The sequence below is a fragment of the Pleurodeles waltl genome, chromosome 7, assembly GCF_031143425.1.
Source record: "Pleurodeles waltl isolate 20211129_DDA chromosome 7, aPleWal1.hap1.20221129, whole genome shotgun sequence".
NCBI classification, from domain to species: Eukaryota; Metazoa; Chordata; class Amphibia; order Caudata; family Salamandridae; genus Pleurodeles; species Pleurodeles waltl.
The window spans coordinates 279,870,812-280,159,169 of NC_090446.1; the positions used below are offsets into that span (position 1 = coordinate 279,870,812).

The 288,358-nt window shown below is 43.9% G+C and overlaps 1 protein-coding gene across 1 annotated transcript; it reads left to right on the forward strand.

Moving 5' to 3' along the window:
- The first annotated feature begins 2,138 nt into the window (after positions 1-2,138).
- PEDS1 (plasmanylethanolamine desaturase 1) lies at positions 2,139-181,254 on the forward strand. Its single transcript, XM_069243650.1, has 6 exons — positions 2,139-2,358; positions 26,740-26,859; positions 102,626-102,717; positions 112,401-112,545; positions 168,436-168,648; positions 176,318-181,254. The coding sequence occupies exons 1-6, from the start codon at positions 2,193-2,195 to the stop codon at positions 176,437-176,439; spliced, it is 858 nt and encodes a 285-aa protein (XP_069099751.1). The 5' UTR covers positions 2,139-2,192; the 3' UTR covers positions 176,440-181,254.
- Positions 181,255-288,358: the final 107,104 nt, after the last annotated feature.

Below are 288,358 nucleotides of genomic sequence, written 5' to 3' on the forward strand. Positions count from 1 at the left end.
AAGAAATGTCTGCATTAAGACAGACAGAAAGAAAAACAGTGGAAGCTTTGGGCCCAGCACTCTTATGGGTAGCTCCTCCAAAAAGGGGAGTGGGAAATTGAAATTGCTATGGGAACATTCTATCATGGACGTAGAGCCTCCTCAAGTGTAAAGGCTGGGACAAGGTACACAATACGAGACGATGAATGGCGAGAGCAGTGGCGGCCGGCAGCTTTGGGAGGGGGGCGGGCGGGGCACAGACACACAGACACACACACAGGCTCATTCTTTCACACACAGACACGCACGCATGCACGCTCATTCATTAACAACACTCATTCCATTCAAACATACATGCACGCACCAAACATTCATTTTACAAGATCACACACATTCATTCTTTCACACATGCACGCACGCACTCACATCCATTAACAACACTCATAACACTCAGACATGCATGCGCGCACCAAACATTCAAAGCAAAACATAACACACATACATACATATACACACACACACACACTTACCTTCAGCCTCCAGGTCCCAGGAGGGTTGGGACCTGAGGTCAGCCAATGAGGGAAGGCAGCAGTCCCAGCCTTGTCACAGAGTGGGATGGGGTCAGTGAGACTGCTGACCCCAACCCACTCTGTGACGAAGTGTCACTGATTGACACTCGCCCTGGGCACTTCAGGGCTTAAACCTGAAGCGCCCAGGGAGAGTGTCAATGGGTGACGCTTTCCTCGTCACCCAGGGGAGGGCCTCGAGGCACCTTTGCTGGGCCGAGGAGGTCACGCCCATAGGGGTCGTGATCTCCTCAGCCCAGCAAATTTCAGCTCAGGCAGCCAGGAGTCTGCGCAAATCGCACATGTCTGCTCGTGGCTGCCTGACCTGAACATGAAGAGTGTCTGTCAGGCTCACCTTTGTTCAGCCTGACAGACACTCTTCGTGGGGTGGGGGGGCGTGGCCCCTCCGCCCTAAAGGACGGGCCGCCACTGGGCGAGAGCCTCTATGAGCGATCATGAGGATGTGATGACTGCTAAGGAGTGAGAGAAAAAGTTGGACGTTCTGGTAAGTCAGTTGTGTCATATAAAATGTTGGGCCGCCCCATTACAAAATATAAGGGACCCCTAATTCTTCTGTATCCGCACAGATATTCACTGGTCTTAGGATGAAAGGGCCCCATGAGAGTTTGGGGGCCCCAGGAAGAAGCTAAAGGAGGAAAATAGTTTAATAATATACATTTTCTATTTTAAAGTAAAACTGAAATAACTACTCTTTCTGGGTACACTTACCACAAGAAATATATTTACTGTTCATACCATCCAAACTGTAATTTTACAAACGTGCAATGATACTCAAAATGTTACATACCACTCCTCTACTCAGGGTTGCCACCTGGCCTTTTTTCGTTTTTACCAGTCTGGCCAGTATTGTAATGTCCTGGCTACTACAAACATTAGGAAAATCACTTTAAGCTGTGTATTTCCCTTGTCAATACATACTTTAAACGGTAAATATAAGAAAAAAATACTACAAATGTGTTCTGAGGCTGCCTTAATGATTTATGACTAATAATGAAAGTAAGCAAGGGCAGAAAGGCCGTGTAAAATGAATATAGTTGATTTATTTAAAGCCATATTTAAGTATCGTGTCCTCTCCTCTGCAGTCTTAAAACATGTTTTCTTCCGAAAAGAATGGAAACCCTACCCACCATGTCGCTCTTTTCATACCATAAAACCTAGCCAAACTGAGTTTATAATCTCAACAGTAAATCATAAAAAATGGCAAATGAAAGGCCCGCTTAAAACTTAAATTTACGACAACGAGCTATGATAAATCAGTCTGTGACGACACATCAGGACAAAATTAGGCCGCAAAAGAGCAACAAAAAAAAAAGACCTGGGGAAAGACAGCTTCTTCGTGTTCTTCTCCATGTTTGTACTAGTACGAGAAATTTACATAGCCACCCCCCTTTTTTTATTAGGGAGCGTGCGCAGAAACACTTTAACTCCCTATCTGTTAAGGGGTGCTGGGACCCTTATCTTGTACTCTCATTGGTCCTTACGTCACCGGTGAGAGACTGCCTGTGAATGGCTGCTGTTTTGTAGTGTCGCTATTGGCTGTAAGAGTGCTCGCGCGGGGAGGCGGGTCATGAGTTCATCCGGAAGCGGCCAGAGCTCGGATTGGTTGGAGGGGGCCGCGCCGTGAAGATGGCGTGCGTGAGGGAAGGGGGCGGCCGGGTGGAGCAGCAGGACTTTGGGATGGCAGGGGTCGAGGATTGCCCTCTCGGTGTCCAACACCGGGACAGTGACAGCGGCCCGAGATGGGGCCCCCAGCATGCGGGAGCCAAGGAGCTGGCAGAGCTCTACTCACCAGGTATGGGACCCAGGGCGGGTCAGGGAGACCGTTTGGAAGCTGCAGCATTGAAGAGTGTGATAGGAGAAGGGGCCAGTGACAGGCATACAGCCGTAGTAAGACGGGTGGGAAGTAATGCACCAGAGCTTTCCTCCTCAGAAAGTGGCATGAGAAGGGGTGGGGCAGGAAGAGCGCAGCCCGGAAAAGAGCTTAATGATGTGTGAAGAAAGGGTTCATGTTAGAGGTACAGAGGGGGTGTGTTTAAAACTACTTAGCCAAGAAGCAGATGTGCATAGGCAGCGCAGGCTAAAGAAGGAACTGTATTCCGTGTGTTTGGTTGGATTGTGCATTGGCCTCCCCGAGGAGGGTCCGGGGGAGGGGGGGGGGGGGCGATCAAGCACCAGTGTCCCCCTTTCTAATTGGTCCCGATGGAAAGGGAACACTCCTTGATCTGGAATTCGAAATGCATGGGTGACAGTGGGGCACGCCCAGCTCCGGGGAGTGAGTCGCAGGAAATTGTCTGCAGCGATATGTTGGGATGATGATGTGGTGGTGGTGGGTGTAAAACATTACGTGCTTCTGCTTCACTAAGGGAAGTATACGTCATTTTGTGAGTTGTGGGATGGAGTAGGAGCTTCACCATTTGTCATGCATATAAAGATAGAGGACATGTCCTATTCGGGTGCAGAGCAAGATGGTATAACGAAATGTAGATGCACACGTCATTTGTGGAAGGCTCTTGGAGTTCGGCTCACCCATGTACGGACACAGACTCATGAGTGGAGGGGTGGAAGGACGTTGGGGGTGGGGATGGATGTATGCGTACGGTATTTCTGTACACAAACATAGCCAGAAGGGTGTACGTGGTGAAAGGCAAGTTTAAAAGTCTGAGAGTAATAGGAGATGAAGCTGGCTTGTGGGCGGTTATTATATAAGAAAGAGGCGAGCCCTCATTTATTTTCTAAATTAGAGCGTCATTGTTGCAGTCGTGATGGATACATGGATGTTGTTTCAGAGCCCGGCTGCATAGATGGAAAAGGCCGTTGTCTGTGTGTTTTTTTTCTGTTTTCACGCTTTATCTGCAATTTGATCGTGTCCCCCAGTCTGATCGTACCCTCGTTGCGGGTCTGCTTAGACCCTTCAATAGTAAATCTGAGCCTGGCACTCGGGCATACCCATGTTATTGCAGGGTACATGAATGTTGTGGATGTGGCAAATATTTTCTGAAGATGAAAAAACACTAATCGCGAGAGTTCTGCCACCCTTGTACCGCCTAGAGAATGAACCATAGCCTTGAGGATAGGAAGAGTCTTAGTCAGCAATTAGGCTTGAAATGGATGTGAGTACCTTTCTAGTCCCCTGGTATTCAGGGCATGTTGAATATCTTGATGTCGAGAGCGTTCTTAACCAGGCGTTTACGGAAGTGGCTGGAATCCTTCGGGAACCAGTCAGTCACTTTTGTCAGACACTGTGACAGTACAGAGGTGCCCGGGAGATTGGTGGGGTTCTGTCTAATTTGCAGGTAAGGCATGAGAAGAACGACTTCAAAATGGGACCCACTTCTTTGAAGTGGAGAAGTGTCTTTAAGTAAAAGAGCGACCCTCACAAGGTGTTGCAGGAGAGGACACCCAGAATGAGCACCGCATATCGTGTAAGTGGGACTCTCTGGATCCTTTGCTTCTTAGTAGTGTTGAGCTCCTAATCACGGTCAGGTGGTTCTTGCGTGCCTCAGTGAGGCAGCAGTAGATGAAGAATTTTAACGCCCCCTGAATTGACTGGTTGTTACCTAATAGTCGAGCTTGCATATAAAGGCACAAGAAAGGGAATCACCAGAGTTCTTCATTGTATGTGGTTTGTATTTAGTGATTTAATGAGGGAGTGTACCTGAGGCCTTGCCGCTTACAATGTGGAAAGCGTATTCACTCCCATGCTGCACCCAGATATTGCAGGACAGGCACCAAAAGAAGATACTGTTTGGGTCATTCTAATCTTTGATCTAAAGGGTACCGGCAGACAAGGAAAAATCACCCAAATTTGTATTTTAATTGTCATTCTCACTCTGATTGTGGTGTTCGTCTAGTGCTCATAGGAGAACTAGCCAGTGACCAATATGTAGCATCTGTTTACCCATTTAATGAGATGTGATATCAGGTGCTTGTATTGCTGTCACTGGCAACCACATTTCATGGCCGGCTTTCTTCGTTACCAGTTGTGATCTAATGAGTCAATTTTATCTTCAAATAAAGCTAGATTACAATTTCCAGTATGAATTAATTTGTTCAGTGAATTCTTTTAATTTTTGTTGCAGACTGTCTCCTAGTTATTTGGTCAACCACCCTCCCTGGAGGAAATTTATGATTTCCAAATCTGTGATATTAAGGTTGTAATCGGGACCGCCCAAATTATGACAAGCCTTCTCCTCAATTTTGCAATTGCTACACCATCTACCATCTGTTTAATAACTTGGGGATTTCAACAGCAAACTGTTTCTAGCTAAGACGCATCAAAGGGTACTGAAAAGGCTGCACACGCGCTGCTGCCATTTGATAGTCCTTTTCTAAAGTTTACGTGATCATCTTTTAGTTTTGGACCGCTGTATTCTGGTGCAAGCTGGTACTGATGAGATTACGTGACAAAATAATAAACTGCTACAAAAAAGCTTCATCATGCCAAAGCAATCGCCTTTTATGTCGCACAATTTAGCCACCACTGGCACATAATTTGAACCTCCAGTTTTTCAGGATGCCTGTGGCACTGAGCGTAATTGTGCTTTTTTTTTCCTTTGCACAGCTAGAGCGACAGACGATTTATAACGTACTGGTGTTTTCATTTGAGCTAAAAAAAAAATGTGCAGGGCTGGATCAACTGAAATGCAGGGGTCATGCTCGGGGTCTGGAAAGTTTAGCGGCGAGACCGTTTTTATTTATTCCATAATGTTTACAACTTCTGACTTGCAAGTTACTGAAGTACATTAAGCCATTTATTTAGACCTCCGAGCAGGGAATCAATACCAGAAGAAACCACCTTTTCTCTGCACGAGCCAGAATACACCGGTTTTGGATTGTTCACTTAAAGAAATAACGAACGTTGGATAAAACTTGGGCGGTTGAGCTCGGGCTTTAGAGATATTCATCTTTTGCATAGTTGTACTTGAAGGGGGTTTAATAATGCTACGGAATACTATTGAGAAACTAGTCACCAGAACGTATTTTATTAGAAAAGCGTCTGCATACTAATTATCCTGAAAGCAAAAAAGCACACCTTTTAAAGAAGAAAAATAACTGGCAGGTTGGAGATTGTTGTGTAAATGGTTCATAAAAACAAAAACCCGTGACAATATTTAATTAACGATAGTTCTTAGAGCCCTTTTAGTAACGTTCTCGTGTTGGCGCATCCTTTTTTTTGTTTTACAATACTTGAAACATTTTGGGGACCTGTCATTGTTCTTATTATCGAAGAACCCATTGTTTATGCACCTTCATTCGGGGACCACGCCATAAAATTGTTTTCGCACTACCGATTACAGTTCTCAATATTGTTACTAGTGCCTATAGGTACACTTATGTGTACTGTTTCGTTTAAGAATGCCTGTCTAGTTTTACAGTTAATGCACGCAGTATAGTGTTCTCCACCCTCTATGCTTTCATGCTCTGCTCGTTCTTGCAAGGACGTGCCTCCTCGGCGGGTGTACTTTTCTACCAACAAGGTAACTGTAAACCTTGGAGACGGTTGCTCATGACTTCAGCTTTGTGATGCAGACATACTCCTAAGTAATTAACGTGTCTTTGATCTGTCCCATAAGAGTTGGTGTGCACCCAGAATCAATGCTCACACTTTCTGCACAGCCATACACCACTGCTTGTTAATAGATGTAAGCATAGTTTGGACTGTAGCATTATTGAGGTGAAGGAGGCATCTCCTAATGGTCTTTGTTGCTCCTGAACCATAGTCCTTTGTTTTCAAAGCGCTTTGTCTGCATGTTGGAAAATGTGTATCATTGCCCACCCCCAAAAAAGAAGACAACGCATGTGGGAAAAATAAACGTCAACGTGCTGTCAACCTAACATTCCAAACATACTTATTTGAACCAATCATTATTTAGTTAGTAATGATGTTAATTAAGTCATCCAAGTTGCAGACCACTCAACTCAATAAAAAGAATACCAAGGTGCAAACATTTATTCCTACAACCAGCTCACTACAAATATCTCTATCAGAATCAAGCTAATTTTACTTTAACATTAAGCACTGAAAACAGTCCCACTACTTTTCCTTCCTCTGGGTCATCTCTTTGACAGTACCCATGGAGATTACTCCTTCCCTCTTTCTTCTGGACCAGTACTTTGAGGTCCCAGTAATTCAGCAGACTATCATGGCTCTGTATCTGAATGTGATCCTGCTGACCTCCAGCCACCCCCGCTCACCTCAAATGACATCTGCATGTAAACAGAGGTCGATGTGTGTGGGATCTATAGAGGCCAACATGCCCATGACTTTTACATTTTACAGTAACAGTTCCCTGTTTTTTTTAGTTAAATAAAACACCCATACCAGGGCTGTTAAGGCAGACCTTGAAGTGTGTCTGTCTAAAAATGAAGAGGGTGTTGTGTTTCCTGTACTGTGAAGCTGAGAAAGGGACAGAGTGCTAAAGAAACAACCATCTCACCTGAGTGCCTGATACCTGAAAGAAAAGTAAATGTGTGCAATTGGCTAATCACCAAATGCAAAGGCTGCTAGTGATCCCGTATAGACCTCATTGAAGGAGTCAATTTTAGCTTCATGGTGGGATTTATTAATTTTGAGGGGTAACATATGGGCGTTATGAGCTGAGTTCCACAATGCATCATTTTAGTGGTCACTTATTAAAAAAAAAAAAAAAAAAGTTTGCACCAGGTACAATCTGATTACATATTGCTAAAATATAAACTTTAAATGCAATTGTTTTATCTTAAACACTAAATCATTTTTATTGCCTATCTTATACTGTGTACTACACAGTTTTAATAATGACATGTATAAGGAGTTTGGGGCCATATGTATGAACACATTGTCCCATAGACACAGAATGGGTAAAACCCTTTGATACATCTGTCCCTTGGTGACGTAACTGAAGTAAGCTGCTTCATTATATCTGCAATCTCCAACTGCTAACTCATGAAGTCAGAGGACCTTGAACACACAGCATTATTATTTTCAGAGGTAGTTCAATAAATAATCTCTTGCACAAAGGACACCTTATCTCTAGCTGTGCCTTCCTTGTGTTTAAATTATAGAGCGTTTTTCTTGTGTATGACTGGCAAGAAGCTCTATAACAACCACCGCAGTTTTAATTGGTGTCCGAAATGTGTCATATGCCCCCATTACTAGTATAATTTCCAAAGAGATATTTTGAGCTACCTGATTGCCTAAACCAGGCGTCTTGTAGACATGTTGGAAAATTAAAACTGCTCCTTCCCTATTAAAGCGTACTGGTTTCTATGCTCTTTGTCTGTTATATAATCTTAATTAATGTCTGTGTCTTTTTAGCCATTTTGCAGTTGTGCAGCCTTTTGGACATCACTTCTGAGTTAACGTGTCACTGTTCAGAGGCGTTAGGCTAGAGCAAACATTACTCACACATAACACTTGGGAATGGGGCACGTTGGAATGTTGCAGGCCCCTTGTCTTAAGAATCATTCTAGACTATGGATCATTGCTCTATTCGACAAGAGGCAGCCTGCAGACAACAAGCTGCAGTAACAAATACCTACGGCTCAGGGTGCTGTTGCCTAAGCACTATGATCAAGTGGAAGATCAGCAGAAACTTTTCTAGGCTCTGTGTCCTGGTAAAATGGAAGAATATAACTGTGGTGGTCGGTGGAGGGCTTTATCTCTTTGCTTTGCCTGGTAATGTTAGGATATACATAGACTGCCTATCGATGGGAATACATGTGGTGTGGATCTTGTTGAAAATCTAATAAGTCAGATTATGAATTCTGCCTTAGGTATACTAAAATGGAAGGCTAATTCTCAAATTAGAATTGTGTTGACATTCCTCAGCCCTTAATGATTATACGAGTTACAAGCTACCTGTTGGCAAATGCGCATTAGTGCCTCATCATGGGTGTGAAGTGCTGGATGAGTAAAACTACAAAATCTAAAGAAAAGGGGGAAAAAAGCAAAAAATAGATGATCATCAATCCAAAATATATTCACAAATGTTGATTCTGTAAAATTCTTCAAAAGTGTTTCTTGTTTAACCAGATCTTGATTTTACTTAAATATGGCAACAATTACTTCAAATGAGCATTTTTTGTGAGGTGAACAAAAAAATGTCTTTTATGTGTACCTCTTTTATGATTTTTTTTGCTATACTGATGCTTTTCAAATTTGACATACTGGTAAGCACTTAAAGAAAACAATTATAAGAAAAGTAAGTTGGTTGCATCTAATAAGAGCTACTGGCGTTGGCAAGGTTTTGTATGCATGCTGTATAGCAGCACAGATGCTTTCCAGTGTGGCTAAAACTAATTAAAACAATTTTTTTTAAAAAGTACACCGAAACAGCCAGGGATAGTGCACTTTTTTAAAAATTACATTAGTGCTGGATGCATAATAGTCCCTTTATTATTTTTAGCCATGTTACATAGCCACGGTTCTATACAGCATGGCTACAGATCATTGCCAAAGTCAGCAACGCCCCTGCTGTACAATAGGAACACACAATGAGACCTATGAGCTTTGCCAATACATGTTAGATCGCAGCACAAAACCCCTGTGATTCTCAGCAAATCAGTTAACTTTCCCATGTGATAAAAAAAAAAATGTACAAAATTACGTTTGGCAAAAAAATCCTATTGCACAAAGTTAGCAGTTGCGCCCATGTCCATTTATTAGTGAAAATACATTTGGAGACAATTAAAATCTGTTGTCACAATAAAAACAGATAACATCTGTTGTCGCAAAAAATCAATTTCAAAGGAGAAAAGTATTATTTTTTGGTGTGTGTGGTATAGTGAAACATAGCTACCAATGGCAAGAGGTTCAACAAGGACAACAGAGATGAAGAAAAATAAATAATAGTACTCCATTAATTGTGCGATCAGCGGCAGGACAGCAGTCGCGCTGAATCAATTAGTTCTTGGTCCATTCTCCAGTGGAAAAAAGAGGAAGTGAAGCTTGCACACTCTGGCCAATTAGAAGGCAGCAAATAAGAGTGACTATGAAGTCAACGAATGTTGAGCAATGGGTGAGGTGCAAACCTCTTGTATACAATATTTCTGGGTCTCACAAGCGAGAGCGCTTTCAGTATAGGCACTGTCCCAGACAAGACCTAAAAATGGAACCTTCTACCAGTACAGATTTTTTGTTTCTTTTATTCATAGTGGTGTTTGCACACATTGATATTTAACAATTTTGACCTCAGGATAAAAAGTGTAACTTTAAAAAAAAGTATTAATCTTATGGGCATACCTAAATGATGTCCACTTGAGCACTCCTGCTGCTGTACCCGGCACTCACCCCATCTAGATCCAGCCCCCGAGACACAGCATGGGCAGCAAGCTGAGTAAGTAGACCACCACACTCCTCTTCCTTCCAACTAGGCCAAAGGGCCAGGTAGTGCTTTCCTCATCGTAGTACTCCTAGTTTGGAGTATTTTTGCATTGTTATCAATGTGGGTCGTGCAGGTTTGGCTTAGAGAAGGCAGGCCAGCCCTTTCTTGTCTGCATAGCTTACCTTATCCTCCTGTCAGCTGACTGAGGTGTCGAGATTATACACACACTCACACACACACTCACACTCACACTCTCTCTCTCGTTGGGATTAAAACAGATCACTTCACAAATGGGAAAAGGTGTGAAAAAGAGGCTTGGAGGACATAAATTGCTAATTGTAGTGGTGGGTGTGCTTAGGGAGACAGCAGGGAACTCACTCTCCACCTCTGGGTTCAACAAGTGGCAGTTTTTTTTTCTGCGCGACAGCGGGATGCTGATGAAGCAAGGCAGCTCGTGGGTGCAGCTGCCTGGGATAACAGACTGCTTTTCTGCTTTATTGTGGTGATATTGTGCAGTATGTGAGGAGATATTAGTTCTAGTTTTCATGAGTGCGACATAAAAAATGATGGTCTATTGCATAGCTTTCACTTTTCTGCTCCTACAGCCCTGTTACCTAGTATTTACTCTAAAGGTATTCTTTCCTTACCCTTTTGTATTGCCTTCTCTATTGTATTGAAGCATTTGCATGGCTCATCGTGCTCCTGACGTGACAATAAAGTGCTCTGGTTTACATCTGGTTCCTGGTGCCTTTTCGGAGTGCATTTCTGGTAGGGTGTTGGATGCGATTTGGGAATTATGGTCCGTGTCGGATGAGGTTCAAATACATACTTAAGTCCGAATAATCTTCCATTCCAGTGTGTATATAATCACTAAATGTTCCCCCTGTTTCAGCTTCCAGTTAAAGCAGTTCATTTAGGAAAATTGTCCTTTGTAGGCTGTGGAGCCTGAATGGAAAAAAAGGTATTTAAGAGTCCATAAAAAATAAAATAATAAAAGGAATTGGCAACGGCAGCAGATCTAACTTACAAGTGAAAGTTCTTCTTTAGTCACTGCTAAGGTGTAGACACTCAGTAAATGTCACACACGGACTCAGTGACTCATCATTGCACTTGTGCATCGATTTATCCACACAATCATTCTTTCAATCACCCCCTTGCCCATCCACAAAATACATAAAGTAAGTAGATAACAGATAAATTACGAGAAAAATGCAGCTAAAAGAAAAATGTTGGTGCCTAAAGAAAGTGGATGTACAGGGAGTGCAGAATTATTAGGCAAGTTGTATTTTTGAGGATTAATTTTATTATTGAACAACAACCATGTTCTCAATGAACCCAAAAAACTCATTAATATCAAAGCTGAATATTTTTGGAAGTAGTTTTTAGTTTGTTTTTAGTTTTAGCTATGTTAGGGGGATATCTGTGTGTGCAGGTGACTATTACTGTGCATAATTATTAGGCAACTCAACAAAAAAAAAATATATACCCATTTCAATTATTTATTATTACCAGTGAAACCAATATAACATCTCAACATTCACAAATATACATTTCTGACATTCAAAAACAAAACAAAAAAAAATCAGTGACCAATATAGCCACCTTTCTTTGCAAGGACACTCAAAAGCCTGCCATCCATGGATTCGGTCAGTGTTTTGATCTGTTCACCATCAACATTGCGTGCAGCAGCAACCACAGCCTCCCAGACACTGTTCAGAGAGGTGTACTGTTTTCCCTCCTTGTAAATCTCACATTTGATGATGGACCACAGGTTCTCAATGGGGTTCAGATCAGGTGAATAAGGAGGCCATGTTAGATTTCCTTCTTTTATACCCTTTCTTGCCAGCCACGCTGTGGAGTACTTGGACGCGTGTGATGGAGCATTGTCCTGCATGAAAATCATGTTTTTCTTGAAGGATGCAGACTTCTTCCTGTACCACTGCTTGAAGAAGGTGTCTTCCAGGAACTGGCAGTAGGACTGGGAGTTGAGCTTGACTCCATCCTCAACCCGAAAAGGCCCCACAAGCTCATCTTTGATGATACCAGCCCAAACCAGTACTCCACCTCAACCTTGCTGGCGTCTGGGTCGAACTGGAGCTCTCTGCCCTTTACCAATCCAGCCACGGGCCCATCCATCTGGCCCATCAAGACTCACTCTCATTTCATCAGTCCATAAAACCTTAGAAAAATCAGTCTTGAGATATTTCTTGGCCCAGTCTTGACGTTTCAGCTTGTGTGTCTTGTTCAGTGGTGGTCGTCTTTCAGCCTTTCTTACCTTGGCCATGTCTCTGAGTATTGCACACCTTGTGCTTTTGGGCACTCCAGTGATGTTGCAGCTCTGAAATATGGCCAAACTGGTGGCAAGTGGCATCGTGGCAGCTGCACGCTTGACTTTTCTCAGTTCATAGGCAGTTATTTTGCGCCTTGGTTTTTCCACACGCTTCTTGCGACCCTGTTGACTATTTTGAATGAAACGCTTGATTGTTCGATGATCACGCTTCAGAAGCTTTGCAATTTTAAGAGTGCTGCATCCCTCTGCAAGATATCTCACTATTTTTGACTTTTCTGAGCCTGTCAAGTCCTTCTTTTGACCCATTTTGCCAAAGGAAAGGAAGTTGCCTAATAATTATGCACACCTGATATAGGGTGTTGATGTCATTAGACCACACCCCTTCTCATTACAGAGATGCACATCACCTAATATGCTTAATTGGTAGTAGGCTTTCGAGCCTATACAGCTTGGAGTAAGACAACATGCATAAAGAGGATGATGTGGTCAAAATACTCATTTGCCTAATAATTCTGCACTCCCTGTATGTGTCCAATAGAAAAATGAATTCTGCAGCAGAAGAGCATCTTCTAATGGTGCCTTGCGCTGTATATACAGAATATAATGACAGCATGCTTGTAAAGATGTGATCACTTTCAAAATAAAAATGCCAGTCTTACAGATTTTATTTAAACTTTTTTCATGATAAACAGATCAGACCCCTGGAATCTTGCGTAACTTTTCCCATTTCAACAAATCAGCCTTTAAGATTCATTATTGGTTCATCATCAACTTAAGCCTACGGTATTGAGCACAAGCTTTCCCAGAAGGCAACTATTGGGCATAGTGTCATTAAATTGCACATCATTACATACTTAGAGTTCACAAAACAACTTGCAGCTCCTCCTAAGAGGTCATAATGAGGATTATTAAAGTGCAATTATTATTGCCAGCGGTTATCTGAAAGTGTAACCAACCTTGACCACTACCATAATCTGTGAGATCCAAGGTAACAAGTACTGGTCTAAAGGATTTAACACCGTGTGATAACAATATGTCCTTGCGTGTCGACTGCCTTTATCATGCTTTTCATAATAAATAGGTTTGAATTGATGCGTTTGTCATAACTTGATAATCAAAACTGTGACATCTGAAATAATTTCCCCCTGTGAACAAATCAGCCCTTTGGCCTAATCAGTAGTTTGTCATCATAGTCAACTCAAGCCTACTGTATTCAACAAAGCATTCCCACAAGCCAGCTGTCAGGCATACAATCATAAAGTTATAAATATGTTCATACTACATTTGGCAAAGAAGTGTGCAACTCCTGCTAAGAGGGACTAACAAGGAAATAATCAGAACTAAAACACTTACCTAATAATGCAAACTGACATACTATTTAATGAAACAGGCTTTTAAATGCGATGATATGAAAACTTGTATTTCACAGGAACCCAGGTAATATGGGAAGTGTTCCAAACCAACCTGTGAAATATGAGATTGATCAGCATGATGGCAGCCCCCAAACCACTGTGCAGAGCTTCATTAATTGTCGGGGATTTTAGGATTATGCCAAAAGGTTATATAAATGATGTAGCAACAATTTTAGATGATGCTGCAGTATTATTTTTGTTCTTTTCAGATATGTTTTGTGAAATATGCAACTAATACAAGTTATATGGAAAATGCTGTATAGTTGTACTTATGCTGTAAGTTCTACAGCCACCAAATCACATACATTCATTGGCCTTCACCATTGAGCATCGTTTTTATCAACAATTTATTCATGAATGTTAAACACGTCTTTCAAGGTAAATCGGCAAAACCAAACATGCAATATGAGAAATGACAGAATCCATAATTACGTAATATGGTCATATGGGGTTTTGGCGACATTCACAAAGAACCCAACCTTTGCCCTTTTGATTCAGTGCTCTCTCCATCCACCCCTATATATATACACAAAACCATATAAATTCAGCAGTTAAAGTTAGAGGTAGTTCTAGTAACTATAACTTGTGCCCTAACGTAAATATAGCTCTCTGCTGCTGGTGTTGAAAGTGCATGTTGCAGACTTCATGTCAGATGCTTTAATGAAATAGAGGAAGATACTTGAGAACTCGCTTAAAACATCCTAATTTTTCTTTCTATAGCACTAACCATAGTTTCTATGACAAAATGAACCCCCTCGTTTTGTTACTTTCTAAATTAAATGTTTTACGTTTTACCAGTTTGATTTAATCAAGATGGCTTCAGTTGTGTTACTCTCTCTTCTGTCATAAGACTGTTGGTGCTCTTGTTCTTTAGAGCACTCTGGGAGGCTGCAGTAGAACAAAAGGAAGGTAACTGGTAGGCTGCTCCTGTTGGAAGGACATGTTTTACCAAGACTTCAAGACTTCATTCTCATGTGGCTGAGAAAGTATAAATTTACAGACTAGATGCCTTCATTTTATATTCTGGAACACCTTCTGTAACGTCTATGGAAAATCAGGAGGAAACAGTTTTCTCTCAAAATGATTCATGAAAATCCCAGCAGAAGGCTTTTTGACAGGATAAAATCATCTTCAAGCCCACCACATTCCTAAAATTAATATGGTACCCTTAACAAATGATTTATATTTTAACTAAAATCAGTTGCCACCCTTTATATGGGCTCTCTTTTTGTGACCCTCAATACCTGCCAGTCACTAGAATGCATTTCAGTGGGATGCCATCATGTATATTGGTCCCAAGATGGCTGCCAGTACTTCCCAGTCTCTCTCTTGCACACGCTCGCTCTCCTGTCAGCGGCTTGCTCAACACGGCAGCCATTTGTAAAGAAATAATACAGCACTTGTAAGAAGTGCTCGTTGTAAATAACAAGTTAGCAAAGTGGGTAGCACAGAGAGCTGCCGACTTGGGAACTGGGGAACCGGGTTCGAGTCTGGGGTTGGCTGTATTTTTTTTTTTTTAAATGCATATCGCTAAAATAAACGTGTAACTAAAAGTTGCATGTAGTGCTGTCCTAAAGCCGAGAATTGGCTTGAGAAGAAAATACCTAGACACGGGGTGCCAAGACTGAATGGGCCCGTGTCACATAGCGAGGTGTGGGGAACCCCACACAGAGAAATACACACACGTAGGCTCCGGGAGCTAAGGCCACCAATAAACACAACAATCGTGCTGCGCTAATTTTGAAATGCCTAAGGTATTGGCAAAACAAAAAAAAACACTTTTCCTTTGGAAACTAGGTCCTATATAAAATATATCTATCTACTGGCAGTCACCAGTAGGTAGTTCTAGTTGGGACCTAGTTACCATAGGAAAAGCGTTTTTTGTTTTGCTGATGACTTTGGCACCATTTGACGAATCTTCACAAATTTTCAAAACTAGTTTGCCACTCCCTTCAGCTGCTGTCTTGAAAGTTTCAGGGTGATTCATGAAAATGCCTTTTCCCCCTTGCAATTTCCCATCAGGATTTTAAACACGACTAAAGCCCAAACAGATGAATGGACTTGCACCAAATTTGGCAGAAAGGTACATCTTGGTGTAGAAAGATGTCTTTTTTGTTATTTGGTGTAAATCCGTTCAGTAGTATTTAAGATATTTAAGGCAAAAAAGTTATATAGATATCTAGGAACGCTGATCCTCTGTGGACTAGACAACTCCAATGCTGATATCTGATAGGCTGCCAACACTTCAACCAGGAAGTCTTGGCTGCCATTTTGGGACTTTGACTCAGCAGAGTTCCAAAAAAGTGTTTGAAAAAAGGGAGGAGGAAGGAAGACCCAGGGGCATATCAAATTATTCATTATGAGGAGGGGACGTGCAGGTGGTCTCCCCTCCCCATGGCTCATATCGGCCCGGGGACTGCCGCCTTCCAGGGGACAGGCCTACCTGAAATCATGAGGAAGCGGCCGCACCCCCCTCCGTGGTCCATTTACGACCCTGGGGCCTCCACTTTCTTGGGTCGAGGCCATAATATAGAAGAATGCCGCCACGCAGTTACCCTCTTTCCCGGGCCTATTTCGGCCCCAGCGACCCCCACCTTCTCTGGGCCAGCCCCAATTATAAAATGGGGCAGGGGGACTGGCAGGCTCCAATCCCTGGCCATTTTTGACTCTGGGGACCATCACCTCTCTGGGTCCTTGTTAATGGAGAGGGGGGGGGTGCATGGTACCCTGCTTCGGGAAACAATAGTTTGGTGTCCTTTTGTGGTAGCTATAACAGCTCCCGCCAAGCGAGAGAAAAAGGCAAGTCTGCTCCCAGCAGGAAAAAGCAGGAAAACTGTTGGGAGTGGACTTTTCATCACAGACAAAAGAATTGCTCCTGCATGCAGGGAGAAGCATTTTTAACTGTTCCCTGCATGTGGGAGCAATGCTGGAGGCAGGGAGCCAGCAGGGACTGTGGAGGATGAATGTTTCTCCCCCCCCCTACCCCCACACACACCTCCAGTAGTCCCAAACACTACACCCTGGGTGGGGCTAGGGTGCCCAGGAACAAGTGGCCAGGTCCCTGGGGCTAAAATCAGTTTGGGGAATTGGCCATGTGACCCCCTCCCCCTTTTAATAATTTGCCGATCCCCTTGGTATAGAGTCGCGGGGCCAAAATCGCCTCAGGGGATGGTGGCCATGTGGCCCCCTATTTATAATATTTTACCTGGCCCTGGGGGCATGGAGTCCCTGGGGCCAAAATCAGCCCGGGATGGATTCTGCATAGCCCCTCCCCCCCCCCCTTTTATTTTTTTATTTTTATTTTTGTATTTTTATTAAATTGATTGTCCGGGACCAGGGTGAGGTGGTGTCCAGTGGCAAATATCAGCTATATGGCCCCCTGTCCTTTCACAATTTAGGTGGGATCTGGGGGATGGTGTCCTGGGGTCAAAATCAACTCGGGCGGGGAGAGGGGCATGCAGCTGCCCTCCTTTCACTAATGGGCCCTGTGGCAAAGCCCTGCATACACAGCCAATGGCCATGCATGGCGTGGGGTTGGGTGTCAATAGGCTGTGCGCAGTTGTGGTTGTATTAAAGTAAGGTATTTAAATATTACTTATTGTTTTTTTTTAAACATAGAAATTCACTGAAAAAGCCAAAGGTTACCGGGATGTTATAGTTATTAAACAAAAAAAAAAGCTTAAAACTTCACCGAACAAAACAAAGGTTACATAGACGTTTTAGTTGGGTTCAGATTTTACAGCCACAAAACCATAGAAATTCAACAGTTATAGTTTTACTTATCACACACATTGCTCTCGTCTGGTGGGAGCATCTAAAAAGAGCTGCTCCACCAGGCAGTGTAATGTCTCCTCCTGCAGCACCCAGGATCGGTGCATGCAAGGAGACGGCTAGGGTCACAGGGGCCCTAGGGCATTCTCCCCCCGAACTCAAACTTGCTGTTTGGTAGGTACCTGGTTGGGCGCCAGGGCTCCCACCAACTAAGAATATAGGTCTTGGGGATTGGGTCCCGAGGCCATTATAGGCCGAGAGAGGGGGGCCGCATCTGTGCTTTAATTTGTTTTTTTTATATGTATCTTTTTATTGAGCAGGGCCAGATATACACAGAAAAACCCTTCAATAAACATTTCATCACTATAACAATGTCCTCAATTTTTTTATTTTTTATTTTCTAGTCGATAGATCAATATCTTTCCATTAAATAATCATCAATAAAAGTCAGCTTGATTCAAATCAAATATTAACTATGAGAACAATATCCAAAACAAACATTAAAGTGCTGGATCACAATTAAAAAAACCTTGCATTGGAATCAATAGATACAAATTTGTTGAATAGATTGTCTTTGCTTACATCCAATGATGGTAAATGAATCTCGTTAATATGAATATTGATTTTAGCATTATTCTTAACTCCTTTTTTTTTTTTTTGTCAGCATCTCAGTGAAAATCAATTGCTGTTATTTTGAAGAACGTGATTCCTGTTCAAGAAAATGTACATGGAATAACAAACATATTAGGGGCCAACTTCCAGTTTTACAATTGGATAAAGATCAGGGAGGATTGGCTGTACCCCATTTTCAGATTTATTATAATGCATCACTTTTAGGTTCTCTCGTAAGAACTATGTATGAGATTGAATCTTTGGATTTTTTTTTAATCGGGTTATCAAACGGGGTGCAAAAACAGCAGTACATTACACTTAATGAAGAAAAATAATAAAAATCTTCCCTTCTTACATCCGTCTATACGTATTTGATCACTTTGTACAATACGGTTACAATTTAGCGTACTGGCATGCAACTTAAAACTGTGCAACTTGTAATTAAAGTCACGTTTGAATATTACATTTATATATACTCCCATCACAAATAATGGGGGCAACACTAGTTTGAAGGGTTGAGAGTGTACACATCTGCTTTGTATGTGTACAGTGGAGACAAGAACGGGGCGGAAGGCACGCAGCACTAAATCTTATTCCCTGGGGTCACACTTGGAGGGAGCACTATTAGCCACACAATGTTATGCAGCAATTGGGTATAATAATATCGTGCTGGAATAATAGGAATGATGTGAGGGATCGTGTGATGTGGATGTTGAGCAGGGAATCCTCTTTCGGGCATCTATTAATTCAGGGGGGGTATGTGTCATCTCTGGTTTCTATGTTTACTACAAAGTTATCCCAGATTTCAACGCCTTCTTGTATCTGTCCCAAGTGTTGAAGCTGTCGTAATGTGTAAGCCTCTGCTTGTGTGCGACTGTGCATGTCTCGGAGCCAGGCGGAGTAAGTGGGGGTGTGGGGGGGCCTTCCAGTGTATGGCAATCAGGCGCTTGTAAACCACAAATGCGAGGTCTATAAACCTGTGAAGGTGTTTATCTCCCTTAGCACGGTGACGTATACCCAGCAAACATGATTCCGGGTTGGGTGCGAGTGTATGGGCAACGATGTCTGCTGTGGTCTCCGTAATTCGTTGCCAGATCGTATTTACTGCGTGGCAACCCGAGACCATGTGGTAAAAATTAGCGGCTGGAGTGGCACATCTAGGGCACTCTGGATTAGAGTTCGGGTATATTTTATTAATGCGGGCCGGGGAGAAATAAGACAGATGAATGTAGTTGAATTGGGTGTAGTGTAGTCTAGTATTATGGGAAATGGTCTTAATCGTGGTGAGGACCGCCCCCCCCCCCCCCCCCAGGTTTTCTGGGGAATTGGTGCGGAGAGGACGGCATCCCAGCGGGATTTAACATGTGCTAAGTATGTGCAAGTGCCTGCTAGGAGTATTTTGTATAATTTAGTTATGGTGCCTTTTGTGTTGCCTTTAGTGAGGATTGTAGTGAGCAGAGGAGATTCGCATGATTCGGTGTAGCTGTGTTCCCAAAAGCTGTATAAAAGTTTTTTGATAGCACTGTATGTTAGGAAGGCCCCAGATTGCATGGTCCCAGCGGTCACTAATTCTTCGAAGGTACATACATTGGAGCCCGAATAGAGATCCCCCCATGTTTAATGATGCGCATATTGTGATATGATGAGAGTGCTTGAGGACCCGGTACTTGAGACAGCGGTAGTGAAGGGGAGTAAGGAGGGGAAGTGACCCCGCCCTGGACATATCTACGCCAGCAGAATCTGGCTGCATCCGACAGTGCCGACTTATTCGGCGGGTAGGGAGGTCCAGCCAGTAGTGAGGTTAGTATAGTTTGTGGTGCCGTGTATGCGCTTATTGCTGCTCTCTCTGGGAGTGGCCAACCAACGTAACTGAGCAGCAGCATAATATAATTCGAGATTTGGCATGCCCAATCCGCCCTCCTCTTGTGGGTATTGTGTTATAGTTAACGCTACTCTGCGTCTATCCTTAACCCACAGTAGGTCAGTCAATCGGGAGTGTAGCTTATGAAAGAACGAGCGTGCCAGAGGTATCGGGAGTGCAGTGAAGTAATATAAAAACCTCGGTAGGATTAGCATTTTGGCTATGGCTGTCCGGCCCATAGGGAATAGGGGGAGCGAGTTCCAGAATGTCAACGAACCACGGGTAGACGTAAGTAATCTGTCCAGATTGCCTTCTCTCAGATCTACTACGGAATGGTAAATTTGGATGCCTAAATACTTAAAGGTTGTGTGTGACCACGGTAATTGATATTGGAGTAGTGCCATGTGCAACCCATTTGATCTAGGGGTGAGAGGAAAGATACATGATTTGGACCAGTTGATGCGCAAGCCTGAGGCGAGTGCGAAATTGTCCAGTATTGGCATTACCCCCGCTATGGAAGTAGTATGGTTGCGCAGGTATATCAAGGCGTCATCTGCATATAGGGATATGATGTGGTATGTATTGAATTCTGGGATGCCCCATGTGTGGGCGTAACTACGGAGCTTAATTGCTAGTGGTTCCATAGCTATTGCGAATAATAAGGGGGAGAGTGGGCAGCCTTGCCTATTACCTCTGCCAACGGGGAATGCTTCGGAGATAACTTGTCCCGTTTTGACTCGGGCTGTGGGTTTGGAGTATGTTTTGATCCAACTAATGAAGCCATGTCGAAAACCAAGTGCACTGAGAGTGTGGAAAAGAAAGTCCCAACTAAGCGTATCAAACGCTTTTTCTATATCCAGGAATATAGCCACCACTTCTGCCTCTGTGAAGTTGTGCATTGTGCGGATTAATCGTCTAATATTTAAGAAGGTATTTCTACTTGGGATAAATCCAGACTGATCAGGGTGTATTAAGTTTGGTAGGTAGGGGAGTAACCTGTTTGCTAGGATCTTCCCTAGGAGTTTGCAGTCTGAATTTAGGAGGGAGAGCAGTCTATAAGATTTAACGTCCAAGGGGTCACGGCCCTGTTTTGGGAGCACAACTATCAGTGCTTCGCGAATGGAGTCTGGCAGCTGCCTCCTATTTCGTGCTTCATTGAACACCTCTAAGAGGGGTTGCAGGAGATGGGCGGCTTGTGAGTTGAAATATTCCACTGGCAGTCCGTCTGAGCCAGGGGTTTTGCTGTGTGCCATTTAAGAAAGAGCTAAGCGTAGCTCTTCCATGGTGATGGGGCCATCTAGTATATCTGCGTTATCCATAAAGTGTGAGTTTTGGGGGATCAGTGCCAATAGTTCAGTCAACTGTTGCTCAGTTGGAGGGGGGTAGGTTGATATAAGGAGCAATAATATGTGCAAAAGGCCGTATTAATTTCCACCTGAGTGTTAATGACCGTGTCTGAGTGCAGTCTAATCGCGCCTATACGGGAGGATTGCGATGGCTGGCGAACCAGCCATGCTAACAATTTGCCGCATCTGTCTCCCTCTGCATGTTGTTGCACCTTAAAATGTCTGTAATCATGTTAGCACAGCCTGTCTTCCTCTCTGTGACTAGCTCTGAGTAAATTCAGTGCTTCTAATGAGGATTCGTTTTTGGAGACCTTGATCTCCGCTCTACGTAGTTTGGTCTCCAATTCTTGTCGCTCTTTAGTGAGTGCTCTTCTAACCTCCACGGAAGCTGCCAGACAGTGGCCGCGTATCACAACTTCATGGGCGTCCCATTCAATAGCACGGGGTGAGGTTGTGTTCTTATTCAAAGAAAAATAATCAGATAAACATTTGGACAAATCTGCATGGAAGGCAGGGTCTGTGAGGGCATGAGGTTGCAGACGCCTTGTTGTAATGCAGGTGTGTGTACGGCCCCACACCATTGAGGCGTATAACGGGTTATGGTCTGAAATGGTGCGGGCAAGATACCCAGATGTATTTACTTTTTGGATTATGGCAGCTGATGCAAAAAGCATGTCTATTCTGGTGTGTAGTTTGTGCACTGAAGAATAAGAGTATTCGCGGTGTGTGGGGTGTCCAGTTCTCCAGATTTCTCTCAGACCATTATTGGAGACCCCGTCTATTAGGTCAAGTGAAGCTCGTTTGGCTGGTGCAGTGGCGAGTGGTGGAAATGAACGGTCTATGTGGGTATCTAGGACGCAATTAAAGTCTCCACCCCATATGCTATCAGCCGCTGGGTCGCTAAGGGTACTATTATTAAGTGTCCATAGAAATTCACGTTGGGAGTGTATAGTGCAACTAATGTTATGGGGGAGCCGTCCAGGTCACCCTCCAAAATCACATACCTCCCATTAGGGTCGCATTGCGTACGGGACGTAGCAAATGGGACCCCTGGGGCTATCCAGATCGCCACCACGCGGGCAAATGTCGATAAGGTAGTGCCATACAATTGTCCTTTCCGTTTTGCACGTGAGCTTTCCAGGCTGGACTTAGCTAAATGAGTCTCTTGTAGCATAGCAAAATGTATCTGGTGCCTCCTAAGGTATGCATAAATCCGTTGCTGCTTACGAAGAGATGCCATACCTTATATTCCATGTAAGTACATTATATTTTGGAATATATTGCTGAGTTTGGGAGGTCATGAGATGTTTGTGGGTTTAATTGGGCGCAATGGGTGCGTGGCCCTCGCCCTATTCGTGCTAGTAATGTGCCCAGCGCCCTCTAGGACTAGCCAGTCTATACCATTGGTGTTATCAAGCATGCTCTTATTGACAACACAGTTGTGACGCATATTACTATAAACGTAGACTAAGTTATATAACATGGGAGAAACCCATTTAGTAAAAATGAAAACAATAACTATAAATAACATTAACTGTGGTTGTGGCAAGGCTGGTGGTGTTCCAGCATTTGCCATCTTGGAGAAACGGTCCGTATGGAGCGGGGGTGCTTTAGGCTGATGGTTCCGAGTCATTGGGATACCCGGCCCGAGTTGCTCTTGGTGTTGGTTCTTCCGCCCGGGGTCTCTGGCGACTGAGCTGATGTGGTTTAAAATAGTGTGGGAACGTGGATTCACTCAGCCAGGACCCAGACAAATATTCGAAGTGGATCGTGTCCTTATAAAATAGGCACGGCACAGTGCGCTGAGATGTTTAGATCTTGGATATCTAACAGATGTCATCTGCCGTACGTGGCGTGAGAGTGGGACCTTGGGCAGAGTCCGCAGAGTCAGAGTTTGCATCTAGTTCTAGATCTGCATCAATTTGGGTGGGCAGGGAGGTTGGAGATGCATTGACAAAGCGGGATGTAGCCTGTAGTAGTAAAGAGTGCTCCGTTTGAGACCGTTCAGGTGAAGGTTTGATGTCTTGTTTTTTGCGGGGCTTGCGTCTCGCCTTCGGGGAAGACCACTTTTCCGTAGGGTTACTTAGATTTAACGGGTCAGCCAGGCCTTTGGCGTGCAACCAGGTCCATGCATCTTCTGGAGTTTTAACAAAAAGGGTGCAGGAGTCGTCTTGTACACGGAGTTTGGCCAGGAACAGCAATGCCATGTTGTCATGTTCACATAGACGTTCTTTAACCCTGAAAAAGGAGTTGCGTTTCTTCTGTACTTCCGCGGTAAAGCCTGAGTAGGCTGTGTTCTCTGCATTTTCAAACCGTATAGGACTGATTTACGGAACAATTGTAGGATGAGATCTCTGTTGCGATAATTACGGAGTCTTGCTATTAGAGGGCGGGGCTGAGCGCCGGGTGGAGGGGGCCTGCCTGGGAACCTGTGGGCGCACTCTACAGAGAAACCTCTGGATGTTGTTTTTTAATATTGTTTCCGTGAGCCATTGTTCAATAAATAGTTCTGTGCTGGGTCCTTCGGCCCGTTCAGGGAACCCCACAAAGCATATATTATTGCGGCGTGATCTACCTTCAGCGTCTTCGGCTCTATGTTTTAAGGCATCCACTTCGGCTGTCAGATGCGTCATCTGCGCTTGTAGGTCCTTTATCGATGATGAAAGGGGTATGGTATCTTTTTCTAGCTCTGTTTTTCAGCCAGAGCATGTTGGTCGGTGCACAGTAAGTTAACAACTTCGACAACTGTTCCTGTTTTGGCTTCCAAGGTAGATTTGGTATCTAGGATAGCTTGCAATATCTTTTCGAATTGTGCTGTGTGTGTCTGTAATGTTGATTTCATCTTCTGTAGTGCCTGGTGCGTAACGGAGTGCTTCTCGAGTGGAGGTGGAGCGCCTGTATCCATGTTCCCTGGGGTGCACGTGGGGTCTTTGGTTTGCCCATTTGATGTCTGAGGTATCTTGGGATCACGATTGGTGAGTTTCCGGTTAGGTACAAAATAGGATTAAAACTATTATTAGAGTCCGGCGATATTATTACGGTTGGGTTCCCTTTGCGCAGAACCAAATGCCGGACGTAGGATGAGTTTGTCGCGACTGTGCTGGCCACATGAATTGTTCTTGTCGGGGTAGTTTTCCAGTTCCCGCGAACCTAGGCGCGGGCATCAGTAATATTATGGTGAGCAGGCAGATCCCAGGACTTTGGTAGTTTATTGTCCAGCTGCTCCGATCCCTGGTAGTAGATTCAAACCACAAACAGTGCCCAGGACAGGCAGAGCCAAACGGGTATGGCTGAGGGAGGATCATTTTAACTTATTGGTGTGTAACGCCTGAGGTGCTGCAAAAAAATTCGGCCTTTTGGTTGGCCAGCGGTGAGTTAATGGAGATAGAGACACAGGCTGTCAGCTCACAGTCCAGACTAAAGTAGGTGCTTCTCTAATAAATTTATATTTGTGGAGCCTTGTATACTCGTGTGTTCTCATAAGGGTCATTGTTAGTTGTGAAAGCGCTGCGACTCGATTGATGTCGCCGATGGGGCGCGAAGACGAATGCAGAGCCGAATTTACATATCTGCCTGGAATTAGATGGTTGGCCCTCCTGTCGGTATCTTTACATCCGCTCCAGTTCACATGCGGTCGCAGCTACCCTTTGTTTGGGCCTTACGACCCGTCTGATGGGCGCAGCTCACTGTCGGGTTGGGTGCGGCATCACGATGCGACCAAGCTATTTTTACAATTATGGATCCCGCTCTTTGATAAGGGGAGCTGGGGCCTGGAAATCAGCGGGCTGGTTGGTTCGTGGCTCACAGGCCCAGCCCGCCTATTGAGGCGGATGAGATGGCACCTCCGGCCTGGCGCTGCCTTTCATTTACGGGGCGCCCGGGGATGGGATGCCAAGCTGGCGCTCACCTCTGTTAAGGGCTCTGAGCCCGGGACGCATGCCAATCCATCCGTTCTGCACCCGCTCGGGTTTCACGGGTCCTCCAGTGCCTCGCCGCATCAGAGGAGGGGCCGCCCTTCGGCCCAGAGCTGCACCGGATCAAGCCGCGTCTGCAGGTTGGTCGTTCCGTGGTTCCACGGACAGGTTTGGCACCCAGAACAGAGCAATAGTCGCCAGTGGGGGTCCCGGGAGTAGAGAGGGCGACGTCTTCCACGGGGAAAGTTGAAAGCGTCTTATACAGAATATTTGCCAAAGGCCGGGAGCAGAGCTGCAGTTTATGCGGCCGCTCCGGTCGCCATGCTGGCCACGCCCCGTGTCTTTGGATTTTTTTATTGATTCAAAAATTTTAAAATTGCTAAGCTTCCAAAAAAGACTAGATATAAAGTACCTTCATTGAAGGCTTGAATTAGTCAATTCTTCAGGTTTATAGAGTGTTCATCCTTGTCATTCATTTATGGTCCTTAATGATGTTAAATCTATGGGTCTGGCAATTTCCAAAGCTTATTTGGAAAGCCAACAGATTTTGCCTAATAGGTGATTTTTATTTTTGGCCAAAGGATGATAACCTGGGGGTAAATTACATTACAGTTTGGGGAAGAAATGCAATCACTTTTATCAGCTATCTGCTGGTATCCGGTATTGACAGCTACTATATAGAGTGATGATGTTATTGGTTAGGAACAAACTGGTTTGGAAATTGGTACAGGGTTTTGTGCCATTATTCGTCTTCAGCATTGATTTCTGAATTGTTACATTACATTTTGTAGGCGTACTAACTGTAGGGTTACACCTAGCAAATAGCATATTCTCCTATATGGGATACAAACTCCTGTGGGGCAGCTCATTTGAAAAGAATAGTGTTCCTTTCAGGATAGACTGCTTTAGACACAGGTAAAGCCTTCTTTAGGATCTTTACTGCAATTCCAGATCAGTGTTTCAGATGTCAACTGGATGATCTTGGGGGTTGGCTTGATATGTTATTTACATGCACAGTGCTTCATTATTTCTGAGTTGAGATGTTTCAACAGTTAAGTAAAACTACTGGAAGTTAATTAGACCTGAGGCAACATATGCATTGTGTAGGTTTTCATGTAATTTAAATGTATTAGGCAAATATGTCCAATATTATGTGTGTATTGTCATGGCTGTTGCCTGGTCTTTATTATTACAGCATTGGAAATCAAAAGATGTCCTTATTGTGGAAAATTGTCATTTGAATATTCATATGCAGGCCCTGGCCAATGCCATGCTGCGAACAGCATGGGGTTTGCTGTATGGTAATACAAGATTACATTATGTTCAGGAAAACAAATCCTAGAAAATTACTGAAATGTAATGTTATAGTTAGGTGAAAATTGGACTTGTGTTATGCCTCAAAAGCATCAAAATGTGTGCTCCCAGCAGACCTTAATCTTTGTTTTTGGTTTGAGTGCAAAACCGATGTGTGAAATAAGTCTATAGGAGTGCCATGTGCATGGTTACCTTATTACTTACTGCACGTTGAATGGTTGTCTTTTTTTTTTTTTTGGTTCAGTTGTATTGCTGTTTTGGAATCAAACAATAACCTGTGAGCTGCGCAAAGCTGATATTATGGACTGATTACAATTTATCTATTTCCTCCTTTGTGTTTTTCCATAGGGAAACGTTTACAAGAATGGATCTCCGTGGTTTCATGCTCCTTTTTACTTTCGTTCAACTTTTGCAATCTTCTTCTGCATTCAAGTCTGGAGCATACGGCAATGGTTATAGTTGGCATAAGTAAGGCCATTTTATGTACATTTTATGTCACAGTGAGTACAATATACATGTGTCTCTGTGGGGCGGTTCGTCTCTCGAAGCATCAGTTTGATATTGCTTGCAGGGAAACATAAATGCATCTTTGAGCCGTAAATTGAGAATTATCAGCAGTTTTTCAAAAGCTTTCTGAATGTCTGTTTCTGTGATGGCACTCCATTCTAGAGTCTTTTTCAGAAAAAGTTAACAAAGATAAGAGGCTCTTTTGAGGAGGCGCAAGCATTTGGTTGATTTTTTTGTACACTGGTGTATACACTGTATATTCATTTTTAATGGCAAGCTAATAGGCTTGAAAAAATGGCACAGTCTCTCTTTATGGAGTGTTTAATCGGGGTTTCCTTTATGAAGTAGGCTTTCCTCATGGTAATCATGACCAGAAGTCCTTGGGAAGCATGGTTGGCATTTTAATTGATTTCTCATTTGCAGACAATGAGTGCTTTGTTTACTACATTTATTGATTGTGGTAACAACAAAACACTTTATTCTGCTTTCTGATACTTAAAAGGCTTTTGACTCATTTCAGAATGTTAAGTTCCAAATCAGGGAGAAATTTCTTGGCATTAATAAATGTATTATGCATTCAAAGGCACTTGAAGGGTTAAAATACATATGTGCCTTTAGAATAAAAAGTGGGCAGATTCAGGCATAGTTGCACACAATACTCAGCTACTTACATGATGCTGATTTTTAGGGTCGAGACTGCGAGTGCATGCGTCTCGCTTGCGGAACTCTGTTTTGTACAGTAAAGGGCTTAGAGCTGTGTTACTAACCATTTGTTGGCTTGCGTGGCACTTAATTCATCACTGCAGGGCAAGCATACTTTCCGTTCCTCTGTGAGGAGCCAGGGACCAAGCACTGATTGATTCAACTTAATCAGTGCCCTCCGCTGCGCCCATCGTGACTGATGTACTATTTTGTTATCTTTAACTTCTAGGGCCCGGCTAATAGAAGGCTTGTAACCTGCAAAAACGTGCCAAGCAGGACTAACAGAATTGCAAAGTTTTATATATATTTTTTTAGCTTTCTTTTATTTTGCCAAGTCGTCTTTTCTCACTTCCCCCTCAAGTTTTCTTTTGTTTTTGCTCATGGGTGCTCTTGTCAAAAGATGACTATTATCTTGTTTGAAATATTGCAAAGCGACATTGTTTCTTTATTAGGTGTAATTTCTGAAATGATGCTTTAACACAATCCTACAGTACACCCCAATTCACCTCACTCCAATCCACCCTCTATAATCTTACTGCACACCAGCCCAACCGACTTCAATCCAAACCACTCCAACCCACCTCATACAGACTCATCCCAAACTAATATGCTCCACTCCAGTTCACTCCATTCTAATCCAAATAAATCTGATCGAATCCGAAACAATCTGCCCGGCTCGAATCCGAAACAATCTGCCCGGCTCGAATCCGAAACAATCTGCCCGGCTCGAATCCGAAACAATCTGCCCGGCTCGAATCCGAAACAATCTGCCCGGCTCGAATCCGAAACAATCTGCCCGGCTCGAATCCGAAACAATCTGCCCGGCTCGAATCCGAAACAATCTGCCCGGCTCGAATCCGAAACAATCTGCCCGGCTCGAATCCGAAACAATCTGCCCGGCTCGAATCCGAAACAATCTGCCCGGCTCGAATCCGAAACAATCTGCCCGGCTCGAATCCGAAACAATCTGCCCGGCTCGAATCCGAAACAATCTGCCCGGCTCGAATCCGAAACAATCTGCCCGGCTCGAATCCGCATCTAATCTGAAACGAAATGCCCCGCTCGAATCCGAATCTAATCTGAAACGAAATGCCCCGCTCGAATCCGAATCTAATCTGAAACGAAATGCCCCGCTCGAATCCGAATCTAATCTGAAACGAAATGCCCCGCTCGAATCCGAATCTAATCTGAAACGAAATGCCCCGCTCGAATCCGAATCTAATCTGAAACGAAATGCCCCGCTCTCATCCGAATCTAATCTGAAACGAAATGCCCCGCTCTCATCCGAATCTAATCAGAAACGAAATGCCCCGCTCTAATCAGAAACGAAATGCCCTGCTCTAATCAGAAACGAAATGCCCTGCTCTAATCAGAAACGAAATGCCCTGCTCTAATCAGAAACGAAATGCCCTGCTCTAATCAGAAACGAAATGCCCTGCTCTAATCAGAAACGAAATGCCCTGCTCTAATCTGCTATACTACAGTCCAAAGGAATCTGCTGAGCTCCAGTCTGCCCCAATCCAAAACAGTCTGCTTCACTTCAGTCTGCTGCATTCTAATCCAAAACATTCTGCCTCATTCCATTTTATCCCACTACAATTCAAAACAATTTGCCCCCCTCCAATATAAAAGAAATCTTCCCCACTCCAATCGGCCACACTTTAATCCAAAACAATCTGCCCGACTCCAGTCTGCCACAATCCAAAACAATCTGCCTCACTGCAGTCTGCTGCATTCCAATCCAAAACATTCAGCATCATTCCATTTATCCCAATGCAATCCAAAACAATCAGCCCCTCTCCAATACAAAACAATCTTCCCCACTCCAGTCCGCCTCACTCCAATCTTCCACACTTTAATCCAAAGCAATCTGCCCCACTCCAGTCCAAAGCAAACAGCCCCACTCCAGTTGTAAACAGTATGACCCACTCCAGTCTGCCCCAATACAAAACAATCTGCCTCACTGCAGATGGCTGCATTCCAATCTAAAACATTCTGCCCCACTCCATTTTACCCCACTGCAGTCCAAAACAATTTGTCCCACTCCAATCTTCCCCATTTCAAAACAATACTCCCCACTCCATCCCCATTCACCCCACTCCAATCCTCCCCACTCCCAGCCAGTCCAACCCACTGCAATCTAATTCACCCCCTTCCAACCCACCCCAATTTAATCCACCCTTAAACAATATTTCCCATTCCAATCAAAAAAATCTACCCCACACCATTCTGCCCCGTTCCAATCCAAAACAACTTACCCTACTCCAGTCCATTTTAGCCTGCACGAGCCCAATCAATCTGTCTGCCCAACTTTAATCCAAAATAACCTGCCCCACTCCAAACCCAAACAACCTACTCCAATCCAAAACAATCTGCCACATTCCAGTCCACCTCACCCTTGTCCAGTCCACCCCACTCTATTCCACCATAATCCACCCCACACCAATCCTGTCCACCCCAATCCAGTCCAACCCAATCCACCCCACTCCAATCAAGTCCACTGCTACCTAAGCCACCTCACTCAAATCCAGTTCACCCACACCACCCCAGTCCATCCCACTCAATATAATCCACTTTAATCCATCCCACTCCAATCTAGTCCACATTAATGCACCCTCCTCCGGTCCATTCCACCTCGTTCCTAACCACCTTAATCTACCCCACTTCAATCCAGTCCACCCTTCTCCAGTCAGTACAACCCACACCAATCCAAAGCACTCCACAGCAATCCAATCTACCCTACACCAGTTCAGTCCACCCACACCAGTCCAGTTCACCTCACCTCACTCAATTCAATCCACCCCAATCTGGTCCACCCCACTCCAGTCCACCCCATGTCAATCCAGTACACCTCACCTCAATGCAATGCATTCCAGTCCAATCCACCCCAATCCAACAATATCTTTGCCCCAGTAACTCCCTAGTAAGTGGTACCCCTGGAACCTAGGGCATGAGTACCAAAGAGGGTCCCCAAGTGCTGCAGCCTGTATTGTACAACCCTCAGGGACCCCTCACCTAGAACTTGCAGACTGCCATTGCAGGCTGCGTGTCTTGGTGCAGCTAAAAATGAAAACACAACATGGCACAGAGCGTTTGTGCCATGTCACCTAACACTGCTTACAGTATATACAAGTTGCCCTGCAGCAGGCCTTCCAGCCCCAAGGTGGCATGTTAGGGCATATCTGCACAAGCAGATATGCTCCTGCCATGTCTTTGCCAATTCGAAGACAAAGTGAGTGAACAGGGAAGCCATTTTAAGTACATGTGCTGGACACTGGTCATTACGAGTTCCCCAGCTACATTATGGGTTCACTGAAACTAGGGATGCTTTCTATCAAACACCTCGTATTAATAAGCCCTCACTATTACCAGTGACTGAATTATTAATACCTCCACTCAGAGGGCACCTTAAAGGTGCCCCTGAGACCCTACCAACTACCCTTGTGCAGATTGACTAGTTTGAGCCAGCCTGCCACCACCTGACAAGAGCAACCTCCTAGGGTGAGGGCCTTTGCTCTCAGGCAGTCTACCAACCCAACACCAGGATGACCTGAACATCTGCCTTCCAGGGCAGGGGGCTTCAAAGAAGCCCACCCTTCTTGGTATGTAGATCTGGCATTTCTCACAAGGGATATGCAAACCCTGTGCACCAGGGCCCTTTTGTCACCTGGACAGGTGGGAAATTTAGTATTCAGAGGTGTATGCTTACCCCTCAGGTCAGTCGCACCCTTAAAGATGCTCTGCCTAAAATGAACATAACTTTTAAGAATCTGCCATCTTGCTTTTAGCAAATTTAGGAACTCTGGAACAGGGTTATGTCCACTTCCCACAGGGGTAAGTAGCCCATTGGCTACTATCCTACATTCCCTGAAACTCCTCTAAGTGCAGTAATTAAGGGAGGCCCTGGCACCAGGTAATCTCATTCCTGCTGACCTACGAACGACCCTAAAGAGCCACAAAAGCAAGGAGTACCTGACCTGGACCCAGCCCTACCGGCCTGTTTGCTGCTCCTGCCGAACTGTGCTAGTCGACTCGTCATGCAGACGCTGTGACCCTCACCCTGAGCCCGGGGGTCTGCATGCCTTCTAAAAAGACCCAGGAATGCTCACAAAGCAGCAAAGCTGCTTTCCTGCATCTGCCGACACCCCAAAGAAAACCTGTGTAGACTCCGGACCACAAAAAACGCGATTGCCCCCCCGGCAGGAACAAAAATAAAATTGATGATCCACAAACAGTCCCTACCCTTAAAAGTCTGAACATAACTGGTATTGGGAGTGTATAGCAATTTCTGCAAGGTAAATATCTGATTATGAGCGTCCAAAAATGCGCCAAGTTGAAGGCCCATTTGGAGTGACTAAAATGAAGCCCCTTGGAGAGCAAACACTTGAGTTGAGATACTTCGGGGCTAGGAGCAGGGTCACATAAATGGCAATTGACATCCCTCGCAAGCACAATTAATTCCTCCCCTGTACCCCTCTCTTGCAAGGCATTCGGAGTCAAACTAAGATCTGATAAACTGTCATCCATGTCTAGCCCTCCCTTGGCATTACAGAAGTTAACTAAACCTATTGTTGGGAATCTGGCATGGATATCATCAAGCCCTGCAGCATCTGAGGCCCCCAAAGCAGATAACGAGTATATCCAAAGAATTCTACTGCAATAAAGTTGATCAATGCTCCCACCCTGCATCCCCCCTCCCCACGGGCCCTCCCTGCCTCGGAGGGCTCTGCAGGATGAAATAAGTAGTAAAACCCTCCCGGAAGAAGCTATTCTTAACCTCTTCAGTCTCCTGGAGGCAGATGATCTGGAAATTACTTATAAACTGCAGCCAACTGATGTTGGCAAATTTAGCAGAAAGTTCTGCAATGCTCCATGTAAAAAAAATGTCCACCCATTGGATGATACAGACAAAATTTTTGGGTTGATAGGTGCACCACGGACGGTAAGGGGCGGAGCATATAAATCCAGTCAATCACACAGCTCCAAATCACTAAAGGTGTAAATCTATTTGAGATACTCAGAGGTGATGGCTGCCTAGATGTGGTAATCATGCTATCAAGGGGGGGGTCCCCACTCTCAGGCCTGAGGCATGGGGAAGACCTAACCTTTCTGGTTGGTGGAAAAAGCCCAACGGTAGAGCAACTATGCCAGACCGATTACTAGTCCTCAGAGGTGATAAGGCTTACAGTACATCAGCAGCAATCCGAGGATTCTTAAAATTTACCACCTCACTTGACCCCTTCCATATTTTCCTGTATGGACCCACTCAGCCAAATCTTCGGGCCATTACAATGGATTCAGACAACCCCCCACATCTATAAGAATGCAAACTGAACCAATGCACCACCTTATTTTTAAGCTCATCAAAGTATTCTGGGGCTGGATTGGGCTAAGTAGGAACATTCCCTAGATCCGCATCATAAGGAGTAGCCTCCGGAGGTACGCCGAGCACCACACACGGGTTCATAAGTGGAATAGGAGCTGAAACATACGGGCTGGCTGCCTTACTTGATGCGGTTGGAAAAGAACAAGCTGCCCTGAGTCTCCCTGACCTACTCTGAGAATTAGGAGCAGTCAAAGAAGACATCTCTACCCCAGGGGCAGGGTGAGCAGAAATGGTTGCATTAGTCTGGACTATTTCAACGGTCTGCTCACAGTGTGATTTTTTTTTTTTTTTTTTTTCTTTCTTTTTTTTTCTTTTTCTTTTTTTTTTCCCCACCCAAGCTTATATGACTCCACATCTTTGCCAGTCGATCCTCGATATGAGTAAGCCTAGACAGAATTGGATCGAGTTTTGCATCTAGAATGTCCTTAGTTAATAACTCCCTGATGGGAAGTTGGCCTCCCGCTACACAAGTGGAAATGAGGTTGTTTGGGCAAAGACGTTAACCTGGGGGATACATTGAGTAGCGGGAAGGGGAGTCCTCGCCTTTTCTGCTTGGGTTTGAGGATAGCCACTGGGGACAAACAAGACATGTTCTGCATTTGCCACACATCTCCCTCTCCTGACCCTACCTCTGAATACCCAGGTCACATGAAACACTCAGGCCATAGGATGATCCCAAGGTCCTACTAAATTCAGGCTAAGAATTGGGGGGGCGGGGGTACAGGGAAGCTATCCATAGTCACTGAAAGCCTTATTTCTTCTAACTAGATACATTGAGATACCACCCTAAACCCCTCCAGACGTCCCAATACCGCAAAGATACACAACAGTCCGTAGTTTGTTGGAAACATATTGGCCGCAGTTTATTGAGGGATTATTTACAGCATGTCAGCCCTTCTTTTATGAGGGCCATAAATCAATCATACGTGTTGTTGTTAAGGGCAATAAAATCGTTATACCTTTGATACATTTGTGTCATAATTGCTTTCCTTAACAACTTTCTCATTAGATGATAATTATCTTATTACATGCTGCTTGCTCTTTGTTTTCAATCACTCTCCCGCGTTGTCCGTCATTTTTTAGCTAGGAGGGTACTCTTATTTTCGTTTAGGCTTGGCTCGCTACCTTGTTTTGGTCCTTGTGTCCCGCTCTCCAGTGGACCCAGGCTGCGAGTGCCGTGTTACCGAGTACCTCCCCTGACTGCCTTACCCTGCAGTGAGGCATCCCAAGGTAAGTAGCCTTGCCACCCTGCTGCGCTGGGTGTGGCCTTTGTAGTTCTTTTATCCTTTCTTTCCGCCACGCCGCACTTTGGGTTACCGCTCAAGGGTGGCTCCCCCTTTGTTTGAGTTAGCTGCAACCGGCGAGCCGTAATGCGGCCCACAGGTTGTCCCAAAACACTTCTGTCCCCTGCCTGGATAGGTGTACCCCGTCTGCTGCAAAGTATTCTGGTCTTTGAAGGTTGATTAGCCCGTGTCTGACACTCTCCCAGCCGTTTTGGATGCAAAAGTTTTTGGCTGCGACATTTAGGGCCAGATGTAGCAAAGGGTTTTTCCCATTCTGTGTCAATGGGAAAATGTGTTCGTACATATGGCCCTTAGTTTCTTCCGTGATCTGTCCAGTGCGCCAGTTGATATGGCCCCCCTCCATTGTTGCCTGGGGATGATTTCTGACCAGATAAATGAGGTCCCACCCATGCATCTGGCTGCTGATGTGAGATTTGACCTCATGGTTTCCATCAGGACTTTCCTACCCAGTTGCGCCAGTTCGTTCCACCCCAGGTGGATTACCAGTACGTCGGGGCGGGGGGCTGGGAGGCCATGAGCTCGTTGATTCTGTCCATGAAGTGCTCCCACCTCATGCCCGGGAAACCGAACCATTTTATGTTTGTCCGCCGTGGGCGTTGCCTGCCGGAGCTGGCCGAGGATTCCCACCAAGTTTTTGTTCTGTGAATGAAGGAGTGACCGACCACCCATGCCGTTCTATGTGTACCTGTGGGTGGAAGGGGAAATTGTGGGGTGATTGTTGGGGTATTTAGGGGTAGTTACCTCCTTGCTGCTCCCTAATGTATCTTTTGTAGGCATTGGAGCGCCATCTACCGATTGCCTTGATGCCTGGCTCTGACATGCCATGGCTGGCTGCTGTGGTGGCAGCCCCTATCCTGAAAGAGTGGGTGCCAAAATTATTGCCGTGAAGACCCACCCTGGCCAATGCCCTCCTGAGTATTGATTTGAATTGGAATAGGCTCAGGCACTCCCCATTCTCGTGTTTTAGGAGTGCTCCTTGCGTTTCGGGGGTGAGCTGTAGTAGCTCGTGGGTGTTGCAGACTGGGCATACTTCCTGATCGTCTATGCATTTCAGCTCTATCTTTGCCCCTTTTCCCAGCTGGTCTGTTTTGGACTTTCTTAGTATGATTAGCATCTGTCTTTGGCCTATGTGCACATCGTTTCTTTGAATTCCTGCATTCTTGTGGCCTGTTTTTGCCGGGGCCACTAGCTCACTTATCCTGAACGCCCCGAAGAATGCCAGTAAGAAAGCTGTCTTGAAGAGCGTATGCTCGAACTTGTTGCGGCATATGTCCCCTAGGGTTCCTAACAATCGCTTCAGTGTACTGAAATCTATAGGGTGCCTTTTGTCTACCGCTGGCCATTCCAGTCTGCGCCACCCTTTCATAGCCGTTTTTATGTAATGGGAGCTAGTGGGGTCCCTGCCAGTTGCCAGTTTACTGAAGTGTCCTACCGCTGTTATATGGGCTTGGGCCCATGATTTTGTTTTCTTTTGTAAAAATGCCCATTGTATGAAGCGCTCTACCGGTTTTTGTGATTCTTCGTGGTAAAGCCAGGACTTTAGGCCTGTCACTGCTAGCACTCTGGTTGCGTACGCCGTGTAGCGCCTGTCTGTTTTTGGTGCCAAGGCGTGGGCTATTAAAGCTGTTAAGTCCCCTCTACCAGCCCCCACAGGCTGTGTGGAAATGGGGTCATCTCCTTCTCTGCTTCCGGGGTCAAGCTCCTGAATTTCCCCATCTGGAAACGAGAGAGGGCATCTGCTTTAGAGTTTGCGGTGCCCTGCACATGTCTAGCTCTTAATTCCAAATTGCCTTCCAGCTGCCTGAACGCCATGTATCTCAATAGCCTTAAAATCGCCGCGCATTGTGAGGTCCCTCTGTTGATAGCGTGCACTACCGCCTGGTTGTCTGACCATAGTGTGAGCTTCATGTTTCTCAGCTGCTCCTGCCAGATTGCTAGGGACACCGCAATGGGGAATAGCTCCAGTAGTGTGATGTTCCTGTTCAGGCCCCGTGCTGTCCAGGCCTCTGGCCATTTCATGGCACACCACTTGTTTTTCAATATTGCCCCAAAACCTATGCTGCCTGCTGCATCTGTGTATAGTTCGAATTGCCTGGCGGACACCCAGCCTTCTCTCCATATGAGGGTCCCATTGAAGTCTGCTAAAAATGCCTGCCATGTCTGCAGGTCCCGTTTGGCCCCAGATGGCAGTCGTACATGGTGGTGCTTCTTGTCCAGCCCCTTGGTTAGCTGTGTGAGTCTCCTGGAAAATACTCTGCCTGCGGGGATCACTCTAGCAGCGAAATTCAGCTTGCCTATAAGTTCTTGAAGCTCACCCAGGATGGCCTTCTGCTTCCCCAGCAACCCCTTGATGTTAGTTTGTAGGTCTTTGACTTTGTCTGGCGGCATGCTGGATGTGCCTGCCTCTGAATCTAATTCAATTCCTAGGAATACATGTTTCGTGGTTGGGCCTGTGGTTTTATCTTCCGCCAGCGGCACGCCCAGTGAGGCGGCTAGGGATTGAAATGTGTCTAGTAGCTCCTGGCACTCCGACCCGCTAGGCTGGCCTATGAATAGGAAATCATCCAGGTAGTGCAGTTTGCCGCCCCTAGGGTGTTGCTTGTGTAGCGCCCATTCTATGAGGGTGCTGAATTTCTCAAAGTATGCACATGATATTGAGCAGCCCATTGGCAGGGCTTTGTCAAAGTAAGTTTTGCCCTCGAAATTGAACCCTAACAGGTGGTAACTCTCGGGGTGTACCGGGAGTAGCCTAAAGGCTGCTTCGATGTCTGCTTTTGCCATTAGCGCGCCCCGCCCTGTCGCGCGCAGTAAATCCACTGCATCGTCCACTGATGCGTATCCTACCGCGCAGTGAGCCGGGTCTATGCCATTGTTCACTGACTCGCCTTCTGGGTAAGACAGGTGGTGGATGAGTCTGAATTTGTCTGCCTCTTTTTTGGGGACCACTCCTAGGGGGGATATTATCAGTTTGCGCGGGGGGGGGGGAAAGCGGGCCCTCTACTCTCCCTAACTCTATCTCCTTTTTAATTTTTTCTTTCACAACTTCTGGGTACTCGCTTGCTGAGCGTAGGTTCTTTGGTTTCTTATTATGTGATATCAGCGTGGATGGTATCTTGAAGCCTCGCTCAAACCCTTCACATATTAATTTTGCGTCTTGTTGGTTATTGTACTCGTTGGCCAGCTGTCTTAACCTGACAGTGTTAATGGGGGATACTCTACCTCTCTCCCTAGCCAGCCTATGTGGTTGGCGTGTTCATTTCTTTTTGTCTTTTTCTCGCTTGAGACTGCCGCCACCCCCTCGCTTGCATTCCGAAGCGGGGTGGCCTCCCCCACATGCCGAGCATACGTGTCTGAATTTGCATGCTGCTCCCCATGTGCACTCGTCTTTTTCAAATTTGTAGCAAATTGCGGCCACCGTTCTCCCTGTCTGGGGCCCTTTCCATTGTGTGTATGGCTGGCTCTTTTGGTAGGGCTTGCCCTTTTCATGCCTGCTTTTCTGGAAGCTCCCGCGAAAGGGCTGCTCGCCTTTGTGGGCCCAGTTCTTAGCTTCCCTTGCTACCATCATTTTATGCATGTACCCGGCTACATCTTCCTCGTCCCATTCCATGTCTGGGTTAGCTTGCATTTTTTTACCTGAAGCCTTTGTCATAGTCTAGCCATGCTTCCCCTGAAAATTGCCTCTGTGCTTCGTGGCTTTTTGATTCGTAAAGCCACAGGTCCTTAGCGCAATGTGGAAATTTCTCCACTATTATACATGCCATGATCCTAAAGGCATCAAGCCAGTTGTCAAAGTTCCTTTCCTTTCTAACTTGGTTGCGCTCTCTCCTTTCCTCTTCCTTCTTGTCTACTGTGGTTAAGTCTAGACCTTCTACCTGAATCTCTAGTAGGGTGAAAATATCTATGAATTCTCTGCGCCATATCCTCTCCTTTTACTGCTAGCGGGATAAGACTTGCTAGCCCAGGGGCCCTTGCCACCATGTAGGGTCTCCCTAGGGTCCCTCTTTTGTAAGCCTCAGGAGCCTGCCAGTCTGCTGTTGGGTGGCGCCGTCTGCGCGCCGTTTTGTTTGGCCCTGTGCCCCAAGCTTGTGTAGGTCGGGCTGGGGATCCTGGGTGGGCCTGCTCCTCCCCCCCACTGTCTGGTGATCTGCTTCTCTCAGGTGATGTGTCTGCCCTGGCAGCCCATGGGTTTTTCCCTTTTGACCTTCTGGGGGGTGAGCCTTCCCTTAGTTCTGGGTCCCTAGGCATTTTTTCTACGTGCCCCCCCCCCCCCCCTCCCCCCCTGTAGTATACCAATAAGGACATACTCAGTACCACAGCACAAAGGTAAAATACCATGTTATTGCCACAATACAGCATATTGAACATGAAAAAGCACTGCTTATAGTATAACTGAATGCATACAATAATGACATGATGGAGGAAAAAATCAGTGTACTTTTTCTCTCAAAACATAGGTTTAACCCATTGTGTTGTGTTTCTTATTAAATGACTAACTCATACACTCAAACCAGCATGGCATAAAACACACATAAAGATGCACAGTGAGTACCATGCAATTTACTAAAATTGTTGAAGGAGAAGAGGGATAATGACCTATTCAAAGCTTCACCTTTTTGTGAGTCACTCCCCCTCCCTTTCCTCATATAATATTGGCAATACATAGTATACTGCACTATGTACTCTGCTACATATGTTGTACATATATACACTGGAGAAAATTACAGTTTATTCTGTTGTAGAAATCTGTTCATTAGTCTCCTAGCAACCTGAAACCTTCGTAAAAGCTTTTCACCAAGTTATTGATTTACTTATCCTTTAACAAGTCTTGTTTGCTATGGTCTTGTTTGCCTACCAGACTGCACACACCTAGAAAAGGGTAACCAGCTGCAGTATGATTGCGTGTGGATGTTGCATGTAGCCAAAAGTTTTCTCAGAGTATAGTTTTTGAACATTTACATTAAGCGGAATGACAGTGTGGCAAATCTGTCATCTTAAGTTTAAGGATTCTAGACCTACACCAGCTGGCAGTTACAAATGCCCTTGTTTTGTGGATTCCATTGTTCCCATTCGAGCAGATAAAACCAAATTTCTTTGCTCCCATACAATTTATTTTTTAAGTTGTTGCATCTTAGTGGCACGTAGGTTGTAGGGTTTGTGTTCTATGGTTTCTTCTAATGCTCATCATGTATAGACTGTGAGATCACAATTACAAAGCAAGTAGAAGTGACTTGTTGTAAAACCATGTGTTAAAGGTAATGGGCTTTAACAAGTTAATTATTACACTATGCTAAAGCATGAAAGCAGGTATTTTGTTTCATGGAATTTAGCCGATTACAGTAGTAGATGAGGGTTTTGGTATTGGTGAGCCCTTTGACAAACCATGGGTATAGAAGATTTGCACTGTGGACCATCTTATGAGAAAGTGTTTTGCTTTTCTAATTGTAATTTTCCATACTTTTGTAATTTTATAACTTGTATGCCTGATGTTTGTCTTTTGGGAAAGCTTAAGCTCAATGCAGGCGATTTAAGTTAGATGATGGTAACTGGTCAGTGGTTACTAGTTGAAGACTGGTTTGCTTAAAAAGTATATTTCAGATGCCATTGGTCTGATCTGTTTATTATAAAAAGTCGTGATAAATGCTGTATGATTTATACAGTGATTCAGGAGAGCAAGAATGAGTAACAAAGTTCATGCATGATGGATTATTGTATCTAAGCTCATCAAAGTCACAAAGGGCACTTTCACTAATAAGCCAGACCTTGTGACATTGCCAACTAATGTTGGTATGATCTAAAACCTAAACAATCTCGCCCTCTTTGCTAACCTCTTTTCTGATCAGTTTTGCCAGCAAATGCATTCCCCATTGATGAGGTCTGGCATGGTGGTGCAGCTGTCAATTACCTTATGTGATCCACACATAAAAGAGATTTCGGGAGCATTACTTAGGAGGTCTATCTCGTCTCATAGAATGGTTGTCGTGGGTGCAGATTTTGATCGGACTTGAAGTTTAGTGGTTCAGCAGAAATCTAGTGCTTGTATTGCAGTTTTTGCATTGTGGGAAAGCTAATTTTCAATACGGCAATACTGAGTTTTTTTATAGTGACAAGCCATTGATCTTTTTATAATAAAAAGTTAGGACAAAAACAATGGGCCTAACTAATCCAAAGTAAACATCATATATAAGAGCCAATGGGCCTTTTAGATCTTGGCCAAACAGTTGTTGGTAGTTGATGATCACTGAACAAAGAGAATGAGAACACTAAGTGGTCAGTTAGAAAGACCTAAATGTACTGCATGGTCACCTTAGTCTTTGAGCATCTTCGTTCTGAAAAGCCTTGGGAAGTATAGTGAATAGGATCAGAGGAAGATTAAGAGCTGTACCCCTTGTAAGCAATAAGTTTAGTTTATTACCCCTCTTTTTCTTCCGCATTTTCAGCGTTATTTCACATATTTAAAATATTGCCTCTGGACTGTGATCTCTCCCTTCTACAACGCTTTACTCTTCCAGGGAAGTTGAAGAGCGTACAGTGTGTGTGTGTGTGTGTGTGTGTGTGTGTGTGTGTATATAGCAGTTACCCGTTGAACTGATAAGGTCGAGTCACTGATAATGGTGTTTGAACAGCACTAAATGCTATTATGGTCTAATCTGGGTTAGTGCAAACAGTGGTCGTGTGAAATTCTGCCGCTATCTGCTTGAAAAGGGGTCATAAAGTAGCACTAGCAATAAGTAGCCATTAATCCGTGCTCACAGAATTTCTGCTGTTTCAAACTATTCTCCTCACCTTTTAAGTCCTCGTTGAAACGCTCTTGTTCTTAATTGTATTGCAATTATTATTGTTTTTAAAATATTGTTCAGGTCTTCCCTTTAATTACTGTGGTGCGCGACACATGGTCGGTATAGTAAGATATGATAACCATCTATTACTTTTGTTAAATAAAACCCTAGAAATTTGCTAAAAAGCTAAAGGTTGAAATAGCATAATAGACAGGCATGTGAGTTAAAACGAAACATTTTAAACTATTAAAAAAAAATAAAAAAAATCACCAGTTATAGTGAACAGAAAAAACTATAACTCGCATCCTAGCCATGCACTTCTTAATGGCCTTCCATACTTCACCTGTTATGACATATTGTATGACATCATGAAAAACATTTAGCTGGTGATAGTGCACTTTACAAATACATCATCAAAAACTTTTTCAATCGCTAGAATCATATAAGTACATCACAGACACACACAGAACATTTAAAACGGATAAAAATAGATAATACATTCATAAAATCCACGATAAACATTTGAGCTATTATATCAACACAGCATGTTCAAAATAATAAACCTGATACACAGTAGAATGCTCCTGATAAATATTAGAATCTAGACAATGGCAGCAGATACAACATAGCAGCAAAAAAAATAAGTAGCCCAAGAAGATTTAGCAGCACAATAATAATACTCTATAAGCCATTACAATGATCTTGCATGCTACTATAAAGTGCAAACTGTATAAATAGGTTAGGGTGACCAATTTGATGATACACCAAAAACATCTGATTGACAATATGCATTACAGTTGAAAAGCATGTACCAACCAGCAGTAAAGAGCAATACTATGGTAGTGGATAACCTTTTAATACCAGGTTAAGGTATTAATACCAGGTTAAGGTATCTAGTGCATCTGAAAAATGCCTTGTAAGGGCTCCCCCTCCGTATGTGCAACTGAGCTAATCAATCTGCAACAGTTCTAGAGTTTGGTGGCCACTCGTAAGCTGTCAGAGCTTTCCCAGCCTTGCGTAAACTTAGTGCATTTTAACCATAGGGCCATTAAGTATATGGCTATACCAAATACCACCACTCTGCTTGTAGAGGTTTGCAGTAATCTAAAAGCCTTCATGTACCTCCTGATGCTAAAATTTCTACAGAGTAGCAAAATCTACTTTTTTCCTGAGGTGGAGAAAAGATGGGCAAAAGATTAATACGTGCGTTATAAATTATGAATCCTCTCGGCAAGCCAGGCATAAGTCATCAGCAATATCCTTCTCTTGCCATTTACTACATAGGGTTTGATAGGTAGAGATCCATACCTAAATGATAAGTGCAACTTCCTTGCAAGTGGGGGGACAATTTTGTTAATAGTATGCTCATATTGCTCACAAAGGGTTTAAAATTGGTGAAAGCTAAAGATCCTTCCTTTGCAGTTCCACACATTTCCAACAGCAGCACACTCCCAATAATTCGCTTTTATGCTGGCTCTAGAAATCGTACACATTTGTTGAGGGGGAGAGTCTATATAAATCTGGGCCCAGCTTCCAGAGTAAGTCTTTGACAGTTCAAGCCAAGGGATTTTCTCAAAACCCCGGGAAGTCATAAGATAGCTGTACGTCCCACCCCGTCCGTAGGAGTCAGGAGCCTGGGTAGACCAAAATGGGGGACAGAATATAAGAAGTCTATACTCAATTTTCTGAGAGAGCCTTCTTTGGGCTAAGTCTTGATGGGGGGGAGGTCAATGGCATACTCCCATGGAACTTAAGCAGAGATCTTAAGATCTAGTGCTCCAGTAGAGTGAGACTGTGTTTTCGAGCAACCCTATAACTCTGCACCTTACAAAACCAGCCCCATGTTATAGATCTCGAGAGCCGAGGACACCCTTCTAGATGTAGTTTTCCTATGATCTTTGTGTGCTTGCCTTGTGCTGGATTTAGGACAGTTGCGCCTTTTCCAAATGTGGTGCCCAGCACAAATTAGATGTAAGTTTTATGTTTAGTTAGTCAGATTCAGCCACCTCATCTATTGGGGCTTCTCCGACCAGCAATGTGAATTGAGTTGCATTCTGTTTTGAAAAAACCCATACATTTAGTCTTTGAGCTATTGAGTGCCATTCCCTGTTTGTAACAAAATAACTGAAAGGTCTTCAACAGCTGTTGCAACCCCTTTGGTGTCTTGGAAATCAGCAGGGTGTCATCTGCAAAATGAAGGCAGGAACTCTTGTCTCCTCCCTAGTTTGGGCCGATCGTAGCCATCCCTGTTCACTAACTCAATTGCCACGTAAATATATAGGATGAAAAGGGCAGTGGCCAGAACACACCTCTGCCTGACCCATGACTTACAGAGATGTGATCTTTCGGAGCCCCTCTTTCCCCTCATCTGACTTGGGCAAAATTGTTAGCATGCAGCCTTACCAAGATATTCAAGAAGGGGGTCCAGTATTCCCATTTCTTCAAGCACCCTCTACATCTTGCCCCTGGACACCAGATCAAAGCAGATTGAAGATCCACAAAGGCAACATATAATTAATCCTTATTATTACCTCCTTCCAGTAGATCAGATCAAACGAAAAACCTGATCTATGGTGCTTACATTGGTTCTGAAGCCCGCCAGTCCAACAAGACACTGCTCTAACTCAGTCTTGTAGACTTAATTGAAATCAATTTACTAAAATGGGCCACCACTCCTGGGGCTGTACACAATAGTGCAATTTTGTGGCAATTTAGGCAAACCACAGCTGATCTCCAGAGGTCCATTTTTTTGGTGATCAGCGCTTCATGTAAGGACATCCACATCAAATTCTCCCAATCCCCTTTCTGTCGGGCCAGTAGCTGCTGATAGTCCTACATCTTACTATCTCTGGCTGACAGTGTGATTTGATTGCTACTAAGCCCTTTTTTTTTTTTACCTAACCTACATACTCCATTGTACCATGCATCAGGGTTAAGCACTTGTTTTCCGCTACTTATGGCTTGGCCTAGCTGCTCTCTTATCTGGGTAAAGAATTTCATTATGTGTAAATACATCGATTCTATACTCCGGGGATAGCTGAGATAGAGATTCGACCTCCAACTTTACTCTTCCTTTTACTACTTCTAGGACTGCAGGAATTTTTTCTACCCAGTCCCACCTGATACATTTCCTGTTATTTGTATGCATAAGGTTTCCTAAATCTCGCTTTCCCTGGCATACCTATAAAGGGACTGAGTTGTCCAAAAGTGACGAGCTAAGGGCATTATGGTCATTATCAGATCAATCCACTACTTCCATATCCGAAATCACTGGCCAAAGCTTTATAGCAGCTAAAGATTAGTCAGTTCTGCTACTACAACCTGGTCTATTAAATTTCATCCTGCCCTGTGATCAGAGGGGGTTCTGCCATTTGTGGCTCTGAGATCAAAATGTAATGTTAATGCCAGAACCTGGGAAGCTTTTGGGCTCCATCGCACAACAAGTAAGTTTGCAGGCTACCCAACTGCTTATCCCAATCCTGAGTTGAATCAAGGGAGGGGTATCAGCTAGCGGTTCAAAAGTGGAGTTATAATCTCCGGCCACCAACAGTAAACCATTCCCCAAGTGTTCGGAAAGGGCATGCTCTAATATATTCAGGACCCTTGACTCAACATTGCAAGCTCCCTCTCTATTATAGACATTGAAAGTTTCTAGTGATAGACCAGAAGGGAGCACCAGCCTGACTGATATAATGTCAGGAGAGTTGATAAGGATAATATACGTTTTACACTGAAGAGTGGTTTTGTCCCAAATTCCAAGCTTTTCTGAAGACCTACTATTGCCAGATTTGGGAGCATTCATGCAAAAGGATGTAAACCCACTCCTATAGAAAGGGGGTTGGCACCACATTTCTTGAAACTGGCAAACATTGAATGTATTGATAAACTGGCCCCATTCCACCTCGGGTAGGAACTTAGAAACCCCGGTTACATTCCAGGATGCAGGTTTTAAAAGTGTCAGTAAGCTAGGTTTGGTAGAGGCGGGAGTTAGTGACAACAATATGATTCTCCTCCATTCTAGCAGTGTGGAAGCTGTTCTCTTGTTCGGAGTCCCTTGCTGACAAACATTCACAATAGGGCTCTAAAGAGTTTTCCGCTACCTTGCATGCAAAGCTGGGTAATACTTGAGTTAAGGCTTCGTGGGTTTTCAAATCCCCCCCCCCCCCCCCAAGGAACCTTGTAACTCTTCCACAATGCAAAGAATCCTCATGATTCTTTTAAGTAGAAGCCTTGCTAGTTTCAATCCCAATATCCCTTACCTTCTCACCCACCCCACACCTGTTTAACCCAGGTGAACTGGCTAAGTCACGATATTTCATCAATATTGCAGTATTTGCTCAGGAAATAGTTTGGGAATCAATGGCCATAAGGCCCTACACCAGATCCTTTTGTAAAAAATAAAAAATAAATTAAAAAAAGAGACCCGCTCCTTTTTGTGCAAATTGTCGGGGGGAAGATTTAATGAATCCCTATTGTCCCTGGATCCCAGGATCAGCTTGGGGACATGCGAGGTAGACCATAGCCAGGATTTCCCCTACCTTTCTAGGGAGATAGAAACCATTATGAATCATTCCTCTCTTGTATAACATACTGGATCTCTCGATAGGGGGACCACATATACCCATTGGGCCCCTCCCCACCCTGGGCCTGTGCATTCAGCCTTCTCCAACCGACTCTCACAAGATGAGCTGTCTTGAAGACCCACCCTCTCTACATTGATGAATGGGTAGGGACAAGGAGCATGCAGTGCATGAGGGGGTTGAGTAGTTACCTAGAGGTGGCTGTTTTGGAGGGGCTATCCAATGCAAGGAAATAGTTACCCCCTGTATAATTGAGGACTCTGTACTGTCTCCTCCCACACCCCCAGGACGAGTCAGCGTCTGCCCTCTGTTGTTAATCTCAGAGATTCTCCACTGCCTTGCAGCGTTATTTAACCTGATCCCTCAACTCCCCAATGACCCCCATTCAGCTCTGCAACAATAGGAGAATCCCCACATTTTATAAATTTGGCTGTTTGGCTTGTGGCCTCTCTGACGTAACATCATCTGGAACGACAACAGAATAGCGATTGCAACACTCTGTTTCGCCCACAGCCTAAACGGGAGGGGAATTCTCAAAGCAGGAGATGGAAGGGAGCTGTAGCATTTCTCTCACGTGGAGAACAAGGACACAAGAGTGGGATTTCTCAAACATTCTAGGAATGTTCCTTGCAGGTTCAACTGAAGTGTATTTACTGCTTTTAACGCCTGGAAAGGGGTTAGAATTGATAATGTCTGTGCATTCAGGTAGGTATGAGATTGTGAATCCTATCAATAACACAGTTATTTCCTGCCGAAAGTGAGGATTTCTTGGCTTTTGAAGCATCATCCACTGCCTTTCTTTTACCTATTTTTGACTAATGTGTGTGACCAGGATGACAAAGGAAAAGAAGCCTAATTTGACACCCAAAAACACAATTACATTCTACTATAATCAGCCTAACCCACCAAGTCCTCTGTACCACCCAGAGTATACAATTGACTTTGACTTTTTCTTTAAGTGGTATTTAATGCTGCAAAGTAATACACCCATCATAACCCCTTTTCTGTGTCCTTCAGGTTACCCTGTGGTTCGCTTGTTATGTTGCTAGTCACCACTGTTCCAGCACAGCCTTTCCTCGTGAGGGCTCTTGTCAGCGTTTCTGCGGCTAGGCTTCCCTTGCTACCAATCTCAGCTGTGGAAAATTTTTTTTTTTAATTGACGTGAGGGCTCGATTTTGTCTAACCTTTAACTCCATTCTCTATATGTTATGAGCAAAATTGTATGCCTTTGGCATCTGTACTTGTTTTGTTTCTTAAAAATGTGCTGGTTTCTCTTAAATGTTTCAGAAACTTTGCAGAGGGCCTAATCGCCCCTCTTATTCTCAGAAATGTTCTTTCTGTGCTTGAACATCCTGTTCTTGTGGTTCAACGATGTTACAGGAAACGCTTGCTTGAACTTGTTTGGAATTTATGACGCATGTATAGTGTGGTAAAGTGGGTACTGCATATGGGGGAGGGCAGTAAAAGAAGTTAGTTGCACTTGGCCAGAGAGGAGAGTCATGGACACTCTTTGGGGGTGACCTGCTGCAGCGAAATAAAATGCTATCTTGAAGCTTCCTCCGAATTGTTGTATTCCATCTGGTGGACATTCAGCATCCAACAAGAAGAGGCTTGTAAATTTATTTCACATAGCAGGTGGCCCCTTGGACTCGCCCGGGATGCAAGTCCTGTGTCCGCCCGCTGCTAACCCTTTTTGGCCTTTGTCAGCTCCCTTGTGTCTTTAGGGCATCCCAAGGACACTACATAGCAGTTCTTGTTCTTTAGGCTATTGTGCGATCCGTCTTGCTGAGTTCTCTCTGCCTCATGCCTTACCCCAATCTTGCGACTGCGAGGACCGCTCCTATGGTGTTGGTGGGTGGATTAATGCTGGAAATTGCTTAATTTCTTGGGGTAGTGTCCTGCAAACATTTTTAATGCAGCAATGCTTGTTGCGCTGTGCGTGATTGGGCGGGTTAAAGCATGCTGGCCAATCAGCGCGCCATTGTTTTCACAGGCTTAGGCTTCCCGTGGCTAGCTGGTCATGCCCTTAGGAGGTGTTTGTCGCTGACCCCAAACTGGTCTGCTACGCTGATTGACCCGTGAACCAACCTCTACCAGATGGACTAGAGACCATCTCCCCCTCCTGGCGGTTCCTGGTTGTTCCTGGCTCCCACTCTTTTCTGGGACATAGGCAAAAGGGAAACATTACTGGGATACAAACGGATTCAGTGTATTAAATTGTAAATCACAAACATAAACATCACAGTTCTGGTCATCCAGTTCAATCCACAATATAATTTTTTTTTCTGTGTCCTTCTGGTTACTCTGTGGTTAACTTGTTACATTGCTAGTCGCCACGGCTACAGCACAGCCTTTCCTCCTGAGGCCCCTTAGTCAGCATTTCTGTGGCTAGGCTTCCCTTGCTACCAATCGCAGTGGGCGGCCCCTTTCCTGTGCCCGGGCTGCAAGTGCCATGCCCACCCACTGCTGACCCTTTTTAGGGTCGAGCCTGCTTTGCATGCGCTCGCGCATGCGTATAGCAGGGAGACTCTTTTGGATTTAGAAAAGGGCACGAGCACTGTCAACTTCACGTCAGTGCTTTTTATTGGTTCGTGGGCTTCCCTAATTAAATCGGCTTGCTTTCATTAGTCGAGGCACGCATATGGCATGCCTTTTCCGGTGGCAAGCCCTCCTCGAGCGCAGCGACCAAGTACAGAAAACATGCGAGGCTCGCTGTTTTCCATCGAGCTCGTGGACTTTTTTTTTTAAACTAATTTACGAGCCCGATCTCGCTTGGCAGAAGTCGAGCGCTTTACCTACTTGATTTCACTTTTTCGGGTTACGTGCATAAATGCACTTTTGCCCGATAGGTGAAAAGTCGGGTTAGGAGTTTACAACGCGATCGGCTCTAACACGAGCAAACGCGAGACCCGATGCATTGTAAATGCTTGTTGGCCTTTGTCTCCTCCCTCGTGTCTCTGCCGTGAGGCATCCCAAGCACACTACATAGTAACTCTTGTTCTTTAGGCCAATGTGCTATCCATCTGGCTGAGTTCTATCCACCACCTTGCATGAGATTACCCGACCACAGGCAGCTCCTTCTTTTCTTCCTGCCTTAAGGGAAACGTATTTGCTCTAATGCACCAACTATGTTTAACAAGAACATATCCATAACTACCCCTGTCACGTGGGCGCCCTCTGACTCATTAAGCCTTGGTGTCCTGAGGTTAATGAACCCGTGCCTCACAAGACCCCAGGAGATGGCCCTACATACCTTGGCCATGGATATGTTCAGCTTTCTTCTGGTTCTTTCCACCACCCTGTGATCGTTGGCCCCACCTCCAATCTGGTCTTGCTGTTATTTCAGACCCCAGAATGTCAGCCGGCGTAACATTCGTGACTACCGCTGTGAGACCCAAAACATGGCACCCAACAAGTCCTTCCCGCCGTAGCAAGTTAGATAGTTCCCCTCCAGGTGTATTACCACAACATCCAGCTTGCCTTCCCTCAGCAAGGCATTCTGCAAGGAGAGAAGGAGCTGGCCCCATCTCATCCCTGGCTGCCCGACCCACTAAACCTCTTTTCCCCGCAACCCTAGTCCACTGTAGTTCTTTAGCACTGCTCACCGATGTGCCCACCAGACGTAGGAGTGGCCCCCAAACCATATTCCACACCCATCACCAGGGTGGCAAGCTGTGATGGAGCACAGGGGAAGGGTAGGACTCACAGGCCTTCATCCGAATGTAACCTTTAAAAGCGCCCGATGCCCAGCTGCCCAATCTCTTTATCCGATTCTCACTGCGCCTACTCACTACTGCCATTGTGGACGCGCCTATGTGGAACCCCTTGCGTGAGTGGAACCCTACAGTGGTTCTCTTTGAGACCCCTGCCTAAACATGCTAATTGCCTGGCAAAAGCCTGCCTGCCGGGATCACCTTATTCATGAAAGCTGTTGGATTTCGCCTAGCATCACCTTCCTCTTTACGAGCATGGCCTTGATGTCCTGCTGTAGCCCTTCTACCTTGGGTGGGAGGAGCCTGCACTCTCCCGCCACGGTTTCCAGGTCTATGCCCAGGAAAGATAAACATGTGGATTGGCCACCACCAAAGGTACCTTTATTTCCTCAGCTGACATCTTAAAAGCCTGCAGGAGCTCCTTACACTCACTGGTACCTGGGTTGCCAACGAATAGGAAGTCATCTAGATAATGTGTGTACTCCCCACTAGGGCACCTCCTTAGCAGCTCCCATTCCAGGAAGGTACTAAATGCCTCAAGAAACACACAAGAGATGGCGTAGCCCATTGGCAGGCATTTGTCCTAACAGAAGTAGCAGTCTAGGTGATTCCCCAACAGATGATGGCTATCTCAGTGCACTGGTAGGAGGTGAAAGGCGGACTCGACAGCAGTCCTTGCTAACTGTGCACACTTTAGTATTGCTTTAATCTGATCCACCGTGGCATAGGACACCGAGAAGCTGCCTGGATCAAGTCCAGCATTCACTGAACCTCCCGGGGAGGGGTGGGTCTGGCGGGTAGTAAATTGGTCTGAATTTCACCTCTTTTTTAGAAATCCCTTCCCCCCAGGAGGTGGAAACTACAAAGTTTTAAGGGGGAGCGAAAACAGGCCTGCCGCCCTTTCCAAGGTCACTGTTAGGTTTTCCTTAACTGATTTCAGGTTCTTGCATGTCTGATGACCCTGGGGTCCCTTGTATGGGTTGGTAAATCCTAGTGTAAATCCGTCACCCAATAGCTGACCTTCCTTCTTTTTTGGGTATCCACTGAGTAAGTATTGCAACAGTACTATATGGATGGGGTGGGTAGAGACATAGGGTCTCCTGTGGGCCCAACCCCCCCAGATACCTTCTCGAATTATCTACTTCCTGTTGCTGCTATCTCATCGCCTGTTACTTGCTCTTTCCACACTTGACTGCTCGGTGAGCACCTCCACAGTTGCTGGAGTTATGTCTAAACTTGCAGGCTTGTCCCCATTTGCATTCATTTTTTGTGTAATTCCAGCAGACAGCCCTGCTTAGGGCCTGGCTGGGTCCTCACCCTGCCGTCATATGTGCATCCTTCCTACTTACTCCCCCCCTTACTTTCACCACCTGTGGAATTAGGCTAGCAAAGCTTGTTTCCCTGTCCGTTATGGGTAGGTCCCCCGGTGGTGGTCTGATGTATTTGCTTGCTGGCTTCAGTGAACCCATCCCCTGGGTTGCTCCTCCAACCCAGGCATTGTGGGGTTGGTTCCTTTAGAGAGTCCACCGCCTGCCCCTCGGTGCCATCTTCTTTATCTTTGTCCTGCTTGACCCCAGGGGCCACCCCCCCCCCCCCCCCCCCCTTTGTAATTCAAATTTGTCACCCCTGATTCTGCCCCCGTTTGCCTGCCCATACCAGAGGCCTGCTCGATTTCAATTCCTTCCCCCCTCCTCACTCCCATATGACCTGGCCCTGCCAGAGAACTATACCTGGCCAGCAGAAATGTGTATAGCCTGGGGAAATTAATGTCCCCGAGCCTGGACAAACCCACCACTGGTTACCTTTGGAAGGCATCAGAGGGTGAGCTTGCTGGGGCCAGAAACCCATGCCTCCTGCCCAAGGGCCTGTATGGCCCTAGTGACTGTGATTGATGTTACCCTGCCACCCAAAAGGGTGCTGCTGTGTGTTGTTCACCACCCCCCACTTGATTACGCTATACTCCCACCAGCCACCCTGCCCATCGTGCTGTGCTGGTTGATCACCCTCCTGTGTTGTCCAGTTCTATCAAGCTGGTTCTGTGGGCGTTGCTGTACTGGCACCAGGCACCCTGCTTTGCTCTGCTTCCAGGTTGTTGTCTCTGCACCCGTCCCTTGACTTCTCACATTCCGGGGTGGGATGGGAGGGGGGGGTTGGAGGGTCATCTCCCTGATATTTGTCACGGTGCGCCCTCAAGTTGGCGTGCTGGGCCCTTACTGTGCTTCTGCTTCCCCCCCCCCCCCCCCCCCCCCCTTTGGGAGCCCAGACTGCTGTGTGGTTGACAGGGGGTGCTGTTCTGCCTGCAGCTGCCCTGCACCCAGAGCCCAGGGCAGGGGGGGGCACGGTTATCCTTGCCCTGAACTGATTACTTCCTTGCACCTTCTCCTCTGTCTCCTAGTCAGGCTCCGCTCAGATTGGCTCGAATCCCTTTTGTTGCCCCGTCTCTGCGTTGTCTGGCCAGTAACTCTCTTGCCCTCCTTAATAGTTCCTCAAGATCATCCACCGCCTCTGGCTCCCAGTGGTGTCTCACTGTGGCTTATCCCTGTTTTCCACCAGCTGCCCTCACCAAGGCCTCGCAATCCTCCCTGTACAGGGCGGGGGCTTCCTCACTCTCCCTTTGTCCGATGGTTTGCCCCTGTGATCCGTCCCTCTGATTATGCCTGTTAATGACAACCGCACGGCCTGTCTTGTGCATTCACTGGAGTGTCTATTTTAATTACATAGTGTCCAGTTAGCAGTTGCTCTGTACGCCATGTCTTAGGCCTGTGACGATCGAGTGCTCTACTGTTGCAATATCCCACCTGGTGTGTGTTATCCAGACCAGAGCCGCTGCCCAATTAATTAGGCCAGCAGCAAGAATTGTAACCCTTGCAGTACTTGCCATAGAGGCTTTGCTACTATTGCATGTCCGAACAGTGCTTCCACACAATATAGCTTTCCCAAAACGTGCTGCTCCTTTAAGATGCCTCATGCGTGGAGAGTGTTACTCTTATCCTGCCTACACCCTCTGCTTCAGAGCAGACCCACGACGCGCTGCCTGATCCTCGTGCTCAGCTCCCACATGCCACTGCCTTCACTCAGCTTCCACACCCTCGATATGCCTCTTGCGGCTTCCCAGGAGCTGCTCACCTAAAGGAGGACTGTTGCAGGCTGATCCGGACCTCTGGTCATCCGTTGCTTGGCCGGGTCCACAATTATGCAAGCGGAAGCCTGAACCCCCAAACCGCAGTCCCAGCAAAAGTAAGTGACCCCTCTCTCGGATGAACTGGTAAGGTGCTGGCGGTTGCTTCGCTGCTGGATCTGGTAAGGTGGTGGCAGTCGCTTCAATGCTGGCTGTTGCTTGATTTCTTGGCGTGCTCTCCTCCACGTATTTTAAGCACCGCAGTGCCCTTTACCCCCAGGCATGATTGGCTGGTTTGAAGTACATCGGCCAATCGGCGCACCTTTGGTTTTCGCAGGCTTGGGCCTCCTGTGGCCTGCTGGTCATGCCCTCGAGAGGTGTTTGTCGCGGGCCCCAAACTGGTTCGCTGGGCTTATAGGCCTGCGAACCAAAATTTAAAAACTATGCCTTCTGGAAGCACACAGCTATGTCCATGACTGAAGGCAGCCCTGTTCTTCCTCCTCACACTGACGAAATCTGACCAAACCAAACTCACAACAGCATCTCTCAAAGACCCTGTGATCCCTCCTCAGATTAAAACTTGAAAATGATTAGATCGGAAAGGTGACAAACTTTCCAAAAATGGGACTGGTGGCAGTCAGGGCAAGTCAAATCTGAGAAAAAAAGAATAGTTGTAGGTCTTCTAATCTTCCCTTTTGTGCAAGCGATTGTCGCATGTAGTACAAGGATTAGGCAGAGTCCAAAAATACTATACATAGTCACAACATTACCTGATACTGGATCAAAAACAAGTTCCCAGTGTGACAGATGAACAGAATACATAGTGAAGATCCAAGGGGGTGGCCCTGCCTCTTCCTGGCACTGACGGCTGCAGGACGGGCCCGCCTTTGGCTTCGGTGCGTCCGACGCCGCAGGAGGTGAGAAGCACTTTTTGAAGCACCCAGGCTTCAAAACAGCAGCATAATCCTGTCCTCTATGCTCTTGGGGCAGCAAGGCAATCTGGGACACAGAATCTCACAGCAACAGTAACTCCCAAAGGTCCTGCGCCGTAGGAGGTGCTAGGTGCTTTTTAAAGTGCGCAGTGCATATGGGAAACCGGCGCCGGCACCTCCACTGTGCTCCTGGGGAAGGAGCGCAATCTGGGACAAAGAGTCCCACAGCGCCAGTAGTTCCCAAAGGTCCCTCACCGGGGTACATGGTGGGGCATTTAAAAGTGGACAGTGCAGGTGGGAAAACAGCAGCTTAAAGTTGTTCAGGACAAAACTGTTTTGAAGTAAGTAATTCAGGGATAATCCCAGTCCTAATTGAGGATATCATATGTTCCCAATGAGATGCATGAAAGTAGGTGTATATTTATTCAGTGCAAGTAAGTCTTCAGAATTAGCACACATACTTCCAGTGCCACGTGTTTTCCACCGTCTTGCTTGAAAGCCTGGGGTCAGGTTTTGTAATATAGGGCCAGTGTTCTTATTTCTACCTCATTTGTGGCTTTGACCTTCAGCCTGTGGGTTCAGTGGTTTGGTTATATGTTTTAAATTGATACGCATTCCTCTCTTCGTTGATGAGGACTTAAGATATGGTAGTGTATTGACAGTCACTTACTCCTGGTACAGTTTTACTTATTCTGCGGGAGAAGTAAGCGGTCTAGACCTATTGTTTGAGCGAGAGACAGCCCTCACTTCCTCCTCGAGGGACACTTCAGCTCTGATTTGCTGAGCGACCCTAACCCTACCGATACCCCATGCTATTTTTTGATCACCTGAATTCTCGTGGTTGACCCATATACGGTTTCAGTGGATGAGACGCTGGTTGAGCGGTGTTTTCTTCCCCTCCCTTCTGTTTTGTAATATATTGATGTAGATTTGATGCACAGTAGTACAGGGGCAGTGTTTTCATGAGCCGTACCTGGGGATTGATAATGCGTGCTACACTGGGTTTTTGTTGATCTTTGGTGAGCATTTTCCTGGGCAATGCATAGTGTGGTTCCGATGCAGTTTCTTCTGGCTGGGTAAGTTTGACTAAGAGTTCACATTTGTTCATGTTATTATGCAAGTCAATTCCGCCTTCTCTCCTGTACGCATGTCACTTGGATTTCTTTTAGCAGTGCACGGAGGCATCGTCAGTGGTATTCGGGTGTCTATTTTGGATTGAGTCAGTGTCTCACACTAGACTGGAATTGTCCTCTCCACGTCAGATCGAGGACTTACCGGGTGATATATTTTGTTGGTTCACCTTTCCCCTCTTTAATTACTTAATAATACTCTGTTTTTATTTCTCTCTCTCTCGCTTTTTCTTTTTTGTTGTGTTGGGATTGTTTACCCTAATGAGCAAGGATGGTATTTTTTGCTTTTTCCTTAAAGAAATATGGATGGAAGTATTTTCAAGAGTATGTCTCTGTGACCTTGTCTGGATTGGTGAGAAGTGATTTACCAGATGCTTTAGAAGGATTGGTATATTTCTAAAATGGCCTTGGTTTGACCTCTTTGGTTCTTTCTTCCCCTTTTCCTTTTGTTTCTGTCTTATGTATGCGTCTACCTATGTTTGTCCTGATGATGACCCCGTTGATTTATTATTAGCAGGGGGTTGAAACATCGACTTAATCTTCCGCCCATCTGGGACTGTAATTTTAGGGTACTGGACTCTTACATTTTATGACTTCTTTGGTTTCAAGCTTTCAATCCAGTAATCCATGTAGAATGAGCGTTAGGTGCATAGTATGATATTGTAAATTTTTGTATATAAACCTGTTTTGTGTAATTGTTCACTTTATATCACTTTTACACTGAGCCGTCACTTGGAACACCTATTTGTGTATTTTCTGAATATATCATTTTTTAATAAAACAATTTTTGCAATAGTGTGTGATATAATTTTTGCCCTGAAAGATTAATATTGATTTATGTGATTGATCAATGTTATATTCATGTCTTGTTTTGTATAATTTGTTTTCTTCCCGGTTAAACATTTTGGTTGAATGCTTCGATTACCCTTGTTCTAGGGATTAAAGGGTGCCCTGTTGCGGGTTTGATGATGCCTTTTTCAAGGCATCCGTATAATGCGCCAAAGGTAATACAACCAGAGGTCAAGTAGGGCACTTACATAGGCACAAACACTTACATCTCATCATAATACTCATGCAGTCCAAGATAAAACTGCTAGAAGAGCAGGCTCCCAAGCACTGGTATGCCATCAAAGTTATTAGTTTGGTCCAAAAAAAGAGCTGCTTGGAGAGCAGATTCCCAGATCCTTGAAGAGTCAGAAATTCACTGGAGTGGAGCGGGAAACTAGCAGCGTTGACACCTCCTCTGTGCTCCTGGGGCAACGAAGCAGTCTGGGACACAGAGTCCCACAGCAACAGTAGTTCCCAGAGGTCCCACTTTACAAATACACATTACATCACTGATGATATCTGAATTGACATCATAGGTGACATATCTTCATTGGGTGTTTTATAGTTTCTTCAGTTAACTATAACTGATGAAATCCAGTGTTTTCTTAGGTTTCGTTTTACTCTAAGGACATTTCAGGTACTTTAACCTTTGTTTTTTCAGTGAAGGAAATTGTGTGTTGGTGGATGCTCATCCTGGCTATATTCTTTTTATGGGCGAGCGCAAAGCGCTCCGTCCATTCTGTTATCTCTCTTTGGGCTTTAAACCACGCCCATGCCACGTCAGTCACTTACATTGGTTTGTGGGCTTGCCTTTTAAAATCCGCTTGCTTTCATTTGTGAAAGGCATGCATACGTCATGCCTTTTCCAGTGTTTAGCCCACCTACACAGCACCGGTAACGTACTAAAAACATACGAGGCTCGAGGTTTTCAGCCTGGGGTCCGGACTACTTTATTTGTTTATTTTCCACGCAGCGCGGTCGCGCCGCATTTTACATAGCGCGATCGCACTGCGTGTCTTTTTTTGCTTTACAACACTAATAGCTCTAACTTGAAAAATGCGAGACCTGTTGCATTGAAAATGCTTGTTTTTATGTGATCAGCTTAGATCTGCTTCTTTCACACTCCTACCATTCTGTGTAGCTATCACACACATCTTTGTGTGTTATTACATTTTCTTCTTTTGTTTTTCAACTTAGATAACCTATTTCACGATCCTCTGATTTCCAGTTGTGCATAAAGTACCACTAACTGGTTACAACACCTAATGTGCATCCATACCACTTTCCCTGCTTGAGGAATAACGATCTGTATTATTATTTGGAAGAGCTCTCTAATGAATCAGCTGTATATGTTGAGCTGACCACCTTGCTTACCGTAGCCAAAGTTCATTTTATTTTATTTTTATTTTATTAGGAAGTCGTTTTGAGAAAAGTGCTGGAAGTTGCGCAGAAACTTTCAGAACATTAAGCAAGCCCTCTGACAGTAAGGGAAACAAGGTTGTGTAGTCAATGTTTTGTCACCTAAATGACTCGCATGACTGGGGCTCTCTCACAGAGGACCAGTTATTCTCAGTGATAAGACAGTAAACCTATGCTCTGCTTTGAACCGATTCTGAACAAATAACTGCGAAAGGAGTACCTTGTAATAAGCAAACATAATATATTTTTCTACTTCTTCCTTTCCATTGTTTGACTTTGGATAATAGAACTGTGCCACCAACACACACTCACACACACACACACACTCTCACACACTCTTTTCCCTGGCAACCGCCCAGTAATTCAGCCACGGAGAGACTTTGTTACCACTTTGGTCTCCTAGCGTTTTGGAATTGAGTTTCTAGGACAATACAGAAGCTTAAACCACCTTGAAAGATGGCTGCACTTTTAATTTCACAGTGATTGTGTTTCTGCTAATAACCAATATTAACTACATCCATGCTTATATTACAATAGTTTGTCACCTCAGTTAAACTCGTGTCATTTTACCAGGCTACATTTCTTCAGACTAGAACGGATAACTGTTGTGTTACAACAGTTATAGCTACATCATTGTTAATAAGAAGGCCACAAATGTATAAGCTGGTTTTGAATCCTTATGGTGTGGGACTGTAGTTCTTTCAATTGGTTGTATCTACCCCTTTTCTATCATGTTTTGACAGTGACAACCAGGATGCACAATTTGTCCTTATTGCATAATATTTCTGCATTACATTGCATTACAGGCCTTGCTTTAATACCAGTCTTGGTTTTCCACGTCTAATGCACATAACCATGGCATTGTTTCTCCTCCACTCTCTGTTCTGCAGTACCCCCCCAACACCCTAATTCTGTACTCCCTTTAATACTGTTAACAACAAACTTGAGTCCTGCCACGCTTAATTGTTGATCAGCGAAGCCCCATGTCAACCATGTAATGAGATGCGCTATCCTAAAGATTAGCCCACTCTTTAGAGTTGCTTTGCACTTGGCTGCCACTCGCGTGTGACCGTTCCAAAGTTCCCATGTCACAGGACAACAGGTTTGTAACGTTAGACTTGCAGTGCAGGTTCCCATTCCCCTAAGAGTATGAGTTGCTCTTCCCTGGAGCCTTCTTAGCCATACTGCAACTGCAGACCGCACGCGTCTAGTATGGATCACAGTCACATTCTTACTTTGATTCAGTAACGGTAGCACTATTTAGTTCGATAGTAATAGTAGAAAGTGAAACTTCCCTGCTGACACTTCTTAGCTTGTTCAGCTTTTTGACTGGCTCTTAAAACATAGTAGTGTGTCTGTCTGAATCTCTAAAAAGCTATGAAAAACACCTAATTCCAAGTTTCAGGCTTCTGGAAGATTGGCCCAATTTTGTGTAACATCAGTATAATGGTATTGTGCGCAAAATCTCATTAGGTGTTGTTTTGGAACGGTTTTCATTGTTATGAAGCCACTTTGTACAATGTTGAGATTGCCATGTAAACTCATCCCAGGAATTCTTTCTTGATATGGGCCATGCAGGGTAAAGTGAACAAGGATCGCCCCTTTCTTGTGAGCTCTATAAATATATTTTAATAAAATGAAATAAAACATAAATTGGGTGCATTTTTACGGTGTCATGAAGAGTGATCCTAAGCTGGTTAGGCAAGGGGTATTATTTTGTAATTCCAGTTTTTCCTCTGGAGGATCCCCAGCTGTTGTTTGATGGCACAGTACATCAGGAGGATAGTCAGTCATGCTCCGTATAATTGCAACCAGCAGGGTAAGCAATCCGTTCTATGCTGAACCTAACCAGATGGGTCCTTTTTATTTCTCTTGCAAGCTGAATAAAAGCCTTATTTAAAATGTATAATTTGTCTGTGTCACATAATCACTTTGTTACATGCTCATCTGTATTTTGTGAGAGTTACAGATGGATGGTACAACAGACATACGGAGGCCAGCCGGTTGGGAACCCTGGTCATGGAACTGTAAGCATTTGCAGCTAAAAACAAGATAGAATATAATTTATTTGAGGCAAATGGAATTGTAAAATGTAACAACAAGGTAAGATGTAGACTCCATTCAGTAAAGAAGTTAAAGTATGAAACTAATAAAAACAAATTAGGCAATGGATATACTTATTTGACATACCTGTTAACTTACCAGCATTTGGCAGGGTCTATCCTTTTTGATTCTGTTCAACCTCCTGGCAAACAAAATTCCTCTGACTTTATTGGGGTGACCCACTTTTCAAACTTGTCTCGCCCTCTTCTAAGACGTTCATCCTTATTTCAGCTCAGTTGGATCACCCTGCTAAACGCTTGTCTTCACCCACATCTTTTAACACTTATGAATATGGTATATCATTTTAGTGACTACTAGACTAGATCTGTTCAAGGCAACAATAAAATCAAATATGGAAAGTTCAATATGAAATGTTTCTTCGAATGGTCTGCACTCTCCACCATTCTCATTACTGTCATCTACCTAGGAAAGTTTCCACCTACATTTGATTCCACCCATTCTTTGGGAAGCAAGTTACCAGAAGGGTTTTGACAAGGTGTGTTAGGGTTGCAGGTAGCAAAGATCTGGTCGGCTATTAACTCCCTCAGCTGGATAACTCACCTAGCCTCCGAGTGCTACTTGATATGGCCAGGATAACAGACAAGAAAAAAAACTACCTCCGCAGCAAGTGAGTGGTGGGCTTTTGCATGTAAACTCCTTCCTCAAGATACTGACACGGGAAGGGATGTGAATGGTAGCCAAATAGGTCAGGCCTCTGACTTTCATGTTACCTCTATGGCGGTTTCTCTGGACTTCTAGTGTACAGGGACAAATGAGTCTCACTTGAGCCATTTTAGTTCTGCTTAAGCCCCTCCCTAGGGATATTGGGTATTTTGTGAAAAACAAACTGCCACGAGGCAGATTAAAAATCTGCGTGACTCAAACAATCAGTGAAGTCCTATAAAGACTGCAGTTAACCTGGGGCTTTAAAGTGGTTGCATTAGGTATGTTGCTTTAGCACTTTTTGTTTTTTTCGGATTAACTTTTCATGGATCGTTTTATGTTTGGTATCATGAGAAGCAAAAGCACGTAAAGAAAATGCTGTTTATATTTTTGTGTATACATATTTTTTACATATTATAATTTTGGTAGTCTGTCACTGGTTTACTGTTGAAGTGGTCTCTTGGACACACTTTTGATCTTTATCGTTTGATGTGGCACAATCCCCACACAATCCAGGATTTAAATAAAGGTAACTTGATGCATTAATATTTATCCAAAACCGTTTTCACTATATTTCTTGAATCAATTAATATCATTTTTTTAATAAGTTTTGTCTAATTCATTTTTTTAAACTTATTACGTCCATTTTTAGTCCTCTACTCCTTCATCGGGACTATGTATTTCTGTTGTTTCAAACACCAGTTGAAATATAGAGCCAAGCTTAGCCAAAGCAAACAATAGCAATGTTGTAATATTCAAATATGTTCATAAAATATTGCACATCTGCAATTCTACGTAATCGGTGAGTAGTTCTAAAAAGGAAAGACCGACCTATCATTACAAACTATAACTGCCATTGAACTTCCTTGTGTTTATTGCCAGTCTCAGTTTCCTCTCATGGTGAATGGTTCGTTAATGCTGGTGGTTATGTGCTTTTGTATTCCTTTTGCCGGTGTTTTACCTCCCTGGTAGTTCGAAGCCTTTAAGTACACTTCTCTGTGTTCTCCAGTCAGACATGCTGGAAATGTTGTACTCGTGCTTCCTTTAATGATAGTTACAGGAGTTTCAGTTCCACAAATTCCTGGTTGTAGGGGCTTGGGAAGATATGTTTTGCCTTAAACTTGATATTTTTTTGCCTTTGAGGGTCTTGTTTTTTTCCCCTGAAAAGTAATACCCTGTAAACACATACTTGTACATTTTTCCTGTGTACATTTAACATCCAAGACCCGTCATCCCTATTTTCCTTATCTGGAGTCGCAGGATACCAATGTTGGAGAATGATTTTCTTTACTTCTGATAATCGTGTGGCCTGATGTTCGTATTCTCTACCATCTGGTACCCTGCCATCCAGCGCAGTGACTCAGACGTGTTTCTCAAAGAGGTTACAAATAAAGCCATCAGTCCCCACTATATTTCTGTAACTTTTCAAATCTTTTTATTAGGTTTTATAAACAAACAGTAAAAATCGCAATTCACCTCATCTGCCCCACCATGCTATTTACAAGGTTTTCAAGTATTTCTCTTAGCAGGGGCTCACTGTGGCTGATTCACTTTATTTCCCATTCAGCGGTCGAGGTAGCCATGTTTTGTGGGTACTTCACATAAAATCACTGCTTACATAGTCTCTGTCGCTCTGTCCATTAGCTTTCAAGTGAAAGTTTAAAAGGAGATGATCATCTCTTGTGAAAATTCAAACGCCAAAAACGAGAAGGATCATGGAAATTTCAGTCTTCTTTGCTCCTGATAACAGGCCGATATGGTATTGGTAGTGCCTAAACACAGGATGAACTCTAGGTGATATGAAGCCTCTCCTCAGTCTCCGCTCCACCACAGTTTACCAGCTTGATTATCCCTGTTGGCTTGTTACTGGCCCATTATATTAGTGGAAGGAATCCACAACTCTTCCTTTCTTTTTCCCTCAGCAGATTTCAGTGTATGACAGATGTGCCTCTGGTTCTAAGGGCAGCAGATTGAGCAGATGCCTACACTAATTAATCCCCTTGAGCGGAATCTTAACCATGCAGTAAATGACTTGGTTTTTGAGGTGTGGCATTTATCAGGTACACGTGTTTTTGTAAACTGTGACATCTTGAAGAGCATGTAATTTGCTTCCTGACTGGGGGAAAAGTCCCTTTTCATTGAGGCGTCCTTTCTGCAATGTCTTTCCCTTATACCATAGTTGTGAAGTTTCTTCAAAAGATCTGGTCCAGGCAAGGGTACTCGATCATCTTGATGGTCAGACCCTACCAGGTGTGGTTCTTGGTTGCAGCATTGCACCTCCATCGGTATTACTTAATCTCTTAAGTAGATATTTTTCTTGACCATGTGCAATTGAAAATGTCTTACTTGACATCAGTGGTACCTGTGCTCTCGTTTATTTATCAGATAAGTGGCCTGTGGTATAATGTTGTTGTCCTCTCCAGGGTGTACTTCAAAATTGCGAAGGATGTATGTATGATTTCCTGCAGCAACCTTAGTTACTCTTTTCAGTAGACAAGTCACTTTCCATGTGGCGAAACTTATTGTGAGATCTAGGCCTGCCTGCAGTCCGTAGGCCGCCACAGAAATGATCAACATGTTGCATCCCCTTGTTTCATCTTTTCAAAGTAATGCATGCACAGTTTGGCTCCGTAGTTTTAAGACCTGTATTTTCTTAGGTTTACGGCCGACTGGTGCTGGCATTCCATTGACTCTTCTTTTTCTTTTGCTGTTCCTTGCTGCAGTCAAATATACGGTCAAAAGTGCGATTAGCCATGTAACAGGGTCGATGCCTGAGGCAGTAACCAGACCGCCACATGGTGTGACAAACACAAAGCATTTCCCAACGATAATAAAGGATTTTTGAGGGGCAAGCCCATGAACGAGCGATAGTGATGGGCGTGATGTGGGTGTGGTTAAAAGCCCAAACATATAACAACACGTCGGTAAAGCAGCGCTTGCACGCTGCTATCCTCAACCTAAAAATCAGTTACCCAGAGCTAATGGGTAAATCATTTTAAAAGACGTTCTCGAAATTAATGGTTTATAACTAATCTGTTATATTAATGAGCCCAAGAAAAACATAAGGAACTGACAACCTATGCTAATATTTGTAGAGATAAATTGGTACGAGTGGTATCACTCATTCATTCTACCTCGGTTACAAAATATTGCTTTTGCAGTGGGCCCTTGATGGTGTAAGCAAAGGTGCTCACTAATAATGCTTTTGAAAGTCAATAAACCGGAATTCCAGTCATGATTAACAGGCTCCAGCTGTAGCTCTTTTTAATAGCCTTTTTATAATTCAGCACATTTGAACTTATCACAAAAAAAATCATTTTACTATAGTCTAAATAAGAATGCACATGGTCAATAATAAATCTCTTTTTTAAAGAAAATGTGTGAAAAATGGCATATAAATAAAATAAGGTAACTGTTTATTTAACGTCGGTCAGATATTGAAGAGGGTTTACATACTTTTCTTGATTGTGGTTCATTTTCTAATTTCTTGCCCATTTAAGTGGTGGTTCTGGCTGGCGTACATCCTTTGCGCATAGGCTAAAAGCAGCACCGTTTACTGTCTTATAACAATTAGCACAACATTTCCATGTCTTTAATTGCATAACTGGAAATATTTGTTTATGTACCAACAATAGAGACAGGTGCTCGGATTTGAAGTGAGGCAGACATTTGTGACCACTGGCCCAGATTTATCACTCTTTCACGCAGCAAGCCGCAGCACTTTGTGAAAGGGAAAAGGCAGGAATGCTTATACGGTGCATTCCTGTCCTTTCCTAGATCTGGCACGCTTTTGGCTGCCACGCACCACTGCATGCACCCTTGCATCATGTTGCAGGAAGGATTGTTTCTGTGCACGAAGGGAACACGTTTCTGCACAAAAAAATCCTGAGCGGCATTTTCCTCGTTCTGTGTGTGCTGCAGAATACAGCACACCTAAAACAAGGAAAAAACGAGGAGAAATAAATATATTTCTCCTTGTTGCGCCTCCCCAAGGGGTACGCATAACCTTGATAAATATGGGCCATTGTGTCTCTGGTTGATAGCTGAAGTATATTGTGAGAAGCCCAATTTAATTTTGCTCCACAAATATTTGCAAATAAATCAGTGGTGGGAAGGCTTTGAAGGAGAAATAAACATTTCTTTGCATTACATGCTTTGGGAAACCTTCACAGATTTCCTTGTCTTTGTATTGCAGTTTATGTATCTGGGTTGGCTTTAAATACTTGATGTTGATAGACTTGTGCAAGCAAAGGCACGTGGGTTTATAGATGAATCTTGCAATATTGAAGATGATGCAAGTTCTGTGTGAGGAAAGACCTCAACTTTGTAGTCGAGTCAAGCCACTTTCGTATTATGTGCCATGCTGGTCCTCCTCTTGTCACCCTGTAGTAGTAATAACTTGTTTGTTTTTAAAGTGCTCCAGACTGCAGTTCTACTTTCTAGAGTCTTGCGATCTCACCCATTAAATGCAGACAGTGGGGTAAATTTTTAAGACAAACTTAGTTGTAAATGTATGTTCACAGCCAAAAATATATATTTTTTTTTTTAGGTTTTGCCTGCAGTCAGCACTTAAGATGTCTGCAGGGAAAATCTCTTGTAGACTAAAAGCTTAAATTGGGCTTAGAGCCTTCTCATTACTTACAATTGATCGGCTTGCACATCTCTCTCGTTTCCTTGCATCTTATTGGTCAGTCCCCATGCTTCCTCCTGGGCTGAGAGTTTGTCCCTGCAATGGAGCATGGGCCAAGTGCAGTTTCCTGTCTGCGACCAGTGTCTTTTCACTTGCTGCCCGAGGTACTTTTTCACTTTTAGACATGCATTCTCTAAAAATGATTGTGTCTTAAGTTTGTCTGCCCTCCTCCCTCTCTGTGATTCCCTCCCACCTTCTGGTGCCTGTGGACTTGCCCAAACTTCCCTCCCCCACATCCCCTTGTGTTGCTTGCCCCCTTCTGTTGTCTTCTTTTTTTCGTGCCCCCAAACCTCCCTTTACTTGTCTTCCACCAGCTTCCTCCCCTCATTACCCCCTTTGTGTTGCTGTACGTTCCTACCTTCTGCCGCTCCCACGGCTGTCCCCCATCTCCATGCCCCTCAAGCCCTCCCGACACAGCAGTAATAAACAGTAACAAAGCTAAAAAGCTTTGTTAATGTTTTTAGAGATATTGTACAGCAGCATGGGCTGCTGTGAAACATGGCCTAAAGTAAACAAAGATAAGCACTATGGCGCGGTCAGTGCAGGGCCCGCCGTAGCATTTTGTTTTTATTTACTTGAAGCCATGTTGCCTATCAGCCTATGCTGCTTTTGCTTAGGCATCTTGCATAGGTGAAACCCATTGGATTTGCCAGTGCTTGTTTATGCTTGCTTTGAATTCTCAAAACGGGATTATAGCAGGCTTAAATGTGTTTAGTGCTGAGGATTGCTCCAAAAGCTGAATCATTTCTGTTCCAAGATGGGAAGGGGAATGGGTAAATCCCCTATTTGCTGAGGGTGTATGGAAATACATTTCTCTATGGGGAAAAATGTTCCATAAGTAGAAGAAAAATAAATCTGCATTTTCACCGGGGGCTCCATTCACCCCTGCTCGAAGTTCTACTCTTAGTAGAACTCTGCACAAAGGGAACAGATGTTCTTGGGATGTCATGAAGTTCCAAGTGGTACACCTGGGAACTTTTAAGCTTTCCATTCACACTACTGGAAATGTTCATGATCAGGAAGAAAATGTAGACTGACATTTAGAATCTGATGTAAATCTCTGCCCGTGATTTCTTGTGCTGAATAGGGCCCTGTGGTTGTATACGTAAGACTATTGAACAGGCAGCGATAAATGCGTGAGGAAAGGAATGCATTTATGTTGTTTATTTATATTAAACCCTGATTTTCCTCCGGTAGTAGAAGCGCAGTCTCGGGCTTTTCCTCGAATTCCAGTCTTTTTTAATAACTGGTTTGCTATAGCTTTTCATCATGCTTCGGTGCCATTTTATAAGCATAGTACATAATTAATATTAGTATTACGGAATTTCTCATATTAAATTAAAAGACTTTAGGAGGATGAAAGTCTGCATTTGTCCAAGTAGAATATGAACGCTTGAACTTCAAACTGATGCATTTCAGTGGTAAGTACTGAAGTCGTGGAGCTGGGTTGATGGTGAAGAGCAAGTATATGAGCAACATGAAGAGGCAGTATACACTGCTAGAACTGTACAGCACATTTGCACACCTTTTTAGGTTTTGCCTGCACAGTACTTGCGTTGTGCTTGCGAAATCTCTTGTAACCGAAACAATAAAACTGACCTAAATCCCGCCCTTTACTTACCAGAACTTAGCATTGGGTGGCTTCCATTTACTCTCCTTTGCTTGCTAATGATTAGTCCGCGCCTCCTGCTCCTTCCTGCTTCCTCCAGGTTGTCCCGTCATCGGCTGTGTCGGTGTACAGCTTCCTGTCTGCGGCCAGTGTCCTTCAACCGGCCGCAGGCTCCTCTAGGTGCTTTTTTTTTATTTATTTTTTTATTTATTTAAACATGCACTCTCAAAGAGAGCATGCCTGCTGTCGTGTCCCTTCCCTCTGACTGGCTACTACCTCATGTTGCAGCCCCCTTGTCCCCCTCCTCCCCGCGCCTATCATGTTGCTTTGATTGTGTTTTGTTTGTGTTTTTTGCGCTTTCGTGCTGTTTCAAAGCAGTCATCAAGTGTTCCTGAGACAGTCTACGTCTCACAATGCAATTGTATTTTCTAGTAAAACGCCAAGCTGCAGCTCATTGTACAGGAGGGGTCATTACCAGTGTAATTGGGATCTCCCCTTAAGTGCTTGGGTTCAAGCAGTGACGCCCCCTGGGTACTGCACAGAACATGCTTAAACAGTACTGCAGTACAGCAAGACATACCACACAAAATCTGTAAACTGCCTAACGGAATGATAACTTCTCATGGAAACTACTTTCACAAGAATATTTACAAGTTTAATGTCCCGGTTTTGGCTTAGATTGCGCCGATGTAATTGGGGAAGCCATGCTGTTAGGTGAGCAATTAGCATTTACCAGACTATCAAAAATAGTTGCTGAAACCAGCATTGGAACATTTCTGATCCCCTGACCGCATGGACCCAGCTTCATTTAGTTTCATTTTATTTAAAAAGGTCGGCTCGTCAATCATAACAGGCTCCGGCAGAACGACTGTATATTCCCATGAAATGTGTCAGCCATGAAAAAGGCACATTTTTCGCCTTCATGTGAAGTCTATTCATTTCTGAAACCCCATATACATTGCTTTTTTAACCACTGTAAAGTGCAGAGTTAAACGCTTGACACTTGCCTAACTCGCAGGGAATGTGCAACTGGCACCATTTATGATGATGAAAGAGCCATCTGCACTTTTGATTTATTATTATTATTTTTTTTTTTCCGACCACGTTCATTATGAGTACATTTCAAACTGATATTTCCTTTTGCTCAATCTGTGGTGACCAATATTCGTTTGTTTGACTCAAATAAAACCTAGAACAGAGGAATAGTTGATTATATTCCTCCCGTTCGTTAGAATGCACTAAATACCAGTTTATCCTAATTAACAATGTAGGAGGACACGTGGAGAATCTTTTGGCTTCATTTCTTTTTAATGTGTTCTATATATCGCTTCGTGTCCCTTCGTAGCGCTTCATGCACACGTCTTTCCTGTCTTAGTGCTGAAAGTTACAGGTGTTTTACTATTACCTAGCTAATGACTGGAACGTCGCAGCAGATGTCAGCAGCGAGCGTTCAGCTGACTCAGACACTGTCCGGACTTAAAATGCATCCTATCCACATGTAAGATAAGAAAAAAAAGACAGAAAGTCGTGTTAGACTTAATCAAGTAAGATGCATAATTTGATAACATGTCAAATCCAATCGAGGGGCAGCAATTCCATTATTCAGAAGCGGTTCCCCTTGTGTACCTGACGCAGGTGATGGTGGTTCTGAGATCTGAGCTGGAGGGGATGTGGGAGGGGGGGGGGGGTGTTGGGTGGGAATAAAATCCATGAATGCCAGCCTCTGCATGAAATTAAACTAGGAAAGAATGGGACACATCTACGCCCACTCAAAAGTAACATAAATACCACATATGTCTCCCGAAGGCTTCCAAATATTTGATTAATTTACAGTTTATGATTGACAAATATAATAAAGTATGTAATACGAGTGGGGTGTTGTCTTTTCGGCAGGGATCGATGAAATGTCCGAAGATGTGCATGGTTGCGAGATTAAACACGACTGTTATCAAACTGTGCTCCCCGCTCGTTTTGCCATATTGTGCAAGTGACAAGCGACAAGCAGTGCTTAATTTGAGCCGGTGTTTTGCTGGCGAGGGACACCGTCGCTTACAGGTGGGGGACCGCATCGATACCTACAAACAAACAGTTCACACTGGTTTCCCCTCTATGATCCACTGCTTGGAGTAACATACTTTATGTTCACAGTAAACAAAGCAGACTGAAACCTTCCTGCGATAGAGAATATAACAATTCTCAGGCCGTACTTATTCACAACCATATAAACACGACATAAAAACATCATATGTACCGTATTTCTTTTCATCCTTAAATTTCCATAATTATTTACAATATGCATCTCAAATAGTTTATGTTCTTTAGAAAGGGGTCATGGTTGTCCACCCACCAGGCACCTGTGGCATCGTCTGTAAACTGGGGGCCGTGTTCCCCCCAAAACCAATTACGCTTCACAAGGCGAGACTCACCTGCCCCCTCAAGATAGAGGGGGCGCGGGCCAGCATGAAAACTGTCCCCCAATCCAACCATGCCAGAGCCAACCCTAAGCAAGGGATCCCCCCTGGCACCCAATGGGAATGATACTGGGCAACCGGGCCATACCTTGGTCCCCTGGCGCAGTCTCATCCCCCCCCCCAAATTAAAAAATTCCAGGGCCATGTAAAGGAGTACTGTGGGGGGGAGCTATGGACATTCGTGGTAGTGGTCGTCCTGAGCCCCTTTCCTAAACCCACAGCACCGCCACACTGGTTTGAGCCAAAAAGCTCATGATACCGTCTTGAGTTCGCCTGCACTAGTATTCTTGATGCCAAGGTTATCCACCTGTTTTGTGCCAAAACATGACTCCTTCCCTCCTAAGGTTTTCCTAATCCTGCTATTCTTTGGGGATGGGTGAGCGGGAAAGAATTCCTCCAGTCCTCTGTCGATCGTCAGGGGTAGCCCAGGGTCAAGAAAACAACCTGACCCTAGAGGGACTTGAGTCCCCCTTTTAACTAACTCGGGCTGCCCCTGCTGATTACCTAGGAGCCCCCAACACACCCCCTTCAGCCAATCGGCTCACCCCTCGGGGTGAGCGCGATTTTCAAAATTTTCGCGGCAGCCATAGTTGGGCTGCCGGCCGAAACCAGTCTGATCCGGCCCGCACCTGTATTGGGGGCGCGCTATGCTGTGGTGCGCGCCCCCCCGCCCAGTTTTTGGGAACCAGCACTTACTTATTGGGATTAGACTTCTACTAATAACAAGAGACAGAAAGATTAATAAAAATTTAATATGGAGAAAGTAAAGACATAAAAGACGTCAAACCGGTGAAAAAGCAGGAACCTGCAGTATGAAAAGGCAAATGGGGTGTCTATTTGTGAACTAAAGATGAATGCGGTGGATGTTGTACTACACAGCTTTAAACTCCCGGGTGTGCATGCTACACCAGCCGCGTGTTTCAGGGCAGAAATTTAGGCTCTGCCACTACTTCATTTACAAATTAAGCACTGGTGACCAGTGAAATACCGCAGATAAACAGATGGTTTAAAACGTAATAATGACAACATCCATTTGCTTTGTTTTACATTTTACTATCTAGGTAAATTACAATGTCATCTGTGGATGAGATTTATGAAAACACTTTAAAGCAAATATTTAAAGTATACAACTTTCAAGGTGTCAGATATTGAAGAGTCCAAAGATTGGTAGAATGTTTTTAATTTATGTTCTTCAATACAGAAGTCTAATGACTTTATATGACCAGTTTTCAGTGGCACCTTTTAAGCCAATATAAACGTGTTCACTTTAACTATACAAGTGAAACTAAACCATAACCAATAATGTAAAAAAAAAAAGCGCTATGACACGGCCAGCGTTGGCTGCGTCATATCGCTTGTGTCCTTACTTTTGGCCATGTTGCACATCAGCCTGCACTGCTGTGCGACATGACTTAAAGTAAAAAGTGCTATGATGCGCAACGTGGGTTTAAAAAAAAAAAATAATAATAATAATAATTTAAAAATAAAAGAAGGCTAATAGATCTTGCCTAAGTGAAACCTTTTGGCTTTGCCAATGCTTGTTCTGTGCAGGTACTGGTCTGTTATTTCTACAGTAATATGCCTGCGTTGGCTTTAATTTATCCAACTAATACAAACAAGCTTGGGCAAAGCCAGTGGTTATGGATTTAATGTGCCAGGGTGTTGAAACAGAATGCATGCGTTTCTGTCCTTAGTGCATTAACACATTAAAACCAGACCTCTTTGCTTTGCCACTGCTTGTTAGTTTTGCGAATACTTCCCATTTGCCACTATGTTTGGCTGCAGTGTGGTGCACAACACTTGAAGCTTGTCTTCTTGCTGGGCTGTTTAATGACTGCTGGAGTGAGGTCGGTGGGGAAGGCTCTCAGCGCTCCTGTGACACGGTGCGGGGAAGGTCATTCTTTAGGGGTTTCAGTCTCTGCAGTTTGATTTGTGGCTGGGTTATGTTGGGCTATGTTTTATTATCTATTATTCAGCTATGTTTTTCTGATAGTATTTCTGATTTGGAATTAGCGCGAGGAGTACAACAACTGCATAAAGTATTTTAAAGTGCAAGTCTCCCTGTGTGTCTCTCAGTATCACCTCTTACCCAACCTTTACCAAAAGCTTTGGAAAATATATTTTTTGCTTAGGAACTGCGCAGGTTGTTGCTTGGTGAGGCTAAGCACAGCCGAGAACCAGATTAAACCCAGTGTGTTAAGTGTATGGCTGCCTCCCTTACTTTAAGCAGTCGGAGGTGATGCATGACTGCGTGTCGGGGCTATGCCACTGTGCTACAGCATCTCTTATTACTGCTGCACTGAGATGCTCAGCTCTGCCAGGGCACCTCGGCCTAGTGGTAAACACCCCGTAATGGGCTAGAACTAAGGTGCAAACGGCGCTCTTCTGTATATCAACGTCCTCGCGTCACCTGCTGGACACATTGCATACCTAGCGCCTATCTAGGTAACAATACTGGCCAGCATATTACTACTTGTGAATCTGTATGATGCCCTGCTTTCCTACACTTCCCAGAATAAAACTCCCTTTTACTCGCACATCTCATTCATCACAGAGGCCTCACTGTATTCGCCAGGTAAGGCTCGCATGTTCTCAAATACTCGTATGCCTGAGCCCCAGATATATTGAGGGAACTCATTGCTGCACACTGGAATGGCAGACATGGCCATGCAGCGGAGAAATGACTTCATGTTAACTTCGGTATAAATAACTACAGGAGTAGCTTCTCCCATTTAGGCGTACATAGTGAGAGCATCCACATGACTGCTATGGTTGTCCATGTTACACCTTCAGTTCTAATCTACCAGCCTCTCACGCTCCTTAAATTGAGAGTCTCACTGAGTGTTGTCCTCTCCGTAAGGCAAACTGTAATCCCATAAAGACTGGGCTGACCACCTAAACTGTACTCCCATAAAGACTGGGTTAACCGCCTGTGCCTTTGCTATCCTTATTTTAGAACTGCAAGCGCTTAGAAAACGGTGGCCTGGCAGCATGAAGCTTTATAAACGCTTGGGTTGACATGCATTCCTAAACTATCTCCATCTCTTAATCTACCACCTGCGCCACTTGTCCATTGCATGGTGTGTGTCTGTATGGAGCACGTTTTGACCTGACAAAATTACCAAACCACATTTTTACACTTTTATCGTTTTGCCTTTCTAATGCACAAACAGAAAAGATTGACAACTCTGAGCTGCAAAGGCTATAAGGCAAATAAGAAGAGGCTAACAGAAAACAACCATTTAGGCACTAAGAAACCAGAGCTGATAGAAAGCAGAGTTAAATAAAGGGTTCCAAGTTGTAAGATTAGTTCTTGACAATAAGATTTAAGTGTCAGTCATATCTTTAATAATGGGCAGATGAATTCATCTCTGAAAATAAATAAGTCACTGTTTCAAAGCCACAGCAAAAATTTAATTTTACAGTTAAAATAGTCTTGAAATCTGTAAACTCAACACATGTCTCAAGAAAGCACCAACTGAGCAGCAAACAACTTGATTAGGGCGCGACTAAACAATAAAGTGCATTTTTAAATTTAAAATAAACATGATTTAAGAATTGGGACCTAATAGTGACGAATAAAATGCCTATAAATTTTGCAGAAAAAAGTAAAGTGCAGCATGGACGGAGCGACACTATCATATTAGCCAAACGAAAAAGAGACCTAACCCCTTATGCTGCCTAACCAAAATCTCACAAGTAACTCTTTCCCCTTTCCAACTCACCATTGATCATGGAAAGATAGGAGGCTGGTTCAGGAGTAGTCTGGAAGATTAACTACTCTTGCACAGTGGGTTTGACCTTATAAACCCTTGTCCTGTGTCTGTCCCTTCACTCACAACCCCCACCACCACCAAAACAAAGCCGGTTTAATTCAGTTTTTGTCTTCCGGAGTTACTTTAATTGGTGTGGAAGTCAAATTGGGTTGCCCCAGTTTCTTGCATAATTACTTCACGTGCTTAAACCATTGGAATTTATACCCAAAGTCACAAGACAAATAGTCGTCAATGATGGCCATATCTATATTAGAACCATGTATGGAGCTAAAGTGCTTTACACATGGTCTGGTGGTATGTTGGTCCCCAGTCCATCTGATTCCCTGTATATTGTAATGTCGGCATATGTAGAACTTATTTCACTGCCCTTGCAAGCATGCCGTATTGAGTCATCCATGCAGGGATTCAACCCTACTGCAGATCCTGTACAAATGTCATCGGCCAGAGAGAGGTAATGATCTCTCGCCAGTGACATCTAACCTAAACATTAGCACTAACCTACCTATAACCCTGACCCAACCTTTTTTCTCAAACTAATCCAAACCTTGACAGTATTTTCCCTGAAATATCCCATTGACCTTTATGTAATATTTGTAGTCACTTACCTGAACTATTCTTTTGTTGACCTTTCATTGTGGGACTTTCTCTGGCAAGGTTTGAATTTGTTGCTCTGGACGAATCCATTAGTGACATCCTTAACTCAGCGGCAGCATGCAGTGTAAGACTTTAGTTTAAAGGCAGCATGTAAACAGAAACAGTAGAACATATGTCGAAGATGCTGCTTGCATGAAGCCCAGTGCTAGGGCCAATGTAGCTAGTCATAAGATGGTCTTGTGATTAGAAAGCTTAAAAAGGCTGACAAAGCCATAAGGAGGTCAGACCTGAGGCCTACATCAATGCTGGTATAGTGTGAGAAAGATACAGAGCACCGGCAAAAGTGCAATTAACTATGTAACAGGGTCGATGTCATGCAAGGCGCTCGACTTCTACCAAGCGAGATCGCGCTGCGAAAAAAGAAATAAAGTAGTCCACAAACCTGACGGAAAACAGCGAGCCTCATATGTTTTCAGTACTTGGTCGATGGGCTCGAGGAGGGCTAACCACCGGAAAAGGGATGACGTATGCATGCCTTCCACTTACGAAAGTAAGAAAATTTAAAAAGGCAAGCCCACGAACCAATGAAAGACACTGACATGACATGGACGTAGTTTGAAGCCCAAAGAGAGATAACAACATGGAACTGAGCGCTTAGCGCTCGCCGTAAAAAGCAGAAAAGAACTAATTACAGACCAAAATAAAAAAAATCCCCCAAAAGTGCACTGCTGGAGAACTTGAAACCTAACTTTATTGCTAGAACGTCTATAACGCATATTTTAAAATCGATATAATGCTCAAAACATCTTCAGTTGAGCAGTTATCTTATATTTGCAGTTTACCATTTTGTGAGCTACCTTCGAACTTTGAAACAGGAGATGACATCAGAGGTAGTCAGGGTGTAGTGCTCACATCGATTTCAGGTTTAAAGTTACATATACCATTATTCTTTAACTAAAGCAAAAAATAAGCATTTGCTGGGGCACTATGTCTCTCCTTTCAAATATGGGGCCAGAGCTATTTCGCAGTGCGTCTTTGCTTTATGGGCAAAACATTTCAATCTTGCCTGGGAATGCATTGTAGGGCTGCCACCTTGGAATACTTTTGCTCATGAACCATTAAAAAAACAAACAAATCCAATTTGTTTTTTTTTTAAGTCTGCATACATGTGCCTCTGCCGTCCTCAAATGTTTTTTGTGTACTATGAAAAAAGGAATTCAAGATGTTAGCATGTGCATGGACACATGGGCATCTTCATTTTTTTTTTTCTAAGCATAACAAAAATCATTACCAGCTAGCCGCTGGTATGTATGTGTGCGTGCGTGCATGCATGCTCACACAGGGTGGCAATCTTGTCTTATTTGTTTTTCAATACTTCATTATTTGCTGCAACAGAAATTAAAAATTAAAGTTCCCTGATTTCTGCAGTGGAAGAAACGAGTTATTCTGTCAAAACAGTGGTGCGCCAAGGTCAAGACAAAAACAAGAAAAATGTGTAAATCAAGAACATCGAACAGAGATAGACAAGAAAGCCATCCAATCCTGAGGAAGCCCCTGACAAGGAAGCCCACTGTAAATATTGTATTGTCAACAGTAGGTCTTTAACAATATCTAATTAAAACGGTCTGTAGAGAGACCTATAAAATGCAACAATTTTACTTTACTCTTCTGCTGAGTACAGGTCAAAGTTAAAGCAACAAAAGGTGATGGGTGAAATACTTGCCAAAGTATCCAGGGAATCAGTTGATCAGGCCGCATTCCAGCCAGAGGCTGAGACTTCAGCAAACATTCCATTCATCCCTTTGTGGTTTCCTCAGCCTTTGTTAAAAAGATGTGTACAGGCGGTTCAACAGCTTAAAAGGGGGAGGGGTTTGTTTGGTTGTCAAATCCAATAGCATAAAGCAATATTTTTTCTTTTAAACGGGCGTGTCTGTTAAGCTACAGCAAACGTCCTTCTAATTAAACGTTGCTTGTTGCATCGTGATTCAACGTTGTGTGCTGTGAAGTGAGGTTCACTGAATATGTTAGTGCTCATTCAGTGAAGGCATGTTTTCATCCGCTCTCTCCAATGTAAACATTTTCAGGTACAACTTTCAAGATCAGTTGGATGGAATGTAACACTTTAACCTGCTTGAAATATCTGATAAAACCTGGAGAATGGAGTGGGAGGGAGGGAGGGAGTGAACAAAATGAATCCTTACTAATCAGTCTCGTCTAAGTTTGGTTAGAACTGACAAAGAACTACCCAGCACGAATAGAGGCAAGAAGATAGAAGTATATTACAAGAGGGGCAGAAATAACGCTAAACACTTCTGCGAGCTCCGTTGGGTTTGTTTTGCGGTCACGACTATTCACCCAGAGTGTCAGAGCGCTGGAAGGGATCCGAAAAGAAAACCATTGCAATCACGGTTGAGGCCCGTTGCTGAAGAGGGTTGCTATTGTGTTTGTATCCCTTTGTGCAACAACCACGGTAATAGAGTTCTGTTAAAACAGAAGTAGTTCGGTTCTTCTGGAGGTTCTTGCTGGCTGTAGAGGCGCGTGATGCTTTTTATTAGAAGGGCTATTAATATTATTGTAGGAGGGGGTGGGGGGAGGCTGAACCGGTATGTTGATTGTGTATGTTACAAATCAAGGGCACCCCAAGGTGCCAAGAGGTAGCGAGTAAAGCCAAGGAAACCACGGCCTCTCCCTCTAATAAATCAGTACAATTTTATTATTCTCCATAGGCTGGGGTGCGAAGGTGTTGACTTTAACAGCGTACCTACAGGTATTATGGGGGGGGGGGGAGGAGGGGGGGCTCGTTTTCATCTTTTACTAGCTTCTGTTTCGCTTGTGATTTGCGGAGATCTTTTAAAAGAAATATCCACGTAGAGGGTGCGTATTGGCAAGGCGGAATCTGGCATAGCTGGTTCCTTTAAGTCCTTCTCCCTCTTTGCGACTCCGCACATCCAGCCATTGATTGTGCGGCTTTATTGCCTCCAATGGCCTCCCCACTCACGCAGTCCCTCTGCAGAGACCCAACGAACTGCCACCGGGCCTTCTTCGCAGGATCGCACAGATACATTGGCTAGGTTACCTCTTGTGGCTGGTTAACAACACTGACGCGTGTTTTCCCTTGGGCTGGGCAAGCATTCCTGGAATGCTTCAAGTCCAGTTGGACAGCCGAGTGAGCTGCAAAACACACGCTCCTCTCCTCTCCATGGCAGCCTTCGTATTGTATTTTTCTCCGCGTCACTTGTGTTCTTAGTGTTGTAGGCCGATTGTGAAGTAGTTGTATACATGTTGTGCGATACCTAGCACGAGCTGTGGAAAGAAACCGAAGCATTTCCAAGGAATTGAAACCCCGGCGGATCGCGTGAGAGACGTGACAGGCCGCATTGGTCCCTTCAGTGCACTGAGTCACGCGCTTGCCTTGGCGCATTATCTGCTTTACACCATGGCGTTCTCTGTCGCCACCCAATGTAAACACAGTCGTACACGCTGCCGTCGCAAGGACCTGTCGGTATGGTCTTAATGTCGCGGCAACATTTGGGACCATATGTACAAACACATTTTCCCATTGACACAAAATGGGTAAAACCCTTTGGTACATTTGGCCCCTGGTCTCCTGCTTGCACTTGTCTCTTCCCCAGCGCTGGGAGGCGATTCCAAACTAAGCCTTTTGGGCTTCTGTTGCTTATTCACCTACTGATGCAATGCACTGTGTTTTCTAGCAAGCACATAATTCATAGTAAGCTTTTTATTTCTTTATAACATTGCAGCTGTTGGCAGCCCTTCCTGCAATTATTTCATTGTATTATGTTAGTGCTTACTACCCTTAAGAAGGTGTTGAGGCGCTCTTTGACGAGATGCCCACCAGTCCGGAGGCGGCCTGGTTCCAGGAATCTTCATCTGGATGAGCCAAAGGTACTTTTTGGTAGGCCAACGGGAGCCATAGATTTACATCCTATCTTCTTCCAAACAGACCTGCAATGCAAGTAGAACGCTATTTAACAGTAAGAGCTGATGTCCATGCATCTTAGCTCCAACCCTTATCATTTCCAGCAGGCCAGGCTTCAACACAAGCATCTGCATTTCAAACAGTTTGTAATAGGTCTCTGTTATCACACCAATCCTTGACATTTCGCCCTAGAAAGACTGACTACTTACTCCTTGCAATTTGCCCGACACCTATTTCTTTGCACACCTTGAACTTTGCGAACGCTTATTTTCATGTCATTAGTTAGAGGAGTACTTTAATTGTTATAAGTTTAAAAATCAGCAATATGTTTGGGGAAAAAGAAGGCAGCAGTGCTGACAGCTGAAAGCAGTTTTTCAAGCCTGCCAAGTGTAAATCTGATAATTGCAGTCAGAGGCAACCTTTTGAGGCTTTATTACACAGATTGCCCCAGTTACGTAAAGGGCCACAATGCTTGTGCGGATTCTTCTGTAATAATGAGAGTGCTGCACGCATGTATAGCCAGAACTATTTTCAGAGGGCATTCCCTCATTTGCATGGGACGTGACCCCTTACAAATGAGGGGATTACTTTGCATTTTAGCTCCCCTATATTATGGAATGCCGGCACAAAGGCAAACAGGCACAAACATAGGAAACAAAAGCAGTCATCTAGACCAGTGGTTCCCAACCTTTTAACTTCTTTGGACCCCCACTTTATCATCAATGGAACTCAGGGACCCCCACTGAATCATCATTGGAATCCGGGGATCCCCACTGAGTCATTACTGGAGGCAGGAGACCTAATTTTTCAATATTTGTTAATATTGTAAGCAGTCACGGACCCCCTGAGAAGGCTTCGCGGACCCCCAGGGGTCCCCAGACCACAGGTTGGGAACCACTGATCTAGACTAACAGAATACTCCCGCCATGGGTGGGTTTTGTATTGGTCTGAATTCAGTGTCCCATAAAGTGCATTTGCTTCTCTCGGATCATGTCATGTTGATGTGTAAAGTGCACGCTCACCCAGGAGGGTATCCCGACGCTGAGTAGATGTGAGATTAGCCAAGCCTAGGGCCAAAGGTGGTTACTTGAAAAGCCATGGCATTAGTTTCTTGTCCAAATAAAGAAGTAAGGAAGCAGCTAGGATGTGTAACAGCACATCATTTCCCTCTTTAGGTGTGGGGTCGGAGAAGGCTCAACTCTCAGATCTGGTTTTCCGTATATATGGGTTTGTACAAATAGGAGTCCTGCCGAGCTGAGGTGTCGGGGTGGTTTAGGAAAGCAGCTTATATTGCTGAGGTTTGCTGAGCCAGACTGCCCTAAAAGTTTGGTTGAGGAGTTTGAAATGTGCTAATTTGTGTGGGTAGCCAGCATAGTTCCTTGAGGTGAGGTCAGATGTGCGAGTGTCATGGGAGGTTGAGAATGATTTGACTACCGAGTTCTGGTGCAGTCTGATGAAATGCTTTTTAGTGCTGGCATAGAGGGTTTTCTTGTAGTCTGGTTTGCTGGTGGCAGGAATATTGATGGTGATTTTCTGGGTGTTGACCCAGCATCTTAAATATATGGAAGCATAAGGTAATAATGGCGTTGACTTGGGCTGTGGTGTTGAGTTTTCAGTCGATGACAATCTGAAGGTTCTTGGCATGGGTTATTTAGTTGTGAGGGGTGTCACAATAATTAGCATTAAGACCACCATTTGTGTATCATGTCACATTGCATAACCTGTTGTGGCCTTTTATTAAACTGAATTATCATCAGTCCCATTGCAAGTAGATGTGGTTAGACAGAGTATAAATATAGCCAGGGACGCTAAATTTATATGGTACTGGCAGATAAATTATGTGGCAGAGTTAACTAAATTATGCAGCAAGAAAAGGCAAGTTATGTGGTGAAATGCTCCAAGATTTTGTGATAATATTACTAAGTTATATTATATTATGTTTTTTTTTTTTTTTTTTCACTTTTTAACACTCTGGGCCTAGGTTGCTCCTTAGCAGTACACGTTTAACACACATATATAGCAGTATGAAACTGAAAGATGACCAGTCACCCTTTGCAAAGGGTCTTCAACTGCGCTGCAGCATCGTTTAGTACAGTTTTATCTTTTTGAGCTTGGAACATTTTTTAAATCTGCGGATTCTGCAGCAGATAATACACTGTGTGGCAAATACAGCAAATACATAATTTATTGGAAAACCCCACTGACATAAAATTGCTTACCCCAAGTGGCCCTAACTATAACACGGGAATGTGCATTGGACTGTAAAATATCAGAATATGAAATGCCCACATTTGTAACTCTGCCATACAAGTGAGAATTAATTCCGCCCAACATAATATCTTCCTTGAGATAAGTTATTTACTTTACCACAGCATCTGGCAGAAAATAGACACACACACTTAGACCCAGACTCGCAAAGGCAAATGTACACTTCTGTGTAAGTTTACTATTTTCTTTTTTGGTATTCATAAACTACCAGCTTAATTTTACTAATAGTAATTTTATGACTGCAAGGACTCCACACATAAAAAGATAAGCTGTCCTATCTTTTTATGTGCAGAGTTCTCCACCCGACTACAGCATCTCCAAAGTCATAAAGTTACCGTTAGTAAAAATAAACTCCTAGTTTGTTTAAAAAAAAAAAAAAAAAAAAAATAGTAAACTTACACAAGTGTATGTTTACCTTTGTGAACCAGGCCCTTACTCTACTAGGCAATGTAATTCCACATTAATTCTCAGGTAGTGGGGGAACATTTATGATTCCTTCGCTCTCTGGCGGCTCATCCAAAGAGGCATGCACTACCGCTATATAAATAGTAAAATAAATGCCTGATCCTAAAGTATATTACTGTGCACATCATACACAGACTAAAAAACATAAGTCTCAGAACACCCACACAGACCATAATTGAGGTGGAGAAGGCTGTTTACAGGCCTGGGTCCTAGTGTCACACTAACTGCTGCACCACTAACAGGTAAACCTCTGTCCCCACGCTCCCAACTAGAACGAGGTACCCACTGAAAGGTCGACCTGGGACTGAGCCTGAAGCCTGGCTGTGGCTCAGCTCAAGGTCCTCTTGGTACTTCGAGCCCATAACAAGCCGAGCTTTAATGCACCTTCTGTTTGCCACCCTCAGTTTACCCAGGAAGTGCCGGTTTGTCCAGAGCTTCCAGTTTTGAAACAGAACCAGACAGATTTGAGTCCTGACATTGGCTCAAGATCCTGTGATTCTGGGCAGGTCTCTGTTGCCTAAAAGAAATGAATATGACCATGTGTAAATTAAGTAGTGTTCATGTAAAGCGCTCCAGTATCTCCAGGTTCAATATCACTACGCAAAAACTGCACAAAGAGGTAAAAACAAAGCAGTAACAAAAAGGAGAGACTAATAGAAAGCCATTAAGTGGCTAATCTGTACAAAGTAAAGCCATAACACCTGGATAAATTGAAGCTCCCCCACTTAAATTGTGTGATCTAAGGCAAATATTTTATTTAACCAAAACTAGTTTTTCTTATCTGCACATGAAAGCATGTTCTAATACGTGTTTCAGAAAAACAACTTTACATAAAACCTAATGTTTGATTTAATAGACTAATGTTGCTCTATAATAATCTGGGCTACATACAAGGTCCACGTGACCGCTATCTTGCCTCTTGATTCACTAATGGCACTGTCACCAGTGTACGTAAGGGGGTAGGAATTGAGACTATGTTCATGTTTAAAAATATCACTTTTAATAAATACTTCTCAGTGCAGCAATATAAGGTGACATATTAATATTAAACCTTGTGTTAGTAATGTGTTAAAGAAATACACTTGTTTGCATTTTGAAGAGACTTTATCATGTTTTATGTGGTTTGTTGCTTGATTTACATAGCAAACATTTTCAGAGTTTAGCTCTTGCACGGGTTCTCAGAGCCAAGCCAGACTCTTTGTCCAAGACCCAGCCAGACCCTTAGCTTGGCTCTAGCTCAGCTCTCCCTGTTAATGTATTGGCTTGCCCACCTCTACCCCCACAACGTTCTACCCAGTGACAGTACCCAACTGGACTTTTTTTTTTTTTTTTTACCAACATGACCACTATTTTAATGTCAGCAGGTATAACAAAAAGAGAAAAATCAACATGTATTTTTTCCCTCTTACCAGTACATACTTAACACAATAATCATAAAATAGTGGGTTTTAAAATGTGTTCTAGAGGTTCCCTAATGATCCCTGACTGACAATTAAAGACCATGAAAAAAATATCACAAGGTACCGATGACACGGAGGAAGCACTTAACAGGTGCTTTCTCTGTGTCTTGTTCTGCTGTTACTGGGTGGGCCAAAGGTCATTTTTCAGTGGGGGTGCCCACCTGACCCCTCTAGTAGAACCAGGCCTGCTCCCAAACCCAATCTTAGTTGTTAATCCAGTAGTTATCGATTATTGTTGGTATTGGAAGTATCTACTAACTGGGCAGGAATGTTTTTTTTTTTTTTTTTCTCTAAGGTTTGTCAAAAAGGTCCCCCAGTCTCAGTTTTAGAGAAGCATCCTGCTAGCCAATATATAAGAAAGCTGGTCACTTTGGCAGTCATACTGCATTACGAGTTCAGTCTTCTATGCCTGAAACAATCTAGATACTCCTCGCAGTTGCATGTTTCCTAACATCTGCAAACCACCGCAGGACATTCTAATCATTTAATTCACTAGCTCATAGGTTCTTAACCCGTGCTCATCGGACTCTGGTTCATTAATACCATATTAATAAAGTATATATACATGCAAAGCACAATTGAAAATGTTTAAAGTGCTCAGAAATGTGAAGGATTTTGAAGCTGAAGGCAAATATTTAAGTTGATGTTTCTTGCTTTATTTGTGGCAGCTGCGCAATTGACGCAAACAGCAGGAAGGAAGAGGGATGGCCTCAAACGAAGCTCTATTATTTGTAAAAAAATAAATAAAAAAAAGACAATGCATTAGGACCAACAAAATGACAGTGATATGCTGAAATTATATTCTCTTTTAGAAATTAAATCAAATTTTTAAAAAGCTTCAGCCTTCTTATTAAATGTATTATTTTGACTTTATTTTTTTGTTTGTAAGTTAAAGAAAATATTTCATTGTTTGTTTAATGTTTACTTGTTTCTATAGTTGTGTGCATTTCTGAGGTTCAGGTGCTGCTGCTGGGTTCTCTGGCATCCAATAGTGATTCTGTGAGGATCCACAGACCTCAAAATGTAGGAAATTCCTCCACTAATTCATGACTTCCAAAAATTGCTGAACTGTACCTGTTTACTTCTCTTTGCTGAAAACAAACTTTCTTTCTACATGGGTGGCGAACCTCTCTTGTACAAGGGTGTAAAAAATGGCAATTGCCTCTAAAATAGTTATAATATTAAATATCCTTAGTCTGAACTGTGTCTGAAACCGATAGTGAAAGACTGGTACCAGGGAAGACTCTTATTTTCTTCTGGGAGGTATCACTGGTACTGGCCCCCACTCAAGAGAAATGTTGGCCTTGTTCTTTTACTGACTTCTCCTTTGAGCTTCAAATAAAAACGTTTTCCTTATAAGTTTTTCAGATAAATAAGCTATGCTAGACCTCTACGTTGAACTTCAGATAAATACGTTTTTAGCAGTTTTTAGGTGCCCATGCTCAAAGGTTCTGCCATTACTCTTTAAATTCCTCAAGTTTGTATTACAAGATTACCTTTTTAGGGTCGAGTCTGCGTTGCATGCGCTCGTGCATGCGTTTCGCATTGAGACTCTTTTGTATTTATAAAAGGGCTCAGAGCCCTGTCAACTTCACATCAGTGTTTTTTATTGGTTGGTGGGCTTCCCTAGTAAAATCTGCTTGCTTTCATTAGTCGAAGGAACGCATATGGCATGCCTTTTCCAGTGGCTAGCCCTCTTCCAGCGCAGCGACCAAGTACAGAAAACATGCGAGGCTCGCTGTTTTCCATCGGGCTCGTGGACTTATTTTTCTCTAATTTACGAGCCCGATCTCGCTTGGCAGAAGTCGAGCGCTTTACGTACTTGATTTCACTTTTTCGGGTAATGTACATAAATGCACTTTTGCCCGATAGGTGAAAAGTCGGGTTAGGAGTTTACAAAGCGATCAGCTCTAACATGAGCAAACGCGAGACCCGATGCAATTCTAAAAGCTTGTTTAATGTAGTCATTTATTTTGGGCATTTCTTAAGCACTTAAACCACACTCTTTGGTATGGTAGACATCAGTGGGAGCAGGAGGAGAAAAGGTAAACAGTTGGATTCAGCCCAAACTTTTAGCCTCACTAGAGAGTTGGCGAAGGTGAGCAAAGCCTTGAATGTGATGCAGTCTGAAGACCTGTTGAGAGGACTGATCTGTTCTTAGAGATCTGACCGGTAAGACTATAGTGAATCAGTCATGTACGTCCCCCAGGACAGTAGGTCTATTTGTATGCAACAGTGAAGAGTTGCATTTTCAAGGAATTGTTTGGGGATGATAGACTACTACAAGGTAATACATAGTCTTTCAAAAATGCATTCTATCCAAACTTCAACAAACCCAGATTCAACCACAAAACAGAAGAGCTGGAACATCTATGCTGTGTTGTGCAGTTACATTTGTATAGCACTTGATAACTTTGTCTAGGAGCCAAAGTAATTCTGATGAATAAGTATTATGTGTCTATGCACATTATTGTCCGTGACAGCCCAGGTACATAATTATAGCACTAGTTCTAGTCTAAGATGGTGAAAGCATACCTGCAGCATAGAATTACAAATGTCACTATTGGCTCCTCATTGAGTGTAGTAGCCAAGTAAATGCAAGAATAAAATTCAGAGCTCTATGCACCACCGACAAAGTTCACAGAAATCCTACAGAAGCCTACAGAAATTCACAATGCGCTACTTTCGGACCAAAAAAACACTTGTGTTAATCTAATTCTCACAAAATCAGCCAGATGAAATTTAAGCTCAGACATCCTTGGAATGTGCTAGTGGTGCATTGAAAGTAGGAAACAACCTCCCATTACTACGGAAAAATCTGAAAGTAGAATAGAGCAGGCAAGATTTCAAATTGAGTCGCAGAATGCCCCCAAAGCTGCTGACATTCACCTACATCATACCCATACTTTATATGAATACCTTAATTTGTTCACAAGGACAGCATACAAAATGTACTCAAAAGATGCCAAAAATACCTACTGTGATTATTCAGCAAGGCACGGAATACTATCTCACAAGGTGTCTGCCGAAAACTAGACATCCCACCTTACTGTTTGATTCAGCTACACCCACTACCTTGTATTCCGTATGTGGAGATGTATGTCATTAAACATAGCATACGTCCCCACCCCCACCCCCAAGTTCTGATAATCTCACTAATGCATCTTTACCATGGCTTAGGGTGTGATAAGATAGTCTCAGACTGAAACCTGACAAACTATAGCCCATGAAATCCCCCTTAACCTCTAGGCCATTTTGGAAGGAAACTGCCATCTAAAGGTAGTACACGGAATGACTGGCTAGCATAACCTTTATTAAAAGAAATAACTTTCTTAAATAAAATAAATAGGACAGCATTCCCTTCACACACCAATCCAACCATGTCTTCCCTGCTTATCAGTATCATCTATATGTACCTGACACCCTTGGGTAACCCTCAGAACTGAGCACAAGCTGAGACATTTTCAGCAGTACTGGCAACCTGTCTTGAGCACTCCAGATTGGTGGCCGAAACTACCAAGATCTCTAGAAATTACTTGCTTGAGCTGACCAACGGGGAATAACTGCAAGTAGTCGAAATGCATTAGTTGTACACCGTTCAGTCCATAAAAAACACATCCAGAATACAAACGTTTTGATTCAGTCTTTAGTCGGAACATGGGCTGCAGGATACTTGCTTGAGTGGCAAAACACTCTTCCCTGAATGGCCTCCATCTCTTGTCTATCAAAAGTATACCTTTATCCAACAGCCAATCACAGTGATACTTTATCTTACGGAATTCTATTTTGCTACTGCTTTGGGCAGCCTCGGTAGATACCCTGCTTGCAACATCTACCGTCCTTTTAGACAACTTTAAAGCTCATATCTAACTTTGCTGAGTCATCAGATCTCAAAACGTCCGATCGGTTTCAAATATGGGAATCATTTCAGCAAATTTCCTTGTTCTAACCAAAGACAATTGGTGTAAAGTTGACTCCTCTGTTGACTACTGTCCTTTTTACTGCCTCTGGCACTGCAACTGTGAAAAAGCAATTATCTGACTTTTAGCACAAAGATCTTAAAATATTTTTGCTCTGAGCCCCAAAGCAAAATGTTCTGAAGTCTGAGCCCCAGCCCTCTAAAACTTTGACGACGATAGGGGGAGCTGGGTGTGCAGGGCTCAGAGCAGGACGCAAGGGTTAGGTGAACTTTTCAGGGGTTCTCTTTCTATGGCTCCCAATCCACAATAGACATGAGACTTTTTTAAAAGATCAGATTTATTAAACAAAAATAGAAATTGTCCCAAAAAAACTCTGCTACCCATAATTGATATGTTGTAAGCCCCTGTTGCACCTGGGCTGAAATGCGATTTGCAACTGCTCCTACTGCACAAAGGATGGTGTGACCATGAGCAGCGGGATGTGTCTGTCATCCCTTTAGCACGCCATGTCTGATCATCAGTCTTGCCTTGAGTGGTGGCATTTCCCAGCGGAAACTGTCTGTCCATTTTGTAAACGGATAAAAAGGCATCCCCACATCTCTTTGACAGAATCCACTAATATGGCGCCTTTGCTCCTTCTTCTGGGCCATTATTCTTATGCGCCAGGTGTCCGGAGTACTAGGCTGTGCATGTGAATAGAAAGCGGCTAGCCGCCACCCTGTCACACCCCGGAATCGCATATTTTTCCCAAAAAATACTCAAAGGTTAAGACTGACTTTGAGATACCTCTGCCCGAAAGTGAAAGGCAGAGGAAGGACTTGTGCTGTGAAGAGAGGCCTCTTGCCTGGAACCATGTCACAACAGGCTGCATTACTTTAGTGAGACATCATAGAGCTTACAATATTCTGAATGAGAAACAACTGAAAGTAGTTACCCCTGTTCACAACCAAATGGTCTGGCAATCATCAAAAATGCAGATTTTAGTTATCAATGAGCCAAACACTCATGTTGACACAACGTACTCGATGAAATGAACTAAAACATTTTTAATTGTTCCTAAATTGTTCGCTTATTCAGTACTATCTGATCGCGTTTCAGTCTTTTTCCTTTTAAAGAAAATAAATATTGCTCACAAACCTTGGATAATCCCAAATCACCCCCTAAAGGGTCTATTTCCTGACAGGCTCTTCTGCTAAATGCCCTGCTACTTACTCCACTCTTAAATGTTCAAAGTCCATCATTGACCTGCTGCTGTTTACAAAGCCCACAGTTCGACAGGCAGGAAAATCCAATGCAGTCTAATCGAACATACTTCTCTATATTCCAGTTGTAAAGCAAAGTCTTCGTCTAACACTGCCGGAGACATTTGCTTCTTTTTCTGTGTCCCGCCTTGTTCTGTTATGCCTGGTGCACTAACTCTGCAAGAGAAACGTATAATAGATGTTCCAGATTAGGTTGGAAAAGTGTGTGTAACTGTGTCTTATTAGTAACTTTAAGGTCTGTCACAGGTTGCTTGACAGTAGCTTGTAGGATTATTTTTGTTTACTTCTGGTGTCTTGAGCCACAATACATTTCCACTAAAACTCAGTGATTCCCTTCAAGCACATGACCCTCCCTGGGTGGTGAGGTGGAGCGGTGAGTTTAATGGTGGAACTACTGTGATTTTAGAAACTCTGAGAGAGAGAGAGCATGAGACTTTAGATGACATTCGTTAATTGAATGTCAAGGAAATTCTTTAGTTTTCAAAAGAAAATGACTTTTATACAGGCAAGTCAAACTTCTACATCTACATTTTTAATGCATATCACTGAAGAACACCAGATGTGCTTAGCGGGTACTGATAAAATTACAACCCCACAAATGTTTCTAGCTTCCCCACTTGGGGCTCTGTAATTTTATGTAGCATTAAGCTTTATCATCATTTATCCTCCTTGGCGATATTGTGGGAAACTCTGGTGCAGAGGGAAACTTTTTGAGTTCCCAGAGTCAATGGAGTAGAGGAGCCTGGCAAAAGCTTTCAAAACTACAATATTGTAGGTTATGTCTCACACTTTAGTCAGTGGACACAGATTGCAGGTAACGTTTTCAGAAATGTTGTTCGGAGTAATCCTCCGTGAACATGTCAGAGTCCTAGAACACCCTCAGTGCCCACCACACAAAGTATCAACACTGCTAGAGATATTTTGTAGGTGCTTCTGGGCTCCTCTGTTTGTCCAGCGGTCACTTGGGTCCTGTCATTGGTGGCTGATTGGCAGATGTAGCTCTTGATATAGAGTCCAGAGTCTGGTAGCCACTTTATTCTTGTTTGTGGACAGTGGTTGGCTGGTGTACCAGTGCACCCTGGTACACTTGGTTTTGGCAGTCGGGTTGTCTAAGGATATAGGGCATTTGACCCCCTGTCAGAACAAAGTACTTCTACTGGCGGGGTCACCATCAGTGTGCACCAGAGTCAAGTGGCAAGTTGGCTGCTATCCATGACCACTAGAGTTGCACTTTTATCTAGGCAACCACTAGAGCTAGTATGTTCATTCCAGTCGTTTTGTAACCTGGGCAATTGCAGCTTGGCAAAGGGACCGCAGTCCAGTAGTCTGGGCCAAGATTTCTCAGAACTCAGAGTGACAGCCTCAGACATATGTAGAGGCCTCCTCTAGGTATGGTCAGGGTTGAAAATGCAGGCTCACCCTTTTGGTCTGTTTAGATGGTGGAATAGCTCCTCAACTCGGACTACATTCTTGGGTCTTGGTGATCTGGTTGGAGGTGATTGGACGGCTCCTGGGCAGTCTCTTTCTGTTAATCTCCTCCGAGTAGGTCCTTCACATCAGTTGATCTTTGGCTTTCAGTGGAACATGTCAATTTATTTTTCCAGCTCCTTGTTCATGCAAATTCTTTCAGAGGTTCAAGAATTACTTTCAGGAAATGGTCTAGACCATACCTCTAATTTCAGAAAATAAGCACAAAACACATGGCTATTTGTCCCGGCTTTTAGTGTGCCTACGCTGGAATGGCAGACGATCATTGAAGGTGGTTCATCTTAAATACCTGCCATAAACAGAGCAACTGAGTGATCTTCACTTTTTTTTCCCGAAGCACTTCAGGTGAGTCTCCCAAAAAAAAGTTCTACACTTGTAGCACAGTAATTTTGACATAAATGTCTTTAAGTTAACATTGATTTTTCTGTAGTACTCATGAAATATTCCAGTACTTGTATGGTGTGTTGCGTTTGCAGTTTAAAACATTTTATAGAAAATGTTGTATTTTTTTCTGCACACTTTACCCAAAAGTGTCTTTCCAAGGTTGATGAAGGCAGTTAAATGCAGTTTCTCATGGCCTGTAAATTTTCACGACCCCTAATGACTTATACATGCAATTAATTCTTATATTTGCTATTCTTCCCGGTTCAGCTATAATCTGTCATATTGTAATTCACAATCTCCGTGGCGCTACCATACTGAAAAAAAAAATCTTACAATGTCGATCAGTACAAAGCAGAAATAGACCAAAGTTGCAGGTCCCCCAGGCCAGTGCTACAAACCAGGTTACAGAGCCCTTACATTTCATTTTTTTACACCTTCCACTAATTTTTAGGGCATAGGTTCTCCGTTGTGTTTAATGTATGTGTGTGTGTATGTATGTATATATATGTAATTTTGCCTCTCGTTAGTTCTTATATACATTTATATTTGCCAATTTATTAAGACTTTCATATTGGAAAAAGTAAGAATTCCGCTGTCCCTCAATGCTTTTGGTAAAATGTATAATGGTGCCCTGAAACACCAGTTTTTAATTTTTAGCAAATGCATGTTTGGTGCCCACACTGTCAGTATATGTTCATCAGGAGCCCACATGGTATACTGCCAGACATGGGTAGACTCTAATTTGAATTTTCATGTGTCATTATGTCATGAAAAGGCACCATAAGCCAGGAATTACTTTATGTGTAGGATCTTATTACATAACGAGTAAACATATTTATGCCATGGATGTTTACAGTATGTGATGAATCGGTAGCATTATTTCAGGCCAAGCATTTTACCAGGTGTTGGCACCATGAGGCCTTGAATCCATAGATATAGCAAGCATTAAAACTAATAATCCAGTAACAAATTTTTTTTATCCTATGTGTGCACCCACACCAGCACTTATTTTTCTGCCTCAAGCATTTACTGTGAGCCAAAGACTCATATGGGAAAGACGGAGGAAAAGAAAAACGAAAAAGCATCACAAAGGCAGAAAGCTTCTGTAAATGGATTGAAGAGGCCCGAGGTGGCGTCATGATTAAGCTGCCTCATTGTACCGTGTTCCCACATTTAATTGCAGCAGCCACGTGTTTAAGAGGAGGGCTTTGGGCGCACCTTTTTATTTACAAATTAAGCACTGGCATACACACAAATCTGCATGCACACACAATTTCTTAATCCTGTAGTCACATTTATATTGGTTTGCATAGATATAACATAGATATAACTTTTTAAAATATTTTTTGGGGGGTCGACTGAATTAACATGAAGGACTCCAGGAGATGCTGGGGGGACCACTGGTACTACGATATTGGGGCTGTTTTTCTGTGCACTTTTTTGACAACTCATCTATATGAGGAAATAGTAGTTTATCCTCCAGCATTTCACAGAGACTGCGAGTGTACAGTCCTGCAATGCCCACTCTGCATTGAACGAATGCCTGAAACGCCCGAATCTGAAGTCTTTTTGGTGTACATATGAGTAGGCTGTCTAGTTGGAGGAACAACTAAACTGTGTTTGTGAACTGCAGTTGCTTTGGGACAAAGCACCCTTATGTGGCAATGGCTTTCCCTGTACTCCGCAGCCCGTTAAAATAATGCTTGGCATTGTCCGAATCTCCATAGCAGGCTCGCTGCGCGGTCTCATTGTGCAAGTGCAACACTGCACTGCGTTGTAAAACCCCGTGACAAGGTGGAGTTGCGTCACTCTAAGCAGCTGAAAACCAAGAACATGGGCCGTTTTCATCAGTCATCCGCTGCGGGTGAGCACACCTCTATTTATAGAACAATGTTCCCCATCTGAGCGTAATGAGGCTGTAAAGTGGCACAGAGTGATTGCGTGATTTCCTGGTTGCGCGAGACTGCAGCTCGAGGATGCAAGGTCATGACATTGGAGACTGATATTTCACAGCTCCAGTAATGGGCAGTTTTGACGGCTATTCTCTAGAACTTAACAGATCAATCTTTGAACTCTTGTCCTTGGCAAACATCTGTTCACCATTGTCACTCATTCCCCATCCCCTCGTTAAATTAATGTTTTTCGATCTGGCTAAAGAACATTTACCAGTGAGGCCTTTCACTGTTCTCCCGCATGTCTTTTAATGCTTTGCCTGGATAATTTGGCCATCACGGCTGCTTCATTTCGGGGATGGATGGCTACGTTGTCTAATTTTGATTTCCATTAGACTTTGGCAATGGCGCTTCAAGTGGTTCTTTCTTTTGTTTGAAGAGAGACAGGTTATGCTCTTGGATTACTTTGCTGACGCAGCAACATTTTTATTTCCCAGGGATTTATGGTCTCATATGTTCACACCAGAAACTAAATGTAAGCAGTAAAATATTGCTATGGTGAACATAAGGACATTCAGTCACATGTACATGGAACTATGCTAGCGCTTGTAAACTTTTAGGACCACGACCAACTTTTTAGAATAACATTTTTCTGCCCACCTAACTTCAATGGACACGAGGCAGTTGATCTTTTAATCCAACTAAAGCATGGCTTGGAACCTGCTGTCATTTACAGGCAGCACATTTGCCTTTCAAATGGCCACTGAATTTGCACAGACATACCGTCTAACCGTTAAACGTTTATTGCACACAAAACATATTGTGTGGAAATCTAGTTTTAGTGAATATTTGTCATATGTGTATCATTAGGTAAAGTGTCTTGATTTGTTTTGATCCTGCTAAAATCTTTGTTTCCATCACACGTTAGAATTACAAAAAAATTGCTTCATCTGTGAGTTCCTAACTGCTGAATGTTACAGTTCACATTTCGGTAGTTACATGTTTGTTACACAAAAAGATGGCACCCTACAGCCTTTCCTATCACTCGCCCTCTAAGGTTCACAAAATTCACTTTTCTTTTTTTCTCTTACTCCAGAGTGAGTGGAGTTTGTAAACACCAATCCCCATGTTAAATAACATAAACTGCAATTTGACAAATTACATAGCCAGTCATTTAAACATCTGTCTTTTAAACGCAGCAAATGTGACAATATAAATGCAGAATGTAAAGGCTTTTTATTTATTGCTTGAACATTTGGGACACAGCAAAAATCAACAGGCAACCCACAGTTTGGGAAACACTGAACTTCATAATGTGAGCAACAACAGCTTGTTTGATCCCCCCTGTAGATGCAAAACAGATTAACAAGGATCAAAAGATGCTTACAATCAATCTAACACAAAATATACTTTATCAGAGGCTTGGTCTCGTCCTCCTGAATTGAAGGTACTCTTCTACCCCCCCAACCAAAAATAATGTACTACCTAATTCAGTAACATGTTAACCTTAAATTGTGCAATCCATGTTATTTGTTACAGCTGTTGGAGTAAAAGGTCCCATCAGCTGCCTGAACCCGATAAAGGCTCAATTTAATTAAGTTCAAAGTTGAAGCATGTTGATGCTGTAACATTAAAGGAGATGCCACCAATGTCTGGATGTACTGACTTAAATAGTTACATTATAGCACACTGCCTACAGTATCAAACTGCTTTGGTACTGTGGTTATGTATGTAGGTATGGATGTGTGTGTATGTATTTAATATATTCATTGAAAAAAACGAAGAATAATGTAGCGTCATAGTTAGGTGAAATGTTCACTAACAACATAATGTTTTAAACTCTAAAAACACAGAAATCCAACAGTTCTCTCAGGTAGCTATAACTCCTGCCCTAAGGTAACCCAACTCGTGCACCCGCTATGAATAGTTTTCTCATCAATAATATAACTGCAAATGTTGCAGTGAAATTATCAATAATGCCAATGAAGATGTCATGACTGATTTATTATGTGGGTAAGTAGCAGTGGGTGGCCAGGGCATGAGTTATAGTTACATTAGAGCATGAGTTATAGTTTTTTGAGGTGAGTATAACTATAAGTACTGATTTTCTGTGGTTTTGTGATGGTAAAATCTGAACCTAACTATAAAGTCCCTGAATCTTATTTTTTTTTTTTTTAGTTAATTTCTGAGGGTATTTTAATTCTATTTCCTAACCACAATGCCCGTATAACCTTTGTTTTTTTTCCAGCGAATATCTAGGGATTTGTCTTTAAATGTAAAGTGATATTTAATTACAATACGTTTATCCAACTGTTGCCATGCACAGACTATAGCTGTGCAAGATGTGGGTGTGGAGGGAGCATAGGAGGGTGTTTGGCAACATCTGTGTGTCTCCATTAATCAGTACACATATCAGTTTGCTTGTGGTAGTGTGATTTTTTTTTTTGATCTTCATTAGGCCATAAGTGTTGCCGCTCTGCAGTTTTGATAATCTCTATGGGTTGTTGTTTTTTTCTAAACTGTTCTTTAAACCCTCCTACGAGTGGATTGTATCTGTGCTCATAATCTGTCAACCAAGTCTTATTTGATGAATTTATATTGATCTTGTAGTGTCAATTGAACAATTCAAACATTTTTTCATACTCGAATAAGGTGCATTGAAAAAACGCTCCTTAATGTGAAGGAAGACGAAATTTGTGTGCTACGATTGTTTCTTTTATATTGAAGAGTGCATCAGTTTACGATTATTAAGGTGCTGTAAATATTACAAAAATCTTCTCTACAATTGGTAGTGCAATTGCACCACACACATTTTGCATATTTTACTGTTTGGATAATGAAAGTTATTCCTGAATTGAGCACTAATAGTGTTTATTTTGTTGGGAATGAAAACATCCATCGAGTAGGTACAATTTGTTTTGTGTACATTTTGTATTGCATTACCCTTTTATTAATCACCTGGACTACACAGACTATGCAGTTCTGTTATGGGGAGCCTAAAGCACTTTTTGCTCTTAGGTCCCAGTCACCTCCCTCAGGCATCCTTCCTTTTCGGTCGTGGTGCTGGAGGTGAAGTATATAGAGATTGGGCAGACCCAGCTCGTTGCTGCATTCTGATTGTCCAGCGGCTAGGAAAAGCAAACAGAAGTGCGGGAATCAACGCATTTCGCTTGATGTACTCATACTAATGGTAAAACTGCAGTACTCTTATGCGGGCCCTTTTTGCAATTTTGTGCAGCCCTTCCCCCCAACCTCTCTTTCCCACCCAAAAGTCCTCCATCCTTTTAGACCATGGTGCAGGAGTTGAGAAGCGAGTGGACAAAGTCCAACACTTAGTTGCATTCTGATTGGCTAGCTGATAGATAAGAACTAATAAATTCTGGAGTTGTGAAAAGGTGTTGCATGCAGAGTGCGTTGGCACTGTGCCCTCTGTCTGGAGGACTAGTGGACCCCGGTCAGGGTCCCCTGCTCTTTCCATATGCAGCATATGCAGTATCCTTCCAGAATTAACAAACACTCTGATTTAGTCCAACTCTTTTGAAAGGCACCTAGCCACTATCTCTGTAGTCTTAAAGCTCCTTGTTTGACTTATGAGGCTGATACGGCTACAGATGGGATACCGCTTACTGTGTTGCCCATAGATGCTTCCAGCAGTGCATTTCTGAGCCTGGCAATAGCATGACTTTAGACATCGCCACTTAAGCCCTTAATAATTGACACTTGGGTATGCTTGAAATTCATGTTGCATTGTTATAACCGTAACCACGCTTGTATCATCCATTAATTCCAGAATATGGAATTTGAGCTTTTTTCTACTCAAGTTCAAGGAGGAGTCTGGGATGATGGCTCCTGTATGCATGACAAATTTTATAACTTTCCAACTACGGTACAACACTTGTTAAATAGTCTTAGATGTGTATCTGAAAATTCTATAAAATATGTATCAACTCAAAACCTAGAGAGCACAGTTCAGTGATGCAATCACATTCAAATCATTCTGTTACTAATTTACATACCGTCCTCGATAGCCGCTCACCTGAATCTAGTAGAGTTGCTGCCTGAATTAAATGTAGCAGAGCTTGAACCACGATAAGGATGCAAATCTTGACAGGCAGTGCCTTCGATTTTGCACATGCCTGGTTTCTCGAAAAATAAAAACAATTGAGGAAATGAGAAAAAAAGCAACATTTTGAATCTTTTCTATCTACTAAGTCTATGGTAAATTTAGTTGGACTCTATTCAAACTTTAAAACTGAAAATTCAGATAATCTGTGTTTAATGAAAGCAACAATTTTTCCAATTAACTGGGACAAAGAAGGATTTCAACTTGATACAGAAGACAATAGGCTGCATCCTCTGGTAAACGTGCCCGCCACAATTTTATTAGAAACGGATATTTCTACATAAAAGTATTTGGCTCAAATTCACCCACCATCAAAACCGTCACTGCAAAAACGTCTTTGTTTACCTCTGGGGCCCTGCTATTGTATTCATCGAACATTAAAAAAATAAATACCCATTCTGTGCTCCATTCTATGAACAGCAAATTAATTACTGGATCCACTTTAACATCTAGCCAGTCAGTCCGAGTTTGCCATACCGGCTCTGCCAATTTGTGTTTATGGCAGTGACCTCAAGATGTCTACTCCTGCTTAGACTTCAATCACACCTTGAAATCGAGCACCCGACAGGGCAAAATTCATCTTTGTGATGATTAAGTGCTCAACCTGGTGAATTTAAAGAATCCTCAGCTGGCTGTTGCTGCTTCTTTTAACCTTCCATTTACTCTGCTAAGGGATTCTCAACTACTAAACGAAAACCAGAGGGCAGCTGGAAGTAGCTCTGCTTAGGGGTACTCAACAAAAGTATCCCTTTAGAACTATTTTCTTTGTAATTTTAAAACACTATATGACATCTAATGGCATCAATAGCATTCAGTTTTTACTTAAACTATTATCACCCTCACACCCAGTAGTCTCGACAGTAGTCAGTTTTCTATCTGCAATGCACATGGGTCAACTGCCAATACTTTGTATTTTGTGGCATTAAGTTAAGCAAGGCTAATCATACCAAATGGGCTCACATTGTTAATGCATCAAATACATCGATCCAAGATTAAAAACAAAATCCCTTAAATAAATCATGAACGATGTGAGGCACATAAAGTAGCAGAAGGGTCAACCTCTGTTTTTGACTGAATTACAATAAAACAAAATGGTCACCCACAGTGAAGAGAACAGTTGGTCTTGGCAAGCTACTTCCATTTTTTTCTTGGCCAATAACCTCTGCTCCGAATCATATTTCAACCTGTTGACGACAAAGTCTGACCATAAGTAGCAGCTTTAAGTTTGTATCCTGGAATGTGGTGTGCTGGGCCCGATTAACTTGTGATCCGGCTATTATTGACCTCTTGAATACAAAAATTATGTAATTACTTAGAGTGTTTGTGAGTAATCAAGTCTCTTGAATCTGTCACAAGATATTGTTTTGGAATCATGCTGGACCAGACCTTCCATGAACAGAATTAGATTTATACCAAAGCAGTGCTGAAGCACATCCGTGTAGCATACTTGCTCTTTAGTATTATTACTTCTCACATGGCAAACACCCTTAAAAGCTTAAAAGTTAAATGCATTTTCACCCATTTTAAATGTTAAGTCAGAGTGATTTTTGCAATACGCAGGCAACATTATCTTGCAGGACCTTATGCCAATTGGCCTTCAAAGCATCTGGACTGCGTTAGAGCGATAAATAGTGAAAACCAATTAACGATCAATGGTTCAAGATCAGTATTTATGGTCCTTGGGCGTGGAAGTAGATGTAGGGGTGCTTGGTGCATTGGAAACCTAATGATTAGTCGGAAGAAGGACTACTGCTACTTGGGAGCATGGCTGGAAGAACGAGACTTTCATCACTCACATATAAGCCTAAAACAAAAGCTACATTTATTAAATTATGCCTTCAGGCAAGTCTACCCGCCTCAGGTAGCCTTCTCCTGTTCTAACATTTGTCAAAACAGTTAATTTCTTCGCTTTTCATGTGTCCTCTGAGCTTTTACTGCGAAGCTGGGTACTTGTTTTCAGAAAGTGCATCTCCTGGCCATGTAATTTATATTTACCACAGTCTGCATCACATGTCTATCTCAGGTTAAACTTTTATTTACTGAGGAAGGATCCTAATGTTAAATGCTGCATTTTCTAGTTAATATGTTTGTTCTAAAACCGGGCATAACAGTTCTCTAAAGTCTTGTTTGTGTGTACTGCTAGTATCCCTGGGATATGCACCTCCTGCTTTGGCGATTACATTAGCCGACAACTTACTTCGTTAGGCGTGGAAATAGTTTGATCATCCATTTCGCCTTTGCAGCATTTTAAGACTTTTGGAAAGAAAGCAATGAAAGCTTTTGCTTACTTTATAGTTTGGGTTTGTGTAAGAATAAGAAGGCTGCTAAATACCTTGAAACCTCCTGTGCAAACAGCAACTTCTCCCTTTGCTTACACCACCCCTTTATTAAATCCACAAGAAGAACGTTTCTAAGATTGATTTTGCTACACGAGGTGAAGATGTTTGCGGCTATATATGCTGTTAGACATGGTGGTCAATAAATATTATACTATATTTTTATACTGCTGATGTATGGGCAATATTTATTAAACAATATTTAATTCAAACAAAATTTTGTATTTTCCTACTTTTGCCCCTCATTCTCCATTCTGCTATGTGCAAATAATAATGTCTTATATGTGTAAATAGTATGGTGGATAATAATTACTCAGTGGGTAAAAGAATTTTACCCCAAAAGGGTTACAGTTGTTACCTCAGAGTTATCCATCATGGTAGTCTTTCACCAGAGATGTTTGGTTGACCTCCTCCCTTTTGAAATACACTTACGTTGATGCTCAAAACCTTTTTTTCCTCTTTATGAAGGTTCTTATCTTATTTTTCTCTTTATAGAGGTTCTTATTTTAATGTATTTGTTCTGAATCAGGGTGGCAAGAGGTCTTCAGCCAGTGAGATAGCAGCCACAGAGACCCTCAGTTGAAAATGTATCCAAATAATTCACGTACAGCAGCTTAATACATAACTAATCTGGGCCAAACCTTGAGAGCTGCGTCAACTGTTAATCTATCCCTCTACCTCCCTCCATTGAGTTTTAATTGTCTAGTTTTAATGTGGTTCCTTTCATATTAAATTCGGGTATGTCTCTGACTTAATGTTAACAAGACTGTAAAGTGAATGCTATACCTAGGGATGAAGCTAGCCTTTATCTTAATGTTTCAATTGTAACATGCGCGTAAGAGGGCTGAATCCATATAACATAGCCAGAAATCGGCTCTTAAATAAGGAAACTAATCTGGAAAAACCAGACAGCGACTTGTTTTGTTGGGCTTGCACAGTGATATATTCTTGGTCTGAGGAAGAGAAACAGACTTCTAGATTTGCCGACTTTAAAAGAATTGGAAAATAAGTTGGGTGGTACGAGAAAAATGCAAAAACATTTGCTGCTGAGAAAACATAGTTCTCTGCTTTAAAGTACCACTCAGCTTGCTTTGTAACTTACTTGGGATGAGTAAGTAAAATGCTATCCCCAACTTTCATTGGTGAGCTGTGTGTTTTTTTGTGTTGTTGTAAGGATTGAATACTATTTCTGGGCTTCTTGAACTGTGTTGCAAGTACCTCCAACTTGAGTTTAGCACAGTGCACCACCCTGCTCTACTTAGTGAACTTAACAGCTTAGTGCTCCCGGAGTCATGAAGCTACATCCTTTTGCGTTACCATTGGACAGCCACTCATCTTATAAAGTTGGCTGGCTTGCGCATCATTCATAGTCTCAAGCTGCTTCTGAGCCTACATTATGAATAAACTCTCATAAGCCCACAACAAGACTAGGTAGCTTGCAGTCCTTACCGTTCAGTCATCAGCTCGTTGACATGCAGTTCTGGCATATGTGATCAGTCACAGAGATATTGTGGCTGCTCACCTCCTGCACTCAATCTCTGCTCCGGTTAATAAGTCACTGCATGTTAGATAAGGGGGTTGAAGAGAACAGTTCACCACCTACTGCAGTCTACAGCAGATTTATGCTTCACTTTATTGTTGATTACTTATGCACTACTTGAATGCCACTTAAAATTCATATGTAAATGTTTAATTCTTAAGGTACATCTGGCCTGGGACCATGTTTTTGTTCATACTGCAATGCTGAAATGGAGTGATCCGGCAATACTCATTCTCTCCCAAGTACATTATTTTAAAGCAGACTCAACCCAGAGTGTTAGGGCTGCCTATGCGTTCCTATATGACGCACAGAAGTGTAGAAATAATCCTGTGCCCTTTTTTAACAGCATCATACACAGTGGACCTACAGAATCACATAAAAGGCCTATCTTAGCAGATGTTCTTCAGAGATTTAGATAATTTGGATGCCTGCATGCCAGAGGTACCGGATTGCTTGACCTGACCAGAACCATTTTTTTTTTTTGCATTTTTATACCTGAGTGACCCCCAATTAAATATTTTCCTTCAACATTGTAAACAACCGGTAAAGGATATGTGATAACCTATCTGTAAGGCATTCACAATTTAGCCATGAAACTGGATAATATGGACATGAGGGCTTTTGCACACAGTGAGTCATATTGGAGTGGAGATAATTACTGCAGACTGCACGTGTAACAAATTGGATTAGTAGTTGAGGGGATAGGTACCCTCCTCAAATAATAATAAAATCCTAATCAGGGTGAAATACTGAATTCATTAAATAAACCTGAGCTCAACCCATGGTAGCTATGGCACAGAGCAGCCAGGCTTAACTTAGAGGCAATGTATAAAATATCTATGTATTACTACACCCTAGCCAATGAGAGTAATGTTTCCTGGGGCTAGCCCTACCCACATTGGGCATTTTTAAGATCGTTGAAGTCTTCGGCCACACTAAACTTTGGATCTTAGGGCTGCAGGTGTGTGTGGTGAGTGTACTATGGTAACCCTGGTGTCCTCCCATATCTAATACTAAAATCCAGTTTAAGACAGTTGCTGTAACCCCAACAATCTCTGAGAAAGAAGTCTGGTAGGACAAAACTGAGCGTTCAGCAACCAGACAAACAGTGAATACACACAAATCAATTTACCATTCTGTTTACCTCTTCTGAAGTGTGCCCCCAAAGTCATATGAAAAACACCAGTACACACGTCAAGCAGATCTTGACACTACAGCAAGTTCTGACACAGATGTCAGCAAAAGGCCCACTGTGATGGGGTCTGGTCTGACTAGGGGGCAGGGCAAAACAAGGGTGTAGGCCTGGGTAATAGCTCCTTGTAATAGGAAGGCCTTTTTGAATTTAAACAAGTATTTTGGCACAGCCTACTGGCCATCTTGTCAAGGACACAATACATCTCCATGCCCAGTGCCTTTTGTCCTTGTCCTGGGATCAAGTTCACACATCAGTCACACCCACTGGAATGCTAATTGCTTGCTTGCAGGAAGGAGAGAGCAAAATTCAGATTTTGCTTCTAGGGATTTAAGACAGGGCAGAGGTGAGTTTTTAAACATCTTCTTACCAAAATATTTGTTACAAATCAGACTTAACCAGTGAATTTGTCTTGTGATAAATATTTTAAAAAGTTACAAAATTAGCTGTTTCCTAGGAGGAGATAACATGTATGAAACTTAATATGTGTCCTGCTTTGAGGAGCTAGTCACTGTGAAGACCTTTATATGTCCTACCTTATAAATACCGTGCACCCTCCTTTAATGGGCAGCAAGGCTTACTTTGGAGTGACATATAAATATTTAAAAATAAGGATTAGGCCTGCCAAAAGTGGTGTTATATTGACAGGTCAGATTTGCAGTTAAAACCTGCACAGCCAGGCTGCTATTCGCAAGCTTGCAGTCATGCTTACATTGTCACGGTAGTTGGTGGCACAAAAGGGGACTGCTGTCCACTTGTAACATTTAACTTACATTCCCTGGTTGCCCTTGGTTTCATGTTCCAGGGACTTGTAGATAAGTTAAATATGCCAGTTAACTGTATACAAATTTCATCATTTTGGACGGAGGAGCACGAGCACATTATCACTGGTTAACTGGAGTAAGGTCCACAATGTTCTATAGCCAGAAAAAATAGGGTTCAGAAAATCTGGGGTGGCGCTGCAGAAAGGGCAAATTTCCAACTGCATTTAACTAGCATTATCTTTCTGATCTGTACTCGGCCTCTGCTCAGTTTGTCCTGTTGTTGCAACAGAGGTACCTTTTGAGCATCCGTTACTTTCATGTGTTGAATGTCGTTAGGCAGACTTGTAGCTGATGTGCACAGTAATAATCTTATTCCTGACCTCATTCTCACACCTGGTTGTCCTTTTCCCGTCTGACCAATGGCATACAAATGCAGTGAAATAATGGCTTCTGCATAAAACATGTTTATCTTTTATGTGCTTTACTGTTTTTATTGCTGTGATCTTTTTACTTTAACTTATTCATTTGTAACACATTATCTTGTGACAGGAAGCCACTTCATAGTTCAACGTCGTTCATTAGTTAAGGTTTAACGTTTTTAGGACTTTTAAAGTCATCAGATGATGACTGTGGGCAGGGTAGGGTGAACTCGGTTAGATATTACCTATATACCAAAGTGGACATTCTCATAAGGAATATTGTGTCAAAGGCAAAGTTTCATTTGGTATGTCTAGTAAAAACATCTTTTCACACAAACAGCGAATTCAGATGTGTCTTTCAAGTTTTAGTAGGTTAAAAAACATCCTGGAGGTATGATGTTCTAGTTCTATCAACTTGCTAAAAAAAAATCTACTGAGATCTTACAATATTGGACGTGCTCTATAATTGATGAATTCTGGAGGTGTGCACCTGATCGTAGTCCGAGATAATGATGGTTTAGACAAAGGCTCAAAATGTTTAAAAAACACCGAAGGTGTTCCAGGGAGGGCAGGTTTACTGAAAATTTGAGTTTAAGAGAGATCTGAAAGTTGGATTTGGAATTGTGCAGGCTAGCTGGGTCCAACAGTGTTGTTGTGCAAAATTACCAAGGGATTTCAAGCCCACAATTTGAGGAAAATCTCCTACAACCGATGGAAAAATCCTCTATAAACAATTCCACGCAACTGGCCTTGCTTTTCAAAATCATTTAGCTCTACTTTTTCTGCAGTATATTTTTCCGACTGCAGTGTTTCTATATATGGTGCCTTTTTTCAAGGTAATACGTGGCTAGGGAAGGCTCTCCGTAATGTTATGAAATACTGTTAGAAAAGGTAGTCTTATTTTGACTCTAGCCAATACTCGGGCATCAATGTTGCAAGTTTCATAAACGTCAACACCTCTCTCTTGCGTTTTCTCAGTGTCATTGAAAAATAGATCGCCCATTAATGATAATCATAAACAGGTATAGATTGATTTGAGCTAGTGAAATTGTTTTTGATGCTAGAATAGGTGGCATTGAAAGCGTTTAAGAGATTTACTGACTCAAACTATTTCTAATGCTTTTGATGGATTATCCTGTGGCTGCCTAGTTGTACATCTCTATCATTATGCATCGGGTTGTTTGATACCACAGCTCAAAATCTGTATTTTAAATAATTTACTTAATTTCTTTCTTTTGTACAGTCACAACTTAAATATTTTCCAAAAATCTAAATTTGTTTTGATCTTTAAAAGATTTTTTGAGATTTTATGTACCTCCGGATTTGGACGTGGATTAATTTCAAAGCAACGATCTAATATCACATTTCCACCATTTTCTGGCGGCTCTATTGTTCTGTGCAAAACTGTGTCTTGCCTAGGAGTGTAATATACAGTGCCTTATGATGTGCACCCTCTTTGTTGGAAAAGTGGTAGCACTTTTGTCAGTTCTGCCTCTTTATCACTATAATCCCTTATGTACTGCTCTCCAATTAGTTGAAAGTACAATTGCCCCATTTACGTTTCCTTAAATGTTTGTGTTTTGCCCTTAACGCACAAATAATTGTATTTGGGGCCACGTTTCTTGTCTTATGTTTTTACAGTGTCCTTTTAAGGTCACATTCATAAGCTTGCTTTTTACTTCTTTTTTGTGTATGTTATCCAGTTCGTTTGTCTTCAGTTCAGTTGGACAATCTTTTAAAAATTCCAGTTGGTTATGCAACCAAAACTTTTAATCTAAGGAACTATGGTCACCTATGTTATGTGAGGTTATTTTTAAGTCTGGTCCATGTGTTAATTTTTGCTTTTATGATTATTTTAAAAATAATCAAATAAAGTTTAATGATTGAAGATCACATCCCCCTTTTATCTTTTTAATCTCATCTGGAACAATCGCCCTGGTATGGTTCTTTCCTTTGTTATGTTGCACCCAAGGGAGTTGTGAGTAGAGGAGCCTTCGGGTCTGTGGTAGTAATTCCATAGAATCTTTTCTGTCCTCTTCACCTCCCTCAAATATGTATGCAAGTGAGACTAGGAAGGGGAGGTGGTCACAGTTGCCATGAAAGATGTGCCTACTGGGAAAATGGTCCCACAGAGATGATCACAACCATATCCCTAACTTGAAGCTCCAAAGGTAACAACCCGCTAACCAGGACTCCCCATTTGCAAAACAAACAAAAAAAAAAAAATGTGCATTTGCGGGTCACGCTTAATTGGCGGTCGGCTGATCAATAGGAGTTGACATTTCCTCGTGAAAACCTCTTGATTCAGAATTATGTTGCTGTTAGTAATACAGTTACCTTTGCTTTCCTAATTAATGACAATGTATGATTATCGATGTTGAAATTGCAAATTGCGCCCTGTCGTTCAGGGAAGTAAATGGGTGCTAAGTGGGAACTTGAATTTTGTCGCCCAACCATTTGTTGACTCCGTTCTCTTAAAGTTGCAGGGATCATTACAGCAGATTTTATTTCTGGATTGGTTCACTGGGGAGCAGACACTTGGGGATCTGTAGAGCTGCCAATTGTTGGGAAAGTAAGTCTTTTTTTAATATTAATGGCAATATTTATTATTTGTTCTTGAAATGCTAATTTTGAGTTTGCTGTTTGTTTTAAGTGGTACATCCCCGAAATGTGACCTAATTCTAATAGGCAGTTGAGCGTGAGTGAGGGATAGGTAGAGTTGCTGTTCAAAATGTAATTGCTGATAGATGCCGACATGAATTGTAACTTCAGAGAATATCATGCAGGTTTCATCCTCCGCTTCAGCAATGCATCAAATCTATAACTGATTTACTCTGGTTTGGTGGGAAACTTCACTGTTATTAAACACTGTACGATAAAGTTGGAGCCTTGTTGCTTTGAATTTGTGATAGAATAATATGAAAACACAAAATGTCCATCCGGCCATAGCTTAAAACTGTGGACCTTATTTTTATATTTTTTCTTTGTATGAAATGGTTTAATCCTGTTTGGTACATTCAACCACAGATTCCTCTCTTTTTCAATATCCCCAGGCAGCAGACGATATCCAGATTTGTAACAGAAGTTGCTCCCGTAGGCTGGCAGTTAGTAATATCAGATGCCGTGCTGGCTTTGTACTGCTATGTGACAGTGCAGAGCCGCCTGTAGGCACCATCTCTGTACGCTGACATCAGTTCCTATTTTTATACTTTCATAGCCTTCTACACCATTCCAACTCTCTCAGATGCTCACATGCCAAGTTCCAATTTTGCGCCAAGTCGTTGGGTAAGTTGATATCAATGTTATGCAAAAAGGCTGAGTGGGATTTGTGTGTCTCCTGCAGCTCCAATTTAGGGGAGAACCACTCAACTGGCACTTCAGGGGTCCAACTCCATAAATGTCATATGACTCCAAACACATTACAAAGCCAATCTCTGCCTGCCCTGAATTTTCCCAGCTGCCATTGACCTTAAAGCAGATGGAGGTCTTCAAAGAGGCTGCAGATTTTTAAGGCGATGTCTGCTCCCTGTGGATTGCTTTTGAGTTCCATGGAGGTGCTATTCTGATGGCGTTTGGGACATTTCAAGGAAGACCTTGACGGCAATTCCTAAGGAATTTAGGAATGCCCTTGCTAAAACAATTCAGGATGGTCCAGATGCTGCTAAATATGTTTTTAGGCCAGATGTGCAAAAAGAACAAATGATGGGTGGAATGCTGAACAATGCAAACATTCACACCAGCCACAAAGATCTGGGTTTATTCCATCGTTTTTGTGCTCAGCACCCCACCCCAGTTTGGACCCAGCCATATGCAAATCAGTCTTGACACTTTTCCCCATGGGAACAGTCCAGCCCGAACTGCCATGCCAGGTCCTCCCTGGACCAGAAACAAGCATTCTGAGACCGTTTTCATGGTATCACCCTTCATCAGCCAGGCTAGCTTGAATCCAGTGACGCAGTGAGCACTGGACCCAAGTCTGGGCATACTCTTCCCACTAAGGGCCGGATGTGACCCTACAAACTGTTTAGGCTGCGCCATTGATATCACTGTTAACGAGTGGCATTTCTGGATGTGTAACAAAGCTTTCTTCAGCACTTACAGGCATCACTAATTAACATGCCTTTTGATGATGCCGGGCTCTGTGAAGAAAAGGCTGTCCCTGCTCTGCCGTATTTTGAAAACAGCCACCCCACAACCCACTCTTTAGGCTTTCTTTAACCGGCCCATAAGTTCCAGCAATAATATAGGAAATTTAGGAGGGACTCCAGCTTCCTAGAGTTTTGCCAATGACTGCCCTCTGCAGCGGCCAACCTGGATTTTTTTGGAGCTCCAGAAGATGTGGAGACTGTTGAGCAACAGTCTTCCAATTTCTCTGCAACCTGTCTAATAGCTTCCAGGTCACTTTGATTGTCTCTTCCAGGAGCATGTGCAGCCAGGTTGGAGCAGGATTTACTTTTACCTACACGGCTGGAACTCCATAACTTGAGATCAGTAGCTTCTACAAATTCTTCAGAAATTGTATGCCCTGCCTTTTACATTATTCCCCCTCCGTATCCCCCCCATTCCTCACTCATGCTTCAGCAAACCATGCTGTCATCCTTCTGCAGGAAGTTCAATTGCTTTTTGCCAAGAGTGTATTGAAAGCGGTGGAGGGGTGTTATTCCTGCTACTTCTTGGCATCCAAGATGAATGGCGGTCTTGTTAATTTTTTATCTTTGCTGGGTCACTCTAGCCCAGTTTCTTTCCTCTGTGGATCTGCTAGATTGGATGGTATCCTTGGACTTGCATCCTGGACATAGTGGAGTTCAGGGCCTTTCTATTCCCACAGTGATATCCTGATGTTTAAGTTTCAATTGTCTGTCCCAGTGCAGACTCTTCTAAGAGTTCTCGGGCTCCTGGCTTCATGCATCCTTCTAGCTGTATGTGCAGTTGCCACATGCATTCCCTCCTATGGAACCTTCATTTCCAGTGGGGAGAGAACCAGAGCTGCCTTTTAAACAAGATCATTTGATCTCAGAGGGGGCACTACTCTGCCAGCATCAATTGAAGGTGGAACACAACCTGTCATGCAGCAGGCCTTTCTGCCCCAACCAGAGCTCACAGTAGAAACAAATATAGTCTGTGGGTTGGGGAGATCACTCAAGAGAGGTGGAGATAAGAGGTCTCTGGTCTTCATTGAAACAAAAGCTCCCAATCACTCTTCTGTAGGTTAGTGCCATCCGCCTGGCCCTGAAAGCTTTTATGCTGTGGCAGGCCAGTGCAGATCCTGATGGACAACAAGACCGTCATGCGGTATTCCATCAAGAAAGGCAGCAGGGGGATTTGGATCTTGTCTCATGAGACACTGCAGCTTTGGAGATTACCTGACTGTTAAGGATATCCCCAGTGGCCAAGCATCTTGCAGTGTTGCCTGACGCCTTAGCTAAGAAGTTCAACAGACATCAGGTGGCAGACTAGAAAATGTGTTTTCAACACAGAATGCCTGATTTCAGCTTTACCCAGTAATTAATTCTCTGGCTGAATCTTTTCACCACCCCTAAGAATGCACAGTGTCTTGATTACTGTGAGTTGTTGTTCCCGCAAAATGAATTCCTGAGCGAGGCATTCCATCTAAACTCTAATCTCCACAAACTACACTTCTATATTCAGAGGTTAAACAGCAATAAATAAGCATTTTCAGCTTGCCTGCTGAAAGTAGTAGATCAATCAATTGGGGACATTAGGTGAAATGTGTGACCAAGGGCTGGGATTGTCAGGTCGACTCTCTGCAGGCCACGCTATCTGATGTTTTTTTATTTTTGGCCTGCTAGGTTTTGCAGTGGGCACAGTTAATGGCTGTATGTCTGCTCTCTCGGCCATCCTACATTTACCATCTTTGTTCTAGAGCTTGGTTGTGTAGAGGTCCTAAAAAGACTGACACACATATTTACATCAATGACTTCTATTACTATTAATTTGATCTGTACGTTGATAGTGTGCAGGTTGTTCAAACCTATGCTCATCTGATCTCTGTAGCTCCTCATCATCCAGGTGGTTTTCCATATCACAATTACCTCTGTCTTCTATGTCCGTGAACTTCAGGCACTGCCCTTGCATCCTCTGAAATCCACTTTCTTTCCGACAAATTGGTGCGGAGGACCCTGCATTCCTTTCTGTCTACGATTGTGTCTCCCTTTCGCAATGGTCAATCCAACACCTTTTCTGTCTTTTTCTCGCCAGCACATGTATCTAAAGAAGAGGAGAGGCTTCACTTTTAGCTTCTACATTGGCCATACAAGGGAGCACTAAGCTTTTGACCATCTGTTTTTGTGTTAGCCAGTACAAAAAAAAAAAGGAAAGGTGATGCAGATGCTAACACTGTCCCGTTGGATCATCCTGTGCAGGAAAACCTTCTGGCCAAGAAGGGTCCACCCCATGAGGGCATGCCTGTTGATTCCTCCACAGCCAAGGCAATTTGGAGTGTGTTGGTGAGAGGTGTTCCTATACCAGACATTTGGCAGGGTGCAACATGGGCAACCTGTGCATACTTTCACCAAGCACATATGCCTTAACAGTCATGTCTGCTTGATTCTGCAGGACTTTTAATGAGGGTCCGCTCCTGATATCCCCCACCTTTTTGTGAGGTACTGCACTGGTTATCAATTCAAAATCTTAGAACTCTGCAGTTAAAACTATGCATCAGAGAAACAAGTTATTTATTTTCGGTAATGCTCTTTCTGGTGGATATTCTTATCTAACTGCAGATTTCTCCTCACCCTTCCTCGTTATGTGCGGTGGACTACTTTCACCATTAATATGGCCCTGTTAAATTCTGCAAACGGTCACCTCTATTCTGTTCTGGTTCACCCACGTCTGAGAGCGTGTAAAAGTGCAAGAACACTTATATGCAGCTCAGCAGTCACTTCCAGGGAACTATGAGACTTTTATGGAATATGATGGTGCATCCTGCCTGCTTACAGTTGCTGTTAAAATCCTGATCATGTCTGGCTCTTTGAGCAATATGCAATAGGTTCAGAATTTGCAGTTAGAGTATTCGCCCCCCAAACCCCCCCCCGCCCATTGTATTGCTCCCATTTTGGAAACTGGTTTTCCCTTTCTTCATTTATATTTCTGCCACTAGCGTTTTGAGGTTTCTTCTTGCACGGACACCCAGTTTGACCTGTAGATTGTGTGGAATCTAGGCTTAAGCTGTCCTCTGCACCAGTGGTGGCTCCTCCATAATAGTGGGGGGAGTGTAGCACCCCTGCTGAGTCAGTCAGTGAAAAATAAAACGATGATAAAACAATTTTATCATTTTATTTTTTTTCACTGACTGAGCCATGGAATCTGGGGCGGACCCAGACCATGGTAGGGAGGAGGAGTGATGGGCACTGTAAGTGCGCATGTCGGTTTGGCCAGCTGTCTTAGGACGGCCAAACCGACATGCGCACCTTAATTTATCCGACTCAGCTGTGTTGCACAGCTGGGTTGAGAAATTGCACAGGCTCCTTGCGCTTTAGACTAGCCTGCTCAGGCCACCAATCCTGGCCCTTCTCTCATGCTTGCTATGGCATGAGAATAGCGTCTGGGATGGATGGGGAGCCGGTGCTTTTTGCCCTAGTGACTGCTGGGAGGAGAAGAACACCGAGGCGGCTGGCAGCGGGACTGGGAGCAGCAAGTAAGTTGCTGGTGTTTTTTTAAAATTATTATTATTATTCCCCTAACACCCCCACCCCAGCACTTTAGATGGACTACACAGCCAGTTCTTCACTCCAGACGAAAATACTTTGCCACCACTGTTGCCACTCGTCTCTACAGCTGCAAGGCTATTTATTTAGGGTTCTCAAAATCTACATTTTGAATCAACAGGTCATTTAAAACACTGCTACAAAATAGCATTCGGTGCACTTACTATTTACCATGCAAAACATCTTTTCAAGCTGCTTCCCTGCTTGCCCACTCAGGCTGGAGTAAACTGAAAACTCTGCACAATGGACCTACAGGTGAGTTTGTGGCAAAGCACCCTTTCTTTTGAGACAGTTGATTTGTATCCTGATTTATCATTCGCATTTCGTATCCTAAATTCCTCCAACATTTGTCTACTGTATATCCGCGGCTGATGCCATTTTTGTTTAGGCGCTTCTTGTTCCTGGGTTCTACATTTAGGAACTACATTTAGGAACTCACTAGTTGTTTCCTTTAGGCCTATTCTGGTTCTTAGTCGTTTCCATAAACTTCCATAAACCTTCCTGAATGAGACAACAAACTATTCCTCTTGCCTTTTACATACGAGGGCACCGTTCTTTATTCTTCTAGTAAAATGAAAACTTTCCAACTTTATGAATGCTCTATAAACAGTTTGTGACATAACTAAGCTTTCTAAAATTAGTCCACCTTGTGTTTTTCTACCGTTTGAGATTGAAGGAGCCAGAAAGTAAGAATAGGATACAACCAAATGTAATTCCATTCGTCGAAGCCTGTAGACACTCCTCTCACCATCACCTTTACTCCAACTGCTCTGCTGTTGTCCCAAAACAGTCTCTGATGGGATCTGTCATTAGTTGCTTAACTGTGCTGGGGCTGAAGATGTGCCTGCATGTGATATACACATACTTTTGTACTACTCGGCACTTGAGGCTCTACTGAACAACTATTAAAGCTGTTTCCAATCCTACCACTACCATGAAGGTTTATTATTTTGTTTCCTTTTGGAAGCGTTATGTTAGAATCCAGGATTGATGCGCTGCCTGATTTCTGCTGTTGAGCCCTGCACTCCTTTTCACCCCTGTGTGGTCATTTATGGACATCCTACATCAAAGTACACTAAACAGGGTCTGATGATTCTTAGATGGATAGTGCTCTGACATTTTATTCTCTCCACACTTTTAGAAAACATTATTTTGATGCATATTCCAGAGTAGAAACCCAATTTTGTCCCACAGTATTGGAAGTATTTTCCCAGTGAATAATTTGTCCTTGGCTCATCCTTAGTATCTCTGTGCAGCTTTCTATTCTTCTCTGTTATATCCACGTGAGGAACCTTGTGATAGAGCAGAGCTGGTCAAGTTTTTTCCGAAATAGTTCATTTCATCTTGAGTAGTACTAGATTGTTGTATAGTATTTGAGGAAAAACCTAAAATTGTAGAGCTGCTTTGTGGAAGCTCATGTTGGAGAGTATGTAGTATTAAGGATCGGTTTTATTCTGATGCTTGAGAGCGATATTCAAGGATGTGACTTCTTGGTGATCATTACACAAAGGTAGAAATGCAGTCTGCTAGCAAATTATTTAGTAGCTCACTGATGTGATGACTTATCCTCAGTGGCTAAGTGATTTTGGAAATCTTGAACTAAACTAAAGGGTCTTTGTTGTCCATGGTACCCTTATTTTCTCTGGGCCAGGAGCTTTCTCTTCGGCATTATGGAATCTGTAGTAGTCATCTATTTTATATATAATAGGTAATTGAGTGTGGAACCTCTTCACTCTTGAACAGATAGAACATACTGATGTAGATATGAATGTTTCAAAAGGTGTCTGTGGTGGAAGCAACACTTTATGGTTTGAAACCTTTTAATGCACAAAATTCTGAATTCCTGCTTTTGAAATTACACACGTTTGCAGGGAAGGGTATACTTGCTTCTTTATGTCTCTGTATGCTCTCCAAAGTCTTTAGTGTTGGCATTCCACAGGCTTTCAGTTTGGGACTAGAGGGTACAACCACCACTTTGGGTCATTAAAGAGAGCAGAATTTTAATTGAAAGAAATGGAAATGGATGCAGAAATATTTAGGACAGATGATCAAAAATATATGCCACTTCTTGCCCTCATAACTCCTTAATCACTGAAGTTTAGTTTAGGGAACACAAGTACTTTGCCTTCAAGGCTCGAGAACATGTATGTATTTGTTAAGCACAGTTGGTTTATCTTTTACCATTTACTGGCACAAAGCTTGCCTCTCACATCAACTCATCATTTAAAGCCTTGAAATAAAATTGACTTCCATAAAACTTTCTGACTCTAAAGCTTGAAATAGCCCTTCCCCACTCTTGCACACCTCATACCTCTATTCCCCTTCCCATTCAAGCCACGGTCTGCAACCAGAGCTTAGCCATTGCACAAATGCATAATCAAACCCCACTCAGATTGCTCTAATGTTCCAGAATATTGAGTTCTTGCTTAGGTGTTGATGAGGACCAGAATCTGTAGGTGAGAACTAAGTTTTATGGTCTTCCCAAGCACAGTATTGGTCACTTCTAACCATTACACCATTGTTTCCATTAACCTAATCAATGTAGGCACATTTTACTTATTATTCCACTTGAGTGGCACTACTGTTTTTTTAAATACATTTTTATTGGTTTATTGAAAAAAACCACTGGGAGAACTTATAGGCAATTCAATGCACAGTAGTCAAATTTCAGTTATCAATGACAGTATACAAGCCAAAAGCCCAGCCCAGGCAATCCCATCACCCCTAACTCCTCCCCAAATCACCTCAGAACCTCTCCCCCTTGTGATGTGCAGATCAATAACATGCTTCCGTTTACCTAGCCTCCCCTCTGAACAGCTAATTTGTTCACTGGATAAAAAAACCCTGGTCTGAGCGACCTCCCGTAATTATCCGTCCCATCCCTCCCCTATGTAGGTCTAGTCAGGGAGTTTGTAAGGGGAGAGACACTTTTTGTTTGAGTTCATCCAGCGTCACCCACGCCCTGGCCCCATCTGAGGGGCAACCACGTCGCAGGGCTTCCACGGTCAACATTTCTCCTTCATAATTTGCCCATCTCAGGAGTTCCTTCCACCGTGCTAGTACCTGGGGATTTCCAATAATAGTAATCTCCCGCTTGGCCAATATGAACCCCATATCCATTATTTTACTGAATATTTTAGTCTTAGAGGTGTGCGGGAAGTCACTTAAGAGACTGTAGGCTAGGTCTCTAGGCACCTCTCTTTTGACCAATGTCGAGAGGGAGTCCACAATCTCCTGCCAGTAGTGAAGAAGTTGAGGGCAACTCCAAAGCATATGAAGGAAATCTGCACCCACTTCATCACATTTAGGACATTTATTCTCAGTCACCGTGAGCATTTTGTTCAACCTATTAGGAGTTAAACAAGCTCTGTGTAAAATGTAAAAGTTTATTATTTTGAATCTGGCATTGCACGATATATTGGGTATTCTCTCCAGAACTATGTCCCATCTTTCATCTGTAAAGGATTTGCCGATATCTGCTTCCCATTTCTGGCGTATGTTGGCGGGACAAATAGGAATATACCTTATACAGTTTTGTTAGGGAATGAATCACTCTCACATTCCGGGCGATTGTTATAGCATGTGGAAGTGGGCATGTTGGGATGTAAGACAGTGGACATGAACTGAGCAGGGCTGTTGCTATCTGAGCTAGGTAAGGTGTGAACCTGCCAAAGGTGGCCATTTTGAAGAAAGCATTGGTGGTTCAGCGCCCGCACTCCTGATGGGCTGTGCTCTACTCGGCGCGCAGACGATAACTGCCTCAGTCGCCCCCCCCCTCCCCCCCCGGGAACCCCTGCTGGATCATCACGCCACTCTGGATCCTGAATGTATACCCTCATCGATCAGTTTCCCTCTCTCTAAAGCTTCTTCATTGGCTTTCTGTTTCAATTCACTTTGGTTTAGAGAGCCTACCACTGCTCTGCAACCTGATACCTCTGCCATCGACTGAAAAACTATAGTGCATCTCACTGTCTCAGATCAGCTTCTGCCTTCTAATTACAACTTCCTTGTGTCAGAAGGAGCTGCCTTGACGATCGTTCTTTCTCTTACCAAGCTTCCAGATATATACAACCGTTTGAGCCGCCCTACCCTGGCTCTTCCATCTGTGTTAGCTCTTGCCCCCAGGTATGTTTCCTTTCCTTTAGCGCCGGTATACCCTTCAGGGTAAAGGGTCAGTCTTAAGACCATAGACTAAATGTGATCAGATCTCTAAACTATAGTCTGAGAGCGCACTGTAAAGATTATTCAAACAGTCTACATACTCTGTGTATGCTGGATGTATGTTTGTAGGTACTTATATAGCTGGAACTTTGCAAGCAACAGCGAAGCGTTTTACAGGGAAGAGGGCCACTGAAACCATGCACAATAGTTTACACTGGACTGGACATCCTAAGGAATATATTACCCTTTCAAGAGGTGAGTCTTAGATTATGTTCTGAATTAGAAGATGATTGAATCATTTATGGGATATTTGTCTCTTCAAATCATCATCTACAAAGTGTTAACTAAGCCTTTATTTATTTTTCAGGCTTTTATCAGACCTTTCCGAGAACATCACATTGACCCCACAGCAATAACAAGACACGATTTCATCGAAACCAATGGTGATAATTGTCTGGTGACATTAATCCCATTAGCAAACATGGCCTACAAGTTTCTTGTTTTTTCTCCAGGTAAAATTCTAGTCTGTGTTTCATCTCAAAGAAAAAATAATTGGGTGGAAATATTTTTAACAATGGCATTCACCTTTGTTTTGTAGAGTGGAGTGTAGCTGTTCCTTTCCCTCTATAAAATATAGTAAATGCTGTAAATAGTTTTACAGTTGTTACAAGTAGAGAGTTTAGAACTATGATTTACAAAAGTTTTAAATGCTCACTCATGACTTACATCAGGAAGTGGTCATCTGACTATGTATGTCGAATTAAGATCTGAGTAAGGCGGAGTGTTTTGCTCCCTAGGTTGATTGGGTGTGTGAATTAACCCAAAAATGTATCTCTTTGTGCACATTTGAAGGCATTTTATTTGGATCGGTGGCACAAATCATTGCCTGTTGTTGGTAATACCAGACAATCACATCACCCCTTATAGCAGTGGTGACAGGTGAACGGTTAAACGAGCAATATTCCCTTTAAGTGTTTGTTTGTGGGGCACTCTGTGTGTTTGTGGTATGACTCGTGATGTGTCCAGCAGTCTCTGCGTTAATAGTGTTTACATTTTGCGGATGCATTTGTCTTATTATGTTGATGATATTGCAGGTATAGGTATAAGCTGTTGTAAGATCCCACAGCTCATTCGCAAATATCGATTAGTTTATTTACCAAAAAGATAAATTCTGTATCCGTTCTGAGATGAAACTTATAGCAAGAAGTGTAAATTGTCCATTTAAAGTTCTACAGACACTGGAGGATTGTAAAAGGAATAGTAAAGAGCTGATCTGTTCACTGACAATGTAACCATATAGATCGGATTAGATTAACAATCTAGAGACGTTTTACAGATGGGGAAAAATATGGGTATGGTGGGTTTTGTTACTGCCAGGGTAGAAGGGCTTGAGAATATGAACACCGTTTTTATTACTGTGTGTAAATTTGGAGAAGTTGTAGTTGGATCACTGCAGAGCCGGACTGGCCCTTTTATTCAATCTGGCATTTCTACGGTGGCCTGGAGCCCTTGGAGACCGTTTTTTGAAAGCCCAGAGCCACTTCTCGTGTTTGCCTTTTTCCTTAGCCCAGAGCAGGTTCAAGCTTCACGAGCGAGCAAAAGAGAAAACTGGAGTGAGGCAAAGAGGGAGAAGGAACGAGAGAGAATGGATGCATGTAAAGAGCAATAAGCAGAGAGAGTAATAGAGCGAGACAGGTTTGAGCACTTTTGTCGAGGTTGCTTTTGCTTCTGCGGAATGGCCCAGATCAGTGGTATCATCCATTGTCCTCTTTTGTAGCATTTGGTAATCATAGCCCTTCTGAGTAGTGGTGATTGGTGTGCTTTAAACCAGAGGGATATTAATAGTTGCCCAGTGTTATAGCTAGTTATTAGAACATTGGAACGTTGGCAGCTCCACTGAAAACAATGGAGTGCTCCGGGCTTTTACTGGTCGGTAAAAGCCCGCAGCGCCAACATTCCAATGTTCTCTTTTTGTTCACAGCAAGAGCTGTGAATAAAGCCTCACGGCGCCCGAGGGGATTTTAATCCCCTCGGGCTCCGTGAGGAATTTGTTTTATTTAATAGAACATTCTGCCCTGAGTGGCAGAATGTTCTAATAGCCTTAGAACCCGCCGTAGCGGGCTCTACCGGCTATTAAAGGCCCTCTCCCTTGTTAAAGGCCCTCGCCTTCGGCTCGGGCCTTTAACGCAGGAGCGGGCCTTTAATAGCCGATAGAGCCCGCTATGGCGGGTTCTAAGGCTATATTAAAGAAGGATTCTTGAGTGTCTCCCATTCCTTACCCAGTACCTCACTGAGGTGGTTTGGTATTAGAAACAACCATCTTATGGTCTAATGTTATGACGTCTGAATGGAGTGGAAATCGGAGACTGAATTTGGTTGAAAAGTGTCTCTGGCCATCGTAAGGTTTTATGGGTAGTTGCTCGCATTTATCAAATAAAGTATTTCCTGCCTTTCTTTATCCACTTAAATACTTCATGTGGCGACTAAGATACAAGTCCACACCTATTACCCAGACAATGGCCTAGAATTTGTGTGTTTAGAGCAGTGACATGCCTTGATCAGTTTCTCTCTGTCATCTCCCAAGTAAAAGGCAGTGCAGCCAAAAGCTCTTATTATCCACCACCCGTTTTTATATCTCACCCCTTACAGTCCACTATGATATGTAATAAAAATTATCCACAGATCATACCAAGATCCATATCGGGGTTTTCGAAATTACAGTTCATCCACTCATCTGTCGAGGATTATTTCTCCAAGAATCATTCAACATTTTGCATCAGTACAGTTGCCTCCCCCACACCTTCCCCTAAACGAAGAATTTTGACTGAAATCCCCTTGTACTTACAGCAGAATTTACTGTGTTTCCTGTAAAAACAATTAGTTCATTATTTCAATGCTGATTCTAGGTCTTGGAAGAACTGATTTTATATCACCATCAGATAAGAACCTGAATCATAAAGGGAATTTTAAATCTGCACTCCTAGAAATGCTGGTAATCACCAGTGTAGGTATAGAGTTAGCTCCTTATTTACAAACTGAGCCACTGGGAGGCTGCATAAGGCATACTACTGAATAAGTCATGTTTTTATTTCCACCAAAGAAAGGTATTTTACAATGTGTAATTGTCCATAGTGTTCAGGTGCATACCGTTAAATTGAAGCCTGATGTGCAAATCAACATGTTAAATTGTTTTTGTGCTTCATGATCCAGAGATCGTTTGACCCAATATGTTCAGTGTAATGTGTATTTGTTCCTGCTTTTTCCAGCTTAGTATTTGGTCATGTTTTTGCAGGTGTTCTCTGGCTCCCATTCCCCCTGAATGCTAACTTCTGCTTATGGTGAATCATCTTGGACTTCCCTGTGGTGGACTGGTCTCCCTACTTAGTAGCCACTCTTGCAACTCTGTGGCGACCAGAGATGGTGTTTGTGCCACTGGTCTTGTCATTAGGATATGATTTTGCTCAACCTTGTGCCTCAATGGCAGTTTGTAACCCAGTATAGTTGTGAATTCATCCACAGAGGTAGTCTCTGGATAACAGGTCGCTATGTGTTTGAATGATATTGTATTTGATCTATTACAACTCTTTCTACTCCAGTGTCAGGCTATTCCCTCCCCCATTGTTTTGTTTAACGATAAACCTGTACATAAAACATTTGCTTGCAGAGCCCTGAGTTCCTTCATTTCCATGAGACACCTTTCATTAAGGCGACTGTTGTACAGAGGCGGGACACAAATAGTGGGTGCTAATTGTGCACTGATGTTTTGCAACCTGCATGGAGTATTTAGATATATGTGTTTATAGGTCGTGTTAAAAAAATGTACAGTCGCAGGGGGTCCATGAACAACCTCTGTAATGATTATAAATTAAGATAGTTGTTATTTAAAATAGTCTGTCATAGGCAATGAACTCTGGTGTACCACCACCCCAACGTTTGCTGTCAAACAGTGATTTGTTTTAAGGCAGCCTGTGTATCTTTAAGGACGGTGTGCTTCTTTTTTTTTTTTTTTTTTTTTTTAAGTTTCCCCTTTGAGAAGATGTGGGGAGGAGCCTGTGGTCACCTGGACCTTGGCCGGCTCACTGTACAATGCAGGATTGCCCAATATAATTCCCAAAGGAGATGCTGTCCAACGTGAGCAGCTTCCCTTTTGTGAATAAGCTTAAAGAAGTGAGGTGGTGAAGGAGCTGAGGAAAACACACTGAAGAGAAGTCTGTAACTGGGGGAGACTTACCTATTGGATGAGGATGAAATCCTGGCGCTCTTAAGGTGGTACAACAGTGCAACTTGTCTTTGTACTGCAACTTGATTTCAGGCGCGGACCGTCCTTTAGGGCGGGGGGGCCACCCCCCCCACCTTTTGCCCCTCATGAAGAGTGTCTATCAGGCTGAACAAAGGTCAGCCTGACAGACACTCTTCATTGTCAGCTCAGACAGCCAGGAGTGAGACATGCACGATTTGCGCAGACTCCTGGCTGCCCGAGCTGAACTTTGCTGGGCTGACGCGGTCACTGCTCCTATGGGCGTGACCTCCTCGGCTCAGTAAAGGTGCCTCGAGGCCCTCCCCTGGGTGACGAGGAAAGCGTCACCCATTGACACTTGTCCTGTGTGCTTCAGGTTTAGCCATGAAGCGCCCAGGGCGAGTGTCAATTAGTGTTTCGTCACAGAGTGGGGTGGGGTCAGCGGTCTCACTGACCCCATCCCACTCTGTGACGAGGCTGGGACTGCTGCCTTCCCTTAGCCAATGAGGGAAGGCAGCAGTCCCAACCCTCCTGGAACCTGGAGGCTGAAGGTAAGTGTGTGTGATTTTTAAATTGAATGTTTGGTGCGCGCGTGCATGTTCGAATGTTATGAGTGTTGTTAATGGATGTGCATGTGTGCGTGCCAGTGTGTGAAAGAATGAATGTGTGTGTGTGTGTGTGCTTCCAGCCCGCCCCCCTCCCTCTTAAAGCTGCCGCCCGCCACTGCTTGATTTTGTACCCTTGTGTATGGAGTTTACATTCTAACATAAGCCCATAAAAATCTCCTGACGTCTAACAAGCACAGCAAAGATAGTCAGCATGCAAGAAATCACCAGAGCGCCATAAAGCCAAGAGGTCCCTCTCCCCCCCCCCCCCCAGCAGCGCAGATCTCCAAAGAATACAGAGGTACTCGGGCACAGTATCCGCCATATGCGATTAAACACCACAAAAGGTACTCCGCATTACAAGGGAGCGTGCAGTGGGGTTGATAGAGGAGGGGCCTGAAATCTTGTAGAGAAAGAGTTTTGGGTGGCACCACTCGCCAAATAAAGTGCTTTGCAATCTCCATAACACACAACTGTCACTGTGGTACAAAAGCACCTTGTGAGATCGCCCCACAGGAGTAGCCTAGGCTTCGCTCAAGGTTCACTATTTGAACGGTAATTGTGACTGTCACTGTAACTTATGTCTGCACCATTTATATATCCTACAGTGTTGCGTGCACTTTATATTAAAATCCTTCTTTTCAAAAGTCTAAGCAATGCCTGGACTTTCCTTTATGAAGTCATTTTGATGGCGTTTTGAGTTCTGCATTTTAGCACCACATAATTAATCTTTGGACAGCTTGACTTAACTAACATTACGGTCAAGACCTAAAGGGGTGTACGGGGTGCTCAGGTTTAGACTCAATAGAAAGACTAATCACCAAGGCAAGCCCAAAAGTGTAGACTTCATGACGCCCGATCCTGTTAGTGCAGAGCCTTTACTATTACGGCAGAAGTCCTACGGAAATTCGGTGAGATCAACTTGCATTACTGACAGTTGTTCCAGTTAAAAAAAACAAAACAAAAACTACACATTCAAAAAATGCAGCAATATATAATGCACTTTGATTATATGCAAATAAATGCAGCACCCTGAAAGCAACATTGGCAATTGTTTGCTTTCAAAATAAAGTGTGTACAAAATTGCACCTAGGAAAAAAACTTTTGCTAAACCATTGTGCAACTTTAAAAAGCATTTATCTTGGGCATCATTCAGTGAATAGTGTTTGATGCACTTCAGTATTTAAACAAAATAATATTTGAGAGCCTTTGAAAAACCATAATGGAACCTGGCATAATCGGAGAGACTATTATCAGAGTTGCTATCTAATATGTGTGCTGCCACAATCTAACAACACACTGCATGGAACCAAAAGGGACAAGTGGGTATTTTGATTTATCCATTGCCTTGGACAAGTAGATATTTAATTAAATTCCACACTACTGCCCAAGACATCAATGACTTTGATTGTTACATTATGAGCCTAATAACCAATGTCTTCCTGGGACTCCCGGGAAGATATCACCAAGGGTTTAGCATGACATAAATGCAATATGTAAAATTACGTAGCCTAGCAACTTTGCAGAAAATATATTGCCCTAGTGATAACAACAACTAAGAGCCCACAGCCGCACTTTAATGAGGAATTTCTCGTCTGACTCAATTTGCATGCAGATGATTTTTTATTTTTTTTGGCGCGGTTACTGTGTTTTTGGTATTCAACTGTAATGTATAACCCAAATGTTTGCGACATACGAACTCTTTGTGGGTGTCGATAAAGACTGTTTTTAAACAGGTAACACCTAAATACTTTGCACTATCTCAGACTTTCATTGGCCTGTTTCACTTAAGTATCCAACATAGTGGATTAAGCTTTAATACAATTTACGTGCACAGACATCTGGTGCTGTCTATACGTCTAGGTGTTGATTGCAGGTTACTATCAATTTGGACAGGTGCCTTTTTTATTTCAGCATGCATTGGCTGTTTCGTTGCTCTCTCCAGCACCTAAGTGTTTTCTTAAAGACTTCTCTTACACTGAAATAATAAATCCTCTATTCGGCACCCAACAACACTGTTTGGGTGTGGACCAGGGAGCGTAGGATTGGAGCTGATGTTTGGCTACACAGTGAAAGGGTTACCTTGTAGCTTCTGAGTGCGGAGATTTGAAACCTATAGCCGTTCAACCAGCCAAAGATTAGTAGTATTAAGTGCTTATCTTATTTACACATGCATATGTTACTTAGAATTATATTTAAGCTTTGTTTATTATCATTGCTAAACGAGATGGGAATCGGTGTTAATCTCTGCTCCTTAAACCTACTGTATAAAATTAAGACTGCTTGATTGACCATTAGCTGCTTTACTGCAGAGGCGGCATGCAGTTGTCCACAGTAAGTTTCTGGAGAGGAATATGCAAATGATGCTTATTTATTTTAGAACTAGTGCATCAAAGGGATACCAAATTAATATTTGATAAGGTCTGCGAGGGGAAAATTCAGTACAACTAAGTTGTGAATTCAGATGTTGTGTATTGCATAAATCGAGTATTTCGTAATTTTAAAAATATCCCTGACCATTAACATAAAACCAGCATAGCGTGGATCACTCCGTTATCTCAAAGCTATTTTTGATTTCCTTTTAGTCCAAATAATCTTCACATGATTGGTATTTTTTAAATTGTTCATTTATAAAAAACGTAAAACACTTCTACATTATGTTGCCATGGTTTTCAACACGTCTGAACAATCACAACGCTGCTGCTTGTAAAAACCAGTCCTCCTCTCGCCATTTCAGCTCTGATATAATCACTTGAGTCGCCTCCATTTGAATAAAAGGTCTAATGGGATTTATGCTTACTGCTGTCTTGAATTGAATGGGTTTTTTGCTGCTTCATTCGTGCAACGTAAATGGGCGGCATTCTTTTTTATTTTTGTACATAACAGGTTTGTTTTGAAATGAAGCACCTTGCAGTTTATTCAGAGAAGTGGTTTAGTAAATTCAGAGTGGGGATGCCATCAGGCCAAAGGCTTCACAGTGTTAGGTCAGAAAGTATTCAACACAACGCTGCACCAGATATATTCCGGTTTAATTGCAAAATGAGCTGAGAGTCTTAACAACCCCCGCCCCCCTCAACCCCCCACCACCCTTATGGTCTTTATGCCACTAAAACAATAAAGTAGACATTATATACTTTCACACCCACAGATGATATCATTGGTAATATAATAAAAGATGCTAGAAGTGTACAATCTCTCGAACCTATGGTGCAAGATATGTCAAAAACAGAGCCCACAGCACGTCAAAATATGAGTTTCTTAGATCTAATGCCATAGTGCCATGGACGTATTGTCCATCCCCAATTTGTCCAGAGTCTGTTTCACCATTCCATGATACCTGAGGGTCTATATTTTCTCCAGAGAGCTGCGACAGCCTGTCTGGCTGCACGTAGTCAGTTCCACTTTTTTACCTCTAAAGAAAAGTAATTGAATGGTCAGTTTTTTAGGTGCACCCAGAATCGTGTAGGCCAACAGCCCATCTAGTATGTACATAAGTCTGGTATTTGCCACAGTAAATGAATTGAAGTTCCCTTGTTACCACACCTATGCCTGCAGGTATACACCCTCCACCGATTTGAGGAGTTTAGGTTTGCAGAATGTCATCGTCTTCACTGTTAGCTCTCATATCAATCTGCATCTCGACATTGAGTGTGCTCTGTGGAATCTATCTGCTGGCTTCCTGTCTTAAATAGCCTTCCAAGTTCCAACTCCCATCTCTTCTGACCCTAGGATTTTACTCTCACCCGCCATTTGAACGAGGTGCTTAAATGTCAGAAGCAAGCTTTTATTGACCATCCTCATATGGAGCTATTTCTCTATGGGAGTTTGGTGTGCTGTTACCTAAATGTTTGTCATTGGAATTAAGGACCCGGTAACTTATTTGGTAGTAGTTATCTCTTTCAATCTCTAGGACGACAATACTCATTTAGGGTATTCAAGCACCCTCTTCCCTTTTTGTCCGAGGTTTCCTACCCTATTACATCTCTCCTCTCCGTGCTTCAAAGGCATAATTTGCGTAAAGCTGTAGTGAAATCTAGGTTTTCTGCTAATGAGGTAAAGGGGGATGTAAATGTCAGTCCTTTTTTTCAAAGCCACTTTGTCCCACATATTCATCATCATCCTTGGTGAGATTATTGTCCCCATGGCTTTTGTGTTTTGTTCAGCCAGTGGAGTTTGTATATGTAGATGCTTGTCTAGTGTTTTGTTTATAAAGCACTAGTGAATATACATTCCTGATCTACCTCACTCCACCAAAAATCTGAGGCGAGTGTCTTAGTAGTGCCGTTTAATATTAGGGAGAATTCGTCCCCAGCTCATTTGGGTCTGTACACCAATTGCCTAGTCTCAGTACTTTCATCACCCACACAGTCATTTACTAACTTCTGGGTCTTCTCCACTGTTAACCCTGGTGCTGTCAGCAGTAGGGCCTGGAAGAAAAAGAGAGTATGGGGTAAAGCGGACTTTCAAAATGACCACACAATCCTTCTACACCAAAGACTCTATCCGTCGCCACTCTTGCAGCATCTGAGCGCAGCTTATCTACATGATTTAACTAGAACTAGAAGCAATCTGTATCCATAGGTACGCAACTTCACAATGTTGCTTCTAGCAATAGGAACTGAGCTCGGAGAAGTACTACCTGTTGGATGGAGAGGTTTAGTGTTTTCGATTTGTGTTTTGTTATCTTTAACCCGGCGGTTCTCCTGTACTAAATTCTCAATCAAGTCTGGCATCGACCAGGCTGTCAGTACGCACCAGAACATCATGTGTATATACATTGTGAAGGATTGAGTATCTCCATTTTAATTTCATGGATGTTTTGTTCTTTCTCACTTTGATCACTAGTGGCTCCATCGTTATGTTTTGATTTGTATAGCGCACTAATCACCCGAGATGTTATCCAGGCACTTGGACAGATCTATATATGCATGGTCTCCAAGCTGTTTTTATGAAGAGCCAGGTCTTGAGCTTCTTGTTGAACTCAGGAAGTGAGGAGGAGGCTCTGATGTGTTCAGGGAGGTTGTTCCATGTCCTGGGTGCAATGTAGGAGAATGAGCAACCTCCAGTTTTTCTTTTGCGGATGCAGGGAATGTGTTGTGGTGAATAGGAGCCGAGACGGCGTGCAGCACTTCCTTTTCTCACTTTGGATCCTTACAAGCTGACACAGCCCACCATTTATCCTAACTCAAGCTTTTAGTTTTTTTTTTGTAATCTTTTTTTTTAATTTTTTTTTTTTACAGTAAATACCCCTTTCTAAACCTGTCTTCTTTCCCAAAGCCTGCAAGTGTCTTGTAGAGAAATGACGGTTAAGGATGATTAAATGCTTTTTCTGCATCCAGAGGAAACCACAATTTCTCCTTCATTCTACTGATGTTGTCTGTGAAATGTATTGTATTGTAATCGTATTTATATAGCGCTTACTACCCCTGACGAGGCGTCGAAGGCTTTTCGATGAGTAGCACGCTACTCTGGAATCCAACAAGAATTAGTGATGGATTAGTATCGTTAAATAATGAGTACAGTTTTAGTATTATTATGAGTTAATTTGAGCCGCGTATATGAGAGTTTGTTAGTTAGATTGACTGGAGTAATGGAGGGGTGGAGGAGGAAAGAAATCCACAAGTGTTCATTGGGAGTATATCCTTCATTTACTCAACCCAAAGGCTTGGGATGAGTAAAGGGGGGGCAGAGGGGGGAAGAGTATGTGGAAGGGTTAGGGAGAGCATAGTAGCAGGGTGAGATAAATGCAGGAGAATTTAGTAGGGTTGTGTGGGAGGTCACAGTAGTAGAGTGAGGTTTGGTGAGTTAGATGTGGAAGCGGAGGGAAGAGCTTAGGCAGAGATATTTAGGAGATGAAAGTGGTAGAACGGATTTGGGATGAGTCAGAGTGAGAATGGAGGATAGTTTGATAGAGACATGACATATGATGTTGAGTAGATAAGTGTGATAAGATGAGAGCAGGAATTCATAGATATCTAGTATATAAACCCACCCGGGAGCCATGCAATGATCCCCGAACATGCCCAGCACAGAAACAACATATATATATATATATATATATATATATATATATATATATAAAATGTCACTTACCCAGTGTACATCTGTTCGTGGCATGAGACGCTGCAGACTCGCATGCTGTGCACCATCCAGTGTCGGGCCCGGAGTGCCACAAGCCGTCCCTCCTCGAAGAAGTCCCCTCGAGCCACGAGATCGAGGGACCCCTCCCTCCTCGGCTCCACTGCGCATGGGTGTCGATTCCATCCCAGATTGTCTTCCCCGCAGAGGGTGAGGTAGGAGTTGTGTATATAGTAATAGTGCCCATGCAATGGAGTGGAGTAAGTATGTATGTACATAATGTGTTTAAAAGCGATATATATTTTCAAATTTACAAATGTACAAGTTTATTTCTATGAACTTATAACGGCTACAGGCTCCCGGGGAGGTGGGAGGGCGCATGTGAATCTGCAGCGTCTCATGCCACGAACAGATGTACACTGGGTAAGTGACATTTTCCGTTCGATGGCATGTGTAGCTGCAGATACACATCCTGTGCATAGACTAGTAAGCAGTTATCTCCCCAAAAGCGGTGGTTTAGCCTGTAGGAGTTGAAGTTGTTTGAAATAATGTCCGTAATACTGCCTGTCCTACTGTGGCCTGTTGTGTTGTTAACACATCCACACAGTAATGTTTCGTGAATGTATGAGGCGTAGACCATGTGGCTGCCTTACAGATTTCTGTCATGGGTATATTTCCTAGAAAGGCCATTGTGGCACCTTTCTTTCTAGTGAAGTGTGCCTTTGGTGTAATAGGCAGGTCTCTCTTAGCTTTTACATAGCAGGTTTGAATACACTTAACTATCCATCTGGCAATGCCTTGTTTGGATATTGGATTTCCTGCATGAGGTTTTTGAAAAGCTACAAACAATTGTTTTGTTTTGCGAAATTGTTTGGTTCTATCAATGTAATACATTAGTGCTCTTTTTATGTCTAAAGTATGTAATGCTCTTTCAGCTACAGAATCTGGTTGTGGAAAAAATACTGGGAGTTCCACAGTTTGATTTAAGTGGAACGGTGATATAACTTTTGGTAAAAATTTTGGATTTGTGCGTAGAACCACTTTATGTTTGTGTATTTGTATAAAGGGTTCCTGTATGGTAAATGCTTGTATTTCACTTTCTCTTCTAAGAGATGTGATAGCTATTAGGAAGGCGACTTCCCATGTTAAGTATTGCATCTCACAAGAGTGCATGGGTTCAAATGGTGGACCCATGAGTCGTGTTAATACAATATTGAGATTCCATGAAGGAACTGGTGGTGTTCTTGGGGGAATGATTCTTTTTAGACCCTCCATAAATGCTTTTATGACTGGGATTTTAAAGAGTGATGGTGAATGTGTAATTTGCTGTTAGGCAGAAATTGCTGTGAGATGTATTTTAATGGATGAAAAAGCTAGCTTAGATTTTTATAAGTGTAATAAGTAGCTTACAATGTTTTCTGTTGACTCATGCAGTGGTTGAATTTGATTATTATGACAGTAATAAACAAATCTTTTCCATTTATTTGCGTAACAATGTCTTGTAGTAGGTTTCCTAGCTTGTTTAATGACCTCCATACATTCTTGTGTAAAGTCTAGATGTCCAAATTTTAAGACTTCAGGAGCCAGATTGCTAGATTGAGCGATGCTGGATTCTGGTGTCTGATCTGTTGTTTGTGTTGAGTTAACAGATCTGGTCTGTTTGGTAGCTTGATATGAGGTACTACTGACAGGTCTAGTAGTGTTGTGTACCATGGTTGGCGAGCCCAAGTTGGTGCTACTAGTATTAGTTTGAGTTTGTTTTGACTCAATTTGTTTACTAGATACGGAAGGAGTGGGAGAGGGGGAAAAGCGTAAGCAAATATCCCTGACCAACTCATCCATAACGCATTGCCCTTGGAGTGAGGGTGTGGGTACCTGGATGCAAAGTTTTGGCATTTTGTGTTTTCTTTTGTTGCGAATAGATCTATTTGCGGCGTTCCCCAGTTTTGAAAGTAGGTTTGCAGTATCTGGGGATGAAGTTCCCATTCGTGTATCTGTTGGTGATCTCGACTGAGATTGTCGGCCAACTAGTTTTGAATTCCTGGGATGTATTGTGCTATTAGGCGAATGTGATTGTGAGTCGCCCAATGCCAAATCTTCTGTGCTAAGAGACACAGCTGTGATGAGTGTGTCCCTCCCTGTTTGTTTAGGTAATACATTGTTGTCATGTTGTTTGTTTTGACAAGAATGGTTTTGTGAACTATTAACGGTTGAAAAGCTTTCAATGCTAGAAACACTGCTATTAGTTCTAGTTGATTTATATGAAGTTGTCTTTGAGTGTCCCATTGTGCTTTTGATGTTGCTGGTATACCTCCTTCAAGGGACAAAGCCTGATCGATCGGAGTCTTCTAATCCCAACTAGACCTTAACCAGCCTGTCAGCTGGGTACATTTCTTGGCATTCACATTTGTCCAGGTTGAACAGCCAGGGGCCATGGCCCACTCCACTTTATTGGCTACACCCCATTTTTAAGGACTTAGCAGCCAGAAGTCAATTGCAAACTATACCGACAAATGTTGGGAAAGCCAATAGATCATGACTTTTGGACATTTATCACAGAATCAGAAAACAGCATTAGCAAAACCAGTAGTTTAAAAGACGAGACAGCCATATCTTGTTTTTATTGACGCCTGAAGAGAAGTACTGCATAAGGAACCATTTGTGTCTCAGGTGGTCTGTGCCGTTCCGGAGCACGTGTTTCTTCTGTCATGCACATTTACCAATCCCCGGAGCTATGAAACTCGTTCTACACTGCTAATCTCTTAACTGGGGTGTTTAATCCGATACACGGAAGCTAATTAATTTTAATATTGAGCCGTTATTTTGTCATCTTAAGGACCAGTATCTGCCATCATCTCATGCTCAGATGTGCCTTTCCTGATCGCTAGCCCCACCTACCATAAAAAGCTTTTGCCTCATATATTACGCTGCACTCTTCCCTTTGCCCCACCCCAAGTTGAACCGTAGAACAAACAGTAAACTCCATCAGTGTCTATCTTCTCTCATTGCCATGTTTTGCTCGAGAGTAGCAAATCATCCCCTTCCGCCCTTCTTCCCCAAACCCTATGTAGAGGCTGTTCTTTGTTTTTGATAGAACATGGCTCTTGCATGCCCCTCTCTGGGGATTAATAGGTTCTCCTCTCCCTCCTTCAGTTCCTCTGCATCCTTTTCCAGGCTATTTTGAGCTGGGTCACCTGGCCCCTGTGTTTCACAATGACTTCTTGTCTTTCTTTCTTGATGATGTCTGTCTTTGCTTCTTTCTGCCTCTCCAACCTTCTTCCTTCTGTCTTTCTACAGCTTTGGTAACTGCCGCAGCTGTGTTAAGTGTAGCCGAAGTGAACTATTTTCAACTCTCCTTGTCAAGCTGGAGGATTTCAATCTTTTCTTTAGAGATTGGGTATGATATTGTTGATATTGCCACTCAACTGTCCTGCGAAAGGGATGTCCCCATCTGTACCTTATCCCTTTTTTATTGGGATGTCTATGACTTATCAAAATATTCTTCTCTTTTGAAGAGCTATACAACAAAGGTCCTGGAAAAGCTGGATCCCAAGTCACTCGAATTGAAGTTCTTTTTTCCTCTCTAGTTGTGTTCATGATCGTCTCTTTAAGTTGGACTCAGTGTACTTTTGTTAGGATATCAGGTGCAGCATTTCTGAATTGGAACCGATCGTCATTCTGTGCATCTGTCAAGTTCAGTGTTGTGTACCCTCTTGGGCATCAAGATTGTCCTGAAAAGCCCCTATATATATGCCTCAATATCTGTCTTTCGCAACTCTTGGAGTCCGAAAAGGGTCTTGCGATGTTTTTACAGAACTGTTTTTTACGGATCCATCTTTTCTTGCAAAGCAGTATTCTGGTCATGTAGGATAACTAGTTCTTCTCTTAGGAATTCTTATTCTTCTGACCTTATGTCTTGCAAATTTGCCAGCAAATAGAATTCACCCATTGCGTTTTTGCCTTAATCAGCTTCTGCCTCTCTCTATTCAGTTTGTGTCTTAGAGTTGAGAGGTTCTCTCTTGGTTCCCTGAAAAGCTTGCCTGTGAATTCCTTGTCAGCATGTCCGTAGCTCTGCAAACCCCATAGTGATACAGGTGCAACAATGAGGTTTGCCCAAATCTCATTTTACATACCGCTCCAACTTTATCAACAGAGAGTTACTTCTGCCTGAGTCTCATAAGCTGTAAAATTTCAGTGCAGTCCAGGCAGGGATGTGGAATTCCTATCGCCCGACGCCCGGGACATCTTGTTTGGGGTCAAGGGCAACAAGTTTTTATGTTTACTTTGTCCTTGGGACAAGTAGGCCCAACCCCCTGCAGCACAAACCCTTTGGCTGCCTGTTTACAGAGAGTTGAACTCTCTGCAGTTGAGGTAATGTGTTTCCAAAAGATAATGCTGTTCGAACTTGTATTTATGGTTCATTATTTGAAAGCCTTCATTATTAGGGTGCGTGCTGTAAATAAATGTTTTAAGGTCACACTTCACTACTGACGTTGTTCCAGTACAAAACAAAAAAACATGTACACACATGTTTGAAAAGTTTAGGCTAAGAGGCTAAGTATAATGCTCCCAGAATGCTCTCTGATTATATGCAAATGAAGTGTCATTTAGTAAAATGTGTTGATGCATGCTAGTATTTCCCAAAAATATTTCTAATGGAAAATCAGTGTAACCATTTTCAACACGATTATGGGAAGCATGAAAATAAACAAACACTGACAAAGCCAACTGATCTGACATATTTTTAGAAGTCTTTTAGTTTCATCAATGCGTGTCTTGTTTTGACATGGCTTTTGTAACACTTTATTGTTGTGGGAGCTACCAGGCCCTCAACATTGTAACAAACATTGGCAAAACCCCCCCCAAAAGTTTTTGAATTCTTAAAGCACACGTTGCCACCAGCGGCATAACAAAGGCCCCGCAGCCGCCCTCCAGGGGGCCCCGTCAGCACAGCACCTGCCCTGAGTGAGTCTGGAGAGGGGGCTCCTCCATGTTCTTTGCAGAGGGGCACCCTCCAGTTTCGTTACGTCACTGATTGCCACTGTAGTTCCTGACACTGAACAAAACTACTTTGTGTGGCAATATGCTCCTTGTGGAAGAGCAGAATGCGATCACTCACAGTAAAGCCAGCCGAAAGAGAGAGAAATAGAAGTTTAATAAAAACAAAATGTCTTTGTTAACACCAGACCTAATTAGGGACCAAGACCCACATGTAGGTAGCTTTTTGCATGTCGCAAACAGCGACTTTCGCTGTTTGCGACATGCAAAAAGCACATTGCGATGCACAAACCCAGTTTTGCGATTCAGTAACCTGGTTACCGAATCACAAAACGGGTTTGCGACTCGCAATTAGTAAGGGGTGTTCCCTTCCTAATTGCAACTCGCAGTGCAATGTAGGATTGTTTTGTGACCGCGGGCGCAAACCAATCGCAGTTTGCACCCATTTCAAATGGGTGCTAACACTTTCGCAAAAGGGAAGGGATCCCCATGGGACCCCTTTCCCATTGTGAATGTCACTGTAAACATTTTTTCAGAGCAAGCAGTGGTCCTGTGGACCACTGCCTGCTCTGAAAAAATGAAACGAAAACGTTTCAATTTTCGTTTTTGTTATGCATCTCGTTTTCCTTTAAGGAAAATGGGCTGCATTACAAAAAAAACTGCTTTATTGAAAAGCAGTCACAGACATGGTGGTCTGCTGTCTCCAGCAGGCCACCATTCGTGAGGGGGTCGCAAATTGCGACCCACCTCATGATTATTCATGATGTGGGCATTTGCGAAGCCCTTGCGAATCACAGATGGTGTCAAGGACACCATCCTACATTCGGATTTGCGACTCGCAATTTGCAGGTCACAAATCTGAACCTTCCTACTTGTGGCCCCAAATTCTTAAAGAAAGTCAAAAAAGTGCACCCATGGTATATGTCGTACCCCTATAAAATATTTGTGAACTGTATTTTAGCGTGGGTAAATACGATGTGTAGATTTGCTCATGTGAAAATCTATTGAGCATTTGCAAGTTCATTTTCCCTCCAGCCACTTTCTTCCCAACCCTGGAAGAAGTTCTAATTCTGCCATTGTCAGGAGTAAATGTCCAACCTTTCTTATTATGGGAAAATATTAGAGAGAAGCTGGTAAAAATCTTTAAAACATGCAGGTTAGTAGGTTTGCAGACTCAAAGGCATTCCAGCCCTGGAACTATTGCTTACTGCTTCCTCCAGCCCCAGTATGCAGATCTGCAGAAAGGTGGCAAAATAAGGAAATTGCTACAGTAGGGATTGAAACTCCAAGTATTCAAGCCCTACAATGGTAGTAGCCCTGGCATAATCAGAGAGGCTATTAATTGCTGCCATAATTTGTCGCCACACTACATGGCACCAAAGGGGCAAGTAGATCTTTTTACAGGACAAGTAGATTTGAGAAGCAACCTGTCCCCTGGACAAGTAGATATTTTAATAAATTCCACACCCCTGGGCCCAGTACTGTTAAGGAGGGTAAGAAATTAACATTAATTGCGTTCAAGTTGATTGCAGACACTCTTGGGATGAAGCGTCAGTGAGGGCCCTTAGGTATTCCATAGAGAGCCTCAAGGCTCAATATGGTGGAAAGGTTGATTTTGGCAAATAGCCTGTTATCAGTATGAAAACATAGCTCCTTGGGGGCTATTGCCTACACTCAAGGAGGGAGTGGAAATGAGTGGTTGGATACTGCAGTATTCCAGTGTCTCCCTGGTTTCGTTTAGGGAAGAAAATGTTCTGCTGGAGGAGTCCAGTTCGGTGTTAATTGTGGGACGGGTAGCAGGCATTTGTTGTGGTGTATGTAGGGTGCTAAGTTTGAAGGGTGGGCACAAGAGTCTTGAGTGATCTCTGAAACCTCTGATCTTGGCCAGAAAGGTGCATTGGGTAAGTAGAAGGGTGATGGTTGGGTAGAACTTGATGAGGAGAGAGGATATAATTGCAGCTAGTAATGAATACAAAATAGATAATAAAGCAATACAGTGTAAAAACATGCCATAATAACATCAACCGCGAAAATGTGTTTTCGGTAACTTATAGTACATACCCTCACTAAAGCAAAAACAGTTTACCGCTAGAAGGCTCCTGTAAGTCAAAACTAAAGTATTGGTTACACATCATCAATACGCAAGGTGCACACTTGAATGACCATGCTCTTTCCTTGTAGGATACAAAATTTTAGTTCAAAGTATTTCCATTTAGGTTAACTCCCCCACTTTTTGGCATTGTGCTAGTTGAGAACCAACAGTGGCAGCTTTATTTTTTGCAGCCAACAATCTTTAATCCGAGAATGTCCAATAATCTGTTACTGGATATACAGCAACCTTTGTGAAGAGTATCTTCTTTCAGTAAAGAACCCCGGAATTGACAGTGGTGGTTGGTATTTACTTACAAAATGAAGTTGAGGTGTCGATTCCTTACTGCTAGGCAGGTGAGGGGAGATGTTGGTTCCTTATGGTTGCAGGGGAGGTGATATGCGTTGGTGGCGAGTTGTTAGTTCCTTTATCATCCGGCAAGGTCACTGAATCAGAAGGTCAAGAAGTGAGACGTTGTGGTATCGCGATCACACCATGTGACCACTGGTTCTGTGGCAGAGTCGGTGTCTGATGTCATGGACGTCCATGACATTGCACTCCGGACTCATGCTGTGGGGGAACTTAGGAGGTGCTGCGGTGGCAACAGGCCTGTGGCATCATCGCAGTTGTTGCACTCAGCAGGGACCACGGCTTCAGTGCAGGCAGCAGCGAGGTGTCAGTTAGCGGCGCCTGTTCCGAAGTTGCTCTGAAGTCGATGTACTTGGTTTATTCTTGGTTGTGCCAGAGTTCACTCCCAAGGGCTTAGGGACTGGGTTTTGCACCACTTGGCAAGTCGGGACTCTCAGCAAGAGAGCCCAGGTGCTGGCAGATGTCGTCTTTGATGTCCCTGAGAATTCTAACATGAGGCAACTTCAGCCCAAGCCCTTGAAGAACCTGTGGAAGCAGGATTCAGAAAGCAACAAAGTTCCCCCTCCCCATGCCTTTTAACTAACTCCCTTCAAAAGATGCATGCTCAGAATTTAACTGATTATCTGAACACTGCATCCGTGAGGAGGAATGGGAATAGAAAAAGTGAGACCACCTCCAGATCCAGTTCCAGCCTGTGTTTCCCACTTGAAGATAGGATACTCAGTGTGTGTCTCTGAAAAACTGCCTTTCTTCTTATTGGGATTTCTTTAAAGGAAGGACCTGCAGTCGGTGATAAGAGCATAGATAAGTACGTTCCTACTGTGCATTCAACTGTTCAGCCATTCACATTCAACCAATTCTGTTGTTCTCCTAACCTGGATCTTTTGAGAGACTAGACTCTCTCTAAGAGAACAATGTTAACTTAATATCTTATTTTCTCCAGGAGTTAGATGTTTCCAAGGTTCTCTGGACAACAGTTCAAAAGTTGACAAATATACTAACTACTACTGTCTTTTACAGGAAACGAAAACTCCTTCTCAACGTTGAGTTTTCTCAATCATAGTCTCTAAGAATTAGTCTGAGTACTGAGGTTTGTCTCGAAGACTGACAAGTCTGCAAAGAGTTCTTGAATACATATGTACATATTATATATTGGCAAGACTGGAAATCATACAAAAGGATTCCTTACTGCAGTTGCTTGAAAGTTCTGTTAAGCCAAAACTAATTCTCGTCAGAAAGCCGATAGCCAGTTTTTGGAAGAAGGAAAAAATTCAGCTTCTTCAAAAGGGAAAAAGTAGCTGTTGTGCACACTATAACAAGAAAAATAATTTATTACTGAAAACTGGAAGAATTCTCTATGAAAGGAAGAGCCTCAGGAACACTTCTCATTCTCCTCAGGATGACAGTCCAAGTGCCGGGCTCCCAGAGAGAAAGAGCTGGAGGGAAGCTTCAGCACGAGACTAAGGTAGAAACACTAGAGCGCTGACCTCAGAAGGATTTGCGGCCACCATCTTGAATGGCAGTTAAACCTGAAGAAGCTAGTTCTAAGAACAGCCTCCGCAAGAGCCACCGGGAGTGAGGACGCTGCTGCAACCAATGTGGGTACAAGGAAAAGGGAAATCGTTTTTGCTGGGGGACGAACTTAACAACGCTGGCAGTAGTTTTCCTGACAGCTTCCTTTGTGTGACTATCAAGAGTGAATTCACAAACAGTCCAACTGTCATCGTGACCAAGACATGTATTCCACAGACGGGCAGCGGCATAGAACGGTTGAACAAGAAAATGCCTTATTTCTAAAAGTGGCATTTTCAAATTTGCAACTTAAAAACCAGCTTCCTCAAAATATGTATTTTTAAATTGTGAGTTCAGAGACCCCAAACTTCACATCTCTATATGCTCCCAATGGGAAATTATACTTGAAAGATATTTCAGACAGTCCCCATGTTACCCATTGGGAGAGAGAGGCCTTGCAATAGTAAATAGCAAATTTAGCAGTATTTCACTATCAGGACACGTAAAGCACATGTCTTACCTTTTAAATACACTGCATCCTGCTCATGGGGCTGCATGGGCCTACCTTAGGGGTGACTTACATGTAGTAAAAGGGAAGGTTTGGGCCTGGCAAGTGAGTGCACTTGCCAGGTCGAAACAGCAGTTTAAAACTGCCCACACAGGCACTGCATTGGTAGGCCTGAGACATGTTTGCAGGGCTGCTCATGTGGGTGGTTCAATCAGTGCTGCGGCCCCACTAGTAGCATTTGATTTGCAGTCCCTGGTCACACCTGGTGCGGTGTTAAAGTGCCCAGAGTCCAACAGCCAACCAAAACAAGTCAGAAAAAATAGGGGAAGGAACGCAAAAGGTTTGGGAACAACCCTGCAAAAAGAGCCAGGCCCAGCAATTAATATGACAGGATCATGATAAGATCAGTTTTGGACATATTACTCCAGAAGTAAAAGACTTTTCAGTTGTTCACAATTAATAATGCCTTAGTTTTGCATCCCGGTTTCAAGATGGCCGCTGTCATTGTCAGCTAATTTAGGACATTTCCATGTGTGTTTTTAGTGACACTTCTGATCTACATGGTGATAAAACATTAATTGTGAAACTCTTATTGTCCTGAAGTAGACATGCTATATTCCAGGTTTTTTCTGGGAGGAAAAACAAACTATAAACTTTTACCTGGAAACATGAAACATTGTGGGCCGACTTGTATAGCAATGTGGATGTTTGCTTCACTCATTCATTTGACTGCATATGTATCTTTAGTGAGGTAAAAAGGCACCTTTTAGCACCACCTACGCCTTCAAATATGACATTTTACTACTGTCTTTTATGTGTGCAGTGAAACCTGTTCAGATGTTTCTTACCTTTTCAGTTAAATAGGGATTAAAAAAAGTCTTCCACTTTTTGACTGTTCTAGCCAACAGAAAGAATCCTAAGTTACTTTCAGTTGTGGATTGAAAGCCTGTGCACAGTGTTTAACCTGTATTGAAGCATATATCTTCTTTCAAAATGTATTTTGTGTTCTCTAAAATAGGACTTAATCAGCTGATTATAAATTATATTAAAACTTGCACTAAACCACGCAAAGGCAGCAGGAAGAAAATGCATAAAAACCTCAAACCTGCTGATCAAAAACTAGAAAAGTCTGAATACAGAAATAATAGAAAAAAATTAACAGCAGTGATTGTGTTGACAGTATGTAAGCCTTAACTACATCGACCAAATTTTCGTATAATGTGATAAAAAAAACGTACATTTTCACAGCATAGATTCTTATTTCCGTTCAATTGCCAGTGTGTTGGTCGCGCAACATACAGAATAGGTTGATACATAACCACGTGAAATACTTATTGTGAGAAATTGAGTTGTTGGTTGACTCGGGTGTGAGCCCTGGTCAAGCAGCAGCCACAATCCCCTTGTAGGGTGAACCTCAAAAAGTCACTAATTTAACCTGTGCCTAACCCTAGGTAGTTTGGCACATAAAGCAGTCAGGCTAAACTTAGAGGCAATGTGTTAAGTTGTTATGCAGAACGCAAATGGCAATACAGTGAAAACTCCGCACAATGAAAATCCCAAACCAATTTAGAAAAATATAGAAAATGTTAATCCATTATTTGACACCAAAACTATGAAAGTCCAATTAGTAGAACCAAAGTTCTGAATCTTTAAAGTTTAAGGTTCAAAATAGCAAGTCCTCCTTTTTGGAAAATAGCCCCCTTTAGCACCACACCCAGGGATCCAGAAGTGGATGGAGACCTCTTAGGCTGGGTCCAGGTGCAGGTGTAAGATGGTGGGAGCCTGTTAAGTCTCTGTGGCTCTGAGCGGGAGCCCAGCTAAACTAGCACCTGGAGTCTCTTCTGAAGTCCTGGGTGCTGGTGGTAAAGCAGGGCTTTGCAGCAGGGCTGGCCTCAAAGTTCCAAGTAGGCTCCAGGTAGCAAAGTAGTCCTTTTAGGTACAGCGGCAGTCTGGCAGAGTGCACAGCAGGTCACAGCAGAAGGCAGTCCTCAGAGTCCTTCCACAGGTCCAGTAGTGAACTATGGAGTGAGTCTGAGAGCCCTATTTTTATACCCTGGTGCCCTGCTCCTAGAAGTTGAGTTTCCAGAAAGGTATTCTGCAGTTCCAGGATTTTCCTGGCTCATTGCTGGTTGCACAGACAACATAGGGTCGCTAAGCCTGTTGTGTGGTGACAGAGGCAAGCCTATATAGCTGCTAAGGGACTGTGCTTAGCTCCCCCCCGCCTTCACATCAAGTTGGTTAATCTCCCGTTCAGGCTTTGCTAATCCCACCACTGTCTGACTGTCAGGGTGAATTTGAAGTCTCAACTGTCAGTTACACTCAGTCATGGGACCTAAGGCAGGCTGTAGGCGAAGAGGGATAAGGGCAGGAAAATGTCAACTTTTTAAAAGTAACATTTTCAAACTTGTGATGATAAATTTGACTTTACCATTAACAAAGTTTTATCATTAGAAGTTCATAGATACCAAACATGAGATATTGGTCACCATTGTTTTAGGAATTACAGTTTATTAGATATATATAAGGAATCCCCAATGTTTATCCTATAGGAGGGGTAGACCTCACAGTAGTGAGAAAATGAATTTGGAAGTTTTTCACTACTAGGACATGTAAAACTAAAATGTATATGTCCTATCTTTTAATTGCACAGCACCCTGCCCCTTTGGGCTACCTAGGGCCTAACTTAGGGATGGCTTATATAAAATAAAAGGGGTGTTTAAGGCTCAGCAAGGGTTTTCAAATGCCAAGTCGGCATGGCTGTGGGACACTGCCTTCAGGCTGCAATGGCAGTCCTGGGACATGTTTAAATTGCAATTTAAGTTGGTGTCACAATAAGTGATGCAGCCCCAATGGTAGCATTTAATTTACAGGCCCTTGGTATATGGTACACCACTCTACAAGGGAGTTACATTTAAACTAAATATGCCAATCAGGTATATGCCAATCAAACCATGTTTTAGGGAGAGAGCACAAGCACTTTAGCACTGGTTAACAGTAGTAAAGTACACATATTTCTAAGGCCAACAAGCAAAAATCCAGCAAAAAGTAGACGAATTAAGGCAAAAGGTTTGGGGGTGAGCCTGTAGAGAGGGCCATTCCAACAGGTATCATCATAGCAAGATAGAGAAAAAGGGACACTTATAACAAACAAAAAGATAACTATACCCAATCTCCCACCGACTTTCTGTCACCTAAAAAGATTCTTGCATTTTCCTTACCTAAAATGGTAGAACCGTTAATATTGGGTTCTGGTGTATCCTTTATTTAGTGTACAGGACATGTATTAACACAGTCCACTGATAATGGGGAATATAGCCTGATATGAACATTTTGAAAGCAAATTTTTACTAACAATCTTATGTAGGCAACTAGTACAATTTGGAAGAAAGGAGAGTCTTTGCGTCAGTCCAGCTGTACATACAGGATGCAAACAATCAAGATCTTGGAGGAAATTGATGGAGATTTTTCTTTGAGCAATACCCTTGTGTGTCGGCAGGTGGCGTCGGTCGACTTCGCGAGCATCATGGTCGCCGTGATGACGTCTGGAGTAGTATATAGATATCATCATCGTGCAATGACGTCAGGTTTTTTTCTTTCTGTGCCACGTGCCGATCTGGAGAAGAGCTACCCTGGCTATTTTTTGGGCTTAATTCAACCGTTTTGTCGACTTTTTCTGTGAAACTGTGGTGCGTCGAGGATGTTCCTGAAGACTGGGTTCAAGCCATGCGAGGGTTGCCATCGTACGATGCTGGTGACGGATCCTCATTTGGTTTGTCTGTGGTGTCTCGAGCGCGACAACGATCCGAAGATGTGCTCCAAGTGCCGGGCCATGCACCCGAAGGCCTTGAGGGAGCGATATCTAAAGCTTATGGCGGCCTGGCACGCGACCGCGTAGGTTCCGGTCTCGCTCGAGAGGAAGGTCTTGAGATCTGTCACAGAGTCATCACCACTCGTCTTCTTCCAAATCCTCGGATCAAGGTAAGAAGACCCATCGCTCTCTGATTTCGCCCCGTAGCTCGGCTGACGCGACACGGGAGGAGCGTCCACGCACAAGGCCTCTGTCCTCCGAGCCTGTGTCTGGGTCGGCTCCGCGCTTCCCCGATTTTGCCGGAGCGACCCCCACCCAGCCTAAAGAGTTTTGAGGCCATGCTCCTCATATTTGGGTGGTCCGACCCAGATACGGCGCCTTCGGGCCCAAGTGGTTCCGCTGAGGGGCCTTCGGGTTCCGCGCCGGCAGCTTTGGCTCCGGCCACCGAGGTCACCTCTGGATCCGTGCGCTGATCCACACCGGCACTGGTCGCACCCTTGAGACCTTCCCTGGCACCGGGTCGATTATCGACACTCCCAACGTTGGTAGTGCCCACTATCGACGTCGACCCAATTCTTATCCCCGATGACTGAGTCGGAGCGGTGTCAGCTGACGCCGCCTTTGACTTCGATGGGGCCTATTCGCTCCAGGTCAGATTCGGACCTTTTTTAGTATGGGTACGAATATGGGGGGGGGGATTGGAGGGGTCCCTTGACCCTTTTGAAAAAGGATGACCCTTCTATGGACTGGGCTCAGGAATTGAGTGAAGCCAGTGGTCTGGATACTTCTCCTGACACTGGCATGCTGTCTCCTCCTACCCCATGGCTACAACAGAGGGAGCAACTTATGGTACGGTGGTCAGTAGGGCAGCTGAGGTCCTTCGTCCCAAGCTTTCCACTGTTGAGGTCAGGTCTAATCTCCTGACGGAGGTGCTTCAGCCTGGGGCTTCTACTTCAGAATCCCTTTTGCCATTTAATGAAGCCCTCAATGATGTCCTTTTGGGTACATGGTCCAAACCCAACACAGGGTCTCCTGTGAATAGTATTATTGCATGCCGCCATCGGCCCCCTCCGAACAACCCTAAATTCCTGTCCCAACACCCCATGTCTGAGAGTCTTGTTTTCCAGGCTTCCTCTTCTTCAGACGCATTCCATTTCGCACGCCAGGGTAGGGAATCCAAAAGACTGGAACAGTTTGGCAAGAAGTTGTTTTTTTACTCCAGTCTTGCGCTGCGGTCTGTGAACACCACATGCCTTTTGGGCCGCTTTACCCATTATGCAAGTCCTGCCGCAGAAACCGGAGGAGGCCCGTGCTATCGTCTCACAAGCTGTGAACGATGGGAGAGATTCGGCAAAGTTCACGATCAGTTGTGGGCTGGACACGACCGACTCTCTGGGCAGATCGGTTGCTACAATGGTGGCCTTACGACGCCACGCCTGGTTACGTACTTCTGTTTTTTCTGGGGATATCCAACAGTCACTCATGGACATGCCCTTTGATGGCTCCCGTCTCTTCGGAGACAAAGCGGACTTGGCCTTGGAGAAATTAAAGGATTCCCAGGCTACGGCTCGGTCCCCCAGTCTTTCCTCTGCCTCTCGCCCACCACAGTCCGCTTTTCGTCCCTTTCGTGGCCACAGAAGGGGCTCATTGTCTCGTCCTCCACCCAGCCACCGTGCCTCGCACGCTGTTCAGCCTCTGTGTGGCCGGGGACGCGTAATCCCACGTGGCCGTGGAACAGGGAACCAGAGGTCTGCCCAGTCCTCCTTTGCCCCTGCTGCAGCCTCCAAACCCTCCTAGTCCGTCCCCACACTCCCGTCCAGTTGGTGCAGGATTTGCCTGGTAAAACATCACCACAGACAGGTGGGTTTTACAGATCGTTCGAAAGGGCTTCTCCCTCCCTTTCGAATCTGCTCCACCACCCATGCCACCATCCTTCAATCAGCTTCCAGAGGATCATTTGGCACTTCTCTGCCAGGAAGTCGCAGCTCTTGGCCATGGGAGCTATAGAGAAGGTCCCTGTGCCAGAAGTAGGTTGTGGTTGTTATTCCCGCTACTTTCTGATACAAAAAAGGACAAGGGCTTACGTCCTATCCTAGACCTTCGAAACCTAAACTACTTCCTCAAGAAGTTCAAAATGCTCACCCTGGCACAGGTTCTGTCTGCCTTGGACCCAGGAGACTGGATGGTAGTGTTGGACTTGCAGGATGCTTATTTTCACGTCCCCATCCTGCCTGCCCACAAACGTTACCTACAATTCATGGTAGGTCACGAGCACTTTCAGTTCACCGTGCTTCCCTTCGGTCTTACCAGCACCCCTCGGGTGTTTACGAAAGTGATGGCGGTGGTTGCACCTCATCTGCGCAGGTTGGGGGCCTGAGTCTTCCCCTACGTCGACGACTGGCTGTTAAAGGCGGTCTCGCCCCAGAAAGTCGTCTCCCACCTTTAGACTACGGCGAACCTCCTGCACATGATGGGGTTCACTATAAACGTGCTGAAGTCACACCTGACTCCTCCCTCTATCACTTGCTTTCATTGGAGCGGTTCTGGACACTGTGCAGTTTTTTCGGGCTTATCCTCCTGAAAAGCAAGTCCAAGACATTCAGGCTATGATTCCGATCATTCGTTCTCGGTCATGGGTTTCGGTCAGACTGACTCAGAGGCTGCTGGGCCTCATGGCCTCCTGCATCCTGCTAGTGACACATGCCAGATGGCATATGCGGGCTCTGCAGTGGGACCTGAAGTTCCAGTGCGCGCAGCATCAGGGGAATCTCTCCGACCTGATCCAGATCTCGAAGTGGACTTCGAAAGACCTGCAGTGGTGGCTTTTGAATCCGCATTGGGTCCACAACAAATCCCTCTCCCTTCCCCAACCAGATCTATCTATAGTGACAGATGCGTCACTTCTGGGTTGGGGCAGCGACATGGGAGGTGGAGATCAGAGGACTCTGGTCTCCAGCGGAGTCTGGGCTCCGTATCAATCTGCTGGAGCTCCGGGTGATCAGGCTTGCATTGAAAGCATTCCTTCCCTCTCTCAAAGAGAAAGTGGTGCAGATGTTCATGGACAATGCTACCGCCATGTGGTACTGCAACAAACAGGGCGGAGTAGGGTCTTGGACCGTTTATCAGGAGGCACTACGCCTCTGGACATGGCTAGAACATAAGGGCATTACCCTGATGATTGAACATCTGGCGGGCTCCCTCAACGCCAGAGCGGACAAACTCAGCCATCGATGTACAGCCGGTCACGAATGGCGTCTCCATCCGGAGGTGGCGCAAGGTCTCTTTCGGCAGTGGGGAGAACCTTGGTTAGATCTGTTCGCCTCCACAGAGAACGTGAAATGTCAGCTGTTTTGCGCATTGGGAGTTTCCAAGGCGGCACTCACTCGGAGATGCTTTTCGTCTCGAGTGGAACTCTGGCCTCCTTTACGCCTTTCCACCTATACCTCTTCTGCCAGGAGTTCACAAGAAAATCAGGAACGACCAGGCCCAAGTCATCTTGATGGCTCCGGACTGGCCACAGAGAGTATGGTATCCAGAGCTATTGAGCATGTCCATTGATCCTCCACTCATACTGCCTCTTCCGGGCGGCTCTTCTATCATAGCAACAGGGGACGGTTCGTCACCCGAACCTGTTCAACCTCCGCCTTCATGCGTGGAGGTTGAGCGGCGCCAGTTGACTGCTTTTGCCCTTACACCCAAAGTCTGCAATGTTAGCTTGGCAGCCAGGCGTCCATCAACCAAAACTGTATACGCCTGTCGTCTGAATAAATTTATGGCATGGTGTACCAACAAATTTGTTGATAGTCTTTCCGCCCCTCTATCCGAGGTTCTTCTGTTCATTCTTTCTTTGGCCCACCAGGGCTCTGCTTTGGGCACCCTTAAAGGGTATTTAACTGCCATTTCGGCTTTTCTTAGGCTACCTCAGTCCTCACTCTTTATATCTTCTATTGTGAGTAGATTCCTGAAAGGGCTCACCCATTTATTTCCTTCCTATCCATTCATCGTGCATCAGTGGGACCTTAATATTGTACTTAGTCATTTGATGTGTACCCCCTTTGAGCCAATACATAATTGTCCCTTGCGGCTCCTCACCTTCAAAACTGTATTTCTGGTCGCTATCACCTCTGCTTGCAAGATGAGTGAGCTTCAGGCCCTTTCCTCAAAACCTCCATACTTATCTGTGCACTCTGACAAAGTAGTGTTGCGCACTAGGGCTTCCTTCCTTCCTAAGGTGGTTACACCCTTTCATGTAGGCCAGTCCATCACTCTGCCTACTTTCTACACACCCCAACATCCTTCCCATGAGGAGGAGAGACTCCACCGTCAGGTTCCAAAAAGAGCATTGGCGTTCTACCTCAATCTTACTAAAGATTTCCATGTGGATGATCAACTCTTTGTTGGATATGTGGGTGTGAAAAAAAGGGAAGGTGGTGCAAAAGCATACCATCTCTTGATGGATGCTTCTTTGCATCAAAATGTGCTACGACTTGGGCAAAAAGCAACCTCCTGAAGGCTTGCATGCTCATTCCACCAGAGCAACTGCTGCTTCCACTGCGTTAGCATGCGGATTTCCTGTCCTATATATCTGCTAGGCAGCTACGCGGGCGTCCCTGCACACGTTTGCTAAGCACTACTGCCTGGACAGTTAGGTCCGTCAGGACAGCTATTTTGGTTGTTCGGTCCTGCAGGACTTCCTAGTATGATCTTGGTTCGCAGACTGCCACCGAGGATGGATTTGCTTGGGTATCTATTCTAAGGTAAGGAATCTGCAACTAGAAGTCTCTATCAGATGTACAAGTTACTTACCTTCGGTTACGAAATATCTGGTAGAGACATATTCTAGATGCAGATTCCTTACTGCCCACTCATCCTCCCCGCTTGCGAAATGATTTCTAGGGACAGGGATTCCCCCTTTCAGGTCCTTAGCTCTGGCGCACCAATTTCAGTGTTCTTAGCGGCTCTGCGATTTGGCGTGGAAAGTCGTTAAAAGAAACTGACGTCACTGCGCGAGGTCGGTGTCTATATACTACTCCCAACATCATCACGGTGACCACGACGCCAGCAGAGTCGACCAACGCCACCTTTGCCCCTGGTGTCATAGGGACATTTTCCAACCTCGACATCTCTGAACATTATACACCAGGAAACTCCTGGGCTTTGTGACGTGCTTGGGTACCACAAATCATACCCAGAATGCCCAGCCCATGTCAAACACTGCTTAAAAACCTTATTTTTTCTCTTTTCAGTGATGGAGGTTTTGGAATTTGTGGAGAATGCAACCCCCCGCCCCCACCTCCTTGTGTCCCCATACTTCTGCCAATAAAAACAGTACCCTGCATGTGTTGGAGAGCCTGTTGTAACTGACACAGGTATAGGCCATATAAGTGAATGTGAAGTCTATATAGCAACAGTGGAGTCTTCTCTTGTTGCCATATTCCTGTCCCATACAGCAGCCCGCCCTCCAAACCCTCTAAAAACACGTGGAATACCATTTTGATCAGGTGAAATGTGGGAACATTGGATGGTAAGACTTATGCCATTTGCCTGAAGTTTGAAAGCTTTGTGTAACCCAAAAAATATTTTTCCGCCATACTCTGACCTTTGCAGGAGATTCTGGGTATTATTTTGTTGGGGTTCATGCAAGCCTGGTCACATTGGTTCTGTTTTCCAGAAATGTCTGTCGTTGGTAGGTTCCCTTGTGTGTCCAGCTGGAACTGTGGCCAAAAGCTTTACTGGAATCACTCTGCAATCAAAAATGTTCCCTAGTGTATCTTCTGTGTGGATCCTCGATTAAACCCTTAGAAAAACCCACCAATGTCTAATAACTCCACAGACCAAAACCCTAGAGGAACACAGATTTGGGTGAAGCCTTGGGAGGATATGTTTAGGTGTGAAGGAGACTGGAAAGGAGTACCGTTTTTCTTTTTTGTGGGAGGGGGAATTAAAAACCCAATAAATATTATTTTCAGCAACATTTTGAGGCCAGACAATCTGGGCAATAGAAAGCTTAGGATATGTAATTATTAAAAATGCATGTTTGTGGTTTCTTTCCATATAGCCCAGAGGTGGTATCTGTGACCAAAAGACAGGTGCCCTGAACCAGGATTACATTTACAGCTGCTTTCCAATTTTCCAAAATGCACTACATCCAGTTTCACACATGTGACTACCCTCAAACCATAGAAAACCCTTACTTATGTGATACCTCCATTCGCAGGAATGACGTTTGGGTTCAATCATCGGCAAGACAATGTTCCTGCAAGATGGAGAATGGAGGGGCTGAACATGGTGGGGAGTAAACATGGTGGGGAGTACTGAGAGGTTTGTTGGGGATAATGATAAAATGTTTACAGGTGTCTCGTTTAGCTCAACCTCGCTGCCAACCAGTAGGGGCATGGAGATCTGACTTAAAGCAATGGAAACCAAACAAGGGGTACCCTCAACAGGGTTTTTTGCTTGCACCTGCTTTCCAAATTTCCAACATACTGTGTACCCAGTTTATTGCCCGTTAGACCCGGAATCCTTAAAAAAACAAACATGTATGGTAGTCCCACACTCGGGTGACCCCCAACTCAGGAGTTGAAAAGGAAGCCTTTTATGGATATGTTTCAGTGTGAGGGAGACTGGAAGGAAATAAAATTTTGTGGAAACATATTGCTAAAAAACTTGAAAACATGTTGAGTGTCCTGTTGGTCATGACATGAGAGGTGTGGCTTGCCCCAACAGAGCCCGTAGTTAATTCAGAATTTTATGTTTGTGTATGGATATGTATTTGTGTGTGTCTGTGTGTGTGTGTGTGTATATATGTATATGTATATGTATGTGTGTATGTGTCTGTGTGTGTTCAATGGCATGTGTAGCTGCATATTCCGCCATCTAGTGTTGGGCTCGGAGTGTTACATGCTGTTTTTCTTCAAAGAGCTTTTTTGAGTCACAAGATAGTGACTTCTCCTCTTTGTGATAGTGCGCATGGGCATCGAGTCCTTTGTTAGATGGTTGTCTTTCTGCTGTCTGGTTCGGACGTGTTCCCTCTTGCTCCGGTAGATCTCTGTGCGTTACTATCTGAACTTTTCTGTCTTTTCCTTCAACGTCGGTATCATTTTCCAAATGCATTTCTGACTACCCCCGATCCGATTTGTAGCGTCTGGATCAAGTAAACGTCCTTTGGGTGCCCACGCCCTTCTTGGGCCTACTGCGTCATAGGCTCATGAATCGGACTCCATTTTGATTCTGCCCTTGCTGCCACGCCAAGTTTCCCTACACCGACCAGCACTTGGTGTGTAACCTCTGCCTCTCTCCGGACCACAAAGAAGAGACATGAGAGGCGTGCTGATCCTTCCGATCCAAGAAGACCTTACGGGATTGAAGAGCAAGACGGCTAGAGATGGTATCTAAGTTGACTGAACCAACGCCCAACATCTTCAGTGAGGAACAGGCACAGACTGCAGTCTCCATCCTAGACTCCTACTCCGACTGTGACTCAGATAGGGACAGCCTCATTTGTACTGTGGCACAGTACATGAGTACACCAGCCCCTTCCCATCAAAAACAGATTAAAAAGTCACAAAAGACCTTGGGTCCACCTCTGCTTGCTGGCCATGGTTGGACACGAAAACTACATATTGTCGACCGACCCTCGGGTTGGTGCTGAAAAAGGCCAAAACTCACTCCAACGAACAGACTACCACACCTGTTTCGGCATTGAGCTTCCACTTCGGAACCGAGAAGGCTACTTACCACACCGGAGCCGAAACATCCACGCTTCTCTTCGGAGCCGAAACATCCATGCTTCTCTTCGGAGCCGAACCAACTTTCATCTACTGCTGAAACGACATTTTCGGCCCGTTTAAAGCATTCTATCACCAAGCTTTTGGAGCATTCATTGGTGGGAAGCAAACCGGTTCCAGCTCCAAAACAGGAAACAGAATTAGACAAATTCTTAAGGTCATGGACCATAAGCAAAAGAGAATATAGATCCAAAGGGATACCGGGAAGATTATTGCCTCTCCTCCTGTGACAGAGGGAACTAGCATTCCAGCATAGTTTGGAAACTGGCCCTTCACTGGCGAAGATATTTAAGCACAAGGAGAAGCCAAGGACAGTGCATCATTCCTCTCCACTGCATTCGCTTTTCCTTTCCTCTTCACCACCACCCCGTTCACCCACACAGTTTTTCACACAATCTCCTGTCTCCTCATACGGGGATTATATGGGTGACAATACTTATAAAATGGACCCATAGGATGTGTACGATTCTGACCCTATTCCATCAAATGAGTCTGATGTGTATCCCACAAGACCATCTCCACCTGAAGACACTACGGCTTATAATCGGGTCATTTCCAGAGTAGCCACTTACCATAATGTACAGATGCACTCTTAGCCCATAGAGGAGGATTTTGTATACAACACTCTTTCCTCTACACATGAGCAATGCCAATGTTTGCCAGTGTTACCAGGTATGTTAAAACCTGCTGATGACATTTGTAAAGAGCCAGCAAAGGCTAGGGTATTAACATAGGGTGGATGAAAAATATAATGCTGCACCATCTGATCCAATTTTTATATCACAATAATTGCCACCTGATTCCATTGCGGTCAGTGCCGCTAGAAAAAGGGCAAACAGTCATTCCACAGGGGATGCTCCTCCCCCCTGATACAGAAAGCCGCAAATTTGATGCAGCAGGCAAAAGAGTGGTAACTCAAGCTGCAAATCAGTGGAGAATTGCCAACTCCCAAGCTCTTCTAGCCAGGTATGATAAGGCACATTGGGACAAGATGCAGGAGTTCCTTCCATACCTCCCTACGGAACACCAAAAAAGATACAGCTGACACCGCAGCTAGGGGAATTAATAGTACTGTCATGATCAGAAGGCATGCTTGGTTGTGGTCCTCAGGATTTAAACCTGAAATAAAACAAGCAGTCCTTAATATGCCATTTAATAAACAGCAACTAATTTGACCTGAGGTGGATACCACCATTGAGAAATTAAGAAAGGACTCTGATAAAGCAAAGGCCATGGGAGTCCTTTACAAAACACCTTTCCAGGGCACTTTAAGTAAACCTCAATTCAGAGGTGGTTTTAAACCCCAAGCATCAGAGGCCTTGACGTCCTATCAAAAACAGGGACAACAATATTATCCCAGGGGATCTTTCAGGGGCTCCTATAGAGAACACAATTTCAGAACTAGGGGCAAAGCCGCTGACACACGAGGTACCTCCACCTCATCAGAAGAGTGACTTCCCCTGTATCCCCACACAGCACACATCTCCTGTGGGAGGAAGACTCCAATATTGTTACTGTCATTGGCAACAAATTACATCAGATCAATGGGTACTGTCAATTATCCACAATGGCTATTGCCTAGAACTCATCTCCACTCCACCAAACATTCCTCTTTGTTCACACAGGCTTTCTCCCGAACACATTGATCTGTTAAAACAAGAGGTAGAATCTCTTATACTCAAAGGTGCAATAGAGGTAGTTCCCATCAATCAACATGGGATAAGTGTATATTGTCTAAGCTTCCTCATACCAAAAAAGGATGGCACTCTCAGACCAATCCTCTATCTCAGACCAATCCTCGATCTCAGGCCTCTCAATCAGTATATTCTCTCAGAGCATTTCCACATGGTCACTCTACAGGATGCCATTCCCTTGTTACAAAAACAAGACTACATGACAGCATTAGATCTAAAAGATGCTTACTTCCACATTCCTGTCCATCCAGCACACTGCACGTACTTAAGGTTTGTGATAGCAGGCAAGCAATATCAATTCAAAGTTCTACCCTTTGGAGTAACAACAGCAACAAGGGTATTCCCAAAATGCCTAGCAGTGGCTGCAGCATACCTCAGAAGACAGTACATACATATCTTTCCCTATATTGACGACTGTCTCATTAAAGCCAGTACCATTCAAACCGGTCAACAACACACACAATACACAATAAATACCCTACACAGGCTAGGTTTCACAATCAATTACCCGAAATCTCACCTTCAGCCAGCACAAATTTAACCATATCTAGGAGCAATTCTGAACACTTAGACAGCATTAACCTACTCAAATCCACCACAAAATCAAGCATTTCACACTCTCTTTTCCCAATTACAATTCAATCAAACTTGCACAGTAAGGTTTATCATGAAGCTATTGGGAATGATGGCAACACGCATAGCAATAGTGCCCAATGCACGTCTAAACATGAGACCCCTCCGGCAGTGTCTCCCACAACAATGGTCTCAGGCACAGGATCAACTTCACGATCTAGCGTTGTTGGACCACCAGATTTAACAACTCTCTGCAATGGTGGAATCACACCAACTTATCAAAAGGGCAGCCTTTTCAGGACCCTGTGCCACAGACCATAATCACCACAGTTGCATCAATGACAAGTTGGGGAGCCCATCTCAACAATCTTACAATTCAGGCAGAACGGGACCCAACCCAGCAAACTTACCACATAAACCACTTGGAATTGCTGCCAGTGTTCTTAACAATCAAAGCATTACAACCACAAATCACACACTAAACAGTGTTGATAAGGACAGACAACATGACATTAATGTATTATCTGCAGAAACAGGGGGGCACACATTCATCTCAAATGTCCCTTCTAGCCCAAATAATTTGGAAATGGGCGATTCACAATCTCATTCAACTATTAGCAGAGTATATCCCAGGGAAACACAACCAACGAGCGGACCGCTTAAGCAGGACCCAGCAACAAATCAACGATTCATCCACAGATAATTCTACAGTACTTTCACATGTGGGGAACACCAAACACGGACCTCTTTGCAACAAGCGAAAATGTAAAATGCCCAAACTTCGCGTCCAGGTAGCCATACCCTCGATCAAAGGGCAATGCTCTGTGGATCAATTGGTCAGGGATATTTGCTGACACTTTTTCCCCCCTCTCCCACTAATTCTGTTTCTGGTCAATAAAATTTGTCACACCTCCCTCACTATGGTACTTATAGTTCCTACATGGGCACGTCAACACTGGTACACAACACTGTTGGAGCTGACGGTATTACCACATCACAAGTTTCCAAACAGGCCAGATCTATTGACTCAAAACAAAGGTCATATCAGGCATCCCAATCCCAGTGTGCTCAACCTGGCAATTTGGCTCCTGAGGTCATAGAATTTGGATATCTACAGCTTCCATCTGAATGTATGGACATTCTAAAAGAAGCACATAAACCTACAACTAGACGGTGCTATGCAGCTAAATGGAAACGTTTTGTATACTACTGTCAACCTAAAAATATTGATCCACTTAAAGCATCGGTGCGGGATACTGTTTATTTGCCTCACTTACAAAAAGCAAATCTAGCATATTCATCTACTAAATTCATTTAACAGCAATATCAGCTTACCTCCAAAACAGACAGCATACGTCTCTGTTTAGAATACTTGTCATAAAAGCTTTTATGTAAGGCCTTGAAAAAGTTATTCCACCTAGAGCTCCACCAGCTCCTGCCTGGAATCTTAACTTTGTGCCCACAGGGCTTATGGGTCCACCATTTGAAACTATGCATTCTTGCGCTCTTCAGTTTCTCTCATGGAACGTTGCTTTTTTTTTTTTTGGTAGCAATTACTTCCTTAAGGAGAGTAAGTGAAATTAAAGCACTCACTTTAGAAGAATCTTTTTTCCAAATTCACAAATAGAAAATAGTACTTAGAACAAATCCAAAATTGCTACCTAAAGTGGTTTCACCATTTCACATCAGTCAGTCAGAGGAATTGCAGTCTTCTTTCCACAGCCAGATTCAGTTGCTGAAAGAGCTCTCCACACACTTGATCTCAAAAGAGCTCTCATGTATTATATAGACAGAATAAAAGATTTCAGAAAATCTAAACATCTTTTTGTGGCTTTTCAACGGCCTCATAAAGGGAATCCTGTTTCCAAACAAGTATTGGCCAGATGGATAGTAGAGTGTATTCAAACTTGCTATCTTAAAGCTAAATTCAACTGTTAGTAACTCCTAAAGCACGTTCTACTGCTTCAATGGCATTTTGGGGAAATATACCAATGGCAGACATGTAAAGCAGCCACATGGTCCACACCTCAAACACTTACTAAAAACTACTGTGTGGATGTGCTATCTCGCCAACAAGCTAATGTTGGTCAAGCAGTGCTTTAAACACTATTTCAAACTACTCCAACTCCTACAGGCTAGCCACGGTTTACTTAGGAGGGGACTGCTTTTCAGTCTATGATTAGCATGTGCTTCTGCAGCTACACATGCAACGAACGGAAAATGTCACTTAACCAGTGTACATCTATTCATGGCATGTAGTGCTGCAGATTCACATGTGCCCTCCCTCCTACCCGGACGCCTGTAGCCGTTGTAGTACTTTCTTATGTAAATATGTATATACATTGCATAGACATCTTATTTACTTACTATATATGTGTACATTTACAATTCTTCACTCCTTACTTTACCCTCCTGCGGGAAAACAATCTAACGAAGGACTTGATGCCCATGCGCACCAAGAGGAGGAGTCTCTTGATCTCGTGGCTCGAAAAAGCTTCTTTGAAGAAAAACAACTTGTAAGACTCCGAGCCCAACAATAGATGGCAGAATATGCATAGCATGTGAATCTGCAGCACTACATGCCACAAACAGATGTACACTGGGCAAGTGATATATATATATATCTTATAGTTTACATATAGTTCTGAGTTTGCTGTCTTCAAATGAACAGTGATCCTGCCATCATTTGTGAGCTGTGCTAATATTACATAATTGATTGTACAGTCTACATTCCTTAGCAAAATGCACACATTTGGAATTTTGGGGCTCCAGGTATTCCGTACAGCATCTCCTTGGCTAGCGTTCCAGAACGTTTTCCATTTGAGAAATGCAAAAAACATATATCTGAAAGAGACTTGAAGTTGCAGATACCTTCACCAGAATTTCCCCAAGGCGTCAGTCTGAATCCGTAGATTTTTCTCAAGCAGTACCCCTTCGTGCCATCAGTTGACGGCGATCGGCTCCACGTCCATCGTCTGCGTCGTGTGCACCGGATATGAGGTTGTGGGACCTATATAGGTGCCACCCCAGCGCGCTGATGGCAGTTCTTTTCTTTCTGCCCCAGCCAGCGTAGATCCAGAGAAGAGTTACCCCCTCAGTCACTTTAAACTTTGTTTTTATTATTATTTTGTCAAGGATTTTTGAGGGTTGACTCTCCTGGTGCATCAAGGATGTTCACGTGAGACTGGGTTCAAGCCCTGCGGATCCTGTCATTGAGCCATGTCCATGTGCCTGTGGTGTCTGGAGCGCAACTGCGACCCGAAGTCATTCCTAGAGTGCTGGGCCATGAATCCAAAAGCTTTGAAGCAACAGTCCCTAAAGCTCATTGCGGCCAAGGGCTCGGCTCCTCGTTGCTCCCAATTTCAATGAAGAAGAAGGTCCAGAGAATGGTCGCGGAGCCCCTATTCTGTATCGTCCATCTCCATGTCCTCTCGACGGTCGGGTAAGTCAAGGCACAAAAAAAGAAGTCGAAGAAGATAAAGCGTTCTTCTACGTCACCCTCTCCATTGGCCAACGCGATGAGGGAAAAGGTGCGTAGTCATTCTATGCCTCCGTCCTCTGAGCCTGCGCCTGGGTCGACTACGTGCCCCCCAGGTTTCTGAGATCTGGAGCAACCCCTGTCCAACTCGGAGTTCTTTGAGCCCATGCTCCTCATATTTGGGTAGTCTGACTCAGCTGGAGTGCCTTCAGCCCCCGTGGAGCAGGCATGGGCCCCCTCAGGTTCTGCGCCGATGGCATAGGCTCTGGGGGGGTGCCCATGGATCTGATCCACAGCCTGTGCCCCCGGTCTTTGTTGACATCATCTTCATTGTCGACTCCAACACAGAGCTGGACCGACGTTGTACAACACCGATTCTGACTTTGACAGGGATCTTGTTCCCTAGGTTGGATCCTGACCCTTCATTCTCTTGGGTTGAGGTATGGTGAGGATTGGGACGAGTTGCTGGACCCTCTGGAATTCCAGCAGGAAGATCCTATGGACTTGCAGATGGAACTGGGCGAAGCCAGTGGTCTAGACAGATCCCCCGACACTGGTATGCTTTCTCCCCCTACTGTGGCCATGGAGAAGAGAGCGTCCTATTCAATGGTGGTGAGAAGAGCTGCCGAGATCTTGGGCCTCGAGCTGCCTTCAGTGGAAGTCAGGACTAACCCTCTGACAGAGGTGCTTTAGCCTTGGGCTGCCACTTCGGAACCCTCTTTTGCGTTTTAATGAAGCATCACCGATGTCCTGCTGGGGACCTGGTCCAAACCCAGCACAGGGACTCCTGTGAACAGGACTGACGTCCCCCGCCATAGACCTGCCCCAATTGACCCAGTGTTCCTAATGCAACATCCAACCCCCTGAGAGCTTGATTATCCAAGCCTCTGTGTCCCCAGGCCATTGCCTTCCTCACCCCCAGATAAGGAATCCAAGAGGCTCGATAAGCTTGGGAAGAAGATGTTTTCTTCCTCCAGCATGACATTGCGGTCTGTGAACACTGCATACCTTTTGGGCTGTTACACCCCATACTTTATGGGAGACAGTTACGCATGTGCTGCCACAGGTCCTGGGCCATTCTCTACCAAGCTGTTGCTGACAGGAGAGATGCAGCGAAGTTCACAATACAGTGTGGTCTGGTTACTCACTAGGCAGTTCAGTTGCATAGATCGTGGCCTTATGGTGCTACGCTTGGGTGAGGATGTCTGGCTTTTCAAGAGATTTCAAATCCCCCCCCCCCCCGCCAATGGATATGCTCTTTGACACCCGTCTCGTCGGAGACAATGCAGGCTTGGCGCTTGAGCGGTTTAAGGAGTCCTGGGCTATGGCCAGGTTCTTAGGCCTCGCCGGTCCCCCCCACCCTCCAGTCTGCTTTTTGTCTCTTTAGTGGCTACAGAAGCCCAACCATGTCTGTTTCCCTTCAGCCACCGTGCCTTGCCGAGGATGTGGAATCCAATGCCCTTGTCGATCAAGCCCCAACCCCCCCTCATCCATCCCACCCAACAGCAGTCTCCAAATCTTCCTAGTCCAACGCTTCCCCACCAGGGACCAGTCGGAGGCAGGATTCTCCATTACCTGCCCCACTGGCAGTCCATCACGTCAGACAGGTGGGTTTTGCAAATAGTCCAAATGGGCTACTAACTCCCCTTCGTGACTTCTCCTAGATCCATGCCACCATCTTACGATCCCTTGGCACTTCAAAGCGAGCAAGTTATGGCTCTCTTGGCCAAGGGCGCCATAGAGAAGGCCCCAGTGCCAGAAGTAGGTTGTGGTTGTCCTCCTGCTACTTTATTTACCCAAAAAGGACACAGGCCTCCGCCCTATCCTAGACCTTCGGTCCTTTAATCTCTTCCTGAGGATGGAGAAGTCCAAAATGCTCACTCTAGCTCAGGGTCTATTTGCCCTGGACTCAGAAGACTTGATGGTAGTGTTGGACTTGCAGGATCCCTGTTTCTGTATTCCCGTCCTGCCTGTCCACATATGTTACTTGCAGTTCACAGTAGGCCACAAGCATTTTCAATTCACTGCACCCCCCCTTTGGCCTTACCAGCGTCCTTCGGGTGTTCACCAAGGTGATGGCGGTGGTCGCAGCTGATCTGCGCAGGTCTGGGATTTGTCTTCCCCTACCTCGACAACTGACTGTTGAAGGCGGACTTGCCCCAGGCTGTCTCGCACCTCCAGACTACATCGGTCCTCCTGCATTCGGTGGGGTACACTATAAATGTGCCAAAGTCACACCTGACTCCCTCTGAGACACTCTGGGCTGTTCTGAACACATTGCAGTTTCAGGCTTACCCTCCCAAACTGGGTCCAGGATATTCAGGCTGTGATACCGATGTTTCAGCCTCTATCCTAAATTTCAATGAGTATGACTGTGAGGCTGCTGGGCCTCATGGCCTCCTGCATCCTGCTGGTGACAAATGCCAGATGGCTTACGTGAGCTCTGCAGTGGGACCTGATGTTCCAGTGGATGCAGCATCACGGGAACCTCTCTAACATGGTCCAGATCTTGGAGGGAACTGCGCAAGATCTGTAGTGGTGGCCCTTGGACCTCAATTGGGTTAGAGGCAGATCCTTCTCCCTTTCCCAACCAGATCTGACAGTAGTGACAGATGCATCACTCATGGGATGGTGCGGTCACATGGGAGAAGTAGAGATCAAAAGCATCTGGTCTTGGGTGTGTTCCATATCAACCTTTTGGAGCTCAGGGCGATCAGACTGGCATTGTTAAAGCATTCCTTCCCTCTCTCAAAGGGAAAATAGTGCAGTGTTCATGGACAACACCACCACAATGTGGTACTGCAACAAGGAGGATGAGGTGGGGCTGTGGACCCTTTGTCAGAAGGCTCTGCGCCTCCGGACATGGCTGGAACGTCCGGGCATTTCCCTGGTGGTTTAACACCTGGTGGGCTCTTTGAACGCCAGAGCAGACAAACTAAGCTGATGATGCTTGGTCAATCACGAATGGCATCTACATCCAGAGGTAGCCCAAGGTCCCTTTCAGCAGTGAGTGAGAACCTTGGTTAGATCTGTTCGCCTCTGCAGAGAATGCACAATGTCAGCAGTTTTGCACCTTGGAGTTTCCAAGGTGGCACTCGCGTGGCCACACTTCATCTCTAGTGGAGCTCAGGCCTCCTGTTCGCTTTTCTGCCCATACCACTTATGCCCAGAGCTCTCAGGAAGAACGGGCACAAGTAATCCTTGTGGCTCCAGACTGGGCATGAAGAGCCTAGTATCCTGAACTATTGAGCATGGCCATTGATGCTCCATTCGGGAGGATCTTCTGTTGCAGCAGCAGGGGAAGGTTCTCCACCCGAACCTGTCCAGTCTCCGCCTTCGTGTGGTGTGATTGAGCAGCGGCAGTTGACAGCTTTTGACTCTTCGCTCGAAGTCTGTAACGTTATCTTGGCAGCCAGGCGACCCTCCAAGAACAAAGTATACGCCTGTCAATAGAACAAATTTGTGGCATGGTGCACAGATAAGTTTGTTGACCCCCTCCCTCCCCTCTCTGCCCCTATTTCTGATGTCCTTTTGTTTATACTTTCTTTGGCCCAGCAGGGCTCTGCTTTGGGCACTCTCACAGGTAATTTGTCTGCTATCTCTGCATTTCTGAGATTATCTGACCAGGCTCCTATATAGTTAGTAAGTTTCTTAAGGGTCTTACCCATACGTTTCCTCTATCACCATTTATAATGCCCCAATGGGGTTTGAATTTGGTTCTTACCTTCTTAATATGTGCTTGTTTTGATAGACTCCATAACTGTCCTCTTAGGCTTCTGAGGATAAAAACAGCCTTCCTGGTGGCCATTGCATCCGCCTGTAAGGTGAGTGAGCTGCAGGCATTGTCATCTAAGCCAACCTACCTTTCCATTTATCCTTACAAATGGTGTTTCGCAGCAGGGCTTCCTTTTTGCCAAAAGTGGTCATGCCCTTTCATGTAGGCGAATCCATCACCTTACCTACTTTATATGCACCCCCCTTCCTTCTAAGGAAGAGGAGAGACTCCACTGCCTGGACCCATTAAGAGCATTCTGTTTCTACCTTGAACATACTAAAGAGTTTGGTGGATGATCAACTCTTTGTTGGATATGTGGGTGCGAAGAAAGGTTGGGCAGTGCAGAAGAGAACCATCTCTAGATGAGTCATTTTCAGCATTAAAATGTGTTACACATATATCCTGATCCCAATTCAAACATTCATTCATAAACATACTGCATAGCACATATAGTACACATAGACGTATAATGGACACTACACAGTCGCCACAGCGGCCTAGTTCCGGATTGAGTTTCACCATAATGCGACACTGAGAACGGAGCATGGGTGGATCCCATAATGACTGGCAGACCTGGACGGCCTAACTTAGAGTTGTTTTTTTTTTCCTCAACTACCCTCAGCTAAACAACATACACTGTTGCCAGGGAGATATCCCCCCCCCCCTCCAAAATCATTTCCCCCCTGCATCCTGCCTCTCTCCCCCCTCCCTCTTCCCCTTACAAGGGTCACTCCATTGGCTACAAATCCACCACTGTTTAGCTGTTTTGCGCCTTGCTATTTTATTATGGAGTGCCTCTCAGATCCTCCCACACCGTCGACCTCTACTATTCTCTTTCTCGTTCCTTCCCTGCTTTCCTTCCTTTCTTTTTACATTCTCGAATTATATATTGTAATATGGCTAAGGCAGCGCCAAGGTGCTCGATTGTATATGATGCTGTGTTCTCTATATTAATAAAGAGATTTAAAAAAACAAAAATGTGTTACACATTGGCTAAAAAGCAACCCCTGGAAGGTTGGCACATTCACGCTACTAGAGCAACAGCTGCAATCACTACGTTAGCACTCAGAGTTCCAGTCCTGAACATCTGTCAGGCAGCAATGTGGGCATCACTGCACATGATTACCAAATACTTCTACCTTGACAGTTCAGACCATAGGGAAGGGTGCTTTACTAGTTCAGTCCCGCAGGGATTGCTAGTATGATTTTTGGTTTGCAGACCCACCGCTGGGGAGGTTATTGCTTTGGATATCTCTTCAAAGGTAAGGAATCTGCAACTAGAAGTCTATCAAATGAACAAGTTACTTGCCTTCAGTAATGCCTTATCTGGCAGAGACATATTCTAGTTGCAGATTCCTTACCGACCCACCCATCCTGGTACTCTGCAAACTGATTTCTAAGAACTTATTTTTCAGGGCCCTAGTTTTGACACACCAGGGGTCAGTATTCCTAATGGCTTGGCACTTCAAGAAACTGATGTCACTGTGCTAGGGTTGTGCATATATAGGTACCACGAGGTCCTACTTGTCGCACACACAGACGCAGAGCTACCCGGTGCGCAGGGGTACTGCTTGAGAAAAATCTCCAGATCCAAATTTGCACATGGGAAATAAGGTAAGTAATCTGCAACGAGAGTTGCCAAATAAGGCGTTACCGAAGGTAACTAAATTGTTCATCTCCACATTTTTCACTGTATCTTCAGGCTTCAATAAGACGTTGTGGTATTTGTTTTAATACATAGATTTAAATATGCTGATTAAAACATAATTTGTCTGAGTCCAAAGAGAGACCAAAGAGGTACATGTGCTTAAACAATCGAATTGAATCATTCACAATGGAATTTTGAATGATGCAGTCAGCACAACCTCTGGTTTTCTTGCTCTTCCGAATCCTCCTTGTATGCATTTGTAACGCTTGAGTTGCATTTATGAAAATGCAGAGTAATCACTCTGTCTCGCTCTCTCTCTCTCCCCCTCCCTCTCTGCTTGTGGTGCCTGAAGCCAGGCCTTTTGCTGTGCGTCAGAATTCTGTCCATCGTTTGCCTAAAGCAGTATTTCAGAAGTATTCCTGTTCGTATTGCTATTTCTGTTTTTCAAAACAAAAACATACATTCATGAATAGATGGGCTTTTAATCAGTGGGTTTAATCCTTTGGCCGGTTTTACATACTATGTATGCCTACCTGATTCCTCAGTAGTAGTAGTGGAGTAATGGTTAAAGTACTTTCATATAATCAGTAAATTGGTTGGTTTTGATTAACAAGAACTGTTGACTCCAGTATGTCTGTACATCAGGGATTTGTAGAAGGAAGAATCTGTAAGTAAAATTGCAAACCCTCGGTTCACCTATGTTTTGCACCTGCCTGTGCATGCTGTGTAGTCCAATGAACAGCCCACTGAACAAATGCCACAACAAGCCGCACTTGAATTTCTATTTAAATGCCTGTGCAAACAATACACTTGAATCAGAGAATATAAGATCGTGTGTGAATGCGTATGATTTCACGGTTACTAGGCATTGTTTAGTTCGTAGTAGACAGGATCAACGCAAAAAAATTATTACGAATGGAGTGAACCTCTAAGACAAATTCCATGCCTTTTTCTTAACAGTTCACTTGATTGGCCATCGCTTTTGAATAGTACTAAGGCCACGTTACTTGTGGTAGTCAGTACAGTATTTCTGTATTCTGACACGTGAATTCAGTTGATGGGCTGGAGGCAATATTTATGCTTTCTCTATTGCATAAATTCAATAGGAACAAAAACATTATAAAAAACTCAGCTCTCATCAATCCCTGGTAAAGAACTACAACCAGGTGATTAAAAAGCAATCAATAGTTTCCAGCATATTCCATCAAAGTATTCTTGACAGACATTCAGTCTATTTTTGATGGTTGGCAGCCACGAAATCAATTGTCCCCATCATTTGGTGAGTATGATGTGTTGAATGGATTATCTATTGCTTTTAATTAATATTGAGTTATTGTGCTGCTGTTGATTGCACCTTTAGTTTTTTTTTTTTTTTTATTGTGTTGGTAGACATTTTATGTGGTGCACCCCTATTTGTCAATTCCTTTCAGACCTCACTTCTCTACGTTGGCAGCTAGTGGTGACTGAAAAGCTATGTGCTGCTTTCTTCCATATGGTTGCCACTCTGACCTAAGAAGACAGCCATGCATTGCACTTTTGAAATCACCAAGCGGGTGTCTTGTTTTGCAGCTCGATCTAGGGAGTGTTAAGGTTTTCCTGCAGCCTATTGTAGGGATCAGCTGCATATGCTATTTTGCGCAGGGTGTATTTATTTTTATTTCCATCACTCAGATCCCCTGATCTCTCCAGCACCAATTCCCTCGCCTGCGGGGAACAAGCATATTCTACAATCCATGGCTTTGCTCTGCTGCATTGCTTTGAGCTTCCACTTGTCAGTGGGCTGGTGTGTGATTACCCTTTCCCACTTCACACCCTCATGCTATCCCTAGGATACAGCACATTGCTCTGTGTCAGTGGTCTCCAAACATTTTAATGCTGCCCCCCCCAGAGTGAAAAATAAGTCATTAGGCCCCTCCTCAGACTTTTTCACAATTATTTTATAAATATGGCAATGTTTAAATTTGTCTAGATGTATCTAAACATTGCAGTTAAGTAATGTTGCCTTTTTAAAAGTGCAATAACGTGTTTCTGCTTAAAACAAAACACAGTTATTTGTGTAATGCTTTTTTTGGCCAGAGCCTGCCGCTCTCCCCCTCCCCCCCCTGGGATTACTTGAGGCCCCCCTAGGGGCCCCCCCACCCCCAGTTTGAAGACCCCTGCTCTATGTTGTATCACCTAAAATGAGCACATTTATTTCCGTTGAATGAGTGTCTTTGTATAGTTTTTTTCCCATTGTGAGTTGTAGTTACTGTATGATGGTGTAGAATAGTGGTGTAGCCACCTTCTGCCGAGATGTAGAGGGCTAAGAGGACGCACACATTAATAAAACGCCAGCGGCAGCTGTCAATCTTCTAGGCTATCTGGGTTGACTGCAGTTCTGGACATATGGCAGTTCCACTGCCCAAAATTGTTTCCTTCAGATTATACAAACGGTCCACTGACTGAATCTGATCTGTTTGAAAATGTGCAGAAGGACTTCATGTCTACCCCATAGAGGTAGACCTGGCAATCCAGGTGACCAGACAGGTATTCATGGAACTAAGGGGCTGGCCCAGAATGTTACGCTATTCCAAAGAGAATGTTGAAAACGTTTCTTTTGATTAGAGGGGTGGGTGGGTACTCCAGAGGGTCCGTAGAATGGTTACTGTTGAATTGGAAGAAACACAAGTATGACAGTTTGATAAGGGCACTTCACTCGATAGGCTGGAGTAGGAACCCCTGGACGATATGCAAGACTGTTTTGATCTGGTTGAATTGTGCTGTCTACACTCCTCATAGTGGACTCTGATGCCAGGCTGGAGAGAGTAAACCCCTGACAAATGTGAGGTGCTGTCTATTGGCTGAGTTCCTGGTCCTTCAGTGGAGTTGTTAACTCTAGAAATAGACCCCACGATGATCACATTCATTGGCAAATATAATAAGGACGGAAAACATTGTTATAGATTGCTCTTACTATTCTTTCTAGACCTGTTACTGGGTATAGCAGGACCAGTGACCAAGATAATGGCAATGGCTGATGCAGCCAAGAAACATGGTATCAGAACTCGTCAAGGAATGCACCAAACACACTTTGTGCCTTTTGAAAAATTCAAATTGCAATATTTCCACTGAACCCAGAAGGTCCAGAACTAAATAGGCTCCGATCCCAAGCTTTGGCAGTGGATTTCCTGCTAGGCGGGGCCTGTGACCCAGCTTCCATTCTTTATAGATCCATTTTTAAAAGACTTTTGGAAGTTTGTTGATCTTCACAGCCCTAGATATTGCCTAGCTTTCCCAACAAAAGAAGCTAAGTCAACCTAGGCAATTTTGGAGGTCCCCTTGTATCTTGAGTAACAATGACAGGATGTTTTGCACATTGCAGCCTGAGGCTAAATCCCTTCTTTGTTCGAGGGCTAGGGGATTGAGACAGCTTCCCAGAAAGCATTTGACCTGGTGAATAAATCTTGCAGGCAAAAGTTACCCCTTCCTCCCAACTAAAGATGGCAGGAAGAATACTTATGGAGGGAGATTACTTTTTATGTGTACCAACTGTACTGGCTTTAGGACGAAGTTATATAGAACACTTCTACAGTCAGTGCAACCCCATCACATTGTGTTTTCTTAAAGGAAACATGCTCTTGTGGAAATGGAGGTTGAGGAGGTGAGCTTTTAATAAAATTACAAAGGATCTATGCCTATTCATTATCTCACAAGAGTTCAACACCGTCTGCCTAAAGGCACTAAAAGATGGAAGGCTCGCACCTTCACAGGTACCTTTTGTTGGACGGCACATGAATGGTTAGGCTGGACCTCCAGAATTCCTCCTTAACCAAACACAGACTTTTGGGCAGCATCAACGATTAGTCCAGTTTCCGTGGAAAGACCAGATTTGTGAGTTGATATTTCTACTGTTCAGGCTTTCATGCTTTCCTGCGGAGATGGTGAAGGTTATAGCTCTAATAGATTTACTCCTTAGGGCTCAGAGTATGAATGATAGTCAAAACATTAGAGTATTTTCAGTGGCCCAAGAGCAACAATTGTAGAGTCAGCATCTGCTGTTAAGTCTCTATTGTACTACTAGTTATTTCTGTGCGTAAACTTATTTCTTCTCCAACACCGGTCTGGTGGGAGATAATGATACGTTTTGTTTTGGTGGCCAGTCAGCTCGGTGCAATGGTCTGCAAGCTCTTTCTGGTGGGATGCAGATTTGAAGATATTAAGGCAGCAGAGTGGTTGGCTGAGTCCATCTTTAAGATATTTTACTTTTCACATTGTTAGATTTTGCTTCTCAGTCGATGAGTAAGTTGAATAGCATAATCCTTGAATTTGGTCCTTCTATGGAATGTCAAACTTGCCTATTAACGTAGAGGCACGTTACAGCTCTATTAAGAGCACTGAGGAAGGAGTTACTCATACCATCCCCTTTAAACTCTTCCTCCGGGCCTATTCCAAACTGTGATAGTTTGGGTGACCATCCATACAACTTTACAGGTACTAAACGGGAACTGACTTTATTTCTTCATAGAGCATGTTTTCTTAAGTTGTACGTGTGTATTATTTGCTTATGGTATCACTATGACCCTGTTATGGTGATCTAACATGCCATGAGAGGAATGCACCTATGTCACAGCTAGTGTCATTAGGAATGCTAAGGAGGAACAGGTGGCCATTGGACTGAGCTTTCTCGTGGTCTCTTATGGCGACTTTTGTTGTGCTCTCAATAAAGGACTTTTTTATTTATCACCTTAAGTGAGAAAGTCTCAAGCATGTTTTCCAGTTCTGGAACTATCCTGTGAGTCTTCAATTCCTTCAGTTTTTGGCACCAATATGCTGAGAGCACAGCTTCATTTATAAAAACCTGATGACATGAACTAGCTCTCTCTGTCTCTGCCCAGATCAACTTACTAACTAGGAGAGCCACATTGGTCTGATAGCAAAGAGTGATTCTGATTCATTGCACATGGAATAGTCCTGGCCCCTTGATATAGCTCTGTTTAAAAAAAAAAATGTTGTCCAGAGATTTTCATTTGTGTTTTTGTATTAGAGAAGTAATTTAACTTGGGTAGACATTACTAATCGAGGCTGATTTAGTATTTTTGTTTTCCTGGGCAACATTAAAAAAAATGGCAGATGTGTTGCAGTGATGTAATATTTAGGAACCTAAAGAAGACCTATATACGCCATTTTGGTGTCAAAACATACGTTTTGGGGGTCAAGTAGTCTTTTAGAGACAAATTAACTCCTCAGAGCAACCCTTCCGCCATTTTCCCAAATGGAGGCTCTATAATGTGATTTAGCCATCATATTTTTTTTTCAGGTTTTCCGTTGATTCAAAATCATGAACGAAGCAGGTGGTAGCAGAGGATCTTTACCTCCTGGCAGTATTGTTGATTACAAAATGTGAAGACTCCTTCATCAAAGAAAAATGTGTCATATGCCAAACGAATCCGAATGAAAAGCTAACATCAACTGCGGCTGGACAGAAGAGAGTTTGAGATGCTGTCGGAATACAACTAGATCAAATTTACACAAGATTGAAACTGATGGGTGAAGAGGATAAAATATTTTATCGTTGTTAAAATATATACATGGAAAAAAAGCCTGGAAGAAATGTGTCAAAAAATTGCAGAAACCAGTGGATCACAACAAGAATCAGAGTCTTTTGAGAAAGCGAAAACAACCAAACACAATGCTCATCCACTTAGAGTATAATAGCTACCCCTTGTCCACCTCCAAAGACTGATCAGAAAGCAGAAGATCTTCTGTATGTTCTCTGTGGTTTAACCAGAACAAGGGTCAAAGGGATTGACAAAATAACAAAGAACAGAGTAAATGAGTCACAAAGGGCAAATTTTTTTTTTTCTGCAGCTAGTTTCTTCCAAGATGAAGTTTTCAGCCGAGTAGCTGGTCTAAACGCGAGGTGAATGCGTTTGCAGCCGATTTGTATGTCCACCCGAACAGCATGCGTGCATACATGTGAAAATATGAATATATACGTAACCACCAGCCTTCAGTTAAGTTTGCACTCTTTGAAAAAGCAAATTACGTTTTAAAGCCACTCTTGAGTGCCTCTACAGGTTCACACTCGATGAGATCAGAGAAATCTTGGGCAATATTGATGAAACAGAAATGATCCATAATAATTAAGCTTTTTCTGATGAGAATGACAGAATTCGTTTTTGGAAGTCTAACAAAAAGAATGAGCCACTTATGGTGGTGTTAGCTGGTTTGACTCCCGAAGTTCTTGCTGCCAAATGAAAATCACAGGATGCAATAAAATCAGCGGGAGCCTTTTTAAGAAATGTACTGAAAGATTTAGATTTTGGACTTAATGAGAAATTTTGTGATGCCCCAGAGCTCTGCAAATCATAGGAGTCAACAAGAATGCCTGATGTTGTCTTAACATTTTTAAATCATTGTTTAATAACAGCAAAGAAAAAATGCTAGTAGCTAAAGTACTTGACTTCGGAACAGAAGCCAACAACATTGATCATGGCTTTGAAGTTATAAGCGAAGAAGTGGAAGACAATCCCATGAACCGACAGGCTAATGCTGTGCAAGTGTAATGTATTTTCAAAATCATGTTTTTTTAATTATATCGCTGCAAAAAGAAATCTCTGCTACACATGATGACTGCCCACAAAATCATTGACAAGTGCAAAAATAGAGAGCTTAATCACTTCAATGAATAGTTTTAGTGTATTAACAAGTAATAAGCACATAGTACGGTGCAGGAACTTGTTAGAAGCTCATGCTGTAAAATCTTGTAAATCCGACAACACACCCCTTCCAAGTCACTTTACCAGGAAAATATTTACAATTGCTGCTCTTGATAACTTTGATTTTGAAGGCCGCTTTTCTTTGTCTGGAACATCCAGCACACTTGATACCGCCATGGTGATTTTTCAAGACTGTATCAGTGAAGTAGTTGATGGAAACCAAGCTATGTTAGCTGTAGGCATAAACAAAAGAAGCTGCTAACTTTTAACCCAGCTGCCTTGCCAAGGTGTGCAAAATCTCTACAAGCCATCAACACGTCCCAGTCTACAGGAAAGTTTCAAAGTGGCTGACGATATCAATCTTCTACCTGATGCTGCAGTCAGGAAAGCTGATTTAACTGAATGTATCATTTCGCTTATTCGGTGCAAACTGAAGGATGAAGAGAAGCCAGGTCTTCCCTGGGCTGGAGTTCATGCTGTGGTCTCCCAGAATGCTGTTCCACTGAATAAGGTTGGGTTTTTACCAGTAATACCATCTCCAGTCACAAACTATGCAACAGTATACACAGCTGTAAAAGCTTTTTCCAAAATGTGCGTGCTCAGCTTGAAGACCAGCCCCTCCTGCCACTTTTCTGCACTGAAGTATTGCAGGTGACATTGTTGTGAGCAATCCAGAAGAATTTGATGATCTTTATCCAATGATGGGTGTTTTTCACATGACCAAAGTTGCATTGCGGTGTGCAGGAAGGTATCTGAGTGGATGTGGTGTATATACAATGCACTTATTGAGGTTAAATATTTGGAAGCACAACTGTACAGTCAGTATTGAGTGGAACTCCTTATGTTTGTTTGTTACAAGATATGCTTATTAAATCTGAGGCTATAGAAACATTGTGTTGGAATGCTTTCTGGAACAAGAATGAAAAATTAGGTTTTGCATATCTTATCTCAGAAGTGAAAATGGCACAGGCTGCATTTAATTTAAAAGACATTATGCAAAGCCAGTCAATGTTCAATTCACAGTTCAAAATCAGAAAAACAAGTTCGTAGAGTTTGTCAAAGAATGTAAAGAAGTATCAGAACTTTGCAAGTACTGGGAAATATTTTACGCATGATAGCTCTATTGAAAACTTGGTACATGCTGATCGGGAAGGTGACTGAGAGCTGCACGTGAAAACTGTGGAGTCACTAATTACTGTGTTATGCAAACTCAATTGCATAAACTACGAGATATGGGACCTGGTATTTGGAACGAGTGAAGAAGCAAGGGGTGGAAAAACCATACCGCCACAGAAAATTCATCCAAAGACATTTTGTGGTGAAAGCCAGCGAGGGAAGGTTCAATGCTGTGGCTCCAGATATGTAACCAGAACATACGATCCAGACGTCACAGAAAAGCTCCAAGGGAATTGTTGATCAGACATCTGTAAGTGTATATGTTGCTCAATGGTAGCTAGTTTACCATGAAGTCCTTTCTATTTGCGGTGTTTTCAGAGAGATGACAAATTCATAATTAGTGAACCATCCTGAAACTGTTTCTCACCACAAACGTGTGGGAAGGAGAGGGGAATGTTTTAATAGACATGTTGACAGCTTTCTTCATTTCAAGCAGCAGCAAGGAAACCCCTTTGAAATGACTGAGCGACTACACAACTTCGTGACCGAACAATATGTGGATAAGGATATAAGACGGGTATTTAACTCTAGTCTACTAAATGTCCTGAAACGTGAATTGAAACTGTATGCAGAACTGAAGCAGGAGATATTTGTATTAAGAGAAAAAGCTGTTTGACATAATCACTAAAGCTAAATTTCCCCGCTTTAATTGCAATAGTAAGAGTTTCATCCAACCAGCCACTACAAAACAGGTTACAAAAACAAACCCACTACTTTCGCAGGCGCATAAAGAGAAAAATTTAGCAAAAGAAAGGGGAGAATTTATCAAGGACATTCTTTTGCGTGACCTTCTTCCAACAAACACATTATTTGATGGAGATGCTGCAATAAAACCAGTGAAGCACACACACGTACAAGAGCTAAAAAAAATAAAAAGGAAAAAAAAGAAAAAAAACCTTCACCTGAAAAATTTCAATTAAAAAAGGTGTCCTTATTTAAAACTGTGGACTATGTGTCACAATTGTGAATGATCAAGATTTTCATCCATGCAAAACTTCGGAGAGGTCATCCAGGAGGTTCTACAGATATCATAGTCAGTGTGCACCTTGCAAGAACTGCACATTGCCTTTGACAGTTATCTTGAACTGTCAAAGAATGTCAGAGAATCAGACAAATGTCTACAAGTGAAACAATTGACCTTGCCTTCGTCAAAAATTCTACACCTATACCTGTGCAACTCGATAATTCTGGTCATCAACATTGAACAAGATGAACTTGGTTGCTTCCTGCACAGATATATTCAAAGGGACGGGCTATGTTGTTCAAGAGCTTAACGGCAAATTGGATGAAGCTGACCTTCGTGTTGTGCCACATGGGCTGTTGGAATGGTTCCAATAGAGTCATTGTACAGTCAAATGATACAGATGTTATTATTGTGCTAATTAGATTTGTTGCAATGTTCATAAATCAGGGATTGTCAGAGTTATGGATACATTATGGAACAGGCGAGAAAAGACACTTAATCCTGCTTCATATTCTCTACAAGAAACTTGACCCATAAATGCCCAATGTTCTTATCAATGTACTTTTTCTTATGGAAGATGAGACTGTGAGCAAAATTGGAACAGAGTTTGGAGCTTTAACTCCTGAACCTGTGAAGTTTCTAAAAGGATTTGCTGAGATTGAAGAAGAATGTGACTTTAAAGGTGTCGAAAAATACCTTGTGCTTGTGTGGAAAAAGAGATCTGACCGTCACACAGTTGCTCATCTTCGGTACAGTGAGTTCAAGAGATCAGTACCACTAAGTGACCTTCCACTAACATCATATTCTGTGCATGGGCACATTAAAAGAGCATTCTACTTGATCAGAAGATGTGTAAATGTTTTGGATCATGAATATGTAGAACAATCTGTGTGCATTTGGTTGAGAAGATACTGATGGGGTGCTAAATCCTACAAACTTTCTAAAGCCTCTACCCACAGAACGTGGACAAACATGTACTTGCAAAACATGTGCATACAAAAAGATGTCCCTGTCGATATGTTCTTCTCCAATATTCAACATTCTGCAATTGTGGCACGAGCGATTGCCAAAACAGATAAAGTGAACAATTAAAATATGTCTTAAACGGGAGTGAAGCTTTTTATTTCATATTCAGATCATAATCATTGTTCAGTGTATACATAAAAGGATTAAAAACATTACTATTTGGTTCATTTATATACATGTCTCTTCTTTCTCTATTCTAGATACCATTTTGGAAAATGGCTAAAGGGTAGATATTTTCTGTCTCTATACAACTACTTGACCCCCAAAACTTACATTTTGACTCCAAAATGAAGTATGTAGGTCTCATGTTCCCTGAAATGTTACATCATCACTGCAACACATCTGCTGTTTTTAAAAACATCGTCCAGAAAAGTTTAGCTGGGATCAGCAATGTCTACTCAAGCTTAATTACTTCTCTAATGGTCCAAAAACAAAAATTAAAATCACTGGACAACATTTTTTTTTTTTTTTTTTACGGAGGTATATCAGGTGGCCAGAATGAACTGTTGAGTGTGCCTTAGTCCAGCAATTTGGTCTAGTCTCAGCAGTCAATGCCATCTGCTAGATGCTGTAAACAAGGCAATACATTTCATATTGGATGATTCGCCAAACAACTATAGCCCACAATCAGCCCTCCGGCGGGGGTGGCGGGGTAGGGCAGTAAATCCACTAGGTGCCAGGAATCCATTTTCTATATGCTTACAGCGGTGGCGGGTGTATGGGGGGGTTGAGGGGGAGGATTGCACTAAATGGACATTGTCCTGCCCCACCCAAAATTTGGCGCTTTATTCTGCTACCCTCGGCCCAGATGGGCCAGAAAGCCCACTAGACACCAGGGATTTTTGTTAATAGAATAAAAGGGGTGGAGGCTGCCCACCATGGGCAAAGCAATGTCTAAATGCCCTTACCGCCATATAAATGTGGACCAAAGTCTTTCTCCCCACCCCCTCCCCCGCCCATCTCTTCTTAATTAGTTCATGGTCAGTGAGTCGTCAGATGTAATTCAAAAGTGCTTCAGTTGCACCAGTTGACTTACAAGAACTTATCTTTACACAAAACAGTGGGTGTTGCTTGGAGTAACAAAATCCCAACTTAATTCAAAACAATTGCAGTCTTCTCAAACAACTGTGGGTTGTTGCTGTCGGGCCCAAGCAGGGGGTAAAACAAGTGCAATGCATGCACTCTAATGGTTTTGGTTCTCCCCCTCCCAATTTGCATTATTCATTCTGGGTGCAACTGCAATGAAATATTAATTGCAGAATTAAGGCAAAGTTACAATGAAAGTCTCTACAAAACAAAATGTATGTCTAAGATGTGTGTGGTGTACACATTTAGCTAACTTATGTAATTGTCCTGCTGCTAAACATGTTTGCAGGAAATGTGGTAAAAAAATGTTGGGCAAATTATGTAAGCGTGATGAGAATGAGAGGCGGCAATGTTACTAATGAAAGTTACTATGCAGGCAACACTGTTACACTTGAACATAAGACAAGTCTGTGTGAGACCTGCAAGCCCCCTGATAATTTTTGAGTAAAATTCACATAGACACAAGAAAGATTTTAATTGCTCACGGTCTTTGGGTATTGGGGCACGGGTGGTGGTATCAACCAAGCCCAGTTTTGATTAACTCCAGAACCCACACAAACCTCCTAGATATTCTATCTCTCTGGATCTAAAAACACACTTGTCTTTCCTAATTGTAACTCCTCGTCATGTTCCTGCACAGAAGCTAGAGATACAAGGATATCTTCTCAAAATGCCACAGCTTTGGGATATCCTTCAAGATTTCAGAAATCATCCTCTGGAAAGCTGAAGCATCTGGGGATAACCAAAGAGTAACCTAAAAAAACAAAAAGCCCCCAGCCTCTCCTCCACCCCCCCCCCCTCCCCTCTTGGAGTGATAAAAGCAGTGAAACGATGTGAATCAGGGTGCAGCATTATCTGTTAAGTCTCCTTAATGTCTAGTTTAGTAAACCATGATGACTTCTCAAACTTAGTCAATAGGTCTTCAGGTTGAGGTAGAAGAAAAATTTCTACCCGCATTGCATTATTCAAACTTCTCAGATCAATGTGCACAAGTAATTCGCCAGATCTTTTTCGCACAAGGCCCAATGGCGGCAACCACAAAGTCACATCCACAGCCTCAATGATGCCTTGATACAATAAATTAGGTATATGGTCACCTAAATCCTTTCTTACACTAAAAGAGACAACACGTGTTGGTCTTCTAATTTAATAACCTGTTCAGATCCTTAAATTGTGCCAAGCTAGTCACAGAAAACATTTTTAAACTCCGTTAACCACGAATGAGCAGCAACATTTTCTACTACTAAAACTTGTTCCTTTCTTCCTGGCGCTAGGATCATTTCCAAATCCGTCTATTGCCACTTCGTAATATGTTGAGCCTCTTTTTAGCTACATAGATCATACTTAGATGTATCTATTTTTTAAAACCATTTCAGCCATAACAAAATATGTCAAATCTATTCTCCTGCCTAAAATACCAAATAGTGACATTGGGCGACAACACAATTTTATTTCCAATAAATTTGTTGTTTTCTGTTGTAATTATGGTGATTTTTCAACCAGGATGTACTAACAATTTAATATGTTTCTCATCAATAAAAAGTAAGACTAGTGAGTCTGCACACCTCTTGTTAGTCTACATAGTACAGTTACCTATCACATCTACAATCAGTACCAACTCATCCATTTTAAGTAAATCAGTAACTCTCATCAGTAACTTTCATCAGTAACACTCGTAACTTTCATCAGTAACACTCCTCACTTTCATCAGTAACACTTCTCACCCCCATTCTCTTTACACTGTTACATAATTTTCTAAGAGCTGAAACTGTATCGTTATTCCTTCATGGAGCATATGTCTGAAAATGCTTGTATGTCTCTTCCATATGGTCCGAATAGAAGGAAGAGGAGGATTAACTAACATCATGAAAGTGTGAAGGCTAATGGGGTTTGAGTGGAGGCTACTTCATTGACATTCACACAGAGGAAGAGGCAGTGTTTGGGGAGGACATATTCTTGGACTATGCTTCACAGCACTAGTTGCTTTATGATCATGTGTTGGTAGTTCTCTTTCAGGGTGGATAGAGGGGATTGTGTTTTTGACATTGATGGTTTTGGTAGCTCTTGAATGTGTAAAATAAAAAAGCAAGTGTAATTCTCAACTCGGTGTTCTTAAAATAACTGCACTGTCCCTTTGGTAGTTGGGATTGTTTGCATTTTAAAGTTCACTTGAAAATATGTTGAGCTGTTTACTTGACAAATACATAATTTAATGATAGAGTACCTGTGTGTTGCCTATAGACATGTTTTATGAGAATCTAAATTTTGTCCATTTATTTTTCCTCTTCTGTAGAAGCAATACATAAAACATATCCGTGGGAATGCTTTGTGTTTGCCCTTGCGATATTTGTGACTTTAACAAACCAGATTCACAAATGGTCTCATACCTACTTCGGTCTTCCTTGTTGGGTCGTCTTCCTGCAGGACTGCCACATCATATTACCTCGGAAGCATCATCGCATCCACCATGTGTCACCGCATGAGACCTATTTCTGCATTACAACAGGTAATTTGCAATTCATGTCAATCCCTCCGCCCAACCAAGAACATAATTTTAATACAAAATTGTTGCCTTATTTCTGTTAGCAGCTGTTGACCAGTCATTTAGAGTTTTAAGAGCTGTGCTTCCATTGGAGAACTACCATACTTTAGTCTGTTGTAATTTCCATCAGTTCCCTCTGACAGTGTTGTCGATCAGCATACCAGTCGCCTGTAATTTTACTTGAGGAGTGACAGAATTTATGTACCTTGGCTTTTTTTTTTAGTGTACATCACTAAGAGCATGCCTGATCATGTACTCCCATTCACAAACTGTACGCAATATGCACATCTACTGGATTGCAAATAGGTAGAACTATAAATTGCATTCCCGTGTACTAATGTCACGTTGAGTTGTATTTATGCAGGGATTGCAAAAAGGCCTAATAAACATTTTGACCGATCGCTGTGTGTGAGACCTCTGTTTTGGCCGTAAATGCTGGGGAAACATCAGATGTCTGTGCCTGCATTTGCTTTCACAAACAGGGAAACTTTTTTTTTTATGTGTGATCCCCTATGATTGGCTGCAAATGCAGGGGTGGAGGCCTCCAAGAGACATCAGATTTATGTCCCTGCATTTGCATTCATAAACAGGGAAACTTTTTTTTTTTTTTTTTTTACCGGTTGTGTACATTGAGGGAACAGGAGCTTCTGTTTAAAAAAAAAAAAAAAAAAAGCTGTTGCTGTTGGGCAGAACATCAGGTTGAGCAGACAGTGGTTCCCTGGACCATTGCCTGCAGCCCCAAGTTCGCATGACAAGAGGGAGGGGACCTGGGGGGATAGGGAGGCAGTGGGAAGATCTTTCCCTTTGTGAATCAATGATCAACTGCTTTAAGGCTTTGAGGTTGCAAGATCTGATAATAGGTTTCGTAGTACATACACTGAATCTCACTACAAAAAAATGCCCCTCTTAACTGCTATTCAATATGGGCAGCAAAACCCATTTTGCATGTTAGAAATTATTTTTCGACTCCGAGTCAGGTTAGTACGCAGAAAAATGTCATTTTGTTGCCTCAAACCCTGTGATTTTGTGACTCGCTGGGTTTGGGATACCAAAAAGGCTTTGACCATCGTAACCATAGCAACTTCAAACACATCCATACTTGATACTTGTAAAGCCTACAGATGCATTTATTCCTTATCCCTACTATTCTCTAACCTGACCAATCATCAGGTGATTAGAAAACACTGTTCTTGTAGTACACTTCTTAGTTTTTCGGAAGCTATTGACCAAGCGAATCTCAGCAAAAATTTAAAAAAGCACGGTCTCTTGCGCTTCATTATATATCCGCCCGGGGTGGGCAGGTCACGGGGCAAATGTCAATAATTATATCAAGGAAGGGGGCACACGTGTTTGATTTCCATGGGCGGGAGCAAGAAAACTGCTCCTGCCTGCTGGGAGCAAACTTTTCAATGGAAACTAATGACAAAAATTGCCCATGCACACAGGGAGCAGCATTCTTCGCTGCTCCTTGCTTGGGGGAGCAGTGCCAGCTTCTGCTGGAGGCAGGGAGCCGGCAAGGACAGCGGGGGCATTCAGGATCCCCCAGCAGCGGACACTGGTTAGGGCCAGGGTATCCAGAGTGTAGTGGCCCGGGAGATGGGGTTGGCCTTAAATCGACCCTGGGAACGGACTCACCCACCTCCCTCCTCCTTGCACTAATTGGTGGGGGATGGGGTCCCCAAGGCCAAAATCGGTCTGGGTTGGGGGCCTGTGTGGCCCACTCTTATTTTATTAATTGGCCAGGCCCCGTGTAATGGGTCCCTGGGGCCGGGATCGGCCACGCAGGCCCCCCGCCCTTGAAGTAATTAGCCAGGTTCCAGGGAATGGGGTCCCCCAGGGTCGAAATCAGCTTGGGGAGAGGGGCCACGCTGCCACTCCTGCCTTTTAAGTAATTGGGTGGGCTAGGGGGCGGGATAGGGTCACTGGGGCCGTAGTTGGCCCAGGAAGGGAGGCTGCATGCACCCCTCCATGGTTGTCTGCATATGAGGGGTGCGCTATGGGGTTTGGCCTTGTAGCCTGCCCTGCGGCAAACTCCCTTCTGCGCACAGCCAAAGACTGTGTGGCACGGAGTTGGGTGCCTACTGGGGGTTGGCCGCAGGGCCTGTCCACAGGCCATGCTCTGCTGCCAAACCCTGCAGCACACGGCCAAAGGTGGGGGGGGGGGGGGTTGGATTATCGTTGGGTAATTAATACTTTACGTAAAAAAAAAAAAAAAAACAGGCCCTTCAGCTAATCCACTTCCATGCAGGGTCAAAGGCAGTGCCTGGCGTGAGTTTGAATGCCTTGGGGGGTGTGGCTGCAAGTTAACAGCTGTAAAATTAAATATGTAGCATGCTGTGGCATTTAATAGCATCCATGTGAAGGTGCTGTTTTCCATGGTCAGTTTGGCACAGCTTTTACCCATAACCCCCTGCCCTGCAGCGACACATCCTGTCTTCAGATTCTTACTACCAGTGCTAGCACCTGGGTCTTTTCAGGGCTCTGAGCTTACTTTACACCTACAAATTATTCAGCGATTCCCTGGCTGTTGTGTGGATATGGAGTGTAGTGGTGCCAGTATCAGGCTGCACAGTTTTTCAAGTTTGCAAGTTGAAAAAGAAAGAATACCTTCCCCAAAACCTGTGCCAAATGTGGGTAGAATGACACTTCTCAACACCATTGCACACACTGTGGTTTACTGTTTGTACCCAGATCACCATATGGGCTGTGATATCTACATTCCATTCTCCCGCTGGATAAGAAAGGAGAGGTTAATGGGTGTACTGCAGTTACAATCTGTATCAGAGTAAGAGATGGCCAAGTAGTCATCTAAAATGGGCACCATGCCTGTTGCCACTCTCAAATGCCCAGATGCCAAGCCCCAAAAAGGGGAAGGATACTGTGGCTTGTAGACGAGAGAGCTCCATCAACCCTTTCTCCACTTTAAGATCTCTCAATTCTGACCTGAGTAGTATTCCAATTCCAAGTGCTATTCATTAGCTCCCCAGAGCATCATGCGGCTTCCTGTGCAGCCATTAATATCAGCATCATGGAGCAAACTGTTAAGCTCTTTGGAGCAGAGGATTTCAATAGAATACTCTTAGACAGCAATTCACTGTGATTGCTTCACATCAGACGTCTATCTCAACCTCATGCCCCTACCTAATTCAAAAGTCATCTATTGATCACTGGAGACCAGTGCAAGACTGGGAAAATATTGAGAAGAACAGAAAATTGAGAGGGTCTAGAAAAGAGGAAGATATGGAAAGTTGGGAAATATCTGTATGTAGAAGGAATGTCCTAGACTGGATACTTTACAGCAGGCGGAATGACTCCTTATGCACTTCAAAGGAAATATGTGGACTAAAGAATATCCCTCTGAATAATGCAGAAAAAAGCAGGACACTGTGCATGCCACTACACACAACCCATTCAAGGTTCATTGACTTTAGTCCATTCAGACATTATACTGCCATTGTCTTCCAGGAAGGCTGTGACTATCATGAGTATGGTAAATGGCTCTGCCCCGGTTGATAACATGGAAGAAGAGTGTCATTATGGGCAGCTCCAGATAGACTAGTGTACAGGATGCATACATCTGCCCCATGGATGACCCCATTCATTCGCCTCAAACTTCTTTGTCCTCCATATTCTATATGAACCTGATTTGCAGCATGGGATCTTAGTCAGTCCTGGTGCTGAAACTGCAGAAATGTTCCATACCCCATTAACTTCTGTAGCATTCCTCAAGACCCTGTCATTTGTTCCAGCCATTACTGTACATTGTGACCAGAAGGACAAGGCCACAGAATCCACTTCTGCTTGTCTGTGCTCATTGGACTAACTAGATTCTGTGGTGGCAGAATGAAAGCAGGTGGTTGGAGGGCAAAGTGACAAAAATCTCAGTGTCTCTTACCACCATTGATGCTAATCCAGCAGTGGTTGTTAAGATATGAAGGAAGCAATGGGGAAAAAGTGGCCAGACGTATTACTTTCCTCAAAAAGGCTTTAGCCAAGGGCAGAACAACATTAAACATGCAACAAAAACATACTAGCCTTGTGTTTTCAGGCCCTCTGTGCCACAGTCAGGTCCTCGTTCCCAGTGTCTTTTAAATACACAGATTCCCATCCCAGGATTGCAGCGAAGGCACTCTAAACATCTTTCAGGGTTAGTAAACTCTTAAGGAAAAGGAAGTAAATGGTTGAAGTGTGCATTATTAAAGAAACAAAAATGGCTTTGGCTAATTCTGTAGCGGACTAGTCTCCTAGGTAGCCATACACTTGTATGCCATGGAGTTGCTTCACCAGCCTCACTGGTTTGTTGCACCATCATTTCAACAGCAGCCAACAATACCTACAAATGGGATGCCAACAACATTGTTGTCAGCAGGGACAGCTCAGCTACAAGTTACCTCTCTGGCCAAAGATGAAATGTGTAGAACCAGTGGCCAAACCAAAATTAGGCAAGATGGTTCTCATGGGTATCCAGCCCCGTCAGCGAAATTGGAGACACCCCAGTGCCTCAGTATGAGACAGGATCACCCCAGACAATGGGTAAAAGAAATCTTAGTATTGGGCCACATGTTGGAGGTTCTTGACGAAACTGCTTAGGGCTGTTATGTGGTTCCTACTGAGGTAATAGTACTGCATATTTAGAACATTAAAACTTGAGAATGTGGGGAACTGAGTCCTTCCACACCATCAGAAACCCAATTCCTGGATAACTCACAGTGCCTTATTTACACCTCCAACCCTGATGGGGTGAAAGGTATCGGACTCCCAAGGGAAGTCATGGAAACCGATCTCACCCCTTTGTTGTATTACTCATGCATGCCCAGGTGAAACACAAGAAGAATATTATGTACAGTGTTCTTAGCCTTGGACAGAATGTATTGATTATATTTTGTGGAACGGCTAACTAAAACAAGCAACTAGTTCCGTATATTCCTAGAATGATATCATGCAGACAAAGTTACATAAAGTGTGTAAAATATTGCTAAAAGTGATGCAGCTAAAACGTGCAAAATATGAAGTCTAAAATGAAGCTAAGAGACTGTGGAACCAACTCTGTTCCAAGAGGTCCTCACAACAGGGCTGCAAGGAGTACAGAACCTAAATCTGAATTTTGGAGACACAAGTGAAAACTCTGCTCCTCTAGGCATTTCTGAACTAGTACTTGTGCGCGAGCAGGACTAGGGTCTGTCTCAGGAGTTTAATCAACCAATTATTCCAAAAGCAGTTCTTCGAAATGGTGAGTCTGCTAAGAGATGACCAGGAGGGTAGTCATTGTGCCTTGAAGATGTTTTTTAAGTCCCTCAACCAAAGAAAATCAGGTTCAGGGTGGGCTATGGTACTGTCTTCCTCAACAAAGTGCTGGCCTTCAGCCTAAGGTCTGTCAAGAGCCTTTATAAAGTTGCTACCACCAGTTGTGGACTGTGCTCAGGAGGTGGTCCTTATCTTCCCCTGCTTAGGCTAGTAGCTGGTGAAGTTTTTAAAGGATGCAGCTACAGCGGAGATCATTCAGATGTGGAGAAACCTTAGATTATCCTTCGGCTTGACCACACTCCAATTGGTCCAATCCATATGGTGTTCCTAGTGTTTTCTTGGATTTAGATAACTACATGGTCCCTTTGGTGAAAAAACACTATCTGTGCTTTATTTAACAGATCTCCCTCCCTGAGTGGGAACAGTCAGACTGTTTGTCACACCTGTAGCTTGTGTTACTGTGCATCATCATGGTGCCTTTCTGCTGTCTTAGGATGCACACTCTGTAAAATGGGCCACAGGTATGAAGATTAGAGAAGTAGCAAGGCAACAGCTGCTCACAGATTGCAAGGATAAAGCCTTGTCTTCGTGGAACCATCTTTTTCTGCATGTATTATTTCTGCCTTCTGACCCCAGAGGTCATTGAAACATCATGAAAGGACTAGGATGTCCATTTAGGGCTTCTGTTGAACAGAAAGCTGTAATCTCTTTCAGAGCAATTAGTATACATCAGCATTGAATTACCCTGGCAGAATCTACCAAAGCCATTTATGTCTGAAAGTTTAAAATGTTTTGTACTCGTAAAATATTTTTCAAACTTTTCTGAGCAAACCACATAAACTGTTATATTACGTGCTAGGCCTATCCGAGACTGGCCTTCAACAGGCACCCATAAAATATGCACCTGGCAGCGATATCCAAGTATATAAAGGTATCTGGATTGGACTCTGTTTATGTAATCTGTCCGGTGTGCTTCCTATGGCTTTTAGTGTTCAGAGATTAATGTTCAGGTGGGAGCTCACTGTGCTGCTTACACAACCACAGCTAAACCTTTGGGACCTCTACAAGATTGTGTGCTCAGATTCCTCACTTGGAGAATGAGTTGATAGCTGTCCCCCTGCCAGGAGGGTGGATGAGAGTCAGGCCTGTTCAGCTGAAATAGAGTTCCATCCTGACACGGTCAGTCTCTGGACATACCCCAGATTTGTGTAGAGGGAGGTCTCGGAGTTCTGTCTCACCCAAACAGTGTCTTTGCCAGGGGTGCAAGTCCCCCTCAGTCTACGACTGAGCAAGCTTTGTGTATCATAAATGTTAAGACGGTGCATAGCTACTAGGGAAAACTTGTAATGCATTGTGAACTACACCTCAGGCCTCTAGACAGCCCAGGCTTGGAGCATGCATTGCCTGTACGCTCCGTCACTGGATGGTTGGTAGATTTCATCAAGTTTGCCTACCGGAATGTTGAAAAAGAACAGTCACGGCGAGTTTCAGCCCACCCCAAAAAAAGAATGGCCACAATGGTATTGCTTATGGCAACCACACCTCTGGTAGATGTCTGAAAGCAGCCATCTGGTAGTCGCCTGGGACTCAATGCAAGTAGTGGGGTACCTTGAGGCTGAGGTGAGGGCACTGCAGACACTGTTTTGATGATGGCGCTATTCATCCACCTTTCAGCTTCTCATTGTGTGGTCATCTATTCATATACCATGAATCTATAAAAGACTGAATATTAGAGAAGAAAGTAACTTAATTTTAAATGTGGTTCTCCAGCAGTGAAATCTTTAATAGCTTCAGATGTGTCCTCCTTGGCCTTTCGCCTGTTCGTTTTCAAGTCTTTGATGTTCCATACTTGGTTACACATGCTACAGAATCCTACGAAAGAGATGCCAAAGGGAGATGTCATTGCAGGTCAGGGGATGTATGGGAAAACTGTGCTGAACTGGCTTAAGAAAGGATCACCTTGCCTGTATGACTAAATAAAAATCCTTCTTGTTCATTTTAACTGGAAAGTTACTATCTTGGCTCAAAGAATGAGTCAAATACCATCTAATCTATCAAAGGCAAATGCTGTCTTTTACAGGAAAATAACTGCTTCTCAACTAAGCCGGTATCCAGTGCATTCCTGCTAACTAACAACATCCCTTTAGAAACAAACACGGAGACCTTGTTGGTTTACATGTGTATTAACGTTGTAATGTCCGAGGCAACGTTAAGGTGTATTGAGAAAATTTAAAATCATTGCTCCGGTTTTCCATGTGCATTAATGTGTTCAGCTTCTTCACTGGTTACGTTTGCAATTGATTGTGTATTGAAAGTGGTATTGACAGCATTATTCTCTTTTGCTGTGACTTGTTCCTATTACTGAGTTTTATCTGCTCTTTTATTGAAGGTTGGTTGAACTATCCATTGGAGAAGATTGGATTTTGGAGGCGCCTTGAAGACACAATTCATGGATTGACCGGGGAGAAACCACGGTCTGATGACTTGAAGTGGGCTCAAAAAGTGAAATGAAACATTGCCAGCCATGTGCTGTCCCTGACTTGTTGCCAACTATATTTTTTAAGAAATAAGCCATCAGCCAAAAATACAAGACTTGCAATGAATAACGAACTTCTAAACGGGAGATAAAAGTGCTAACTTACAGCCTGCAAATACGAACTTGGCATTTTAATCTTCAGTCACTTGAGCAGAAGAAGGGTTAGATTTCTGTTCACACAGCGCTTTTGAGTGTAACTGTTTATACTGATGCTTTAGGTAGAGTTTCACCTTACCGATTCTCATAAGACCATTATGAGCCAGAGAGAAGCGAATGTAATAAAACTTGCACTAAGGAAAACCCTGGGTGAAACAATAATAATTTGTTGTATCAACATGAATATACTGTTTAGCAGTCGCCAGATGTCAGATACGAGGGGTAGCTAGAGAGACTGCTGTCTTAGTGTCACTGCATTGTGGAGAAAAGCCTTTTAATATACAATGCATGGAACCTGCATATCGAATTAACCACACCAATCCACCGAGCTCTGTAACAATGATAGTTCTTACTAATAGCGTCTTTATTTTTGAGCTGGGTCTTCTCAATATGCAGTTGGACCTTGGCTTCGTAGGCTGTTGGTCATAGGACACAGACCAGCCCAGATGTTGCAGTCCCAAATTATACAACCGTGCATTTGTTTCCTGTCCTCGAACTGAACTCTGAATCTTGTTAAGTGATGTCGTAAGAAATGACAGTATATGATTAGTTGTTCCAACTCTAGATAGTTTATTCCGAACATACAGACACACCCATGCACTTACGTCAGTTTAAGGGCTTGTTGCTCAGGCCGGTATATATTCCTTAACACTGGTCAAGAGTAGCCCTAGTACCGGATACCTGCTGTTAAGGTTTTTGTGAGCAACGGTATCAAATTTCTTCTCTGCAAAAAGAGATTGTTTAAGGGGTGGTGATGTTTTTTAAGGTGCTTGCTTTTTTCTGTAAATAATATAAAGCCTTAAAATATTTTTTTGGTGTAATGGGAAAAATTCATTTGATCTGAATGTATATAATATATTTATAACAAAAAGCAACTGGATACTGCTAACCCTGTTAAAGAAATCTTGTTTGCCGAAGTTTGTGTCTGTGATTATGTTCATTCACAAAGCTCTAATTCTGGCGCATCGCTTCCCTCACCTGCCCCCCAATTTTTATAGGACTGAATTGACAGTTATTGTTCCATCTTCCTAGACTATCTGTTTTACGCTATACCATAGAAACACTTAACAAATTACTTCCCTGCTGCTATGATTTCATTTTTGTTCGTATGGACTATGTACTTGCAAATGAAGACATTAATTGTAGTCTTTATGTGGATGCTAGATTTTGTGAGGTTTCCACCATTACCTTAGGACATCTTGGAGCGAAGGAAAGGTCTTCCATAACGGTCTACCGTAAACCCTTCCCTTGTAAGGTAGTCAACTGCAGTACCTCCCATTACATAACCCTGGCTCCGTGCGGTGTTAATCCGTGTCTTTCTCTAATGCTAGCATCTTAACCTGGGCTTTTACCTTGTTATTCAAATTTTCCATCACTAAGACTGCTATGTTGTGCATATCACTGTTGTCCTTCTTGCAGCTCTCCTTATTCTACAAACAATTGTTCAATTCCCTCACTGGTGTGCTGCATGCAATGTAACACAAGCCTGAATACATTAATGGTGTACACTACCCAAAAACTATGTTCTGCATCTGAACTCGTAAAAATGAGTTGTTTTGCTTCAATGCTGACTAAGCTGAAATACACACACACTGAAAAGAATCTCTGGAATGCACCTTAGTCTAGAGAATCCATTTCTTAAATCACTCTGCAAGGCTCGTAAAGGAAGGTTAGTACAACCGAAAGTGCACATTTAAAATGTGCGCAACATTGAAATGAAAACATGTACAAGGAATCTTCAATCTGTAAACAGTAAATATGTATGCAAAGACACATATATATATATATATATATATATACAGAGAGAGAGAGAGAGAGAGAGAGAGAGAGAGAGAGAGAGAGAGAGACATACACACACACACACACACACACACACAATGCAAAGCAAAGCAAATACTAGGAATCAAAAAATCATCACCATGGGGCACAGTTTCTTCATCTTTCTCCCATCAGCACTAATTCGTTGACCCCAGATCGACTGTGAAGAGAGAGGGAGAGAGAGAGAGCTACCCTCATGGGAAGGATGACAGGCATTGGCGCCCTGACCCTGCCAGAGGTCTCTGAATCACTTCACCGTGAATCTTTGGTCTCTAATGTACCCTAAACAACCCAGAGAGGATATTTCAAGAAAACCCGTACTGCAAGTTGTTGTTACAAAATGATGGCTACTTCAGGTCAGTTTTTGAAAGGAACATGTTGTAACTGGCCAGTATCCCAAGGTGCCCTCTCTCAAAACCAAACCGTTCCCTGCCGTACCATAAACATCATCCTAGCACATTCTTATCAGCCTAACTCCCCCATGTTATGCCTTAGCACTTGATGAGAAAGAGCATGCAGACACGTAGAATCAAAATATGAGCAAAAAGCACATTGCATAACGTGGGCATGGAAAAATACTTACAGCTTTTAACATGGCAGTGAAGTTAAGGCTAAGCTAAATACAAAATGGAGTCTGTAGCTGGTGACTGCTAATGTGACAGTGGACAAGCTAAGTGTAACGTGGAGTCAGTGGTCAAAACACAAATATCATTACAGAAGCACAGGAAAAGCACTTCTTATTCCTGCCTTCTGTACACAGGATTACCAATTAAGATGAATTCCTTGTTCTTGTCAAGCTTCAGTTTTCAGCTCCTTTCATACCCACCAGTGCAAGAGCATTCCTCTGAATGTGGTGCGGGGGCACATCATAACACTTTATTTTCTTTTTCATTCTGGTGGTTGAAGTCATGAGTAGGGCAATTTGCATCATGTTTTTACTCTGCAAGATTACTGATCCCTCAACCCATTGAGGTTCATTGATCTGTGAACCATTTCATTATATGGCTAGCAGATTGTTTATCATAATAAGGTTTCTCTGTGCTTCCTAACCGGCCAACACTCCCCCTTCTCTACATCTCCCAGCCCATATGTCTTTCTGTCTTTCTTTCTTTCTTTCCATGTTGCTGGACACTCCTTACTGATAGCTGTTTCGTCTTTTGTTCCACATCAAGATTAAGGGCTTGATTTAGAGCTTGACCGTAATGCTCCCACCACCGGTTTTCCGTCAGAAAACCTGTCCCAGGTAGATGTTGGCAGGACCATAGGCGAAAGACTGCTCAAATCCAGCAGACTCCGCCAGGACTCACCAGCTGCGTTGATGTCTGATGTGGAAATAGGAGCTTGCTATGAGACTCCAGACACTCTTCTTGCTGAGCAGATTACGATGTGCCTTCCCTCCAAGCCAACTGTGGTGTTGTTACCTCCACACCTGAGTTGGTGGATCAGAGTGTAAAGGAGACCAAAACTTAATTTCACAGTTTTGCTTCCATTTTGGATAGGACACGAATGGACATTGCTTGCCGTCGCTGCTGCCACTGGACCACAGAGGCATCACGCCCCTGCCATCACTGGACGCAAAGGTAGGGGTTCTGCATTACCTGTGTACCTTGTGAGGTCACTGCACATGGGCTCGGGATTACAGCTGTCATATACATGTCACAGTATTTTTGTTTCAATATTTGTGACATGCATAGGTCAGACAAACATCTTTGATGGACATTGGTGGGGACACACTGATAAGACACATATCGATCCCATACACAGTTGTTATTGTGGCTTGCACCACAATAACGTCACACTTGGCAACTATGACCCTGTTTGCACATTGCAGGGGGACCTGTACCTGTGATGTTGTGTATGTGAGTCAGTAAAGTGTGTGTGTGTGTATTTGCTGGTTAAGGTGAAGGGAGTCGGAGTGGGTGATGTGCTTGTTTCAGTATGTGTGCCATGCGGATGTGGGTCTGATATTTGTTTATATTGAGTTGTGTGCTGTGGTCAGTGTGATATGTGCAATTTTGTTTTTATGAGTGTGTGTTGATGAATATCTTGTGTTGGTTGTTGTGGTGTTGTATGTGGGTGTAGTCAGTAGGACGTGTATGTTGTCATGGATGTATGGCAAATTGTTTTTTCTGGATGTATGTTTTGTGGTGGAATGGCAAAGGATAATAGTGTGTATGCAGTGTTTTGTGTAGTGGGTTGTGCAAGTGGACACACATGGCTAAGGTAGAGAGTATGTGTCACTTACCTCTATTTCATGGCCACTGCCCTTGTACACTGTCCATTGTCTCCCGCGACCCTCTCCCTTCCTCAGCAATCCACCACCAGTACACCGCCTACACGACTGTAACATATAAATACGGCGGTTGGAATACCGTTGACTTGACGAAGTGCTCGGGTCTGCTGCTGCTGCAGTTCGGCAGTAGTACAGCCAAGATCTAAATCAGGCCCTAAATCTGTTAAATAGCCAGCACCTTTGGACTGAAGCAGGGAGGTGCAGTATTGTGCTTGTTGGCATGGGCAGTGTAAGAAAAGGAAAATACTTGAATGTATCTCCGCTTCTAGTCATTGTATTAAGATGAATTCTATTCCGTCATTTATGTGCGCAATGTTCTTCTACAGATCTGGACCAGTGAAAATGAGTAAAAAAAATTCCCTTGGAATAAGAGGGTATGTGGTCCTTCCTGAGAACATTTCAAGCTCATGTCATTCTACTGGTGGTATGCTGTGGCGCTGAAATATTACAGAACACTGACTTTTAGTTAATGTTAAGTGCCTCTGAGTTTTACAATTTGGCAAATTAAAATACTTGCATTTTGGTTTTGTTTTACTCGCAATTTGTGTCTTATTACAAGATCGCGTCAGGCCGTATATCCTAGTAGGTTCATCTGAAGTAAACAGAATTACATACCAATCCTACAGCTAAGAACACTGACGCTAAATATTTCAGCTCCATCTGCTTAACACATTCGGGCAGGAAACGTATTGTCATTATAAAGCCCAATCCTTTATTTGTAAAATAACTGCTGGTGACGAACGTTCACATGCTCGCCAGAACCGCTGTCAAATGTCGTGGTTGCTGAAAACCGAGGCTGTCTAATCTTGATTTCACCCGATGCCCCTTTAATCCACTACCACCCCCAGCCTGCCCATTTATCTCATTCTTGCATGACATTTGTTTGTTGATGCTTTGTCCCACGGACACAGTTTTTCTTTCTCACCCCCACCCTCTGCTGCCTTTCTCTCTCTTGTTCTGGGTCGTAGTCTGATTAGGAAAAAGAAGCTGTGTCCCCCCAAAAAAGCGTGGCAGTGGGCCTCACCTGCAACCACTGGCTCAAATGAAGCACTGGCCAATCCATACCGCGCTACCCTCATCATCTAACCCCTTGCCTCAAGATGTTCACTAAAACATTGCACCTGACATGAGCCAGAATATGTAATGTTCCAACATGATAACCACTGAGTTGAATATAACGTGCATCATCATTTCCCCATGATAATAATAACACTCCTCAGAGCAACATTCAAACACAACTCATCCATAACTTCACACACTTCCACCACGAAATAATCCTGAAAGACCATAACATAGAAAAGCACCGATCTTCACAATCAATGCACTCGCAAACACGGTCATTAAGACCACAACATATCATGCACACAAAACATCAGAAGGCCACACGTTAAATAGGTCTCTCTAATTTAAAGTACCTAAACTGATCCCAACGTTCACCACAGCCTGCACGTCCATCCTATCAACCTTTCTCATCAGCCTACCTAAAACAACAATTATCACTTGCAACACACTTCATTTCATTGGCACTCCACAGTGTAAAGCACCAACTAATCAACAACTAAGATGACTGCAACAGTACCCAACGCTGCTTGCAAACACTAAATTCGAAGGTAACGCACTAAATCCAACAGAACTCCTACTAAATCAGTCAGACTCCAACATAACTCCTTTAGAACACCGTGGACTGCTCATCAAGGAGTAACCAAAGTAACCTAATGCGGCACCTCCGTGACTCAGCACCTACACATCTCGCAATTGAGTAACTCGTTGAACATACCCAACGCAAACCTCGCAGTGTGAATAGGACCCCACTGGCTGATCCTTCAAAGAGGAATAAGAGAGAGTGGATGTGACATCAAGAAGAGGAAGGTGAGATAGGTGGAGTCAGCTAGGAGAACCAGAACTGTGCCTCGGCGAAACACAGAAAGAATATTGGTACAAGAAAAGACATCAAAGTTAATCCCATATGAAAGGAAATGCTAGTCCGGTCCAGTAATACACGAGCTCTAGGGTCATCTTAAGAACAGAGCTGGGAGCCGTTTACCCCACTGACCACTCCTCACCCCCTTTCTACCTGCAAGCAACACACCAACCAACAGATAAGAAAGGGTGTAACGAGTGGCAGGGCATCCAGTCAGACTGCAAGTGATGGACTTTGGTTTAGGGAAGGGTCACCAGAGGCATGCCCTGCTGCAGTGCATGCTGCAAAGACATCTTAAACATAACTGCACACAGGTGTGGATGATAGGCTGCACGACCTGTCCCCTCCAACACAATTGCAACCAGTTTGCAGGGAAAACCCCATCATCATTGTGAGTGTTGAAGTAAACAGAGTTTAAGTTATCTACATGAGAACCGATTGGGACACTGCTTCCCCTTTCCCATCTCAAAAAAGGCTGTAGGTTGGCAATAGTTCCATGTATTACCCACTGTTTTCAGTCTGCTGATTTAGCAGATTTTCCTTATTTTGCTGTGAATTTCACTGTGTGCCCAAGAGTTCAACTTGGGAACAAAGGCTTCTCCGCCATGTGGGAGAGAATGGACTGTTTTCCTACCATGCCTAGTTCCAGTTGATCTTTGCTTCTCGGTTTTAGTGCAAGCCATCTGTCTGTGATCCTCTATTTTTTAATAGTCTCAATAATATATTGTACTTTGGGGTATCGTGCAATAAAACTATTAAGCAGAAACAGCATACGTGTCTAACATCAGTCTTCTCAATAGTGTCAGGTCTCGAAGGGCTTTCAAATGCATGTTAAACATCACACTCAACTTAAGTTTTCTAACCCACGAAGTTGTTGTTTTTTACATGGAAGACACTCAAACAAAAAGGATTTGAATCAGCCCGACTGCTCATGCGCGATCCTTGCTACCCCCTTTCAGGCAATCTATCAAGATGTCATGGTCAGCTGCATCGGGCTGCTTCAGCAGCACTAGTTGTGACACGGATCCTTGGTCTACCACTGGCAAACACTGGCCCCTCCCTCTCAGAAGTATAGTTTGGGATTCTCATCCCTTCATAAACCCTCTTCCCTACTGATCATCAGTCTTTGGGGATGTTTTTTTGTACATGTGTTCAGTGGAGGCAAAACCTCTAACAGTTTAGCCTATTTTAACTGGTTTCGCTACCGCCTAACAGAGCTAAAAAGCAGCCTGCAGGGTAAATGCCCTGTATGCACTGCAAAAGGCACAGGGACTAGGGGTGTGGCAGGTGCTACCGCGCCCCCAGAGAGCTACCTAGAATTTCAGTTCAAGGGTTGATATTAAAGACGCCCCTTTCAGTTAGTTTTTTTTTTTTTTTTCTTCAGCGCTTGGAAGACAGTCAAATTTAAATAAGAAAGGGAGCAACGCTATTTACAAGCTACTAATAATGTTATTATCATGCAGACCTTTGTTGAGATCTGTGTCTGCACACCATGGGTATTTTCGTTTAACATTTTGTGATATTCAACTACGTACAGCGTCCATCATTTCGTTGAGTAAAGTTATTTTTATAATCAAATATAAGGGGTAATGTTTCAGTGACTCCCACTTTAGAGACGCGGCGTGATAGCTTCAGGAGAGGGTGGCAGAAAGAGGAGGTGTTTAATAACAATAAACATTACAATTGAAAAACATGTGCCTTCTTTCTCTGGGCACTTTTAAGAATATTTCTTCACCAGTGGAAGTCCAAATGAGGTTACTGACTTGTGCTAGCAGGCCGTGGAAAACTTATATTTTAACTAGGGTCTAAAAACAAGTTAAAATACATAAACTATAAGTCCTCTGCCGCACGCTTGGCTCAAAGTACTGTCATTTTTTTAAAATTAATATCTTTGAGTTGAAATTCACAGTTATGTAATGGCAAAGTAATTTATTCTGTAGCACCATAAGTAGACCTGAGATAATGTTTGTGTACAATGCCACCTGGCTCTGTGCTCTCAATATTTTAATTTTGAAATACTTCTGTTTTGCAGATATGTTTTTTATACATCCAATCTAGTTTCACGCTGCACAGGTTTACAGGTTGAGGCACACTCATCTGTGCCAAGATAACAATGTTTGGCCAAGAGCTATAAATGGGATTAAATGCCACTTTTGCTTGGGAAGTAAGCAGCTAAGGGCCTCATTTAGCTGTAGCGGGCCATAAACCCATGGTTGCCCAGCTTTATTTAGAATGGTCGAAAGTGCCGGGTTTCTGATGGCGGGGCCTCAGCTGGGTGTGCTTGCAGAGACATTTCAGAAATGGTCTGTCCATCAAAGTTTTCTGTCAATGTCCATCAAATCCCCCGCCTCATTGAGGGTGGGCATTCTGATGTGCATTTTTCTTTTCAAGACCAATAGGGAAAGCCCAGCGGGTCACGATAGGAAACGGGAAATAACCTTAATACCGAGAGAGAAAAACGTCCAGCGTCCTAGCTAACAAACATGCTTTTTGGAGTTTAAAACAAAAAAAAATTGGCTGTGTGGGTACATCCAAATTGGCACCCGCTCACCAAAGCATCAGTGCCTTCAACCGCCTGCTGTTGTGTGTCTCTTCTTAAATGAGGTCCTAAGTCACTACACCACATCGACTCCCTTATTTAACACTGTCCTCTGATAACAGTGCGTACACTTTCTGTTGCGGTTTGGGCTGTCCATCTGATTTACCTGATGTGTCTGTGTAGAAAGCACATGAATCACTGAGCTACAAAGCTATTCATGTACACTCGGCTTCTGGTAAGGAGTTTGTTCCAGATCCTCACCCATCACTGGAGTGATCTGCGGAAACAACTTTGCCTTTGTTTATTGGTTGCTTTCCACTCCCACAACAGCATGCCACACTGCCATTTACCTTGCCCTTACCCAGGCGCTCCTTCCTAAGCAAATAAAGGAATGGTGTAAGAAAAAAATAGTACTTAGGTGCCAAAAAGAGGTACAAAATTAAATGAGTGTCACGGGGGGCAGGATGGTTGCCATGCTGCACTTCCACCTCCATGTTCCCAGAAAAAATACAACTAGTTTGGCGTTTCTGTGTTGGAGCTCCAAGCCCTCTGAAGGCAGATGGCCTTTTTCTGTACAGGAGACCGTGGTGCTGAGCTGCCTGGGATCCTCGCAGTGGACCCTTTCACATGGCTCCTCCTCCAGACAGCTTAAATTCAGGCAGGGGAAAGGCAAAGGACCACAGTTAGGATGCACGGAAAGAATGTTACATTGAGAGGGACTGTGAACTCCTCTGACAGGGGGCCATGGGAAAAAAAAGCCGTCCTCATTAGGATCTCAGCTGCCAACCATTGTTGGTCACTCCATCACCTGCTTAGATTGGGCAGTGCCCACGCTAAGCCTTTGGTGGTGCAACATTTCGGTTGGCTGAGGTGTTTGCTGTGCTGGTGAACTATCAAAAACCTTGAGTTATGGTCATGCAGATTGTTGAGCAAGCTGAGGGGGGAAACTGCAGTGCAGGCTAGAAAGAGTCAAACTTGAGGGGATGGCACAGGTTTCTTTGCCATGCAGTCATTCATAATCCTACTCACCAGATCTCTCCTTCATAGTTAAAGTTGCTGCCCACGCAAGAGGGTTTTTCATTTAACAGGACACAATAAATATGGTATTAAGTGTCTAGTGCAAAATAAGGTGGGACACTAAGTAAAAGTGAACCGTTGCATTGCGGGACACATGCATAGCCAGTATTTACATCCCTGTCCTTTTACGCCGTTTGCTGCTACAGGTAAGAGATTGTCGTTGAAGCCACTGCATGTTCCCTCCCTGTGCCATCAATCTACTCCTATTTCTCTGTCCCATCCTCTACAGAAAGTGGTGCACACGTGCTTGAACATCTGTATCTCACACCATCTCCCTTACATGTCTAATAAGCAGGGCCCCTAGAATTATGCAACTCTGTTGCCGCAGCGTTTGCTGCATAGTTATGGACTTGCAGCGTTTGGCACATAATCCATCATCTGCTGTGCAATCTGCAGATTTTAAGAAAAACGTTGTTCAAACGGATAAAAAAATACTAAAAACACGAGTTCCTGCATAGTGGGAAGCCTTTCACAAAGGTTATCTTTCAGTTGATTATTGCGGTATGTGGGTATAAAAATGATGCCAATAAGGTGTAATCTGCTCAAGAGGTGTTAATGTTTGTAAAAATATCAACAAAGTAAGTACTACAGTCACAAAATGAGCTGCATTACGCTGCAAAATTTGCCTTTCTTGCTGCATAATTTAGTAAAACCTGTTGCATAATTCGGTCCTCCTCTCCCACATAATTCCAGTGACATTGACCATGTGTCTTTCTTTGTCTCAGTGCAGTCAATGATTTTATTACTTTTGGCTATTAATTTGCCACCTTCTGAGCATCACGTTCCCTGCTTCTACTAAAGTGGGTGGATTTGAAGTGCTCAGCACTATATGTATGGTTTAATAAAGTTAGCTACTACTGCAGTTTTCTGGTTCACCGTGTTATAATCTATAGAGGTCAGAGGCCAGATTTGTACTCTATCAAAAACCCTCGGTCTGCAGGCATGGGCCTCTGGCATAGGGGTCATCAAGAATACGTTTTTCAAGTTGATTATTCTTTGAAATAAAATCTGCTATGTCTCGGCCAAGAAAGACCCTTCAGATGGCATTCATGCTCATCTCACCAGGACCGGAGTTGTATTAACCACTCCCACCATAGGTGTATTGGTGGATGACATCTACGAGGCAGCCAGATGATCATCACTACATATGTTTACTAATCCTCATTATCTCACATTTCAAGCACTCTGATGGAAACTTTTTTTTAGAGTTGTGTTGCCTGATTTCTTTGCTTAAGTATCACTACTCGAATCTACTTCCGAAGGAGGTGGTGTTTAGAGATTATTTTATACAGTGAGAAATCTAAAGGAAGAAGTATCCATCATAAGCAAAATTGACTTACCTTCAGTAATGATGTTTCTGGTGAATGCCATATCTTCCATTGATTCTTCTCAGCCCTAGTGCCTCCCCCGTGAGTTAGCGCCGTGATTCATACGCTCCCGAGGTTTGCAAACATAGCATGTTGTGTTGCTGCTGCCATTCATGCTCTCTCGGTCCTTCTTCGCATGCCTCCATGAGGGTGCCGAAAAATGTTTAGGAACTGATGCCATTGTGCAGGTGACACCACATATAATGTAATGTATTAACTGAGTTGAGTGGAACCACATGTCAGACTTTTTGGTTCCACCTTGCTGTGTGGATACCTGGTGCTGAGGGCAGACTTTCTTGATATAATCTAATTTCTAGAGTATAATCCTACGGTGAAGAATTAACTGGAAGATATAGCATCTACCAGAAATATTATTGTTACCTAAAGAAAGGAACTTCCTAGTGATGAATGGGCTACACACTTGGGGGTTTTGCCTGTCCTAAGGACATTTGGCACGGATGCGCCAGCGGCCTAGTCGTGTGGTCTGTAAAAAAGTTCCACGAAGCTTGGTTCCTCTGTGAATGAAGGTGTGCCAAGATTCTTGCTAATGAACCCCCAACTTTTATGAGCGTGATACTTTCAATGCATATTTTATACAATAGGTTAGGGTACAATAAACTCCACTAATATAGTTTATTGTATGTGTATACGTATTTGAAAGTGGCTTGAGCATGGGAGAAGCCCCTCGTAATACTGGCAAATTGCCTGTCTGGTCTGCTGTCCTTTAAACGTTTCTCCTAAAAATTATAGTCATTTATTCTCTCTCTCCAAAGGAGTGCTACACCCGTAACTCTAAAAGCTAGCGAAATCTAACCTAGTGCACACCTAAATAAGGGGCAAGGACGATACACAACACAGTTTCAGGAAAGAAGCCATGGTCAGGTCTGGAACTAGAGAGATCACTCCTCATTTATGTAGGCAGCTACGTGTGCATATAAAAACTGCCAAATTTACATTGTGTCCTATGATGCATTCACCCAATCATAGTGTAAACAGTGCACTATTTGTATCGCATAATTAAAAATGTAGGAATACAAAGACTGAGATGACTGCACCAGTTTTAACACGAGTAACCATTCTTAAAACATGGTATTTGTCATGTCTTATAGTATTTAATCTCACATGACCAGTGTATGCAGAAGCACACACTGCAAGGGCTGTACTGATAATACACTGACTGCAAACACATCATTGTTCATATATGAACACAAAGACTAATTGTGATAATTTCCTATATATGACCAATGATAAATGTTGAACAAACTGCACTTTTATTAATTAAGTTGACCAACTTTAGTAAACAAGTGATACTTCGAATCGAATCAGAATCATGGCTGCCTACAATTTCTTGGATCAGCTTTAGAGAGAGAGAAAGGCATTGCACAAGGTGTGGTGAGCTTGTATCAAAAGGTAATGTTTGCACCAAAGATTTGAAGTGTCTGGGGAGAAAGTTGGCGGTGCAGAATTTGCATCAACTCGACCTGGAAGTCTGTAATGAGCTGCCATGGTTTGCTTGGGTGAGCAGGGTGGAAGCTGAGCAGTCCTAATTCATGCGAGGTCCTGACACAATGGGGTTGGTTGCTGGCCAGTCCTCTATGGTAATGTTTATGTTGGACAGGTAGTGTTGAATGGTTGAAGTGGGCAAAATCATCTCCTTTCATCTTGTGCCTGCTGGAGTGTTTATCTGATAGAGACATCTAGTTTCAGATTCCTTACTGTAGAATTTCCCTAGGGTATAGTCTGGATCCAGAGATTTTTCTCGAGCAGTACCCCTGTGGCTGTTAGGTTGTGTTGATCAGCTCCACATCAGTTGTCTGTCCAATCCGCTTTGGATATGATGTTGCGGGTCCTACATAAGCGCCACCTCAGCATGCTGATGTCAGTTCTTTTCTTTATGCGCCAGCCAGCGCTGATTGAGAAAGAGCTACCCGTCAATAATTTTTTGACAGGTCGATTTTTGACTTTTGTTGAAACATTTTTGAGTATTTCTATTCCTGGTCGGGCGAGGGATGTCTTCTCGTAAGACTGGGTTCAAGCCCTACGGATCCTGTCAGGCGATGTCCGTGAAGTATCCGCATCTCATGTGCCTTTGATGTCTGTAGTACGAACGGAATTTGTGTTCCGAGTGCCATGCAATGAATCAGAAGGCTTTGAGAGAACGGTTCCTAAAGCTGATGGTAACCCAGTGCTCTGTTCCGTGTAAGTCCCGATCTTGGGCAAGAGGAAGGTCTTGGGATTGGTAGTGGAGCCCCCCTTTTCGTTGTCCCACTGCAAGTCCTCGGGACGAGCCAGTAGGTCATGGCCTATGAAGAAGTTGAAAAAGACAAAGCATTCTTTGATTTCACTCTGTTCATGGGCAGGTGAGGGAGTGGGAGCGTCATCGATCTAGGCCTCTCTCTTTGCAGAGCCTGATCTGGGCTGACTCTACACCTCCCTTAGTTTCTGGTAGCTGGAGCGAACCCTGCCCAACTCGAGGAGTTTTATGAGGCCATGTGCCAAATTTTTGGTCAGTTTGATTCCTAGCTGCCTGTGAGAAAGTAGCCTCTTTCTAGCCTTGTTACCCCCACTTTTGGCCTGTTTGTGAGTGTATGTCAGGGTGTTTTCGCTGTCTCACTGGGATCCTGCTAGCCAGGGCCCAGTGCTCATAGTGAAAACCCTATGTTTTCAGTATGTTTGTTATGTGTCACTGGGACCCTGCTAGTCAGGACCCCAGTGCTCATAAGTTTGTGACTTATATGTATGTGTTCCCTGTGTGGTGCCTAACTGTCTCACTGAGGCTCTGCTAACCAGAACCTCAGTGGTTATGCTCTCTCTGTACAAATTGTCACTAACAGGCTAGTGACCAATTTCACCAATTCATATTGGCATACTGGAACACCCTTATAATTCCCTAGTAGATGGTACTGAGGTACCCAGGGTATTGGGGTTCCAGGAGATCCCTATGGGCTGCAGCATTTCTTGTGCCACCCATAGGGAGCTCTGACAATTCTTACACAGGCCTGCCAGTGCAGCCTGAGTGAAATAACGTCCACGTTATTTCACAGCCATTTACAACTGCACTTAAGTAACTTATAAGTCACCTATATGTCTAACCTTTACCTGGTAAAGGTTGGGTGCTAAGTTACTTAGTGTGTGGGCACCCTGGCACTAGCCAAGGTTCTCCCACATTGTTCAGGGCAAATTCCCCGGACTTTGTGAGTGCGGGGACACCATTACAAGCGTGCACTATACATATGTCACGACATATGTATAGCGTCACAATGGTAACTCCGAACATGGCCATGTAACATGTCTAAGATCATGGAATTGTCACCCCAATGCCATTTTGGCATGGGGGAGACAATTCCATGATCCCCTGAGTCTCTAGCTCAGACCCGGGTACTGCCAAACTACCTTTCCTGGGGTTTCACTGCAGCTGCTGCTGCTGCCAACCCCTCAGACAGGTTTCTGCCCTCCTGGGATCCAGCCAGGCCTGGCCCAGGAGGGCAGAACAAAGGACTTCCTCAGAGAGAGGGTGTTACACCCTCTCCCTTTGGAAAAAGGTGTTAGGGCTTGGGAGGAGTAGCCTCCCCCAGCCTCTGGAAATGCTTTGATGGGCACAGATGGTGCCCATCTCTGCATAAGCCAGTCTGCACCGGTTCAGGGATCCCTCAGCCCTGCTCTGGCGCGAAACTGGACAAAGGAAAGGGGAGTGACCACTCCCCTGACCTGCACCTCCCCTGGGAGGTGCCCAGAGCTCCTCCAGTGTGCTCCAGACCTCTGCCATCTTGGAAACAGAGGTGCTGCTGGCACACTGGACTGCTCTGAGTGGCCAGGGCCAGCAGGTGACGTCAGAGACTCCTTCTGATAGGCTCCTTCAGGTGTTGCTAGCCTATCCTCTCTCCTAGGTAGCCAAACCTCCTTTTCTGGCTATTTAGGGTCTCTGCTTTGAGGAATTCCTTAGATAACGAATGCAAGAGCTCATCAGAATTCCTCTGCATCTCTCTCTTCACCTTCTGCCAAGGAATCGACTGCTGACCGCGCTGGAAGCCTGCAAAACTGCAACAAAGTAGCAAAGACGACTACTGCGACACTGTAACGCTGATCCTGCCGCCTTCTCGACTGTTTTCCTGGTGGTGCATGCTGTGGGGGTAGTCTGCCTCCTCTCTGCACTAGAAGCTCCGAAGAAATCTCCCGTGGGTCGACGGAATCTTCCCCCTGCAACCGCAGGCACCAAAGAACTGCATCACCGGTCCTCTGGGTCTCCTCTCAGCACGACGAGCGAGGTCCCTTGAACTCAGCAACTCTGTCCAAGTGACTCCCACAGTCCAGTGACTCTTCAGTCCAAGTTTGGTGGAGGTAAGTCCTTGCCTCCCCACGCCAGACTGCATTGCTGAGAACCGCGTGTTTTGCAGCTACTCCGGCTCCTGTGCACTCACCGAGGATTTCCTTCGTGCACAGTCAAGCCTGGGTCCCCGGCACTCTAACCTGCATTGCACGACCTCCTGAGTTGTCCTCCGGCGGCGTGGGACTCTCTTGTGCAACTTCGGGTGAGCACCGATTCACTCCACTTCGTAGTGCCTGTTCCGGCACTTCTGCGGGTGCTGCTTGCTTCTGAGTGGGCTCCTTCTCTTGCTGGGCGCCCCCTCTGTCTCCTCACGCAATTGGCGACATCCTGGTCCCTCCTGGGCCACAGCAGCATCCAAAAACCCTAACCGCGACCCTTGCAGCTAGCAAGGCTTGTTTGCAGTCTTTCTGCGGGAAAACACTTCTGCACGACTCTTCACGACGTGGGACATCCATCCTCCAAAGGGGAAGTTTCTAGCCCTTGTCGTTCGTGCAGAATCCCCAACCAGATCTGACATTAGTGACAGATGCATCACTCCTGGGATGGGGTGGAGATTAGAGGCATCCCTGGTGGAGCTCTGGGCGATCAGACTAACAATGAAAGCATTTCTTTTCTCTCTCAAAGGGAAGGCAGTGCAGGTGTTCACGGACAGCACCACTGCAAAGCCGTACTACAACAAGCAGAGCGGGGTGGGGTTGTGGACACTGTCAGGAGACTCCACACTTCTGCACATGGCTGGAACACCAGGGCATTTCCGTGATAGTTCAACATCTGGTGGGCTCTCTGAATGGCAGAGCGGACAAAATGACCTGACAATGCTTAGTCGATCACAAATGGCATCTCCATCCGGAGGTGGTGCAAGGTCTCTTTTAACACTGGGGAGAGCCCTGGTTAGATCTGTTCGCCTCCGCAGAGAATGTGTAATGTCAGCAGCATTGCGCATTGAAGTTTCCAAGTCCACGTTCACCTTGCAATGTTTTTTGTCTTGAGTAGAACTCAGGCTTCCTTTATCCCTTTCCACCATTACCACTTTTACCCAGAGTTATCAAGAAGATCAAGATCGCCTGGCCCCTAGTAAACCTGGTGGCTCCGGACTGGGCACAGAGTTTGATATCCCAAGCTAATGAGCATGGCTATCAATCCTCTGATCAGATCTCTTGTTGCAGCAGCAGGGGAGGGTTCTCCACCCAAACCTGACCAGTGTCTGCTTTCTTGCGTGGAGATTGAGCTGTGGCAGTTGACCGCTTTTGACCTTCCGCCCAAAGTCTGTAATGTAATCTTGGCAGCTAGGGGTCCCTCCACCAAAATGATATACACCTGTCAGTGGAAGAAATTTGTGGAATGGTGCGCAGACAACTCTGTTGATCCTCTTACTGCCCCTCTTTTTTGAGGTTGTGTTCTTTATACTTTCCATGGCCCAATTGGGCTCTGCTATAGGCACTCTCAATGGTTATCTGTCTGCCGTTTCTGCTTTTTTGCGGTTGTCTGATCAACCTTCCTTGTTTAAGTCTTGTTAGACCTGACAGCCTTAGGGTGGTCACCCCTAACTTTGTGCCTCCCTCACCCCACTTTTTGGACACCGTTTTTACAGGATTTTAGGACTCTGCACACTTTACAACTGCAAGCCAGTGCTAAAGTGCATATGTTCTCTCCCTTAAAACATGGTGACATTAGCTCATACCCAATTGGCTTAATTAATTTACTTATAAGTCATTAGTAAAGTGTGCTACATGTGCCCAGGGCCTGGAGATTAAATGCTACTAGTGGGCCTGCAGCACTGCTTGTGCCACCCACATAAGTAGCCCCCTAGCCATGTCTCAGACCTGCCATCGCAAGGCGTGTGTGTGCAGTTTCACTGCCAATTTAAAAGTAATTGCCAAGCCTTAAACTCCCCTTTTCCTACATACAAGTCACCCCTAAGGTAGGCCCTAGGTAACCCACTGTGCAGGGTGCTGTGTAGGTAAAAGGCAGGACATGTACCTTTGTAGTTTATTTGTCCTGGTAGTGTAAAACTCTTAAAATCGTTTTACACTGCTGTGAGGCCTGCTCCTTTCATAGGCTAACATTAGGGCTACCCTCATATACTATTTGAGTGGTCGATTCTGATCTGAAAGGGGTAACAAGGTCATATTTAGAATGGCCAGAATGGTAATACAGAACCCTGCTGACTGGTGAAGTTGGACTTAATATACCTATTTTAGAAATGCCACTTTTAGAAAGTGAGAATTTCACTGCACTTAAATCCTTCTGTGCCTTACAATCCACATCTAGCTGGGTTATTTGAGAGCCCCCTTGTGCGTTTCACTCAGACAACCCCAAAGACAGGATGCTCAGCCACACCTGCACACATCAGCATACTGAATGGGTCTTCCTGGGCTAGGAGGGTGGAGGGCCTGTCATTTACATGTCAAAGGACAGTGGCCTGCCCTCACACAATGGACTGCCAAACCCCCTACTGGGACTCTGGCAGACAGCATGGAACTGAAAGTGGACTTTGTGCACTTCTAAGCCCGTCTTTGAAGTCTTCCCCCACTTCAAAAGCACATTTGGGTATTTAAACAGGGCCTCTGACCCTACCAATACCGACACTTTGTTACAAGATACCTTCTGGGAAAGGAACTCTGAACCAGACCCTGCAACAAGAGATGCTGCCTGGCTGCCCAAAGGACTCACCTGACGTTTTTTCTGAAAAGGGCTGCTGCCTTGCTGTTGCCCTGCTGCCTTGCTGCCCACTGGCTCTGCTGAGAAGTGCTCTCCAAGGGCTTGGATTGAGTTTGCCTCCTGTTTTCTGAAGTCTCAGGGCCTAAAAGAGAAAATCAAATGACGCTGAACTGGGACGGTGTGGCCCGGCTCCCCGAGTGGAGATCGAGACAACACCAGTGGTGCGACTGGAACTTTGACGCATGGCCCACTGGATCGATGCATAGCTGAGCCAGAATGGCGCAGCCCGACTTCCTGCGAGAAGAATCGACGCAGCGTCTGCTGTGTGACAGAAATTCCCCCACATCACCCACCGGATCGATGCAGCTCCTGTGACTTCGTTCCGCACAGTCCAGATTTCTTTGCATCATCCTCAGGGCATCCAAATACCATGCAACCCGAAGAGGATCCAAGTCTGCGTGCCAGAAAGCGACACAAGGCCCTTTCTGCATGGAAAATATCGACGTATCGTCCATGTGCGCCCAGAGAAACCGATGCACACCTCCTAGTTTCCACGCATCTTCTCCTCTGCTGTCCCTTGTGGATAATTTAGACGCAAACCAGGTACTTTGTGATTGCAAGAGACACATTGCTTTTAAGAACTTAAGATTCTTGTTATCCTTTTGTAAAGTGATATTTCAACATGTACTTATCAAATCTTGATTGTTTGACCTGCATTTAATTTAATCAGATAAATATTCTATATTTTTCTAAATCTGTGTGGTGTATTTTTGTGGTTTTTATACTGTTATTGCGTGACTTATTGCACAAATACTTTACACATTGCCTTCTAAGTTAAGCCTGACTGCTCAGTGCCAAGCTACCAGAGGGTGGGCACAGGATAATTTGGATTGTGTGACTCTCCCTGACTAGAGAGAGGGTCCTTGCTTGGACAGGGTGGGGGTGTCGGGGGGAGGGCTAACCCGACTGCCAACCAAAGACCCCATTTCTAACAATTCTCCAATTGTAAATAGTTGCCTTAAATGCCCTACTCATATGTTTCTGCCAGCTCCATTCATTATGACCAAATGAGATTTGAATTTAGTTTAGACATTTCTGATGTGCGCTCCTTTCTATCTGCTCCACAACTGTCCTCTCTGGCTTCTCACTTTGAAAACAGCCTTCCTTGTGGCCATTACATCTGCCCCCAGAATAAGTGAGCTACAGGCATTGTCAGCTATGCTGCCCTACCTTACCCTTTATCCTGACAAAGTTGTGCTTCACACTACGGCCTTTTTTCTGCCAAAAGTGGTTACACCCTTCCATGTAGGCCAATCAATCACCATGCCTATTTTGTACGTACCCCAGCATCCTTCTAAGGAAGAGGAGAGTCTCAACTGCTAGCGTTAGCATTCTACCTTGATCGTACCAAAGAGTTCTGGCTGGATGATGAACTCTTTGTTGGTTATGTGGGTGCGAAAAAAGGTTGAGCAGTGCAGACGAGAACCATCTTCAGATGGGTTATGCTCTGCATTAAAATAGGCTATGCACCGTCTAAGAAGCAACCATCTGAGGACTTGCATGCTCATTCTACCAGAGCTAAAGCTGTGAGCACTGCGCTAGCATGTGGGTTTCCAGTCCTTGACATCTGGCAGGCAGCAACGTGGGCTTCTCTGCACACATTTACCAAACACTACTGCCTAGACAGTCAGGCCCGTAACAATGGGCACTTTGCCCATTCAGTCCTGCAGGACTTTCTAGTGTCCTCTTAATTCGTAGACCCACCTCCAGGGATGATATTGCTTGGGTATCTGTTCTAAGTTAAGAAATCTGCAACTAGATGTCTCTATCAGATGGTCAAGTTACTTACCTTTGGTAGCGCCATATCTGGTAGAGACCATATCTAGTTGTAGATTCCTTAATGACACAACCCCCTCCCTGCTCTGCAAACTGATTTCCAGCAACAGGGACTCCCTTTCAGGGCCCTAGTTTTAATGCACCAGTGATCAGTCTTCTTCATGGCTTTGCACTTCTGCTGCTGAAAGTTGTGAAAAGAAACTGACGTCAGCATGCCGGGGTGGCGACTATATAGGACCCACAATGTGATATCTCTCACAGACAACGCCAATGATGGACTCCGGGGCCATTGTGGTACTGCTCAAGAAACATAGTCGGATCCAGACTGACGCCTGGGGAAATTCTAAGGTAATGAATCTGCGACTATCTGCCAGGTAACTTCTCCTTCCGGGCAAAAGAATAGAAGATTTTAATCAAAATAGTAACCCAATGTGGAAAGGTGTGATTGGTCAGTGCATTACCCTGCTTTGCACAGGCAAAAGGCCACAAATAATTGATAGTTTACTCTGTCCTGTTGCTATGGTCAATGTAGTAAGACCCTTAATTCGCAGGGTCCAGTTTAAGCAGTCCGCCTCCTCCCTCCTGAGGGGAGAAGGATTAGGAGGGAAGAAAGAAGAGTGATGAACTTTGGTCCATGTAAACCTGGGCAACTACTTTTGGTAAGAAAGACAAACAAGTATGGAGAACCAGTTTATCCAAGTAAACGACTGTGAATGGTGGTTGCAGTGAGAGGTCCTGAGGTTCGCCAACACTATTAGCTGAAATCATTGCCAGAAAGAAGATGGGTTTTAGAGTTAGAACTAGGCAAATGCATCAACTGAAACAGGGATGACATAAGGAATGTTAAAACGTATTTAAATTGCACAAGGACCAATAAACAGAGTGAAGAAAAAAAGTAAAGTAAACTTTTCAGAAAACAATCCATTAGAAGCAAATTTAACAAAGAGGCAGGTCAAATATAGACATGAAGGTATATAATGCAGTTGAATAATACTTAACCCCCCACTCCCCCCATTCAAGGCCCTACTCTGTAAGAGATTGTGTGAAATGGAGCACGTTGGAAAGGCAGGACTGAAAGAGGTTCAAATCTTTTCAGCTTCCACCACTGGAAATAGGTATTACAGGGGCCTGCATAAACGGATTTTGAGGTGGGTGTCCAGGCAGCTACGGTCACCTCCACAAGTTAAGGCAGTAAGCAGAGGGTCTCTAGTTTACACAACTCAGTCTCCACATTTGCAACCACATCATTTGGGTTTTGGGTTGACTGACCTGACCATTCTGCTGAGAAAGCAGGTCCCCACCCTGTGTCGCACAAGAAGAGGGGGCTGAGTGCTGAATTCCAATAGATTGGTGTATCAAACCCTCTTGCTCAGTCCAGGGCAACAAGGGTAATTTGTGTTCTGTCAACTTGTACTTCTGCAGTACTGTCAACTAGATGGATCAGCAGGAATGCACAAATCACATCCTACTGGCATCTGCCAGGGAACCATGCAGAGGGAAGTGTTTGGCAAAAAATTAGGGACATTTCCTGCTTAGGTCCATGGTGAAGAGAGCTACAAATCGATACTGCATTCTAGAAAAAATAATTTCTGTCAGTTCACGATTACTCATGGTCCTCCATGAGTGTAACTCAAAACATTTGCTTATGTTGAGGGTGCCTGTGAGGAGTGCATTACAGTGGAAATGGTGCGGATGCTAGGGTCATCGCCACAGTTAATACCCTCCCAACCAGGGTATTGACCACAGAGGGCCCTCTCTTAATACAATCGAGGATGGAGGTGTTGTCTTACAGACATTCAATGGAACTCCTAGAGATAGAAGGAAAGAGAGATGGGCCACCTGCAGCCTCAAACATTTAAGTGTATGCCCTGCTCTTACATGGACCAAAGATCTTGTGCTGTGATGATACACAGATAAGCACCTCCGCCCAACCAAGAGGAGAAACTAGCATATTCTGAAACTGCAGCAGACTGAAGGAACAGCCCACCAACAGAGGAGAAGCACATCCACCGGTTGAGTTCTGGAATGATTGAATCCAAAAATCTGTATTTAAGCCAAGAGGCTCCCTTAATGCTGGAGCTATTGCTTCCTTAGACCCAACTGAAGGGCTGGTACTCACCACCGGGTCTGACATCAGGCCTAACATGGGTAAGACTTGCACAGCTGGGATTGCTGTCTTAGCTAGAAACATCAGAATCATATCCCAACTATCTGCAATCCTGTGTGGTGGAGGAAAGTTCTTCAGAAGGTGCATATCTAACACCCTCCTATGGAAATTATCCTGTGCGTAGGGGTGAAGTTAGACTTTTAGGTGTTAAATAAGACGGTCAGATTGCAAACAAAAGTCCTGGTGCACTGAAGATGTTTTGTGACCAGCACAGGAAACCCTGCCTTCACCAGACAATTTTTGACGCACCCAAATACATATACTCCTGACTCTTGCTATGAAGTCACTACCCAAGCCATCACCTTGGCAAAATCTCCAAACAGCAGAACTGTGTCCTGGTAATACTGAGATCCCACAATGAAACTAAGTAAGCATCTGTAAGCATATACGCTCAGCAGTTGAAATTGAACATCCTGCGAACATTAGCCAATCTCTTACATAGAGGGCCAATAAGACCCATCTCAATGACCTAATCTTACATTGGTTCTGCTGAATGAAAAAGCTCAATCCTGGGGACCAAGAAGTAAAGAGTGTGCTTCTTTCCTCCATGGGCACCACCTACGTAGTTCCATTTTCTACCAGGGAAAGAACTTCCACGTCAAGAATCATGGTGTATGCCGAAGAGCAGGTGCTGTTGGAAAAAGGGGGGCAGGAGTGGCGGACAGAAACAGAAGAACATAACCCTTGAGGGTTAGCTAGATAACATAGCAATGCAACATTATCATCTCACAGTTGATGGAGAAATTGGAGACCAACTCCCCCAATGGAAGATGATAGTTCAAAGAAATTAGTGAAAGAGGGTTTGAAGCAGCAGTGCCAGAGGAAAATGATTGAGTCTGCTCTTGTGATGGTGTCATGTAGATCCACCTTTGTCCTGAAAGGAATAATACATTTTTTGAAGTGTGTAGATCTACTGTGAAGGTTGATGTTGGGACAACTATTGAGCCGTGAAGTAACCCTGAAATGTACAGTAATACTGGTTGTTTCCCAGAGGAGGCAGGCTCTGTGCGCGTGCTGTAGCTTGGCTACTTCTGAAGCTTTCCAGGGAGAAGACAGCCTTGATTGTAAACAGCTAATATCCCTTTAAAGGGCTAATTTATGAGGGCTGCTTTGACATCTCCTGGAAAGCCAGTAGACATCGTCCAAGTGTAGCAATGCAGCACAACAACTGCAGTACCTGCAGAATACAGGCCACACTTTAGGATCTGTTTAGAATCACTAAACCATCATTGATCAAGGTTAGAAAAAAGGCTTTTTCATGTGTTCCGATAAACTGATAATGGTCATAGTAGGGCGTGGACATAGCAGCCCAAGAAGAACTTGGAGTTCAAAGTGCAAAGTGCAAAACTTCTGGAAGCAAAGGCTTTTTGCCCTATTGAGTCAAGTCTCTTAGTAACACGGACTGGAGGAGCCATTGAAAGCAGGAGCGGCTCCTCTGTAAAATGTTATTATCATTTTATTTTCCACTGATCGACTGAGCTATGGAATCTAGGGCGGGCGGGGCTGGGCCATGGAACAGAGGAGGAGTGATGGGCACTGAAAGTGCTCATGTTTGTTTGGTCGGCCGTATTAAGAGGGCCAAAAAGACCCATGCACTGACATTTCTCTAACCCATCTGTCTTGTACAGCTGGGTGGAGAAATGGCACAGGCTCCCTGTGTCTGAATGACCGTCAGACCAGCCCACTCAGGCAAATCCTGGTGCTTCTCTCATACTTGCTATAGCATGTCTGCAGTGTCTGGATTAGGTGGGGAGCCTGTGCTTTGTGCCCCAGTGACTGCTGGGATGAGAAGAGCACTGAGGCGGACGGAAGCAGGACTAGGTGTGGCAGGCAAGTTATTATTATTTTTTTTAAAATGTTATTATTCTCCTATCACCACCACTTTAGGTTAGCGGCAGCTACCACTGATTGAATGGGTGGTTGAATTCAGATACTTTGAAGAATTTTGAACACAATGCTCTCTAAAGAGGGGCGTAAAGACAAGCATACGAGGTCATGGGGAGCAGCCTTGTATCGTCAATCGATTTCTTTGTAGAGTTCCATGCCCAAAAAGGATTTCTTACATACAGTGAGTACAGGCTCTGAATGGGCTTCATTGAAAAGAAGCAGAGGCTGTGAAACTGCAGAGGAAGGTTGTAAGATTTCTGTTAAAATATTAAGACTTCGCCTCAGTAGTAGGCATCGTCAGCACAAGTGCTTCTGTTGCTTTTCATACCACTGGCTAAACAGAGACACTTCCTCTGAAGAAGTGCTAGAAATGGAAGGGATGTCCCCATCTGGAGACATTTCCAGGCCACTTGCCTTTTTAAGTCTAAGAGGCCAGCATTGATTTTTAAGAGGAAAGGGGTTTATTCAGCTCAGAATTATTACCTCCTGTATGACCTTAACCTTAGTAGTGCATCACTAGATCATCTGAGTTGGGTCCAAAATGTTCCTGTATGTGGGCAAACCTCTGGGATCTATGCAGGCGGTGTGCCGATAATTTTATGTCAAAACAGGGTCTAATGAATTTAGGTTGAAGCCTACGAGACAGTGAGCTGCCTGGTTACAAAGACATATTGGGCAGATGTTGAAAGCTAACCGAGTAATGCATTCCGCCCATTGGTTAACCTTGGCTTTTGTTTTGTCATTCACATTTGCTTGATTTCTGTTCACTAGCTTTATTTGTTTTAGCTCGTCCAGCATGTATTTGTTCCTCCTGTGGAGCATAGCTTTTTTTACCACCTCTCTGAATGACTATTTCTATTCTTCCACGAGTGCTCTCTTTTCAGGAACTCTTTTTTTTTCTTTTTCGTGAATCACCCCATGTGTTTTTCAGATGTTTTCCTTGATTGGTCCCTATATTCATTCCTGTAGGCGCTCCCTAGGTTGCTCCCAAGCATTGTGTGCTTTTGTGGACCTGATTCAAAGCCTGCAAGATATGATCTTATCAGGACAACAAGGGAAGCATGATTTCAAATGTTGCCCATCACAGACCCTACTTAAGAACCATGCCAAAACACAACTTCAGGAGCCAACAGCATTCACCCCAACCCTGCGTCACGTGTGAGAATGTTCAGTCTGCAGACTGTTATGTTCCGCACAGAGGACCTTCCAGATTTATAGTGAAAACATTCAGTTTCTTTACCATTTAGAAATTAGCCGTGCATGCAATACATTGCACCTTCTTTCTTGACACCAGAGCAGCCTCAGAATTTACAGATGCTATGTTTTTTATTCATGTTTATTATTCATTCAGTCAGCCACAGTCTGTTGTCACACCCTCTCCTATCTTGGGTACATTTCCACTCATTCAGATTTCTTAGTGTTTTGAATTGCTCACTCAGGCAAAAACAAACCGAACCAACGCCGAGTGACCAGGATTAAGCGTCATATAAACTCAATTACATTACAAAATAATCCCATGCTGGTATTGCTGGGAACACACTGCGTTTTTTAAAAACAAAAAAAAACACAATGTTGCATATTCCACAGCATTTTGAGGCAATGTAAAAAAAAAAAGTGTTCCCAAAGCCAAAAAGCCCTGCAGGATTACAACCCCCACCCCCTGAAAACTCACCAAAAATTAAATATAATAAATAATAAGCATTAAAAAGTCTATAGGTCTTGCCTAAGTGAGAGCTATTGGCTGTGATGATGTCTAATACCCATGTTGTGTGTAGCGTGGCTACAAATAGACCTTTTTTCTAACCTTTCGCCATGCTGCACATAACATGGCTATAAGAATTGTGAAAGCCAATAGCTCTTGCACAGGCGACATCTATTGGCTTTGCCAATGCTTGTTTCTTTCGCTGCATGGAGAGTGCCTATCAACTTCTAGGCTTTCAAAGGCAGCACTGAAATGACCTCCGAGCAGGACATCAGTGTTGGGATTGTAGGCGCCGGCATCGCAGGTGGCACCAAGTGTATAGGGGTCACACCTTGGAGACACCAAGATCTGTACATGTGGCAGCAGAGACTTGGGGTGTAGGGTGACCACCCGTCTGTAATTTCCACAGACTGCCCGTAATTTTGCCCTCCCGTCTGTTGTCCGTGATGAAAGGCTTAACGGACAGCATTCTTCCGTAATTTTAGCCTTTCACCTAAAGGAAAAAACGTAATTAGTACAGATCAGTATACCCAGCTGGACTGAAAGGGAGAGAGTCTCCTGTGCTCAGAAGGAAGGAGGGGCAGACAGATGAGAAAAAGACCTTCTTGCCAGGGGGTCTCCTTTCCTTAAATAAATGCAAATGTGCACAACTGGTAAATCTGCAAATGCAAAGGGTCTTGGAAACCTGCATTGACTTTAATCAAAGGAGTCGCTTGAAGCATTCTGATGACATCTTAAGATATTTTCTTTAAGAGAGGTACTGTAGTGGTATTCCAAGGTGAGCTGTGGAATGTGGTTTTAATGGAATGTTTGTACTACGTATAAACTATATATTATTCAAATCTGTATTTTAGAAGGACTTTTTTTTATTTAACCGTATTTTGTAGCAGCCTATACAGTATCATGATGTGTGTAATGCATGTTTAAAATAAGGACTTACACATTCACAGTTCTTTCAGGGACCTCGATACCTCATAGTACTAACAAACATTGGCAAAGCCATTTGGTATCATCTACAAGAGTTATTAGCTTTGCCAAAGTGTTTTAGCCATGTTGTACACCAAAGTGGCTGCTGTTCAGCATGGCTAAAAGTTAGTGTCATAGTGGTGTAGAGTGGAGTAGAGTGGCACAGGAGCAGTGGCGCAGTGCACAGTGGTGCAGAGTAGAGTGCAGTGGGATGCAGTGCAGTTGTTTGAAGTGCATTGGTGTAGAGTGCAGTGGTATGAAGTGGTGTGGGACAGAGTAGAGTGGCATAGAGAGCAGTGGAGTAGAATGGCATACAATAGAGTGGCAGAGAGTGCAGTAGTGTAGAGTGGTTGCATTGGCATAGAGTGCAGAGTAGACTCGAGTGGCCGAGTGCAGTGGTGCAGAGTAGAATAGTGTAAAGTGGTGCAGTGCAGAGTAGAGTATAGTGCTGTAGAGTGCAGTGGCGTAAAGTGGAATGATGCGGAGTAGAGTAGCATAGACTGCATTGGCATAGAATGCTGTTCTACAGAGTAGAGTAGTGTAGAGTACAGTGGCGGGGACTGCAATGTTGCAGAGTAGAGTGTCAGTGCAGTGGTGTGGAGCAGAGTGGCACAGAGAGCAGTGGCGTAGAGTACAGTGGTGCAGAGTAGAGGGCAGCAGCGTAAAGTGTAGTTGTTTAGAGTGCATTGGCATAGAGTCCAGTCACACAGAGTGGCATGGGGCAGAGTAGAGTGGCAGAGTGCAGTGGAGTAGACTGGCATACCCTAGAGTGGCAGAGTGAAGTAGTGCAGAGTCGTGCAGTGGCATACAGTTTAAAGTAGACTCGCATGGCATAGAGTGCAGTGGTGCAGATTGTAGTAGCATAGAGTGGTGTAGTGCAGAGAAGAGTATAGTGCTGTAGAGTGCAGTGGCATAGAGTGGAGTGAAGCAGAGTAGAGTGGCTCAGAGTGGTGTAGAGTACAGTGGTGGAGAGTGAAATATTACGGAGTAGAGTTTCAGTGCAGTGGAGTAGCATAGTTTCATAGAATACAGTGGTGCAGAGTAAAGGGTAGTGGCGTACAGTGCAGTTGTTTAGAGTGCATTGGTGTAGAGTGGCATTGGGCAGAGTAGAGTGACAGAGTGCAGTGGAGTAGAGTGGCGTACAAAAGAGTGGCAGAGAGTGCAGTAGTGTAGAGTTGTGCAGTGGCATAGAGTGCAGAGTTGAGTTGAGTGGCATAGAGTGCAGTGATGTAGAGTGGTGTAGAGTAGAGCACAGTATAGTGCTGTAAAGTGCATCGGTGTAGAGTGGAGTTATGCAGAGGAGAGTGGTATAGAATGCAGTGGGATTGAATGTATTGTTGAAAAATGCAGTAGTGTAGAGGAGAGTGGTGTAGAATATAGTGGTGACCAGTGCAGTGTTGCAGAATAGAGGTTCAGAGTGCAGTGGTGTATAGTGCAGTTGTTTAGGGTGCATTGGGGCAGAGTGGCATAGAGTGCAGTGGTGTAGAATAGATTGTTTCAGAGTAGATTGAAATGGCATACAGTGGAGGGGTGCAAGGTAGTGTGCAGTGGCATAGAATGCAGCAGCACAGACTGCAGTGGCGTAAAGTGGTTTGTTTCACAGTGACGTAGAGTGAAAAGGTGCCGGGTAGAGTGGAGTTGCGCAGCGTGGCATAGAGTGTGATGGCATAGAGTAAAGTAGGGTAGAGTGCCATGGCATAGAGTGCAGTGGTGCAGAGTAGATGAGAGTGATGTACAGTGTATTGATGTAGAGTGCAGGGGCATAGAGTTGAGTGTTACAGAGTAAAGTGCACTAGCATGGAGTGTATTAGCATAGAGGGCAGTGGCGTACAGTGCAGTGTTGCTGAGTCACATAGAGTGGAGCTGTGGAGACTAGATTGGTGTTGCCTAGACTGGAGTGGTATAGTGTTCAGAGGTGCAGAGCGCAGTGGTGCGGAGTGGCATAAAGTGCATTGGCATAGAGTAGAGTAGTACAGAGTAGAGTAGAGAGGTGTGATATGAAGTTACAGAGTGCAGTGGCATAGAGTGGAGTGGAGAAGAGTGCAGAGTCCCACAGTACAGTGGCATGGAGTGGTGTGAAGTGGAGTGATCCAGAGTAGAGTGGAGTATGCATGGTGTGGTAACACACTGCCATTACAGACATGTTTTTGATTGAAATCACCAATAAATTTGCACAGATATACAGTTTTTCAAATAAAACTATAGTGCACAGACGATGCGTGGAATTTGAATCACCTAATGCAATGATTTGTTTTAATCCTATAAAGGTATTTGTTTCCAGCAGAGTTTAGAATTAAGAAAAATGTGCTTCATTTGTACTCCTAATTCTGATATATTCTGAAGTTCATTTAAATGTTGTCATGTGTTAGAAAAATCTCTTTCCTGTAGTATCCAGCAAAATTGGTGCATAAATCCTCTCACTCTGAACTAGAAGAAAGAAAAGTAAACATTTAGGGACAGATGTGATCGCTAATGGCCGTTTGTAATCGCAAAAATGCATTTTGGTATGTATGAGTTGGTATCTATAAATCCCAATTTGCGATTCGGCAACTTGTTAACAAATCGCAAATCGGAATTGTGACTACATACCAATTCGGTATTAGGAAGGGGAGAGTCAAGGGCGTCTCTTCCTAATACCGAATTGCAGAGGCATGTAGGAATGTTTTGTGACCGAAATGCAGTCACAAAACATTCACATTTTATGACACACTTCAGGTGAATGCATGTGAAAACATTTTTTAAGAGAAGGCAGTGGTCCCATGAACCACTGCCTGGTCTTAAAAAAGTGAAAAAAAAACTTTTCATTTTTCTTTTTTAAACGCATCCCGTTCTCCTTTAACGAAAATGTGCTGCATTTGAATAAAAAAGACTGCTTTATTTAAAAGCAAGCACAGACGTGGTAGTTTGCTGAGCCCTACAGGCCACCATCCGTGTGATTGTAGCCATTCACAATGGGTCGCAAATTGCGACCCACCTTATGAATATTAATGAGGTATGTCGATTGGCAACCTGTTGGGAATTGCTAAATGAAACTCCTGGAGTTTCATACATTCAAATAGTGATTACCTAATTGCGATTCGCAGAAAATCGCAATTAGGTAATCTCTATTAGGAAAAATTATACATATGTCCCTAAATTCCCACCAAAGACAGAGCCTGACATTTGACCTTGTTCTTTGAATGCACAGCAAAAGTGATGACATAAGAACAAGATTTACAGACCTGTTTACAGAAAGGGAGCACTCTGAAGGATACTGTAAATAACGTTTGGGCAAGGGAAGGGACAAACTCAAGCTGCATAGCCTAAAACAAATAAAGCCAGCAAATTGAAAGCAACAAATTGTGAGTTACAAACCACAAAGCAAATGGCAAACAAAGGGCAGCCTGCATTCCCAAGAAAGCTCTATGAATGTACTTAAAGTGACAGCTGTGGGAAACTTTGTGGGGAAAGTCCAGTATTTTAGTCCAGTTCGTACCTTGCAGAGGTTTGGCCACATCAATCACCCAGGTAGTATGACAAGAATACCTGGAGTGGTCTCCATGTTGCAGGAAACGTCTGTACACCCATTCTTTTAGCTTGCCACCAGTCTCTATGGTGTAGAGCTTCTGGTGCTCCTCATGTAGGGTTAGTGCTAGGTGGCAGACATGAAATTGGGCATTTAATGATTGTTTCAAGTGGTTGTAAGTAAGGGGTTGACTGGGGTGGAGATGGTAGTCTGCCACAAGGGTTTGGAAATATAGGAGTTCGCCTTCCCAAAACAAATCCCCCAATTTTAAGACACCAGCAGCATGTCACTGATGGAGTTGCTCTGAGCACAGCCGTCCTGTGCGAGTGGAAAGGCTTAGCAAAGGTATTGCAGGAACGCAGGTTTTTTTTCGTGTCAGTGAGTTTACAGGTTCTAGCAAGGCAAGAGAAAGCTGTGTATGATAACCCCGAATGGTGCTCTGTAGAATGGTCAGTAGAAAACAATCAGCAGTGCAGTAAGCCCTCCTTCAAAGTCTTTACGGATAAACCCCATCTTGCGCGCATGAGGTTGGGGGAGAGAAGAAAGCCAGCGTGCCACCCATTGGACCTGTACAGCTGAATACCAGCATTCAAAGTCCAGAAGGCCTAATCCACCTGCAGTCATGGGTAGCTCTAGAGTGGAAAGAGCTACTCAACGGCGCCCCAGTGACTTAATCAGATGTGTGGCATGTCTGAAGAAGGAATGAAGGATGAACAGGGTAATGTTTGCAAAATAATAATATCACTGGGGTAGCCCACTACAGAAAGTACAAGAGAAGACCAAAAAGTAAACTGGGCTAGGAGGGACCGTGACGCTCTGCCGATATTTCCATCCTGCAAATCAGTGGGAGAATGGTAGATATTAATCACTAGGTATCGAAATGTAATTGGTTCCCAGTTCACTCTGAGGTTTAATTGTATATAAAGGGGAAAACAGTTCCATAAGTAAAAGAAACACTAATTATGTTTGAAATGTTTTACATTTTGTTTGTAATCCCAAATATTTTTAATATTCTCGGTGTACTTAACACATAGGTATAACCCAGATCACTAGTTCGTCTTTTGCTCAATTTCAAAACCATTTGAAGACATAAACAAAGCAGGCAATTGCCTAGCACAACCTTGCAAGGGGTCTGGCCCCTGCTCACCCTTCACAAGCACGAACAGCGGACCATTGCACCAGAAGAGTTTGCCAAGGTGGGTGGATACTGCTTGTTCAACCACTTGACAGCGTGTCTTCTGTTTCTCTCCTGTCAGCAGAGTCTACTCCCCAGGTACCCAATACCTTCCGATAGTCTTGGTGGACCCATCTTGCCTGATTTTAAGAATTGTCCCACCTTGTTCTGATCTTCCTTATTTATCCACTGCTTAGCAACAACCCTTGGAATCAGTTGTTGTGGATCTCCCATTTGATCTCGATTTCATCCTCCTCTTTTATTATCTTTAATTGGTAGTGCTGGCTCCCAGTTCTGTGATAAATGTAGAGTCCCAGACATACACTCTAGTGCTGTGAGATGACAGACATGTTGTGGGTACCTCACATCCTGATAATAGGTGTGAGACTGCCGCCCACACCAGCTGCCCTGCCTCATTAAAAAAAAAATTAGGTTAAAAGTCCATGGGCGGTTGGACTAAGCCAGATGTTTTTGTTCAATTTGTTTAAACTAGCATAAGGTTAATTACCTTAATGTTTCCCATGACTGTTTGCCAGGGTTTTTTAAAATTCTCTGAAACATAATCAAAATGTTGCTGTTACTTTCTCTTCAAGAAAGATTGGGTAGATTTGGGTAGGGGTGATGGCCTTGACACAGTGCTGAAGGGCATTAATTTACTACTGAATAAGGACATAATGTGACACCTGAATGTACCATACCAGGAGACAAATACAAAAAGACCACAGTGATTAAATAGTGCTATGTTAAAAAAGAGTAAATAAATGCACTGATAACAGTGAAGCATGGCCTCTCTTGGGTGTGTCTGTAAAACTGGAATTTATTTCCTGAATTTTGACCATTCGTCCTGAATTTTTGTCCTGAATTTTGACCACTTGTCCTGAATTTTTAACAGTCCTGTCCAGAATTTTCCTCAATATCAGGTGGTCACTCCTTTGGGGCGTTCGTGGTCAGAGCCTCTAGAATCACAAAATCCTCCCTATGAATGTGTTCAGCGTGACGTGCCAAAAGGCCTCGACCTTCGAGGGATTGGCTGATGGAGTCAGGAATTCTGGCATTATCTTTTTTAATGTCAGATTCACTTCCAAAGATGAGGAGTAGCTCGGATTTGGGGTATGCGTCAGAATTCTGAACTATACCAAGAGCGTGCAACTTCTCCTTTTGTGTTCTTTGTGGGGAAGATATCTTGGAACATCACTTCATTTCAGGTTACTTCCCTCAAATGGAGTGGAATGGCTTTGCGTATCCCTGTGCGCCTTGGCAAAAATATAGCTTGTCCTCGAACTGCCTGATAGCCCTTGGATGCTTCAATGAAGAAGACTTTAGTGGCGTAACAAAGGCCCCCGCTGTCTCAGTGGTGTAGGGGATGGGGGGGCCCGAGCTCCAAGGGGCCCCCTCAGCACAGTAAACTGTTCATGGGTGGCAGGCCCCTGACTGTGTCCAGCGGGGAGGGGGACCCCTCAAGTTTCGTTACGCCACTGCAAGAGTTGTAGATCATGTTCCAAGCAAAAACACCACATGAGGTTGTCACATGGGTCCTACAAAGACATTGTCTTGTGGCAGCTGCAACAGGATGTGAAACCTGAAATTTTGCAAGGATACATTTGACAAAGTGTCTGTTTAAAACTCAGTCATTCTTACTGTGAAGCAGCAAGAAAAGCTCTTGAGCTGTGTGGAATAGGCGTTGAAAAACAAGACCTGATGCTGTCACTCCAGTGGGTGACATAAATACTCTGATGGTCATGGTGTCACATCTTGGGCCTGTGGAGTGATGACTGTAATTGTGGAGGCGCAAACTATTGGTACTGGAGAGCTATTGCTGGGAAAAAGTATCCAGATCCATTCTGACATCTGGAAGATATTGGTAAAGTGAGGAATCTGACGAGTATCCATGAGAAGTGGATATATAGTTTTGTGCCTGGTTTTGAGTGACTACCTAGCAAGGATGGCATGACACTCCTTGTCAAGAGGCAGGTACCTAGTAAACTACTTTCTGTTTCAGGGCACTTGGTAACCAGTCAATTTTCTCAGTGGCTTAGTAACCTGTTGCTTAGGGAGACCAGTCAGTTTTCTCAGTGGCTTAGTCACCTGTTGCTGAGGGAGATGGCATGGCAACCTCTCATCTTAAGGAAGCCTCTCAAGAACTCAGCATCTATGCAATTAGTAAAATGGATATTAATAAAAATTATTATTTGGATTATATGCAAGTCACAATTTACCACTGTGATAATATGCATTCAACAAACACTGTTTAGCCCTATGGACAGTTTGTGGGGAAACTTAGTGTGGCACTAAACGCTACTCACCAAAGCATTACACTCTACATTGTAGCCGGTCCTGTGACAGAGTGAATGATATAACAAGTGAATCCCTTTCCCAGTGAAATGTAAACCACACCAGACAGGGTAATGGGAGCTTCCAAACATAGTGCATTGTGAGAAGGTTGTGATTGCAAACGTTTACCTTCCAACATCTACACGTTTCTGTTGCATCTTCTTCTGCTCGTGTATTCCAAGAGGTTTGTGACTGAGCAATGGTACTGAAAAACACTTGCTGTTTATGTTTTCTGTTGTTTTTCCTTCTGCGGTCACTCACAACGGCCAGCACGGTCTCTGTCTTCTGGGGTCAATAACTGATCCGCTTTTCTCATATTGACAGTCGCCCCCAGCTCTCCTCACTGACCTCGCTCTCCGCTACATTCCTAAATTCTTACATAAGCCTTTTTTCTGTCATTCGTGAAATATCAAAGAGGTTAAGGACGACTTTCAATGGCGACATCTCTGTCTGGGCCTGGGATGGTCATGCAGTAAACACACCCACCCACACAATCATACACCCTGTCGTGCTTCCTTCCTCCCTCCTGCACTGTGAGCCCAATTGCCCTGACCGAGCCGATGAGCATGAGGATCAGTTATGCCCCTCTTCTAATGCTCTTTGAGGTAGCCATATGCTTCTATTTCCTGGTTCCCAGGAAGCTGCATTTTCAAAAGAGGCGCACTGCTGCTGCTCCCGCGTAGATTACACCCCCGCTGCTCTTCGGGGACTGCACGGGGCCATGACTCCTAGTGATTTTTGAAAGCTGCGTCTTCCCTGGGCTTGCATGTGTGCTTGCTGTTTTAGGGTGGACCCACAGACACCTATTTCTTGGTGGGTGGGAGGATGGCTTCCGTTATGTCAAACCTCGAACTTTCCAAGTTACATCCAGTACAGTATTAACAACCTTGTCTTTATTGTGAAGATTATATCTTCCACAGGACTGCACCTCCAGCCCTCATGGGGGGACTCTATATGCTCGAAGCTCCTGGTGTTTTCTCAGGAGCTGCATCATCCATTGGTTTTGCACCACAGCCATCCTTGCAAGGACCCTCAAAAAAAGCTTGAAATGCTAGTTGTTGTCTTCCATAGGGATGCAACGCTGCCCCTTCTGAGTGACTGCCCTTAAATCTTACTTCTAGGCAGTTCATGAACCACAGCTTGGTGAGGTTACTCTGCCGCCACCTCTACATGGATCTATAGACTCCCAGTTCTTGGTGGAGGGAAGCTGCAGCTCTGGCTAGATCGCACCTACAATGCCCATGCGTAGATGCCATAAACTCTCAAATATTTAGTAGCTTTGTGAAAGTCATGCCTCCACAGCACCCGGATGGCCCCATTGAGACTCCGTTTTATGAGGTTTTATTAAATTGTGTCTTTTATGGCATTGGACTCAACAGACTCAAATCTATACTTTAGAAACCTGTGCCCTCCATCTTCCTACCATTCTTTCCCTGCCACACCCCACTCGCCTTCCTCTCCTCTGCGCACACCACCTCCATTCATCCCAGCATCTTCCACGTCTCCCTTAAAGTCTATCAGCTCCTACCGCTCCTCCTAACTTAGCCCTCACCTTACTCATGCTCATAGTGGAAATGCTGTCATAGGTGACAAATGCCTCTCTCCCCATCCCTTGCCTTCCCACACACCCTCAGATCACTTGCTGTCTCCACCCTCCTCCCTTCTGTATTTCACTTCCAGGCCTCATCTCCCAATTCCTGCCTCGTCTCCCAACTCTCACACCAGTCTCCTCCCTCACCCAGCTATTCCCAAAATGAACAATCTCTCAGCCTCCTTGGGTTGAGGGAGATCCTACTCGGGGATCAGCGCTAGACTACGAACAAGAACCACCTAAACACCCATGACCTAATCATGGACTCCAAGTCAGATGGAAATCCTGACCAGGAACAAACACCAACAGAAACAGGCAGAGGAGTAGTAGTCACATTAAGGACCTCCTGCACCACTAGAGTTCTGAACGTCTGAAGGGCAAGTTGTTAATCTGTGCTTGTCACACTGTGGTTTCCACCTGCATGCTTCTTTTTATTACTGGTTATCACCAGCTCCCCCACACCTACACACACACCCTCTCTAGTATTCTCTGCAGCTTTTCTTGAATACCTTGGTGGCCTAGTCCACAACTTCAAGTAAGGGATTATTATCTGGATTGATAAACCTTTGAACAATTTCATAAGAGGTCCCTTTTTTCTTTTTTTTGCAACCTTGAAGGTCTTGGCTTACATAAAGTAGTCTCTGACCTCCTCCATTTAGTGAAACACACGCTTGACGCAATCTTTGCTACCACAAATTCCCTCATAACAGAAACTTACCTCCTCAGCTCCATTAACCATCACACCATTTGCTTCCACTTGAATTTCCTTTTTACCCCTGATATATCTACTACCCTTGTCAGGCCAGGAATGTGGCTCCGCACCCCCGTCATTTCTCGATGATTCTCTTCCGTACACCTCAACAATGTCAGCATGGAAGTTCTGCAGTTGGCTGATACACTTGTCCCCACAACACTGCCACTTAAAGTGACATTATGCAAGACTGGAATACTTTTGGGCAATAAAAGCTGGAAACAACCTTGGAAACATGTTGGAAGATGATGCATCCACGTCCGTGGCACGGTTTAATTCCAATGGTGCTGCCTCCTTCTATGACACTGCTTGCACTCACTTACCTGAGCTGCTATCAGACGAGTCCCTCTCTGAAGACTCAGCATTTGCTCCACATTCTGTTGCGCTCATTAGCTTATATTGCACTTTAACAAAGTAGCCTAGGGCTGTTCTCAGTTGCCCAACGTGGCATACCCTTTCTTGAACCTGCACTCACTCGTGACACCGCACCCACTTACCTGACAGTTCTGTCCCTTTTCTTGCGCTGTCCATATCCCATCAGCACTCCTTTTCGGACACTGTTCTCATCTGCTCGGACACTGCACTTCTAATCCATGTTTATAGCGATGATTTACACAATCTGACTCTGGTTCAGCGCTTTTCAGTGCCTGAAGCAGACTATGATTGAACAACATGTTATATTTAGAGTGCTTCAAAGCTTCAAAAGTGCAGGGCTTCCTTCCTGAAGGGGAGTTTAGAAACTTGAAGACAGCAATGGTATTCAGCGGAATTCTGTTACTTGTTGCAAATGAGCATGAGTGCTAGGAGAAACACGAAACACAAATCTCTAAACAGGCGCATCGACAAATTACGGGCATGGCTAGACAATATAAGACCTCTTTTGAAAACACTGAGGCAGATTTAATAACAAGTCATGCAACACAATGAAGCACGATAACTTGCTGCACTGCGTTGCATGAAAGGAAAAGGGCAGGAATGCACAATATCTACTAAGATGTGGCACGGTCCTGCTCTCTGCCTACCCTGGTGCACTGATTACAGACTATCACCAATGCAGGCAATCTTGCGCCGTGGTGCAAGGGTGCCTGCGTTACAGCCAGGATTGTATTCGTGCAAGATGATGTCCCCTGAAGCATTTTACTCTTTCTATGTGTGCTGCAGAATGCAGCAAACATTAAAAGAAGGAAAAATGAGGAGAAATAGGCATATTTCTCCTTGTTATGCCTCACGTGGGAAGCCATAGCATTTTGACAAATTTCCTGGTTTTCTAGTCTTAGTAAGTCTGGGAATGAGCCAAAATCCATGGATGGATGTGTGGGAATACCCAGGCTCCTCCAACACCGTCCCAGGGCACAGTAATGCAAGGTAGTGACTTGCGCTGGCTTGCATTGTTTCAGATTTACAATACCAAGGAGAGCAACACAAGGGGTCTGTGTGTGGTTTAGTAAATCTAATTGAAGCCCTTGTGTTGCCTTGCTTCTGACTTGCATGATGCGATTACAACACAATTGTTTCATAAATCTAGGCCCCTTTCCCTCTCCCATTTGTTACCTGGATCCAGGGCCGGCTTTATTACTGGTGGCGCCCTGTGCGACAGTTTATTGTGGCGCCCCCCACCCCATGACCTCCTCCTCGGTTTCACTCACTACCAACCAGCAAATGGGCCCCTCATCTCTCCATCGCTCCCCTTTCACATACATTCATGTGTTTTAAAGCACTTGTAATGGCTGGCTTTACTAATCAAGTCAGCTAGCCACATTAAATATAGAGGCATATTTAAGAGCCTCTAGCACCATTCTAACTCCACATTAGCATCTTTTTTTTACGCTAATGTAGCGTTAGAAGGCCAAAAACACCGTGCCATATTTACAAAGTGGCACAATGCATGCATTGCACCACTTTGTATCCTTTTGCGCTACATTATGCCAGTGCCAGGCATAATGTATTCAAAGGTGGCATTTCCCCATTAGGGAGGGCCAAACAAATGGCGCAAAGAAATCTGTCAGATTTCTTTGACTCATTTTTTTCCGGAACTTTTAACGCCTGCTCAGAGCGGGCATTAAAAGGAGGCGTCTGTTGGTTACAATGGGCCTCTGGGTGCTTTGCAGGATTAGCATCAACATTTTTTACGCTAATCCTGCAAAGCGCCGGTCTAGCGTAAAAAATTCTGACACTAGTCCCCTAACTACTGCCATGTTCCGCCATATTTTAAATACAGCGCACACATGGTGGTGTTAGGGGAGCACTTAGGGGCACAAGAAAAGTGGTGCAGCACTGTGTGCAGCTCCACGTTTTTCAAATATGCCCCATAGGGCACATTTAAGAGCCCCTTGTGCCATTCTAATGCCGCATTAGTGTAATTTGTTTAAGCTAATGTGGCGTTAGAAGGCCATAAACGCTGCACCCTATTTACAAAGTGGCGCAATGCAGGCATTGTGCCACTTTGTAACACTTTGCCTTAGATTGTGCCTGTGCCAGGCATAATGTATGCAAAGGGGGCACCCTCCCACTAGGGGGGGGCCAAAGAAAATGGCGCAAAGAAATCTGACAGATTTCTTTGCGTCATTTTTTCCAGCACTTTTAACGCCTGCTCAGAGCAGGCATTAAAAGGAGGCTTCCATTGGCTACAATGGGCCTCTGTGTGCTTTGCAGGATTAGCGTTAGACATTTTTAATGCTAATCCTGCAAAGCGCCGGACTAGCATAAAAAATTCTGACGCTAGACCCCTAAATACTGCCATGGTGCACCGTATTTTAAATATGAAATACACATGGTGGTGTTAGGGGGCGCTAAGGGGTGCAAGAAAAGTGGCGCTGCACTGTGTGCAGCCCAACTTTTTTTTAAATATGCCCCATAGTTCTGTTTGTGCAGCAGGCATATTAACCCTCTATGCTACTTTATGTTGAGTCATAGCTGCCACTAGGCAAAACTCCCATCTCTCTCTCTCTCTCTCTCTCTAGCAGGAACACTAATCACAAGTGGTATCTTGACATTTTAATTGTTTCTTGAAGGCTAAACGCACAAGGAACTTTTCAGCAGGTGCTTTTAAATCGCAGGTTTCGGAAGTTATTGCTAAACACAGCGCCACCCCTGAGGTCAGCGCCCGGTGCGGTCGCACCGCTCGCACCGCCCAAAAGCCGGCACTGTCTGGAGCTGTTAGTATTAAACTAACAAATTGTACTGACAATTCAAAACCTGAGTCAACTCATGAACACTGAGGGAAAGTATCACTGAAGGGAGGTTTTCTCGACAGGAACTCTGCCATTCCCCTCCTATACTCCTCGCCCCCACCTTCAGATAGCTTTTCCAGAGACCCAACTCGTGTGTGACACTTTCAGCCAGCCCTACTTTTTAACCACTAGCATTGCGCACTCTGAGAACCACATTTGCTAATACTTTGCACTAGCATCTTATGATGCAAACAACAATGGGGACTAATAAATCTGGAGGCCTGTAGTATGGATGGGTCTTAATCTCCAGCTAAAGTCTAGACATCTTGAGAAAAGTGGTGTCAGTGTTCATGTTCCCTTGCCCAGCTCAATAACAAGTGCCCCAAATGTTTAAAATCCCTGTATAAACACCAGTTAGCACAGAGGTCACATTTACCAGTATGAACTGAGTACTATAAGGTCCACACCCTCTGGTTAATATCGGTTGATCAAATGTGGCAAGATTGAAAGGGCAAAGAGATCAGTAAATACCAGGATATCTGGATCTTGGTGTGTCTGCATGTTATGCCCCCCTTTTTGGTGCAAAACTCATAATGGGTGCCTTGTATTGTTCTCGATATGTCTAAACCCAGAAGTGTCAAATTTGATTACGTGCAATAAATACCGTACCCCGAGTGGGGTGGGCCTAATCGAGGTCTGAGGCAAAGTAGTGCATGTCCTTAGTTTCAGATCTTTGAGCATCAACAGGGCCAGCTATAGCGCTGTTGGCGCTTGGTACGACGATCATTTTTCGTGCGTTCCCATGACCTCCTCAGATTCACTCACTACCACCTGGCAAAAGTGCCCCACATCTCGCCATCGCCCCTCTCTCATATACATTTTATTTGTTTTAAAGTACTGGTAAAGCCGACTTTACTTATAAGAATGTATATCGACCCAAACAACCCATTGTTAGCAACATTAGACATAGATAGTGAAAGAGTTGGTGGGGGTGGGGGGGATAACATCATAACATTTTTTGCTGTCACTGTTCTATGACACTTGTATCTTATGAACTGCGTAATAAAAGGCTGTCTGTGACAAAAGCAGTAATCCACTCAGTTATCCACTTGAATTACAGATCTGTGATCTGCCTGGTACGTTCTTTGCAGCAGGCATATTAACCCTAATCTCCACTTTATGGTAAGTCAAAACTACTATTTCTCCCTCTTGCAGGAATGTTAGTCACAAGAGTTCTCTTTAGATTTTTATTGCTGCCTGAAAGCTGGACACACATGGAACTCTGCAACAGGTGTTTTTACATTGTAAGCAATTGCTAAACACACACCCCCTTACATCCCACCTTGAGATCAGTGCCCCCTCCCCAGTCTCAATGCCCTAAAGCCGACCCTGAGCATCGCCTTCCGGTTTCTCATGGCACATCGCCTTCTGGCTATAAAGAGGAGCTAATTATTAATTATGGGATAATTTTGCACACTGTTAAGCAGAATGGGGCACGTATTATTCTCACTACTCATGGAGAACAGAACGATTAAATGAAAAATAAGATAAACACTTCCTTCTTCCAGGTGTTCTTTCGCGTTTGCTAAGGAATAAAAGCAATCTCATTTTGCCTGACCCTTGTTTTAATCTAGTTCTTTAGCGTCACCTTGTGGTGAGGATGAGAAATGCTGAACTGAAAATTAGAATCGTGATTTGTAGTATATTCAACTAAAAACACATCTGTCTACGCGTACTCAGGGGTGCACTGGAGGAAGAACAATCCCCCCGCCCCCGGATTATGAGGGGAAGGCGCAATTTATGCCATTGCGCCAACTACAAAGGATTACAATAATAGTATCAAAACAATCAAAAAGGTTGCATGGAAGAAGATGCCGTGCAAGGGGCCAGTCGAGGGACACCTGACAGCAGTGGCAGGGATGTAAAAAAATAAAACAGCTGCGCCTCTCTATTGAAAGAGGGGGCACTTCCGCGGTGGGGTGGGCATGTACCCAATAGCCCACCTGAACAGTAAAGGGCGCTGTGCATTTAAACAGTTACTTTCCCTGTCTTTCTGCTTCTCTAATTTGCCTGTGCAGGGCCTCTGACCCAAGCACTGGAGAGAAGCACTGAAACCAGGGGAGTGATCTGCTCCAAACTTATGAAAGTGGGCCAAGGTGCTAGTGACCGAACCGAAGTTCCTTTTGTATGGGGCTCCTCAGGCCACAGTCTGACTTCTTTACCCAAAGCATTGTGAAGTGTGACGGTGCTAAACTGTAAATTTATCTTTAATTAAAATGGCCTAAACAGGTGAAAACGGTAGATAGACAGCAACAGACTCTAAATGAAGCTTAGGGGCGAACTTTGATGCTGGGAAAGGTAGAAATGAGAATGTCAGATGTAGAGGACAAATGTGCAAGTGAGAGAGGGGCTTACGGTGGTTAATGGGAGGTAGCACTGAAGGAAGAATGAAAGATCGTGTGATATGTCTGAACTAGAAAAGAAAGGTGATAAAACAGCAATGAAAGCTAGGATTTGAAAAAAACAGGGTCGAGAAATGTGAGCGATATAAACAAAGAATAACAAGGCCCATTGATACATTGCAAATTGAGCAGGTTTATTATCATTCTTTCATGCAGAGCAACACAGCAAAGCCACCTTGCTGGACTGTGTGGATGGGCAGGAATACACTGTATTTACGATTATATGGAGCATTCTTGTCCCTCCTTTGCACTGGTGCACTTTTGGCTGCCTAGCGCCAATGCAGACGCCCTTGCATCATAGTGCGGGGGTGCCTCTGTTGTAGTCAGGTTGTTTTTGTGCAGAAAGGGATACTTTCCTGCACAAAACAATCCTGAGAGTAATTTTTCTCTTCATATGTGTGGTGCAGATTGCAGCACACATAGAAAGAGGAAAAAACGACGAGAAATAAACAAATTTCACCTCGATACAGCTCACCTGGGGATGTGTAACATTTAGATGTATTCCCAGGACTACCACTAACGGTAAATCTGGTAAAACGCCAAAATCCATGATTGGATGCATGGGAAAACCAATCCTCCAACCATAGAACACCTCCTTGCCACAGAGGGAGCGATCTGCACTGCCTTGCGTTACTATAGATTTATCAAGCATTCCAGGGCCATACAAGGTGGCTTTGTGTGGCTTGGTAAATCTCACTTAGGTTTTGCTTTGCCCTTGCGCCCTTTGAGACGATAAATCTCAAGAAATATATGAGTAAATTCCTATCTCCCAACACTCATGTCTTGTTGACAAAATAAACATGTAAACAAGTTTACATGTTTATTTTGTACTCAGGCCAAGATTGGCTGCTGCTGAGGCAGATTATGTAACCATATGTAATATTTTTCCAAATGGCATATGCTTTTCATTAACACAAAACCTTTACTGTTAGGGTGAGTTCTCTAAGAAATACCGTGAGTTGTAATCTCAGCTTAATGGCAGTAGTTTCAATATAAACGTGTACATATTTTACAAAATTGAGTGCTCTATAGCTTTTCATAATGCTCCCAGAATGAACTTTATATGTACAAATGCTTGCAGCAGAATGGAAGCATGATTTGAGGATGTTTAAATGAATCCAACTGGGGCCCTACTGCCTCTTGCACTTTGTTTTGCAGCATCTAACAGGAAATTGGACTGAGAGGAGAGAAGAGTCCATTTGAGCGAAACTGCACTCTGCACCCCAACCAGCTGAAAGGCAGGCTTCCCTCAATGCTTGGTTCAACCTTTTCAAACAACTTCTAGGGATCCGGACCCCCGGACTTCTGATTTCCTCCATTGTAGGGTCTCCAACCCTGATTCTTTCTCTTGCCTTTTCACTCAGGTGCAGCTTTTGTCCTGTGATCTTTAACCCTCCACCACTTCCAGTAATGACAGGGTGATGAAGTCCTTTAATTCTTTGGATCGTAATTCAGCCTTGTGTTCGGGCTTTCCTTGGGGTCCACGGGAGAAATTTCTGTTTTATGACATCAAATAATAATAAAACATAATATTGTATTCCCTGCCCTCTGCTATCTTGGATCAGTGTGCCTTCCTTGTTGTTCATCTATGGTAGTTATTCCCAGTTCTCCCTTGTGTAAGGAAAGTTATGTGGGTTGCTAGAGAGTGAAATATAACTTTGAGTTAAGGTTGGTACATGCTTCCCTACTGCCAGGTTTTAGGGCCCATCTACCCTAAAAATCTGATAAGATGTGTGTCTCCTGGGAGCTGCACGGCATTGAAATCGATTTGCTTTTGTAACTTAGAAGTGAAAAACAAAACACAGAATCCTCCCTGATTATTGTTGTGTTAACCCCTTGTGGGCTGAGCAAGGCTCGGATCTGCCCTCAGCCACTGTGCTCGTGTGCAGAGGACGGCTCTGAGCCGCCTTCGCACACAACTGTGCTGGGAGTGCTTGCAGTACCCCCAAGGCCCTACCCGCAAAAAGGGCTACATTGGGAATGGCAGTGGAAGTGCATCAGCTGCCACCTGAACCCCCATTCCCGTTGACCTGATGATGGTGCACGCTCAGTGTGTGTAGGAGGCTGGACTGGCTTGTAGTGAGTACCAAGGGGTACTTACACCTTGCACCAGGCCCAGGTATCCCTTATTAGTGTATAGGGTGTCTAGCAGCTTAGGCTGATAGATAATGGTAGCTTAGCAGAGCAGCTTAGGCTGAACTAGGAGACGAGTGAAGCTCCTACAGTACCACTAGTGTCATATGCACAATATCATAAGAAAACACAATACACAGATATACTAAAAATAAAGGTACTTTAATTTTATGACAATATGCCAAAAGTATCTCAGTGAGTACCCTCAGTATGAGGATAGCAAATATACACAAGATATATGTACACAATACCAAAAATATGCAGTATAGTATTAGAAAACAGTGCAAACAATGTATAGTTACAATAGGATGCAATGGGGACACATAGGGATAGGGGCAACACAAACCATATACTCCAAAAGTGGAATGCGAACCACGAATGGACCCCAAACCTATGTGACCTTGTAGAGGGTCGCTGGGACTGTAAGAAAACAGTGAGGGTTAGAAAAATAGCCCACCCCAAGACCCTGAAAAGTGAGTGCAAAGTGCACTAATGTTCCCCAAAGAGCACAGAAGTCGTGATAGGGGAATTCTGCAGGAAAGACCAAAACCAGCAATGCAACAACAATGGATTTCCAGACGAGGGTACCTGTGGAACAAGGGGACCAAGTCCAAAAGTCACGATCAAGTCGAGAGTGGGCAGATGCCCAGGAAATGCCAGCTGTGGGTGCAAAGAAGCTGCTACTGGACAGTAGAAGCTGAGGATTCTGCAAGAACGACAAGGGCTAGAAACTTCCCCTTTGGAGGATAGATGTACCACGCCGTGGAGAGTCGTGCAGAAGTGTTTTCCTGCGGAAAGACCATAAACATGCCTTGCTAGCTGCAAAGCTTGCAGTTAGGGTTTTTGGGTGCTGCTGTGGCCCAGGAGGGACCAGGATGTCACCAATTGCGTCAGGGGACAGAGGGGGCACCCAGCAAGACAAGGAGCCCTCTCAGAAGCAGACAGCACCCGCAGAAGTGCCGGAACAGGCACTACGAAGTGGAGTGAAACGGTGCTCACCCGAAGTTGCACAAGAGAGTCCCACGCCGCCGGAGGACAACTCAGGAGGTCGTGCAATGCAGGTTAGAGTGCCGTGGACCCAGGCTTGGCTGTGCACAAAGGAAATCTTCGTGGAGTGCACAGGAGCCGGAGTAGCTGCAAAACACACGGTTCCCAGCAATGCAGTCTGGCGTGGGGAGGCAAGGACTTACCTCCACCAAACTTGGACTGAAGAGTCACTGGACTGTGGGAGTCACTTGGACAGAGTTGCTGAGTTCAAGGGACCTCGCTCGTCGTGCTGAGAGGAGACCCAGAGGACCGGTGATGCAGTTCTTTGGTGCCTGCGGTTGCAGGGGAAAGATTCCGTCGACCCACAGGAGATTTCTTCGGAGCTTCTAGTGCAGAGAGGAGGCAGACTACCCCCACAGCATGCACCACCAGGAAAACAGTCGAGAAGGCGGCTGGATCAGCGTTACAGTGTCGCAGTAGTCGTCGTTGCTACTTTGTTGCAGTTTTGCAGGCTTCCATCGCGGTCAGCAGTCGATTCCTTGGCAGAAGGTGAAGAGAGAGATGCAGAGGAACTCGGATGAGCTCTTGCATTCGTTATCTAAGGAAATTCCCAAAGCAGAGACCCTAAATAGCCAGAAAAGAGGGTTTGGCTACTTAGGAGAGAAGATAGGCTAGCAACACCTGAAGGAGCCTATCAGAAGGAGTCTCTGACGTCACCTGCTGGCCCTGGCCACTCAGAGCAGTCCAGTGTGCCAGCAGCACCTCTGTTTCCAAGATGGCAGAGGTATGGAGCACACTGGAGGAGCTCTGGGCACCTCCCAGGGGAGGTGCAGGTCAGGGGAGTGGTCACTCCCCTTTCCTTTGTCCAGTTTCGCGCCAGAGCAGGGCTGAGGGGTCCCTGAACCGGTGTAGACTGGCTTATGCAGAAATGGGCACCATCTGTACCCATGAAAGCATTTCCAGAGGCTGGGGGAGGCTACTCCTCCCCTGCCTTAACACCTTTTTCCAAAGGGAGAGGGTGTAACACCCTCTCTCTGAGGAAGTCCTTTGTTCTGCCATCCTGGGCCAAGCCTGGCTGGACCCCAGGAGGGCAGAAACCTGTTTGAGGGGTTGGCAGCAGCTGCAGTGAAACCCCTGAAAAGGCAGTTTGGCAGTACCCGGGTCTGTGCTACAGACCCGTGGGATCATGGGATTGTGCCAACAATGCCAGGATGGCATATAGGGGGCAATTCCATGATCATAGACATGTTACATGGCCATATTCGGAGTTACCATTGTGAAGCTACACATAGGTATTGACCTATGTGTAGTGCACGCATGTAATGGTGTCCCCGCACTCACAAAGTCCGGGGAATTTGCCCTGAACAATGTGGGGGCACCTTGGCTAGTGCCAGGGCGCCCACGCACTAAGTAACTTAGCACCCAACCTTTACTAGGTAAAGGTTAGACATATAGGTGACTTATAAGTTACTTAAGTGCAGTGTAAAATGGCTGTGAAATAACGTGGACGTTATTTCACTCAGGCTGCAGTGGCAGGCCTGTGTAAGAATTGTCAAAGCTCCCTATGGGTGGCAAAAGAAATGCTGCAGCCCATAGGGATCTCCTGGAACCCCAATACCCTGGGTACCTCAGTACCATATACTAGGGAATTATAAGGGTGTTCCAGTATGCCAATGTAAATTGGTAAAATTGGTCACTAGCCTGCTAGTGACAATTTGGAAAGAAATGAGAGAGCATAACCACTGAGGTTCTGATTAGCAGAGCCTCAGTGAGACAGTTAGGCACCACACAGGAAAACATACATATAGGTCACAAACTTATGAGCACTGGGGTCCTGGCTAGCAGGGTCTTAGTGACACATAACAAACATACTGAAAACATAGGGTTTTCACTATGAGCACTGGGCCCTGGCTAGCAGGATCCCAGTGAGACAGTGAAAACACCCTGACATACACTCACAAACAGGCCAAAAGTGGGGGTAAAAAGGCTAGAAAGAGGCTACTTTCTCACAGTGTGCCGAAATGATCAAATGGTGCTGGGGACCTGCTAGAAGCCATTTGCTTCCACTGCGTCGGGAGAGAGGACCTCTCAAAGGTAAGTCCTTCTCTGATGGGGGTGTTTGGAAACTAGACAGAGGGGGAAGGGAAAGAGTTTTTCCTTTCGCCCTGTGCCTGTTTGGATTGGATTCCTGCTTCACGATCGTGGTGTGGGCCACCTCTGGATCACATGGACTTTTTCTGTGTTGGGGAAGCGACCCCTTGGGCAAGGGTCACTCCGCAAGGGGGCTTCTGTTTATCCATGCTCACCCCCCCCCAGGGAGCGTAATGTGGCTGTTTTCTTTGGCCGTTCCACCCCCTGGGGGGGGGGATCAAAACCCAGTAGATGCCAGGGCTTTCATTTTTATGATAAATATGAGGAACAACCCCTTGGGCAGAAGTTGCTCCCCTTGGGGGATACGTTTTTTGGGGATTTTTTAAAATTCTGCTCCACCTATATGTTTTGAATGAGAACTACTCCTTGAGGGACCCATATTTATTTTTATTCTGCCATCCCCTTTAGGCAGATTGGGCGTTTTTAGGCCGGTGTGCCCTCTGGAATGTGATTTTGCAACTTCGAGGGCAGATTTTTAGTCTTTTTTGAGTGGAGTGAGCCTCAGGATGGGTGGTAACACAAGTTATCTAGGCAGAAAGTTGTGTATGTGGTGGGAGATCTGCGTCTGGGTTAAGGTGTACTTCCATCTGGTGGTGTCTTTTTTGCCTCTGTCATTCCTCCTTTTAGGGTAATATCAGTGTATTTTGATTCATATTTGTCATCATTTTTATTCTTGTTTTCATATTCTTTTCTTTTTTGTTGTAGAGCAAATGTTTCCTTGGTCTTGTTGGTGAATCCTGTTTGCAAGTGCAGCTTTGTCCCATCTGTAGCTTGTGGAGTTGTGGTTGGTAAGCAACTTATTTTGTAATCTTTTCATCTAATGTATATTCTTCCTCTGTTTGTCTAATTTGTTTTGTTAGCTTTTTGTGTGGTTGTCTTTCACAGTGACATATTGATTTGTGCACATTCTTTGCTGCCTTGTGATAAGTTTAATGTTTTTTTGTTGTTTTCTTTTTCTTTTTCCAGTGGGACTTCTTTGGTGTTTGCAATGTCTGTGCAGAGAAGGTGCAGTTTATCATCAGTCTTGCTGTCTCTGGCATGCGAGTGGTATAATTTTTGACTATATTGATCTTTGTGTACTTTGAATTGATTGACCTTTCCTTCCAGATTAGCATATGCCAGTAGTTTTACTTTCTGTATGATAAAGTTACACTTTTGTATTACTTATTTTACACAATGTTGGTTATTGTTGACTTTTTTATTGTGTTACATTTATTAGTAAGGGTTATGGCTAGCCATGTGATTACTGCTCAGCAGGTTGTTAACTTGCTTTTTTCCTCTCAACATGGTTCTGAGACTGACTCTGCATCAAAGGCAGAGGAGGGAGTCCAAGGTTCTGGGAGTGAATTTTCTGTCTGAGAGGAATCATTTGATGATGAAGCAACTCTCAGTGTGGAGGAAGTGCCTCTTTTAGAAGAGCATACTGATATGCCAATAGTGCAGCAAGAGGCACCTGGATTGCAGCCTGGGGTTGAAAGGCATCCCACTGGAAGTGGTGAACTGTGGGTTGCCTCAAACAATGGTGCACCCTATGTTGCCTGCCTTTACTGGTGTTGCAGGGTGTAGAGTAAATACTGAAAAGTTTTACCTACAAATTTCTTTCGGTTGTTTATGGACAACGTATTTTTGGATGAGATTGTTGACCAGACTAATTTGTATGCTGAATAGTATTTGAGGGACAACACTGCCAGACGTAAGCCCCACTCTAGACTAGCCCTAGCCAGTGGACTCCCACAAATCTGGATGACTTGAAGAAATTCTTAGATTTATCTTTTTTGATAGGCTTGATAAGGAAGCCATCATTGTCTTTATATTGGTTTACTTGTCCCTTGATGGCAACAGCTTTATTTCCTGCAACCATGAGTCATGATCAATAATTGCTTCTGCTTCAGATACTGCGTTTTTATGATAATGCTTCATTATTGCCACAAGATCACCGTCATTGTGACTGCTCCTTCAAGATTCGGCCTGTTCTTGATTATTTTTTTAATTGCTTTTCGGAGATCTCTGCTCGAGGGAGGAAAATAGCTGTGGATGACTCGCTGGTCCTGGTCAAGAGATGTCTAGTTTCTAGGCAGTACATTCCTAGTAAGAAGACACGTTATGGAATTAAGATGTATATGCTGTCTGAGAGTAGTACTGGATATGTTAATAATTTCAGGGTGTAAACTGGTAGGGATGTTGCCCCCCCCGTTGCCTGTCCACTTCTGGAGGCTGTGAGAAAATCGTGTGGGAACTTGGTAGAGGAATTTTTAACAAAGGTCACCATTTATATAGATAACATTTACACTGATGTGCAATTGTTCAAAGTGGACACTGTTGCTTGTGACAAAATCTGCCCTAACCGTAAAGGTTACCCTAAAGAGCCTGTATGTAAAAACATACAGAGGGGACAGTCCAGTGCCTTGCATAGTGATTAACTTCTAGCTGTGAAATTTTCAGACAGGAGAGATGTCCACATGTTGACAACCATTAATAATGAAATTACTTCACCTGTGACTGTTGGGGCCAGGTTGCTATGCATTTTATACTACAATAAGCACATGGTGGGAGTAGACAGAGTAGATTAGAGGTTGGTCTCTGACACTGCTGTTTGTAAGGCTTACATTTGGTATAAGAAGTTGACTATCCATTTGTTCAATTAGCAACCTTCAATGCTTTTGTTGTATTCAAGGATTGTTCTCCAGATCAAAGATGACTTTTGTTCAGTTGCAGCAGTCTGTGATAGGCAGACTTGTTGTAGTGGAGCAGGCAAGTGTTCCTAGAGCTGGGGTACTGGAGGATGTGGCTAGATTGAAAGATCATCACTTCCTGATTACATCCCTGTATGAGATGTAGAGTCTGTGTCCGAAGAGGTGTGCGGAAGGAAAGTCGTATGTACAGCCCGAGTGTCATAATAATCCCAGGCTATGTGTGCCCACCTGTTTTAAATTGTACCACACGCAGCATAATTATTGGGAGCAACAGTGAGTGTAAAAGTGAACTGACTGGTCTATATCATTTTATATGTTTTGTTCAGTTTCACACTTGGCAGAAGTTTGATGGATTTAGTTAGACCTGTCATGTTTGTAGTATTAGTTGGTTTTTCATCTCCTTAAAATTGTTTTTTTTGTGATTAAAAAAATGTGATGGTCATGTTTGTGGGCTGGTGACTGGCTGGCAGTGTGTGTGGACCAAAACCTGTCTGGCAGTATGTGTGGACTGGAGCTTGGCTGGTGGTGTGTATGGACTGGTGCTTGGCTGGCTGTGTGCGAAAACTGGAGCTTGGCTTGCAGTGTGCGTGGATTGCTTGACTGGCGGTGTGTGTGGATGGCACTTGGCTGGCAGTGTGCATGGACTGGCAGTTGGCTGGCAGTGAGCGTGAACTGTTGCTTGGCTGGAGGTGTGTGTGACCTGCATTTGGCTGGCAGTGTGTGTAGAGTGATTTGCCGCTGGTCACTACACACATATTGCCAACCAAACACCAGTCCACGCACTCCATCAGCCGCCAGCCAGTGTGATTTCTCTGTAAGTCATGTGGGCATATGAAGTGATGAGCCCTTGAATTCCACTGTCTGTTGATGTGAGTGTTGTAATATGCTGGGCCTGCGGCTGGGTGTGTGTATGGTTTTGTATGTTCCGCACATAAAAAGTGCCTATAAAGTGGTTGGTGCCCTGGTGCGTCTTTACAGCTCAAGAGCTGCGAGTCATTGGTTCAGTTTTTTGAAATTTCAATTATTAACAGTGTATTTCATTTTTGTGAAATTTCTTGAAAATAAAATTTACATTTTGAACCTTTCACTTACCCTTGTGCCAAATCCAACCAGTATGTACTTGAGGAGTAGATGGTTGTGCAGTATTATTTGTCTTTTCTGTCTTTTTCTGGCAGGCTGTGCATTATATTTAAGGAAAATCTACCAACTCTAGATATTTTTGTAAACTAGACACCGCGGGGAATACAGAGTGGTGTGCCTTTCATGGATCCCATCAAGTTTTCTTACCCTCAGTGCCTTGCAAACCTGAATATTTGTCTAACATCACACATTCTCCTTGCATTTCTGTGCGAAATTCTTCCGGAATCAGAAGGAAACCACAAAACTCCTGCTACCCAGCATTTCACCACAAATCCCAATAAAAAATGCTGCCCTATTTTTCAGATCAAATCAGATCAAACCAACATCAATGGGATTACTCACAAAAGGGACCCTCATTGGCATTGGTTTGATTTGTTATGTTGCAGTAACCAGGCCCAGCCACACAAGTGGGATACCCTTTTTAATCAGAAGACTTGGGGAAATGATAGATGGAAAGAAGTTTGTGGCTCTCCACATATTCCAGAACTTTCCAACACAGAAATGTGAGGAAAATGTGTTTTATTTATTCAATGTTTGAGGTTTGGAAGGATTTCTAGGTAACACAAACTGGTGAGAGCCACTCAGGTCGCCCCCATCCTGGATTCCTCTAGGTGTCTAGTTTTCAAAAGTGTATAGGCTTGCTACGTTTCCCTAGATGCCAGCTGAGCTAGGGCCCAAAATCCATAGATAGGCACATTACACAAAAAGGGCCAGTTTTCAGTGGAAAACTGTGTTGTGTCCACATTGTGTTTTGGGCTGCTGCTGTCGCCGGGTACTAAGCCTACCCACACAAGTGAGGTACCATTTTTATCAGATGACTTGCGGGAATGCTGGGTGGAAGGACATTTGTGGCTCCCCACTGTAGGAAAGTACCATCTTGCCTGGCATGTTACCCCCATATTTCACTGTATATATGTTGTTTTAGTCTAGGTGTCACTGGGACCCTGCCAGGCAGGGCCCCAGTGCTCATAAGTATGTGCCCTGTATGTGTTCCCTGTGTGATGCCTAACTGTCTCACTGAGGCTCTGCTAACCAGAACCTCAGTGGTTATGCTCTCTCTGCTCTCCAAATTTGTCACTAACAGGCTAGTGACTAAATTTACCAATTCACATTGGCATACTGGTACACCCATATAATTCCCTAGTATATGGTACTGAGGTACCCAGGGTATTAGGGTTCCAGGAGATCCCTATGGGCTGCAGCATTTCTTTTGCCACCCATAGGGAGCTCTGACAATTCTTACACAGGCCTGCCAGTGCAGCCTGAGTGAAATAACGTCCACGTTATTTCACAGCCATTTACCACTGCACTTAAGTAACTTATAAGTCACCTATATGTCTAACCTTCACCTGGTGAAGGTTGGGTGCAAAGTTACTTAGTGTGTGGGCACCCTGGCACTAGCCAAGGTGCCCCCACATCGTTCAGGGCAAATTCCCCGGACTTTGTGAGTGCGGGACACCATTACATGCGTGCACTGTACATAGGTCACTACCTATGTATTGCGTCACAATGGTAACTCCGAACATGGCCATGTAACATGTCTAAGATCATGGAATTGTCACCCCAATGCCATTCTAGCATTGGAGGAACAATTCCATGATCCCCCGGGTCTCTAGCACAGAACCTGGGTACTGCCAAACTGCCTTTCCGGGGTCTACACTGCAGCTGCTGCCAACCCCTCAGACACGTTTCTGCCCTCCTGGGGTCCAGGCAGCCCTGGCCCAGGAAGGCAGAACAAAGGACTTCCTCTGAGAGAGGGTGTAATACCCTCTCCCTTTGGAAATAGGTGTGAGGGCTGGGGAGGAGTAGCCTCCCCCAGCCTCTGGAAATGCTTTGATGGGCACAGATGGTGCCCATCTCTGCATAAGCCAGTCTACACCGGTTCAGGGATCCCCCAGCCCTGCTCTGGCGCGAAACTGGACAAAGGAAAGGGGAGTGACCACTCCTCTGACCTGCACCTCCCAGGGGAGGTGCCCAGAGCTCCTCCAGTGTGTCCCAGACCTCTGCCATCTTGGAAACAGAGGTGTCTGTGGCACACTGAACTGCTCTGAGTGGCCAGTGCCAGCAGGTGACGTCAGAGGCTCCTTCTGATAGGCTCTTACCTCTCTTGGTAGCCAATCCTCCTTCCTTGGAAGCCAAACCTCCTTTTCTGGCTATTTAGGGTCTCTGCTTTGGGGAATTCTTCAGATAACGAATGCAAGAGCTCATCAGAGTTCCTCTGCATCTCCCTCTTCACCTTCTACCAAAGGATCGACCACTGACTGCTCAGGACGCCTGCTAACCCGCAACAAAGTAGCAAGATGACCACTAACAACCTTGTATCGCTTCATCCTGTCGGCTTTCTCGACTGTTTCCAGGTGGTGCATGCTCTGGGGGTAGCCTGCCTCCTCTCTGCACCAGGAGCTCTGAAGAAATCTCCTGTGGGTCAACGGAATCGTCCCGCTGCAACCGCAGGCAACAAAAGACTGCATCACTGGTCCTCTGGGTCCCCTCTCAGCACAACGAGCGTGGTCCCTGGAACTCAGCAACTCTGTCCAAGTGACTCCCACAGTCCAGTGACTCTTCAGTCCAAGTTTGGTGGAGGTAAGTCCTTGCCTCCCCACGCTAGACTGCATTGCTGGGTACCGCGTGATTTGCAGCTGCTCCGGCTCCTGTGCACTCTTCCAGGACTTCCTTCGTGCACAGCCAAGCCTGGGTCCCCGACACTCCTTCCTGCAGTGCACAACCTGCTGAGTTGTCTTCCAGCGTCGTGGGAATCCCTTTTGTGACTTCAGGTGAACTCCGGTTCACTTTTCTTCCAAGTGCCTGTTCAGGTACTTCTGCGGGTGCTGCCTCCTTCTGTGAGGGCTCCCTACGTTGCTGGCCCCCCCCCCGCTGTCTCCTTCTCCAAGTGGCGACATCCTGGTCCCTCCTGGGCCACAGCAGCACCCAAAAACCTCTACCGCGACCCTTGCATCTAGCAAGGCTTGTTTGTGGTCTTTCTGCGGTGGAACACCTCTGCAAGCTTCACCGCGACGTGGGACATCCATCCTCCAAAGGAGAAGTTCCTGGTCCACTTCTTTCTTGCAGAACTCCAAGCTTCTTCAAACAGGTGGCAGCTTGCTTGCACCTTCAGCTGGCATTTCCTGGGCTCCTGCCCACTCTCAACACTGTCGCGACTATTGGACTTGGTCCCCTTGTCCTATAGGTACTCAGGTCCGGAAATCCACTGTTGTGGCATTGCTGGTGTTTGTTCTTCCTGCAGAATCCCCCTATCACGACTTCTGTGCTCTCTGGGGGTAGTAGGTGCACTTTACACCTACCTTTCAGGGTCTTGGGGTGGGCTATTTTCCTAACCCTCACTGTTTGCTTACAGTCCCAGCGACCCTCGACAAGCTCACATAGGTTTGGGGTCCATTCGTGGTTCGCATTCCACTTTTGGAGTATGTGGTTTGTGTTGCCCCTATACCTATGTGCTCCTATTGCAATCTACTGTAACTTTATATTGCTTGCATTTACTTTTCTTGCTATTACCTGCATAATTTTGGTTTGTGTACATATATCTTGTGTATATATCTTATCCTCATACTGAGGGTTCTCACTGAGATACTTTTGGCATATTGTCATAAAAATAAAGTACCTTTATTTTTAGTACTTCTGTGTATTGTGTTTTCTTATGATATTGTGCATATGACACCAGTGGTATAGTAGGAGCTTTACATGTCTCCTAGTTCAGCCTAAGCTGCTTTGCCATAGCTACCTTCTATCAGCCTAAGCTGCTAGAAACACCTCTTCTACACTAATAAGGGATAACTGGACCTGGCACAAGGTGTAAGTACCTCTGGTACCCACTACAAGCCAGACCAGCCTCCTACATTGGTTGTGCAGCGGTGTGATAAGTACTTGTAACTACTTACCACTTTGTCATTGTGTACTTTTCATAAGAGAATAATATACAAAACAAGTTCAGTGTATGTACACCTAACCAAAAAGTTTTGCTTTTCTTCTCTCAAACTTTTTACAAAATTCTGAAAAAAGTTTCTAAAAGTTAGAAAAAGTTTTTTCTCTGTTCTTTAAAAAGTTCTGAAACTTTTTCTTTCTTCTCACTGTCTCTAAACCTTCTTCTATCATGTCTGATGTAGAGTCTGCTCTTAAAATGGTCAATACTACCTATGACAATTTGAATTACAAGAGCCTAAGGAGTCTCTGCTTAGATAGAGGTTTAGTGATAGGAAAGAACCCCACAAAAGAGTTTCTATGTAATATGCTTATTGTGAATGATGAGTCCCAAGCAGGCACTTCAATTGAGAGGTTAATAGAAGGCTCCCATTCTGACTCAGGGGATCACCTTGAGGGAGGTGGGGAGAGTTCTGTTCCAAATCTGCCCCTTAGCAGGACACCTATTAATGTTGGTAGTAATGGAGGTTCCCATCATAGTATTCTATTCCTGGAGGCCAAGTTATTAGGGTTCAGTCAGTTAGGGACAGATCTCCCTCTGTTGTTTCCAATTTATCTTCTGTGTCCAAGCATTCCCAACCCACCCACCCTGAAGACAACATGTTAGAAAAGGAACTCAAAAAGTTGAGAGTGGAAGAGACCAGACTGAAGCTTAAACAGCAACAGCTGGCCTTAGATAGGGAATCCCTAGACCTGGAGAAGGAGAGACAGAGATTGGGGTTTGGACCCCATGGTGGCAGCAGCAGTATTCCTGATAGTAATCCTGTTAGAGAGCATGATTCCAGGAATCTGCACAAGATAGCCCCCATTTACAAGGAGGGGGATGACATCAACAAGTGGTTTGCTGCACTTGAGAGGGCCTGTATGGTACAGGGGGTCCCTCAAAGGCAGTGGGTTGCTATATTGTGGCTATCTTTCAATGGAAAGGGTAGGGATAGGCTCCTTACTGTTAGAGAAAGTGATGCTAACAATTTTGCAGCTTTGAAGGATGCACTCTTGGATGGATTTGGCTTAATCACTGAACAATACAGAATTAAGTTCAGAGACACCAGAAAAGAGTCCTCACAAGACTGAATAGACTTTGTTGACTGTTCAGTGAAGGCCTTGGAAGGGTGGTTACATGGCAGTAAAGTTTCTGACTATGAAAGCCTGTCTAATCTTATTCTGAGAGAGCATATTCTGAATAATTGTGTGTCTGACTTGTTACACCAATATCTAGTGGACTCAGATCTGACCTCTCCCCAAGAATTGGGAAATAAGGCAAATGGGTCAGAACAAAAGTGAACAAAAAAGTTCATACAGCGGGTGACAAGGATGGCAAGAAGAAGGATGGTAAGACTTCTGACAAGGGTGGGGACAAAAGTAAAACTGAGTCTTCATCAGGCCCACAAAAATCCTCTGGTGGGAGTGGTGGGTCCAAATCCTCTTCCAATAATCAAGTTAAAAAGCCTTGGTGCTATTTGTGTAAAGTCAAAGGCCATTGGAAAACTGATGCCTGTTGTCCAAAGAAAAACACCAAACTTCCCACTACCACAACCCCTACTGTAAATTCTAGTGCCCCGAGTAATAGCAGTGGTGGTAGGAGCAAACCGACTAATAGCCAATCCAAGGGAGTAGCTGGGCTCACTTTTGGTAATTTAGTTGGGGTTGGTCTTGTTAGGGAGACCACATAGGCTGTGCTAGTCTCTGAATGTGCCATTGATTTGGCCACCTTGGTTGCTTGTCCCCTTAATATGGATAAGTACAAGCAACTTCCCCTAATAAATGGTGTTGAGGTTCAGGCCTACAAGGACACAGGTGCCAGTGTTACCATGGTAATAGAGAAACTGGCGCACCCTGAACAACACCTACTTGGTCAGCAGTACCAAGTGACAGACGCTCATAACAACACTCTTAGCCACCCCATGGCTGTTGTGAATCTCTACTGGGGGGGTTACTGGTCCAAAGAAAGTTGTGGTTGCCTCAGATTTACCTGTAGATTGTCTACTAGGGAACGATTTAGAGACATCAGCTTGGACAGAAGTGGAGTTGGAGGCTCATGCAGCAATGCTGGGCATTCCTGGGCATATTTTTGCTTTGACAAGGGCTCAGGCCAAAAAGCAAAAAGGACAGGGTAACTTGGATCCTGGAACAATGGACCAAGTGCTCCCTAAAGCTAGGGGTAGCAAGAGTAAATCTCTACCCACTATCCCTCCCTCTACAGATGATTCTCCTTTTGTGGAAGAAGAATTTCCTCCCTGTGCAGAACCTTCACCAGATGAGCTGGCAGCAGACACTGCTGAGCTTTTGGGTGAAGGGGGCCTGCCAGGGAAGAGCTGAGTGTGGCACAGAAATCCTGTCCCACATTAGAGCGTCTCAGCCAGCAAGCTGTCAAGCAGCAAAATGGCAATGTCAGTGACTCACATAGAGTTTACTGGGAGGACAACCTCTTGTACACAGAGGCAAGGGACCCAAAACCTGGAGCAGCCAAGAGATTGGTCATTCCCCTGCAGTACAGAGAGTTCCTCCTAACTCTGGCACATGACATTCCTTTGGCTGGGCATTTGGGCCAGATCAAATCATGGGAAAGACTTGTCCCCCTGTTTCACTGGCCTAGGATGTCAGAGGACACTAAAGATTTTTGCAAGTCTTGTGTGACCTGCCAAGCCAGTGGCAAGACTGGTGGCACACCAAAGGCTCCCCTTATTCCACTACCTGTGGTTGGGGTCCCCTTTGAAATGGTAGGGGTTGACATAGTTGGCCCCCTTGACCCTCCTGCTGCTTCAGGCAATAGGTTTATCTTGGTGGTTGTGGACCATGCCACAAGATATCCTGAAGCAATTCCTCTAAGGACCACTACAGCACCTGCAGTGGCAAAAGCCCTCCTGGGAATATTTTCCAGGGTGGGTTTCCCAAAAGAGGTTGTATCAGACAGGGGTAGCAACTTTTTGTCTGCATACCTGAAAGCTATGTGGAAGGAATGTGGTGTAACTTACAAATTCACCACTCCTTATCATCCACAGACTAATGGACTGGTAGAGAGGTTTAATAAAACTCTCAAAGGTATGATAATGGGACTCCCTGAAAAACTCAGGAGGAGATGGAATGTCCTGTTACCTTGCCTCCTTTTTTCTTACAGGAAGGTACCCCAGAAAGGAGTGGGCTTCAGCCCCTTTGAACTCCTCTTTGGACACCCTGTAAGAGGTCCACTAACACTTGTAAAGGAGGGTTGGGAACAACCATTAAAAGCTCCCAAACAGGACATAGTGGACTATGTACTAGCCTAAGATCCAGAATGGCTGAGTACATGAAAAAGGCCAGTAAAAACCTTCAAGCCAGCCAAGAGCTCAAAAAGCAATGGCATGACCAGAAGGCTGTTCTGATTCAGTACCAACCAGGACAGAAGGTGTGGGTATTGGAGCTGGTGGCCCCAAGAGCACTCCAACACAAATGGAGTGGACCCCATCTAATTGTTGAAAAAAAGGGTGAGGTTACCTATCTGGTAGACCTGGGCACTGCTAGGAGTCCCCTTAGGGTGATTCATGTCAACCGCCTAAAACCCTACTATGACATGGCTGATCTTACCCTGCTCATGGCTACAGATGAAGGACAGGAAGAAGAGAGTGACACTCTCCCTGATCTCTTCTCCTCCACTGAAGAGGATGCTTTAGTGGAGGGAGTAGTTTTAGCAGATTGTCTGACTGCAGAACAGAAAGACAACTGCATAAATCTCCTTGGACAATTTTCTGAACTCTTTTCAACTGTGCCAGGCACCACATCTTGGTGTGAACACACAATTGATACTGGAGACAGCTTGCCTGTCAAAAGCAAAATCTATAGGCAGCCTGACCATGTCAGGGACTGCATAAAACAAGAGGTTCAGAAAATGCTTGATCTAGGAGTGGTTGAACCTTCTGAAAGCCCATTGGCGAGTCCTGTGGTGCTTGTACCAAAGCCTCACTCAAAAGATGGAAAAAGGGAGATGAGGTTTTGTGTAGACTACAGAGGTCTCAATCAGGTAACAAAAACTGATGCTCACCTTATACCCAGGGCAGATGAGCTCATAGATACACTGGCATCTGCCAAGTATCTAAGCACCTTTGATTTGACTGCAGGGTATTGGCAGATCAAATTGGCTGAGGATGCTAAACCTAAAACTGCATTTTCAACTATAGGAGGGCACTACCAATTTACAGTGATGCCCTTTGGGTTGAAAAATGCACCTGCCACTTTTCAGAGGTTGCTGAACACAGTCTTGCAACGGTTGGAGGCTTTTAGTGCAGCATATCTAGATGATATAGCGGTCTTTAGCTCCACCTGGGATGAGCACCTGGTCCACCCTTGGAAAGTTTTAGAGGCCCTGCAAAAGGCAGTCCTCACTATCAAGGCCTCAAAGTGCCATATAGGGCAGTGAAAGGTGGTTTATCTGGGACACCTGGTGGGTGGAGAACAGATTGCACCACTTCAGGGGAAAATCCAGACAATCATGGATTGGGTTCCCCCTACAACACAGACCCAGGTGAGAGCCTTCCTAGGCCTCACTGGGTATTACAGGAGATTCATTAAAAGCTATGGCTCCATATCATCCCCACTTAATGATCTCACCAGTAAAAAAATGCCTAAAAAGGTATTGTGGACAGCTAGCTGTCAGAAAACTTTTGAAGAGCTCAAACAGGCCATGTGCACTGCACCTGTCCTAAAAAGCCCATGTTACTCCAAGATATTCATTGTTCAAACTGATGCATCTGAATTAGGGGTAGGCGCAGTCTTATCACAACTGAATTCTGAGAGCCAGGATCAACCAGTTGCTTTTATCAGCAGAAGGTTGACCCCTAGAGAAAAGCGTTGGTCTGCCATTGAGAGGGAGGCCTTTGCTGTGGTCTGGGTACTGAAAAAGTTGAGGCCATACCTGTTTGGCACTCACTTTATTGTTCAGACAGACCACAAACCTCTACTTTGGCTAAAACAAATGAAAGGTGAAAACCCTAAATTGTTCAGGTGGTCCATATCTCTACAGGGAATGGACTATACAGTGGAACATAGACCTGGGAGTACCCACTCCAATGCAGATGGACTCTCCAGATATTTCCACTTAGACAATGAAGACGTATCAGGTCATGGCTAGTCTTATTGTCCTTCGTTTGGGGGGGCTGTGTAGGAAAGTACCATCTTGCCTGGCATGTTACCCCCATATTTCACTGTATATATGTTGTTTTAGTCTAGGTGTCACTGGGACCCTGCCAGGCAGGGCCCCAGTGCTCATAAGTATGTGCCCTGTATGTGTTCCCTGTGTGATGCCTAACTGTCTCACTGAGGCTCTGCTAACCAGAACCTCAGTGGTTATGCTCTCTCTGCTCTCCAAATTTGTCACTAACAGGCTAGTGACTAAATTTACCAATTCACATTGGCATACTGGTACACCCATATAATTCCCTAGTATATGGTACTGAGGTACCCAGGGTCTTGGGGTTCCAGGAGATCCCTATGGGCTGCAGCATTTCTTTTCCCACCCATAGGGAGCTCTGACAATTCTTACACAGGCCTGCCAGTGCAGCCTGAGTGAAATAACGTCCACGTTATTTCACAGCCATTTACCACTGCACTTAAGTAACTTATAAGTCACCTATATGTCTAACCTTCACCTGGTGAAGGTTGGGTGCAAAGATACTAAGTGTGTGGGCACCCTGGCACTAGCCAAGGTGCCCCCACATCCTTCAGGGCAAATTCCCCAGACTTTGTGAGTGCGGGGACACCATTACATGCGTGCACTGTACATAGGTCACTACCTATGTACAGCGTCACAATGGTAACTCCGAACATGGCCATGTAACATGTCTAAGATCATGGAATTGCATTGGGGTGACAATTCCATGATCCCCCGGGTCTCTAGCACAGAACCCGGGTACTGCCAAACTGCCTTTCCGGGGTCTACACTGCAGCTGCTGCCAACCCCTCAGACAGGTTTCTGCCCTCCTGGGGTCCAGGCAGCCCTGGCCCAGGAAGGCAGAACAAAGGACTTCCTCTGAGAGAGGGTGTAACACCCTCTCCCTTTGGAAATAGGTGTGAGGGCTGGGGAGGAGTAGCCTCCCCCAGCCTCTGGAAATGCATCTGTGCCCATCTCTGCATAGGCCAGTCTACACCGGTTCAGGGATCCCCCAGCCCTGCTGTGGTGCGAAACTGGACAAAGGAAAGGGGAGTGACCACTCCCATGACCTGCACCTCCCAGGGGAGGTGCCCAGAGCTCCTCCAGTGTGTCCCAGACCTCTGCCATCTTGGAAACAGAGGTGTCTGTGGCACACAGAACTGCTCTGAGTGGCCAGTGCCAGCAGGTGAAGTCAGAGGCTCCTTCTGATAGGCTCTTACCTCTCTTGGTAGCCAATCCTCCTTCCTTGGTGGCCAAACCTCCTTTTCTGGCTATTTAGGGTCTCTGCTTTGGTGAATTCTTCAGATAACGAATGCAAGAGCTCATCAGAGTTCCTCTGCATCTCCCTCTTCACCTTCTACCAAAGGATCGACCACTGACTGCTCAGGACACCTGCAAAACCGCAACAAAGTAGCAAGACGACCACTAGCAACCTTGTATCGCTTCATCCTGCCGGCTTTCTCGACTGTTTCCAGGTGGTGCATGCTCTGGGGGTAGCCTGCCACCTCTCTGCACCAGGAGCTCTGAAGAAATCTCCTGTGGGTCGACAGAATCTTCCCCCTGCAACCTCAGGCAACAAAAGACTGCATCACTGGTCCTCTGGGTCTCCTCTCAGCACGACGAGCGAGGTCCCTTGAACTCAGCAACTCTGTCCAAGTGACTCTTCAGTCCAAGTTTGGTAGAGGTAAGTCCTTGCCTCCCCACGCTAGACTGCATTGCTGGGTACCGCGTGATTTGCAGCTGCTCCGACTCCTGTGCACTCTTCCAGGATTTCCTTCGTGCACAGCCAAGCCTGGGTCCACGACACTCCTTCCTGCAGTGCACAACCTGCTGAGTTGTCCTCCGGCGTCGTGGGACTCCCTTTTGTGACTTTGGGTGGACTCCGGTTCACTTTTCTTCCAAGTGCCTGTTCAGGTACTTCTGCGGGTGCTGCCTGCTTCTGTGAGGGCTCCCTACGTTGCTGGGCGTCCCTTCTGTCTTCTCCTCCAAGTGGCGACATCCTGGTCCCTCCTCAGCCACAGCAGCACCCAAAAACCTCTACCGTGACCCTTGCAGCTAGCAAGGCTTGTTTGCGGTCTTTCTGCATGGGAACACCTCTGCAAGCTTCACCGCGACGTGGGACATCCATCCTCCAAAGGAGAAGTTCCTAGTCCTCTTCTTTCTTGCAGAACTCCAAGCTTCTTCCAACAGGTGGCAGCTTCCTTGCACCTTCAGCTGGCATTTCCTGGGCTCCTGCCCACTCTCGACACTGTCGCGACTATTGGACTTGGTCCCCTTGTCCTACAGGTACTCAGGTCCGGAAATCTACTGTTGTTGCATTGCTGGTGTTTGTTCTTCCTGCAGAATCCTCCTATCACGACTTCTGTGCTCTCTGGGGGTAGTAGCTGCACTTTACACCTACCTTTCAGGGTCTTGGGGAGGGCTATTTTTCTAACCCTCAGTGTTTCCTTACAGTCCCAGAGCCCCTCTACAAGCTCACATAGGTTTGGGGTCCATTTGTGGTTCACATTCCACTTTTGGAGTATATGGTTTGTGTTGCCCCTATACCTATGTGCTCCTATTGCAATCTACTGTAACTTTACATTGCTTGCATTTACTTTTCTTGCTATTACCTGCATAATTTTGGTTTGTGTACATATATCTTGTGTATATATCTTAACCTCATACTGAGGGTACTCACTGAGATACTTTTGGCATATTGTCATAAAAATAAAGTACCTTTATTTTTAGTACTTCTGTGTATTGTGTTTTCTTATGATATTGTGCATATGACACCAGTGGTATAGTAGGAGATTTACATGTCTCCTAGTTCAGCCTAAGCTGCTTTGCCATAGCTACCTTCTATCAGCCTAAGCTGCTAGAAACACCTCTTCTACACTAATAAGGGATAACTGGACCTGGCACAAGGTGTAAGTACCTCTGGTACCCACTACAAGCCAGGCCAGCCTCCTACACCCCAGATTCCAAATCTTTCCATCACAGAAATATGAGGAAAATTTGTTTTTTTAGTCACGTTTGGGGTTTCCAAGGGATTTTGGGTAACATACCCTAGTGGGAGCCATGCAAGTCACCCCATCCTGGATTCCCCTGCCTGTCTAGTTTTAAAAACAATTACAGGTTTGCTAGGTTCCCCTAGGTTGCCGGCTGAGCTAGGGCCCAAAATTCACAATTAGGCACATTGCAAAAAAGTAACTTTTCAGTGGGAAAATGTGATGTGTCATGTTAAGTTTTGGGCTGTTTCCTGCTGTGGGCACTAGACCTAACCACACAAGTGAGATGACATTTGTATCGGGAGACTTCGGGGAACACAGAATAGTAGAACAAGTGGTATTATCAATTGCATTTCTCTGCATTTGTGCCTTCCAAATGTAAGACTGTGTAAGAAAGAAGTCATTTTGGGAAATGCCCTCTAATTCACATGCTAGTATGGATACCCACAAATTCAGAGATGTGCAAATAACCCCTGTTTCTGACCTCCACATCATGTGCCCAATATAGAAATACACAGGTTTTCCTGATACCTGTATTTTACTATTTTACAGTATGAATTGCTCTATACCTGGTAGACAATGAAAACCATTGCAAGTTGCAGCTCTGTTATTGGCTCTGGGTATCTAGATTTCTTGGAAAACCCACACACCCTGTATATCCCTGCTAGCAGGGTCTAGCAGATGTAACTGTATATTGCTTTTGTAAACTGACTTTTCGCATGCTACTACAACCTTAGCAAGACAGATATAGATAATTTTGAGAAAAACAAAATATGCTGTCATACAAACTACTAGCAGCCTGGTTGAAGCTCTCCTTCTAACATAATGCAATATGTATAGTCATATTGTGTGTAGTCCCCATGGATCTCCCCATGGATCTCCCTATGCCTTGGCTTTGCCCATTACGGTCTGCCAATGTATGTTGTTGTGCTTCCAAAAACAGGTCCAAAACTACATCGATTTTCACAGGAAGCTATAGTGTTTCTAAGTGGTAAATCCTACTAGTTACATCATATACATATATGTGTAGAAGTTGCAAACATGCGTTTATCTCCAATATAGCCATTGAAAGTGATATGTGTAACTCACTTTTCAAACAATTATTGTATTTGGTGTCAACAGATGACTATAACTGCCATGAAGTTCTGTTTTTGGATCTGAAAAACAATAGTGGAATGTAATGTTGTTCGACAGTCCTTTACTTCCATATGTTCACACATTTAAAAAACTAATGCATTTGACAGTCACCATGTCATGTTATGGATTAAAATATCACTTATTGTGTATCTCAACCATAAATGTTGTGGCATGCTGACTAGAATTAGTAGCCACACTGTCCATAAGATGACCAATTACAATTTTATGTGCATTATTTACCACTTTGTATCCAATGCATTGCAGCCTGTTAGGCCTTGGAATGGTCCAGTACTTCAATCTACTCACCACTGTTTTGGGCTGAATATCTGACATATGTAACCTATAAATCTGAAATCACACGTTTGCATTTCAGAACATCACTAAAAGGTCAGCACTGGAGTTGTCATCTGTGTAAATCAGGCTACATATGTAAAATAATGACAATAAGGCAAAGGCCTAATTAGTCTATCACTCTCTTTCTAGTTTTTAGGTTGGCCCTTTTGTAGACAAAGACACATGAAATGCACAAACTAATTTGATTACATATCCTCTGTAACCTTCACAGGTCCAAACACCTGGCCCAGTGCACCACTGTCTACCAGCTCAGACACCTCTGCTGCAGCCCAGGAGCAAGCCTTCGGTAAGTATTCCAATGCTGCAAGTCTGGATTACCAAGAGCCTGCTGGTCCATCTGGTCTGTCTGGCTAGGCAGCTCCATTAAGACAAACTCGGCCCATACCGACACCCCCACCACAGTTGTAACAATATCTCAGCATGGGTACACCTCCACTTCCTGAGCACCAAGGACCTACACACCATCCTGTGCCCCCCCCCAGTTCTGGTTCCTGTTGAGACACCTACAGCACAGCCTCATGTTATGGCAGTCCGCAGTGGGTGGGAGCACACTTCCTCAAGGGTAGTAGGGGTAGGGCTCGTGGGAGGGAATCTGGGGACCAGCCAAGGGAGGCCACCGTGGATTTTGTTAGTCAGACCACCATTGACCAAGTCTTGGGATGAGTCCAACAGTCCCGAGACATAATGGGCCAGGTTATAACTGAGATCTGGGAAATGAAGGCGGTGCAGAGGGAGCACATCTTGGAACTAAAGAACCACAATAAAAAAATTAGCTCCCTGACTTGGGTGCTATTTTACATTTACCACCGTATGTTGCAGGGCTTTTTCTGTACCATCTGCCCCTGTCTGTGATCCCGCCACATTTGAGCAAAGTACACAATTGCCAGACACAGACAAGGAGGCCCTCCCACATCAGGAGCCTGCTCCTACCACCCCAGTCCCTGCACCACTGCACCCCCTTCCTCCGTAGAGGAGATGGTCATCCCGGCCAGCAGGAGAGGGTGCCAAGACCAACACCACCACCTCCAAGAGACGCAGAACCAAATTTCCTCCTTGTGTGTCTATCAATCACTCTATGGTGTATTTCATGGGCGCATTTACCTTTTCTAAGGACAGTTGTATTTTGGACATTTGACGTCAAACTGATTTTGGCTCTACTACTAGGTTTCCATCCACCATGATAGACTTTTTGTTTATTTCATCTTTGTATAATACACATCACTCTTGTTTTTGTGTTAAGATGATACATTTGATGGAAATAGAGTACAAGACTCTTGTTGGAATATTTGTGGCATTTCCTTTGTCATGTCCATCTTCCACTATCATGTTGTCAAATGTTTTGAACATTCGGTTGGGAAAAAAATGTTGCAATTACAAAGAGGTAAAGTGTTAACCAATTTATTTAAAGAAAACAAACTCAACTCAGAATATATTTGGAAAATACAAATGTTGGCAACAGGTCCTTGTACATATGGAATCTGGGTTACAAAAAACAGTCCTAACCCCATTAGTCTTTGCCATTCAGGGTTATGTGCTCCAGGACCTTCAAATCACGGAGAAAAGGAAATATGCAGTGGGAACAAATTAAATAGGCAAACTATCACTGATGCATGATCTCATACATCCTACCCTCACAATAGGAATCCTAAATCAATAACGCCAATAGTCTGCATCGTGGCTGTAATAACATTTGAGGCCACATGACCAGTACAGGGCACTGTGGCAGTATCTGGTGCAATGACACATTCAACATTCAGCGGTGCGCTAACAAAACGTTCAATCAGCTACAATGAAACACATTAACTACCTCCACTGTCCACACATTGATGATTTAGCCAATGTGAATCAATAGCAGAATGCTAGGGCTTTCCTTACACGTGGCTTGAGCAACTGGAGTGGGACACATTGCCTTGATGGTAGCATCACACAGATAACAGGTCAGATACAATCTTCTGAACTTCTATACTATCAGAGTGCAAGTTGTCACCAGAAAAGATTTGTCCATCGCAAGTGGGTATCTATCCCAGAATAAACACATGTTCGCTTTGTACTTCCAAACAGCAACATATTAAAGCAAATGTCACAAATTTGAAATGTCCAAATGAAGATGACATGGTGAAGGACCCCGAAACAGAATAACAAGGGAAACATAATTTTACCAGATATTAAATTGAACTCAGTTGACAAGTCATGAGGACACACACACAGCACAAGCACATTTCATCTATGTCAGTGACCACATTACCCAATGTAGGGAAACTAAATCCACTAAAGTCTTTGCCTGGAACAATCCTGCACTGAACATTCCTAGCAAATTGCCATAGCAGACAGATATCTTCCCTAGGCCACACATACTGACATTGGAGGTTAACATTTGTAAGGGTAAAATTACACTCAGGTAAATCAGTGGTCAATCACATCTTGACATAAGTTAACTCCTTCTACTTCACCACTGTCATCTTCATTGGGCATTTCAAAATCCTCACCTGGGGGCTCATCACGGTCTCCCTCCTCTGTAATGGCAATGTTATGGAAAATGCAGCAAGCAACTGTGATTTGGCACACCTTATCGGGTGAGTAGATCAAGGTCCACCGGTCTTATCCAGGCACCTAAACCTAGCCTTCAGGAGCCCAAAATCCTCTCCAAAGGCCACTGTGTTCTTCCATGGTCCTCACTGAAGTGGACTTCCTCTGGCGTTGTTGGATTTCTTTGTGGTGCCAATTACCTTGGTCAGTTAAGATACACTGAGTCACCTACATGAAAGCAACAAGTTAACAGATTACTCACATATCAAAGCATTGTCCCTTCCTAAACTAGGATTCAGGCACAAGACCATCAAATCATATTGTACTTAACAACAAGCCAGGCCTTCTCTTGCCCAAAATGTGACATCTGCATGGGTATATTGCTGTTCAGTAGTAAGAATGAATCATGTGTTGACCCAGGGAAGAGGGCACATACACTTGAGATGTATGAATCTGGTAAGCAGACAACTTGCACATTGATGGAATAGAAGTTCTTCCGATTTCGGTAGACCTGTTTCCTTGCGAGTGGTGGCACCAAGGCAATATAAGTGCCATCTATTTTTCCAACCACGTGTGGTATTCCACCGAAAGCATAAAATTCTTTCTTCATGGTGGCCAAATCCTGTGGACATGGGAATTAGGTGCAGCCGTTGATGTTTTTCATCAAAGAAGCAAGGTCGTCTTGTAGCACACCACTGAAAGTTGGCTGGGACATGCCCACAGAAACAGCCACAGTGGGGTGTCTGATGGAACAACGCATGCTCCAACCATGCATGCCTGAACAATGTGGTCGGAACAACGACTGCATTGTTTCCATGAATGCAATTACCACGCATGCCTTTAGAACGAGTTACGAGCTAAAAATACAACTACCCTGACCCCCTCACCCACCCTAAAAATAAATCTACCCTGACCCCCCACCCCCCTAAAAACTACTCCAATTCCCCCAACCACCCTGAGCTCCAATACATCTCCAAAAAATAAATCTACCCTAACGCCCCCATACGCCCTAAAAACAACTGACCCCACCCCAAAAATAAAACTACCCGCCCCTAAAAATAAAATTAACCTGACCCCCACCCGCCCTAAAAATAAAACTAGCCCAACCCCCCCCACCCGCCCCAAAAATAAAACTACCATGACCCCCCACCCGCCCCTAAAAACTACACCTATACCGCCCCACCCACCCTGTGCCCTAAAAACTACCCCAATCCCCCTCCCGCCCTAAAAACAACTGATCCCCACCCCAAAAATAAAACGACAAGCTCCTAAAAACAAAATTACCACGCCCGCCTCAAATACCCAACCTAAATACAAAATGACCCCCACCCTGCCCCTAAAAACAAAATTACCCTGATCCCTCACCCCTGCCCTAAAAACCATAGTACCCCAACCCCCCACCCCTTTAAAAAAAAAAAAAACATAACCCTACCCCCCATCCCTAAAACTAACCCCAACTCTCTCCAAGCCCCACTTACCTGACTGGGTCTGACCCCCCCCACCCCGCCCTAAATACAAAATTACCCCAATCCCCCACCCACTCCCCTTAAAATCCGACCCACCACTCACCCTAAATACAAAATCACCCTGACCCCCGCCACTAAAAAGCTACCCCCCACCCCACCCCTAAAAACAAAATTACCCCGACTCCCTACCTCTGCCCCTAAAAACCAGCTCTAATGACAAAATTGCCCCGACCCCACACCCAGCACCTAAAACCCACCCCCCACCTGCCCTAAATACAAAATTACCCCGACCCCCCCACCCCGCCCCTAAAAACAAAATTACCCGACTCCCCACCCAACCCCCTCACCCGCCTTAAATACAAAATTACCTCTACCCCGTCCCTAAAAACTAAACTACCCCGAACCTGCCCCAAAAACAAAACTACATCCTGGCGTAACTTACCTGAACGCATCCTGTCCCAATGCTGACTCCTTTTTCACCTTCCTTAATTACGCATGTGCGTTGTTCAGCACATACGTGGCTAAGACAAAGAAAAAGGGAGTTGTTTTTAACACAAGCGTGGTTCTACGCGCATTAACAACGTCGTCGTCGTTCCGGCGTCTTTGTTGAGGATGTTTACAGCCATAGTGTATTGAAAGGTGCCAGTGGCTACATAATGCAGTATTGCCATGAGTTTTACTACTGGTGTTATGGCTGTTGGATTCATTTTGTGAGGTAGGAGATCAGGATCCAACAGCTAACACAAATCCAGGATAGTTTGCCTATTTAGATGATATTGCTTGATGATGTCCTTTTCTTCCACGGTGGCACGGTCTGGAAAGGGCCAGAACACCTGAGGCTGTCACCACCTACCCTTGGCTGGGTTCAGACATCTGTATGTATGGTAAAGAAAAGATTAAATTAAATGGTGACACAACACTTTTAATGTCAAAACACATCTGACTTCTTGGTAACAGTAGAAATGACATTGGGTAATACATGTACACACTGACATCAAATATTTGGGCTTCAAAAATGTGAATGAAGGCTTTTAAAAAAAGTTTTTGTCATTATATGCAAATAATGCATATGAACTTTATTATTTGCATTTTTTTTTTTAAATAGTGTCAAGAGAGGTAGTACTTTCCGTGCAGCACTTTCCCTATCACACACAGTCAAGGTTCACATTTTATTGTGTCTCATCTTTCCAAGAAAAGTGTTGCTCGTAGCTGACATTTAGAAATGCACTTGCCTCCATTTGGAGTGCTGGTGATGCACTAACAATTGAAAAATGTGCAGCTTCGCACCCTAAAACGGCGGCTGCCTGACCTTGGTATCCGGACATTGGCAACCCATGGGTCGTTAGCAGAAGTTGACCGCGTAGTAGGTGGTAGCCACACGACTACCCCTGCCATAGGCTAACGTGTGTGACGGCTACGCAGGAAAGCCACTAGCTGTGTCGTCTTAGTCATGTTGCATCAGCCATGTACCTGTACATCATGTTGTGAAAAAACACTCACTTGCCTCCTAACACGGCAGCCATCAAGAACTCCTAATTTTTTGTTGCTGTTACCAACAGATTGATCTGAGCAATGTCTGAAATCTCTGTGCATGGCAATGTTAAGTTAACTGAAAGTAGTAGTGTGTAGTAATGTCTGAAATCTAAGGGCTCAGGTCCACCTGCTACTGTCCACATTAAGGTTTGCTAGACAAACTGCTTTCACAAATGTGCCTTTTTATATATATTTTCCATTTGTCCAGATGTACTTTTCTTATTTCTCATTGAGAGACTTATCTCATCCTTGCATAAAGAAATGTTATTTTGAGAATACTTTTGACCTGGTCTTATTTTTTAATTGTTACTAATTGTTTCCTGGTTGTCATTTCTGGTAATGTGTGTGCCAGGCACTTACTCTCATTTGTGACAGTGACAAACACAGTTTGTATATTTTAACTGTTCTTTAACTGCATACATTAGTGCTGTACATTTGTAAAGGACATATTAATTATGGGGAAAGCATTCATGTTGTTAGTGGACACTTACACCAAAATTATATGTGTTTCTGTATATGTGAGTGGAGAATGCATGTGTGTTTATTTTGACATGATGTGTCAATAATATGCACATATGCATTACACAGATAACATGGCACTTTTTGGTTGAATGGGATCTCATGTTTGTGATATATTACACACATCTTCATAGATCTCTGGCATGTTTCTAGTTCATCAGTAAAAATTGTATTATATTCTGTGTACACCCACCTGTAGCATGTTGTAGTGTAATTGCTACATTATCATGGGATTGTTTGGTTCAGATACGGGATACTGTTGAAGTTGATGCTTTCGATATTTTGTGGACATTAATGCACACACCTTTACGGACACATTTCTATTTGTGATTTTTGAGACTTTTTGTGTAGGTGTCTATTGCCATGAAGGCAGTCCGTACTAGATTGGTGGGTGCTACTTCTAATTCCAGGTCTGTTGTCATACATTTTCGGACTACATTATTACACACTTCAGCATTGCGCAACATTATGGTGGGGTCTACACAAATAAATGAGCCATGCACGAGTCCAGTATTACTGTGAAGCTACAACTCCAAGGGTAACAGGAATGCCTGTGACTTACCTTCTGTTCTGGCGAAGATGGGGTTGATTTCCATCTTGGACCTGGGCAAGGATCAACTGGAGGACTGGTACCAGCGGGTTCATGGCGGTAGGATATGTGGAAAGCATTAAAACGTGATTTTTTTGTTTTTATAGCTCCCAAACCGCCAAACCAGGTGTGGAGGTTTAGCCGCCACAGTTGCGTTGCCGGGATGTCACATCGTGATTGGTTGGGTGGTAAAAGTGGCTGTCGTCCCACCGCCAGCTGCTTTATCCTATGGTGTCGTCGATGGGGGTGAAGATTCTTGGCGGTGATGGCGGGACCATTAGTGCCAACATCTAAATCAGGCCCTTAATCTGTTAATGTGAAGAACCGTGATAGATTTTTAAAGGAACAGGTACCATCAAGTGAAGCAGAGAGGGCAGAGAAAACAATAGGTATGTGTGACTATTGACAACTTCATTCTTACTTCCCTTCATTTTGAATATGTGAACCATATGATTGTGAGGAAGACATACCATGACATAAGAAGAAGCAAATTTTATCAGGAGTAGCAAACAGCTGTACTGATGAGCATTTGAAATCATTAGAATTAAATTTTTTAAAAATACCATAGTACCATGCTGGATTCTGGCCCTTGTTGGGAACAAATATCAGCTGTCAATCACCTACACACAGAGGAGAATTTAAACCTAGATATAAAAAGGATTCATTATAAAATATTAAAATGCTAATTATTCATTCAGTATGCTTTCATTCCAACATCCAAAAATTTGGAGAATGGATGTAAATAATGACCTACTCCAAGGGAACTGTTGTCATGTGACAATTGCTTCCCAACACCATCAAGAAGCTGTTTAAAATTGTGCCATTCTTGCTTTTTTAAATCTGCCTTTGAATAATTCAACAAAAATTTGATTGTACAGGAAAAGAGGGATTTGGAAAAGGTCTAGGATACTAGGCAATGATCTGCATACCTCTCTTGGAAAGGGTAGAATCAGAGCTTCAGATCTCATTTATACAAAAAATGGGATTCAGCTGTTATAAAGGCTTTACTGGACCTATATCTCACCCTTTGAGCTGGGGCATATGCCACTTATGCATCTCAGTCATTGGTTAAAAATATTAAGGCCCTCATTATGGCCTTGGCGGTAAATGCCACTTACCGCCACCATGATGGCCGCCAACATACTGTCACGGTGGCGAACATCTGTTCGCCATACTATGACACACACACACACACTAAACCGACAGAATACTGCCACAAACACATATCCGCCAGCCCAAAGGTAAGTGGTAAAGTGTCGGTAGGAACACCCATACCATCATGCCAACAAAACAACACCCTCCACATTATGACCCACGAATCACCACGGCGGACATTCAACGACGGTAAACCATTGGCGGTACACACCGGGGTGATCAGAATGGCCAGTCAAATACAAAACAACACACATTGGCCAATTCCAAAAACATACACCTGACACTGATACACACACCACACACACCCACCCACAGCACAATAAAACACACACCCACATTACCTACAACCCTTTACGAACACAAAAAATAGCCAAGAGATAGCCACGCAAATCACAGCAACAACTACACACACCACTAACACCCAACCATCGGTCACGCACACCCCACCACATTATACAACACCCACTGCACAACACAGACCACACAACACCCATGTCCCCACAAAGGCACCCCGTTTCACTGATAAGGAGTTTTGGGTCATGGCGGAGGAAATAGTCAGGGTACAGCCACAGCTGTTTGGAGCACAGGTACAGCAAATCACCATTGTAAGGAAGATGGAGCTATGGTGGAGAATCGTGGACAGGGTGAACTCCATTGGACAGCATCCAAGAACAAGGGACGACATCAGGGGAAAGGTACGTTCCATGGCAGCAAGGCACCAGCTCGCTACCCAGAGGACTGGCAGTGGACCCCCACCTCCTCCCCCGGAGCTGACAGCATGGGAGGAGGAAGTCTTGGCAATACTGCATCCTGAGGGACTTACTGGAGTTGCCGGAGGACTGGACACTGGCTAGTCAATATATACTACTTATCACCCCCATACCTTCATGCCACCTCACCCCCTCACCCTGACTCCCATCACTCCACTCCATCCCACACAGTACACCTACACATTTGAATAACCCCAATGCCAAGCTCTGCATGCCATACCAACGTATATACAGCCCCCTCAACCCTGCATGTACACCCACCACCAATGCATGCACAGCATTGAGAACTAACAATCCCACAATACATCACCATACACAAACAAAGGTGGCAGGGCAACAGCAACGATAAAGGAGAAGCTAGGGATGTAAAATATATCACAGACATGAAGCATAATACATCACTCACATCCCCACAGGTGCCTGAGCCAATCTCAGCGGCGAGGTGGTAATAAGACTATCCAGTCCCCCAACAGATGATGCCCCCAGTGGTGACAGTAACTCAGGACTTCTGAATCTGGATGCACTTCCTAGCCCATCAAGGACCACTGGTCAGTCGGGAGACCTGAAAAGATTTGCAGGCCCTCAAAACCACCATGGTCTCCATAGCAGGGGTGCTGGCTGATATGGCCAACATCATGAGGGAATATACAGCACACCAGTGGGCCCCTTCCACTTGCCAGTCAACTGAACAGCAATGACGCCGTTTCCAATTCCTGATTGTTGTCCACCACCATAAATGGCGAGTGCCTGTCCTGCAATTATGGACAGGTGGAAGTGATGTAACTCTGCCTGCATTGGGAGTCATGTTTGGAAGGCGGTCTTGCACCACCATGCTACTCCTCATTGGCTAAAATGGGGCTCCTGGAGTACAGTAGCCAATGGGGATCACCGGCGGCGGGGACGGTGTACACCGCTGTGGACATTACTGCCATTTTCTGTCTATAACCTCACTTGATTCCTGACTTTCCACAGGACAGCACCTACACTGCGTGTGCTGCTGCGACCTGTGTCTGGATCCTGCCATGGCCCGTGTGACTGGGAAAAGGGCAGCTGCCTTCACTTCAGAGGAGTTAGAGGGCCTGGTGGAGGGGGTCCTACCTCTGTATTCACAGCTGTATGGGCCTCCAGACCAACAGGTGAGTACAACATGGGGACGATGCATGCGACAAGGTTGCATGGAGATGTGTGTGCTGGCAGTGTGTCATTTGGATAGGGAGTATGTCTGGTGGTAGTGTACATGCAGTGCTCCTGGTGCTGTGTGTGCCAATGGAGATGGAAATGGTCTTTGTGGGCCATATGTGTGACAGGCTGGATTGTATGGTTAATGGTGTCCTCATGTCTGTATTACCTCTGCGGATCAGCGCCCATCAGGAAAAGGGATTGTGGCGTGCCATCGCCAAGGAGGTGCGGACCCTGGGGGTCTATAGCAGGCAGAACACCCACTGCAGGAAAAGGTGGGAGGACCTGAGACGCTGGGCCCGGAAGACCGCAGAGGCCCAGCTGGGAATGGCCTCCCAATGAGGGTGGGGTGTCCATCGGAACCTGACCCCCCCTGGGGGTAGCCTACCCAGAACTGGAAGGGAACTTGAGGGCAGCACAGCAGCCACAAAGAGGAGAGTACAGTGTGCACGACAACCATTTTTGTTGGCTGGCATGGGATCCTAGTGGTGGGTTTCAGTTAGTGGGTGCCCCTTAATGCCAGCTCAGACATTGCTCCATGGTCCAGCTCAAGGTAAATGGGTGTTTAGCAAAATCTTGTAACCTAGCTAGGTGGCATTCCATGTCAGACAGGGCTTAGTGGGTCTCAGGAGGGGTGCAGTTGGTGGTGGTTGGTTCTCATCTTGCTGTGATACCTAGCCATGGAATGCCACTGTGATGCATAGTGCTCAATCCTGAACCCTGTGTGTGATGATAATGTGTATGTCATCTGTAGTGTTGGTGCTGTAATTGACCCAGTGCTCCCTTTCTCTCTCTCCCCATTTTCTTCTGTCATCCTGTCCATGTGTGCATTAGCATCATCTGGCGGAGGAGCAGGGGCACCGGTGACTGAGGGAGCTGCATCCCACAGGACCCAGGAGGCAGAGTCCACAGACGCCAAGGGGACCAGTGAGACGGCAGAGACAGGAGGTGACAACATTGACTCTGATTCCTTCTCTGATGGAAGCTCCCTGATGGTGGTGGACACCTCTGGAACCACCCCAGCTACAGATACAGCTGCCACCCCTAGTACCAGCACCGCCCTCCCAGAAGCCCCCCACCAAGTTGCCCGTGACAGCTCACCCAGTAGGGTGGGCATCTCCTTCGCCCCAGACACCTCAGGCCCTGCCCCAGTAAGCCCTGCTGCCCTCAGTGAGGAGGCTACTGGCCTCCTGAGATCCACCTCTATAGGGTAGTCAACCATAGTGAATGCCATCCAGGGGCTGGCATCCCAGATGCAGCAATGCAATGCCTACCTCTCTGATGGCAGCCAGTGTCCCTGTTCCTACCGTCCCCTCCTCCAACTACCACTTCCCAGTTTCCTCAACCCCAATCCATCCCATGCACACATACAGACAAGCATGCACACAACACATCACACAAGAGTAGCACAGTCAAACACAGGCAGCACACTTCAGGCTACAAGCACTCACACAAACACCAGACAATTGCACACACAGCAACATCCACTACCTCCACTGTCTCCCCCTCCACCTCCTCCTCCCTCACAGCCACATCCGCACTTACACCTGCATGCACTGCATCAACAGCCATCACCACCACCATGACCACATCAAGCAGCACACACCTCACTTGCAGGCACCTCCACAACATCCATCCACGCGTCCCCTTTGTCCTCTCCCACCATGTCTGCCCCCTTCCTAAGAGACAGAAATGCACGCACTCAGACTCCCAACAGCCATCCACCTCACACATGCACACTGTTCATGCACCTGCACCCAAGTCCTGCAGACGTACACCTCTGACAGCTGCCCCCTCAACCTCCACTCCAATCCCTCCTCCCACATCCCGCCCCAACATCCCTAAGAAGCTTTTTCTTGCACATCTTGACCTCCTCCCTCCCCCTTCACCCTCCCCCCAGAGTGTGGCGGCTGCCACTCCTACTTAGAGCACACCTCCGCATCAGAAAGAGACGACTGGGGTGGTGAAAACCAAGGGACAGGAGATGGGGACAGTGGAGGCACCTCCTAGTCCTGGAGGCAAGGACACGGGTGACATGTCAAAGGCCAAGGGGACCCAACACTAGAGGCGACACATGGATCCCACTCTACCACCAAAGAAACAGAAGGTTCCCACTCCACCACCAAAGAAAGAGAAGGTTCTTACTCCACCACCAAAGAAATGCAAGAGGCCCCCTTCACCAGCAGAGGGCAAGGAGCTCTCGCCTCCAGCAGAGGCAGCCAGGGTTACACCTCCACCAGCAGTGGGCAAGGAGCCCTCACCTACAGCAGAGGCAGCCAGGGTTACACCTCCACCAGCAGAGGGCATGTAGCCCTCCCTCCAGAAACTGTTGGGCAAGGAGCCCCCTCCAGAATCAGTGGGCATGTTCCCCACTTCAGAGTCTGTGGCCTTAGACTCCCCACCAGAGACAAATGGGCAAGGAGCCCCCTCCAGAGCCAGTGGTCATGTTCCCCACTTCAGCTGAGGTGCTCTCCCCAACCCCCCTTCCCCCTGAGGTGCCTGCCCATTTACAACATGATGACCCTGCACAGTGAATTCGGGATTGTGTCAGAAGTCAAGTTGGGCCTTGGACTATGGCCATGTGGCCCTTTTGTACTTTGGACTGGCCATTGGCCCATTCCGGAGATTGACGCCTGCATTTGCCTACGAATAGACATTATGGTGGCTGTTGGCATCAAATTACAGTGTTTGTTTATTCACATTGTGGTCCTTGTTTTAATTTGACATTGGTCCTGTGACATTCGTTTTACTCTGCAGCTGGTTCTGTGTATGGTGTTTGTGTGAATGGTGTGTGTTTTGCATGTGTGTGTCACTCTCCTTTTCCACCCTCCCTGCCTTATGTGCCAGGTGGCTGTACTCACCATCGTCATCGGCGTTGGTGTTCCAAGAGCGCCATGGTGTAGAAGAGCATTGGGAAGTCTTGAAGGTCCGATTCCATGGCGGCAGCTGTATCCTCTGTGTCCCTGAAGGTGAGTCTTTCAAATTCTGTGCAGGGTTTCCGCCAGGCTTTTGATGGCATTGGTACCGCCCCTGAAATCCTGGTGGTGTGCTATGTCATAATATGGTGGGCAGTACCTTGTCTTCCGTCTGGATGTTGATGGCTACCGACGTGGTCAGTGGTGTTAACGCCTTGGCGGTTGGTCTGGTACATTAGCTGTCTATGGGAGGTATCACCGCTGTGCTACTACCACTTTAACACTCACCACCAATGTCATAATGAGGGCCTGAATTCCTTTATGTATCCTTGTAAGCAGTGGAAGATTCCCCTAAATACATTCTAAAATGGAGTGAGATGTTCTTTCAATGGCAGACTCTTTTTTATTACATCTGGGAATCAGCAGTAGTGCTAAGTGCCTCTGTGGCAGCACTGCATTAAATCTGAATTAAAGATCGGAAGATGAATTGAGTGCAAAAATCTGATCTACTATAACATCGTTTACTTAGTAAAAATACTACCTGGACTCAGTGGACAGATAGGTATATCAAGCATTAAAAGATTGAAAGCACATGCTATGGTAGGGTCAAAGACAACTTATACTTCTAGTTATTTTTCTCACAACAAAACTTCTCTTCCTCTTCTTTTAGCAGAGGCCCTCCAGTGATTTCTATAATTGTTTTAAGAGTGCCAGGCAAAAATAAGGTCCGATCTTCATGCCCCTTCCTGCTGATCAAATTTTGATGGGAAGAGTTTGTTGATCAATGGAGAAATGGGAAGGTTGAATCTCATTTGTATGAAAGGCCATTCAAGGTTCAGAACTGTTCAGCAGGTTTCCAAATTAACAATGTCTGGTCAATAAGCTTGCGAGGACAATCCATTTCGAAATGGCCTCCTATCAAAGGATAATTTGCTCATGCTTCCAAGAGAATTCCAGTCATGCTTGTACATAGAATGCTTTTACCTCGACATTCAAGTAGGGAGCACTCAATACTACTTCTTCAAATTAGTAGTTATGGCAAAAACTACACTTACTCTAAGGGGCTTTGGGTCAGACTCCTTCATGCATTGGCCTCTTGATTCCAGCACCTTCAGCCATGGACTTGAGACATTGTCAATCATATCCTGGATCGGCCACTGAACTATTTTATTGTGTTTTTCCAAACATTCTTTTGGTGTGGCCTTCTACTGTATGGGTTGCTTTATTTTATGTAGCTTTCTTTTTTCGGATGCTTTTGCAAGTACTCGGTCCCCGGTGCTGCTGCAACTCTTGACCAGCTTATTAGAAACATGGTGGCCATCATAGAATGATATTTTTCAATCTCTACTATTGTTTGCCCTGTCCGGAATTTGCCACCATGTTTCCAATTAGTCATAAAGCAGCACAGCAGATCTGTGGTCTGGCATGTACATAACACACTGAGCTTTTTATCACGATTGAATCATTGGTCGAGCGATTCATACCTTGAACTCTACAACAAATTGACTCATTGGGCAATTTTTTGTACGGGTCCTGGAGAGTAAGCCGTGTTGGATCGATACAGAGCTCAGGATGCCTAAACCCACTGAGCAGAGTTAGAAGCTGATATAGTTGGCCAGCAGATCTAAGCATTCAGATAAATTAGTGGGTTGATTCCTTTCACGGAAATTAGTGGGATAATTGAAGATCACTGGTTCTTACTTCGTTGAGCCAACCCAGCTTTTCATCCATCAAAGGTTGATAAAATACGAGTCACTCAGTTGGGTAATATTTAGAATGCTAGTGTACTGTAGAGTTGTGTTAACAAGTGTTGTGTGTGTGTATAAACTGATAGATATGAAAATATATGTATGCATTGTGTGTGCAAATAGGTGCTGAACAGGAGTGTCACTTTATCATGAAGGTGGTGCGTAAATTTTGATTTGTTTTTTTTTTAAAGTAGGATTCGCGCCAGCAGGTGTCCCATATCACAAGCCCCCAACCTCTGCCTGAGCTTAACTTTAGTCCCTAGAGAGCAAATGGAGTGCTGGGTCAGATTACCAGGTCTGTCAGTGGCTCTTCTTCCACCTAATCCTCATGTTATCCATTAGGCACCAGCAAGAAGGTAGTGACCAGTAGGAAACTGAGCCTAGGCCAGGTTGAGATACATCCTTTTTTAATACAAATCAATCTAAACACTGATTTTAATACTGATAATTTGGAGGGTCACCAATAGAACGCAAAACAACATTGTTATGAAATCCAAGAGTAAAAAACTATGAATAACCAGCATTTTACACTAATTTCAGCGAAAAGGTCATAGGCCTACCAAGTGATGCCTTCAGCCCAAAGAATTTCAATTTAAAGTTATGGTAGTAGCAGGGCTATGGAGAGAAGACTAATTAAAACTTCGAAAGCATAAGGACAAGGCAGCTGACATTGACAACTGAAGAGGGGACTCTAGGTGCCCTGAAGGAGCCTGCTGTGCATGCCATCTCGTCTGCTCTGGACAGTTGGAGTTGGAGTCAGGTTATAACATGCTCATGCAGAAAGTGATATCTTGGAGTGAACATGAAGGAAAGGAGATGCTGGTGTTGGGAATGACTGTAATCCCCAAAAGCCCCTTCGGTGTCATGGGGGATTGGCGGGGGGAGTGATTCAGTGCCGGCTGGGCCCTTGAATAGCCTGCTTTCCCCTGCAGAGCGGGACATGCAGGAAAGGAGGCGATGGTACAGGACAGGCCTGCAAGCCCCCCCCCCCCCCGCTTCGTTGGTGATAGGGCGAGAGTGATTCTATGTCAGAACTGGAAGCTCCGATTATGCTTTTCTTTCATTAATACTCAGAATACAGCAGCCAGTCAAAAAACAGTAAACATCAACTACATATCCCACACACTTAATCCAAAATGTCCACCAATCGCAACACTTTAAGCCCTATGAATGAGCTCCACACCATCTTGAAATCCTCTTTCTTTGCTGCTCAGGCAGACCAAGATAAGTGCTTTTACATTTATATTGAATTTGATATGTGATAATAATAGCGATCATAAGTGTGACAGAGGTGACAACTTACCTGTTGTGCACTTCCTAGTAAGTCGAGTGACCACCCGTTTCAGATCTCGGCCGGCCGAGGTTCGCTTGACCACGCGTAATATATTGTTGCTCCCTTTCCGTCCAGAACCTTAGTCCAGCTGCCTTTAGCGTTAAGCCGGGCGCGGTCCGCTCGGCTATGCATATTTCGGCTTCTTGCTGAGATGCAAGTCGGGCGGCCGTCCCCGCCTCAGCGCTTCGCCAGGTGATTTTATTTTACAATGTGCGCTACCTTTTGCAGGTAGGTAGCGCGGTTGTAGATTGCCACTTTTATCCCTGTACCCGTTTGGGCTCCTGGGAGCCAGAGCTTGCCCGGAGCCTTTCCTCTTCGGACCCGCGCCAAGAGCCAAGGATGTGCGCGTATGCCATTTGGGCTACATCTAGTAGACAATTGGCCTACGCGCAGTCCTCTTTCTTTTTCCTCCTGCGAGCCGATGCGTTCCTATAACACTGGCACCATGCACATTTTTCAAATTCCTGTCAGCGAGGTATAGGCGCACACGCTCAGGCAGCAATAAGAGAGCGAGCCCTGGTATTAGAGCGGAGTGCACGCTCATTTTTAATTAAGTTTTGGCTCTCTCTAACGCCCTTAACAAAACTTCAAGTGATGCAATAATTTGCAAGGTCATCTTCTAGAAGATGGTCTGTCTGAGGCAATTGATGCATCAGTGCAGCTGTCCGTCAACAGGGCACTGGAGGCTGCTGTCTCTCATACGGTCAATCAAGCTTTGGCGGCGGCACTGAAACCTAATACGGCCCAGCTGGAAAAGGCAAGGTTATAATCAAACGGCTGAATGAATCGGTGGAAGGAGGTTGGGCACATGCTGACGCCATGTCAGCCATAGCCCAGGGTCCCATGGGAGACCATCAATATTGTTTGACCACCTCCACTTCCAAAGAGTCCTCAATGCAATCACAGACTCAGACCTTTCCAATTTGGACTTGTCCCATTTGTACAAAACACCTTTCAATTCAATCCAGAGGACATTATACACCCCAGATCAACCGGCTCAGCGCCTTCGCAGGTGGTGGCAAACTACCTCCACGATAAGCTGTGCAAAAGTTTTGACAAGGAGGTGCTCATCAGACTCCAGGCTGAGTGCCCTAGACCAAATATCCCCAACAAGCTTGCAGGGACTCGAGAAATTGATTCTAACATGCTGACCTTTTTAAAAAGGTTTGTAAAGGGTCCAAAAAAAGGGATCAACACTGCGTGGTGATCCTGTTGGGACAAGTTGCTAGATCTAATGGGCCCATTGGCAAAGGGCATGGGCACCGCTATTGATCCTGATGTATTGACCGAATGGACCCAGCTGGCCTTATGCCTTTTGAGAAATGCCAATTACACCATGTCATCGGAAAGGCAGGCGCAAGTCCCTCTTGATGCCCGTAGACTCCAACCTGATGGAGTTAGTGGCTCCGGACGCAGGTCCCCTGGCCGAAGGATGTCTCAAATTTTTAAAAGACGTAGCTAAGTATGCTAATACCTTCGCTACGTTGGACAAGGCGCAGGCTAACCTAAAGAAAGTTTTTCTTTCTGGCCTTTTTTTCGGTGGGCCTGGTGAAGTAGGGGCTGCTCGTCAGATATTTCCATGGCCCTCAAAGAGGATCCTTTGGTCGTTGATGGGGAGACTGGCACAACTCCATCAAAGGAGGAACTTTCTTTCCCTCTCGGTCTCGCTTCCCCAGACGCTGAATCTAGCGTGGAGGCCCTATGAACTACCAGTCAGCGTTGTCTTCAGGTAACGATCCTTGACCCATCTCAGGTTAGGCTGGCAGGTTGGGTTCAGTATTTTCTTCACAATTTGAGTCAATTGACCGAAAATGCATGGGTGTTACAAATGGCTCAGGGTTTCCACTGGAGTTCTATCAGACACCTCAACAACAAATACTCCTGCCTCCCCTGCATTTTTCCCTACAAGATTCCAATATTATAGACTTAGAAATCAAAGATTTGCTGCAGAAACTCAACATAGTATTCTGCAATCTTTATTCCGTGGGTTTTTGCAGCAACATCTTTCTGGTCCAGAAACTAGAAGGAGGACACCATTTGGTACTAAACTTGAGAGATTTCAATTACTACATGGTATATCAGTACTTCAAGATGGAGGGTCTCCATCTATTGCCAGATTTGCTTCAGACAGGGTCCTGGATGGTCCGCTTAGACGTGAAGGATGCATATCTAACCATTCCCGTTTTCCACCCGCACATGCGGTTCCTCTAATTTAAGGGGAGGGACAGGTAGCTGGAGTATTTGGTTCTGCCTTTCGGACTTTCTGCAGCGCCTCGGTGTTTCACCAAGATGCTCAAACCTGTGGTCCCCCACCTCCGAGAGAAAGGGATTCGCATGATCATATATCTCGACAATGTGCTGATCATGGCACAAACCCAACAATTAGTTCTGCTACACCTCCAGAGGACTATTTCTCTTCTTCAGGACCTAGGATTTATTGTTAGCAAGAGCAAATCGATTCATTGCCCATCCCGAACCAAAGAGTTCCTTGGGTTTGTAATCGAATTGGAGACATCCCAGCTGTTGCTTTCCGAGACCAAACTACAGCACATCAAGAAGGAACTGAAATCGGTTCTCTCTCACCCCTCGGTGTACCAAAGAAAAATTGGTCATATAGTGGGCCTCTTAGCCTTTTCAATACAGACAATATTCCTAGATCCCCTACTCTTCAGAGCCTTGCATAGGCTAAATATTCAACATTTGCGGAAGGGCATTGCCCATTCCGATCAGGTCCCTCTGGCAGACAACGTAAGAACGGAGATCAGATGTTGGCTGAAGCATATTGATGCTTGGAATGGCAGGGCGATATTCAGTTCACAGCCAGAGGTGATAATAGTGTCTGATGCCAGTAGGTAGGGTTGGGGAGCTCTTTGCAGGAATATCTTAATGGAAGGGAGATGGTCCCAGAAGCAGCTTCGATTATTCATCAATTGCTTGGAGATGTTAGCGGGTTCGGTTGCCATCAAGAACCTAGCAACCAAGAAAGTATCTTGTTGCATTCTGCTCAGTAGGGCCAATATATCAGCAGTTCGGTACATCAACAAGCTGGGGGCACCAGATCGTCTCTTCTTGTGGAGATAGCCAAGGATTTCTAGCATTATTGCCTGACCCCCAAACTTTTAGTCATAGCGGAATAAATCCCGGGACAATACAATGTGGTCGCAGACCGGAACTCCAGATACCTGGTAGACCATAGTGACTAGAGGCTCCTTCCACAGATATTCCAGTTGATCCAGAGTGTGTGGGTACCTTGCAGGAAAGACCTGTTTGCTTCCAGACTGAATCGTCAGTTGGACGAGTTCTTCAGTTGGAGGCCAGACCCCCTAGTGAAGGCGATGGACTCTTTCTCTCAGGATTGGTTGGGAGATCTGAATTACGCTTTTCACCCCTTCTCCATGATACCCAGGGTGGTGACCCAGATCAAGAGACAGGTAACGGAAGAGGTGTTGGTCACCCCTGTCTGAAAGGCACAACCCTGATTCCCGCTTCTCCTGGAACTAGCGTGCGATCCTCCCCTGCTTCTTCTGTGATCACAGGAGATGCTCTTGTGGCTCCAAGGGGAGTTGCATCCTCTGGTGGTATCGGGACAATTGTCACTGATGGTCTGGAGGCTTTCGGGCAACAGTGGTGTTTGCCAGGCATTTCGAGGCATGTTCAAGTTTTATTAGTAAGGCATGGGCCACTTCCATTCAAAAACAATACTCCTCGGCATGGCGGTCTTGGCAGAGTTGGTGCCTGGAAAGGCACGTGGATCCCGTGGCAGTGGAAATGTTTGAGATAGTAAATTTTCTGCCTCAAAAGACATTGGAAGGTCTTTCTTACAGGTCAGTAAACAACTTTCGATCTGCTATTTCAGCTGGACATGCACAAGTCATGGGCATGCATCCTGTCATTTGCAAACTTCTTAAAGGTATACATGTTTCTAATCCTCCCAAATCAAGACATACCTTTTTGTGGGACGTCAACCTGGTTCTCAATTTATTTGAGAGATGGCCTGATAATGTGCATTTGACCAGGAGGCAGTTGTCTGCTAAGTTAGCCAGGTTAGAATGTCTCCCTTCCTGTAGACGGACATCGGATGTGAAAGCTCTGGAGCTTCCAGTGAGAGTGTTTACGCCTGAAGGTGTTTCTTTTCATATCACAAAAAGAACAAAAACATTTTCAAGATGTATTCATTATTATGCATTTCCATTCAAGTCAAATTGTGTGTAGTTAATTGTTTGAAAGCATATGAACAGTGTACTAAAGCATTGAGGGCTGATGTTTCAGGGCAGCTATTGATTTCTCTGCAAAGGCCTTCCAGGCCTGTCTCAGCGGCGACCATTGCGAGATAGTTAAGAGTGGTAATGGTTGAAGGGGGCATTGATGTTAAACAGTTTGGGGCTCATTCAATTCAGGGAGCGATGGGGCCAAAGTCTTTTGAGTTGGGTGTCACAATTCAGGATATCATGAAATCTGCAGATTGGTCTCCAGAGTCAATGTTTAAACAGTTTTATCATAAACCTGTAGGTGATATTGCCTCTATCGTGTTCAATCAGCTTTAAACTAGTATAATGAGATCCTCCAGTCCTGACATAGAATGAAAAATTTGCTAGCATTTGCGCCAAGAACTTTCAATTCTATTAAGGACACTGTTAGAAATGGAGTTTCTGGTTGGCTAGGGTATGCACCAAAGCTAGGCAGAACCTACCCACTCTAGTCAGGGCAAGGGAGTTACACGTCCAGGATAACCCCTGCTCACCCCCCTGGTAGCTTGGCACAAGCAGTCAGGCCTATCCCAGAGGCAATGTGTAAAGCGTTTGAACAACACACACAACACACGTGACACAATAAATACATCACAAAGGAACACAACACCAAGTTATGTAAAAATAAACTGTATTGCACAAAACATAATTAGACCAAACATAACATGTCAGTAATACCCTGATACCATAGCAGTTGTCAGCACATTACGCAATGGTTACTCTGCGTAGTAAGCAGTAGTCATAATAGAACACATACGTTACTTATTATTCTGTAACATAAGCAGTAGTCAGGAATCACATTACTAAATAAATGCACTTGTCATAAAAATATCATAAATGCCCATATCAGGAACATTAGAAAACATATGGCAAGTCAGGACATCATATCAGCGTAGGGTGTCCATAAAAGGAACATCAACACATGTATGTTACATCACACCAAGAACAAGTTAGCACAACAGTCCCCTCAAGCCCGTAAAAGGAACATCCATAAAGGGTATTTCGGCAAGGGTACCCATTTTGGATTTGAAGGGCACCTCCCGTTACACAAAGCATACAAGAGGGCCCCTGGTGCTCCTTGCGCACAATGGGGCCTCTTGATGATGGTTGTGAGGAGGGGGGGGCACGCACCCCCTCCGGTTCGTATATCGGGGCCCATCCTGGGACCTGCAATCTCCTGGGTCATTCCCAGGTCACTAGTGGCCCTCAAAAAGGGGGAGACTGAACAGAAATCCCTGCCACGGGGTAAATAGGGAGACCGGCCGGTGCGGGGGCCTTCGATGAGGCTTCCACCTGTCTGCGATCTTCGCGTGGTACTAAGGGGGCAGGGAGCCTCCGCTGAGGCCTCCTTCCCCACCCAAGCTCCTCACTAGAATGGGGCCTGGTGGAGCAGGGGCCCTCCAATGAGGCTTCCGCCCCGCTTGGGGGGATAACCGCACCCGATTAGATGCACATGCTGCCCTTCAGCCCTTCCCGGGCTGCGGCAATGAGACAGCACCAAAGTTGGTGCCTGCTTGTCCCCGGGGGGCACCTCCCTCAGCGCGCTTCACCCGGGGGGTACTAAGTGAAGCCCAGGGGCTCCAGTCATCGCTGCCCCGTGCCCTGGGGGCACCCACTGTAGTACATCTCCGACGCACTCAGATTTCGGACAGAGAGAGAGAGCCCGGGTTGCGGCAGTGAGGCTTACTCCAATCCCACGATAACGTGCTCTCCAGGCGCTATATTAGCAGGAGCAAGGCGCTTTCAGGGCGTTTGGGGACCACGGTGCAGAGCGCTTTCCAGGTGCTATAAAGAGAGGAGCAAGGTGCTTTCAGGGCGCTATCTGCAAGGCAAAACACTCCTCCTGCTCTACTCCAGTGCAGGATAAAACAGGGATGCAGGAGAAACAGGGGCCACAGCACCCAGCCCCTGGAGACCATAAATGGAGGCACGTGCGTCAGGGCCCAGCAACAGGCCAGAACAATGAAGATGCAGTCCATGGCAAGTCCTCCTGGTGACCCAGCAGGCCACAGATCAGCACAACAGCAGCTGTCCAAGGTGGTTCCTGGGGGGGTCCTTCCAGCAGCGTATTGTGTCCAGTTCCATGTATGGTTGAGTCTAAATTGTGGGGAAAAATCCCCTGTACTTATACTCAGTTTTTTCAAGCATTTCCAATGAAGAGGAGAAGGGGGTTTCAACCGGCTACAACTGGTTCTGGGGGTGTCCCCTATCTCCTCCAGCACAGGCTACAGACATCAGTTTTGGGTAAACCTTTTGTGTGAGGCCAGGGCACGGCCTTTACAGATGCATATGTGCCCGCCTCCCCCTTCTGTCAGCCCAGTCAGACTATTCAAAATGCAGATGCACCTCTGTGACACCTCCACCCTCCCTGTGTACAGGCTGTCTGAGTAAGCACAAAGCCCAACTGTCACTCTGCCCCAACGTGGATTGGAGCCAAGTTGCAAAACACCAGAGTCATAAGCACACAGAAATGCTCACTTTCTAGACGTGGCATTTCTGTAAAAGTAATAGAAAATCCACTTACACCTGTAAGCATAATTTCTCACTACCATTACAACCATACCAAACATGCTTATGCTACCCCTCATAAATCAGACAATACACCCTAGACATAAGGCAGGACATTTTCGATGTATTCCTATGAGAAGGCAGCATTCACAGTTGTGTTAAACCAAATAGGATATTTTCACTACCAGGACAGGCCACGCTACTAGGCACACATCCTGCCTTTTACATACATAGCACCCTGTCCACAGGGCTAGCTAGGGCCTACCTCAGGGGTGACTTACATGTAGTAAAGGCCAGGTCCCTGTGGCAGCAAACTGCGCACGCAGGTCCTGCGCCAGCAGGCCTGAGACAGGTTTGAAAGGCTACGTCAGTGGGTGGCACAAGCAGCGCTGCAGGCCCACTAGTAGCATTTAATTTACAGGTCCTGGGTATGGAGATACCACTGTACTAAGGACTTACAAGTACATTAAATATGCCAATTAGGTATAAGCCAGTCATACCAAGTTTACAAGGGAGATCACATGCACTTCAGCACTGATTAGCAGTGGTAAAGTGCCAAAAGTCATAACGTCAGCCAAAAAGGGTCAGAAAAATTAGGAGGAGAAGACAAAAAGTTTGGGGAATGACCCTGTAAAAAGGGCCAGGTCCAACAGACACGGAGGCGAAGATTATCCCACCCAGGCATATCTATTGGTATTATATGAATTACATGTTTGAAATTTGAATTATGTATTGCATATTTTCCCACCCGTTTCATTCAATAGTGATAAATCTGGGATTATCATACCTTCTTTTTCCATGCTAGGGACAGATCAGAAGGCAGAATGAAGAAGAGGTTAATTTATGAAGTTGTCGCTTCGCATCTCTATTGCTGGTTTATATGTGGCGCATGCATTAAGCAGCTCTGTTGGAATTCTTCTCGAGTCAGTTTGTTTAATTGGTTAATCATTTCTGAGAAGCTCTCAGACGGGCAAAGAAAGAGGATTTCAAGATGGTGTTGAGCTCATTAATAGGGCTTAATGTGTTGTGATTTGTGGCCATATTGGACTAACCATGCTGGGAAATGTAGTTGTTGTTTACTGTCTTTTGATTGGCTGCTGTATTTTGAGAAGTAAAGAAAAAGAAACATAATTTTCCCCTCTGTGTCCTTAATAGAATTGAAAATTAAAATTCTTTGCCCGAATGCTAGCAAATCTTTTCATTCTTCACCGGTCGGGCACTTGAAAAAGGCTGCCTTTACCCTTTGCGTGGGATGCACAGGAAAGGATATGCTAGAAGCAGGGCAAGAATGCAAGCTTTAAAAGCCCTGTTGGTGAGAGAGCGGAGAATGATTCAGCACCAGTCAGGTGCTTGAAAACACCTGCTTATCCCCCATGGGATGCGACTGGGCGGGTGCCCATCCAAAAACTGAGCCAAGAACCGGCCCAGCTGCACCGGACAGAGCCCGGAAGTGGCTGAGCTGTGCCACCGCCTAGGCCCCAACTGCCGTTTTGCAGTCTCTTGGTCTTTTGGCTAATCTTAATATCAGCTGCATTTCCTGGACAAATTACTAGAGTGGATATGAGCTTTTGAAGCTTCCAACTTGCAGGGTTGAAATATTGATTGAAAAAGCTTTTGTTCCTTAATTATTATAACAATGTTTTCAATTCTAATATTTGTACCTTCATTAAGACCATGGGCAGAGAGTTGGAGGATTTTTCAAACATTCTGGGGTCTGTTTTTCCATTTTATGGATGGGTGATTTTAATATTCATTGCTGCAACTGAGCCGGTACAGAGTCTTGTGCTTTAAGCGATATTTATGGTAAACTACTAATGCCCTTTATCCACAACCCGTACTAGGATTCTCTTATTAAATGTTTAGCCAATTGCATTTCACTATTGATTCAAATGTTGAGTGTCCTTTTAAGGCCACTTATACTGGCAGAGATTTCCACGGTATAATAGATTTTATGCTGTTCTTTGGTAATTTGTCAGGATTTCTTACAGGATGGATGTTGAAGATAATGGGTTTAGTGACCACAACTTACTTGCTAATGTTCCCATTTAGGCAACATATGCCCTTTGAATAACCATGAGGTACATGTCCCTTTAGCTGTCACTTAGAACAAAGGTAAAGCAACAATGAATGTATCCTCCAAGGAGTTTCATTCGGTTCCTTTAAAAAATATTAGCAAGCAATATTAAAAAAAAAACATAGGCTTGCACACGCTTATAGTGGAAAACATGTGTTAACTAAAACAGTGTTATTCTGGATGAACAATAAAAGCACTGAATCAAGAAAATGTATAATGTGAAATTAATTTGTCTTTTATTCTTTTGTTGATATATCTTAAAATAGCACTTGCTAAAATTTTTGGAAGGAACCAAATGAAACTCCTTGAAGAATACACCCTTTGTCGCTTTACATTTGATGCAAGCAAGAAGTAGTGTTGGCCCTACCCTCAAATGAGGGACTTAGGATCATCCTTACCCAAGGTGAAAGTGTTGAAGCCAAATCTGTTCAAGACAATACAGGACACAAAGCCAAAGACCAGCCTGCTCTGTAGTTAGAAATAAGTTGTTTAATACTTGTACACGGAGACTGAGCAGCCTGTGTCAAGCTCGGACAGTCTGAATAAGGATGTAATACACAATCTTTTATACTATTAAACTGCAAGCACATTAATACATTTAACTGGTTCTTGATATTGATGCATGATCAATTTTGCAACACTGCACACGCAATTTATCTTTAATTCTTTATAACACACCTTATATGGATTGAAAGTCATAAGCAAGGAACTTGCATAATATGTCCTATGAATCTAATATCGCATGATACTTTTATATATAGAAATAGGAATTAAAACTGCATGCGTTGATACTTTCGAGAGCGAGGATTGCTTAAGCTAGCATGCAATGATGTCTCATGATGGCTGTTAAATTAGCAAGACTTGCAATACAATGCGTTTCAAGCAGCATAAAAACATCTTTAAGGCCTAGCTAATCTTACATTGTAAGGTGCATGAAAAGGGCATTTATTGATGGACATTGAGTGTGTTGGTCATTGAACTAATGTAACTAAGAATAGAGCTATACTACAGAAATGGGGCAAGACTGACAAGCTACACCTGTTTAATAGCCTTGTGGAGAACAATAGGGAGGCATTGCTGCTTACATGTTTAATATTGATGGGGTATCCTCTGAAAATGAAAACATGCTTTGACTCCCTGTAACTCTGTTAAGGATATGCTTACCACTCAGGTTACGAACCATCCGCAGAAATCTGTTAGGTAGTTTAATTCTAATTGTTCTAAAGCAAGCACACACTGCTCTACTGAAGGCAATAGCAATGGTTCCATGAGATGCTGAACTTGTTAGGTTTTGCAGTAGGTCCTATAGGTTAGCATTAGAATCAAGAAAGATTGTGATTAGATTCAAGGCCTAGGAGATCTTGCTAGTTGCCAGCAATTTGACGAACTCCCAGCAATTTAAGAAAGTGATGAATGCCTCTTTTTTTAAAGATAACCCGGTAGTAGAATTTGCCCTGGTTGTTAGCCCTTATAGTTGGATTGAGCATTTTAAAGACATGTATGATAAACCCAACTCACTAATCCAACTAGAGGGTAGTATGGTAGAAGAATCAGTGGTTTCTGATAAAGGGATGATGAGTTGAAGAAAAATATAGCAGCCATAAATAGATGCCCTATAGGCAAGGCAACGGGCCCCAATTGTATTCCTGCCTAATTATTTAAAGGTAATGTTGATTTTTGGTTACCACTTCTGACTGATGTTCTGAATGTTATATCCAAGACTGCATCTCCAAAGTCCTGGTCTCACTGTGTCATTGCACCCATATTCAAGGCAGGAGACAGAGGCAGCCCAAAATGCCATTGGCTCATCTCATTGATTAACTCAACACCATACATTATGGCCAGAGTTAGTTTGGAAAGTCTAGAGGCCTGGGCTCAGGAAAACAACATTGTGTCTGAGTTTTAATATGGTCTCAGCGAAGGTCTAGGCACTGTGGAACACTGCCTAAATTTGCAGCTAATAATTAATAAATATACCATGGCCAAGTTAGGGCAGGTTTACTTAGTTTTCATGGACTAAATGTTTGCCTTCAACCATGTAAATCACACTACACTTTGGAGTATCATGATGTATATGGGAGTGGAGGCAAATATTGTCTACGTTTTCAGAGAACTCCATTGTGAGTTTTCAGGCAGTGTAAGTGAAAGCTCCATAGGAAAACAATTGAAAGTTTTCTACTTTCTCAGGGTGTCCAACAGGGATGTGTCTTGGCACAGTTTTATTTACTATCTATACAAATGGTCTAGCACATCACCTGTCCAACTTAAATACTGATGTGCAGCGTACAGGTTCCTGCTCAGTTCCTGTATTACTTAATGCGGATGAAGCCATCTTAATTTCTAGGACAAAGCTTGGAGAGGTCTGTGAATTTTAGGAATGGATTGGAGTTAACAGTGAATCATTCTAAAACTCACATTATGATTTATGGCCCAAGATCATATAATTGAGTCTTTTTTTATTAATATCACCAAAATTGTACCTGTTCCATGTTTTCCTTATTTGGGCATACTTTTTGTTAGTCATAGCACTTGGAACTAACTTGGCGTAGCCACTGGAGCTAAGATCTCCCAAACTGTGAAAGATCTGTTTAAGTTTACAAAAACGTGGGCTCAAAACCTATTAAGGAGTTTGTGACAGTTTACAAAGCCAAATGTCTTACTGTTGCAACCTATGGATCCGGAGTTTGGGGGATTTTAACGATTTTGTGAATATCCATAAGAGTTAAAACTGGGTGTCTGAAAAGGCGTTTGGATACCCCTTGTGGCACAGCTACCTATATAAGTCATGCCTCTGTTTTGTAAAAGAGCATATCAGAATTGAACCACGTCTTTTGTGGCTGTCAATCTGGTCAAAGCCAGAGACTATTTTTAGTTGTAATGTGATCAGAGACTGCATGAAGTTGGACAAGGTCCCCAGCATCCCTTGGCTACTGTGTATAAAGATTATGAATAATACTCTGGTCTTTCTCAAATTTTACAACAGCCCGGAAGTCCTCTCTTTGACCTTCAGACCGACTTTTAAAGATTGCTTCTGAAGCTGGATTAGTGACAGTAGAGAGTGTACTGAGAAGGTTAAGAGCTCAGTATGCCTGTACAGTACTTTAAACTCTGGACCTATAATGGAACTGGATCTTATATGTATAAACAGCAATTAGCAGTGTGTCTTGTTAACCAGGTTAATATTAAGCACCCTGCACTTTATGGTGGCCTTTCCAGATCCTGTTAGGTATCCAGCGACTCTTGATTTGTGCCAGTTTTCTTATTTCCACATTTAAAGGATATAAATGTTAGACACTATAAGTCAATCTCTTTTCTTCCATCTTTGAGTATAGGTTTGACTGTGGAGAGGCCCATACAATGTGTAATTAAGCATAGGGAATTTGGTCTTCAGAATTATTTTTGACAGTTATATGTACCATCATATTCTATATCTTCCTATGCTTTAAATCTAGTTTTTTTTTTGTATTAGTTTTATAGGAATATATTTATTGCATAGCTAGTATTGGTAATCTGGATTGCATTGAACATAACATGCAAATTACTTACTTGTACTATGCACCTGCCACCTTTTGATGCTTTTTAAGTTGGTGTTGCACTTTGTCACTTTACTATGCGCCTTACAATTCTTTTTGTCATGGCTTCTGTTTTTATTTGTATTTTATGGCCTTTGGCCCAAAAACCTTTTCTGAACTGAAGAGAGGTGAAGGATGTATGTCTGTGTGGACGTATGTCTATTGGGAGCTCCATGTTTATGAGGGAAGGAGTTCAACGGTCAGAAGCAAAGTATTATATATATTGTCAAATATATTATTGATAATGACCCTATTAATGGTGCATTATTTATGTTAAATAACTTGGATTGCTTGTGTATCTATACTATGTATAAAGTTATATTGAATCAGGACTTTTTCAAAAAGACACAAATTTCGACAACGTGGTTTTAAATTGACTCACATCATCTTCCTCATTTCCTTTCCACTCCCTCATTCACATAGGCTCTGGAAGTTGGGTGCTGGGTGCTGCAGCACACCTAAAATAATTATGCCGGAGTTCAGAAGGTGAATGGGCAATAAAGATGCTCTGACATTTTCTTTTTATCTTGAAATATTTGCTCTGCTTCATAGACAGAGGTAAAATGCCAGGCGGTATCTTCTGACAATTTACAAGAAAAAAGGATAGCAGAGCACACAGAGTAATGATTATGTAAACATATTAAAAGGCCAATTCTGGCTTAAAGAAAATACTGTGAGTTTCTGGTGGTTCTTAAAATAATATTTTAAATTAACAGCAATGGTGTTGGTTCTCTTATTACGATATACAAACCAATTCTTTTATACATACAACATTTTATTAAAGACAACACATATTATAAGAAACAAATCACAACACAAGAAATAATACAGTAAAGATGCACAGAATTGCATTTGTCAGAATGTTGTATATTCCTATTATGATGATCATGGACCATCAGCCAACACGTTTCATCCAAAACTGGACTTCTTCAAGGCTGATAAATTATAATACAAAACATTATATTATTAGTTTAAAATATTTTATATAAAAAAATTGCAAAAATAACCACATACTATAGATAGATATAAAAACACATCAAGTCACCAAAAATGTGAAATAATATTTGTAAATTGTGAAAAGAGGACCAACACCAAGTGCCCATTATCAATATTATTTGAATGTTATAAAGATGGTAGATGACTATTTATTCACCGTGAACAGAGCCAGGTGTTCAAGCAATAAAGATGCGAATGTTTTAGGAAAATCAACCATGCAGAGAATATAAGTTCGAAAAGGTCCCAAAGTTGTTGTTGAGGGAATAAACCCTATGTGTCATGTCATCACCTAGGTGATTATACTCACTATTCCTAAAGGTAAGTACCTAAATCGTCCATATATTCATAAGTCTCAAAATATTGTCTAAGACTATAAGAAGAAAGACCAAATTATATTCTTAAGCTAGGGACTAAATGGATATGATAGTCCTGAAAATATTAACTCTCATACTAACCTTGATATAGTACAACCTATATGTGAATTCTTCATAATAGGCCCAAAACAACTTCCTTTATCTCTCTGGTCTTGGCTAGGAGAGGATATAATTGCATGTACCTCACATGCAATGAAGAACATCACGAAAGAGTGTTCTTATACCTGGAAGAATGATAATACAATCGCTAAGTGTTGAGAAAAGATTTGCAGTTAGAGGACTTTATATATGATTATTATAACCCTAGTTCTAAATTTGTAATAGAACAGCAGCATGTGGCTTGTTTATTTACTTCCTGTATGTATACAAGAATTGGTTTGTATATCATAATAAGAGATCCAACACCATTGCTGTTAATTTAAAATATTATTTTAAGAACCACCAGAAACTCCGAGTATTTTCTTTAAGCCAGAATTGGCCTTTAATATGTTTACATAATCATTACTCTGTGTGCTCCGCTATCCTTTTTTCTCGTTCTATGTCACTGGTCTTCTGTTATAGAATTCCGTTATGCACATCATGGCAATGATGTGCTTTAGTGTATGAGCCCCTTTAGCTATTATTACATGTAGAGGACTATGGGAATGTGCATCTATTGCTTATTCGGTGTTGCCATTCTTTTGTGTTCTTCCTTTTCTGTTTATTCTTTCAACAAGGAGATTGGTGAGTACTTTCTCTGACTACAAAGTAAGATGATTTTGTAAAGTGAACCAGGTGGCAATCTTGCAAGGGTACATGTATCGCGAAAGGAAATCCTGTAGGGTGTCACAATTTCTTAACACAATAAAATCTAAACATACAGAAAGGAACAGTGCAAATGTTTCACAATACATCAGCAATATGCAAAGCACACATAATGCACCATTTATTGAAATTTTGAACTTTGATGGAAAGAGTGAATAGGACCAAAACAAATCCTATGTAGAAATCCTAAAACCCGATTTACACACATTATCGTTTTTGCTTTTTTTATCAATAAAACTGTATGTCTGAGCAAATTTAGCCACAATATCAATAGAAAAGTTGCTGTCTGTAAATCATATTGCTTTAGCATACTATGCATATATAATATATTTGGGACAGTGTTCTCCAAAAAGGACCACCAGCTACATTATACACCTGAACCACTCTCCTGCTGATAGATGTGCTGTACGGCTGTGTGACGGAACAACGCATGCCTTTACCATGCATGCCTGTACAATGCAGGCTTTACCACTACCACACACGTCTTTACAACGCTTGTCACTACCACAAACATACATAGCAGTACATTAAAAGTACCATTACCACACATACCTTTACTACGCATACCACTACTACACTAATGTATACCACTCAATATATTTATCTATCAGAAACTGTTGGTAAATATGAAAATGAAATGGTTGTTAATACGCTTTAAAAAATGCTACTAATATGATAAGCGAACAAATCTATGTAGAAAATCAATTTTGTGTGGTGCATCTTCAAACAATATAGCATACTGCCACATAATATGTCTAAAACCTGCACAATCTATTACTGCGTGACGCAAAATACTCCCGACACTAAAGTACCACACAACCCATGGTTAAACAACGCAACACTGCACCAGTCACTAAAACGTTATTAGAAAAACAAGGCAGCACTGTCATTTTTTCTTCAAATTTCCTAAACATAAATGAACAGTAAAAAATAGAACTATACACAGTGTATACAGTTTAAGAAACAGTTTGACATTTCAGACATATATGTTAGTCCTTCTTTAATTTCCACATATTATACATCCCTTGTCCCCAACCCAGATATCTGTTGTATACTGTGAGGTTTGGCAAAAACACGGTATTTTCCAGAAACAAATTAATTATACATTTAGTCAGATTTTAAACCACCATAACAATTATTTTCAAAACTTATTTTAGTATGAATTATAGAATACCGCAAAAAAACACATAAAAGCAGCCATCCACCATTTTGTGCTCAGTGGTACACTGACTTCTATCGTGGCCACTCGCACCAGATAAAGGAGGAGAGAACGTCAGAGCAATATTCAAATACTGCTATCTATCCACACAAGTACAACGTTACCAATAAACACTGTCATACCCTACTAGCAATATACCAATATTAAATATTAATACATTTTAATTACATTCACAGAGATAATTAAGAATATCTGCAATCCATAATTTGGATGCATTTGCTCAAGTGCTAACAATGTAAGTCAAAATACACATATTTTCTTGACAAAAAAGGAGAATAAAGTTATAATTTAATAGAAAATATATTCAACTAAGGAACATTGCTGGACGGTGACAGGGCATCAAACTTACTATTCTACCTCCGTCGGGTGATTACCTCAGGGAAGGTGCTAAACAACCACTGGGGTAGGGGGCAAATTTACTATTCTAACTCTGAGGGGTACTTACCTCAGGAAAGTTGCTGGACAGTAACTGGTGGTCAAAATTGCTATTCTATTCCACTGGGTACTTAAACTCATGAAAGATGCTGGACAGTGACTGAGGGTCAAAATTACTATTCTAACTCTGATGAGAAATGATCTCAGGGAAGGTGCTGGGCAGTGACTGAGGGTTAAAACTATTATTCTAAATCCACCGGGTACTTACCTCAGGAAGGTGCTGAACATAACCACTGTGCCTCCGAAATGGTTATCGAAGTCAGAGAGAACATCCAGGAAAAAAAATGCTAGAATCCTGCTCCATTATCCCCTGTGGCTCAGTTTTGAGGGAGGAAGCCCAAAAATGCATGTTGCTAGTAGTATGCCACAATACCCAATTTAAGGAGAATGATTCAGAGGCAAAAGCAGGCGAGTAATCCCCAAAGAGTAACACCACAATACTACTGTGACATTAACATCTTTCCTGAACTTACAGTTTCTTATACTAATGAACCGTTCCTAATGTATGACAACAAAAACCCTCTCAATATAATACTAATCATTAGCACAACCTATACATTAGTAACCCTAGAGAATACTGAAATTTGGATATTGGATGGAACTTTTAGGTGAACATCCAAACAATTCACCCACATTTACACTATTCATGCTAACAAACAACACAGCGATCTCATTCGTGTAAAGCTTACTCCCTGACAAGCAATCCTGAACGTACACTGAATTTGTATCAGTAATAAATACCAAAATTGTGAGTAAAAGTCCTAGGAAAATTATAATTGAATTACAAATGATTAATACTATTACAAAAATTTACCCAGACACCCAAATTCAAGGATGTTATTCACCTTTCCCAGGCATATTGGAGAAAAATTAAAAAAACATCCTAAACCAAGGATTACACGTCAAGCAGTAAACCACAGTATAATTTTAAAAAATAACAGCTTTTTGTTTTGTACCTTCTGAGTGTGTGAATGTATTATACACATCAATTACAGAGTCAGAATATTTTACACAAAATGAGAAAAAGTTGGCTCCACTTCTAAATTATTTCGAAGACACCTGGATTGGCCATCTAAGCAGGTCATGTTGCAGAAGGAAGCCAAGGTTTCCCATTGACTGATGGAATTGTTACTTGACCTTCTTAGAGGGAGGTGCAAAAGCAAACAAATCCATAGACGGATGGCATAATTCATTTAACAAATCAATTGGAAGATCTCACACTAGCATTTACCATTTTCTAGAAACTTTGAAGAAAGAACAAAGAGGCATATTTACAAGCCCCTAGCACTGCCTTAGCGTCATTTCTTTTCTTTGCTAAGGCGGCGCTAACCAGTCCCCTACACTACTCCTATTTACAAAGTGGCAGAAGCCACTTTGTAACCCCTTGTACCACATTATACCTGTGCCAGTTATCATTTATGCAAGGGTGGGGGGTTCCCCTGCAGGGAGGTCTGAAAATTGGCACAGTAAAATGCTTCCCTTTGCTTGACTAGCGCCAACATTTTTGTGCCAGGCCAACAAAGTGCCACAATAGCATAACAAATGTTGATGCCCTTGTCCTAACTTGCGCCATGGTGCGCTGTATTGTAAATACAGTGCTACCATGGTGTGGTTAGGGAGCGCAGGGTGATGCAAGGAAACTGGCGCATTGAAGCTAATGCACCAATTCCTTGTAAATATGCCCCAAAGTTTTGAGGAAATGAATAGCACAATCATTGTCAGGTAGTCTGAACCCTCATATATGCAAAAAAAGCAAAGAAATGTCTGAGAGACTACCGGCTTTGCATTGATGAGAGCTTCAGATTACCTAGACAATATTGCGTACGTCCTACACTTCTAACATATAGTAGCTTCCTGTAGAATTACTCACCTGTTTTATCAACATTTACAAACTCAAATGGCATTTTTTTTCAACAAATTAAAAAAAAATGTTTATATTCCTATCTGTAGTTGTCTTCTTTCTTGGACACTTGGTGATACCTATCGAGTCTTGAGTACTCAGATTATCCAAAGAGTGAAAACAAAACCCATGGAAAAGTCTAACACCTACTTCTTTAGGGAAAAATATCTCTTATGTTGCATTAGTTGGCAATCCATAAATAAGTAAAAAAGAAATTCCCAAAAAGAAATTCCAGAAGAAAAAGCCAGTTGCTAAAAATTGCATAGTAACAACCAAGGTTCAAAATGTAATACCCCAAAAATGTCCAGCAGTAATCCAACCACAAATCCAGAGTTTCTCCATCAAAGAAGTGGTCTTTGTCTTCAAAGACACTAAACTGTAAAAAGTCACAATGCAACCAAATGTAAAATGTTGCTTTTGTTTCACATAGGTTTAAAGAAGTAACAACCATTTATTTTTCCAACTTTAAAAAAACGTATTTAGAAGAAAAAGAAACAACCAACCTGTGGTGCGCACTCAAACACAACGTGAATGAGGATGTCAAAGTGGTAAAAACAACACACAAAAAACAATTGTTTATTGTACAACACCTATCTACCACCCCCTCATCTGTTCTTACAATAAACCTATCCACCAACATGATTTAAAAAGTAAAATACTTTTTTTCTTACCTAACCGCTGCTCTTTCTTGCATCCGATCATGACTCCGACGCACCACCAACTGCAGAAAGAGACACAAAAACACCTACGTCAAGCCTGAAAGTTAAAAGAATAAAATAACAATATTTCCCATCAAAGCCAAACGGAAAACATGGGAGAATACTTTTAAAATTGGAAAAAATATGTTATGCTCTACATACATTTTTTTAGATTTTTTATAAAATAAGTTCGTTATTTTACTATTTATTCAAGAATCAGATTTAAAAAAAATATTTAAATAAATATTTTAATTCATAAACCTGATGTGGTCATTTATCAATGGCAGTATAATTATTAAAAATGTTCTATTATTTGTAAAATGTGTTACTGATGTTTTATTTTTGTACAAATTTTACAAATTTCATAACTTAATTCTTCTCATTTCACAATTTACTATAATGACAAATGTCCTATATTTTATTGTTTAAACATTGATTCTCTGGTATTAAAATTAATACTAGAGTAATAATGAACTTCCTACTCAATACCCCTATATCCCTGGCATTCCAGGTTTGTGTTGCAGTCTTAAAAATAAATTAATTAAATGTTTAATTATTAAATAGTCTTTACATTAATGTTTAAACATTAATACTTAGGTATTATAATTAATACCTGAGTATTATTACACTTCTCCACCCAATACCCCTAAGTCCCTTGCATCCGTCAAAAGATTTGTGTTGCAGTCCTAAACAAATTAAATTAATAATATAATGAGTAAATATTTTCTATTTAATATTTAAACATTAATACCTGAGTATTAATATGTTTCCCTACCCCATGGCCATATATTCCGCATACTTATCTCTATACTTATATTTGCCTGTATACTTACCTAATAATGCATATACCAAAAATGTGTGGTAAAGGCATTCATAGTAAAGGTATATGCATGGTAATGACATATGCGTTGTACAACGTTGTAAGTGTTGTGCTTGATAAAGACCATGTAGTAATGAATGTTTTCTGTGCTGTATTTGCTCTTTGTGTGATGCCTGGATTTTTCACAATCCATATGATTTCAATGAGGTTATGTTGATGGCAGCACCCCCATGCTGAAAATTATTCCAGCACCACTGCTCACTCATATGGTGCACACTCTCCGACATCCACTTTGATCACAATGTAACCATTGTTGACAACTCTGCACACCCTCACTAGCACATTCTCCCATTCAAATCAAGCAGTCTTGCAGAAGTCATGATTTGCAAATAGCGACCCCTTTTTGATTGTCTTGCTGATCCCAGTCCAACAATGGGGGGTGGCTCTTTGAAATGCAACACTCAACTATGCTTACATTGAGAACTCATGAAGCACCAATCCACAGATTGTATTTAGGCATAGAAACGAAGGAGGGATGATTAACTGTGTGTCACACATTAGGAGTTTGTGTTAGTCATTGTGTGACCTTCTCGTAATTCTCCAGCATCTTATATGCACCTTGACCTAAGGGGCTGGGGCACTTACAGAATTTCAAATTACAAAAAGAAATTTGTTGTGGGTTAGTATGTGGAAGCACCTGTTTTCCACAGATGGGCGCAATTTGGTGGTGGTCACCTTGATTATGGGGCAGTACATAACCTCATTCTTATCCTGGGGCACCAGTGTGCTTAAAAGACATGCAGGACATCCACTGTCACAGAAGCTGTGGCCCTGCTTACAGTGTGCTCGAATGAAGATAATGTAGAAATCGCATTTTGCAATTTCCAGTTAGGAAATTGGAAATATGGTTTCCTGTTTGCGATTTCCTAAGCACATGTACAAAGCATTTACAAAACAGGAAATTGACATTTAGGAAATGCTATTAGCATTAATTCTGAGTTGATGATAATGATGTGTGAGTTTCAAAAATGTATTCAGAATGCATTTTTTAAAGTGTCATGTAGCACGCAAATGCCCCTAGGGCATTTGTGCCCTTTACATATGAATTACTTTTTTGGGGGGTGCCTCAAGTGGGGCCGTAGGCCCCTAGGCACCCTTGGGTTTGCATTTCCTAATTTGTGATTTCATACAGTCCTAGATGTCGCACTAGAACGTAAACAGTAAATCATAGTTATTAGTGTACTGGCCAGCCATCAAAAAACATATACCGTACGTACCCTATCCCACACCAATAATCACTTATTTGAACATCAATCAATTTTATAAATTGTAACAAAATTACTTAAGTTCCTAAAACATACATAATAAATAATATATGGGTCCACCAAATGCACTGAAGACCAGGACATTTACATTCATATTCAGTATTTCAAATACATATAAATATAGATACACTCCATGTTTTAAGGCCAATCCTCCATAATCGTTTTTGATAACACATCCTCTTATTATTGTTTTAGAATAGAAGCACTCAACAAGGAGTGGATAGGTGAAATTACATGATAGGGAGTTGGTGAGCAACTTTATGTTTATCTCTACAGAGACATATTACCTGCTATGTAAAAACCATCACTGTAATCACATTTTTAGTCGCCCAAAAAATATTGTAATTCACAGTCCATGGTTAATCCCTTTTCCACAGCTTTCAGTATCATAACCCATACAGCCTCAGTGTGTCTCAGTTTTAATTCATGATTACCTCCCCTCACATTATTCATAATATGGTCTATACCATGAAATTTAAAACTCAAATGGACACCATGTGCCTCACACTCCATTGCATTTATTGCAATGGGATAGTTTGAATCTTTTTGTTTTAGTGTTCTGAAGTGCTCAGATATTTTGAGTTTGGCAGACGTGATTGCCCATCCGCCAAACTCCCGACAGGGTGGCTGCCACCGTAGTGATGACCAACCCGCCGACCTATTCGGTTTTTCATGCCAAGCTGATGGGAGAAAAATGAGTTTTCTGCGTGTCATCTTAATAGGAAACGGGTAATAGCATTGTCACTGGCTTGTAATCGAGCCGGCGGAATGCTTTCACCTGCAGGGTGCAGCATATTTCAATAACTATTTCTATACCATTGTTTTAGCTTAGTGTTGATCTCCTTGGTGAGGCCCAAAATTGAATTATGATCTAATTTGAGGTAACATGTCAAATCACTTAGTTGGTTATAAATTTCATTATCATAATCCACTCTATTCATAAACACCATGTTTCCCCTTTTAGCTGCCTCACTAACAATCAAATCTTCATATTCCTGCAATTGTTTCAGTACTAATCACTCAACTCTAGCTAAACTGTCCCTATGTCGGATTTTGAATTGCTCATGTGATCTGATATTCCATTTGTCCAACTCTGAAGTCCAAGTTGTGGTGGCCACTTGGAATTCTGTTTAAGCCCACTGTCAATACTCAAATTAGTAAATAAGTTAGGAACAGAAAGTATCCTAGTCATGGTTATAGGATCGTCTTCACATTCAGAAATTGATTACAATGAAGTGTTATCATGTACATTTAGAATTGTAAGGGCATTAAATTGTGTTGGCAATACATGCAATTTATTCCTCATTAGGTTTGAACAAAAATACATTTTCAACTTCAGTTGCTGTACAAACTTGTATAAATCAATCTTTAAATCAAAAACATTACTAGTTTCCATCGGACAAAAACTCATACCTTTTTTAATAATAAATACATTCAATCAGTCAAAACCTTATCTAATAAATTGAAAAACAAATCACAGATTAAAGATAATAGTATTTGTTCTTTTTCCAGCACCTTGCCTGCATGACTCTCTTTGTACCGCTTCTTTTTGGCTTCCTACATTGTCTGTTCTAGGTCTGGAGTTCATGTCTGGATTCCCCATCCTGATTCTTATGACCTACTTTTAAAAACTATTGTCTTTATTCTGGTTGGAAATAGTCTCTCTCATGTCATCACTTTCACTACTACAGATGTTACTAGAGGGAGTAGTACTCCTTCTTTCTATAGAGGTTGACTTTTTTCCCATTGTATGATTATCTTTCTTTTCCAGGTGGTCAAATCTTTTAGCAAGAGAAAAACCCCTTCCACTCATATAATCAGTTTCATCCCTTTTCATTTTCCTGTCTTCCTCTGCTTAATCTCCCCTTGCTTTCTATAGATAGTCTTAGCCAAAATTTCATAGTTTCTTTTTATATGTTCTGGTAGGTTCATAACTTTAATTTCTTTCTCAAAATCCTTAATCTCTTATAACAGTTTAGAACCTTTTCTGAAAGCATTTCCCATCAAAATGTTCATTAAATCTGTTGAGCTACTAATTAACTTCTCCTGTAAGTCAATAGGTCCTTATCTAAATCATCATATGTTCGAATAATTTGGGATCTAATGCTCCTAAGAATCCTATTAATCTAGGATACTGTTTCAAGGTGGCACCTTCCCACCATTTTGACACCTCTGCTTTCTGGCGTTTCTCAAGTCTCATACATTTCTTTTTAAGTCCCTCCTTACTATTTGTGTTTCCCTGTCCCATGGCGTTCCCTACTGAAACTTAGGGGCCTCATTATTAATTTAGCGATCTTACGACCGCCATGGTGGAAGTCCAACTTCCGTCAGGATCGCAGTCAGAACGCCGTATTAAAAGTTATGTTGGCACATGGAGCAAAAGACTGCCGCAGTTCTGCCGGCACCGCCAACAGCACAGACTGCCACGGTCATGAGGCAGCACAAACAGGCCAGCGGAAACAGTGTTTCTGGCGGACACATTACGAGATTGCACACCGCCAATGGGAATGTGGCGAGCCAACCACCACGTCTTTAAGGTGGAAACTGACAGTATAAAGGGAAGCACTCACCTGCAGGCAGCCTTACACGTCTGGAACCACTATGGAACCCGTCATGCACATCCTGCCACTGGTCATTGAAGGAGACCCAAATAACAGATGTCATGGTGCCACTGACTGTAAGTACACACACCTACCTGTGACATCCATCTTGATAACAGATTGTAGTGCCGTCAGCCAAAGCATAGGGGGATGGGGGTGACGGGCACCAAGTACACTTCGCATTGTGTCCCGCATCGTCACCAGATACCATGACAGACACATGCACACACACACAATATGCCCCCTTTAGGCACCTCACTCACACATCACCACAACACGACACAAAACACACAACCACACATCTCAGGCACAGGGATAGTGAAGTATTCACCACATTCTCTCATGCATCACCAACAACACACAAATATCACACATATAAATACAACTCACACAGTCAAATTCCACACAGGCCACAGACTGTTGTCACATACAATGCACATATGTATCAATGTGGCATTAAACTCAAACAACACCACCATAAAACAGCCCTGCAATGGATGTATCACTGCACAATGGAAGGACAATGGCATGCACAATACACAGAGAGACAAAGGGCAATATCCACACCATACCTACACAATTCATATGGGGGCACCAGGTACACCCCGGGAAGGAGACTGCACTGGGACACATTTCATTTTGCACACTCCCCTAAAACAACATGTGTACAGGAAATGGCCCTACATGTGTGTCAGGGACAAACAGTATTAGACACAAATGACATGCCTATCTGCACAATGTGGAAGTGCAAGTCAACAAAGCACATATAACTTCAACTGCATGGGACATACCTCTGCAGGAACTAGCTGCAAGTGACACACAGGGAAATGTGAACACAGCTAGCACAATTAACGCCCGCCATGTCTGCACAAACAAAACTCAAGCTGACACACATCAGATAAATACATTAGCCAAATCTGGGAGAAAAGTCTAACAAAATACTTGCTCACACTGGATAACAGATGAAATACTCACCATAACAAACAACAAACAATGTCATGACACCACCATTGATTTACACACACATATCTATAAACTCAACATATAGCCTTCCCTTGAGGGACACCAGCAATGCCCACAATATCACAGACTGCAAGCAACAGCAAATGGCTGCAGCAAGCAGGCTAAAAAACACAGAACCGTAGCCACATAACACAAGTCACTCAGGAACAACATTAAGGGAGAAACTGTTTGGGATTTATTATTTGGGAAATATCATAGTTCAAAGGCCATTGGCCAGTCCATTTGAAAGTCCACTTGAGTCCAAACTGCCATGGAACCTCCACAGAAAAGGGCAACAGTGGGGTAAGCAGGCACCTCCAGGATTATGCAGGGGGTGGGTCAGTGTTAGACCTGGTATCCTTGGTGTAAACTCCCCTGTCTTTTTAGCCTCTGCTTCCCATGTTTTGACTGTGTACTGGACTTTGTTTTTTCTGTTTTTGGTACTTTGGGCACTTTACCACTGCTGACCAGTGTTAAAGTGCAAGTGCTCCTATGTAAAGTGTATGGGTAATTGACTTTTCCCTGATTGGCAAATTTGATTTACTATAAGTCCCTAGTAAAGTGCACTAGAGGTGCCCAGGGTCTGTAAAGCTAATGCTACTAGTGGCCCTGCAGCTCTGGTTGTGCCACCCACATTAGTAGCTCTGTAAATATGTCTCAGACCTGCCACCGCAGTGTCTCTGTGTGCAGTTTAAAGCTGCCAATTCGACCTGGCAAGTGTACTCACTTGCCAGGCCTAAGCCTTCCCTTTTTATACACGTAAGGCACCCCTAAGGTAGGCCCTAGGTAGCCCCATGAGCAGGGTGCAGTGAATGTTAAAGGTGGGACATGTACTGATGTGTTTTACATGATCTAACAGTGAAATACTGCTAAATTCGGTTTGCACTGTTGCAAGGCTTATCTCTCTCATAGGTTAACATGGGGGCTGCCTTTAAATATTCTTCAAATGCTGATTCCCTTTGAGAGCAGATAGAAATGTGGAGTTTGGTGTCTCTGAACTCACAATTTAAAAATACATCTTTTAGTGAAGTTGGCTTTTAGATTGTTAGTTTGAAAATGCCACTTTTAAAAAGTAGGCATTTTCTTGATTTAACCACTCTGTGACTCTGCCTGTTTGTGGATTCCATGTCTGGGTCAGTTTGACAGTTGGGCTGTTTGTGAATCTCCACTAGGCAGTGGCACAAAAAGAGCTGGGGTGTAGCCTGCATATCCTGATGAGCCATTTGACCTAGAGTGGAGGGAGGAGTGGTCACTTACACCTGAATGGGCTGTGCCTGCCCTCAAACAATGCAGTCTCCAACCCCCTGGTGTGTGTCTGGGGCGTGGCTTGGGAAAGGCAGGCTCTTGTGAACAACAGAGACGTTCCTTTGAAGTTTGCCTACTTCAAAGGTAGAAAAGGGTATAAGTAGTGGACCAAAAACCCCAGACTTTAGATTATTTCTGGAACCAAGAGGAACCTCTGCCAAGGAGAGGAGCTGAGGAGAAGTCCTGCCCCTGCCTGTGACTGTGCTTTGTTGGGCTGTCATGTATTTGCTGCTTTTGCCTGTGAAAGGGGACATAGACTGGACTTTGTTGTGCATTCCTGCTTGAAGAAGAATCTTCAAGGGCTTGAACTGAGCTTGCCTCCTGTTTTGAAGTCTCAGGGCCATCAAAGTCTTCTTCTTCAAGCACCTGGACTCTCTGCTGAGACTCCTGCCCTGTCAAGTGGTGCTCTATCCAGTCCCTGGGCCCGTGAAAGGTGAGACTGGCAGAACAAGAGCTCAAATCCACACACAGAATGCTGTGCAGGGAAAATTTAGACTCACCATCTTCAACACAGCTGAAAAATGACATACCACCCGCTTTGTGGCTGCTATTAATGATGCAAGCCCCACGCAATGCAGTTTTCTAACACTGTGAGACTGGATTTCCCACGCATGCTCCCTGGGAGACAAAGTCATAGTGAACCCACATGGGTCCGAGGTGCCCTGTCTAGAAGTTGACACAACGCTCTCTTGCAGGGGAGAAAAATGACGCATCGCCGACCCGTTCGGAGAAGAAACGATGCATTATCTCACTCGCGAGTAAGAAATCTATGCTTCGATGACTTTTCTTACATACAGTTGCCCATGCAGCTTTATTTTTGACGCAAACCAGGTACTTTGTGTAAAATCAACGTTTCCATTGTTTTCTAAAGCTTAACACTCTTATTTATTTTTTTATTCATATTTTGCCTTGTGTATGTTGGATTTTTGTCATTTTGGTCTTGTTTGATCTAGATAAATATTACCTATTTTTCTAAACTGATGTGGTGTCCATTTTGTAGTGATTTCACGGTGGTATAATTTCTTTACACATTGCTTCTGAGATAAACCTGACTGCTTGTGCCGAGATACCAAGTGGGTAAGCATGGGTTATCTAAGTGTGTTTCTCCTTTGCCCTGACTAGAGTGAGGGTCCCTGCTTGGACAAAGTGCAAACTGACTGCCAACCAGAAACCCCATTTCTAACATTGGTGATCAGCGGCGAGGATTGGACTCGTATTTGTTCTTGACACACAGTGAATAAGTGTACACCACTGTTTTCAGTGCAGACCATTATGTGATACTGTTTTCAGTGCAGACCATTATGTGACTACATACTACTTGTCTTTGTGTTTTTTGCTTTTTCTCTTTGTGGACTTTCTCCTGATTCCAAATTTTTGTGATTTGTGAACTTATCCCGGGAACTCTCTGTTCTTTTTTGAACTTTACATTTTTGAGTGAAGCTCACCAACATTTCTCAAACTGCGGATGCATCAGCTGGAGCTGTTTTTGAGTTGGGGAAACTGGAAAGTTACACAGATGCTCAATTGAAGCATAAGGATCTTGCCTGTCCCATTAAGAGTTCCACCAGGAAAGAGGAGCTGCAAAAGGCACTGAGGGCCTGGGTGACCGCCAAGGAGGCTAGGGGGCACACAGAGGAGGGGGAGGAGGAGGATGAGGAGGTGCAGAGTGTTCACAATGGTGTAGTGGATGTACCTGTTATGCCTGGGGGGACGGTCTCCAGGGCAGGTAGCAGTGTGTCATCCGAGAGTCTGACTCCTGAAGAGCTGCAGGACACACAGGCTGAGATGATTCATCAGTTGGAGTTAGAAAAGTTGAGGATGAAAATGGAGAGAGAAATGGAGGAGAGGAGGCTGGCCATTGAAGAGAAGAAGTTGCTCCTGGCTCATGAATGTAGTTTGAGGGAACTAGATCAGAGGAGCCAGTCTAGTAGAGAGGGTGAAAGCAATACCACAGTGCAGCCTGAGAGGAGGGTGCACATTCCAAAGAGCTAGTAAAAGATTACAAGAGGGAGAATGATATATACTTATGGTTTAAGGGGTATGAGTCTCCTCTCCACATGGATCTGGTCCCTGAAGCACATGGGGGGCGGGTCTGTGGAAGCACTTTGAGGTAGAGGGGATGGATACTATGACATCCATAGGGGGTCCTCAGGGGCTCACTTACTCTATCATGAAGGACACCCTACTCATTAGGTATGGTCTCACCTCTGAACAGTATAAGGACAAGTTTAGGTCCTACAAAAAGAAGGAATCCCAAACATTGTTGGAATGTGTTGGCTCTTTTTGCAGGTCACTGGCTGGTTGGATGAAGGACAGTCAGGTAACAACTTTTGAGGTGCTGTACAATTGATTGCTTGGGAGCATTTATACAGTATTTGTTTTCCAGAGCTGCACCAGCACCTGATTGACAGCAAGCTGACTGACTCCAGGAAGCTTGCGACCGTTGAGAGAGCACCAGGGTCCAGAAGAGGTATGGGGGAGACCATGCCAAGGCTGGGCAGAGTCCCTCTCAGAAGAATAAGGGGGGTAAGTTTAAACAGGGGGAGTTCTCTAAAGGGCCCCAACCTAGTTCCCAGTGTAAGGATTCACAGCCCCCAGTGGAAAATAAGCCTTGGTTTTCTAAAGGGAAACCTGCAGAGGGGGATTCTCACAAATGTTATGCATGTGACCAGGTGGATCATGTGAGGGGGGACCCTAAATGTCCCAAGTGGACACCGGCACCTACTGGTGCTCAGTCACAGGGTTTGCAGGTGTAACGCTTGGGGATGAGTTGGTTCCAGATGAATAGGAGACAGCTGAGAAGACCCTTGTCTCACTAGGGGACAGTGAGATGTTCCAGAGAACTTTTGTGCCAGAAAACACCAAGAAGTACAGCAGTGGGTGGCCATCAATAGACAGAGGGTGGAGGCTCTCAGAGACACAGGAGCCAGTGTGACTACTGTGAGAAGTCACCTGGTGTCTGAAAAGCAGATAGATCCCCATGTATTTCACCAAGTAGTTGCAATAGACAACTCAGAGCGCAGGTTCTCTTTGAATTGGGGGTCTCAGGTGCTTTGAGAGTAGCTGTGAGTCCAACCATGCCTGTGAAATGTCTGCTTGGCAATGACCTAGAGGATTCCTCTTGGAAGAAGGTGGAACACAGGTCTCACTTGGAGATGTTAGGTCTGGCTGGGTGGGTGGGTGTGTCTACCCGGTGGATGGCAGCCCATCAGGGTGATCAGGAGTCCCTGAAGCCTGAAAGAGTGGCCCAGGTGTCTGCCAGAAGGAGGAAGGGTAAGAGGCGTGGGCAACCCACTCCAGGAGGAGGCTGAACCTGAGGGGGAAGCCCTGGAGCATACAGGGGAACAAGTGGCTGAACTGAGGGAGGTTCCTGAGCTGACTCAGTGGCTGCAGGAAGGGGAACCCACTAGGGAAGCATTCTGTGAGGCAAGGAAGATATTCCCTACTGTGGAGGGTTTTGTGACAGCAGGCTGCAACCAGGCATCTGGCAAGAAGCCTGTATCACACTTGATCTACTGGGAGGACGACCTCCTACATAGTGAGCCTAAGGTTGCTGAGCCTGGGTCAGCCCATGTGCTGGTGGTACCCCAGTGCTTCAGAGCCTTCTTACTGAGTCTGGCTCATGATGTACCTTTAGCTGGTCATTTGGGGCAGGACAAGACCTTTAAATGGCTTGTCACCCACTTTTACTGGCCCCAAATGTGCAGGCACTCAGATGCACACTGTAGGTCTTGCCAAACTTGTCAGGCAAGTGGCAAGAGTGGGGGAAATGTAAGACTCCCCACCAACCTTTTCCTGTGGTCAGCACTCCCTTTTAAAGGGTTCGTATTGACATTGTGGGTCCTCTGGATCCCAAGACAGCCATGGTCAACAGGTTCATCCTAGTCTTGGTGGACAATGCCACCCGGTACCCAGAAGCCATTCCTTTGAGGTCAATCACCTCTTCCCCCATGGTGGGACCATCACTAATGGAGGTTGTTAGCCCCGTTCAGTTCCCCAAGGAGGTGGTTTCTGATATGGGTACCAACTTCATATCAACATATATGAAGTCTCTGTGGAAGGAGTGTGGGTGACATATAAGTTCACCACTCCTAACCACCCCCAAAGTAATGGTCTGGTTGAGAGATTCAACTGCACCTTGAAAGGCATGATCATGGGCCTGTCAGAGCCCTTGAGGGGTAAGTGGAGATGCCTCAAAAGGGTCTTGCATTTAGCCCTTTTGAGTTTCTGTATGGTCACACTGTCAGGGGACCTTTGAGTCTGGTTAGTGAAGGCTTGGAGAAGTCCTCCAGTAAGCCCCCCCAGGATGTATTTGGTTACATGCTGACTTTTAGGAACCAGACAGCTCGCTTCAGGAAGCTCATCCAAGAGAACCTGGAAGCAAGGCAAGAAGATATGAAGCGCTGGTACAACTAGAATACCACTCTGGTTGAGGTCCATCCTGGCTAAAAGGTTTTGGCGATGGCCCCAGTGGAGCCCAGGGCTCTCCAAGAGAAGTGGACTGGGTCATTTGAAATAGTGGCGTGCAAGAGTGATATCACCTATCTGGTGAACTTGTGGACCCCCAGGAACCCTTTGAGGGTCCTAAACGTGTACCGCCTCAAGCCTCATTTTGAGAGGACGGAGGTAACAATGCTCTTTGCAGCAGATGATGGTGTAGAAGAAGAGAGTGAGCCTCTTCTTGACCTCCTGTCAGCCAAGGAGAAAGATGGTTCACTGGAGGGTGTGAACCTCTCCCTGACCTCAGAGCAACAGAGGGGCTGTTGCCAATTGCTGGGACTGTTTGCCCCTCTATGTTCCTTGATCCCAGGGGTTACTCATCTGTGTACATATGGGGTGGACACCAGGGACAGTCCTCCTGTTAAACATAAGGTTTACAGAGTGACTGATAAGGTTAGGGCCAACATAAAGGAGGAGGTATCCAAAATGTTAGCCCTTGGGGTAATTGAGTTCTCCAGTACCCCATGGGCCAGTCCTGTGGTCTTGGTCTCAAAAGCTGCTGCTCCTGGTGCCACTCCAGAACTCAGGTTCTGTGTGGATTATTGGGGACTTAATGCAGTCACTAAGACTGATGCGCACCCCATCCCCTGAGCTGATGAGCTCATTGACCGGTCAGGGACTACCCAATATCTAAGTACTTTTGACATGACCTCTGGATGATGGCAGATTACTCTGACTTAGGGGCCAAGGAGAGGTCTGCATTCTCCACCCCAGATGGGCAGTACCAATTTTGGGTGATGCCCTTCGGGATGAAGAATGCTCATGCACCCTTTCAGAGGTTGGTCAACCAGGTGTTGGCTAGACTGGATGATTTCAGTGCAGCCTACCTGTATTACATTGCTGTGGGTTCCGCTCCACTTGTGAGGAACACTTGCAGCACATCTGGAAAGTGTTAGAGGTCATGCAGAAGGCAGGCGTCACTATTAAGGCTAGCAAGTGCCAAACCGGGCAGGGTTCTGTGGTGTACTAGGGACACCAGGTAGGGAGTGACCAGGTGGCATCCCTACAGCCAATAATTGACACCATTCTGGCTTGGGAGCCTCCCAAGACCCAGACTGAGGTGAGAGCCTTTCTAGGTCTCACTGGATACTATAGGAGGTTTGTCAAGGGGTATGGCACTATTATTGCTCCCTTGACTGAGTTAACCTCCAAGAAGCAGCTCAGAAAGGTGTCAGACAGCTTTTGATGCCCCGCAGGCAGCCATGTGCACAACACCCGAGCTGAAGGCACCTGACGTCTCCAAAGAATTTGTCATGCAGACTGATGCTTCAGAGCATGGTGTAGAAGTTAAATGAAGAGGGCCAAGACCAGCCTGTAGCCTTAGTTAATAGGAGGTTACTTCCCCAGAAATGTAGGTGGAGTGCAATTGAGCGTGAAGTGTTTGTTGTGATCTAGGTGCTGAAGAACCTAAGACCTTACTTGTTTGGGACTCACTTCT

Bases quoted from the DNA above. Each gene is read 5' to 3' on its own strand.
- PEDS1 (XM_069243650.1), top strand. From the start codon at position 2,193: ATGGCGTGCGTGAGGGAAGGGGGCGGCCGGGTGGAGCAGCAGGACTTT. The intron at 102,718-112,400 runs GTAAGTCTTTTT...TTTATTTTTCAG, and splicing joins AGCTGCCAATTGTTGGGAAA to GCTTTTATCAGACCTTTCCG. The intron at 168,649-176,317 runs GTAATTTGCAAT...CTTTTATTGAAG, and splicing joins CTATTTCTGCATTACAACAG to GTTGGTTGAACTATCCATTG.